The sequence below is a fragment of the Chelonia mydas genome, chromosome 1 (assembly GCF_015237465.2).
Source record: "Chelonia mydas isolate rCheMyd1 chromosome 1, rCheMyd1.pri.v2, whole genome shotgun sequence".
Taxonomy (NCBI): domain Eukaryota; kingdom Metazoa; phylum Chordata; order Testudines; family Cheloniidae; genus Chelonia; species Chelonia mydas.
The window spans coordinates 221,861,915-222,100,636 of NC_057849.1; the positions used below are offsets into that span (position 1 = coordinate 221,861,915).

General features: G+C 43.6%; 3 protein-coding genes and 2 long non-coding RNA genes across 11 annotated transcripts; 2 read left to right on the plus strand and 3 right to left on the minus strand.

The window, feature by feature from the left end:
* Positions 1-565: 565 nt before the first annotated feature.
* Positions 566-37,177, plus strand: GPR19 (G protein-coupled receptor 19). 2 transcript variants are annotated; one of them, XM_007056931.4, is made up of 2 exons: positions 566-699; positions 32,177-37,177. In XM_007056931.4, exon 2 carries the CDS (start codon positions 32,199-32,201, stop codon positions 33,444-33,446), a length of 1,248 nt encoding a protein of 415 aa, XP_007056993.1. In that variant the 5' UTR covers positions 566-699; positions 32,177-32,198; the 3' UTR covers positions 33,447-37,177. The 2 variants fall into 2 exon arrangements, with proteins under 2 accessions (XP_007056993.1, XP_037770011.1); XM_037914083.2 differs by lacking the exon at positions 566-699 and adding an exon at positions 25,382-25,705.
* A 26,881-nt stretch (positions 37,178-64,058) lies between these two features.
* CREBL2 (cAMP responsive element binding protein like 2) lies at positions 64,059-100,109 on the minus strand. Its single transcript, XM_037914100.2, has 4 exons — positions 99,868-100,109; positions 74,672-74,869; positions 73,304-73,451; positions 64,059-65,381 (listed from the first exon to the last, which is right to left on the minus strand). The coding sequence occupies exons 1-4, from the start codon at positions 99,880-99,882 to the stop codon at positions 65,377-65,379; spliced, it is 366 nt and encodes a 121-aa protein (XP_037770028.1). The 5' UTR covers positions 99,883-100,109; the 3' UTR covers positions 64,059-65,376.
* Positions 100,110-110,055: 9,946 nt separating this feature from the next.
* Positions 110,056-224,378, plus strand: DUSP16 (dual specificity phosphatase 16). 6 transcript variants are annotated; one of them, XM_027819292.3, is made up of 8 exons: positions 131,289-131,814; positions 154,382-154,479; positions 179,988-180,581; positions 181,814-181,952; positions 204,279-204,442; positions 213,310-213,469; positions 215,462-215,585; positions 220,095-224,378. In XM_027819292.3, the coding sequence occupies exons 3-8, from the start codon at positions 180,351-180,353 to the stop codon at positions 221,272-221,274; spliced, it is 1,998 nt and encodes a 665-aa protein (XP_027675093.2). In that variant the 5' UTR covers positions 131,289-131,814; positions 154,382-154,479; positions 179,988-180,350; the 3' UTR covers positions 221,275-224,378. The 6 variants fall into 6 exon arrangements, with proteins under 6 accessions (XP_043389287.1, XP_007056994.2, XP_027675093.2 ...); XM_043533352.1 differs by lacking the exons at positions 131,289-131,814; positions 154,382-154,479 and adding an exon at positions 110,056-110,716; XM_007056932.4 differs by lacking the exon at positions 154,382-154,479 and having other exon boundaries at positions 131,151-131,814.
* Positions 203,620-212,160, minus strand: LOC119567583. The gene is made up of 2 exons (XR_005227623.2): positions 209,063-212,160; positions 203,620-208,055 (listed from the first exon to the last, which is right to left on the minus strand). It is a non-coding gene; the product is annotated as an uncharacterized LOC119567583 (long non-coding RNA).
* Positions 224,379-232,687: 8,309 nt separating the features above from the next.
* Positions 232,688-235,266, minus strand: LOC122463483. The gene is made up of 2 exons (XR_006286905.1): positions 234,555-235,266; positions 232,688-234,377 (listed from the first exon to the last, which is right to left on the minus strand). It is a non-coding gene; the product is annotated as an uncharacterized LOC122463483 (long non-coding RNA).
* Positions 235,267-238,722: the final 3,456 nt, after the last annotated feature.

The following is a 238,722-nucleotide window of genomic DNA, read 5'->3' on the forward strand; positions in this document are numbered from 1 at the left end:
GCAGGGACGCTCCTCACGGCAACGCGGCGTCGCATGTGCACCCCGCGGCCCCTTGGCCTGAGGCTCCCGCCAAGCAGGCGAATAGCCCAGTCACCAAGGCGCCGCGCCGCTGTCCAAGGTACTGAACGAGCCCCGCTCCTGGGCTCGGGGCTGGATTTTCCCTCCCCGGCGCTCAGGGCCGGGCCTGGGGCGATGAGCGTCCGTGGCCGCAGGATGCGGGGAGAGCCGGTTACCCATGTCTCGGACCCGAGCTCCTGGTGAGCTGGGAAAGCCGAGGCGGGCAGTAAAAGCCTTCGGCGGGGCAGGGGCATTCCCATGGCTGTGCAGAGCGGGGGCTCAGGCAGAGGCCGCCTCTGTGCTGCGAGGGCCGCCTGTTAGCTTAAGGGAGGGGAATCGAGATTGTTTGATCCGGGGCGGGGGACCCCACATGATCCATGTCCCACGTGACGTATTCCGGGGCTTGGAGAGAAGTGGGTGCCCGCAGCCAGCCCTGCAAACGTCATCGCTTTCTCCGGCAAAGGGAAGAGGCACAAGACAAATACCGTCCGCTCACCCCGAGGCATTTACACGTCCAGGCAGCGGAGCCGCGAGCAACATGCAGTGTGGCCTCCACCATGACGGCTGCCTTCCCAGAGCTGCTTTCCAGGGGGGCGGCTGAGAGGCAAAGGGACAGGCGCTTGCCTCCGGGCCTGGGAACAGGTATGTGCACTGGTGGGCAGTGGGTGTTGAACGATGTCGTGATTCCGGGGGGGCTGGGGGGGGGGTAGTTCCCCTCCTTCGGGATAGAAATGCGGCGGTTCTCTTCCATTGCTTTGTTGCCGGCGAGTTTTGCCAGCCCTTCTTTCAAAGCTGCCGTAGTGTTAGGAAGAGGATGGAGTCCCCGGCGCTAAACCGATTCTCCTGAAAGCAATGTGCAGTTCTGTAGAATAAAGAAGAGGTTTAACAAAAAAAAAAAAAAAAAAAGTCACCAGAAGCTACGAGGGGCTCCGCACTTTTGAAAATCAGGCCACTTATTTGTGTGCCTAAAGATGGCAGTTCGGCCTCTGCTTAACCAGATTTTTAACGTCCTGCCTCCGGTTAAAATTCTTCAGCCCAACAGCGGCTTTCCTTCTTTTGTTCTCGTTTTCAGACGTGCTTTTGTGTTTCCGTGTGACTGTTCCGGTAGTCTCCTCCTCTGCCTGAAAGGAGCAGGCTGTGATCTCTTTGCCGGGGATGGGGCACTGGAGCTACCTGGGAAGGCCTTGCAGAGCACGGAACCACCTTTGCTTGTCGGCAGACAGCAGAGGCTGCAAGTTTTGTTGCCTGCAATTCCATAAATCGGAACCATGTCCCCTGAAAAGTGAGGGCAGTATGTGGAGTTCAGCGCTGTGAAAAGGAGTGAGGGTTCCACAGTGCTGTGAAAGGGGGGAACTGACTGGGCCTGGGTGTGAGGCGAGGTTGGAACAGCCCTTACTTCTCCCCGGGCCCAGATTTTTTAAAACCAGTGCCCGAATTCATGCTCTGAAGGCCTAAATAAGTGTCCTGATTTTCAAAAGAGCTGAGCACCAGGCAGCTCCTCCTGAGGTGAATGAGACGTGCTGGAGGCGTAGCATATTAAAAAATCATTTATTCAGGTGCCTAAATATGGATTTAAGAGTCCAGCTGTTGGCCCCCATTTTAAACATCTTGGCCTTTAAGACCTTGAGCAAGATTATGTGCCTCAGTTTCTCCACTTGAAAACAAGCACCCTAAAGCTCCCATTCACCAACTGTAAAGTGGGAATAGCTATTCCACAGAGGTGTGGAAGGGATGTAATAATTATTTGTAAAGCATTTTTAAGTCCTCTGATGCAAGGCCCCATAGAACTGCAAAAACCTATTTTAATTTCTTAACTGTTAGAAAAGTAACTTCTAGTAAGAATTTAGCAATCATTTCTAAAGTACATATAAATTTGTAATTTTTTAAATAGGAAAATCACCGGTCAACATTTTGGTAACAATGATGCAAAAATTTATGTTAAAGTTAAAGGGCCAAATTTGCTGCCAGTGTAAATGGTCAGAGCTCCATTGACCGCAATGGAATTTCATCCATTTACACCCTATAAGAAAATGTCAGTATTTCACTCTTTCCAAGTGTACAGAATTAAATCGTACAGGATACATTTTAGAATATGTTAATATTTGACATAGCAGTTGCCACATGGCATCAGATCAGTGGGCCATCCAGTTCAGATTCATGTCTCTAACCATGAACAGTACCAGATGCTTCAGAGGAAGATACAAGAAACCCTGCTGTATGCAGCTTTGGAAAAATTTTAAGGAAGTTTTCTTTGAATCCCCAAAGAGACTTGGGTTTCAAAACCCTCCTCTAGACAAAGCCTTCCTCTTTTTCACTAACTAATGCTCTCTTGAAAACAACAGGCCTGATTACAATCTCACTTACACCAATATAACACCATTGACTTTAGTGGCTTTACTCCTGATTTACACCAGCGTGTGTGAGATCAGCATTATGTCCAATTTATTGAATAAGTTAGACTTGTCGAGTTTTAGATCCAAAGACTGATGGTTCTGCTTGATAGTTTTAGGACTGCTTCATTGTATTGTATTATTGTTATTAGCCCTACGAGCCAGAAAAATGAAAGCAATTCTTCAAAATTAACTTTAAAAATGCAAATGCAATTCAGGAACCAGAGAAGGAACCAGATGAATAATTGCTTGGCATATTGTCCTTCATACAAGTATAGCACAAACACTTGACAGAATTAATAATATAGAGCCCTGTACTCTCCTTCATTGCGCAGCACAGAGGAGAGTCAAAAGCAGGGCTTGGAAACAGCCAGATCATTCCCTAACGCCATACCACCACCATCTCTCTGAAACTACTTATTCTCCAGAATCTCCGCTTTTATTTTAAACATAAATAAGTCCTTAAGTGTTATGGTTGCAAAGAAAACCCCAAAAATGTGACCCCTGTGTAACTAATGCATAGATGAGTCTACACAGAGCATGGAACAATAGACGTAAGGGGTGTGAACTGCCCTATTCATCTCAAAGAGGGGTTAATTCAGAGGTACAGTGATGATTATTTAAGTGGCAACATTGTTAACCATTTCATTCTTCCTGTGAGAAAGGGGAATCACAGATCTGCACAATTTACTAGACTAACATCTCACTTTGGTGCCATAAATGGATGGTGTTTGAGAGACAGCACCTCTTATCCCCCCGGACCAAGAAGGGGTCCTGCCCAAAGAGCCTAGCTGAACCAATGGACACGTTGAAGCCCCACCGAGGGGGAACCAAGTGGTATGCCAAATTCTATGTTAAAACTAGGGCAGAACAGAAAAAAATGGTCAAAACAGTTTGTCAGAAAAAGCTGTTTCAATTAGTTATTTTTTGTAAAATTATAATCACTTCAGTGAAAATTCCTGCAGAGAAAAAAATTCAAAACAAAAAAAAATTCATTTTGGAAAGTTAGTGATGAGAAAGACTTCACAATTTTATTTTGGATATTATATAGGGTTTTTTTCCCATTTTTATTATTTTTACATTACTTCATGACATATCAGTAGGCATATTATACAGTACCAATCTCATAATAGGACATAATAAATAGTTGAATATTCTGTTTTTATTTTTAAAGTCATTAAGGGCAGCTGCTACTTAATACTGAGTGAAACATCTTATCTTTTTCCTGGATCAAAGTGTCTCCTGTTTGTTTTGTAATGAAAAAGTCTAACACTTTAACACATTATGCACTACTGCTGTTACCAACATGTCATGAAATAATGTAAAAAGATAAAAAATGAAATGAACTAAAATAAAATTCTAAATGAAATATTGACATTTCAAAATTTTCAAAACTGAAATTCTTTGGAAATTCCATATTGCAGAAAATTGTAAAAGATATTTCTTTTCATTCCAATCTGGAACAAAGATAAATTTTGTTGAAATTTCCCATGAAGCACAAATTCCAAGTTTCTACCAGCTCTATTTTGAACATTTGCACAGTCTACTCTGAGTGGCATCCTATTTTGGCAACTCCCATTGGTGAAACTTATTTTGTGGGCCCCCGGTCAAAGGCCTTGATTCTGTTCTGATTTATATCAACATAAATCTGGAGTAACTCCATTGAAGTCAATGAGTTACACTGATGTGAGATTAGAAACGGCCTAGTGAGTTTTAGAAGCAATTTCCCTCTTTCATTTATTTTCCCCTCGGGGGCGGGGGGAGAGAATAGAATCCATAGTTATATTAATTTATAATAAATGTATGTTAATGTGTCAAAATTTTCACCCATTAATATTTTCTTGGGCAAAAATCCAGCACTCCACAATCTGAGTAACTTCACCAGGGGCTGGGCTGATGCACAAGAGCAGGGCAGAGAAACGAACTGTCTCCAGCCGGACAGCCGCTCCACATAACCTTCTCCTACACAGTGACTGCACTGGGCTCCATAGGAGCTTACGTAGCTCCCCGCCCCATGGTGGCTGGAGGATTAAGATCCTTACAGTATTCAGAGTAGGAGCCGTGTTAGTCTGTATTCGCAAAAAGAAAAGGAGTACTTGTGGCACCTTAGAGACTAACAAATTTATTTGAGCATAAGCTTAGTCTCTAAGGTGCCACAAGTACTCCTATCCTTACAGTAGCAGTTCCTGCCCATGCCACAAAAGGGAGACCCCCTCCTCAAAAGAGCTGAGCTCTGTGCTGAGGATGTGCAATCCACACACAGCCCACCAATATCCACCCCACCGTTGCTGGAGAGAACTGCACCTGTTGTACTGCATTTTGTACTCTCAGAGGTGTGGGGGGGCATGTATTTTGGTGCTGGGAGGTGTCACTGCTTTTTGGTGTGATCTTTCTAAAAATCTCATCTTCGCCTAACTGACCCTCCTTAGTTTGTTCTCACTCAGATCAGTTACTGGATCCTCACCTCCAACTGAGTCTGTCAGCCCTTCAATTTTAGGGCTTTCAGTCTCCTGGCTATTTTTCTTGGAAGCAGCTTGAAGCAGAGCTATTACCCCCATGCTATCTTAGGCCTTAGTACTTCCCCTTTCCGTCCCTGTGCTTTCCCCTTTATAGCAGGTCTTGTTTTCTCTATTGGTTGCAGCTGTGGGTGCCTGCCTCCATGCTTGGCAGCTCTGGCAGCTGCGTGGGGGGTGTGATCAAGCTGCTTGTTCGTAAACAGGAGAGACCTTCCTCCCCCCTCTCTCTGTGTTCAGTATGGGGTTTGTAAACCCCATTGCAGAGGCCTGATTCTTCTTTATACTGAAGCCACTTTATGGCCGTCTGGCAGCGGAAGGGAGTCTGAAAGTGCATGTAAATATGAATTACAGACACTATAAAGCTTCTTTTCACTGCCAGAACAATAAAGTAGCCCCAATGTAAATCAGAATCAGGCTTCATTCATGCATCTACAGCATGAAACAAATATTGTCAGCCCACAGCAGGATCTGTAACCACCCCCTATTCTCTTGTATGTCATTCAGTTAACACAGGAGGTCCCTTCTGATGAGAGCTGGATGAATCATGGATTTTTCAGATTGGGAGCCAAGCTGAAAAATCTAGGAGGGGGAAATCTGGTTCAATTCAAACAAACCAATTTTAAAAAAAAATTGTCAAATCAAAAAACTAAAAAAAAAATCATTTTGAATCAACTGAAACAATTTTGGGGGACTCAAAACTTTTTCATTTCAAGTCAAATGTTTTAAGGTATTTTCCACCCTCTTTTGTGTGCATGGTTTTTTTAAAAAAATTGGCCAAATTTGAAAATAAAAATGTCGTTTTGAAATAAAAAGCCAAAAGAAAACATTTCAACCTTTTCAAAACAATTTTTTCAGGGTTTTTTTTTTTGGGCAAAAGTATTCGTTGAATTTGCCTCCAATTTGCAAATAGTTTTGAAGCCCTGAAAATATACATATTTCAGGGCTTCAATTTCAGCAAAATTTCTATTTGCCAAAAAATTCCCCCAATTCCACTTCTAATGTCAATCTCTGATTCTGTTAAAGAAAATGTTCGATAAATGTACTGAGATTGGCCACATGGCTCCTTGTTCAACCAGCTTTTTTCACAATTTGTAAATAGGGCAACAGAAATCCAGGTACTTAGCACATTTGATTAGTTTGAACTTAATGCTGTAAAGCTTTCAAAGTAAAGCTTTTGTAAAGTAAAGCTTCTTTTGAAAGAAATAAGTCATGTGGAGGTCTCAAAGCCAGAAAATCATCTTATCACCTTAGGGGTTTTTTTACTATGTTAATAAGTATATATAAGGATCATTACAGATGCTTTCTTAGGTGCAATGTAGCTACTCAAGATTTAGAGCCATAGAGTTTAAGGCCAGAAGGGATCATCTAGTCTGACCTCCTGTATGTCACAGGCCACTAGCACTACCCAGCACCCACACTCCAAGCCCAACAACAAAAACCAGACCAAAGCAGCGCAACACACAGGAGACTAGACTATAATGTACCACAGGCAGAGCGTAGGAGGAACCAAGCTGCACCATTGCCTGAGGTCCAAGCAATAGCAGGGAAATGTTTAAGTGAGATATACCCAGATAATCCTGGCAAGTGACCCTCTCACTCATATGCTGCTGAGGAAGGTGAAACCGCCCCGCAAGGTTGCTGTCAATCTGACCAGGAGGGAAATTCCTTCCCAACCACATGTATGGTGATCAGTTAAACTCTGAGCATGTCAGTAAGAACCTGCCAGCGAAGCTCCTCAAAGGGAAAGGCTTAGAGAGAGCCTCTATGGCCATGGAGCCTGGATGAGATGCCAGACTTTGTGCTATAGATGTTCCAGGGCCAGGATTTAGATCCAATGCAGAAAACCAAATGCTGCAGTCCTTATGAAGTCAAGGGTATTACTCCACACATGTTTAAGTGTAACTGAGAGGAAAATTTGGCCCCTGATGTCTTTCATTGACTCATTTGGGAGCATTAAGCACAGTTGCATCTCTAACCAATTACAGATATGAAAGTAAGTTGAGGGAGTGGGAATAGTTAGGGTTAGAATGGCTGGGAACAGCCCACAACATATTTGCTAGCTCCACCCCCTGGTGTGGCCATTACTGTTTTCTACTGCACATGTAAAAATCTGTCTGAGACCTTCTGTGCTCCTTCCCATTAATCAAGCAACAGAAAAATTGTTCCCACCAATGCCAAGAAGTCTGGAACAATTTGGCTGCATTGTATATTTTAGAAGAAAATGCAATTTCTAGTAGCTGACAGAAAGGATGTTACCATTTCTGGTGTTTGAAAAGCCAATATTTCGATATCGTCCACTCTGGATATTTGAATACCCATAGAACAGCCAGGCAAACACTCTTCACATTCTCAAATGCCAACGTATGAAGGGAGAAAGGAAAAACAAAGCCAACTATTCCACTCTCAAAAGACAGAACACTTGGTGAAACGGGTCTTTAAATAGTACCATTAATGGATTGAAGGAGGAATCTTCATCAACGACCAATCACAATAAGTAAATAAAAGAAATGGGCCATAGACACTACTAAATTCTTGCAATAAGTATAATAAGTATTATTATCACTTATGTAGTGCTGTCACATCCAATCGCTTTATGGCAGGATTTTCAAAAATTGACAAGTGATTTTGCCCAAATTGAGAAACCTTAAAGAGGCCTGATTTTCAGAGGGTGTGCGCTCGCTTTCTTGAAAATCTGTGCTTATCCCACTAAGGCAAACAATGTAGCTTAGTGGAGCACCACTAGACCTCAGGAGAACTGGGTTCTAGTCCCACCTGTGTCACAGTCATGCTGGGTGACCTTTGTCCCACCAAAGCACCTCTCTGTGCTAGAGTTTCTCCATCTGTGAAATGGGGATCATGACACTGACCTTCTTTGTAAAGCACTCTGTGATCTATATAGGAGGTAGGTATTATTGTAAGGTAGTTTGTCTCCTGAATACCCATGTGAGGGAGGGAGGTATTATTATGGGAATAGAGACAGAAAGATCCAGTGACTTGTCTAAAGCCACAGAGAAGTTAGTAGCAAAACTGGGGTTAGAACACAGGAGTATGTGACTTTGATTCCTCTGCTTGTACTACTTTGTCCTCAGGTGTAAATAGCCCAAGGGACTCAAGTGTAAACATACATATAGTGGGAGTGGGGGCCTCCTTTCAAATCCCAGAATAAACAGGAGCAAAAAATAAGAAAGGATAGTTGTAACAAGCAAATGTTTGTGTGTGTTGGCAGAGGGCCTGCTACATTTGAATATGCTGGAGGAATTGTCAGCGTTAAATAAAGCATACCCCATTAGGGGCCAGAATCTGCTCTCCAGTGCTCTAGATTTAGACGAAGGTTTCTAACCATTAGAGGAGTGAAGTTCTGGAATAGCCTTCCAAGGGGAGCACTGGAGGCAAAAGACATATCTGGCTTCAAGACTAAGCTTGATAAGTTTATGGAGGGGATGGTATGATGGGATAACCTAATTTTGGCAATTAATTGATCTTTGACTATTAGCGGTAAATATGCCCAATGGCCTGTGATGGGACACTAGATAAGGTGGCATCTGAGTTACTACAGAGAATTCTTTCCTGGGTGTGTGGCTGGTGAGTCTTGCCCACATGCTCAGGGTTTCAGCTGATTGCCATATTTGGGGTCAGGAAGGAATTTTCCTCCAGGGCAGATTGGCAGCCTTCCTATTCACAACACTGTAATTCCAGTGATTTCAGTGGGGCTGCTGGACTGTGGATTAACTCTTATGTAACTCAGAGCAGAATCTGGCCCTGTTATTCTATCTGCCTCATAAAGCCTCAGTTTTGTCAGTTAAAATTGCCTGTGGGTAGCCTCAAATTCCCCAATAATGCTTGATATTTTCTAATGCAGGTGGGGCCAAATTCTTATTGATGTTAAAGCCCCTTTGGACTGCTCTGTCTCTCTCTAAGGGCTTTAAAGTGAGTGTACATGTCGCTTACAGTTTAAGGCCCTTGTATCCTGCCAAAGCAGACACTCAGAGTTTTGCCCATTGATATGCTGGCATTCTTTGCTCGTTTGTGTTGGTCCACCCTCTTTTATTTTTACAATCAGGTCTTTTAGCAAATATCACATGACCTGCTCCACTGCCCAGCCCCACTGAAACACACACATTCACAGAAGGGGCAAATTCTTCTCTGCTGGCAGTTGCCTGTAAAGAAGAATTGTATCACCTGGCTAAGACATTGCTCCTAGAGGCAAGATATGGCAGGAAGCGGTGCACCTCTTTGCAATGTGATTGGTTGTTCTCAGTATTTATAGCCCGTGGTAATTGGGGTTAAAGAGATAAGACAAGATTAATGACGGAGAGAATCTTTAGCTCACCTTGGCCATTCCCAACTGCTCAGCAGAAAAACCCTGTTTAGGTTTATGCTACAGCTATAGCCCTGTGCAGCAAATATGCATAACAATATTACTGGACACAAGGTACGTCCTTCTTTTATTAGACTTGGCCCATATCTCCCGCTCAAATTGTGATGGAAAGTTTAAGCTGTATTGTAACAGTTAGCCACTAGGTGGCATTGTGTGAAGAATATGGCCATGCATCTACCTGAGCAACAGAGGCAGTCTGCATCTTTTTCCACAATAAAATTGTTGTTGCTAGTGTCCATTTTGAACCTCGTCTCTGCATGACTAACCTGACGTGGGAGTCAGAAGAAAAACAATAGAAATGGCAGTATTTCATCAAAATGTTAATGTTTTGGGAGCTTCAGCTTTGACAGACCATCAGCCTGGCCTGATTGGATGTTGATTTGCATGTTTTGTATCAATTTATTTGAGCAGAAGCTTTCGTGAGCTACAGCTCACTTCATCGGATGCATTCAGTGGAAAATACAGTGGGGAGATTTATATACACACAGAACATGAAACAATGGGTGTTTATCATGCATACTGTAAGGAGAGTGATCACTTAAGATGAGCTATTACCAGCAGGAGAGCGGGGGCGGGGGGAGAAAACCTTTTGTAGTGATAATCAAGGTGGGCCATTTCCAGCAGTTGACAAGAACGTCTAAGGAACAGTGGGGGGGGAGGGGGGGGAATAAACAAGGGGAAATAGTTTTACTTTGTGTGATGACCCATCCACTTCCAGTGTCTATTCAAGCCCAAGTTAATTGTATCCAGTTTGCAAATTAATTCCAATTCAGCAGTCTCTCGTTGGAGTCTGTTTTTGAAGTCTTTTTTTTTTTGTAATATTGCGACTTTTAGGTCTGTAATCGAGTGACTAGAGAGATTGAAGTGTTCTCTGATTGGTTTATGATTGGTTTTTCTTTTTGCGAATACAGACTAACACGGCTGCTACTCTGAAACATGTTTTGTATCGCAACTAAACTCCATGAGGAGATGGGGGAGGTGCAGGTTAATTCTCTCTGTCATGGGCAGGGAAGCTGAATATATTTTAAATCTTTTGCCTTTGGAGAAGAAAGCCCCAGGAACAATTATGCTGTGGTGCTGGCTAAGTTTGATGAGCATTCTATACCATAGCACAATGTGATTTATGAGTGAGCATGTTTCTGCCAGTGTGTCCAAAAGCCTAGGGAATCTGTGGAATCTTTTATAAGAGGCTTGTATGACATGGCAGAAAAGTTATTTTAAAGACAAAAAGGAAGAGCCCATCAGAGACAGAGAAGCGACTGGCATTTTTAGACACAGGGCTGTCAGAGAAACTGAAAATGAAAAGAGATTTAATCATAGGCATCGACTCTATGGGTGCTCCATGGCTCAAGCACCCATGCAGATCAGCTGTTCTGCGGGTGTGGGAGGTGCTTAGGGGAGGGCAAAGAGCAGCGAGTGGCAGGCAGGCGGGGGCCTCAGGGGAGGGTGTGGAGCGGGGGCTGGAAGAGGTGGAGTGAGGGTGGTGCCTCGAGGGAAAGGCCAGAGTAGGGATGGGACCTCAGGACGGAGCGGGGTGGAGCACCGCTGGGGAAAAATAAAAAAGTCAGCACCTTTGGATTTAAGCCTTCACGATGCAGTAGAAATGACAAGACAAGATGTTTGCAAACCAAAATAGAAACTAATGGCCACCAGAAAGAAACCTAGAAAAAGAGTCACATCAGCAAAAAGCAACTCATAAATCCTCAAGGCATGATGGAGTTAGCCCTAGGCAAAATATAACACTTTTCAGACTCGATGCACAAGATTTGGGAAAGATCACAGTCCAAAAGATGATTGCCCAGCTAAGGGAGCCAAATACCATAAATACACAAAAATTTGACATTTTGCCAGTGTCCACCACACAAAGGCAATACTGAAAGTGACCACTGAGAGTCAAGAGCCATTTTTCCTGGGATCAATCATGTGTAATGACACAGAGCCAGTCTAGAGGATGGAACTGAATATTTGTGGAAAAACTGTTCATCTTAAAATAGATTTGAGTGCAGATGTACATTGTAACAGTCATATCAGGAGTTGTAATCAACTTCAACCCCTCCCTCAGCTGAAACTAGCAGATACTGTCCTAGATAGCCCTGGAGGTATTTTGAGCTGAATTGGACAGTTTTCCACAGAAACAACATACAAAACACAAAAGCTTTAATTTTAATATGTATGTGATTCAAGGACTGGAGGCTGAGAATCTCCTCAGTGGCAGTGTGGTTGCCATAATGGGTGAGAAAGGTGGAAGAAGTGATGGAATATTTGGTGATATTGGACCTTTAAAAGGAGAGGCTGTAGAAATAATCTTAGGAGAAAATGCTGAACCTTATGTGCCACACGGAATTCTTATCCTGTTACTTCATAAAGAAGAAACGGAGTTAAAGAGAATGGAAAAGCATGGCATAATTGAGAAAATCTTTGAGCCAACTGCACGGTGGGTAGAACATCTAGAAGAACATCTTTTCTAAAGTGGCTGGAGCTACTGTATTCTCCATGCTAGATGCCTCAGGTCATTTCTGGCCAATTCCCTTACCCAAAGAGATTGTTAGATTGATTACATTCATTACACCATTTGGGAGAATTTGCTTTCAAAGATTACACTCTGGGATTACAAGTGCTCCTGACATTTTCCAAAGAAAGACGTCCAAGCTACTAAACAATTAAATGGGATTGTTGCTTATGTGGGTGACATATTAGTATATGGGTCATCAATGGAAGAACATGACAAAACTCTCAGTGAAGTTTTGAACTTAATCCGTGAGTCTGGACTCAAGTTAAATAAAGAAAGGCGCGTTTTCCGCCTACACCAAACTGAATCGCTGGGACAAATAATAAACAAGGATGGAATTAGTCCTGACCCTGAGAAAGTAAAAGCAATTACAGAACTGAATGCACCAACAAATGTAGCAGAACTAAGATGCATACTAGGGATGGTAAATTATCTTCACCAATACCTTGCCACAGTGACTAACCCACTGAATGAACTATTAAGGTCCAATACATCCTCGCTAGGGGGGCCAGATCAGGGGAATGCCTTCAAAAAGGTAAAAGAAATTATCTAAGATGCTCCCGTTTTAAAATTCTATGATGTAAACAAACTCACAATGGTCAGTGCTGAAGCCAATAGCTATGGCCTTGGTGGTATGTTGTTGCAACTACATGGATCTGAGTGGAAGCCAGTTGCTCTCTGCTCTCATACACTTACAGAAAAAACAATCTGTGCAGAATGAAAAGGAGTGCCTGGCAAGGATATGGGCATGTGAGAACTTCCACAGATATCTGTGTGGGTTGGGGTCCTTTACACTGATAGCTGACCATAAACCTCTTGTAACTCTTATCAACAGAAAAGATTCTGAGATGCCAATGTCTGTTGATTAAGCTAATGCAATTTAACTCAGTCATTGACTATATTCCTGGTACAAATCTGATAATAGCAGACACACTGTCACAGAGCCCAGCATCACACTCAAACGCCAATAGGCTGGAGGAAGATACAAAGGTTTACATTAGGGCTGTCGACTAATTGCAGTTAACTCATGCGATTAACTCAAAAAAATTAATCGTGATTTTAAAAACTAATCACGATTAAATGTCGTTTCAATCGCACTGTTAAACAATAGAATACCAATTGACATTTATTAAATATTTGGATTTTTTTTACATTTTAAAATATATTAATTTCAATTACAACACAGAATACAAAGTGTACAGTGCTCACTTTATATTATTTTTGTTACAGATATTTGCACTGTAAAAATGATAAACAAAAGAAATAGTATTTTTCAATTCACCTCATACAAGAGCCGTAGTGCAATCTCTTCGTCATGAAAGCATAACTTACAAATGTAGATATTTCTTTTTGTTACATAACTGCACTCAAAAGCAAAACAATATAAAACTTTAGAGCCTACAAATCCACGCAGTCCTACTTCTTGTTCAGCTAGTCGCTAAGAGAAACAAGTTTGTTTACATTTACGGGAGATAATGCTGCCTGCTTCTTGTTTACAACGTCACCTGAAAGTGACACAGACATTCGCATGGCACTTTGATATCCAGCATTGCAAGGTATTTATGTGCCAGATATGCTAAACATTCATATGCCCCTTCATGTTTTGGCTACTCAGGGTATCACAACTAAATACAACGTTGAACAAATAGATTAGCATAAGTAGTTAGCACATATTCTAAGGGACAATTCAAGATGAAGCAGCCTGTTAACACCGCTGAAATCATAGGACTAAAAGGGGGTTGTGGGTTACATAGTGTTGTAATAAGTCATAAATCATATTAAGACCAGGATTTTTAGTGTCTAGCAAAGTTATGAATTTAAGCTCCCAGGCTACCCCACAGACCAGGACACATCAACTCAAAGCGGCACCAGGCCCCCTGCCAGAACAGATGCAAACCCTGCAGACATATCTCCGGTGCTACAATGATCAATACCCCCAAAACACACCTTTCAAAATTCAGGGGTCCTACACATGCCTATCACATGTGGTGTACCTCATCCAATGCACTAAATGCCCCTATAACAGCTATGTGGGTGAAACCTGACAATCACTACACTCTCGAATGAACTCACGCAGGAAAATGATAAATGACAAAAACACCACATCACCTGTGAGTGAACACTTTTTACAAAGTAATCACTCTATATCTGACCTCTCAGTCCTCATCCTCAAAGGAAACCTGCACAACACTTTTAAAAGATGAGTTTGGGAGCTTAAATTCATAACTTTGCTAGACTACTTTGCTGTATGAGGACAATTAAATGAGTTCAAGATGATTGCACTGTCATCCCCAGTGCTTTGAGAGGAGAAATTCTAGACCTCATCCATGAAGGATATCAAGGACCAACTAAATAGCATGAACAGGCCAATCAGTCAGTGTGATGGCCTGGAATCAGTAAGAACATGACAAAATAAAGTATCCTCCTGTGAATATTGCAGAACTAACAGACCAGCACAATGCAAAGAGACTCTAATGACAACACTTCTACCAGACAGATCCTGGAAGAGGCTAACAGCAGACTTTTGTGAATTCAGAGGACATTACCTAGTTGCAGTGGATTATTTTTCTATATATACAGTATTTAAATAATATATTTGAAAGATGCAATATGTCTCAGTATTATTGAGCAATTAAAGAGCACAGTAGCGCATTTTGGTATTCCAGGACAACTAGTAATAGACAATGCACAATTCACCGCAGCTGAATTTAAGTAATTCCAAACAAAATATTATTTTGAACACATTGCTAGCTTCCTGTATTACCTGCAAGCAAGTGGAGAGGCTGAGAGAGCTGTACAGACAGCCAAGAAAATACTGAAGCAGGAAGATCCATTCCTAGTTCTTATGCGCAATAGATCAACACCATTAATTGCTACCATTTATAGCTCAGCCCAACTCCTGATGGGAAGGCTACTCAGGACCCATTTCCAACCCTGTAAAAGATTCTAGCCCCAAAGAGGCCCAGACATCAGAAAAATAACCAACTAACATCAAAGGGCAAAAAGAGCTTAAGAATACTTTTGTAAAAGACATCTGGAACCTGGTGGCCCTGTTTGTGTCAAACTGGATGGAGGAAAAGGTGGAACACTCCAGCTGTTGTGAAGTAAAAAAAAAAAAATGCATCACCCAGATCATACACTATTGAGACAAACTGGGGAGTTCAACAGTTTGTTTCAAAGATTGTATAATCACTGAGCAAACTCTGCAAATTGCAGATGAAGAATAAGGAGAAGATTCACCTATTCCAAACCTGCCGGAGAAAGCCGTTGCCAATAAAAGACTGTCTAGTCACCAAGTGGCTGTATAGTTAAAAAACAACAGTGCCATTTAAGGATGAGTAACAGATGGAGGCATGTTAGGATTAAAAGTTAATTTGAAGAAAAAGTTTTAGTTTTAAAATTGTAAAAATGCAGAAAAGAAAAATTAAAAAGGGGAGAAATGTGATGGACAGTTTAAACTGCATTATAATGTTTAGTCCCTAGGTGGGGTTGAGTGAAGAATACTGCAGCACATCTTTACCCAGTGCTGAAGATTAGATGGCTAGAGGATAGATAAAATAAATTTGTTGCTGCTAGCTTCCATTTTCCCCCCTGTCTCTGTTTGACTAACCTGACACCAATGATTTCCCCTGCAGTCTAGGCCAGGGGTAATCAATTATTTTTTGTCAAGGTCCAAATTTCTTGGTCAAGGTATAGTCAAGGTCTAGACTCCAGAGAAAATAATTTTAAAAAAACAACAATGATGATAATAATAAATAAGTAAATAAAAAGGTTTCAGGGTCTGTTCAAAAGTGTCTGGCGGTCTGCATTTGGCCCGTGGTCCACCTGTTGACTACCCCTGGTCTAGGCTGATGCCTCATATGCAGGTGTAAAATGCAGCCATTTGTAATGGAAGTTGTTACCAGCCACTGGCTGAGCATTTTCCTGTGTGAAAAGTGCTGATGGTTACAATCCAGTTCCTGGTGGAAAGGTATTCCCATCACAAACTATCTCTGCATTCAGTACCAACCCAGCTGCTTTTGTGAGCAGTCTCTGAAGAAGGACTTAAGACACAAGGGCTCATATTGAGAGAGATTCCTTCTGGCACAAAGTTGAGGCATATCAGCCGGGCAGTATGTGGAAGCTTCCTATGCTGCTGCCTTTGCTGTATCTGTACTGGGGATAGAGACGTTATTTCTGTGTCCACAGCTGTTGATCCAGTTCCTTTCACCACCACTAAATCCGCTATAAAAGAAAATAGCTATGTGCCTGTGAGATCATACTAGGAACTTTTACCACCGCTAGCATGGTACATCGTGTATGCACAGTAGTCAGAGCAGACCTGCTGCTGGCATCAGACAACCTTCACTGCATCTTTAGCTAAATATGGTGCATATCTCAGCCAGCCTGGATGTGTCAGGGTTGGAAACAATGGCACAGAGGCCTATTTTATTTGATTTGTTCTTTCAATTTGTAAGTGAAGTGGGGGAGTTGGTCATTTTCCACTTCCACTGTAAGACACAGGGGGAGTGCTGCGGGGTAGGTACACTCCATCCCATGTGCCGGGTCACGTATGGTGAGAAGGGAAAGAAAACTGTATAGCAGCCAGTTAAGTCCTGAGTTCATGACCCTGACTATAAAACATGGCAGTACGGCGTAGTGGCCAGAGTCAATAAGGGCATCCGGACCTAATGGCCAGAATCAATAACGTAACCCACCTCGGTGGGATTGTGTGGCCGAATGGCCTTTGGGGAATGGGGCACTACTTAGGGGTGTGTGATGCCCAGGGTGGGGGGACTCGGGCCTTCCCTGCTCCTCTGAGTCCCAGCCCAGGGCCCTGGCAGCAGTGGGGGTGCTCACCACTGAGTCAGCGGGGATCCTCCTGAAACACACTGACTAGTTCCCCGGTTCACTCACTGGAGAAATGTCTATGTTCCCTGGGCTGCTTCCTACCCTTTCTCCCTTCCACGGGTTTCTGGGGCCCTCAAGTGGTGTAGCTCCTGATGGCATGGTCTCTTCTCTGGGCTCATCAGGCACCGCAGAGTCCGTCTGGAGCTCTGTGTGCCATGGCTGTGTAACCAGGGCCTGTAGCAACTCCCTGCAGAGAGCCTGCAGTCTGCATCCTCCTCCTTCAGCAACCTGCCCAGAGTGAGTTGCGCTGCTTCCTTTTATACTCTGCCTCCAGGCTGAGCATGCACAGCAAAGTCGGAGGGGCAGGGTTTCCTCAGCTTGCCAGGCACAGTTAACCCTTTCGGGGCTGGTGTGGGGTAGGTACACCTCATCACAGGGCGACAGACAGCACCTCACCTCAAAATTGGAGCTCTTCAGAGCTTTCTTGCGTATCTGAGGAGATGTCAGGTGCAGGCCAGCCTTAGTAGCAGAGCTGGTCACTATGCGTGCTCATCAGTATCAGGCTAGCAGCAGGGACAGAAACCAGCATGGTATTAACGTGATTACAAAAGCAAGGATATTTGGAATTCCTGTGCCACACAGGACAGTCTGGCTTCCCTGGGTAACTTTTTGCCATCCACGAAAAGCTAAATAGAAATGCAAATGTATCAAGTGACATTTGTTTGCCCAGTAACTTGTACTGATTAGTTGGCTATACAGTATTACATACTATTATTGTTACTCTGATAAATGAGCATCCAGTGCATTCTTTGTAATGGGAAGACAATGCTCTGCAGAATATACTTGCTATTGTACACTCCTGATAATACTTTGGGGAAGGTAAGATAATACTTTGAATACAAACATCAATGTCTTAACGAAACCTCACTCAGTGCTCAGATTTCATGCAACTATCATATACTGATCAGTCTCTTAATTGATTTGATTAGCATTTTAATCTGAAAAAAGGAAAGAAAAATGAGTCATGCCTTTGCATGAGTCACAAAGGACAATTTATAGCATGAATTAAAATAGGTTTCCTTCGTGAATCAATACATACATTTTTAGCTGCCTCAAACGACAACTCAGAAAACCATGTTTCTAATCATGACAGTAAATGCATAATTGCACTGTAACCGTGCTAGACGTCCTGCTAGTGGAGTGATAACAGATTTCTTGGTGCGCCTCAGGTAGTTACTGGATTTGTAATCACCCCAAACACACCAAGAAATCTCTTATCTACAGCCAGGCACTCACAGACCACAGAATATGCTCCAAGGAAAGTCCAGGGTTCACACCTAAACAAACTTAAAACAACTTTCACCAAACAAGGACACCACACCATGGAACAGGCCTCCCAAATGCCCTGAGAGAACCTACTTCAATACAGAAGGGAAAAAACCCTCCAACCACACATCCCTAGTTGCCACTGACCACCCCACAATGGAACCCCTATGGGGTATCAGTAAACAATTACAACCCATACTTGATGGAGACCACATCCTGAAAGAAATCTTTCCTGAATCCCCCCATTTCTGACCTTCAAATAACACCAAGCTCATCATCAGAAGCAAGCTCCCCACAGACCAGGACCCACAAACTCAAAGAAGCAGCAGACCCTGGCGAAACAACAGATGTAAACCCTGCAGACAGATGTCCACTGCTACAATGATCAATACCCCTCACCACTCACTTTTCAAGATTCATGGGTCCTACACATGCCTATCACCATGTGTGGTGTACCTCATCCAGTGCACTAAATGCCCCCACTACAATTGTGTGGGTGAAACCTGATAATCACTATGCTTGCGAATGAACTCACGGAGGAAAATGATAACACACTATATTACCTGTGGGCAAACACTTTTCACACAGTCACTCTATATCTGACCTCTGAAGTCCTTGTCCTCAAAGGAAACATGCATAACACTTTCAATAGACCAGCTTGGGGTCTTAAATGCATAACTCTGCTAAACACCAAAAATCATGGACTTAATAAAGACACTGGGTTTATGGCTTTGTGACCAGGGTCCCAGGGAGCTGCACTGAGGTTACTCAATTAGGGTCAACTGAAAAGAATGGGGCAAATAATCCCCAAAGCTGGTAGATAGTCCAATACTTAGATTTACCAAGCCAGCACAAAACAGCTTCTATATTACCTTACTGGTTACCCAGAAGCCAACAACACCATTTCCTTAAAGCAACCCAGTCTCAGGCCTCCACCCAGACACCCAAGTCAAATATGATGAGGATTACTGAAAATCTTATTTATCATATAAGAAAGTTCTACCAATCCCAAAGGATCAGACACATTACCTCCCAGGTTAAGGAATATTTCACATCTTACCCAAATACACACTTACAGCCAATTCTTATTAACTAAACTAAAATTTATTAAAAAGAAAAGAGAGAGAGTATTGGTTAAAAGATCAGTACACAGACAGACATGGATACAGTTCTGAGATCAGATTCATAGTAGAGATGGTGAGCTTCATAGTTGCAAAGAGTTCTTTCAGAATTACTCCAAAGGTTATACTCCAATGTTCATATTCAGGGTGAACTTGATAGGACAGGAGATCTCAGTCTTACGACTTAAGCTTCCCCGGCATGAAGCATCAAGCAGATTTGAGATAAAAAGGATCAGGACCCAAGACATCTTTATATAGTTCCAGGTCTTCTCCTGCCAGCTCAGAGTCCTTAGGTGAACAACAGGCAATTATGGAGACTTTGAAGTAGACCTATTTCCCAAGCATCACCAGTAATTAGCTACACCGATTAACATAAGGCAATTTATCCATTAGGCAGTTTATCACAAACGTTAAAGAGACATATAGACAATGACATTATTTCACCCAAGATTCATCTAAATGTTAATATTCCCTTTTGATCTCTGAATCAATAGCTATAGTGACAGACAGTCTAACACCTAATAAGATATAAGTACACACATACAATTAGTATCACCTCTAATTCTCTAACAATACAGGTTTTCATTTCAAAGTTCTAGCCCATCTAACATGGAATGGCCCTAATTACCATTCACATACTTTTCTAACATGTCTCTAAAGGTTGTTTCTGGGTCATTTAGCCTGCGAGCCACTTAACCCTTTCTATTGACACTTTCTTGGCACACTTTGTTATATAATTGCAATGAATTTTATACAGTGGTAACAGCAATGATTTGCATGGTCATATTTTAATCAGATAATGTCACAGGCTTATTACAACAATCTATAACCCACTAACCCCACTTTTTGACCCATGTCTGCAAAGGTGTTAACTGGCCGCTTCACCTTGAATGGTCTCTTACAATATGTGTTAACTACTTATGCTAAACAATCTGTTCCATCTTGTATTTAGCTGTGACACTCGAAGTACCCTTCCCAGACCTTAAAACAAATTCTGTATAGCTCAGAAGCTTGTCTTTTCACTAACAGAAGTCAGCCCAATAAAAGATATTACCTCACCCACCTTGTCTCTCTCATAGATTGATCTGTTCCAAAACCAAAAGGGACCACTGTGATCATCTTGTCTACTTCCTGTATAACACAAGCCACAGAACGTCCCCAAAATAATTCCTAGAGCATATTTTTTTAGAAAAACATCCAATCTTGATTTTAAAATTGCAAGTGATGGAGAATCCCCCAAGACACTTGGTAAGTTGTTCTAATAGTTAATTACTTTCACTGTTAAAAATGTACACCTTATTTCCAATCTCAGTTTGTCTAGCTTCAACTTCCAGCCATCGGATCTTTGCTAGATTGAAGAGCCCGTTATTAAGTATTTGTTCCCCATGTAGGTACATATAGACTGCAATCAAGTCTCCCCTTAACCTTCTCTTTGTTAAGCAAAATAGATTGAGCTCCTTGCATCTGTCATTAGAAGACATGTTTTCTAATCCTTTAATCATGCTCATGGATCTTCTCTGAATCTTCTTCAATTTATCAACATCCTCCTTGAATTGTGGGCACCAGAACTGGACTGATTATTCCAGCAGTGATCACACCAGTGCCAAATACAGAGGTAAATACTACTACTACTTCTACTCAAGATTCCCCTGCTTATACATCCAGAGATCGCATTAACTCTTTTGGCCACAGTGTCACACTGGGAGCTCATATTCAGCTGATTATCCACCACGACACCCAAATCTTTTTCAGAGTCATAGATTATAGGATAGAGTCCCCAGTCATGGAAGTATGGCCTATATTCTTTGTTCCTACACATATACATTTAGCAGTGTATAAAATGCATATTGTTTGATTGCTCCCAGCTTGCCAAACAACCCAGACCGCGCTATATCAGTGACTTCTTTTCTTCATTAAAAGAAAAGGAGTACTTGTGGCACCTTAGAGACTAACCAATTTATTTGAGCATAAGCTTTCGTGAGCTACAGCTCACTTCATCGGATGCATACTGTGGAAAGTGTAGAAGATCTTATTATATACACACAAAGCATGAAAAAATACCTCCTCCCACCCCACTCTCCTGCTGGTAATAGCTTATCTAAAGTGATCACTCTCCTTACAATGTGTATGATAATCAAGGTGGGCCATTTCCAGCACAAATCCAGGGTTTAACAAGAATGTCTGGGGGGGTAGGAAAAAACAAGGGGAAATAGGCTACCTTGCATAATGACTAAGCCACTCCCAGTCTCTATTCAAGCCTAAGTTAATTGTATCCAATTTGCAAATGAATTCCAATTCAGCAGTTTCTCGCTGGAGTCTGGATTTGAAGTTTTTTTGTTGTAAAATAGCGACTTTCATGTCTGTAATCGCGTGACCAGAGAGATTGAAGTGTTCTCCGACTGGTTTATGAATGTTATAATTCTTGACATCTGATTTGTGTCCATTTACTCTTTTCTTCATTATTTACCACTCTCCCATTTTTTATATCATCTGCAAACTTTATCAGTGATAATTTTATGTTTTCATCTATGCCATTAATAAAAATATTAAATAGCATAGGGTCAAGAATCAATACCTGCAGGACTGAACGAGAAACACAAGTTCAGTGATGATTCCCCATTCACAATATCATTGACACCTATCTGTAAGCTGCCATCCTACATAGATGCTACTTCCTGGGGTGGGGTGTGTGTCTGATTCAGAGAGATGATAATAATAGAGAGTTCTGAGATTATAGCTAGAGTGGATGGCTCAGTAGTTGAAGCATCAATTTTGGAATATCTAGACTCCCTTGAAGGGCAGGTTCACACTCTGACAAGATTAATTATGTTTCCATCTTAGGGTTGTTTTTTTTAAGGTTCCTATCACCTTAGTGCCTAAGCACCAAACAAGATATAAATAGAACATTGAATTAGCCCATCATCCTGCTGATAACATTGGGTACCATGTTATTTACTGCATAAGGGACTTTCAGATAAGATCTTGGCCTCTAGCTTCAAGATCTCCACAAACAGATTGCTAGAGTCAGGATACTAAACTATATTTAGGTACCAAGTTAAGTGACATGAATTTCAAAAGCGCTGAGCACCCAGCAGCTCCCATTGGCCACAGCTCTTATCTGTCCTGCATGGACTTTAAAGATCCCATTGGACTATTCAGAAGAGTAGAGGCTTGCCTGGATGTTCAACATTTCCCCCTCTCGCTATTAGTATGTGCTTTATTCCAGCTGCTTGCCATCCACCCAGGAAGTGGCTGCCTTTCACTGGTGTATAGATAGCTTTTTACATGATTTGGGATCCTTCAGTGTTAGATAAATATAAAATATTATTATTATTATCATCATCATCTCCATTAGAGCCATTTTTGCTTTTCCAATAGTAAAGCAACAGCCACAAATGCATGTCCAGAAAACCGAGCTATAAACAGGGGAGTTTGAGTAGGAGTTCTGTTGGAGGGGAAGGGAGGAGGATAGCCCCTGCTCCTTTGGGGGCAGTGTGTGAGTTTGTAGTGAAGTGATGACTCACCAGCATGGCGCCTCCTGCTGGTCGTCCTGGGAAATAGCTCATTCAGCACTCGGTGCACCCTCGCAGGCCAGTGTCTCACCTGCTGCTGGCCCTGTGTCCCTCCTGGATCCTGGTGCCCTTTACCTCGGGGTTCTACCCCAGCAGTACGCCCATGCCCTGGGTCTCCCCTCCCAGGGGAACCCCCAATCCTCTAAACCCACCTTGCCTAGGTGGCTACTGCTGTCATCATTTAGCCCCTGTTCACTGGGGAAGACTGCAGTGTAATGGCCACTCATTGGCAAGGGGGGTTTGGACCTGCTGCCTTTCCCTGCAGCCCACTACCTCTGTAGGCCGCAGCCTGGGAGGTCGCCAGGCCTGAGCTCCCCAGCTCAGCCTGCCTCTTCCCCAGCACTGCTCTGTCCACAGTAATCTTCGCTCCTTCAGGCAGCTAGGTCTATCTCTCTCCAAAGCTAGAGAGGGACTCTTTCAGCTCCTTGCCCCCAGCCCTCTTATCAGGGCCAGCTGGGCCCTGATTGGGCGTGGCCCCAGCTGTGGCTGCTTCCCTAATCAGCCTAGCTTGGCTGCTTTCAACCCCTGTTCTCCAGGAGTGGGGCAGCCACCCCACTACAGGGTGTTTGTGTTTTTCTGGGTTTTTTTTGAGGGGGGGGGTGTTTTGGCGCTCTGTACCTCAGGGGAACACCCGACAACCCCATGTTCATCTTTATAAATGATTCTGTGGTATCCAATGCAAAGTTTGTCATGTTGGGTGTCTTCGGAAGACTCATGATGCACTGAGCATGGTTGTTATAGTGATGTTATAGTAATTGTTACAGTAATGTTATAGTAAGGTTATAAGTTATAATTTCATATATATATATATAGTTATGAGGCTGAAAATGTATCTTCATGGCTTAAAGCAAGCCCAGGCAAAAACTCTTCAAGAGCAGAGAGGCAGTTCACACCTCATCAGGGCAGGTATGGGACAAACCCAGCCCAGCCTCACAGGAACAAAGGACATTGGCCTAGGCAACAACAAAAGGATCTCTTAGACTCTTGAGGGAGTCACTCCAATTCCTTTTGTCAGTTTGGAACTGTGATGAGGTAATGCTCACCTGACTCTGAAGGGGGGAGGGCAAAGCCAAGAGGGAAGAAAGGACATGATAAAAGGGAGGGACATTTGCCATGCTCTTCCTCTCTCTTCCGCCTACATCTACAGACACCACACCAAGTGACTGAAGTGCTGATCAAAGGGGAGACCCTGGCTGAAGAGCAACCAGCCAGCCTGTGGTGAGAAGCATCTAAGTTTGTAAGGGCACTGAAAGTGTTATGATTAGTTTAGAATGCATTTTGCTTTTATTTCATTTAACCAAATCTGACTTGTTATGTTTTGACTTATAATCACTTAAAATCTATCTTTATAGTTAATAAATCTGTTTGTTTATTCTACCTGAAGCAGGGCGTTTGGTTTGAAGAATGTCAGAGACTCTCCTTGAGATAACAAGCCTGGTACATACCAATTTCTTTGTTAAATTGACAAACGCATATAAGCTTGCAGCATCCAGCAGGCATAACTGGACACTGCAAGCTGGAGGTTCCTAGGGTTGTGTCTAGGACCAGAGATATTGACTAGTATCATTCGGTTGTACAATCCAAGGAGCAGCTTACATGCCAGAGGCTGTGCGTGAACAGCCCAGGAGTGGGGGTTCTCACAGCAGAGCAGGGTAAGGCTGGCTCCCAGAGTCAAGGATTGGGGTGACGTAGCAGATCGCCAGTCCAGATAGCAGCAGAGGGGAACGTCATGTTTGTTTGTTTGTTTGTTTTTCCTGTTCAATTTGTAGAGACTGGTAGGGGACAGTGTGCTGTGAGAGAGGCAGAGCCCTGTTTAGGGAATGGGATGTCCCTGATTAGGGGGCGGGGCTTCCCTGATGAGGGGTCCTATAAAGGCGTCCAAACAGTTAGCCAGCAGCATAAGAGTAAGTAAATAGCTGTAAACGGGTGTTTGGAAGAGTACAGGGGGAGTGTGTGGTGTTCCAGTTTTGTTTTGGTGTTTGTTGCGGGTTTTGGTTTTGGATTGGTTTTTTGCTTGACAGGAGCTTAGGTGGGAAGATTATGACAGACACAGAGGCAGCAGTGGTAGTGACCCACGCAATGGAAGACACAATGAAGATGACTGGATATGGAAGCTGCAGGATGTACATTATCCTGGAACGTGTACCTTGAAAAAAGCTTTGGTGGTATGAAGTGCCACCTGATGGAACTGATGTAAGAGAAGATCTGAGGTTTAGAGATGCAGGTGGAAACTATGATTGAGTTTCTACGGGGATTCGAGCAGATGATGGAGGGAAGGCAAGAGGAGGCTGAAGGGAAAAGCTGAGACTCGCGGATGCAAGCTGGACTGAAGAACTCGGAGGGGAGATTGCTGGGCGAGGAAAGTAGCCAGGGGAAGCATGTGACTACAAGAACCAGGCAGAGGAAAAGACCAACTAGCAAAGGAGAAATAGAGCTCGGGAACAGGTTTGCCAAGTTGGAGAAAGAAGAAAGGGCACAGCAGGCTGTAACTGAAGGTGGGAGGGCAAGGAAGAAGAGAAGAGTGGCTAGTCCTATAAGAAGATGGGAAGAGCCAATGGAGATACCCTGAGTTCAGAGCCTCAGGAGGATACAGAATGACTCACAGAAGATTTCAAGGGAGAATAAAAGACAAGAGGACTTGCAGCCAGAAAGAACACAAGGAAGGCCAGAGAATCGCACCAGCACCAGGAAGAGGCCAGTCTGCATGACTGGGGACTCCCTATTAAGAAGGACAGACAGGCCTGTCACCAGAGCTGTTCTGGAGAACAGAAGGTGCTGTCTGGCGAGAACTAAGATACGGGATGTTGTGCTGAGGTTGAAGAAAAACCTAACGGGAGCAGGAAAGACTCCATTGATTCCCCCTCACATGGGAACAAATGATACAGCTAGATTCTCACTGGAATGTATCAAGGGAGACTATGCCAGGCTGGGGAAGACACTTAAAAAAATGGATGCTCAAGTGATCTTTAATGGGATTCTACCTGTCCCTAGAGGAGGAGGACAAAGGTGAGACAAGATTATGATGATCAATAGATGACTCAGGCAGTGGTGCTATAAAGAGGACTTTGGGATGTTTGACCACTGGGAGGCATTCATGGACAGAGAACTGTTCTCATGGGATGGAATCCACTTGAGTTGGGAGGGAAATAGACTTCTGGGATAGAGGTTGGCACAACTGATTAAAAGAGCTTTAAACTAGGAACTTGGGGGAGACGGTTGGGAGATGCTCATGTAATCGCCACACCTGATTTTAACATTGAGAATGAAGAAAATCAAGTAAGAAAGGATACAGCAATGGAGAAAGGAACAACAGTGGGTAGGAAAATGGCCATTAAGAGGAAAGATAGTGCCAATACCAATGAAGCTAACAGTCAGTACTGGCAATACTGGCAGTAAAATGACTGTGTCTAACCGGGCAAGAAATCTGGGTGAAGCCAAGCAGCAACAATTAAAATGTTTGTACACCTTGCAAGGAGCCTGAGTAACAAAATGGAGGAAGTAGAGCTACTGGTGCAGGAAGTGAAACCAGATATTATAGGGTAACATAAACATGGTGGAATAGTAGTCAGTCAGTCCAGTACAGGATATATGCAGTTCAGATAAGACAGAAATAAAGGGAAAGGTGGTGGAGTAGTATTGTATATTAATGATGAGGTAGACTGTAATGAAATTAGAAGTGATGGAATGGATAAGACAGAGTCTGTTTAGGCCAAAATCACTTTGGGGAAGAAAGCTACACCCTTGGGCTAGTGCTTGGGGTATACTACAGACCCCCAGGATCCAATTTGGATATGCATAGAGGCCTCTTTAATGTTTTTAATGAAATAAATATATTGGAAATTGTGTGATTGAGGGAGACTTTAACTTCCCAGATATAGACTGGAGGACAAGCACTACCAATAACGGTAGGGCCCAGATTTTCCTGGATGTGATAGCTGACAGATTTCTTCACCAAATAGTCACCGAAGCAACTTTTGAAACTTTTGATGTGAAACTCAGGCCTAATCATGAAAGATTTCACAGCACTTTTTTCCAAGATTAGGTGGGTTGGCACTAGTTTCCTGCCCAAATCTCAAATTGGGCAATTACATTCTGTCTAGCTAAATTTCCCCTGTAGTTTCAATTGGAGAAGTCATGCTTCATTCCCTTCCTAAAACTGTGTACTGTAGCTGGGAAAGAATAACTGTGTCGTTGGACCCAGAGATGGCTGCATTTCTGTGGCATGAAATGACATAGTGAGAATGTTCTGCATTGCTAGAGTCCCATCTTGCAAGATACCAAGTGCTCACAAATCCTACAAAAAAGAAAAGGAGTACTAGTGGCACCTTAGAGACTAAACAAATCCTACGAAGTCAATGCAATTCTAGGGCACTCAACCCCTCACATGATCAATACTCTATGCACTTTCCAATCTTACACTTTCTTTTTTGACTGATGGGTTTGCTAGGGAATTCCATCCAGCCCTCATTAGAGGCATAAAGGCTATGACACAGCTGCATGGGGAGGATTGCTATGAAGTTAGAGAAAATGAGGGTCTCTGTAGAGCTCCAGTAGGGAAACAGATGGAGCCATGTGAGCGTAGAAAAAGATAATGAGTCTTTGACATTGCTAAACTGAGCCAGGCATCTGTACTCATGTTGCAGATTGTTCCAAAACAATCAATTTTGACCACTGGAAAACAGTATGTCAATTTATAGTGTGGCCTCCAAAACACACAGAAAATAATTTCACACATCTCAAAGCCAGCCAAAGCATTTCCACTTATTCCCAGGGCCAGACAAGAGCTTCTCTATGAAATAGCTGTGGGCTACCCAAGAAGTCTCAGCTTTTAAGTAGTGAATTGATGGCTACATTCAACAGTTCACTGCAGCAGTTTATAACCCGGTCATAAACTTACAGGATTTATTTTTACAGTGCATCTAAAGTAGGCACAAGTATATTCTCTCACTCATTCTCTCTCAGTCAGAGTCTGAGGACACAACTGAGCATAAACTGCTGGGCTGGACAGTGCTCCAAGACTGTCAGGTGCTTGTTTTAATATTCAGAATTCATATTCCAAGAATGTCAGTGCACATCTTCAGAATTTCACTCTACATCCATGTGCCACTGCACATGTATCCTGCTGTTACAGACCCCAGCTTGAGAGCCTGACTCCTATAAAGACTTATGCTTTCAACTCGGCAGATCTATGGTCCTGACCAAGATGTCAGCCATTGCACAAAGACAGGGGTTGGCAACATGTCCGTGGTAAAAATTTTGAGGTCCGTGGGGGCGCTCACCTCAGGCGACTCCCCGCAAGTGGCTCCCTGTCCCTGCTGGTGGTGGCAGAGGCGCGGCCAGGCGGCTCTGCATGCTGCCTCTGTCCCCGGTCCCTGAGTGCTGACTCTGCAGCTCCCAGCCCATTGGCTGGGAACCATGGCCAATGGGAGCTGCGGGGCGGCACCTGCAGACAGGGCAGTGCACAGAGCCACCTGGCCATGCCTCCGTGTAGGCGCTGGAGGGGGGACATGCCACTGCTTCTGGAAACTGCTTGAGGTAAGCACCGCCCGGAGTGTGCACCCTGATCCCCTCCTGGGCCCCAATCCCCTGCCCCAGTCCCAGCTCCAATCCCCCTCCCATCCTTCAATCCCCTCGATCCCAGCCTGGAGCACCCTTCTGCACCCCAAACCCTCATCTCCAGCCCTACCCCAGAGCCTGCACCCCCAGCTGGAGCCCTCACACATCCCCAACCCCCTGCTCCTGCCCGGCGCCCCCTCCTACACCCTGAACCCCTCATTTCTGGCCCCATCCCAGAACCCCCACCCGCAGCCCAGAGCCCGAACCCCCACCCACACCCCAACCCCCTGCCTCAGCCCAGAGCCCACTCCTCCCTCCGCCAATGTCTATCACTAAATCCGGTAATTTTGTCAAGTGTCCATCGCGCAACATGGTGGTGCTGACCCCTGCACAAAGATCCCTCCAGAGCACACAATCCTCAGAAATTGACTATATTTCCTATCTAATAAAAAAAGCAATAGGCAGAGACAAAGTCCGGATAATCAGAGCATGAGACAGAACCTAACAGCTGGGTCCCCCTCACCTCCCAGCTTTTCACCAACTCCCTGTCTTTCATGAACAGACTTTCTTCTACTGTATTCTTCCCCATCCCTATTTATGAAGTTCTGTAGGTGGTACAAATATTTTAATTCACATTTATCTTAGCGGTTAATCCTCAGGTGAGGTGACTGGGGAAGAAGCCGATAACTGAGGATGGGTGAAGCAGGTGAGGCTGGCAGCATTCTCCAGGGTGCTTTATTCCAGTGTATGGTTCTCCTATTGCTGAAGGAAATGGTGCACAATCGCACTAGGTCTCACGCTGTGTCTCGGTCACCCTATCATTCAATAACCCCACTGATACTCTCAATAACCTTCCACACGGCCTTTTACTCACCCCACTAATCCAGCCCCCACCACCACAACTCATTCACCCAGTTACCACTGCAACCAGTCACCCACCACACACACAACCCTACTTCCACCACTCGCTCCTCTCAGTCGCCCACGCTCAGCTCCACAAAGGGACATAGATATTGCGATGCTCAGTATCATAAGGCCTAACTTTTAGGAACCAAGAAAGCCACAGGATCAACACTGTGATCAACAAAGCCTGAGACAGGTACCTAGGCTCCCCTACACAATGACTAGGGGAGAGACAGGCCTCCAAATGCGATCCACAAAAGCCAACATGCTAGGACAGAGGTGGGCAAACTAAGGCCCGCAGGCCACATCCAGCCCATGGGACCATCCTGCCCAGCCCTTGAGCTCCTGACTGGGGAGGCTAGCCCCCAGGCCCTCCCCTGCTGTCCCCCCAGTTACACTGCTGCGTGGGGAGCGCGGCTGGCTCTGGCCAGGTGGCGAGGCTGCAAGCTCCTGCTGCTCTGAGCGGCATGGTAAGGGGGCAGTGGGCGGGGGGGTTGGATAGGGGCAGGGGATCTCGGGGGAGGGGGCAGTTAGGCGAGAGGGAGCAGGGGGCGGTTGGATGGGGTGGAGGTTCTGCGCGGGGGGGCAGTCAGGAGATGGGGAACCGGGGGTTAGATAGGTGTGGAAATCCTGGGGGGCCTGTCAGGGGGTGGGGATGTGGAAAGGGGTTGGGAGTGTAGATAGGGGTCAGGGGGCCAGTCAGAGGACATGGAGCAGGCGGGGTTGGATGGGTCGCGGGTTTTGAGGGGGGCAGTCAGAGGGCGGGAAGTGGGAGGGGGCGGATAGGGGGCAGGGGCCAGGCAGTTTGGGGAGGCACAGCGTTCCCTACCCAGGCCTCCATACAGTTTTTCACCCTGATGTGGCCCTCGGGCCAAAAAGTTTGCCCACCCCTGTGCTAGGAGCTGCCTAAGCCAGCCAACAGGAGATGCTGATGAGAGGGGGATGTCTTCAGCCCCACCTCTCTCACAATGTTGGGCACTTAACTTCAGGCACTTATCTCTGCAGTGACCCACAGCCAGGAACACCTCTCCTGGAGTCAGGCAGCCAAGACGCCTAAGTCAGTCTTTGTGAGAACGAGTCAGGCACCTGCCACACTCTACACAAAACAACCAGAAGAGGTAGTGCAGGTGCCAACCTTTTAAGTTTTAGTCTAGTGATCAGAGCGCTTCCCTGCCAGACCCGGGTTCAATTCCTCCCTCTACCAGAGCGGGAGAAAAGAACCTGCTACCTCTCAAGCAAGTGCAACCATTGAGCAATGAGACAGTCTGATGTGGGGCTCCCTCAGTCTTTCCTGCTGAAGCTGTTCCACTGTGGATAAATAATCAAAGAATGACTAGGCCAGAGAGAGAGAGAGAGAGTGAGCAATAGGACGACAATGACTCTGTGGCCTGATGTTTAAGGAAACCCACAGGGAAGGTGGGAGACCCAGGGTACAGGCCCCCTGCTCCAATGGCTTTTTAGGTATTTATCCACAGTGGAACAGCATCAGCAGGAGAGACTGAGGGAATCCCCACATCAAACTGCCTCATAATTCAGTGGTTAGCACATCCTCCTGAGAGGTGGGAGACTCCTGTTCAAATTCTTTCTCCCCCTCAGGCAGAGAGGGGAATTGAACCTGGGCTATCCACAGCCCCAGATGAGTGCGGTAACCATTGGGTTACAAGGTGGGCAGCAGGAGCACCTTCTCCTCTGGTGACCAGATTTTTGAATGGGACCTGATCTGGTGGGCAGCCTCTGAGTATGAGAAAGGCAGGTGAACACCGATCTTCCCCCGTTTTGTGGATCATTCTGGGGCTTAGGTGGGAGAGAGGCATCTGGACACCTAGAGTGTGCAGGGTATGCCTGGAAGTAGAAACTTAGGCGCTTCTGGAGATTTTCCGTTAAAACATAGGTGCTGAGTGAGTTTAGGTGCCTATCGGGTTACATGGGAATTTTGTGGATAGCAGTAGAGCCAAACCTGGGATTTAGGTGTCTAATCCCCAATACGTACCACATCACAACACACAAATACCTCACTCTCTCACTCACCCCTCTCAATCACCCCACCACACACGCCCTCTCTCCACCACTCCCTCCTCTCAGTCACCCACCACCACTCTTCACTCACATTACTTTGCTGATTGCTCTCCCAGATAGTGGGGAAAGGATCTTCTCTTCTTCTCCCACAAGTGGAAGGGGAGCAGGAGCTATGGGAATCGTCTCCCTTGATTCCTTGCAGGATGCAAGAGCTTCTTCTCCTCATCCTGGGAGAGTGCAAGGAGGCTTCTTCAGCCCATCTTCCTTCCCTCTCCATCACAAAGGGCCTGGGTCTTCAATTTCACATCTGTCTGTACGCCTCTCTTCCCCAGAGCCAGCAAGTCCTTGACTGCCTGAAACATGCCAGGGGAGAGAAAGGATTCAGCCACCCCTTGCTGCTACTTGATTTTAAAAAAACTTGTTCAGATTAAGTGGGCTGGGCAGCACACAGGTTAGTGAAATAAGACGAAGTGAGTCCATGGGCAGCTTCTGAGCAGGTTACTAATTTGGAAGTAGTTAGCATTTTTGTGCTTACCAATCACGGTCTCGTCTGTGCTATCTCATCTCTTCAGCTTTCTGTGCACTTGTGTCCAAATGTCAGTCCTGCTGATAATAGCAAAGCTCTGATCAATTTTGATGGGAGCAGCATTTGACCTTTGATCCATGAAGATCTGGGATATTGACATGAAAAATAAACAATTCTCCACCCCACATTTGAATATAAAAAACAGCTCCTGTTTATAATCTAGTCCACAGATCCCTGACGACCTGGAATGATAGATATAGACACAAGCATTTCAGCATGTGTGTGTGTGTGTGTGTGTGTACAGGTTGTCAGGGAACTGTGGACTAGATTATAAACAGGTGTTTCTTATATTCAGACATGGGTTGGCTATTTGTTTACTTTTCATAATAATATCCCAAAGCAAAATGTATTATTTGTTAATCATATATTTCTCTCCCCCTTTTAACAATAATGTTCCTGCTTCTGTCTCCATTCAGAGCTCAAGAGGAAAACGTGACTATGATGTTTGCCTATGGTATGGATAATAGCAAAGGTTCTTTTGTTATCCCAACAGTCCTGCTACCACTACAGAACGACAGCCACTCTGAAACCTCTATGTCTCTGGCAAGCCATGAGATGACAGACGTAGCCACGGAATACAGAGCCAAGAGGAACAGTACTGTCTTGCAGTACGAACTGAGACCAGGGGAAATAGTAGTAGCCAGCATGGTTTTTGGAGCATTATGGCTGTTCTCTGTCTTTGGAAATTCCCTCGTTTGCTTAGTGATCCACCGGAGCAGGAGGACTCAGTCTACCACCAACTACTTTGTGGTCTCCATGGCTTGTGCCGATCTCCTCATTAGCATGACGAGTGCTCCGTTTGTGCTGCTCCAGTTTACAGCTGGCAGGTGGACACTTGGGAGCGTTATGTGCAAGCTAGTGAGATATTTTCAGTATCTCACTCCCGGTGTCCAGATCTACGTGCTGCTGTCTATCTGCGTAGATAGGTTCTACACAATTGTCTATCCTCTGAGTTTCAAAGTGTCCAGAGAAAAAGCCAAGAAAATGATTGCAGCATCTTGGATCTTTGATGCCGCTTTTGTGTCCCCAGCTTTCTTTTTCTATGGCTCCAGTTGGGACAACCATTGCAACTTTTTTCTCCCCTATTCTTGGGATGGAGCTGTCTACAGCGTCATCCATCTTTTGGTGAGTTTTTTGATTCCATCCATTTGCATCATCCTATTTTACCAAAAGGTCATCAAATACATTTGGAGGATAGGAACTGATGGCAGAACAGTCAGGCGGACCATGAATATAGTCCCAAGGACAAAAGTGAAAACCATCAAGATGTTCCTGATGTTAAATTTAGTATTTCTGCTATCGTGGCTCCCTTTTTACGTGGTGCAGCTGTGGCACCCACAGGAGACAGACTACAGAAAGAGTTCTTTGGTTTTCATGGCTATCACTTGGATATCCTTTAGTTCGTCAGCCTCGAAGCCCACCCTGTACTCAGTGTATAATGCAAACTTCAGAAAAGGGATGAAAGAAACATTTTGCATGTCCTCCATGAAATGCTACCGAAGCAATGCATACACCATCACCACCAGTTCAAGGATAGCCAAAAAAAATTACGTTGGAATCTCAGAAATCCCTGCACCAACCAAAACTGTAACCAAAGACTCAATCTATGATTCATTTGACAGAGAAGCAAAGGAAAAAAAGCTTGCTTGGCCTATTAATTCGAACCCACCAAATACATTTGTCTAATTGATTTGAATAATTATTATGCACCACTAGATCTCTTTTTTGAAAAGACATATATTTACATATTTTTGCATACAATTTAAAGGGAGACAAAATATGCTTTATTTTATGAAATGCATTGATTTTCTTGTGTACAGTATTTTTTTTTTAATTTTCGTTATATTCTGCTTTTTGGAACAATTATCCTAGAACCATGAACAGTCTTTTCAAAAATCTCATACTATCTACATGTAAATAAAATAAAAACTGCTTTTTACTACTGCATGTTGACCACTCTGTATAAACGTGTGAAGCCACCCAAGTCCATATAGACTACCTTTGGTTACTATCCTAATGAGATGTTGTTGGAGTGTGTTTTTTCTCTTTGTGGGTGAGATCTTCGGAAGTGTTCAGCTTAGCTTAACTTTGCTCCCATGGAAGTTAATGGTAAAACTCACACTGACTTCAAGAGTAGAGTTAGCCCAGTGCTAAATGCTTTTGAATATCCCCCTGCCTGTATCTAAAGGGCTCCTGTTGCTTTTCATGCCTTCGAAAAATCTCTCTTTTGTCTTGGGTGCAGTGGCTTCTTAATATTTCTATGAGACATTTCCCCCCACCACACACCCACATGTTGGTCTATGAAAGAAAGGCAATCCAAGGTCTGCATCCTTCAAACACTTACACGGGTGAGTGACTTTGCACATGAGACTAGTATCACTGAGTTCAATGGAACTGCTCACATGTGTAAAGTTACTCATGGATCAGGACTCAAGCACCATGTGTTCCAGGGGAACTAGCATTTGGATCAAGGTTTTGAATAAGTAAAACCAAAACTAAAAACAGAAATTCACTGCATATTACTGCAATAAATTTGGGGCAGGAGGTGGGGCCAGAGTGTGGGTTTTTACTACATATTTGTGCAGCAGCTTACACAATGGGGTCCAGTCCCTAACTGGAGTCTCTAGGTCCTACCATGATACAAATTATTATTAGAGAGACTAAATTGCCAGACCCAAGCATCCATGGTGTTCACTGGAGGTGTTTTAAAAGCAAATTCCATCACTCAAATATGTTTTATAAGTGTGTGTTGTCCTAAAAGCTTTGCACACATTCTGAGTGGGAAAGGAATTGTTCTGATGCCTCAGAAACCCTCTCCTTCTCTCTGTCAAGTCTTGACCCCCTGCTACCAAAGAAGGAGGAAGAGGGATGAATAACAAGTGAGGATCAATGACACTTCTAGGATCAGAGGATGTAAGTAAAGAATGATGCAACGTGCTTCTGCCCATCCTGTTTTACACACACACACACATACACACACACACACGCTTTCTGAATAGTTTTCCCAGGATCATGAAGCCCAGGACTGAACTTGACTCCCCTGACATTTTGGCGCACATTAAAAATGGTCCCTGCATATCTATGACTCACAGTGATGAAAAACAGGCTAGCGTGGTCTGCATCCTTTGTCATATATAAGAGTATCAGCTTCTATAGCCCTATAATAATAATACACACTTCTACAGCACCTTTCATCCAAGGATGCAAAAATGCTTTGCACAAGAGGCTTACAAATATTATCCTCATTTTACAAGTAGGGGAAACTAAGGCACAGAATACATTTGAAGTTACTGACCGAAAGTAGTTGGCAAAACTGGAAAGAAACCCACATTTCTTTGCTCCCCGGTCCCTGCTCTAACCACTAGACTTGCTGGCTCCCCAGCAAATATGACATTGTCGAGATACTTGAGCTATATAGGTTACATTGTCAGTCCTGTGTCCATTTCAGGAGAGTTATAACGTCTGCAAAGGCATTCAGTGTAGCTTGTAGTACCTCAGATATAACAACTCTGCATTGCATTTGCCCCCTGATGGACCTGGAGACTGCGGTTCTGGAAACCTTTACTCTGATGTGATTTGAAGGACATTAACATCGACTGCTACATTTGTTATTAATCCTTATTGCACCTGCCAATCTGTATAACAGATTTAGACGGCATTCCCCTCCTGCTCAGGACTACAGCCACTTGCTGATGAACAAGGAGGAAGGGCCATGGCCAGGCTTCCCATCCACTTCCAAGGATATAGTGCTTCCAGTGGCATAAGCACTCCATCACCTTGCACTCAGGGAATAATGGCTGCCAGCTGGTGGCTGCTTCCTGGGTGAGAGGACCGAGAAGGGACTCCCATACCCACTCTCCATGCCAGTGCACCCACACAGAGATAGACTCATTATGGAGAACGTGTACTAACATGTACCTTATAGACATCTTGGAAGAGACAAATTGGCATGTAGACTTTTTCACTGACAATAAACAAGGCTTCGGCTCATATCTCTGTACAGAGAAGACTTTCAGGTTTGTGTGTTGGGGTGTATTAGCCCCACACTGGTGCAGCAGGATTTAACCCTTCTCTCTTGACTGAGGAGGCCACACCCCGTCGGTTCTGCTGAGCATGCTCTAGCTGGAGACAGGATATAAAAGGCAGGAGACCAGCTCAGTCTGGGCTGACCATCAGTGAGGAAGGTGCTGTGCTGCTGACTCCTTGGGGAGGAACGCCTCCACTCCAGGACACAGGGGCCAGCCAGATGGAGACGGACCCCGACACACAGGCTTGGGACACCACAGAGAGGGGTGAGACCGTGGAGACCCGGACATGGCAAACTGCAGAGAATCAGGTAGGAAGTGACCCAGGGAAACTTTTCGCTTTTCACATACACTATTGACTCTGGCGGCTGGGCCGCACTGCTCTGATAGCAAGGGCCATATTGCTGACTCTGGCCACTAGGCTGTACTGCCCTGATAGCAAGGGATGGGCTATTGACTCTGGCCACTAGGCCACATTGTCCTGCACACAAGGGCTGGGCTACTGGCTAAGGCCACAGGGCCACGGAGCCCTGAGACCGGGGCCAGCCCTACAGACTAAACCACAGGGCTGTCACACACCTCTCTCCTGCCCCCAAAGGGTGACGGGATGTATCAGCTCCGCAACAACTGGTGGAGAAAGCAGGCAACAATCGGAACCTGCTAAAAGTCCCAAACCAGATGGATGGAGGCCAAGAAGCTTCTGAAATGGTTACTAGAGGACCAACAGCAGACACAGCTGCTCCAGCAGCTCCCGTCCCAGCAACAGCTCCAGATGGAGCAGCAGCAGGAACAGCAGCACCAGCTCATGCAAGAGTTGGCCACCCAACCACATTTGCAGCAGGAACATCTAGTCCAACAGATGGCATCACTGTTGTGTCCCCCCTCCCACCCCAACACACACACACCTGAACCCTTCCCCTATCCCAGCAGGAACAGAGACAGGGGACAGTCTGACGGGGATTCTGGTACGCCTGACAAAGATGGGACCCAGTAATGACCCAGAGGTGTTCCTCATGACCTTCGAGCAGGTCGCCACTGCTGCCCGGTGGCCACCCAAGCAGTGGACCACACTTCTGGCCCCTTACTTAACTGGCCTAGCACAGACCGCATACAGGAACCTCGAACCTCAGGAGGCGCTATCCTGGACCAAACAGGCGTCAACCCCAAACCATACTGCCAGTGACTCCGCTATGAATGGTACCTGCCAGGAGCCAGACCCAGGGCTGTGGCACAATGACTCTGGGATTACTGTTGGTGGTGGCCTGAACTGGAACACCAGACTGGGGTCTAAGTGGCCAAAGCCATGGCCCTGGAACAATTCATCCAGATCCTGCCTGCTGGGGGGGAAAGAGTGGGTGCAACAAAATCGCCTGGCAACTCTCGTTGAAACAGTCTCCCTGACAGAGGACTAGATGGCCGCTGAAGGATCGGGCCATAAACCGGGGACCCCAGGAGAGCGAGACCGACTGGCAGGCCGGGGGCCCCGCAAGACCGAAAGAGGGAGTCCCCGCCTCTTCACCAGTATGCCAGCACCCACAATGGCACTCAGTACAAGGGACCCAATCAGGACAACCCCTGCCCAGGGAAGAGATGACCTGCTGTGGGGACAGAGTGTACTCCAGACCACTCCACCTACAAGGGTAAATCGTGACCAGTGTTATGAGTGTGTACAAGAGGGACACTTCAGGAGAGAATGGCCCTACATGGACTATAACTATGGGCAGGTATGGGTGGCCAGTCACCATACCTGCAAGAGGGAACTGGGTAAGATCTTTGGGTGAACAGGGCATCGACAATGGCCCTAGTTGATTCAGAATGCAGTCAAACACTCATCCAGGCTGGCCTAGTTGAGATCACAGGCCCGGCAGGAGCACCCATACATCTGCAGTGCATCCATGGGGACATGAGACCCTACCCGACCACTTGGGTGTGACCTGAGGCCACCCATCAGGAAGGACTATGCTTAGTTGGGATGGTCCTAAAGCTAGCCTACCTGGTGATCCTGGGGCATGACTGGCAAGGCTTCACTAACCTCTTTCAGGAGTGGAGTGCACACTCCTCAGAAGTTAGGGGACATGCCCCACAAAGTGGGGGTTGCTGGGCCTTCCAAGGCTGGACCACCCAAAAGACGGACCCTCGGGGAACCCCAGGACGCTAGAGGCAGGCCACCCCCTGGCTGAAGGCCTGAGAAGGGAAGGGCTAGGATGGCTGAACATAGACAGGGACTTCCTAAAAGAACAAAGGGAAGACCCAACCCTTAGGCAAGCCTGGGAACAGGCAGCGGGCCCTATCCAGAAGGAGGACCAACCTCAGCACTTTCCCCAAGGACCCCGGTTTGAGATCCGCAACAATCTTCTCTACCAGTTGGTCCAGGACCCGCAGATGAAGGAAGACCTGTGCCAACTGCTGGTCCCACGGTGGTTCTGGCAAGGCTTGCTCCACCTGGCCCACTCAGTACCCTGGGAGGGAGAAAATGCTGCAGAGGGTGGCCCAAAGATATTTTTGGCCTGGTATTCACTGAGAAGTTCAGGACTACTGTGCCTCTTACCAGAAAGCCAGCCCAAAGGGGGTACCGAGGGCCCCCCTTGTGCCTTACCCAACCATATTGGCCTGGATCTGGTCAGGCCCCTGGAGTAGAGCAGTATGGGCCACAAGTACATTCTCATCATAGTTGACTACACAACACGGTACCCCGAGGCTGTCCCTTTGTGGACTGCCACTGCCCCTGCTATCGCTAACGAACTCCTGAAGATCTTCGCCAGAATTGGACGAGCACATGAGATACAGACAGACCAGGGAACTAATGTAACATTGAGGTTAATGGCTGAGCTGTGCCCCCTGCTAAATATCCATGCCTTCAAAAACCCCTGTTCACCACCCCCAGATTGAGGAGTTAGTGGAGTGGTTCAATGGGACCCTGAAGTCGATAATGGAGGACAACCTCCAGCACTGGGATAAGTTGCTGCCCACACTACTCTCTGCCATACGAGAGGTCCCACAGGCATCCACTGTTTTTTTCCTATTCGAACTACTCTATGGGAGGCAGCCTCAGGGAATTCTGGACCTCCTGAGAGAGACTTAGGAGAAACAGGAAACCCAGGTCAGAGGATCTATCCAGTACATACTGTGGTTTTAAGAACAGCTCCAGGAACTGGGTACCTCAGCGCCGGACAACCTGTTGAGGGCCCAACGCGCCCAAGAGAACCAGTATAACAGTAGAATAAAGATGAGGACCTTCGAGCCCAGAGACCAGGTCCTGTTGTTATTACCATTCTCGGAGTCTAAGCTGCTGGCCAAGTGGCAGGGCCTCTTGGTAACCAGATGGGTAGGGCCTGTTGACTATGAGATACAGTTACCAGGACACCAGAGAGATGTGCGGGTCTACCACATGAACCTCCTCAAGGCCTGGAAGGAATGGGAAGACCTGATGATTGCCTCATACCCTCTGGAACCTGAGTTGGGGCCACTGGTTGACAAACACTCTGAGTCAGGGCCAGTGGCAATCAGCCAGGAGTTCGATCCCAAACAGCAGAATCAGGTATGATGGCTAGTATCAGCCTTCCCCACTGTCTTGTCAGCCCGGCCAGAGAGAACGAATGTGACGAGCATTCACATCACCACCATCCCTGGCCAGAAGGTGAGAAATAACCAAAAAGATGTGGAGGGTTATACAGAAGGAACTAGAAATGATGCTAGCCCTGGGAGTGGTCAGGGAGTCCAGGAGTTAGTGGCGGAGCCCCACAGTCCTTGTCCCCAAGCCCAATGGAGCAGTCAAATTCTGCATTGACTTCAGGAAGCTGAATCCCATCTCTTGGTTTGCTGCAAACCTTATGCCCTGGGTGGACAAACTGCTTGAGCGACTGGGTGATGCGGAATTTATCTCTACATTAGACCTAATCAAGGGATATTGGCAGATCCCTTTGACACCAGCCTCCAGAGAGAAGACGGCCTTTTCCTACACCATTTGGCCTATATCAGTCCAACATGATGCCTTCTGGGTTGCATAGGGCCGCAGCCACATTCCAACAGCTCATGAATCAAATACTGAGCTCCCATCATTCATACATCACCATGTACATCAACTATATTGTAATCTATAGTGCAGGCTGGGAGGAACATCTCCAACACCTCACCAGCATGCTGCGAGCCCTGGGAGACACAGGCCTCACCGCAAACCCAGCCAAGTGTCACTTGGGTCAGTGGGAAGTGACTTACTTGGGCTACACCATGGGTAAGAGAAAGCTACATTCCTTAATAGAAAAGGAGCAGGCCTTAAGGGACTACCCCACCCCCACAACAAAGAGACATGTATGGCAATTCTTAGGGCTGGCTGAATATTACCATCATTTTGTACCCAAGTTCGCCACACTTGCTGCCCCACTGATAGACTTGACAAAAAACTTCCAACCACAGAAAATCCAGTGGTCAGAGGACTGTGAGGCCACCTTCCAGGCCCTATGAGAGCAATTGACTTGGGAGCCAGTGTTGTCTCAGCCTGACTTCACAAAATCCTTCATTCTCCAAACGGATGCTTCGGAGGTAGGTCTTGGAGTGGTGCGGTCTCAAGAACTAGAGGGGGAGGAGCATCCAATCCTGAACCTCAGCCACAAGTTGTTCCCCCACTATTCCACAATAGAATGAGAGGCCCTTGCTGTTAAGTGCACAGTCGATGCCTTAAGGTATTACCTCTTAGGGAACCTCTTTCTCATGTACCTGACCATGGACCCCTCTGATGGATCTATAGTATGAAGGAAAGCAACACGCAATTCATGCAGTGGTACCTCTCCCTCCAACCTTCTGCCTTCCGCATCCTGCACCAGCCAGGGAAGGCCCATGCGAATGCAGACTTCTTCTTTGGGGCGAGAGGAGAAGAGGGGGAAGGAAGACGGCCCCCAGGCAGCATCTTAATGGGGAGAGTGTGTGAAGGGGGAGAGTGTGTGACGGGGTGTATCAGCCCAACACTGGTGCATCAGGGGTTAATGCTTCTCTCTTGGCCAAAGAGGCCACACCCCCTCAGCTCTTCTGGGCATGCTCCAGCTGGAGACAGGATATAAAAGGCAGCAGAGCAGCTCAGTCTGGGCTGACTGCTGGTGAGGAAGAGAGTGTGCTGCTGACTCCTTGGGGAGGAATGCCTGTACTCCAGGACATAAAGGCCAGTCAGACAGAGATCGACCCTGACACACAGGCTCGGGACACCACAGAGAGAGGAGAGACCACGGAAACCTGGCGATTGCAAACTGCAGAGAATCAGGTAGGAAGTGACCCAGGGAAACTTTGTGAGAAAGTGGTTGTAAAACCAGAGACAGGCTCAGAATGTTTCAGTAGGATCCCCACTGAGCTGGTGGTGGGCAACCCTGCCACTGACAGGGCCCTGGGTTGGGACCTGGTGGAGAGGCAGGCCCAGGTCCCCCTATCCTGGCCACTAGCCATGCTGGTGTGGCGGCCCAGCTCACCTGCACTATTGATTCTGACTGCTTGGCTGCACTGCCCTGATAGCAAGGGCTGTATTGCTGACTCTGGCCACTAGGCTGCATTGCCCTGCACGCAAGGGCCAGGCTACTGACTAAGGCCACAGGGCCACGCAGCCCTGAGACTGGGGGCAGCCCTACAGACTCAAGCATGGGGCTGTAACGCACCTCTCCCCTGCCCCCAAATGGTGACTGAGTGTATCAGCCCCACAACAGTTTGTCACAAAGAAACCAATCAGTAGTTTGAAACAAGATGGGGAGCAATCACTGTCCCAGCTGAGGAAGAGGGAAAGCTGTGCTTATCCAAGCCCAGGAGGGGAGCGGGAGCTCCCCTGTGCTTTTAGCAAAAGGAGAGAGCTGCAGTTTCCCAATTTCCCCTTTCCTCTAAACCAAGGTTCCAACTAATGGTCTATTTTAGTATCTTGTCTATGACAAGCAGGACACTTCAGAGGAAGTTGTAAACAGCCCATCTCTTTAAAAAAATGCACATACATATGCAATTCCTGGAGCTGGCTACCCACAGAAACCTCAGGAATTATGTCAACACTTTAAGGAATCAAGCCAAATCAGTGCAGTAAAAATATACGTGCAGCTTGGTCAATCTCCATTGCCAGTTCCTAATCTGTAGTCCCAACCCCACAGTCCTTATTCAGCCCCATGGTTGAGTCACTGAAGAGTAGGCCTTGTGTTGGGTTAATACAACTGATACTATACACACACACATGCACAAACATATATGTATGTACTGTGACAAAGTTCCTCCTCTGCCTTGGTGGGTCCTGCGCTTACTGGCAGATTTTCTTGCCTCAGAGGTTCACAGCAGCCCTCAGTTTGCCCACGTTTGTGGCTCAAATCTGCCATTCACTCAGTTAGCCTCATCACTGGCCCGCACGGAGAAAGGAAGGAGAACAATCCCCGCGGTCTCTGCTGATCCACCTAGTGGATCGGGGAACAGGCCAGAGACCTTCCCCTCTGGTGGAACCCACAGTCCAGTTCAACTCCACCGGTATCAAGTAGGGAGTTGGGGGGTAGAGGGATGGGGGGAACCCGGGCCTGCCCTCTATTCCGGGTTCCAGCCCCGGGCCTTGTGGATTGCAGCTATCTACAATGGCTCCTGTAACAGCTGCGTGACAGCTACAGCTCCCTGGACTACTTCCCCATGGCCTCCTCCCAACACCTTCTTTATTCTCACCGCAGGACCTTCCTCCTGATGTCTGATAATGTTTGTACTTCTCAGTCTTCCAGTAGTACACCTTCTCACCCTCAGCTTCTTGCGCCTCTTGCTCCCAGCTCCTCGCATGCACCTCAAACTGAAGTGAGCTCCTTTTAAAACCCGGGTGCCCTGATTAGCCTTCCTTAATTGATTCTAGCAGCTTCTTGATTGGCTGCAGGTGTTCTAATCAGCCTGTCTGCCTTAATTGTTTACAGAAAGTTCCTGATTGTTCTGGAACCTTCCCTGTTACCTTACCCAGGGAAAAAGGACCTACTTAACCTGGGGCTAATATATCTGCCTTCTATCACTCTCCTGTAGCCATCTGGCCTGACCCTGTCACAGTATACATGTGCACACAAACCAATTTGTCCTGCACGGGCTCAACACTCGATTCTGAAAGTATAAGGACTGCTTATTCTTCGAATATCCAACCACACAACCATAATTTTAGACATTTCTCTTTTCTGATTATACATAATTAACCACTTGGTGGCACTGTGGACACTGGGCAGATAAGTCCAGCTGTTAATAATGCTCGTCACATCTATCATGTAGGTTAAATGCCAGTTTCATAGCAACAAGGCAATAAGATCATGTTTAAAAATCATGAGTACCAAAAGACAGCTGCAGCAGCAAAGGATAACTTGATTCATCTCTCACTGTCGTCAAAATACAGACCAATGTCCAAGTGCTGCGTGAAATTCCAAAACCATGCCCGCAGCAGCCTGAAGATTATTTCAATTTCTAACCGACAAAATCCAGCATGCAAGTTCCTTAGTTACCAGCTCGGCCCAATCAAACTTTAAATTGACCTTAACAAAAGTATTGGGCAAATGCACCTCAGATCCATTCACTTTGTATGGCTGACTCCAGGGATAAATTTGTCCCATTATGTCTGGACTACAAGTACATTTCTTGCATATACTAAAGGGCTGGGAAATGGTAGCTCATATGAACCAGATGACAAGACCTGGTTACAAAAATATGGGGGATAATGAAGATTCCTATTGTAGATTAAAGGTTGACTAGAGTATGAGAAGTATTTGTTTCTTCCTGATGCAGGTATCAACAGCATTATTGAGAACTTGACAGTGTATATGTTTGGAATAAAAACTTTTAGAAAACTTATAATGTTGCTTCAAGGTACTGTATTGACACCTTTGGAGAATGAAGAGAACTATACAGTCGCTCACAGAACACATAGGCAGCAGCAACACAAACTCTCCTCCCCCTCTCCCATCAGCGTGCCTCAACTGTGTATTAAGGGAATTGTCTGCTCCAACAGACACCCCATGGCTTCAGTTAGGTAGGAATTTTGGTTAGCTGGATTTTGGTGAATTGGGGTTTTTTCAGGGTTATACATTAACCATCAAAAATTCTGTTCAAATCCTAATTCAACAAAACCGTGCCACCCAGGACTTCAGGTTTCTCACTATGCTGCATTGCAGAGTCACTCAGATCTTATTAGTAGCAAGAGGATAGAACCCAAATCCTCCTACTCCAAAATCTCAGGCCTCTACCATAAGATTTAAAAGGACAATCTCTCTTGAATGCAAGCTCTTTAGGTCAAGGACTGTCTCTTTGTTCTGTGTTTGTAAAGCACCTAGTACAGTGGGGTCCTGATCCATGATGGGATTCTAGGCAATATTGCAATACAAAGAAATAATAATAGCTCTTAGCAAGATAAGGCCGATGACACACATTTGAAAAGCTGTGCTTCCATCCAGCAGGGAGTGGTGGTACACATGCATACTAGCCACAGATTACAATATTTAAAGGGATCCCACCATAGCATGAAGGAACGCCTCTCTTTGCAAGTATTTCTGCAAGCGTCACATACTTCATATATTTCTCTTCCTCCTTTTTTTGTTTTTTAATTCTATGAAAACAGAATTGTTTTCCTTAGAAACATTTTACATGTTTCATGCACCCCTAGAAATCCCATTGACTTCAGTGTTAAACAATTGTATGTGCAAGGAATATTCCTAGGAATTGAGGGTCTGATCCTATTTCCATTGACATCAATGGCAAAACTCCCATTGACTTCCATTGCAGCAGGCTTTCAAAATGAGGGAAGACAAATAAAATATACATATTGGCTCAAAGAGAAGTTGCTCTAAGTAAGTTGTTTCTCCATGAAACATCAACATTTGTTGGTTTTTGTGTGTCACTTAGTTACCGCAAAACCTGGAAATTCAGACTTCAGGGTTTCCATGGTGGCTACTCAGGTCTGGTCAATCCCACAGTGTTATTTTAACATTGATTTGCTGGATTAAAATCCCTTGGTTTGTTCTTTCAAACAGTAGTTTCATTAAAGGCGTCAGTCTAAATGGAATCATTATGACTCTTCCATTGAGATCATACCATCTCCATTAATGGAAGGCCATGAGGCAATATTACTCAACTCTCATTGGGTCTCGCTGCAGTGCAACTCTTAACAGTTCTTCCATTGAGGTCAAATGAATGGAAGTACATGAGACAGCCCCATTATCTGTGGCACATTGATGAGACAGACTGTAACAGCGGCTCTATCTGTCAGTGCATACCAAACAAGTCCTTAATCTGTGGATCCCCAGTGCTGAGACATTCCAGTGTATTGTGCTAATGCACAGAAAGTTGTGGATCTGAGTATGGAGAATAATTCTCAAAGTATTACAAATCCTGAAGGATAATAGTAACTGCACTAACCACAGGCAGGGACTGGTTTTTTTCTAACTTGTTCTATTGCTTTGAATGATGGGGGGAATCTACCTCCAAGCACTAAAACCACAGGATGAACTAACGAGCTGCTAGATATAATTTTAAAAATCAAAATGCTTTTCAAGCTACAGAAGCTCACTAATGGGTCTGAAACCACAACTTTCTTCATTTTTAATTGTTTTTGTTATAAAATAAAATACAGTTGGATGTATTTCGCCCACCTCACCCCCCCAAAAAATGTAAAACTAAACTGAAAGGACAAGGAAAACATCTATCACCACTATTATTTCACAGTTTGGAATTCCACATCACCATTTTGAAACTGAGGGCAGGTTTACACTTAAAACTTCTGCTGCTATAGCAATGACAGTTAGGGATTGATTTTTTTTTTTTTACATTACAATGCCACTAAAACCCCTAGCATAGACACAGTTTATACAAGCATAAAAGTGCGCAGGCTGGTATAGCTTATTTCACTCAAGAAATCGGTATAAGCTATACTTGCAAAAAGTACTTTTTTGCTGGTGACGCTAGGAAGGTTTGTCTGTATAGCTATGCATCTACTGCTTTATTGGGCTGGCAAAACTTTTCTTAAAGGAACCTTTTCTTAAAGGCCTTAAAGGAACAGCTTCAGCTACTTTAGGGCCCAAATGTGGGTTCTATTAAAAAAAACTAAATAACCCAACAGTCCTTGAGTTATCAAGTAAATTCTTCAATCACCCAAGGCTAGACTCTTCCCAAAGCCACCTCCCCCATAAATTAAAGGAACAGTTGTGTGCCTTTTATTGCGCCCTGTGTTTTCTTGTACCATTAGCTTTCTATTCAATAGCTTTTTTTAAAATCCTAGATGGCAAGCTCCTTACATCGGGCCTGACTTCAATGGAACTAATAACAGTTCTTCTATCGAGGTTGTATGAATTCACATGTAACATGATTTATTTGTATCATCAACTTTAATAGAAAGTGCAGCAAAAAACTCCACACTCTCACTGTGAGCTTTACTTTACTGCTCCAACTTACAGGCTAGCTGTAAGAACCTAGCCTTAAAACTAAAGTATACTGTGTTTGCGCATCGGAGATGCAAGGGCCTTTTCTGAGCAGGCTTCTCCTACAGTCCCTGGGCGCATTCTATCTGCCTCAGCACTCAGTAGGCAAAATGCCTCCAGCCAGCCCTGGTTTGGTGCTACCAGTGCAAAAGCCAAATATAGCCCAGCAATATTATACAGCAATATTACTAAACCTTTAAAGGTCAAGTTTTCTGTGACAGTCACTGCCATGTACATTGGCCAAACTGGACAGTCTCTACATAAAAGAATAAATGGACACAAATCAGACGTCAAGAATTATAACATTCAAAAACCAGTCGGAGAACACTTCAATCTCTTTAGTCACTCGATTACAGACCTAAAAGTGGCAATTCTTCAACAAAAAAACTTCAAAAACAGAATCCAACGAGAGACTGCTGAATTGGAATTAATTTGCAAACTGGATACAATTAACTTAGGCTTGAATAAAGACTGGGAGTGGATGGGTCATTACACAAAGTAAAACGATTTCCCCATGTTTATTCCCCCCCACACACACACTGTTCCTCAGAGGTTCTTGTCAACTGCTGGAAATGGCCCACCTTGATTATCACTACAAAAGGTTTTTTTCCCCCTCCCGCTCTCCTGCTGGTAATAACTCACCTTACCTGATCACTCTCGTTACAGTGTGTATGGTAACACCCATTGTTTCATGTTCTCTGTGTATATAAATCTCTCCACTGAATTTTCCACTGAATACATCCAATGAAGTGAGCTGTAGCTCACGAAAGCTTATGCTCAAATAAATTTGTTAGTCTCTAAGGTGCCACAAGTACTCCTTTTCTTTTTGCGGATACAGACGAACACAGCTACTACTCTGAAACCTGTGTACTTAGAGTTTACCTGAAAAGTTTCTAGTGAAAAGGATAAACTCATAACTAGAGACTAACAAAGATGACTTCACATTACCGGGCAAGTAGAATTTTTTCAGTATTTGTGTGTTTGTTTTTACGTTTTCTGTCAGTTTAACATTAATGAAAGATGATGGCTTGACAGCACTGGAGACTATTTCAGCTGCAACTCTCACCCTGCCATGGCTCAAACATAGGCTACGAAGTGTGACAAGGACCCAAGAAGAGAGACAAACAAATCATTCAGCAGTAGGTGTAAAATGCTGCTGGATTCACTCCATTAATGTAAATGGCCCTTTCTGCAATCTCCATTTCATGATTCTTTATTTTGATGTAAATAATTTTCATCAATAAATGAGGTGGCATTAAATTCACTTTGGGTGGAAAGAACTTTGGGATTAAAATGAGCAATGTCCCTCAAAATGGGTAACTTTGAGAGGTGTGATTTAGAGCATGCCTGAAACACTGCCTCACAAACCTCTCTCAGCTCTGTTGTGAGGGAGCACCTATGAGGGTGAAAGAACAGTTCAGTCTCTGTGGTCCATTCATTCTTTGGTCTTAAATGAAAGGGCAAATTAGGTAGTGCCAATCACAAAGGTGTTTTTCTTTAAGTTGTGGACACCCTGTTCACTAGGAACTCCTCCATTACCTATGAGTTTCATATATGTCATTAGGCAGCCAATATATTGGAAGAACTTTTGGTCACTATTTGGGGAAGTTGAAAATATTCCATCAAAACTGTTTTTTGACAGAAAATTGGGTTTTGAATTAAACATTGTTTTGGGGAAAGTGCCTGCAACAGAAAATTTAGATTTTTCGTAGGAAAAAATGAACACCCCAAACCAGGGAGAGCACGTGAGCCTGGCCAATACAGAGTGGGAACAGAACTACAGCTCCAATGGGCACTGCAACAGCATTTCCAAATAGAAATATTTTGGTTTCAGTCAAAATTTTTCATTTTGCAAATTTCTGCTGAAAATGGGGGAGAGGGGTGTCATAAATATAAAGGGAAGGGTAAACACCTTTGGAATCCCTCCTGGCCAGAGGAAAAACCCTTTCACCTGTAAAGGGTTAAGAAGCTAAGACAACCTTGCTGGCACCTGACCAAAGTGACCAGTGAGGAGACAAGATACTTTCAAAAGCTGGGGGAGGGAGAAACAAAGCCTCTCTCTCTCTGTCTGTGTGATGCTTTTGCCGGGGACAGAACAGGAATGGAGTCTTAGAACTTAGTAAGTAATCTAGCTAGATATGCGTTAGATTCTGATTTCTTTAATTGGCCGAGAAAGTAAGCTGTGCTGAATGGAATGTAGATTCCTGTTTTTGTCTTTTTGTAACTTACGGTTTTGCCTAGAGGGATTCTCTGTTTTGAATCTAATTACCCTGTAAGATATTTACCATCCTGATTTTACAGAGGTGATTTTTTTTACTTTTCTTTTTAAGAATCTGAATGCTTTTTTCATTGTTCTTAAGAGCCAAGGGTTTGGGTCTGTGTTCACCTATGCAAATTGGTGAGGATTTTTATCAAACCTTCCCCAGGAAAGGTTGGTGTAGGATTTGGGGGGGAAAGACATTTCCAAACAGGCTCTTTCCCAATTATATCCCTGTTAGACATTTGGTGGTGGAAGCGAAAGTCCAAGGGCAAAAGGTAAAATAGTTTGCACCTTGGGGAAGTTTTAACCTAAGCTGGTAAAAATAAGCTTAGGAGGTTTTCGTGCAGGTCCCCACATCTGTACCCTAGAGTTCAGAGTGGGGAAGGAACCTTGACAGGGGGAAACATTTTTTCAAGCAGCTGTAGTCACTATGAATCCAAGGTAGATTGTAACCAGTCACTGGAGCTAAAAGGTTCCATGTCTTCTATTAGCAATCTCCTGAGCCTTTCAGTCCCCTCTATTTGGCCAACTTAATTTTAGATTAAGTTGGCCTTAATTCAGGAGCTGATTTTCAGAGGCATTAAGCTCCTGCCATTGACTCCCAGCTGAAGTTACGAATGATTGGCTCTTCTGAATATCTGGCCCTTTTATCTCTTAAACAACAAAAACTATATATAAAATCCAGGTCATAGAATCATAGAATATTAGGGTTGGAAGGGACCTTAGGAGGTCATCTAATCCAACCCCCTGCTCAAAGCAGGACCAACCCCCAACTAAATCATCCCAGCCAGGGCTTTGTCAAGCCTGACCTTAAAAACCTCAAAGGAAGGAGATTCCACCACCTCCCTAGGTCTGTATGCTCAATGGGAGGACTATTATCCCGTCAAGTCATTCGGTGAGGTAACATGTCTTTATGAATTAGCTTTTTTTCAACCTACCAAATGCTGTGGAATAGATCATTATAAATTGCATCATTGTTATTTGAATTGCCTTGTAGTAAACATAACTCATCCCCTTCTGGTGAGTTGTCTAACTAAGAGTCAAGGAGAGTTTTCTCTAGCTTATAGCTATTGTACACAAAGTTTTGTTTTGTTTTCAAGTAACTGAGCTCTGTGGGTCAAATTCAGAGCTGATGTAAGTTGTTGTAACTCCATTAGTTTCAATGGCATGGCAACTGCTTATACCATCTCTGAATTTGGTCCTGTATTTGCAGCAAAACAAATTATAACACCAATTTAATTTTCCCTCATCTCAGACATGGTTGGAAATTTGCTTCATTAGTTTGCGAGGCACTCCTGTTCGCATGGGTTTGCTGCATTGCTTGAACAGAGAGAAGGGGCTTGTCAGGGCTTTCTCTTTTTTAGTTCTATGTATCTATGGGCAGCAATATACAGGTTAGGCCAAATTCAGATCTGGCATAAGCGGGTGCAACTACACTAATTTCAAAGGAGTTGCACTTGCTTATATCAGGTTTTAATTATGCCCGATATATGTGCTGTCTGCAGTGCTACATGTACACTGAGTCCCCCACACCCCACCCCACCCCAACCAGCCTGACTAGCATGGGAGGATAAAGAGTAAATGGTACCTGGATTCAATAAGATTTCAACTTCTCATCTTCTGCCATGACACTTCCTCCCATGTCACCTCTCTGGGCCTCCGTTTCCCCACCTGTAGCATGGGAATGATGCTATTTACTCTCCTTAGTCAGGTGTTTTAAGATCCATGCATAAAAAGTGCTGTATAATACTTAGCTCTAAGTATTATTTTTATTCCAATTCCCCAACACCTTATAATAAGGGTCCATTTATAAATAGTTTATAAGGGGTTAATAAATGATTAACTGATGTTTTTAATAAATGGTTAGTCAATTGTTTCAGAGGCCAACAGATCAATAGATGTTTGTAACTATCTATAATAACTTTTCATGCCTTTAATATGCCTATGATATTCATTAATTATTAATCTTTTATGAACCATTCATAAACGCATCCTTGATATAAAGTGTGAATGACTCAGGATTTCTTACTGACTCACCATAGTATCAGGCACCCCTTAGACATAGGGATTCTGCCTTAATCTGCCCTCTGCCCATCTGCAACAGCATTACAGAACTGGCATTTCATTATCCATTTATGAGGATTTCTTAAATTAAACGCTAACAAAAAAAGAGAGAGGCTGTTATTGATGGGATACTCCTGGTGTGTCTTTTAGGCCTGGATCCACAAAGGTACTTGGGCACCTAAGACCTGTTTTTAGGCATCACGGCAATCCACAAAACACCTGCTCAGTTGCCACCTAAGTTCCTGCAACTGGACAATTTTGCTCTTCTATAAGACCTTCTCAGTCCACATTGCCTAAGCCACATCTCTTCTGCTTTGGAACTACTGGACTAGTGACTAGCCTCTCCCTGAATTTAAGACTGCTTCATGTCATTTTCAATGATGCATTGGCAGGTGACTGGATCTAGACGACAAGTTTTTTCCACCTCTAAGTTCTACAAACTCACCTATCTTGTGCTTATTTTATCTTACCTATAAAACTTACTTATAACTTAGTTAACCTGGGATGAATCTTTAGACAAGTTTAAATCAAAGCTTAAAACTCATCTTTTGGCTTTGCTCTATAACCTAGGACAGCAGAGCTGTATAGGAGGAGGGCAGAAGATAGTCGTAACAGACACACAAGCCCATACATTACAGGGTTACCTCTACATTATCTCAATACCAGTAAGAGATGACGAGAGGGGAGTGGAGCTCTTTTCTATATCTGAGTGATAACTGACTTTTAACTCGGCGATAAGAAAAAAGAGCACAGCCTGGTGCAGTTTTAGCCCAATGGGAAGATGATAACCACAAGAAGGGCTAGTGGTGGCTCTATGGAGGGAACCTCCACCCTGCTATTGTAATCAACATCACAACGGTACAGCTGTGAGTGTTGTAGTAAACCAGTCCCAGCACGCCAAGAACCAGGCTCTTGGGTTTCCGTGAAACACTCGCATGCTTTGAATAAGCAACATGACTTTTTTGTTTAAACAAGGCTGGTAGATTTTTTTTTTTAAAGTGTGTAATTATAGCCCACTGGTGTGTTACAGGGCTCACTCTGTGCCTGAGCTGCAGTATATAGGATTTGTTACAGCCACTAACTATGGTGCTTTAGCAGCTCATGTTTTAGGCTTTGGAGGTGCCTAGTTCAAACCCCAGCGTGTCAGACAAGATAGCAGCCATCACATAAACACAAAAGATACAAGATATAAACAGATTAAGAGTAGTTCCAAAATCAATCAGAGGGGTTGTCTAGCAGAGTGTGTTCCCAGCTAACTGTGCCCCCTGGGTTTCTCAGGCCCAGGACCTGGGGTAACCTTTCTAGTCCATCCTTCCCTCAGAGGGCATTGAAAACTGGCATGTAAGTCCACCCTGTCATCTGGTGTCATGTCACCCATATGAGGCAGTTGCCTCATGCCCCCTGCTTGCAGGCTGCTGCCCCTGTATCCTGCTGTTGCTATTATTAGAGCTGGTCCCTGACAGAAACAGCCTGCTTTTCAGGGCCAGCTTCCCAGCCTTCCCTTCACAGACCGTTCCCTGCCTGTTGCTCACAGTCTCATAAGAACATAATGGCCATATTGGGTCAGACCAAAGGTCCATCCAGCCCAGTATCCTGTCTACTGACAGTGGCCAATGGCAGGTGCCCCAGAGGGAGTGAACCTAACAGGTAATGATCTAGTGATCTCTCTCCTGCCATCCATCTCCACCCTCTGACAAACAGAGGCTAGGGACACCATTCCTTACCCATCCTGGCTAATAGCCATTAATGGACTTAACCTCCACGAATTGATCCAGTTCTCTTTTAAACCCTGTTATAGTCCTAGACTTCACAACCTCCTCAGGCAAGGAGTTCCACAGGTTGACTGTGTGCTGAGTGAAGAAGAACTTCCTTTTATTTGTTTTAAACCTGCTGCCCATTAATTTCATTTGGTGGCTCCTAGTTCTTATATTATGGGAACAAGTAAACTTTTCCTTATTCACTTTTTCCACACCACTCATGATTTTATATACCTCTATCATATCCCCCCTTAGGCTCCTCTTTTCCAAGCTGAAAAGTCCTAGCCTCTTTAATCTCTCCACATATGGGACCTGTTCCAAACCCCTAATCATTTTAGTTGCCCTTTTCTGAACCTTTTCTAATGCCAGTATATCTTTTTTTGAGATGAGGGGACCACATGTGTATGCAGTATTCAAGATGTGGGCGTACCATGAATTTATATAAGGGCAATAAGATATTCTCCATCTTATTCTCTGTCCCTTTTTTAATGATTCCTAACATCCCGTTTACTTTTTTGACTGCCACTGCACACTGCGTGGACGTCTTCAGAGAACTATCCATGATGACTCCAAGATCTTTCTCCTGATCGGTGGGCAGCAATCGATCCAGCGGGGGTCGATTTATCGCATCTAGTCTAGATGCGATAAATCAACTGCTGAGCCCTCTCCCGTCGACTCCGCTACTCCACCAGAACGAGGAGCGCAGGCAGAGTCGACGGGAGAGCGTCAGCTGTCGACTTACCGCCGTGAAGACACCACGGTAAGTAGATCTACGTACGTCAACTTCAGCTATGTCATTCACGTAGCTGAAGTTGCGTTTCTTAGATCAACCCTGTGCGGTAGTGTAGAGAAGCCCTCAGACAATACACCCAAGCCCTCCTGCCTGACAGTCATTTGATTTTCTAGTTCAACAGGCATCATGGAGCCCTCTACAGGCCAGATTCTGAAATGGCTCCCTTTCCCTCCCAGAATGGACTATGGCCCAATCCAGCTCAGTCTGGGGAGGGTAACCAAGTAATGAGACATCAAGTTCCTAATACTATGAACTTGGGCCCAGATTAGGGTTACTACCGTTAAAATGCACAAAAAAAAAGGCACCTCCCTCTCCCCCCACCACACAAACACAAAGCAAGCCTGCCACAACCTCAACCCCCAACCACATGCCAACTCTGCAACACCTTTCCCCCTCCCACCTTCAACAGGCACTTATAGTACCTAGAGAGATAACACATATAGATAAAATTGATAACATCATTTTCTTACTTAAACTGCAAAAGTGAGAATACTGCAGCATCTTTAGCTGGGCACAGAAACTTTTAACATTAGATATCCCAATGTATATTGTGATGATAATGCAAATCTTTAGACCCATGTAAAAAATATGGCAGATTAAATTATTTTTCTGGCAACTAGCATATCCACAAAAAACTGGCCAATCTGGTCAAATACCAGCTAGGTGGTAACCCTAGCCCAAATCCATAAAGGTACTTAGCCACCTAAACCCCAGTTTTAGGCCCAGGTCCTAGTTTTAGCCTCCACTGCGATCCACAAAACTCCTACTCAGCTGCCACCTACCTGTGGTGCCCAAACTCACTAGATACCTTAACTTTCAGGGTAATAGAGGGAGAAGGGATTTGAATAAGGATTTCCCACATTAATTAATAAGTCATTGGAGCAGGGGGACTGGACTCTGGAACTCCCACCTCTCTAGTAAGTGCTCTAACTATCAGGCTATAGACTCATTCTTTCTTTGGCCCAATTATTCTATAATTATTACGGATTCGATTTAGTCACAGAGGTCACGGATTCCGTGACTTTAGCAGACCTCTGTGACTTTTCTGGCTTTTGCTGTCAGTGGTTGTGGCTGGGACAGGAGCCAGGGCTGTGCCTTCGCCCATGGCGGTGGGGCTCAGGCTGTCAGTCCCCGCCCCAGTTATTTTTAGTAAGAGTCACAGATAGGTCACAGGCGCCAGTGAATTTTTGTTGTTCACAACCTGTCCATGACTTTTACTAAAAATAACCATGACAAAATCTTAACCTTAATAATTATTTATCTGCAGTGGAATAGCTTCAGCAGGAAAGACTGTGGGAGCTCCACACCAGAATTTCCCATAGCTCAGTAGTTTGAGCATTCTGCTGGGAGCTGGTGACCACTGTTCACAATTTATATAAGGGAAAGGGAGGAATTGAACCAGGATATTCTACATCCAGAGCAGGTGTGCTAAAAACAGGGTTAAAAGTTATAAGGCAGGCACTGCTGCCGCTTGAGGCCATTTTATGTGGAGTGAGGCAGGCACCTACTCAGCCTCACAAGAAAGGACTTAGGCACCAAAGCCACCGGACTCCAGGAGAAGTGTGCCTGGCTGTGGTCACAAGCAGAGATAGGCACCTCTCATGGGTTAACTTAGGCAAGGAGCCAATCAGCATGCTGGGTTTGTGGCTCACGCTTTAAGGCACCTATCGCTCCCCTTTCATTCTCTAGGGTGCTAACTCGGGATTTGTGGGTCCCAGTGTTTTTGCAGTGATTTTTCCATTGCAGTTAGGCATTGCAGTGCTTTAGTCCCTTAGTCCCTTCTGGTGTCTTTGGAAAGGGGAAGGAGGAGCAGGCCCCTAGAGACCTCTGATCCACAAAACTCCAGAGAAATGCGAAAACCTGGCCAGCAACAGCACTTCACAAAACTCCCTGCTGCATCAGCCTCCACTGGCACAGCCAAACACTTAGTATTGTTTCCCATAGTTCATTGTAATGGATTTTCTTTCTTCACAGCACTATATAATAGGGATTGATTAGCACTGTCTCCTTTGCTACTGTAATACCAGGATTGTTCCCAACACAGGGTAATCATCTCTTCTTAAATAAGAAATATTTCCCTTTAGCTGAGAGGCTTATATAACTACAAGATTCATGCAGAGTAACAATTAAAATGAAAGTTTTATGAGCTTAGGCCCAGATTTTTAGGCATTGTTCCACTCAGTTTTATTTTCAAAAGAAAATTAGGCATATAGGTAGAGGCGGATTACCGTTTTGTGGGGCCCTGGGCCAGAGCAAGTGTGGGCCCCTCCCCACCCCTTCTGCCTGCAGTTGTCCCTTTCCCCTCTCACCACCCGCCCAGCGCTCCTGCCGGGGAGCAGAGGAAGCCCCCGCACCCCAACCCCTCTCCCTGGCAAGAGTGCTGGGTGGGCGGAGCAGGTCGGGGGTAGATTAAAAAATTGTGGCATGTTTAACCTTGAAAAAAGATTGAGGGACAGACCTGATAACAGTCTTCAAATATGTTAAAGGCTGTTATAAAGAGGACTGTGATGAATTGTTCTCCATGTCTACTGAAGGTAGGACAATCAGCTGAATCCACAGCATGGGAGATTTAGGTTAGATATTAGGAAAACTTTCTAACTATAAGGCTAGTTAAGCACTGGAACCAAGGGAGGTTGTGGAATCCCCATCATTGGAGGTTTTTAAGAACAGGTTGGACAAACACCTGTCAGGGATGGTCTAGGTCAGGGTTTCTCAACCCATGATTCAGTACCCCAAATTGGGTCTCCAAAATGTTTCAAAGGGTCATATGGCAGCTCCTATGGCTCCTGTCCCATGGGGCTGGCTGCGTTCACCTCTCTGCTCCAGACCACAACCTCTGGGGTCCCAGCACCACACAGGTTTGACCCAACCTTTGTGATGACAGGAGTCCAGGTAAGCCAAATTTGAGTGAGTGGCACTGCAACCCCATTAGCTAGGTCACAACTCCACTCATGCAAATTTGATCCAGTCAGGGGGGCAGAGCCAAATCTGAGCAGTGCTGCAACCCCAGAGGGTGCAATGCGCTGAGCAGAGAGCCAAGCCCAGCCAGCTCCACAGCACAAGAGCTGCAGGAGCCACCACTGTGGGTAAGTGCCAGAGGGGCAGGATCCGACCGAACCCACCCAGGGCAGGACTGTAACTGGGGCAGGGAGAGCAGGGCAGCCGCCCAGGGCACAAAGCCATAAGGACAGCTCAGGCCAGCCCCACATGGCAGGGCTCAGGGAGGGAACACCATCTCCACCCACTGACTCACCTCAGTGGGCCATCCAGCCTGTCTGGGTTGGGGGGCGGGCACAACCAAAATATATTGCGGGGTGGGGGGGGAGGCATGTGCCCCCACACGCTCCCACCGCCCCCACACATCATCTCTGGTAGGGGATGCACATATGCTTGCTCACCCTAGTTACAGCTCTGCCCCAGGGCCTCCACCCCCAGATTATTTACTGGGTCGCGACAGGCCATAAACATTTACAAATGGGTCCTGAGCCCAAAAAGATCGAGAACCACTGCTCTAGGTATACTTGGTTCTACTTCAGCGCAGGGGGCTGGACTAGATGACCTCTCAAGGTCCCTTCCCTTTCTATGGTCCTATGATAAATTCAAGTACGTGAGAGGATGTACATTTTTGAAATAAAGCAGACTATCACAGTTTCCATAACTCTCAAGTGTAGTGAGCACACTGCAAGAGATTTATTATCACTTGTCAAGTCCTAAAGTTACCTCCAATTCCACACAAATTTGATGTCTCCTCACTTTTATTGTTGAAAATTGTTTAAATCACAAATAATCATGTAGCTGAGGTGACAGAAGACTCATTTACACCAAAGGAATAGTTCCCACAGCATTTGAAAGTGTCCTGCATGATTCATTTCTTTGTGGCCTTCCTATTTGGTCTTTGTCACATGTTCTGCCCCACATTTGGGCCTTGGTAGGCAGTGGCAGATTATCCAATGGGCCAACGGGGCCCATGCCCAGGGGCCCTGGCCAATTGGGGGGCCCCAGCAGAAATCCACGGCAGAACAGCGGAAGCCCGGAGACCTGGCAGAAGCCACGGGATGGACAGGGGTAGCCCCAGCACCCTGACCCGGGACATGGAAGAAGTGCTGGGCAGGGCGGGGTGGGAGAAGCCTGAGTGTCCCGATCCCGGCAGAAGTGCCGAGTGAAACAGGGCAGGTGGGTAAAGCCCCCGCGCCCCCACCCATCCCCAGCAGAAGTGCCGGGTGGCCGAGGCTGGAGAAGCCCGAGCCCCCCAACCCTGGTCCCCCACAGAAGTGCAGGGCAGTGGGGGAATTCCCAGCACGCAGACCCCACTGCAGCCCTAGGACTGGAGGAGCTCTTATTCCCTGCTGTGGCCTCAGGCGTGGAGGAGCTCTCACTTCCTGCTGTGGCCCTCGAACTGTGGCAGGGGGACAGAGCTTCTCTGGTCTTGGAGACGGAGGGGGCAGAAAAGAGCAAATGGGTTGTGGGCTGCAGTGTGGGGGGGGGGGCCACGGGGGAAGGGGCAGAATGGGGTGGGGCTCTGGGCTGGGCCACAGGTGGAAGGGGAGGAACAGGAGTGGGGCCACAGGCAGAAGGGCCCGGGGCCACAGGCAGAAGGGCCCAGGGTCCCAGGAAACCTTAATCCACCTCTGTTGGTAGGTTGAGAGGTAAGGTTTTGTCTACAGTGTAAAATAAAGGTGTCACTCACAATGGCGGTTAGCAATGGTTTTAGCTGAAGTTGCTGAATGCAGTACATGCAGCACAGGACAAACCTTCAGCCGCATTTCATTTAATGCTGATAAACCCTGCTCCAACAAGATAAATGAATGACATCAATGGGTAGTAAATGATTGTCTAGTGGTTCATTTCCTGTTTATGATCTGAACATTTTTTTTGTAAGTGAGGTTTTTCCTTTTCAAGATAATGGATGTTTTTTACTCAGAGGAAGACACATAAGTTTTATCTTTCCAATGTTAAAAATTGATTCAATTAATCTAGCAGTATTTAGTATTTAATTAAAATATGTTGGGGGAATTAGAAGGTTTTCTTTTGTGAGAACCTTGAAAGACAGCAAGGAATATAGTTTCTTGATCAGATATCCCTTTCACTGATCCAGTGAGAATCCATTTTGATTTGGCTGAGTTGCAATGGCTTAAAAGATATACTTTGTGCACTGGCTTTTGTGGTATGACATACAGTAAAAACTCAGAGTTACGAACACCAGAGTTACAAACTGACCAGTCAACCACACACCTCATTTGGAACCAGAAGTACACAATCAGGCAGCAGAGACCAAAAATAAAAATAAAAAATTAAAATAAATTTTAAAAAGGCAAATACTGTACAGCACTGTACTGTGTTAAATGTAAACGACTAACAAACTAAATAGAGTTTTTAAAAAATTAACAAGATAAGGAAACTTTCTCTGCTTGTTTCATTTAAATTAACAGACTAAAAGCAGCATTTTTCTTCTGCAGTAAAGTGTCAAAGCTATATTCAGTCAATGTTCAGTTGTAAACTTTTGAACGAACAACCATAATGTTTTGTTCAAAGCTACAAACATTTCAGAGTTACGAACAGCCTCCGTTACCGAGGTGTTTGTAACTCTGAGGCTCTACTATACTAATGATCCCCCACTGTTCCATTTGGCTTCAAATGGCTGGGTAAGAAAGCTGAGTGACCTCCTAGCTGGCAAACACAGCAGCAGTGATGTAAACAAAACAAGGTCACAAAAGATCAAAACACACCTATTAGGACATAACCGTTCATCTTCCTAAAGCACTGACTTAAAGGTGAAAGCTTCTCTGTCCTATTATGAAGCCTCCCATCTATCTCATCCCCCAGGTCTGATTTTATATAATTTCCAGAATGGGTAACTCTGTTACCATGGCACCTTCACTGGATTTCCTCCAAGTTCCCCATGACAAACAGAAAGCCCTCTATATTTTTCATGGATATCTTAAATTAAACACAGGGGGCATAACATTCCATATGGAAAGGGGCAATAAGGAAAGAAACAATAAAAAAATGGAAAGTCAGTTTAAAGTAACATGTAGTCATCAAAAGAATGATGACATCATTTATGTTGGGAAATCCTATCAACCAGTCGCAGGCAGTCACAGAGGGCCCTCACTATCTTGCAGGATAGCTCTCCAAACGTAAACAGGGTCCCAATTCTGCAAACACGTATGCACATACAAGCCCTCACATTTTGCAGCATCAAAGCCCCTTTAAGGAGATTTTATGAACACGAGTCACACTTGCGATTTTCGCTTATACACAATGTAGGGCCAGATCCTTAGCTGGTGTAAATCAGCATACCAATATACACCAGCTGAGAATGGGTCAAACTATCTGGGGAAAAGAACTGTGTATGATATGAATGAAAGAGATTGGAACAATTAAGCCAAAACCTTCCATATTTATATCCCAGTTCAACTAAAAAATGCAACTAGCTACAGCATGAACGTAAGGGTTCTAAGGTGAATTGGTTAGAAGTGTACATGAGAATCCAAACACTGACCCAACGCAAATACTGGGTATTAACTATTACTATTTTAAGAAACAGCTTCTTCTGTAAAGATATTTAAAGTATGTCTTTAAAGTGCAATTTTAAGAAATAAAAAGATCTTTCCTTTTGCTCAGCATTTTATTTTATAATAAATATACAATGCTCTATGGGGTGGGGGGAATCACCCCATATACCAGCATTATATTTCTGTAAAGTGAAAGAAAAATCCACGGTGGTTTCCTATTTTAAAATAGCAGAAGCTCTAATGCAACTCACCTGTTAATTTCACATTCACAGAAGATGAATATTTATACTCAGTCATGAGTATGGTTGTCTTCCATTATCTATACATCTTTGATTTGATTTAAGAGGACGCTGCAAGGTCAAACTGGATCCAAAACATAGATTTTGTAACAAATCTTTTACAAAGTCTGAGGCCAGAAAAGGGTTTAATGAAATTTTTTAAAATTCAGATGGTAACAGTTTAAACTCCTTAAAATTCAATGCCAACAATGCAAACTACGCAGCATTGTGTCAGCGAATGAGAACATGAAATGAAATTGAATAGAAAAAGCATGAAAACTAACAAGGATGTTTTCATTGTTCAAGCTAATAGAAAAAAATTAAAAAGGAAACTAACAAAAGTGAACAGTAAATTAGAATTTTAATTTTTTTCTGCACATAGATTAGATGACTAAAACTACCAGAGTGACAGTTTTACAGTCTGAAGTGTTGATTAACACAGGTAAGGATATTTTTATGGTTTTTTTTTTTTTAAATAGGAGGCTAGATCACTCTCTCCCAAAAAGAATCTCTCTGGATGGGCAGGGTGATAGTGGGGGAGGAGCAGGCAGGCAGAGAGGCTGAAAACTAGGAGGTTAATGTTGCAGTAGCATCTTAAGCTTTTTGAGGGGGGAGGTGGAAGGAGAGAAAAGGAAGAGTGGAGGTGGGGAGATGCAGAGCTTGCAGGGAACCAGACTTCTAAACAGGTTCTTTCAGGCAGAAATATGGTCCCTAACCTGTACTCTAGCCTGTCACCTTCTCTGGCAGCCTGATTTCTGCCCGAGCCATGCTGTTCTTGGCAGGGTCCTCCTGTGGTTGAAAGGTAGCAGCCATAAAAAGAATCGATGGATCTTGGGGTTGTATTAACTACCTATTGGCATGGATGGCGGATATAGTAGGCCCCAAGCCCCCCACACCGCGTCCCACTCTTCCTCCATGGCCCCACCCACACTACTACTCTTCCCGCCCTCCCTCAGCCTCTCCCTCAAAGCTGGCAGGGCTTAGAGAGGGCAGGCTGAGGTGGCTGGGGCTGGAGGGCCGGGACTCGGGGCAGCTGGTGCTCAGGCCAGCCGTCAGGCCAGGGCTCCTCTGGTCACGGTGGGGGGGCTTGGGGCTCTGGCAGGAAAGGGATGTGGAATGGGAGGGGCCTCATGCAGAAGGAGCAGGGTCAGGGGCTAGCCTCCCCAAACAGCGGGTTCACGCATCACCCATGCCTACTGGAACTCCATAACTGACCGAGCGCAACAGGCTTGATCCCCAGCTCTGTCCCCAGCATTTCAGTGAGGAGCCTCGGAAAGGGTCGTCCATGGAGTCCCAGGGAAAGATAGCATGTGTCGAAGAAAAGATGCCATAGGGCAGGAGCACCCTCCATGCTTTCAGGGGCTATGGAAATTCCAGAGGGAATAATCCTGTGTATAATTTGCAGCCTGGCAGAACCCCTTTATAATAAAAGAGACAAAGATATTTGAAGTAAAGTATACGCCACATAATATGAGGGTGGGTGGGGGAAGAAAATCCGGTCTTACAATGTATATTTTCTATATACTAGTTAGTGGTGGTGTTTCAGGTTGCAGTTTGTGACAGCAAGGTTCTGCCTCTCTGACAACGGCAAAGATGTTAATTAGTTCTTTACATTTTGGTTTGTACAACTTATTTCATGCAACCAGCGTGATGCAGAGAAAAACTGGGATGAATTCACCATTCATCACTCTGCATACAAACTTTTTTTCATTAGTATGTTTACAAAACTGTCACTGTGCTCATTCAGTAAGAGGAGTGAACGTCAGAGGGATTAGACAAACCACTTATCTCCTCCTCCTGCTGCCACTCAGCTCTTTGTTATTTGTCCAGGTGAGTAGGAAACTTCAGATCCATTACAATACCACTCCTGTAGTGGCTAAGGGAAGGATTGTGTTGGATTTAATCAATGACAACATTAATTGGCATACTTTAAACAAACACAAAACGATGGAACTCAAAAACTCCAAACTGCTTCAGTTTATTCACTACTATTAAAAGGCTAATTACTATTTTATTTCAAGAGATGACAGATCAGACCCAAAGAATAACCTGTGTGAAATGAAGGAAGTGATAAAGATATTACAGTGCAGAGATGTATTTTGGAAAGCACAAACGACTCCAAAACCTCACAATTTGTGAAGAAAATACTCGTCTTAGGAATATTAGCTTGTCCCAGATGTGTACCACCCATTTCCACCCTTTTCTGTTTTAAAGTATCTGGAAATTGTTCTGATTTCAAACCAAATTAATATTGTAATTTTGTTTACTGGGGTGAAGTTACTCTTGGTTTACACTGAGGCACACTGTAGCTTAGTGGATAGAGCACTGGACCCTCCCCTGGAATATAACCTTGTGGCAGTTATCACCAGGTGGTGCTGTTACACAGAATCTTACAAGATCATCTTCCAGCGTGCGAGTAAATGTTCAGTTTTGGGAAGATGTCTATGATATTAGTTTTGTTATGCAAGGTTCTGGCTAGAGGGAGCTGTGTGAGCAGCCTGAGCATTCTCTCTCTCTCCCCCTTTGGCTCTACTTGAAGTCAATATTTGAAGCAGAGTTGCTCCCTGGAAACTGGGCCATGGTTTTGGCTGAAATTCCTGGAAAAGGGGATCGCTCTTCATGCTGTTTGTGACCATCACTGCTCCAGGACTGGAGTATATATGTATATAAAACATGTTATACTTAAGGCTTATCTACACAGACACACTCAGGAGACCTGAGTTCTATTCCTGGATCTTCCACCAGCCTGCTGGGTAACACTGGGCAAGTTACTTTCCCAACTGTGCCTCACTTGCCTCTCTCTGTAAAATGGGTTGATACTGTCCTCCTTTGTAAAGTGTTTTGAGATGTATGGATGTAAAGCACTATGTAAGAGCTAAGTATTGTTTACATTATTGCTGATGATGAGGCAGATGAATTAGGCCCTTTGGACCAAATACTCTTCTCACACAAGTGCATTTTCCTTTGGCTTCAACAGAAGTTTTACTGATATAAATCAGAGCAAAATTTGGGCTTCTGTCTTAGGGCACATCTTCACTAGCACTGCTAAGCATCGCTAGTGTAGTCACGGCAGAGCTCTCTCCCAGTGCTCTAAAAAAAAAACAAACCACCCACCTCTGTGAGGGGTGTAGCAACCAGTCTGGGGCACTGTCTACACTAGCATGTTACAGTGCTGAAAACTGCTGCGCTCAGGGGTGTGTTTTTTCACACCCCATGAGCAAGAAAGTTGTAGCGCTGTAAAGTGTCAGTGTAGACAAGGCCTTAGTAACACTTTTCACTACTGACAAAGCTTGAAGTGGGCAACACAGGAGTTTAAGGAACACATAAACCAGCATAATCCAAATCCTTGAATGCTAAAAAAAGACCCACAAATTTGCAAGAGACAGAAATGTTTAAAGTGTGCCCAGCAGATTTCAAACACCTAATAATGCTTTTAACTGCTGTACATTGTTGTTATAGGCTAGTGGTGTTATATCTTCCTCAAAGTGTAGTCAGTAAGCCAAGTGTTTTCAAGTAACACCAGAGAACTGACATTCAGAGAGACATGACAACTTCTGATGGAAGCTAAGATCAGGCCTACTCAGTCAAAGGGGCAAGGAGTGTCATAGCCAGGGAAGAAGTGTTACAGAAGGGCTCTTGGTGGGGCGGCAGAGATAAGGCACATGGGGCATTTCCAAGTACTGCCTAACAAACAAAAAAAAAGAACAAAATGAAAACCAATCCAGCAACATAGACATACACAGGAGGATTTATATGTGGAGAAAAAGGTCAGAGAGAAGCATTCTCACAGCAGGTATTAGGAACATTCCATAGCTTTTCCCATCAAACTAGATGGCAAAGCTATAGGACACCAATGGTAAACCCCACCACAGAATGTGTAGCATTGCTGTGGCCAGCACCATGTATTTTTAAAATTAAATTATTTGCCAGCTTCCAGAGAAGAAGGACTGAACGGAGAAACCATCATCCATACCAAGAAGATCTTCGCATTTACTTCAAACATGCTGGTTCATTGAATCATACATTTTGCAATCCACTTATAGCCTCCTGTCCCAGAATGGAATCTTACTTTATCATCAGAGCGCCAGTTAGCTCCACTGTTGCTAACGGTTGGTCAGCATTTTCCACCCTCACTTTGTTATATCGCCCACTCAAAGACAACATGGCATATACATAAGCTTGGAAGGATTTGATTTTTATTGGTCAATGTCCATAAATGTCAATTTTACCATACACAAACATATGAAAAAAATATTTCCATTGATAACTGAAATTTACAGATAAGCCAAGTTCTCAAGCAGCATTTTCTTATCAGGGTTTGATTTAAGGATATTTATTTTGTATATTTCAACATATGATGTCAATTTGTTTTAATGGCTATAAAGCTTTAACTTTTTGAATCTGTCTACTCTTGATTGTCTTCTCCCCTCCCCCCCATTTTCTGACCCACCCCCATAATTTCCTGCAATTGTCAATATTTAAATCCATAGAAATAAAAAAAATGCTAAAAATCCATAATTTTGTGCACCTGTAAAAAAAAAATCACTAAACTAGGAAAAAACCCTTACAAATAAACATCAATATTATTTTAAAAAAATAATCAAATTCTGCCAAGCCTATGTATGTAAGAACTATGGCTTGAAGCCATCGTTAACTGTGTCAGTGTAATTAAAGTCAGTCTTGAGTTAAAGGGGAAGATAAGACCAAGTGGGTCTACTCCTTCATTCTACGCAGGAAAAGCTTCCATTGACTAGGGATCAGACCCACTGTAAGTTCAGTGACTTCAAAAATAACTGAAAACCAGCGTTTCTTTTTTTAAAAATGAGGTGTTGCTGCAATTCATGAGTAAAGAAACAAAGCTCTTAATATTTCAATTTAAACGAGGCAAGATAGAGAACAGCAATGCAAATGACAGTATCACAAATACATATTAACAACTTCTGCAAGAATGGTTAAAGGAAGCTGTTTCAACGTATGCCACACATGCATACGACAAAAACAAATTTAACTTGATCTTGGTCTACTGATGCAATATCAGGAGCGTGAGGCCTCATATCATCCTGCAAATTAAAAGCACCCTCCCCTCAAGTAACCACCATAAAAAGTAATAAACAAATTCTACAAAAAGCAAACACCAAGAGAACATTACATAGTATTAACAAGAGGGAAATTTAGTGTTAAGGCTAAAATTTTGTCTTCCCCCTCCCTACAGAAGGGGTATCGATATCAGATGATCTTACATGTCACATATGCTACAATACTTAATCATGCATTGATTAAAGTCGAATTTCAGCCTTACCTCTGAATTTCTATACATTTGTGGGCTAGTGTCAAACTCTTTATTATGATATTAACACTGATTTTGTGGTGTAACAATTAAAAAGATCACACAGAACAGATAGCAAACAGAACTCTGAAGCAAAATTATTTCCATTCTTTCATGGGATGCCAAGCAGGATTGGATTCATCGCTGACTTCCATATCAGCTGAACAACTTTCACCCTGAAAAAGAAAATTCAATCATAATCACAAGGACTCTTCTACACATAGTCATGGTTTCAGCTGTTAAGAAAAAGAAAAGCCTTTTGAAATCTAATACATTTGAATAACTACGTGTAGGTTATAAAGTTCTTTTAAAAAGCACTTCATGAAATCCAGATTCCTTGATGAATGTTTATTATCCAATTATGAAAGCAAACCATGACTGATGGGTCTTAAAAATATATAATTAGGCAAAATGTTCTCTGTGAAGTGACAGATACACAAAACCCATCCCCTCACATTTTTCATGATTTCATACATTTAATAAATACCTGGGATGAAAAAGGGAAAGATTTACAGTGGTTATTTTCTTACGGTTATTTAAGAATTCCTTGGACCTGATTCACACTGCTTTACTCCAACTGTATACCCGTGTAATTCCATTAGAATCACTTGAGTTCATTAGCATACTATTGCTATATAACAGTGAATCAGGTCCTTCCTGTCTACTTCATGCACATACAAAACATGGTAGAATAGTAGTGCATGGAAATTAAGTGCTGGGTTTTGTAACAGACCCAAGAAGTGCTAGGGTTCACCTAACAAGGTTTTTAGAAGTCTTTGGATAATTTCTATCCCCATACCCACACTCCCCCCCAACAGGCCTAACGTCCTAACTAACTTTTAGATTTCTTTTGTGATAGGTGGGGATATGAGATGTTCTCCCCTTCTTCTTCAATCTCTCCATGAGATAGCCAGCTGCCCGCAGGACATTACCTACAATGGTAGAAAGGGAAGAGGAGCAGGGAGGGAAGGTCAAACACCTCTTTCACTGACAGGAATTATGGAGGAGAGTCACTTTATTATCTAGTGTACTGGATGGCATCCCAACTTGAAGGACCAGATTTCTTCTTTGTTGGGAAGCAGTTCTGGGAGCTGTTTTGTGTCTAGACAAGATCCACAGTTACAAGGTACCATGTGTCAAGAATAAGATTAGTTTTAAAACACCAGTTTCCAAGTGGAGCAGATGAATTTAATGAACCCCAAAATGAAAAGCTCATGAAGATTATAAATGTTTCTCACCTTAAAATCTGTTAATCTAGTTTGACTTCCTGCATAACACAGGCCATAGAATTTCATCCAGTGATTCCTGAATCAAGTTCAATTACTTGTTATTGAACTAGAGCAGGGGCGGGCAAACTTTTTGGCCTGAGGGCCGAATCGGGTTTAGAAAATTGTATGGAGGGCCGGTTAGGGGAGGGGGGCATGGCCCGTGCCCCCCCCCTCAGCCCTCCCCCTGCTTCTCACCCCCGACAGCCCCCCCGTCCTTCCCGGGATCCCTGCCCCATCCAACCACCCCTACTCTCTGTCCCTGACCACCCCTGGAACCCCTGCCCCTGAGTGCCCCCCCCCGCTGCCCCATCCAACCCCCCTTTCCTTCCTTACTGCCCCCCAGGGACCCCTGCCCCATCCAACCACCCCTTCTCCCTGTCCCCTGACTGCCCCCGGAACCACTGCCCCTGACTGCCCCCCGCTGCCCCATCCAACCCCCACTCCTTCTGGACTGCCCCCGGAACCTCTTCCCCCATTCAACGCCCCTGTTCCCCACCCTCTGACTGCTCCTATCCACTGCCCCACCCCCTGACCACCACCCCAAACTCCCCTGCCCTCTATCCAACCCTCCCTGCCGCCTTACCGCGCAGCACAGAGCACCGGGTCAGACCGGGCTCTGCAGCTGCGCTGCCCCAGGAGCTCGCAGCCCTGCCGTGCCGCCCGGAGCATTGCACCAGCAGTGCAATGAGCTGAGCCTGCGGGGGAGGGGGAGTAGCAGGGGAGCGGCCTGGGGCCAGGCAGGAGGGTCCCGTGGGCCAGATGTGGCCCACGGGCTGTAGTTTGCCCACCTCTGAACTAGAGTGTCTGCGGCAAGCCAGGAGGATACCAAATAGACTGCTGTTTGGACCCATCTTTACTAACTGTCTAGTCATACCAGCATACAGCTGTCTGATACAGACAGCAGAACCTGTGTGCCTACACTTTTTTTGGTTTGCAGCATAGACAACTCTATTACAGATCATGGTCGTGACATAGGCTGTAACATATTTCCCTTACCTAATTCTATAACCATTTTATCCCACCCAAAAATGGTGGTATGAGAACACGAATACACTATATGTGCCAGACTGACTGTGGACTGGCATTTTAGACAGGTTTCTAGAAGTCCAATAGCTGGCTAATCCAGAAAGCCACATCCATTAATGATGTGAAGGGCAGCAAATGGGGAAGCCATTGCTCACCATGATGGGAAATTTAAGGTGGGGGTGAAAATTCCAGCTCCTGTTTCCCCCCCCCCCCCGCCATAAAACAAACTTATTGTACAAGAAGCCTTCATAAAAAGCTATCATAATGAAATAATAAAGAATGGAGGGAGGGAGCGAGGAAGGAGGTATAGTATTTTTGATGAGATGTAAAACCAAAGGTTTGTCCACTTATCACATATCCAGCTCTGAATTCATCTGGAATCCAGCTCTTTATTCATTATTCCTCTAATGAATAAAGTAATTGATCTGTGTAGTTTCTACAGCACTGATTCAACAACGAATTTAAAGTATGTGCTTAACTTTAAGCTCATGCTTATATCCCACTGGGGCCACTGGCATTTAAACATGAACTCAAGTGCCATACAGTTTAAATTTGTGAAACACTGAGATCCTGTGGCATGAAAGACACTAGATAAATGTAAGCTATACTCAGAAATCAAGAAAAGGTTCCTCACCCTGCACACTAACTAGTTCTTCAAGATGTATGTCCCTATGGGTGCGCCTCTTGATCACAGATTTTCCCTTAGCAGTGTCCATTCAGCTATCTATACAACCTCACACTGCACAATGAGGATACATAGGGCTGCACAGGCAAACTACCCTCAGCAGTTCCTTCTCTATCCAAATGTCAAAGAACTGTCCAATCAGAGAAGGGCAGGCAGTGGAACACCCATAGGGACACATCTTGAAGAGCTACAATTAGTGTACAGGGTGAGTCACCTCTTCAAGTAGCGTCTCCGTGGATTCTTCACTTCAGGTGACTCCCAAGGAGTATCCCCACAGGGAGGAGGGAGCTTCAGAATGGAGTCCAGGTCTGAAGACAGTACCACATTACCAAGCACCACATCCAATCTGGCAGCATGGATCAAGGCATAATATTTAGAAAAAGCATGCCCTAAGGCCCAGGTAGCAGCTCTACATATCTCAGACATTGGAATGATTTTGAATAAAGCTGTGGATGTTGCTTCTGATCCCATAGAGTGTGCTATTATCCCCAGGGTGGACAGAGCACCCACTGTGTCATAGCAAGTTACCACACTCCCAGAGATCCATCTTGAAAGTCTCTGGGCAGAGACTGAGAATCTCTTGGATCTCTCTGCAATGAAGACAAACAGTCTAGGTGATTTCCAAAACAGCTAGTTCCTACCTAGATAGAAGGCTAACGCCCATCTAACATCTCAGGTATGAAAGCAGGTCTCCAGCTGAGACTTACGTGGTTTTGGGAAAAACACCAGAAGATGAATGGACTCGGTAAGATGAAAATCCAACAGCACTTTAGGTAAAACAGTGAAAGATACCGCAAATGGGGGGGGGGGGAGGGGGAGGGGCTGCCATCACGGCCCCAGTTTCACCAACCCTACAGGCCCACTTGATAGCTACTAGAAAAGACCTTCTTCACAGATAAATGAAGTAAGGATCAGGTTGCCATAGATTGAAACGGAGGTCTTATGAGATATTTGAGTACCAGGTTGAGAACCCAAGTTGGAGTGGGATCCTTAACCCGGAGGTAGAAGCTCCCCAAAATGTTGAGGGCACAAGGTGAGCAAATATGGAAAGTCCTCCTAGTGAAGGATGAAATGCCGATACTGCGGCCAGGTGAACATTAATCGAGATAATTGATAACCCTGATTTCTTTAGATCCAGCAGGTAATCCAGCATGGCTGTAAGCGAGGTGGATGTAGGGCACAAGTCAGCAATGGTGACATCACTGGTTGGATCTTTTCCATTTCTGAAGATAAGTTATTAGAGTTGATTCCATTCTGTTGTTTAGTAATACTTGTTGTACCTCTGTTGAGCAGGTGCACTCCAATCCTATAAACCACGTGGAAGCCATGCTCAGAGGCGGAGGACTCCTAGGTTGGGGTGAAGCACATGACCTGCATACTGGAAGAGGAGAGGAGGGGTGGTTGGAAGCTTGAACACCAGATGGACACACAAGTGAAGCAGGTGAGGATACTAAGCTTGTCTCAGCCATGTCAGTACTATAAAAATAAGCCTGGCCTTGTCCTGTCTGATCTTGTTCATCGCTCTTAATATTAGCAGTATTAGAGAGAATGCATGGAAGTTCAACTCCCATTTATAGTCCTGGGAGAAGCTCCTCTGAGCACATGGGCTGTGAAATTCTGGACTCCAGGAGAGTAAACGGTTGAGATCTGAATCTGATGGGCTATATACCATTTCCATAAATTTATAGCATTGGCGTACAGGGTGGGGAATCTTGTTCCTCCCTGTTTGCTGATAAAAAACATGTAAGCCACATTGTCATGATCCTGATTGATCTGCCCCGATAAGGGGTAGGAACCGAAGGCAGGCATCCCTGACTGCCCTGAATTCCAACAGGCTGACATGGAAACTGGTTTCTCAGGCCATTCAGGTATGCTCCCCAATAGTGATGCATCCGTTCACAATTATTGTTGGACCAGGGCAACGAAAGGGATGTCTCCACAAACACTGAGTTGATTTTTGAGCCAATCTAAGGAATTCTTCAACTGGAGGGGAACCATGACCTGTTTGTCCAGGCTGTGTCAGGTTGATGAATAGGTCCTCCTGAGCCAGCCCTAGAAGCAGCGAAGGCATAATCTTGCATGCTCAGTCACAAAGGTGCAATCAGCCATATGATCTAGGAGCTGTAAACAGTTCCTTATTGTACAGGGGCTTCCTTGAATTGTTCCGACCATCCAGATCAGACACAGTTATGAGTCTGTCTGTGGTAAGGTAAGCCCTGGCTGCCAACAAATCCAAGTACTCCCCTCTGAATTGTATTCTCTGTACATGTGCTAATATGGATTTTTTTTTTATATCTATCTATCTATATTTAGCTGCAGACCCAACTCCTGGAAGAGAGGAAGGGCCATCTGGGTACAAGGCAGTACTGCTTCATAAGGTCAGCCCCTGAGTAGCCAATTGTTCAAATATAGGAAGACTAAAATAGTTTCTCACCAAAGGTAAGCAGTTACTGTGGCTAGAACTTTGAGAACAGGGAAGTACTCAGTATCAAAAATTATCCTGGCCCATGGTAAAACGCTGGTATTTCCTGTGGGGGGTAGGGAGCGTATCACTATATGGAAATAAGTGACCTGTAGGTCGAGGGCCAAAAACCAATTTCCAGCCCCTAAATAAGGAATTATAGCTGCCAGTCACTATCCTAAACTTCTGAGACTTTACGAATTTGTTCAGTGGTCTCAGATCCAAGATCCAGCTCCACCCTATGTCTTTCTATGGCATGAAGAAATACTTGGAGTAAAACCCTTTCCCCATGTGAGGGGATGGACTGGCTTTATTGCTCCTAAATTTAGAAAAAGATAGTGCACTTCTTGTCTCAGTATAGTCTTGTGAAACGGGTGCCTGAAGGACAGGGACTAGTCGGGGGGAGGGACAAAATAAATGATATAGTCTGATGTTATGACCTCAGACGCACTTCTCTGTTGTAATATGCCACCAAGCCAGATGGAAATGGGAAAGGTGGTCTACAAAGGTGGGGAAGTGGGTAAGTAGTTGCCCCTCGTGAACTAGAGGTGAGGGAGATATCAAACTTTCGACTGACCCATCAAAATTGCTGTTTCAATGATGACTGGGTACTCACTGAAGGAGAGGAAGTAGCTCTTTCTCTCTCTGGAATTTTTGTCTTTTCCTAGCGAGTTCAGTGGTATTGCGAAATCCTGAGAACTGGGTATGACAATCTTTCGGCAGTTTGGGATGTACTAAATCTGCTTTTGTTCGCAGCAGTGTATATATATCCAAAAATCTTAATGTGCCCTGGAGTCCTTTAGTGTATGCAGGGATTCATCCATGATCTCCAAGAAGAGCGTCCAACCATCAAACAAGAGGTCCTCAGCACTGTTTTGAACCTCCTTCAGGAACCCTGAGAGCTGGAGCTATGACACCATGAGCATAATAACCGCTGTGGAGATGGATCTGGCAGCAGTGTCCGCGGCATCAACGGACTCTTGAAGAAAGGTTCTGGCTAACAACTGACCTTCTGCAATGATGGCCTGAAAATGTTCTCTATGCTCCTATGGAAGATGTTCAATGAAAGCAGCAAATTTATTACAGTCCATGAAGTTGTACTTGGCCATGATCACCTGATTGTTTGTGATCCAAATTCAGAGGGTCACAGATGAGTAGGACTTTCTGCCAAAAAGGTCTCACCTCTTTTGGTCTTTGTCATAAGCGGCAGACCTGGAGTAATGCTGTTTTCCCCACTCATTTACACCACCCACCACCAGGGAATTAGGTGGGAAAACACAAATCTGAGCCACTGGGAAGAACAGACTATTTCTTATCGCCCATTTACAAGTTGGTAGGATGGTGGCAGAAGTTTGCCACCCAGTCTTTGCTGGATCCAGGAGTGCTTCATTAATGGGTAGCACAACCCAGGTGGATGTTGTCTATTGTAGAATGTCCAGCTGCTTGTGCTGTGAGTCCTCGATCTATTCGTGAGCTATAAGAAGGGAGTCAGCCACCTTCTTCACAAGGTCCTGGAACTGGAGAAAACTGTCAGCCATAGATGGTGGCAGAGGCATGACTACCTTGTCTGGAGACAAGAATGAAATGGGAGTTTGACGGGCAGCCTCCTTAACCACCCTAGCCTCCTGTTCCTCAAATGTTTCCTCATACTGGAAGGTTGGTTGGGGGAGGACTGTGCAGCTCTACCACCTTGATTCCCCAGAGCCAAAGGTCTGGCAAATTGCTGCCAATATGCAGCCCAAGGGTCCCAGTATAGCCATTGGGGAGGTTCCTTGCTACTAGTTCCTGGCATTACCTTTGAGCAAGGAATTGCCACGGAAGAGGCATCCTGAACTGGAAGCTAAGACTGGGGAGAAATTGGCATAGATACCAGAATATAGAGGCGCAGGACCAGTTGGTGGCATATAAAGGAGGCAGTACATGGCAAGTGGGATTGGGAGGCAGTTGGCCCACTGGTGGGGGTAGGAGTGTAGACATGGTTCAGTTATGGGAAGGGAAAGAAAGAAAACTGCAGCAAACGGGGGTGGTGAAAGTTCTGAATGAAAGAAAAATACTTGTCTTTATAAGCTCAGTACACAAAAAGTGTGCGCATATGCATGCACCTGCACAGTATTATAGGGGCTGCTGCTAACAGCCCCTTTATTTAGACAGCCTAAAATGCTTCATTAGAAAGAATTCTTACTACCTTTTCTTTGGGAAGTTCTCACAACTCCATTGTTTGCAGCAGGCCTTTGATATTCAGCAGGGGAAATTCCTTCACGCTTATGAAGTGCCTTTTCTTTGGCCCATGAAATTCATTTAACTTTTGCTAAGATATAATTTGTTAAAAGTTGCTGTTTCCCTTCTCTTGCTTGCATTCTACAGAACAGGTCAAATGTTTAAAATTTCATCATAGGGGAAAAACATCATCTGCTCTGAAACATGTCAATTTTTCTTGAAAATTATCACCCATCTTTGAAGGTACTACAACTGCATGTGTTGTACTTGTTTATGTAAATATCGCAAAGTCTTTATACATCCCACTAAACCCTTTGTCTCAATGCTACAATTGATCATTTGTGTATGAGAACACATCCTTATGCTTCTGCCTACCACCATGGCACTCCTACACGAAGAAAGACTCAGTTCCTATTTTGTTATCACAAGCATGATACTCACAGGGATTGTTACTGTGTGTTTCTGTCTTCCCAGTCTTGGCAAGTTTGGTTGAGTTCTGCTGTGCTTTGCTTTGCTCCTCCCCAGTTAGCAGGGCTTTTATTTCAGAGGGGATTTTCCCTTGGTCCATTGCCATGCACCACTGTTTGTACTGAAATATGCAAACACGTTAAGTACTAGTAAACTGGCAAGATCACATTAGCAGACAAAACAGAGCTGTAATCTTTACCTTCCGGTGTCTTCATTTAAGGTTTGAATGTACTAGGCTGGAGCCTTTTACATGATTGCTGATGAGTCAAGCATGTGTTCATGATTACACACCTGGCCTGAGCAAATCTTGCTTCAGTTAATAAAACTACTACTGATGGCAGTGCTACATACTACAATACAGTAATTATTAAACTGCCAGGAACACTGTATGCATTTGCTGGCATGTCAATAGCCAGAATACTCTTCCAGCTCACCACCTTTTAAAGCAACGATTTCACATGAATCTAATGCTGGTGGATACTCCGGAGTTCTTTTCTGGTACTCTGCACGCCAGAATTATGGGACGCTTCCCTTCCTTTCAGCCACATCATAACTGATTAAAACTTCCTCATGAACAGGCTACAAAACATACAAACTTTTTTTGGTTCTCAGGGACAGAGGGATGGGAAAGTAGAGGTTACCAACCTAACCTCTGCTGATTAAACTATGAATAAAAGCTACCAATCAAAGAAGAGAAAGTAAAGGATTGTTGTTGGACTATCCACTGATTCTTAAACAAAGCTGATTATTTTGGGTAGCTCAGAACACAGCTTACCAAAGACTAAATTTCCAACCAAAGCCTCCATTTTTCAAGCTCACTTTTGCCCACCAACTTACTGTGCCTGCAAAAGTGTGCATACACCCATTTTGTGCACACGAGAACTAGACAGCTGAGCAACCAAGTACACAATCTACACATGCAAATACAATTTTGTGCATGGAGAGTCAGCCACATGCACAAAAGCAAAGGCTGGCTGAACATGTCTACAAACTACAGATGACTCTACATATCAATATTTCAGTATGCCCCTTCCCAGCCCTTGAAATCAGAGACTTTCCAAGATATAAGAAATAAGATTTTAAGATGACAAATTTATGCACAGCAGTCACCTTGCTTACCTATATCTAGTACAAATATGACTAATCTTGTAAACCGCTTCTTATACCAGGATCATATTCAACATGTAAACCAAGCAAGCACTTAACATATTTGTTTTTGTGATTTTTACATTTCATGACCTAGTCATGCTCTCATTTAAGTCAATAACAAAATTCTCAATGACTTCAATGAGAGCAGGATCTAGCCCAAACCCAGGTTTAGGTTAGAAGAAAATTCCTTACCATTTCCAGCTCTTCTCTCAGTGCACAGATTGCTCTCTCTCTGCTTGATACCAGCTCTTCCAGATACTGGTATCTCAGCTTCTTTCTCGCTCTGCATTCTCTCGCACTCTGACGACTTCTCTCAAGTTTTGCCTTCAAATCTATTTTGGCTGGTTTACGACCTCGTTTGCCTGGTTTCTTTACTTTGCCTCCGACCACCTATAAGATGACAGTAAATTAAACTTCCATTCAGCTTGGGGGGAATAAGCATGAACTTCCTCCTGTTGTGCTGGATTTGCATAGCAAGAGGGGAGCCTACTGCTGGTAAATTTACCGTGAAGGAATAAAAGTGGTGTATGAAAATCAAAACAGCAATATTCCATCAAATTCTCTGATGCCTCAAGTGTAGTACTTCACTATTTTAGTTGATACTGGATTTACTTTTTATTTTCGGGTGCTGATGAAAGTAGTTAAACAGCAGCAGCAGTAACAAGGACTTCTTAATGTGAAGCACTGCTCAGGCAGCTGTACTGTGCGCTATATGACCTGGAGAACCATTTTGCAGAAGCACAAAAAGATCAATCAACTCCCCAGCCAAGTATGAGGGCCTGCATAAACTGCCATTATGAACCATGACATGCAGTGAGGAATCCTGTCCACTAGGAATATTACAGAGCCCCAAAGTCAGAATGGAGTTTAGCATCTTAAATAGGAGTTTATGATTATATAATAATCCTAAAACTATTTTTTTAATAAAATTACAAGGTTGATTTCCAAATCAGATACAAATCATGGCTGCAGCTGAGCTTTGTAGGGTTTCATGCAGACATAAGTCTTAAAAAAAAAAAAAAATCTATTCATCAATATGAGATAGAGCCACTTCTTGTTTCCAAAATACACTTTACAAAAGGAGTCTCAATCTATATACACAGACTTATGCTTCTTAAGGTCAGCTCTGCAAAGTTTCACTCGCCCATGACAGATTTTTGGTTTTCGATAGATGACAAAAGTATCATCTTCATAGAGATAGGAAGGTAAAGTAGATTGTCTGTGTTCGTAAGCTTTCACGATTTTCCAAAGCAGATCTTAAATGCTTTATTGATACACAGAACAGCAATATTGTAAAAGTTAATAAATTAAGAAATATTTCATGTTGCAGTTTCTCTATAATCTTGACTCTCTCTCTCCCCCCCCCCCGCCCCTTAGGCTTTTACCAGTCCATCTAACCGTATATATAAATATATTTTTTTATTCTATAAATCTTCATCAAAAAGACAATAGTGTTAATGATTTAAACCAAAAACCATTGCCTCACTATAGCTATAACATTACATATAGCAACTTGAAATAATTGTATAGAGCTACAGCATATTCCTATTTTACAACTGTATACTGTAGCATCTTCCATCTCAAAATATATACACTTACGCTCATGGAGCAGGCATTGTCTTTTTGTTATGTGTTTGTACAATATCTATTATGGGGAGTTGGGAAATAAAGTGTTATGGCAATAAATAAAAAATAGTAATAATGCAGTACCACCAAAGTACAGCCACCTCGGTGACACAGATTAGCTACGCAACAGTGAGAAGTGGTAAATGTTGGCCATGGATACCAGAACAAAGCTCTATTCTTTCAAAGAGGGCCAAGTGATGTTCTTGCAAAACAGGCAGAACACCTCAGATGTTAAAGTTTCATACCTGAAAGCGCACACACACACACAGCAAATTATGTGACACATTCTATTTATGTGCAACAGAAGAATGAAGGGCCAAGTTGACCCTGATGGGATTTGAAACCATAGTTCCAGGGAGTCTATTCTAACCCCAGTCCATCCCACGCGCATCCTCTTAGTCCTGAGTCATTTCCAAAGGAATCTATGACAGATTTTAGTTAACTGGTAATTTGGTTACGTTTCCATTCCCAATTTCTATTCCACTCTCTCTCCTGTCCCAATACTGCTACCTCCACAGGAATTGAATGTATACTCCATGTAAAGTACCCAGCTACTATTACTGAATTAGGAGAATCTACTTTAAAATGTACTACATTTCAAATACAGCAGTGTGTAGAAAGGAATAATTTTTCTACCATTTACTCCTCAGTTCCCCTCCCGACATATTTTGCTTCTAATGCAGAATGCGGCACCTAGATTTCTTTCAAACCCAATACCGGTGCAATTACATGGAGTTGCCTTGCAAATGTTTTGCTAGGCATGCAGCCCACGCTACCAACCAAAAAGAAACTCTCACTGTAGGGTGATTAGAATCCTTCAGTTTGATGAGCAGAGCATTGGGACTTTCCTCTACACCCAATACCTTCATGGATCCCCGGTTTGATTTTCCCAGATTTCAAAAACCTGTGATGAATACACCAGTTAGTATTGCACCTTTAGCTTGCGATTCAGATGTAGCAATTTATGCATGCACTGTATTTTTCTTATAGGCAAGTGTTCAAATGTTCAAGTGTTACAGCAGGTTTTTATTGCACAACACAAACACTGTAGAACAAGTGATATCTGTGATTATCAAAGCAAGTTTGTTTTGTAGCATCACACAGTAAAAACAATTTATCACTAAGTGAACTCTTTCTAGAATAAAAAGTGGATTAGACAACAGAACTCATTCTTTATGTAGTGAAATGATTCAGCAATCACTTGGCAGCCTAATCCTATTCCCTCATATATTGCCTTTTCTAATTTATTCACAAGTGGCTGCCTGCCCTGGGCAAACAGGGAAACACAGCGTACTTCATGAACTTCTATTGATTTTGAAACAAATATGATGAAGTCATAAGATCAGAAGAAAATTCAAATCCTTTGTCAAGTTTGAGCTGCAGAATGTTATTTTAATTGTTAAGTTCCCTGCACCCTTCCTATGACAGAAGACTCCAAAGCATGTTATTTAAGATTTCCTATTTTAAATTCAAATAAAAAATGCCAATGGAACAAAATTCATTCTCACATTCCTCCATTGATCTCACTAGGCTATACCTGTGGTAAATCTGACCCAAGGCAAAAAAAAGTTTTCTTAGCACCTTGTCAGACACAGTTATAATAATTAGCTGGTTTCCATGCAAACTAAATGTTTTGCTTCATTGCAATAACTAAGGCTTGGTTGCTTATTCCAATATGGGTTACTTGTATAATGCTTTATATGTTTGAAGTGCGACGGGAGTTATATATTATATTAAAATAAATAAATAAATAAATAAGAAGGGCCCCAGGCACTCAGAGTACATGGTCTTTTTTACCCATCATCCAAAACACGATCATGGGACTGGAACATTAATATTCCCAAAGGAGATTCCACAGTTTCTGGATATTACATTATCCCAGAGATCACATCTTAATGATCTAAGCATCAGGTTTGAAACACTTAAGACTCTATGGAACCAGAAGAGAGATTTGCCTTTGTGTTCTTAAGCAAAAGCTTACCTCTTACACTGTTGTGCAATGTGCTTAGTTGGCTGCTGCCATATTTCCCAGGAGTGGCTACATTAAATTTCTGTGACACTGTACATACACAGTTTATGAAGCAGTTAGATTATCCTTTCACCTTGACAGACCTCTACTCATGCTACACAACACTTTTTATATTTTGGTACACTATTTGCCCTCCCTTCCAAGTTCTCTGATCACTTAAGTTGCCCTGTACACAGGGCTCTATCCACAGATGGGAGGGCAGCAGGCTCTGTCTTTAAGGTCACTACTCTCCTATGAGTTAGCCGCCACGATTGTGGTAATTTAAATTTGAAGCATCCTCCCCTCTGATTTGAGATGGATATCAACAATTCCATAATATTCTAATCGCCACACAGCCCAGGAAGAGTCTCAAGGTTTCAACCACAGGTTCTCACATGATTCTGCTCCACTTTGCACATAACCAGGTGATTTAATACAGTCCTGCTACCACAACAGGTATTTTTCTTGGGAACACGGGACTTTTCGTTCTATACTGTAAATTTGAGCAACATGGCTAGAAAAAAATCTTGGTTAAATCCTTTGTATTACTGTCTCTTCCTTAACTTCCAGTCATGTTTGCTTAGTTGGTTGCTATGTTGATATGACAGCAGAGAATGACATAAGACAGTACTGCAAGCTGAATCCAGACATGGATGACAGAAAAAAAAATAACTCCCAAACTCCCTTTCTATTTGCTCTGAGTTAATATAGTATCAGGAGTTATTAGCATTCAGCAACTGTCTTTTTAAACAGTCTTGTGATCAAGAGCCAAAAGAGAAAGATCACCATTAGTAATCATAATAATGACATCTATTTGTTGTAGCCGTGTTAGTTACAGGATAGTAGAGAGACATAAGGTGGGTGAGGTAATATCTTCTTTTGGATTAACTTCTGTTGGTGATAGACAAGCTTCCAAGCTTGCACAGAGCTGAAGAAGAAGCTCTGTAACTCTCTCACCAACAGAAGTTGGCCCTATTAAAGATATTACCTCACCCACCTGATCAGTTTGTCAGAAATCCAAGGTTTATGTTTCAGTTAATTTTTTTTTTTTTTTTTTTGCAGATTTCAGAAACGAAGGAAAAATGTCTTCTCCCCTTTCTAATACCATATCGAGATCTTCATATCACTCTTGCTCATGAGAGGTATCTGAGTTCAGGGCATAGCTACTTGGCTTGGGAGGGATATGAAGACAGCAATCAGCTTTCTGAGAGGAGGAAAAAGGGCAAAAGACCAATGGGAAGAGACCTGGCAGAAACCCAAAGCAGCTATGCTAGATTCCAGAGGGAACCATGTACAGAATCAGATTCCTCACTGGAAAGACAGATCAACAGGACATGCAGAATATGAGCACTGGTGGGGAAACTAAGGGCTGAAGCACATTGATAGGGTAATGTGGGAAAGCTCACACTGCTGCTGCATCAGCATATACTGGACCAGGGTGATGTTTTGGGAATCTCTCAAACTAGTTAGAGGTTCTGTTGCCACCTGCTCTGTAATCTTGGGTGTCTTAATGCTATGCTGCAATGACTCAGAGCCCTGACATCAGTAGCCACCCCACAAGCATAAAGGTCTCACCCTGGATTCCATCAGACTAATTACTCCTTCCAGGTTGACACCAACAACCCTTCCAGTCCTGAGTCTCTCCAAATCTGTCCACCCCAAGTTCTTAACTACCAGGCACTTGGACTTTTCCCCTCTGGCTCATCACCCCTGAAGACATAAAACCAACCCCCCAACACTAGCTTTGCTTTGGCACATGCATTCCACAGTTTGCACACCACAGACCTGCTTGGAGTAAAAATAAACAAAAGGTTTATTTAATAGAAAAAAGGTTACAGATTCAAAGATAAAATAGGAAATGCAAACATACACAAGGTACACAGAAAATAAACAAAGATGCAACCTCAGGCTTTACACTTTCAAATTATATCAACTCCCTTTTCTAACGCAAGTTACCTATTGCCTCTGAACAGTTTCCCAGTGTTTCATGGACAGCACCTGTCAAGTGACAGTCCCTCAGTTTCTGGAGGCTGTTCAGTTCAAGCCCCTTCCATTTTTAAAGGTTTGCAGTTTTGTTCACTATAGATATTCAAAGTAGGGGAAAACTCCTCCCATTCTTAGTTTTCCAAGACTGGGGTTTTCTTTTCCGTTTCAAATTGTTTCAGTGTTTTCCCATTAACTTTAATGGCCCATAATTTGTCCTTTCCTGGATTGTACAATCCTAGATGTTCAAAGCTACTCTCCTCTGATTGGGGAGGCGGCCCCTCCCTGCCTGGCTGCTCACCATCCCACTGTGAGGTGGAGCTGAATGCTACACCACAAATTATGAGCACAAATTTTATATATACACAAATACCTAAATTCAAAACCACTCTGTACACATATCTCATAATGATCATCAAGTTCAGAACACTACACACATTCATAAAAGACCTTATTTTACATTTTTATAGCACAACAACATTGTATTACTCCCGAGGGCATTCTGCACCAAAAAATTAAAAATTCTGCACACAATATTTTTAAATGTTTCAAGTTTTGTCAATAAATAAATGCGAGGCAGTGGGTAGCACAGGCCACTGGCTGCATGACGGTGGGAGATCACCCTGCAGCACTCCCACCCCACACCTCCTGAACAAGGACTCAGCACAAGGCCTGGGCCTGCCCCAGAAGCAGCCTCGGGCCCTGCAACTCTGCACCAGGTGTGGGGCACGCAGGCTCAACCAGACAGGATCCAAGTATTGAGGGATCCAGGTGTGAGGTGAAATGATTCTGTGTGGAACAATCTGTGCAGGCCGCTCAGTGTGGGGTCTAGGTGTGGGGGGATCTGGATGCACAGAACCTCGTTTTGGGAGGGGGCGGGTGGTTCCCAGATTCTGGGGCAATGGGACTCTGCAGGGGCTTCCAGGTGAAGGTGGTTTGGGTTCAGTGGAGTGGTGTGGGGGACTCAGCAGGGGGGTCTGGGAGCTGGGGGAGTGGGGCTTGGTGGGGTGGGGGTCTGGGTGTAGCTAGTTGGGGGTCTGGATGTGGGGGCTCATCAGGGTGGGGACTTCAGTGCAGGGAGCTCAGTGGGGGGTGGTCTGGGTGCAGGGGTGGGGGTCTGGAAGCAGGGAGGTATGGGTGCAGGGGGCTCTAGATGCAGGGGTTGAGGTTCAGTGGGGTGCGGTTCGGGTATGGAGGGCAGAGGGGTTGTGGGTGTATGGGGTGAGGCTTGGCAGGGGTGCCTGAGTATGGGACGTCCAGATGCATGGGGTTAGGTGGATGGGGGAGCGGCTCCTCATACAGTGACCCCTCCCCCCACAGCTGAGGAGCGATGGGGGCAGGAAGCAGGGGAGGAGGACGAGCTTCCTGCATCTGGGGGAGGTTTCTGGGAGGTGGGTCTGACACAGCCCCAGCCACTCCTTGCAAGGGAAAAGGAAGTCGTGTCCTCTCCTACCTCCAGCCCAGCCAGGACTAGCAGCTGATCCTGGCTCAGGGTAGGAGCCACTAGCTGGGGTGTCCCCAGCCCTGCAGTGATTTACCTCTCCGCCGGCTGCTCTGGGGATCTGAAATAATGTACCTGCGCAGCTAGGGAGTGGTGCATGACTGCTCTTGCAACTTCCCTTTGCTTCCCTGTCAGAAAGTCTTATTTCTGCGGGGAAGCAACTAAATCTGCAAGGGACATTAATTCTGCACATGTGCAGAGGCGCAGAATTCCCCCAGGAGTAAAACTGTATACTCAACTGCTTATTCTATAGGGTTCACACCCCATATCCACAACACAGGGTGTCTGGACCCTGATTCTCACAACCAGCTCTATGGATTAATACAGGATTGCACTCCCCACAGCCATCAACATCTCTCAGCAGCTCCCAATTCACTTGAAAAGAAATTATTAGTTACTGAACTGTGCAAACACCATTTCAGCCAGCAGCACTTGAGGTTAAACTAACAGAAAGGTTTCTTGTACGTTCAAGATCTCTGCATACACAGAAATTATATTCTCTAGCATGGGGGCAGAGTGTCACACAAATACCAGAGTCTACATGAAAATCAGAAATTGCATACATACAAGCAGAATGTTGTAGCTTATATGGTGATTCAGGTACTTGCTCTTATAAACTATAATGGCTGGAGGTATACAGACATGCCAACTCTCGCAATCAATTAATTCTGAGTAACATTAAGCCTCACTCATGATCTCACAATAAAACTCTCAATGTCAGGATTTTTTTTGAGACTGAGGCACATTCTAATGTGTTTCCAGTCAAACAAGAGTTACTCCACCCTAAAAAAAGGAATGCAGCTTCTCCACCTGGCTTTTAATTAAAAAGTACTTTGAAAGACAATGAGAATTCATTTACATATCAGATAAACAAAGCTATCCAGCTAACAGGTGGCTACACTCCAGCAGGAAAACTTCAAATAAGCAACGGAATCAACTGGTGGGGGAAAACTCCTGACATTTGAGAGTTCTAAATGTGAGGCTTAATTTTACTTAGAAATCCTGCCAGCCCGGAAGTGGGAGAGGGGACCCCAGTGCAGCCCCACCAGGCCTTGGGAGGATGCAGAACTCTAAGGAGCAGAGGTGAGACTGGTGGCAGCAGGGGGGCTAAAGTGAGGGGGGTTGAGAGACTGAGACTGGAGTGAGACTGGTGGCAACAGTGGGGGCTGTTGGGGTAGGGGACTGTATTGATGGTGGGTTCTGAGCAGATGGGTTGAGTGCTGGGAGGGTGAACTGAGGGTGGTGAATATCAATAGAGTAGGGATGTTGAACTGCTGGGGTGAGACTGAATTGAAGGGGGGCTGAACTGAGGTAGGTTGGGTTGGGAGAGAACTGAAGGGAGACTGGGGGACAGGATTAATTGCTGGGAAAGAGATGGGCAAATGTGGGAGTGTGCAGCAGGGGCCAAAATCACCTTATCCAGCACATGTGGGTGAGTGGGCAACACTGTCACATGTACACACCCTGGGAATGGACAGGGAGAGTTCAAATATCAAGAGACCTAAAAAAAACAAAACAATATAATCTTTTATTAAAATGTCATGATATTGGGGCCAATATCATGATTTTAGGGGTCCGACTCATACTTTTTGACCTCTTGAAGTTGGCAATTCTGGGTATAGGTTTGCAGTTTCCCAGGTAATTAGTCTTTCCCTAACCTCAGTCATCTACACTGACCCACTTGTATCTGTTAAAAGTTAGGGCTTAGATGGATGCCATAGACATATATATGTTAAGCAAAACTTCAGTCATGATACATAAAGAATTCACTTAAATACCTTAGGTAAAGATATTAGTGAGAATTATATGGATCCAGTGCAGTTCTATCTGCAAATGACAAATGTCCGTAAAACACATGGGCTAAATTATAGCTGCCCTTGCACAGATGTACGAGAAGACCCTGTACACTTTCTCCTCCAGGCTATCACTCGCACAGTTTGTCTAAGGACTCTGGACTATAACGGTACTTGTGGAGGCACACAGCAAGGTAAGCAGTGTTCATCACCCTGGGTATGTATGTTAGGAGGAAGACAAGGGCGGTCGGAGGGCATGGCAATGACGTTATAGCTCCCCACCCCCAAATCAGCAGCAGCATTTAGTGTAGGAGCATGTGTTACACCTTTTCTATCGGTTCACTAGGGGCTTTCATCATGCTTTAAATGGGCACTACCATAAGGAATGCGAGTGAAGGTGAGATGCACCTCCTTATCCTCCCTTTTGCAGATCTATCTATTTAGCCTTCTGTGTGACAATGTATTGGGGAGAACACAACTTTGGTTTCATGATCCTTGCCACACTGTGCCACATTAACAGCATTAACATATAGCAAGGCACTGATTATTCATCTACAGATTATATTTTAATATCTATACCTATATCTATAAAGGCTAAACACACTACACTTGTGATGGCAGGAAAAAAATTCTATCCATGTTCACAAGCTCTCTCTCTGCAATGGTAATCAAAAATGCAATAAGCCACAAGCCCTAAAATAAAAATGATGATACCTACCAAGTTGCAGTATATCACTTACATTAATACAATATAACCCAACTGCACACAATGCAGGAGATTCTGATATTATGGTACATTTCATATTTCACATTAACTGACTTCCATCTAATTCTTGGACCTGAGCCATCAGTCCTTGGATTCCTGTCTTCACTGGTAGGCCCAGTTTCCCAAATCATAAAAAGAAAGCTATCCAGACTAAGACTGATAGCTATTCAAAAATAAAAGCGTTCAGTTAGCAAACATACTTTTATTGAATCTTAAATTGCATAATACTTAGTACCAATGATTCCCTACAAAGTTTAAGCATTTTTATTATGTAAAAACCTTTATAGTACACATTTACACAGAACCCCCAATTCTACCCAGCATGCTTTCAGAGACACCTATTATTAAAAAAAATAAAGGATTTATATTAAAATAAATACAAAGGATATTTAAAAAATTAAAGACCTGGGCCAAGCACTACAGTGTTACGCTTTGTCTACACTGACACTGTCGAGTCAGCGGTGGCCTAGAAGAACTGCATGCATCATGCCACTGAAGATGCTATTGCTTGGCTAGACAACTATGCACATGCTAAATAAATACACTGGCAAGTGAACGACAAAACTTTCATCACTCATAGGTGTTAAAAACACACACACACAGCCACCCACCCCCAAAGACAAAAGTTTTGTTGAGAAAAAGCGCTGGTGTGAACAATGCTTTGTTGGCAAAGAGCGCTCTCCTGCCGACAAAGCTACCGCCATTCTTTCAGGGTGGAAATTTTATTTGTCAATGGGAGAGCTCTCTCCTGCCAACAAACATCGGCAACACTGCGCACCTTTCAGTGGCATGGCTGTAGCGGCACAGCCGTGTCGCTAAAAGCTGCGTAGTATAAACAAAGCCTTAGTGTTCTGTACTGCCCATCAGGAAATGCAGTAGGTTCAATTTCAGTACCACTTTCTAAACCAGGGATGGGCAATAATTTTCACAGGGGGAGCCACTCCACAAATTTTGGTAAGTTGTCACCAGCTGCACATTTCTACTATATTAATGGAGGGGGTGCGGAGTCTGGGAGGGAGTTTGAGTGCAGGAGGGAGCTCTGGGCTGGTGCAGAGTGTTGGAGTGCAGGAGAGGGTGAGGGGTATGGGCTCTGGGAGGGAGTTTGGGGTACAGGAGGGGGCTCCAGGTCTCGGAGGGAAGAAGATGGGTGCAGGAGGGGGCTCTGGGCTGGGGCAGAGGTTTGGGATGCAGGAGGGGATATGAGGTGCAGACTCTGGCCGGGAGGCGCTTACCACAGGCAGTTCCTGGCTGGCAGCGCAGCAGGGCTCAAGCAGGCTGCCTGCCTGCCATAGCCCCACACCGCTTCTGGAAGCGGCTTCAGCTGGCTGCTGCTGGCACATCTCTGCGTGCCCCTTGGGGGTAAGGGAGGCAGCGGGTCTCCATACAGTGCCCGTGCCAGCAAGCCCGCAAGCACCACCCCCCGGTTTCTGGCCAATGGGAGCTGTGAGGATGGTGCTGGGGACAGGGGCAACACACGGAGCCACCACCTCCTCCCACACACCAGGGGCGCGCAGAGACATGCCAGCAGCAGCTGGCCGCTTCCAGGACCGGCGTGCCGCCACGGCAGGCAGACTGGCTGCCTGAGCACCTTAATGTACCACGAGACTTTTAGCGGCCCGGACTAGGAGATCACAAGGGGGCAGAGGAGGCTGGACAGAAATGTTTGATGGGCCAGATCCAGCCCATGGGCCATATTTTGTCCACCCCTGATCTAAACTGTCTAGCATTACTCTGAGTGCTTCCTATTGCTCAAAAGTCAGCAGCCTCCTTCTGTCCACTAAGGAACTGTGATCTGACATCAACATGTTACACTACATAGAGTACATACTGATTTAATTGCTTATCTATTCTAAACAAGCTCAGGCATTTTTTAAACCCACAAGTCAAAGCTACTTTACATTTAGGTTTTAATCTCAAAGCAAATATCAAGAAGAAGAAGATTTTAATGTCGCTATAGGGTCCATTCATCCCAAATAGCAAAAGGCACTTTACTATTTACTATGGCCCCAAACCTTAAGCTACATATCCTGAAAAAGCTTCAACTGGTAGGAAACAGAGCAGATCATCTTTAACAACACAGGTCTCTATGCAAACACATCCCAGGGCTTCACTACACACACTGACTGCTGAATGAACAAGAGTCCAATTTGAATGTCACATAACAGATACCTCTTAAGTACTGCATAGGATTGGCCTTATTTGCCTGGGAGATCACCTCTCCCTCAGTGACCACAGCCTATCACAACAGCTAGGTACCACAGCAACAGAGAAATTGTTAGAAGGAGTCTCATGAGTGACCAAGACCAAATTTTCACAGGAGCTTGAACTAGACTATGTAACCCACTTACACTAGAGATATGGATGACTGCAGGCCTCACCACTTAGAGACAAGCACAAAATTAATTTCACTAATTTTGCTTTTCCTCAAATTCCTCACATCCGTTCATACCCAAGCATAAAGGAAAAAATCCTATAAATTAATCAAGCTATTTCACCTATAGCCTCAGAAGAGAGGGGCAAATATTATTGTAATTCCTGTTTGTAAATACTTAGAAGGTACATAGATTCTACAGTGATGGGGACTATATAAGTAAGCACCTACTAAGACCCTTCTTCCTGTACAGACTCCCACTGAACTCAGCTTTGTCATCAATTATATTATGCAGTGTGGTACCCAGATTAAAAACAAGTAAGGTCACAAAAATTAATGGGACTCTGCACAGGTCCACGCCTATGGTCCCTTTTGCAGGATTGGGGCCTACAGGATTTACATACAGAAACACAGCCAACTCTGGGGTATAGGGCAGCAATCAAGCAGTACTACACTTGAATACTGGAACAAATCCTAATTAAATAGAAGCATCACAGGAACTAATGTCTATGCAAAGTTAACAAAATTTGGTTTTTAAGGTTCCACTGGTAAAAACTATACACCACTGTTCAATTGGCAGCTTGCAGGCCAGCTCCAGCCATGAGGGTCTTCTGTTTGGTCATCAGGAAGCAACAGGCATCAGCTCTTCCTTCATGCCTCCTGGGAATCAGTAGCCAACCAGAGCTGCAGTAGAAAGTTCTCTGCCCCTCCTGTCAGGAGCCTAGCCTATTCTCACAAGGGTGGGGGGAGAAGGAACAGTCCCTGTTCACAGGAGGGGAGAGAGGAGGGAGGAGGAGGAGGGAGCAGAAAGAGCTCTGCAGCTCAGGGCTCCTCCATTCCTTCTTCCCCACCTCCCTTCCTGTGTGCAGGGATACCTCCTCTGATCCCACTCCCTGTCACACCCAGCCAGGAAAGGAAGGTGAAGAACCCCTGTAGCTTCCCCCTTCCCCCCGCTCAGCCTGGAAGGGGAAGGGGGACCTCGCTGCAGGCCCCTTCCCCCCACTCTCCAGCCTGGGAGAGGGGGGTGTAGAACTCCAGCAGCCACAGAAGTGAGGCTGAGGGCCACAGCGGATGGGAGGCAAACTGAAAGGGACTGAACAGAGACCAGACTGGATAAAAATCAATGATTTAAAAAAACACATCTGATTTTTTAATTTAAATTGAATTTTTTTGATAAAATTCTTTTTGAGGAAAAAAACGTATCTAAAGACAGTTTTAATCAAGATACATTATAGCTCAAAGATATCTCATCATGGAATAGGGATTATAAATTCTAATTCTATAGTATGAGACAATATATTCATGTAACGTTTAAGAAAAGTTTTGTAAATGAGTTCCAACAGTTCATGGATTAGGGACCGAATCTTATGGGGTGCCACAGGCTGTTGTATAGATAATTTAGCTTAATCTTTCTATCTACGTAATCTGCTCAGTCTAGAAGATACCATTGGAGATGATTCGTTTTGCATTTCTCAAACGGTGGATTTGTGTCTCCAGAGGTAACATGCTTGTTAACAGCAAAAATGTTTTAAAATAAATGAATAATATAGAGAGGTGAGAAATAACAGACCTCGACTCTGTTGTCCCTCTGCAAATTTGTGTACACAGAGTCAATCCCTTGCCTCTCTCTAAAAGTGCAAAGTTTCAAAACGTTCAATGCATAGAAGATTATTGGGGATGGAATAGATCTGGACAAGGAGAAGAAGTCCAGAGATAAATGTGAGAAGCGAGGGACATATGCTTGTTTTGTTAAAATATTATATTTGCTGCTGAAGAAAAAAAACAGAATACTTAACATTGTTGTTTTAGTTAAATAAAGCAATTTAAATGTCTGTCTGGTGATGTTCTCCTCCTAATACAGCATGGCAAGAAAATCCTCTAAATACTAATGATTAACCTGTTGAATTGGAGATAGTTCACCTTCCAATGACTTCATAAATATCTGCTTTAATTACCTTTGGTAAATGAAATAACCTAACCACCATTCATTTTCTGATATAGCTGTAAAACTAATGTGAAAAGTTTTCAAAATAAATCACTGTTTGAAAATGTATAGCGTGTACCTTCTAAAAATGAAATCTACATCTATCTCTGAGTTATGAAGAATATGTGTTAAGGGTATAACAACCAACAAGAATGCACTTTTATGTAGAAAACGATGATTAAATCAAGACTTCCTGACTAGTGATTTAAATCATGATTTAAATCAAATCCACCCTGACAGAGACACTTCAGTTTACTTTCCCTCTATTTACTGACATGCCATGTATTTAATTTAGAAACTTTTCATTTGCATTTAAATATGTTGGAGCTAGGATATATTGATACACTTCAACTTACAGTGGTACACTTTTAATTAGACTCTTATGCAAAATCAATCAGTAATTGACATGCTTTCATTAGTTAACTTGATTGCAAGCTGCACAATCTTTTTGGGTGGGGGGGGAGGGAGACGAGATCTAATGTCAAAAGTTCAGGCAATAAAAAAAGATTAGATGTCCATTCTTTTCTCCTGAGTTTAACTTCTAATTTTAATTTCATAGTTTTAATATAATTAATACTAATAGCATGCTGTAATACAAGCATTACAGTGTATTCGTATAACTATTTGTTTACAGGATTTCAATAGAATATTTTGAGTTTAATAAATACAATCTGGCACACCACTTTTGAAAGGTTGCAACCTCTTCAGTGGCAGGATCACTTGATAGCTAACACCTGAACAGCCCTTTGGCCCACCAACATTTGGATACTGCCTTATCCACCAACCAGAAAATGTAATTGAATACCATTATTATACACTGGACACTGAATTGCAGCTGAACTGGAGATGCCATGGAGCACACATTTTCCAGACTTGATATTTAGACCACTATGCCTCTCCCTTTGATTACTTCCAGAGTTTCCTATTTTAAATCATATTTGTTGTCAAACATGAAGCATAAAATACATCTTAAGGTATTAAGTATCAGAGGGGAAGCAATATTAGTCTGGATCTGTAAAAGTGGCAAAGAGTCCTGTGGCACCTTATAGACATCTTAAGGTATTAGGTTTTAATCTTTTATCCCTTATAAACACAACTGTAAACTAGGGAGTATTTTTGCTTAACTCCCAAATTTGAGCCTATATACATACATTCTATTTTATATATACACACACACATATATACACATGGGATGTAAATATCAGTTAAAGTTAACCAGTTAAACAATATAAAATTATATTGTTTAACCAGTCAACCGTTAACTGAGGTCCCTCCAGACGGACAGCGCAGCCAAGGCGGGGTGCTGCCAACCCGGCTGGCGCAGCAAGGCCGGGGCTGGGGTCCCCCTGGCTAGCCAACTGGGATCCCTCTAGCTGGCCGGCAGGGCGCGGCCGGAGCTGGGATCCCTCTGGCCGGCCGGCACATAGCGCTGCTAGGGCTACTCTGGCCAGCGTCCCTCCAGGGTTAACGGTTACGGTCGGTTAACGGTAAGCCTAATGCTTACCAGTTAACCTTTTACATCCCTAATACACACAGAGTCAGGGCACTGAAAACATAATTTACCAAACAGAATGACTGAACTCTGGTGGATGCAGCTATAACATGCCTACTCCCATGCTAATGCAACTTTATCATCTCAGCTTTTATAAGGAAATTCCTTTTCCAGGCGTAGTTGTTCATACCACAGATAAGGCTGGAAGTGAACCTCTAAAATCACCTACTTCAGCCGCTGCAACAAGTAGGAAAACATGAGTCAGCGGAACTTTCAGCAGATTACAGAGATCAAACTATGCTGGCCTTGAACCACATCAAACTGCACACCTAATATGATCAGGTACTATTACAGTGCCTGTCCCACATTGACACAGCAGTCTCCGGCTGTACAATTCAGTGAGAACCCTCCCCAACACAAGATGGGAACCACTGAATTTAGCCACCAATGGTTCTGACTAATCTGCAATGTGAAGAGTTGTTGCTAAGGGCGTCGGAGCCCTTTAAGAGCGTTTTGACAATAAAACCTTTCTAAGTCGGGTGCACAAATTCAGTAATACAAGTAATGTCTGAAAATACTTGTTCAGTCTCTCTTCCCATTCAATTCTTATCCTTTTCAGATGAAATTGTTGGTGCTTGACACTTCCCAGGATTAGATCCTAGAGATAATCTCTTATGGATAGCACTTCCCCTTCCATTTAAAATTGTTAAACATCCCCACTGCAAGTATTGGAATGTTTACATAGAAAGTAATACCAGGAAAGTGTATTTTAATCTGAAGGTAGGAGTGATAGAGAAGCCACCATATATTTGCTTTCCTCCTCCACAAGCAGAAATTTCTTCTAGGAAAATTATCAATACATTTAACTTCAGCTAAGATCTTCTTATTTATGGGGTACTAAAATTCAGTTTGTTTAGTGAATATGGCCAGTAGCCCTTTCAAAGAAACCAAATTAATGTGTATGTTGTTTATCATGTGACAATCTTGACACCTCACAAAATACACTTAAAGCTAAAAATTTTAAATATACCACAAATCTCAAAGATCTTCAAGCCTTTGTGAGTTAATTCTGTGGCAGGACAGAAGAAAAGATTTTCCAGGAAAAAAAATAAATTCCAGCAACACCATTTTGCGTTAAATGTGTCAAGGACCAAAACCCTCATGGCCCTCTAAACTACAGTCCTGATCCCATACGCAGCTTCACACAGGCAGACCCTTGCACCCACACAGAACCCTGCTGATTTCAATGACAGTGCACCCATGCGGAGTAGCTTGCAAAATCAAGGTCTAACAGGGCAAAATAGTATATAATATTAAAAGCTTAACATGAAACCCTTAGTGAAACAACATATTTACAACTTCTAAAATAACTTAGCTGTAGTTGTGACCCTAAGTCTACACTATACATGTTTTAAAACTATACATGTTTTAAAAGCAAGCGTTTTTTAATTATTTATACATGTTTTAAAACTATACATGTTTTAAAAGCAAGCGTTTTTTAATTATTAATTTGCCCTGAGGACTTGGGATGCATTCGTGGCCAGTACAGCTACTGAAAAAGACTGTTAACGTGTCTGGGGATGGAGCAGAAATACTCCAGGGACATCTCCATGAAGCTCTCCTGGAGGTACTCTGAAAGCCTTTGCAGAAGGTTTCTGGGGAGACCAGCCCTTCTCTGTCCTCCATGGTAGGACACTTTACCACGCCATGCTAGTAGCAAGTAGTCTGGTATCATTGCATGACAAAACCTGGCAGCATATGCTCCCGGTGTTTGCTGGCATTCAAGCAACATCCATTCTTTATCTCTCTGTGTTATCCTCAGGAGAGTGATATTGTTCATGGTAACCTGGTTGAAATATGGCAATTTAATTAAGGGGACCTGTTAGAGGTGGCCGTTCCTGCTGGGCTGTTTGCCTGTGGCTGAAAAGAAATCCTTGCAGTTAGCCAAGCTGGGGGGGGGGGGGGGGGGCACCACTGGCGCTGAGCTGTTTGCGTTTGGCTAGCAGGGATCTTCCCTAATACCAGCCAGGCGGTGGGGGGAAGGGAAAAGTGATCATCCCAGAGAATTGGATGGGGGGAAGGGGTTAGTTTGGTTTCTACTGCTGCATATTAACATGAAAACCGCAGCACTAAATGGCCAATTCAACGGGCTTTGCTTGGTATGGGAAAGGAGGGGGCTGCTGTTATGAAGGTTGCAGAAGCCGAAAGACTATGGCTTACCATGGCCGCCTGCAAGCCGAATCCTGTTGCCCGGCACTGCGTGTGTGATCTCTGACACCAAAGCCGCAGGCACTCAATATAAGATGCAAAATGCGACCTTGTACCAAAACCACATGTGCTATGTAATGTGAATAGTGTTGTTCACCGTGAAAGAGTATAGCCATTGTTCTGTAAAAATGTATCTTTTTAAATACTTCACTCTGTTTTTTTCCTCCCGCAGCTGCAAATGTTTCAAGCCTCCCTCCTCCGTCCCAAAGGCTATCTCAGATAAGGTGGCAAAAAAAAAAAAAAAAAAACCACACATGTGCGATGAAATGTTCTCTGACCTCATGCAGTCATCCAGCACTGACAGAGCTCAGCAGAATGTGTGGAGGGACACAGTAGCACAGTACAGGAAAGCGGCCAATGAAAGTGAGGACAGGAGGGACAATTGAGATGAGCGGTGGCGGCAGGAAGATCAGAGGAGGCAGGATGCAAGGCTGGGGCTACCGCGGGATCAAATGGACATGCTCCGGCATCTGGTGGAGATTCAGGAACGGCAGCAGGATCACAGACTGCCGCTGCAGCCCGTTTAACCGCCCTCCCTCCTCCCCAATTTCCATAGCCTCCTCGCCCAGATGCCCAAGAACGTGGGGAGGGAGGAGGCGGCGGCTCCGGGCACCCAACCACTCCACCCCAGTGGACAGCCCAAGCAACAGAAGGCTGTCATTCAACAAGTTTTGAAGTGGCCTTTTCCTTCCCTCCTACCTCCTCCCACACCCCACCCGGGCTACCTTGTGAGTTATCTCCCTATTTTTATAATCAGTTGATAAAGAATACCTGGTTTTTAAACGATAGTGACTTTATTTCCTTTGCAAGTAAGCTGTGATCGAAGGGGGGAGGGCGGGTGGATGGCTTACAGGGAATTTAGAGGCAATCAAGGGGGCGGGTTTTCATCAAGGAGAAACAGACAGAAGTATCACATGGTACCCTGGCCAGTCATGAAACTGGTTTTCAAAGCTTCTCTGGTGCGCACTGCTTCCTGCTGTGCTCTTTTAATCACCCTGGTGTCTGGCTGCGCGTATTCAGTGGCCAGGCAATTTGCCTCAACCTCCCACCCCGCCATAAACGTCTCCCCCTTACTCTCACAGAGATTGTGGAGCACACAGCAAGCAGCAATAACAATGGGAATATTGGTTTCGCTGAGGTCTGAGCAAGTCAGTAAACTGCACCAGCGACCCTTTAAATGTCCAAATGCACACTCTACCACCATTCTGCACTTGCTCAGCCTACAGTTGAACAGCTCCTTACTACTATCCAGGGTGCCTGTGTACGGCTTCATGCGCCATGGCATTAAGGGGTAGGCTGGGTCCCCAAAGATAACTATAGGCATTTCAACATCCACAACAGTTATTTTCCGGTCTGGGAAGTAAATCCCTTCTTGAAGCCATTTAAACAGACCAGAGTTTCTGAAGACGCGAGCACCATGCACCTTTCCCGGCCATTCCACGTTTATGTTGGTGAACGTCCCTTGTGATCCACCAGTGCTTGCAGCACCACTGAAAAGTACCCCTTTCGGTTTATGTACTGGCTGCCCTGGTGGTCTGTAGAAAACTGATCAATGAAATTGTTTTTAATTGTTCATTTTATTAATATAACTTCATAAGCAAAGTTTTATGAATGAAACATTCATTCATAAAACCAGTTACCCCAATAACTGGCTAATTGAGTTTCACTTTCAATCCAATTGCTGCTTAAATTGCTGAAACTTACACTGTTTCAACATTGTAACTTCCGCTCACTGTTTGTCATTATACTTGTCTCTATTGTAACTTCTATTCACTGTTTGCTATTCCTTACACTTGTCCATATTGTAACTCAAACTCCATTTTAACTTGTCCCAAACTCCATTTTAAAATGCCCACTTCGTTTTGTAAAAGCTTGCTGCAACCTTCATTTTTGCAAAACCCTGCTGTAATCTTATTAGTTTAGATGTGTGAATGAGGTATGTATGGATGATGGAATCAACCTCCAGCCCCAGCCTGTCCTGATGAAATAAAGTGTAAACACCCAATGGCTGAAGATGCAGACAACAGCCCTGACAAAGTAAAAGGGGTCCACCCTCAAAAGAAAAGAACAAAAGTACGATTGAAGAAACATCAAAGCCAGGTCCTAGGCTGAAAGTCATGTCTGCAATAGAAGGGTGATCAATCACACTGGACCCAGAGGCAGCATGCCACAGCAAGACCTATAGACTCTGGATTCAAACTAAAGCCTACAAACAGGATGGGTGAGATGGAAGACTTTGAAGGGTAACATTCTGCTGCCAACATGGAAAGGCATCGGTGCATGCCCAACAGAAACCCAGCTCTTCCTTGTGCCCCGCTTTCCTGGACAGTTAGCCGCCACAAGCTACGAACCCAAGCCACAAACTCAAGCTACATTCAGGACTGGTAACTATAGAGCAGCTGCAGAACCTGTGTGTGTATTAACGAACCTGTGAATGAATGTGAAACTGAATGAAATGTTACAGCTATAACTGACTGCCTACTATGATTCTTTTTGTATTCACAATAAATGTGACATTTTGTCTTATCGCCTTTAATAAGATCCCGCTAGTTTTTATTTTATTGGTGTAACAGGTCCAGTCCCAAGATAGGGATATGCATTCCGTCTATAGCCCCACCACAGTTAGGGAATCCCATTGCAGCAAAGCCATCTGCTATGACCTGCACATTTCCCAGAGTCACTACCTTTGATAGCAGCAGCTCAATGATTGCATTGGCTACTTGCAACACAGCAACTCCCACAGTAGATTTGCCCACTCCAAATTGATTACCGACTGACCGGTAGCTATCCGGCGTGGCAAGCTTCCACAGGGCTATCGCCACTCGCTTCTCAACTGTGAGGGCTGCTCTCAACTTGGTATTCTTGCGCTTCAGGGCAGGGGAAAGCAAGTCACAAGGTTCCATGAAAGTGCCCTTACGCATGCGAAAGTTTCGGAGCCACTGGGAACCATCCCAAACCTGCAACAGTATGCGGTCCCACCAGTCTGTGGTTGTTTCCCAGGCCCACAATCAGCGTTCCATGGCATGAGCCTACCCCATTAACACCATGATCTCCAAATTGCCGGGGACCGCGGTTTTAGAGAAATCTGTGTCCATGTCCTCAGCACTCGAGTCACTGCATTACCATCGCCTCCTTGCCTGGTTTTTCAGGTTCTGGTTCTGCATAAACTGCACCATAATGTGTGAGGTGTTCACAAATGATCATAACTGCTGCGGTGAGCTGAAAGGGCTCCACGCTTGCCGTGCTATGGCATCTGCTCGGGGAATCCAGGGAAAAAGGCTTGAAATGATTGTCTGACGTTGCTTTCGTGGAGGGAGGGTTGACTGATGACATTTACCCATAACCACCAGTGACAAATTTTTGGCCCCATCAGGCATTGGGAGCTCAGCCCAGAATTCCAATGGGCAGCAGCGACTGCGGGAACTGTGGGATATCTACCAACAGTGCACCACTCGGAATGTCGACGCTTGCCACAGTACTGTGGACACACACTGCCAAGGTAATGTGCTTAGTGTGGACGCATGCACTCAACTTTATACAATCTGTTCTCAAAAATTGAATTCTGTAAAATCAGAGTAATTTCGTAGTGTAGACATACTTAGAGTCCCTGAATGCCCACTGGCTCAGGGCCTACCATACTGTAACTCACAAGGCCTGACACACTCATTTCCCCTAACGTGCTGTTGTTATACGAGTCTAAAAGGCACATTGTAAGGAATTCATATGTAAACCAGTGACACACTGGTTCTGAAAACCATCACTTGATGTATGTACTGGTTATGTATAATTGTCAAGTGATTAAAAAATTAATCGTGATTAATCGCACTATTAAACAATAATAGAATACCATTTATTTAAATATTTTTGATGTTTTCTACATTTTCAAATATATTAATTTTTATTACAAACAGAATACAAAATTTACAGTGCTCGCTTTATATTTATATTTTGATACTATTTCTTTTGGGTTTTTTTACAGTGCAAATATGTGTGTATTTTTCCAATTCCCCCATTACAAGTACTGTAGTGCAACCTCTTTATCATGAAAGTTGAACTTTGAAATGTAGAATTATGTATAAAAAAACTACATTCAAAACCAAAACAGTGTAAAACTTGATAGCCTACAAGTCCACTCAGTCCTATTTCTTATTCAGCCAATCGCTCAGACAATCAAGTTTGTTTATATTTGCAGGAGATAATGCTGTCCGCTTCTTGTATACGTCACCTGTCGTAGCCAACATCACACAATATTTACATGCCAGATGCGCTAAAAATTCATATGTCTCTTCATACTTCAATCACCATTCCAGAGGACATGAGTCCATGCTGATGACGGATTCTGCTCGATAACGATTCAAAACAGTGCAGACCAATGCATGTTCATTTTCATCATCTGAGTGAGATGACACCAGCAGAAGTTTTCTTTTTTGGTGGTTCGGGTTCTGTAGTTTCTGCTTTGGAGTGTTGATCTTTTAAGAAATCTGAAAGCATGCTCCACACCTTGTCCCTCTCATATTTTGGAAGGCACTACAGATTCTTAAACCTTGGGTTGAGTGCTGTATCTATCCTTAGAAATCTCACATTGGTACCTTCTTTGCATTTTGTCAGATCTGCTGTGAAAGTGTTCTTAAAATGGAACAACATGCGCTGGGTCATCATCTGACACTGCTGTAACATGAAATATATGGAGGAATGTGGGTAAAACAGAGCAGGAGGCATACAATTGTCACCCAAGGAGTTCAGTCACGAATTTAATTAACGCATTTTTTTTTAAACGAGCGTCATTTGCATGGAAGCAAGTCTTCTGGAATGGTGGCCGAAGCATGAAGGGGGCATACGAATGTTTAGCATATCTGGCATGTAAATACCTTGCAATGCTGGCTTCAGAAGTGCCATGTACATTTTCAGGTGACATTGTAAACAAGAAGCGGGCAGCATTATCTCCCGTAAATGTAAAGAAACTTGTTTGTCTTAGCAATTGGCTGAACAAGAAGTAGGACTGAGTGGACTTGTAGGCTATCAAGTTTTACACTGTTTTGGTTTTGAGTGCAGTTATGCAACAACAACAAAATCTACATTTGTAAGTTGCACTTTCATGATAAAGAGTTGTACTACAGTACTGTACAGTACTGTACTACAGTACAGTATATTTGCAATAAAAATAATAATATAAAGCGAGCACTATACACTTCGTATTCTGTGTTGTAACTGAAGTCAATAGATTTGAAAATGTAGAAAAATATCCAAAAACATTTAATAAATTTCAACTGGAATTCTATTGTTTAACAGTGCAATTAAAACTGCGATTAGTCACAAATAATTTTAGTAATCGCGATTAATTTTCTTAGTTAATCGCATGCGTTAACTGCAATTAATCGACAGCCCTAACAAACAATTATGTGTATGTGCTGGAAATATGTTCTTAAAACGCAGGCTGGAGGCAGTGCATAAATCCAATCTGTCCTGGACAAAGGAACGTGGATTCATCTGTGTAACCAGCTTCATTACAAGGAGGGGACAGTGAAAGCACATTCACATACAAAGTAAACAAAGCATTCAAATCAACAAGCAGCATCTTAGCAAGTACAAGGGGGCCCAGAATTTGCACCCAGGAATCTTGAGGCAGACACAATGGTCTTTGGATACTATAAGAGGAGCAAAAAGACATTTTAGTTATCCATCACTCAGGGGACACTGGGTACAGCAACCTCTGAATCTGTGAAACTTGGACCCCCAGCCTGGACGGCTAGAGATATTGGTGACTTGATGTAAGAAAGAAAATTGCTGAGGCAAAGATCGTAACTTGCTACAATTACATTTAAGTCATGAGAAAGCGTTTTGTTTTGTTTATAACTACTGTATACTTGTCTCTTTTTCGTGTGCTTAATATCACTTAAATCTCTGTTCTTTGTTAATAAATGTATTCTTATTTTATAAAAAACCACTTTCATGCTGGGCATTAAAGTAACGTGTGACTCTTCAGCTAGCTCTGTCTCTCTGGGGGCAGCAAATTTAGTAATTTTTTTGTGTTCAGCGAGAGGGACTAGACACTCCAGAGATACATCTCTGGGAGAATTTGGGTTCACTGTATGTTACCTGCAAGTCAAGGTTTAGACTGGCAGGAGTTTGGTGGTGAAGCAGACAGAATGGTCTGACAGTGAACACACAGTCTAATCCCCAGCAAAGCTCTCACCTGGTAACACAGTGGCTTACAGTTCTGGCTGTCCTGATCAGAACATCACAGTTGTATCTTATAATATACATATGTGTTTTTAAAAGAAGTGATGCTATACTGTTTTCCGATGCAATTAAGACAGATTAGCACAGGTAGTAAGAAAAGAAAAGAACTGGATGGTCCCAGAATTCATAATGGGATATGTGCCTTTAATTTCTACATTACTGGCTTTAACCCAACCCAGGTCAGAGTTTAGCAAGTGCCCGACAAAACTTTTTGGTAGCCTAACAGCAAGTTAGAGTTAGAGAAGTTAGAGAACAAGTGTCTATGGCTCAAAACTATCACAGCCAGCACGCAAACGAATCAAAACACCAATATTCTGCTGGCCATCTCAGGTGAAAAACTAAAGATTGAATGGGAACAGAGACTAAACTAGTCTCTCATCCTAGCAATTGCTCTCTAGCTCAGGTCTGAGGCACAGTGGCACTAGCAAGTGAAGGACAAATTTGTGCCACTGTTTCTGTGGTATTTAGGGTGACCAGACAGCAAGTGTGAAAAATCAGGAGAGCAATAGGAGCCTATATAAGAAAAAGCCCCAAGCACCAGGACTGTCCCCATAAAATCGAGGCATCTGGTCACCCTAGCGATATTTGCTGTGTGTAACTGAAAGATCTCACTCTCCAGAGTCATAATCATGTTTTTATGAGCGTGCCACACAGAAAGGCAAGGGAATAACAATTCTCCCTATTTTTTGACACCTCTACCTTCTTTAATTTGCTACTACAGTACCTTGCCTTTATTATAATTGAATTGTTTACATTGAAAAGACAGATCATCACAGGAACCCAGGATTAACCATACCCCATCAGGCCACTGGTCTGGTACTAGTGGCCCATATCCAAAGCGTTTACAGGTAGATTAGAAAGCAAGAATTGTGCAGTGCAGCGCATGGTGGGTAGGGGTGGAGAAAGGGGGAGGCCTTCCTCACACCTACAGCGAGGGTGACCACGCCAAGCAGGAGAGATCGGCCCCCTTTTCCCAAGATTCACGGCTACAAATACCCGCTGAAAATGGCTAGAAACCAGTGTAAAAACAGCAAACCAGCTTCATCCCACCACCCGCAGCCCCCGCGTGATGCTGCGTCACCCCGCCCGCCTTGTTCCTCCTCGGGCCCGACGGGAGGGGGTGCGGGGGGGTGTCACAGATTCAGGGCCTAGTTGCGGGGGGAGGGGGCGGGGGGGGCACTTCGCTGTCACACCGACGTTTGGCCAAACCCACTGAACAGCCACGCGAACCGAAGCACGAGGCGGGGCCGCTGCCGGGCCCCGGCGGCCGCCCCGGGCTGGCGGGAGGGGGCGGGCCGGGAGAAGGGGGGGGGTCCCCAGGCTCACACCGCCACGCGTCAGCCGCGCCCGGCCCACCTTGCTGTCATCCATGGGAGCCGCCAGGCCTGGCCCCGGAGCAGCCGCCCGCGGCCCAGGCAGCCGCCGCACGAACAGCCGAGGGCCCGCGCCAGCAGAGTCCGCCCCGGGCTGGCCGGTCACAGCGGCGCCAGGGCAGCCGACACAGCTCCTCGCCCCGCCCAGGAACAGGCCCCGGCCCGCTCCATCGCGCGCCGCGCGCTTGCTGGCTTTCTTTCCAGCCCCGCCCCTCAGCGGCGGGCGGGGTGAGCGCTGGGCGGGTGCATCCTGGGAATTGGAGTTTTGTTTTCCTCCGGCAGCCTCCGCAGTCTGGGCAGGCCGCTCGGCCGGAGAACTGCAGCTCCCGTGGGGCCAGGCGCCGGGCGGGACGCTGCGTGGCGCGGCGCACCCTGGTCGTGGTAGTTTTGTGCCGTAGGGGAGCTGATAAGTTAGGAGGAGGAGCCGCCAAAATGAAAACTACGTTTCCCAGAAGGCAGCGAAGGGGACCGGCCCGTACAGGGCTTGCCGGTCTAAATCGGGCAGATACCCGGTCGCTGTATGTCGGCGGCAGCTATCTTGGTGAAGAGAGGGGAGCCTCCAGCAGGAATGGCTGCAGAGCACCGCTGAGCTAATGGGTGGCATCTCCTGGCGCCACCTCCCTGCACTACAAAGCACCTGGGAATTAAACATTGCATCCAAGTGAAGCTGTGACACTGCAAACCACATCCCTTCCTCTCCAGCAATCGCCCTTCCACATACACACACACACACACCTGCTCCCGGGGCCTCACTGACACTAACCTCCTGGCCAGGGCAGAGCAAACATCCCGACAGAAAACCAAAAACCACTTGCCATGCTAGAGCAACACCAGTCACACCGACCTCTGACTCCTTGGGAAAAACAAAACAACAGTCAACTATAGTGCCATACACAGAACTATTACGCTATGAGACTGGCAGTGTGCAATGAAATGTAAATGTAATAAAACAGCAATAATAATAATGGGTGATTTAAATAATTTAAACTAATCACAATTCACATCAGGATAAAGCGTAGAGAAATATTTCTATTTTCACTGAATGTATGGGTTATGTATTAGTACATAAACTACATTATTACCTATAACTGGTGTCATAGAGGCTTGGAATAAATATCATGACTGGAGTATTGATATAGAGGGGTATAGCTTGTTCACAAAGGACAGGCAAGGGGGAAAAGGGAGGAGGTGTTTCCTTATGCATCAAGAATATATACACTTTTTCTAGGGTCCAGAGGCAGGTGAGAGGCAGACCAGTTGAAAGTCTTCAGGTAAAGATAAAATGAGAAAAATTAGGAGTGATGTCATGGTAGAGGTCTATGATACACCACCAAATCAGGAAGAGGAGGTGGATGAGGCATTTCTAAAACAAATAACAGAAATATCCAAAACACAAGACCTGGTAATAATGGGGAACTTTAATTCCCCATACATCTGTTGGAAAAGTAATATAGCAAAACACAAAATTTCCAATAAATTCTTGAAAGGTATTGGGGACAATCTTGTTTCAGAAAGTGCAGGAAGTAACCAGAGTCACAGCCATTTAGACTTTATTCTGACCAGCTGGGAGGAATTGACTGACTCTGAAGGTGGATGGCAATTTGGGTGAAATTTCATGATTCTAGGGAAAGAAAGAAGTGAGAGCAGAAGAATAAATACAATGGACTTCAAAAAAGCAGACTTTAACAAATTCAGAAAACTGATAGGTAAGGTCCCATGGGAAGAAAATCTAAGAGATAAAGGAGTACAGGAGAGTTTATAAAATTGTCGGATGACACCAAGCTGGGAAGGGTTGTAAGCACTTTGGAAGACAGAATTAGAATTCAAAATAACCTTGACAAATCAGAGAATTGAAATCAACCAGATGAAATTCAATAAAGCCAAGTACTACAACAAGTACAAAATGGGAACTACAAAATGGGAAATGACGTCTGAAAAGGATCTGGAATTTATAGTGGTCACAAATTGAACATGAGACAATAGTGTCATGTAGTTGCGAAAAAGGCTAACATCATTTGTGATGTGTTAACAGGAGTGTCGTATGTAAGACAGAGGAGGTAACTGTCCTGCTCTACTCAGCAATGGTGAGACCCTCAGCTGATGCACCACACTCCATTAGAGATATGAACAAATTGGAGGGAGTCCAGAGGAGAGTGACAGAAAGTTTAGAAAACCTGAGCTACGAGGCAAGGTTAAAAAAACTGGGCATGTTTAGTCTTGAGAAAAGAACACTGAGGGCTCGTATACACTGAAAACTTACATCAGCATAGGTCTCACAGGGGTGTGAAAAATTCACCCCACTGAGAAATGTACCTATGCCAACCTAACCCCCGGTGGAGACAGAGCTAGATCAATATAAGAACTTTTCTGTCAACCTAGCTACCACCTTTTGGGGAGGTGGATTAACTACAGCAAAAACAAAAAGTGTCTACACTGAAGCACTACAGTGGTGCAGCTATACTGCTATAGTATTTTCAGTGTGGGTATACCTTGATTGGGGACCTGATAATGGTCTTCAAATATGTTAAGGGTTGTTATAAAGAGGATGGTGACCAGCCATTCTCCATGTCCACTGAAGATAGGACAAGAAGTAATGGGCTTAATCTGCAGCAAGGGAGATTAGGTTAGATATTGGCAAAAACTAGAGATAGCCAGACAGTGATGCCCAGGTTAGGTTTCTGTCCCTTTCTTCAGGGCTGTGTTTATTGTCTTCACAACCAAAGAAAGAAAAGAGTGCAAAAAGCAACACAAACAACAGCCTGGTTAGGAGTTCAGACTGGGGCCATCTGACCTCCATTAGTTACCAGGTAGGGCTGTCTCCAACCTAAGGGCAGGCACAACAGCCCTGGTTACCAGGATGGTGAATCAAGCTAAACCTTCCCTCCACCCCCTTGTGGGGCTGAGTTCTTTTTTATATTGTCCAGCTGAGATTCTGAGCCAATCCGTGAGGTGCTGATCAGCTATCACTGTCAGCTGATTCCCATTACCTGTCTGCTGGGCTTCTCTGGAACTGGGTTGGCTGCTCCCTGTTCCCACCACTGGACTATTAAAGGGGCGATTGCCATGTTGCACACCTCCACCCCAAGAGTGGCATCACGTATACCAAAGCCCTTCCCCTCTGCCCCATCCTGTGAAAAAAAGTCCACATTCCCATGGGTGGTTCCAGGTTCATGGTGAACTGTAAACATATTTAGCTGCAGGGCTAGATACCATTGTATCAGACCAGGATTAGTCTCCCACATGGCATGCAGTCACTGCAGTGGGGCATGGTTGGTGATGAGAGTGAAGAGTGCTCCGAGTGAATAATACTTCAGGGCCTCAATGGCCCACTTTATTGCCAGGAACTCCTTTTCAATCACCACATAATTTTGTTCCTGGGTTAGAAATGTTATGCTCACATATAATATGGGGTGCTCCCCATCTTCAAACACCCGAGAGTCAACAACTCCCAGACTCACTAGAAACTAGGCCTCTGCTTGCTTGAAAGGTACATTCCACAAACGTAGCCTGTGTTTCAAGTTGGCAACGAAACAGACTGAAAGCGTGTTGCATTTAGCTCAGGGGCGGGCAAACTTTTTGGCCTGAGAGCCACACTGGGTTTCCAAAATTGTATGGAGGGCCAGTTAGGGGAGGCTGTGTCTCCCCAAACAGCCAGGTGTGGCCCAGCCCCCGCCTCCTATCCGACCCCCCTGCTTCTTGCCCTGACGGCTGCCCTGGGACTCCTGCCCCATCCAACCCTCCCTGTCCCCTGACGGACTCCCCCCCTGGGACTGCTACCCCATCCATCAACCCCTGCTCCCTGTCCCCTGACCACCCCCTGCCGCCCCATCCAACCCCCGCCTCCTTCCTGACTGCCCCCCCCCCCGGGACCCCTGCCCCATCCAACCCCCCTGTTCCCCGCCCTCTGACCGCCCTGACCCTTATCCACACTCCCACCCCTGACCACCCCCTCAACTCCCCTACCCTCTATCCAACCCCTCCTCTCCCTGCCCCCTGACCGTGCTGCCTGGAGTACCAGTGGCTGGCGGCGCTACAGCCGCGCCGCCCAGAGCACTGGGTCAGGCTGCGGCTCTGCAACTGCGCTGCCCGGCCGCTCAGAGCATTGCGCCGGCAGCGCGCTGAGGCTGCGGGAGCGGAGGAGGGGCCTCTCAGGCCAGCAGCTCAGGGGCCGGGCAGAAGGGTCCCACAGGCCGGATGTGGCCCACGGGCTGTTGTTTGCTCACCTCTGATTTAGCTGGATGGCTTTTTATTTGTGAACTTTTCACACAACTCTATTCACAATAACATCCCATGACTTAATTCTTCATGTCATATGTACAGCTGTTAGGGATTAAGAACAGGGGATTTTCCCCTGAATTGAAGACGTATCTCATGAAGGGGAGGCATGTATCCTTTTTTTCTGATGTGAGAGGCCAAGTGCTTTGCACAACGCTCAGTGTTTGCCTCTCCAGAAATGCTGCTTACGCCATCCCAACTCTAAGGAAATTCAAAGGGAAGAGATGGTCAATGTGGCAACAAAAAGAGTATCAGCTGAGGGGGCACCAGGTCAAGCACTTGACCATACTTGGAGAAAGTAGTTGAACTATACATTTGCTGGTTCACTCTGATTGTGTGTACTTATACTAAGCCAGATCCTTGGCCCTGTTCTGGCCATTTTACCCCACTCTGGAAGGGCCATGGGGCCAGAAGGCAGGTATAACAAGCCAGGTGGGGGGGAAATTACAGGGTGGCAGAGAGCCTACATACCCAGCTCTAGACTTCTGCACTGCACACTTCTTTCGGCATGTAGAGTAGACACAGCCTCTGTTGAAGCATGGCCAGGGGAAAGGACCATAGATTGAGTGCTGATGCATAAATGCCACTAGGTTTAAATTAAAGCAGCCTCAGGTCAGTTGCCTTCAACAGGCTCTCCCATGCTCCTTTCACTGTTCCCTGCCAACGAACCGCCCCCTTCAGAACTCAGAAGCACAGCCCCCAGCCTCAGGCCAGGCTAAGCACAGACTCCCTGAGTGACTTAACTTCAAATGATTAAACTTTTCAGCGTTGAAAAGATAAGGATGTGTTTTCAGTGTGATTTTTACAGACCTGGATGTGTGTAGTGTGGTTGTGGATGTGCATGTATATTAGAAGTGAAAAGGAGTTTGTTGTGGAGCTGAGAAGTTTGCAGGTGGGTTTGGATATTATGATGTCTAGGTACTATGGAATGTGAATTGAGGTTAGTGAGTGTTGGGGTGTAATTTTGCCTTAACTCGTGCCATTTTGGCCAGTGCACCAGGGACTCAATAGGAACTGTAGAGCCAAAAGCACAAGTTTCTACAGCTTGAGCTAAACAGCCAGACTCAGATGGTGTGTGGATTGGACACATAAAACCCACTAATCAATAGGTTACAATTGCACTGACAGGAATTTATTTTGAGCAACGTTAGCTCCAAGTTAACAAAGATTTTTACGTATGAATTATTACACTTATATATGGATTGCACGTGGTGGTTATAAGCTAGCCAGAGTGATTCACACCAAACAAACATTGGTTTGCATTAATCCCAATGACACAAATGTCATAAGCAGTAATTATTGTCAAGCTACAGCAGCTCCCTGTTCAAGTAAATTACATTTCCTGAACTCGGAGTTCTGCTTTTCACTTAGGACTGCAGATCTAAAGAGACTTTGAGGTCTATAATTGAGTTGGGTTCAGCAGTGGTACAACTGTTTAAAATCATTACCTGTGTCAGCATGACTGAAATGAGATAAAACTCATTGGGAGCTTTGCCACTGTGTGCTTGCATTACCCTGACATTATAAAGAGATGTTTCATCCTTTTTTATTATTATTACTATTTGCTCAATCTTTTTTTTAATTTGAACAAATGGAAGGCCACATGTTGTTATATCCCTTACCTCAGAAACTGAAATAAGCATAATTCTTTTAACATATTAATGTTAACATCCTGAATTTGATGGAAATCGCTTGTTTATGGTGCCCCATTGTTGAGTAGAAACAGATTTTGAGGCCTTGGAGATCAGTTTCCCAATGGATGAGAAATTGGTGAAGCAGAGTCAGGGTATTTTCTCAGTGAAACTTATTTATTTACAAAAAGTACACAGATCCTAATTCCTTGAACAGGGGTGGTAACAAACTATACACAGGCAATCCTTGCAGCCTCTCTCTTTTTCTTGAAAGGCAATGGAAAATCAAGGCCATTGTTTTTCAGGGGACTGAGAAGTGTATATCTTTAAATCTGATACCCTATGCTGGTTTCATTTTTGAACATAAAAAAAATTCTACGTTTTTCACTTTTCAGAATCTATTGACACTGAGACGATGGAGGAATCTTTGCATTTACTGTGATTTCTGTGGCTTAGAAGGTTAAAAGTTCATATTGCTAGTCACTTGGGAGTGGCACAAAAATATTCACACACACTTTTTTTATTCATACAAGTAGGCTAAAAGTGTACCAGGGTCTTTAGCAACAGTAAGAAGATAGTAAGATCCCTGGCCCAATGAGCTAACAGTCTAAATAAACACATGTATAAGTCCATACTGAAGGGAGCAGTGTGGGGGAAAAGAGTGTGATGTGATTGAGCACCAAGTCGGTACTGTCAATAAGGGTTTCTACTTAGAAAGTACGCAATTTGAGACCAGGACCATCTTTATGTTATGTGTTTGTAAAGCACCTACTTCAGGACTGAGGCTCCTACGTGCTACTATAATAAAACAAATAATAAATAATATTAATAATTAATAAATAAACCCTGAGGCCTAGAAATATTGGCTTGGCACCCAGAGGAGTATACCCTGCTAACCCAACTCAATATGGAAAATACAGGCAAATCAATAATTATCATGAATGGCATAAAGGGGTTCTCAAAAGAGTTTAGTTGCACTGCATAGAATCATAGAATCATGGAATATCAGGGTTGGAAGGGACTTCAGGAGGTCATCTAGTCCAACCCCCCTGCTCAAAGCAGGACCGATCCCCAATTAAATCATCCCAGCCAGGGCTTTGTCAAGCCTGACCTTAAAAACTTCTAAGGAAGGCGATTCCACCACCTCCCTAGGTAATGCATTCCAGTGTTTCACCACCCTCCTAGTGAAAAACTTTTTCCTAATATCTAACCTAAATCTCCCCCACTGCAACTTGAGACCATTACTCCTTGTTCTGTCATCTGCTACCCCTGAGAACAGTCTAGAGCCATCCTCTTTGGAACCCCCTTTCAGGTAGTTGAAAGCAGCTATCAAATCCCCCCTCATTCTTCTCTTCCGTAGACTAAACATACCCAGTTCCCTCAGCCTCTCCTCATAAGTCATGTGTTCCAGTCCCCTAATCATTTTTGTTGCCCTCCGCTGGACTCTTTCCAATTTTTCCACATCCTTCTTGTAGTGTGGGGCCCAAAACTGGACACAGTACTCCAGATGAGGCCTCACCAATGTCGAATAGAGGGGAACGATCACGTCCCTTGATCTGCTGGCAATGCCCCTACTTATACATCCCAAAATGCCATTGGCCTTCTTGGCAACAAGGGCACACTGTTGACTCATATCCAACTTCTCATCCACCGTAACCCCTAGGTCGTTTTCTGCAGAACTGCTGCCGAGCCATTCGGTCCCTAGTCTGTAGCGGTGCATGGGATTCTTCCGTCCTAAGTGCAGGACTCTGCACTTGTCGTTGTTGAACCTCATCAGATTTCTTTTGGCCCAATCCTCCAATTTGTCTAGGTCCCTCTGTATCCTATCCCTACCCTCCAGTGTATCTACCACTCCTCCCAGTTTAGTGTCATCTGCAAACTTGCTGAGGGTGCAATCCACACCATCCTCCAGATCATTTATGAAGATATTGAACAAAACCGGCCCCAGCACCAACCCCTGGGGCACTCCACTTGATACCGGCTGCCAACTAGACATGGAGCCGTTGATCACTACCCGTTGAGCCCGACAATCTAGCCAGCTTTCTATCCACCTTATAGTCCATTCATCCAGCCCATACTTCTTTAACTTGCTGGCAAGAATACTGTGGGAGACAGTGTCAAAAGCTTTGCTAAAGTCAAGGAACAACACGTCCACTGCTTTCCCTTCATCCACAGAACCAGTTATCTCGTCATAGAAGGCAATTAGATTAGTCAGGCATGACTTGCCCTTGGTGAATCCATGCTGACTGTTCCTGATCACTTTCCTCTCCTCTAAGTGCTTCAGAATTGATTCCTTGAGGACCTGCTCCATGATTTTTCCAGGGACAGAGGTGAGGCTGACTGGCCTGTAGTTCCCAGGATCCTCCTTCTTCCCTTTTTTAAAGATGGGCACTACATTAGCCTTTTTCCAGTCGTCTGGGACTTCCCCCGATCGCCATGAGTTTTCAAAGATAATGGCCAATGGCTCTGCAATCACATCCGCCAACTCCTTTAGCACTCTCAGATGCAAAGCATCCGGCCCCATGGACTTGTGCAAGTCCAGCTTTTCTAAATAGTCCCTAACCACTTCTTTCTCCACAGAGGGCTGGTCACCTCCTCCCCATGCTGTGCTGCCCAGTGCAGTAGTCTGGGAGCTGACCTTGTTCGTGAAGACAGAGGCAAAAAAAGCATTGAGTACATTAGCTTTTTCCACATCCTCTGTCACTAGGTTGCCTCCCTCATTCAGTAAGGGGCCCACACTTTCCTTGACTTTCTTCTTGTTGCTAACATACCTGAAGAAACCCTTCTTGTTACTCTTAACATCTCTTGCTAGCTGCAACTCCAGGTGTGATTTGGCCTTCCTGATTTCACTCCTGCATGCCCGAGCAATATTTTTATACTCATCCCTGGTCATTTGTCCAATCTTCCACTTCTTGTAAGCTTCTTTTTTGTATTTAAGATCAGCAAGGATTTCACTGTTAAGCCAAGCTGGTCGCCTGCCATATTTACTATTCTTTCTACACATCGGGATGTCCCTGTAACCTCAATAAGGATTCTTTAATATACAGTCAGCTCTCCTGGACTCCTTTCCCCCTCATGTTATTCTCCCAGGGGCTCTTGCCCATCAGTTCCCTGAGGGAGTCAAAGTCTGCTTTTCTGAAGACCAGGGTCCGTATTCTGCTGCTTTCCTTTCTTCCTTGTGTCAGGATCCTGAACTCGACCATCTCATGGTCACTGCCTCCCAGGTTCCCATCCACTTTAGCTCCTCACTTGGCAGGGTGTGTTGTGCTGAGGTAGGTCAGTAACATGCAACTGTCCAACCAACCCAAGAAAACCAGAGATCATTTTGACAAAGAATGAAATCGACTCAGAGTGCAAATCAAGAAATGACCCTGTGTTGGGTTTTGGCAAAATCAAAAGAGAGAGGCTGGAGGAAACTAATGCTCCAACACTGGAAGCAGAGAAACAACAAACAAAAACATGGAGAAAGAAATGATTGAGCATAGACTCACTGGACAACAGAGAGCTTTATTCCAAAGAAGAGAATTTATGCAAATGGAGATTGAAAGTTTAAAAAGGGAGATTAGTGGTGTTAAAACACATATGAACATATTGGTAGAAGCAGTGATACAGGATAAGCAAAGCAGCCACAAATGGAGGAAATATCAAGGACAAATTTGAGTGAAACGGCACCTGAAGAAAGTACAGGAAGTACAAATGATTTGTTGATTGAAATCATGCAGAGTGTAAGAAACACTGAGCACCAACCAGAGCTACCAGGCATGAAATTTGTAGATGAGCAAAGACTGGATAATACAGTGCAAGCATTGAATGAAGCGCTTAAGGAAGCTTAATGAATATTAGCCAGATGAATTACATAATTTATGCTACAGCAACAGTTACACAGGGGTGCTGTAACTACATGTGCTCAGGGGGTGGCACCACGCCCTGGCTTGAAGTGGTTTCTATCATATACAGGGTTTATAGGTTTGTTCAATGGCTTTTGGCACCCCCCTACAAAAATTGTTCCAACACCCCTGCAGTTACAGCTCATCAGCTTAACGTCAAGACAGCTGAAGAAGTGACGCATCAGAAAATTCCCTGTATTCAAAGAATATCCATGGAACAAAGGTTAAACCAGAAGGTTAGGTTTTTATATCGCGATATTAGCCTATTGGATGAATTTGAGAAAAATCATTTGAAGAGAGAACAGAAGCAAACAACCCTGGAGATAAAATATCCACTGAATGAATGGGATGTGAGAGTTGAAAAGCAAAAATGTAAACAGAAACTGATCAGACAGATTCAGAGGACTGAAAGATATTCAGCAGAAAGCTGTCAGTATCAAGAGAACAAACTCTTTGTGAGAGATCCGAAGAGATTCTTTGATCAGATCAACAGTAAAGGCAGAATAAGAAAAATTAGAGAGCCAATAAATAATGTGGAAGAGTTCCAGTGCTACTGGAAGGAAATCTGGTCTGAGGATGTACAACGTAAACAGACAGTGGACTGGACTAACAATATGAGAGAAAAATGTAAAAACCAGACAGTAAGGGAATATATAGGAATATCAAAGAAAGAAATAGATGATGCACCTCGAAGGATGAAAAATTGTGTAACCTCTTGGGGTTTAGAGAGCACAGCCCCTTTAAAACCTCATCCTGAGGCAGAGGAAGTGCCGGTTGTTCCTGGAAAAGGGAAGTCAAGAGACAGAGACAGTGACGGGGCATGTGTGTGTCTATAGCTTCAGACAAGATGTCCTACAGCAAGCAGGCCCTTACGTAGTGAAGCCCCTGAGAACCAGCCAGAAGCCTGGGAGGGACAGAGCGACCCCCAGGGGACACCCTAGTACGGGAGCCAGGAGGAGCACTGTGCCAGGAAAGAATCACCTGAGAAGGACAAACCGGAGCTGGACCCAATGTCACCACCACACAGAACTGTGGGGCTGTGAGTACTGGGGCTTGTGACTCTGCATTGGGAATAAGGAGAGAGGCTGTAGCTAGCTCAGTGGGAGGTTGTCGCTCTGTGTAGGTTTGCAGAATGCAGCAAAAGAGGGCACCGGAGGGGTTTGCTGGGGAAAGTTTACTAGTACCAAAGATGACCAGTAGCACCCAAGACTCACTGCCGGATTGGAACTCTGCCTCCTGAACTCTGAGTCTAGATGCAGCGCTCAGTGTCTATCCTTTCATATTGTGGAACCACTGAGCCTGTGGGTCCTTGTGTTGGATGTAACCCGGTTCTACCACTCCCCCTATCTCTTCCCCCCTGTTGTTTTTCTCCATTCATCTGTCTGTAAATACATATGTCTCTTTCCTATATTATCTGTAGTATTCTGGGGAGGTATGTATGTTTATTCTGGGGGGAGCTGGAACAGGGTTGGAACAGGGTTGGTCGAGGGGATTTTCCCTGCTACATTCCTGAGTGTACCTTTTCTTGTCCGGAGATGCCCCATAGAGCAGACTCCATCTTGCCCACAAGGGCACAACTGGAAAGCACACAAACCAAATAGGGTGCGGGGATTCTGGCTGAAATGCCTAACTTCCTACAATTGTTTACGTGAATAACTTAATAAATGTTTGAAGAACAGATGTCCAAGACGGATGGTGACAGGGACAGTGGTCCTCATACAAAAAAAGAAAGAAGGCCAGAATGATCCTATGAATTATAGACAGATCACATGGTTACCAACTATGTGGAAACTTCTCACAGCAATTCTGGGAAAGAAGAACTAGATAGTGCTAGCTCACAATGGAATAGTGCCTCCTGAGCAAAAATGTTTCACAGTAAACATGAAACAGGAAAAAAATCACCTCAAGTTGAACAGGAGGATCACAGAAGATGCAAAACAAAAGAAATATTCAGAGATGGCGTGGACAGACTACCAAAAAGCATATGACAGCTTCCCACACTTGTGGATCATTGAGACACTGCAAATGCACAAGGTTCATCCAAAGACAGTTTCCTTAATGCAGCAATCTATGACTAACTGGAACATTGGACTCTACCTGGAAAGGACTCTCGTTGTTGAGGTCCAGATTAGAAGAGGAATGTTTCAAGGGGATTTCATAACACCAATGCTGTTCATGGTAGCGATGCCGCTGCTGACATGGATGTTCCTTGAGATAAACTGTGGTTGTCATAACAGCAAAGAGCAGCAAGCAGGTAGCCATTTGTTATATATAGATGATCTGAAACTACATGGATGGCCACAAAAGGAAATACAGAGATTTATAATATGATAACATTGAAAAGTTTGGTGAAGATACAAAGCTATGGGTGGGCTTGGATAACTATATGTCGGCATCTGTAAAAAGGAGCCAGCTGCTACAGTCCGATGGCATACAAGTTAACGAAGGTACTATCCAAAATGTCTCTTAGCATGGCCCTGGAAATACTTTGGAATCAGGAAACTGCCAGTATTTCAACATAAGGAATTCAAAGAAGAAGTGAGGAAAAAATATTACAGATGAATAAGAAGTACTCTAAGGACAAAACTTAACTCAAAGAATTTTACCCAAGTCATTAATACGTGGGCAATACCAGTAGTACATTACACGGCTGAAGTGATCAAGTAGAATCAAGAGAGGAAGAAAAATTTGACATCCAAACAAGAAAACTCCTGGAGATACATAGAATAATGAATAGCAATTAACAGGCGGACAGGTTGTACATCTGATGATGTCATGGGGGAAACGGTCTGCTATCTATGAAGGAAGCAATTCACAATGAAGAATATAACATCAAAATATATGAGGATATAGCCAGAGTAAAAGATCATCTGATTGCAATAACAAGTGATGGCTGAGCATCAGGGCCAGATTAAGACCTTTAGAGGCCCTAAGCACTGAAAAGATTATGGTGCCCCCCCCATATGTAATTCAAAATAAAAACAATACTATACTGTAAAATAACATTTTATTTTTCGAAATGACACAAAACTTACATGTGTGCTGAAATTAAAATAGCTTCTTTCTAGATTTTCTGATTGCAAAATTCTGGATAAGTTCATCGAAGCTGACTCGACGAAGCATGTCTGCTTCCATACACAATAGGGAAAGTGAATCAAGTCTGTCCTGACACATTGTTGTTCTCTGAGGGTTTTTTATTCTTTTCAGCTGAGAAAAAGAGCCTTCTGCGGAGCAGTTAGTAATCATCAATGTTAGAAAAATACATAGTGCGATCTCTACATTTGGAAATACACATGGTATTCCATCTTTCAATGTTGTGTCATGAAGATCAATGTGACTGAATTTCATTTTTCCTGTTTCATTAAACTTTGCGTGCATATAACAGTTGAACTGCCATACTTCTCTACAGAGATTCATGTTCAAGTCAGCAGGGTATGAGTCAACTAGCTTTTGGAAACCTTGTGAATATTGTTCGTCAGATAAGTCCATATCGTTTAGAAAAGAAAATCTACTTGATGCTTCTTTGTACACTTCACCTCCCTCTTCATATGAGCTTCAAGTTATCAATTATAGCTTTGTAAGTAGATACGCAAAATTTGTCTCTAGGATTCAGTGATGTTTCTGTTGCACTGCTATCATTTGTTTGTTTTTTCCTGATTCACTTGCGGGACTGGGCTTCTTTGTAGTTAGTATCAGGCAAGATATCTTTTGATATGTCTTCAAATCTTCCGAAATCATTCCTCAAAGTGTGTAAGTGGTCTGCTAATGATTGACAGAGGCCTGCACGTGTTTTCAAATCCAATTCTTTTTCTTGGAGAGCTTAACTTGTGTGGTAAAAGTGTTATAAAATTGCATTCCACACAGTCAAAAGAAAACAAACTCTAATTCTTGCATCTTGTTTGCAATGTTTTCTGCTTCTGATATAGTTTCTCTCTTTTGTGATTGGTCTTCAGCTATACTTTCTAATGCATCCACAATCTTTGAGTAGGACTCCAGAATTGCACTTGTTGCCACTGCATGTGCCTCCCAGCGAGTATTAGAAAGAGATTTCAACACACGATCATTGCCCAAATATGTTTTAAGAACTGCCCATCGGTGTGTTGAGGCAGAGAAAAATGTATAAAGTGACGGGACTGTTGAGAAAAAACTTACTGCCACCGGACAACAATCAACAGCACTGCGGCCAACAAGACTGAGAGAGTGTGCAGCACATGGTATGAATATGGCATATTTGTTGTGTTCTAAAAGCTTCTTCTGCATTCCTTGATAACGCCCTGACATGCTGGCAGCGTTGTCGTAAGACTGACCTCTGCACTTTGAGAAATCTGTTTTGCAAACTTGGCACAGATAATGCAGTACTTGGTTTGCCATTTCTTCACCAGTGTGGCTTTTCCAATTGAGGAATGTTATAAATCGTTCAACTGGTTTTCCATCTGTGGGAGACACATATCTTAGTACAATACTCAATTGATCAATATGTGAAAGATCAGGTGTAGAGTCAACAGATAAACTGAAGTACCCAGCAGTACTTATTTCATCCACAATAGCTGAATGAACTTTGTCACTCATTAGACCAATGAGTTCATCACATATTGTCTTGGATAAGTATGATGGGTTACCTTTGCCAGCATTCCCATATTTTGAGATATGGCCTGCTAAAAATGGGTCAAACTGAGCCACAAGCTACAACAATCCCAAGAAATTTCCATTCTGCAATGATCCAAATGTGTCATTTGATCCCCGGAAATGCAGACCACGTTCAGCTAATGTTTGAATAACAGCTATAACATGCTGCAAGACATGTTGCCAGTATTCACGCTCCCCTTTGATTTGTTCTTCCCATTTTTGTGTCAATCCAAAGCCCTGTCTTCAATTTAAATATGTCAACACTGAATCTCTGTGAGTAGTGCTATTTTCATGTTGTTCAATTAAAACAGTATTCCGCCAGTCACTAAATCCATCTGCAGCAAACCAGGATGTTGAAGGTTTATATGCAAAAGTTTGCAAACAAAACAGTACACAGACCCTGTTGATGGTGAATACAGTAGCCATTCTCGAGTGTATTTCTCACCATTCGCTTTCATGCCAAAAAATATTTTTTGTGGACAATATCTTGTTTGTTTGCCATTGGTAAAAGTCCAACGTGATTTCTCAAATGGCCCAGTGTGGTGTTGACAGTCATTTGGTCTGCGATCTATCCAGTAAGCTACATCATCAGTACTGAAATCAACCCACATACCAGGATCTTTTCTCCTATTATTTACAGCATGAGCAGATTCAGTCTTTGACACATCCACACCTTCTAGAACAATGTCTGTTTTACCACCAGGAGTAGGATGATCAGTTACAGTCTCTGACACATCCACATGTTCTGGAATGGTGTTTGTTTCACCAATAGAAGAAGGGTCAGTCTCTGAAACACTACAGGTTCTGGAACGATGTCTGTGCTACTGAGAGAAGGTGTTGCTTTTTATGGATTCACTTTGAAAAATGATGTCAGCTTTGGAAGATTTTGGAAAATTTCACTAGTTTTTTGTTTCTTTTCTTCCACCAGTTTACGTTTCTGTGCTCCACTCAGTTGGTTTTGTTTCATCCTGCCCCTTATCTCAGTTATCTGAACTTAAAAAAAAAAAAATTACACAACATACACTATTTTTATGTATATATATAATATAAATATAAGAAAGAAAAAAATGAACCAAGTATGTATAACTCAGAAGAATATATCAATAATAAAACGTAGATTTATTGCAATACATGACAGGATCTGATTGCCTCACATTATTTCAATCTACGTTAGTAGAACGCCCCCCTGGTTTAGGTGGGGATAAGTAATAAAAAGAGAACAGAAAAATGGGGGAAGAGTGTGTAAGGAAGTCTAACAAAGTTCTGATTTTTCCCATGATGGCTACTTTGATGCTTTTTTTGAAATATCAAATATCAATTTTTTTCCAAAAAAAAAATCTCATTTTTTTTGGTGCCCCCTGCTTTGCTGGTGCCCTAAACACATGTTTAGTCTGCCTATTGGGTAATCCAGCCCTGCTGAGTATGCATCCCAAAGAAGCATAAAAGAAAGGAGAAAGCGAATCTCTGAAGAAAAACTCAAAAGATTTACACAGAAATCAATACACAGACAGTGGTGTCGAGAGATCAAACCCACTGGTGATCGAAGATTAACAAACTCATGGCTGGCAGATGGATATCTCAAAAGAGAGAGAGAGAGACTCATTATCAGTTCACAAAAGCAGTCCTTAAGGCTTAATTATGTTCAAAACAAAATTGACCAACAGAACTGCTCCCCGAAATCCAGAACATGTTCTGAAGGAGAAGAGATCGTGAAGCATGCATTGAGCACCCGCAGGAGCGTGGCTAGGAGAGAATATATGAACTAACAATGAGGTAGCCAAGCGTCTGCTTTGGAGCATCTAGGGCAAGTATGGATTTAAATGCACCATGCGGTATTATGACCACTGAATTGAAAGTGCTCTAGAGAATGAAGAGGCTAAGATTTTATGGCATCTGGCAATTGTCACATACCAGATAGTGCAGGCAAACAGGCCAGGCATAATTGTTGTAGAAATGAAGACAAACAAGACCACGTTAATTGATATTGCCATACCAACAGACAGAAAAACCGGAAAGAAACAAGAAAAGAAGATGGCAAAGGATAAAGAACTCTGCCATGCAGTGCAACAATTACAGAAAACTCAAACAAAGACAATCCCAGTGATTGCTGGAGCACTTGGAGCAATCCCCAAGGGGATGAATGAGTGGCTCAATAACATGGTAGGACCACAAACCATCACGATCATTGACCTCCAGAAGATAGTAGCAGAAGATAGTAGCACGAGACCTACCACAGAACCACTAACCCAGGAACCTATCCTTGCAACAAAGCCCGTTGCCAACTGTGTCCACATATCTATTCAGGGGACACCATCATAGGTCCTAATCACATCAGCCACACTATCAGAGGCTCGTTCACCTGCACATCTACCAATGTGATATATGCCATCATGTGCCAGCAATGCCCCTCTGCCATGTACATTGGTCAAACTGGATAGTCTCTTCGTAAAAGAATAAATGGACACAAATCAGATGTCAAGAATTATAACGTTCATAAACCAGTCGGAGAACACTTCAATCTCTCTGATCATAGAATCATAGAATCATAGAATATCAGGGTTGGAAGGGACCTCAGGAGGTCATCTAGTCCAACCCCCTGCTCAAAGCAGGACCAATCCCCAATTAAATCATCCCAGCCAACTTATCCCCACCTAAACCAGGGGGGCGTTCTACTAACGTAGATTGAAATAATGCAAGGCAATCAGATCCTGTCATGTATTGCAATAAATGTATGTTTTATTATTGATATATTCTTCTGAGTTATACATACTTGGTTCATTTTTTTCTTTCTTATATTTATATTATATATATACATAAAAATAGTGTATGTTGTGTAATTTTTTTTTTTTAAGTTCAGATAACTGAGATAAGGGGCAGGATGAAACAAAACCAACTGAGTGGAGCACAGAAACGTAAACTGGTGGAAGAAAAGAAACAAAAAACTAGTGAAATTTTCCAAAATCTTCCAAAGCTGACATCATTTTTCAAAGTGAATCCATAAGAAGCAACATCTTCTCTCAGTAGCACAGACATCGTTCCAATTCTGACCTAAAAGTCGCAATATTACAACAAAAAGACTTCAAAAACAGACTCCAACGAGAGACTGCTGAATTGGAATTAATTTGCAAACTGGATACAATTAACTTAGGCTTGAATAGAGACTGGGAGTGGATGAGTCATTACACAATGTAAAACTATTTCCCCATGTTTCCCCCCCCCTCCCCCCGCCCCCACTGTTCCTTGGACGTTCTTGTTAACTGCTGGAAATGGCCCACCTTGATTATCACTACAAAAGGTTTTCTTTCCCCCGCCCCCGGCTCTCCTGCTGGTAATAGCTCATCTTAAGTGATCACTCTACTTGCAGTGTGTATGATAACACCCATTTTTTCATGTTCTGTGTGTATATAAATCTTCTCACTGTATTTTCCACTGAATGCATCCGATGAAGTGAGCTGTAGCTCATGAAAGCTTATGCTCAAATAAATTGGTTAGTCTCTAAGGTGCCACAAGTACTCCTTTTCTTTTTCCAGAAGATAGTAGCGCTATTAGGCACTGTGAGAATTTTCAGGAAAGTCAAAGGAGAACAAGTGCACGTGAGCACCTAAAATGCAGAAATTCTACAGTGGGTTTAACTGACTATCCAAATCTACAGAGTCCGTTCGTGGGCAGGATTTATTGATGACTCGTGGGGAGAAATTTTAGACAGTAGCCTTACACTTTGTATGCTTAAAGATCTTGTACGTTGTAAAGGCTTTTTGTTGTTTGTTTGGGGGGTTTTTTTGTTTTTTGTTTTGGTTGGTAGGTTGTTTTTTTTAATCCCCATGATGTAAACTAAGGGATCCTAATAATAAATGACGTTGGTCTCATTTTTGGTGATTTTTCTGGGCTGAGACTAGCTGGCCTTCTTGTCCACTCAGATAATTTGACAACATAAACAGAGCTGTTGCAAGTTGTAGATTGTTAAGCAGAGAAATTACTTGTAAATTAAAATCTCTACATTCTGCAGCAGGAATTAGCTGGTTCACACTCAGTAACTAGCTACCAGAAGCAAAAAAGCAAGGGTCAGACTCTCCACTGCTTTGCAATTTTACTTATGCAAGTGTAAAGTTGGTGTAAACCACAATCATTCTGAGTAAAAGTCAGTGGTGAATGAGGCCCAGCATCTTTGGAGCTGTTAGAGAAAGACATATTACTAATGTGGATTTTGTTAAAAATTGAAATTACTCAAAGATTATGAGATAAAGCAAAGAACAAACCAAATCATTGATGGAAAGGTTGGTAGAAGGGTGGTCTGAAGCTCAATGAGGTAGTTAAGGGAACAAAAAATTATCTCATTGCTGAAACTACAAACAAAGCAGAGCAGTACAATATGCCACATTCAGGAATGTCCTGGCCATGTTGATATGTGTATCTGGCACTCAAACAACAGAGAATTATTGCGGCTGATATGGTAATTGCAGAGGTATAGAAAAAAGTGGGTGGGTCATGTGAAATTCATGACATACTTGAGGTGAACTCACAGCAGAAGTATTAGTCACTTTTTAAATTGTGTACACGGATCTCTCTGTGTGACTTGTTTTGTAGAAAGCATATTGTTCATTCTCAAGAGGTTTAAAAATCTGCTCCATCTCAGTGCTGTTTTTTGTTCTAGAGATATTTTGCAACATGCTTTCACTCCTTTGGCCTACGCTGACAAATATGCCTACATATGCATACCTATTAGTGCCAGAGAAAGTCTGTGGTCTGTAACTGGCCCATTCAGTACTAGTGCTTGTGGTTGTATTGTAACCATGTTTAAAACTATTTTTGAACACAGTTTTCCCAAACATGGTTTATGTAACATGGGCTGTGTTTACACTCAGAATATTTACAAAGCCTGAGTCTAATATTGCAATCCTATCGAAGGACACGTCCAAGATTTCTACATAGTTTGGAAACAGAGTTAAGGCTCCCTCCATACTACAGGATGGAGCTGTGTTGTAATCAGGTCATGCCATATTAGGCATGCCTTCACTAGGAAATCTTACCATGGTTCTGTACTATTTGTGAGGAGTGGAGTAATGTGAGACTATGCTTAACGTAACTTGTCTTTGTCTACACTGATTAGTCCATCTTAATGGGCATCATGTCAGTGTGAACTAGACTCCTTGCAATCATGTTTAAGCTTGATAGGATTTCCTTGCGAAGTCAAACCCACTGTAACTGTGTCGCCTGACATGACTGTAATTGTAGATGAGTCCTCATCCATGGGATTAAGCCCTGCTGACATGAGTAGTCCATTGACACCAATGGGACTACTAATGCGAACAAGGATTACTTATATGGTCAATGATGCAGGATCAACACAGTATTACAACCATCTCCAGAAAATGTATTGATTTCACTGCAAGGAGCATCTGACATTTAAAATCACCAGTCAATTCTAGCTTCCAAATTGTCAGATGAAAAAGGTAAGATACAAGGAAAATGAAGTACTAATGTGAATAAGTATCTGTTAACTTTATTTTCTTCTCTCTTTCTTTTTTAAATTGATTTTAGCCTCCAGACTGTCTGAAGCTTGAAAGCATAACTAATTTGCTAGAGGTGTATTTTCAGTTTTGGGGAGTTAAAGGTATAAACGCAAAATAAATAAAAAAAAAAACTGTAAGCAACAGTGAAATAAACCATTTGATTTTTTTCTTCTTTTCTTATCTAAAAGGACCATATTTAAACCAGAGAGTCAACCGTGGAATCACTTTTGACTTTTCAAAGTTAAAATACCCCTAACTGAAATTTCAGCCAAAGATTTAGTCAAAAGCAGGACAGTAGCCTTTGCCAAAAACTAATGTAAATTAGAATAAAGCTGCCTGGTTTTTGATTGGTGCTGTCTTACCATCTACTTCAGGAGAATTTAAGAAAGGCACATTTTATTGGTGGGAAGGGGCACAGAAAAGTCATCAGATGATCTTATTATGAGCTCCTAAAGGTGTCCAAGTTTAAGAACAAAAATATGCAGAGCCCATTACACCCACACTGCCCACCATGTGCCAGGTAACTCATGGTCGAATTGCACACTGTGTATCTGCCTGCAGAAGAGGCTCTCTATAGCATTTCCTCTGGATCCCATGGCGGGTCCAGCACCAGGAACTGCATATGGAGAAGCTTTAGTAACTCCTGAATGGATCCCCCTCTGTATGGTGTATTCCCATACCTCCTCTCCTTCCCCCCCTCCCCCCCCCACCACACACACACCCCATATGAAGGTACCAGAATTACTGCCCACAAGGAAATAGGGAGCTGGAAGAAAGCTAAAAGGTTCCATGAGACAGTGCAGAGGCACAGGGCCTATGCACTGATGGTTCCTTTACCCAGAGAATCCTCTGAGACCCACACTCTGATGGCAGAAATTGGGGGATGCTCCATGGATGGAACTCACTGAGTTTTCTCCTTGGATCTTTTCACCAGTGTGGGGAAAGCTGGGCTTGAGGAAGGAGCACACCACACACGTAGAGTGTCACTCAGTTGTCACTTCAAATACTTCAAATGGCCAACTTAAGAGGATTGCCACCAGTCAGATGGGTATTTTGCAGTAAGAAATACAAGTAGTTGTTTTCTCTTTTTCAGTTCTTTACTCAAATGAGCTATTTATTAACTGACCACCTCATTGCTACAATGTCCAGTGTATAAACATTAACCAAGGAAGTGATGAATCTACCCAGTTGCACAGTTGACTGCTGACTTTTCAGCTTGAAATGTTTATCGTTCATACAGTATCTGCCAGGTGAAGATATACTGTATCTTCATCCAACCGAAATAAGAGCAAACCACGTAGAGTTGCAAACTTTCCCATTTTCATTGGAACCATTCCCTTTTTTTCTCTATAAACTTCCTAGAAAATCCTGCCTATTTTAGACAGGGAAGGTCCCATTGCTAAATCTCTAGCAGTCCTGCTATGGAAAATTCTCCCCTGACCCTCTCAGAAATGTCATTCAGAGTCTCTCAGATAGCTTTCAGCATTCTTAAGGGGGACACATTTCACCCTTTTTTCCCCCTGTAATATTTAAAGCGGACAGGTGGCAACCCAACTGGTGGCAAATTCCGAAGTATTTATATCTTTTAACTCACAAATGAAATGAAGATGTAATTGGAAATGTCATGCATTGAGTGCATGAGTAATGTGCCCACAAATCAATCATCCAAAATAAACTGGGTTATTATGTGCATTTGTTTGTAGTGCACAGTAGCTATTTGCAGACAGACAAGCTGAAAGCACTCGCCTGATTCTCCGTTGCCCTGCCCCTTGTGTAGAGATTTAGAGCCAGATTCTCTGGTCTGCCTAGTTCACTTTGTGCCGCTTATGCTTTGCTCAGGCACAGTGGAAAATCTAGCCCTTACACCAAACTGGGCATAAAACGCTTCCAAGTCAGAATTCTGTATTCTATCAGCATTTTACACCCACTTTGGACTCAATACAAGTGTAAACGACTATGCTAGCTACAAGGCCGTGGAGAATCAGTTCCAATGGGCCAGCTGATGTAAACTGGCATAGCATGTGACCCAACCTGTTTAAAGAGAGTCAGGATTTTAAAAATGAAATTAAAAAAAAACCAACAATCAAAAAACAAAAAAACCATGCTTGTGTTGCTAATTTAATGTTAAATTATTAAAATAAAAAGAATTCACCAGGTAAGGCTGGTAGTTTACAATTTTGCACCTCGATCAGCTTGGATAATGAAACGGGAGTTGTCAGTTGATTTTATTTCTAGTCTCTTTCACTTCCTGCACTAGGAAAGTGCCATTGCCTTGGTGTTCAAAACATGTCAGGAATATTTTTTTTTAAATGTTTTCATTGGCAATTTAAAAATATATATGCAAGCATTCCTATTTATATGATGTTTTGTAAAATCCTCTTTTGTTTTCTTTTGAAACCCAAATTTGAAGTCAATAGGCTCTGTTCCCACAAACGTGTATGTGCTTCACTTTAAGTACATGAGTAGTTATACGGCAGCCACTAGAAATAAATACTTAAAGTTAAACCCATATGTAAGTGTTTGCAGGATTGGGGCCTAAAATTGCTGGATAATGCCTCTTTAAAACATTTAGAACAGGCTACGTGTCTTACAAAAATCATCTTCATTTTACATAAATATACTATTTTGTTGCTTCATGTTTAAATGTATTTAGCTTATAAAGCACACCAATAGACTGAACTCTCATTGTAAAACACTAAAGAAAGGGGCCATTTTCTAATTTTCACTAAGGCCCTTTTACACCATGCCAGCAGTGTAAAGGGGCCTTAAAGTGAATGTAAATATATAAGAATTTTATAACCATTTTAAAGCCCCTTTATACTGCCAGAGTGGTATAAAGGGGCCTCAGTCTAAATGAAAATTAGGCCCAGAAACTCTTTAGATATGCTAATGATGTCTATATATTAGACTAAGCCCACTTTACACCACTCAAAGAGAGCCCTTAAAGGGGATATAAATATAATTTACTACCACTATCAGGCCCAATTATAAAACACAAGAAGCTATATTGGGCCAACAAAACCCAGGAACTACACTACATGGTAGAGATGCCACAAAGGAAAAAATATGGAAAAAAATCTAATGTGTCTTTAAAAATCAGTTTACTCTAATCTGGAACTACTAATACTAAAATGGTTTATTCATCATTGTATGATTATTGCATAACTCACTTCACTACAGAGTTAAGGTTGTCTAGCTGGGCCTTTATTACCTTAACTAGTTTGAATTTCATTTATGTATAGATTTAACTCTGCATTTTCTGAGTTTATAATGCTTGGTTTGGGGATAACAACACCATCCCTGCAATATTTTTTTACTGTTAAGTTACTGGTACATACCCTCAACCTTAACTCCATCTTAACATTGTTTTTTGTCTGGAGATTCTGTATATATCTCCTGTAACCGTGCTGTAACATTTGGTAGGTAAATATTATTCCCATTTTCAGGTGGGGAAACTGAGGCATAGAGTGAGTAAAGGACTTGTCAAAGGTCACTGAGTGAGTCAGTGTCAAACGCAGGAATAGACACAGGAATCCAGATTCCCAGTCCCCTGCTGAAACCATTAGATAAAACTTTATTTAGGATGCCAAACTCAGTTATAACAATGAATGGTTTTTTGAACTTGAAAATATGACATCGTTTGACATAGCTCCTTCTGTAAAAATAAGAAGTGATTCAACATGCACTTACTTGAAACTAATAATTAGATGAGACCATCCCAAACATTTCCATTAGAGAATTATTTTTCCATTTATACTTTGCCAAATTACATTTAATTTACATTTACATTTATATTATTTTACCAAATAAATTACATTTACTTTACTATTCCAACTGATTTGTACACAAACAGGATTTATCCTTATAAGGGTATTCTTTGGTGCATCTGCTGACTGAGTCTAATTTTTTTTAATGTCAGCGGTTCCCAGGAAACACCTTAAAAAGTCCTTATCCTCCAGCTGGAATTTCCCATCTTGGAAATTCCCCATCCCCAGTTGATAATCACAGGGATATTAGTCAACATATTTTTATCTGGAACTCATCCCCATATGGTCAGTGGGCTGAAATGAATTTTCAATGACTAGAGAGTCAATGGGACAAATTCAGATCTGAGGTAAGCATGTGCAACCCCAGTAAAGTAACTGGAAGTCTATGGAAGATCCAGAAATAGAAGATAGAGCTCCTAACTTCCAGTCCTGTACTTTAACCTTAGGGACATTTGGGACATTCTTTCTCTTCTCTTTACACCCAAAACTCAAGTCAACCCTTTATAAGGGTGGTTTTTTTTGTTTGTTTGTTTTTAAATAAAGATCTACTTTTGTACCCCACTGTTTTTCACTTTTTAACACCTCTGCACTTTTTGGTTCTAGCCAGAGATGAAAATACAAGTATCACTATACAACCAGGAAGACTTCTCTTGATATATATATATATAGCCTAACTGGAAGCAGGGAGTACTGAAAATCCCTTGATAAAGTCCATTCTTGTGAGATTTCCAACCCAGCTTTCTAGCCACTAGATAAGAGTATCTGTTTCTAATACAGAGGAGTAAAATAGTTCCTGCACATCTGAATGGCAATCAAGAAGAGAGAGTAAAAATAAATGATCAGTCCTTCACCCCACCTCCACCTTAGATTTTTGAACTCTTGAATGTTTCTAAAATAGGCATGAGTTAGCCTTGCACCCTGAGAAAAAAAATTCCAGGCTCCAAAATCTTCACAAGCTTTTTTTCCATGTAACCTGATATTTTCACCTGTCTTTCCTGACATGCTCTACTGTCTGTTATTAGCAATTGGTCTGGCACCAAATTGAAAATGTTCTTGCTGGTGCATTCACACAATGAGGTGCTCTTCAGAGAGAACAGTGACCTTTTCTTACTGTGTTTTTGCTGCTGAGGTCATAATACTGATTTTTGGGTGTTCTCTCCTTTATTGTTTATACAAATGAAAGCATACAAATGAAAGCAAGTTACTGTTCAGAGGAATTCATGCCTTTCTTTCCCACATTAACCATGAACAGTAACTCGCTTTTTTAATAGATCTGAGGTTATGTCTACACTACAAGCACCGCAGTTGCACAGCTGCAGCGCTCTTGTTACGGGGCTATAGTGCTGTAGTGTAGACACTTCCTACAGCAACAGAAGGAAGCTTTCCGTCACTGTAGTAAATCCACCTCCTCAAGAAGTTGTAGCTAGGTTAATGGAAGAATTCTTGTATTGATCTAGTGGTGTTTCCACCAGGGCTTAGGTCAGCTTAACTATGTCTCTCAGGAGTGTTAATATATTTATCAGGTGACAGTAGATTTATTTCCATAAAGTACTTGTATATGCCGATTCTTAAGAACAATTCTTTATTATGCTATTCTTTGTAAATAATGTTTGCTATACTCTCCACCTTCAAATGCCTTCTCCAGATGCAGTTGTGCAGTTATACCTACAAGAAACCATGATGTTTGATGGTGATTTGACTGTTCATCAGTCAGAACAGATGATTTTATTTTATGTATTTATTTAAAAATCTAAGATAATAGGGAACCATTAGGAATCCCCATAGTTAACGTATAGAATCACGTGATTTTATTTTCTTTAGCCTCATCCTCCCTCCCACCTGCAGTTGTTTGTCACACCTACATGTTGTTTCTTGTCCCAGATTGGCCCTGATCCTTCAAGCACCTGTTTAAATGATTAATTTTATTAACATTAGTAATCCTATCGACTTCAATGGGACTACTCATGCAAATAAAGTATGCAAATGCCTAATGGTTTGCAGGGTGAAGGAATTTAGACTTTAAGTTCTTCAGGGCACAGACTGTCTCTTACTGTGCTATAGATGCTGTCACATATAAGTTGTTAGAGTGTTTTAGATGAATGTTATTTTAAATGCCCCCAAAACACCGTTAACATAGGGTTACGGTTGCCCAGTGGTGCCTCGTGCCCTTCCAGAGTGTGGGAAGTGGCTAGACTTAAACCTCTGAAAACCAGGAAACACAAAGTTAAGCTACACACCACCTTAATTCCTCTCCTTGGAGCTGGCAATAACCCCTGGGTCAGTAAGGAGAGTGTCACGATAAGTAGATAGGAGGAAATTCTAAGAGAATGTGCCATTGTTTGTGTGGTGCTCCATGGATTTGAATTCCAGCATTTATCTACATGCGTTCCAACTCCCTTCACTGTGTTAGGTGTAGCTGTAAGGAAGGGTGGAGGGATTAGTTGAAGCAGCTTGATAGAGCTGTTACTGTGACATTGCAAGCGGTGTATGTGCATTTCGAAGGATTGAATATTCCTTGTTTCACCACTGAGTTTTGTAGAGCTGCCGAGGTGATCTTCTTGCCATGGAGATTGGTGGCAGTCCAATGGCACACAGGACAGTGGTCTTCAGGCTTCAGTGATGGGTAAGTGAAGGCAGTGTCTCAGCAAGAATCCTTTAGGCAAGGGTGAGGGCATGGTAACATTTATCAAGTCTGGGGTGGTATGTGAGGAGTAGGCTCAGCATCTGAGTATAGGCCAGGTATAGGTAGCTCCTGTTTGCTATGCCTGACCTAAACCAAAGTTTTGCCTTTGCAAAGAGAAGGTGTTAGACTGTGTTCTATAGGGCTCATGTGATCTCTTCCCAAAGTGTTATGTAACATCTGTGAGAGTAGAGTACTAGCATGTGTGTTACAGGTGTATTGGGGCATTGCTCAAAGAGGGCAGACTTAAGGTTGTCTTGTGGGGGTGGTGTGTAACTTAACTTTGTATTTCCTGGTTTTCAGAGGTTTAAGTTTAATCACTCTTCACATTCTGGAAGGGCACCAGGCACCACTGAGCAACGGGGCATTTAATTTCCTTGTTTTCTAAAAAATGCTCTCTCAGCATCCCCATTTACCACAGCCCAGCTCTCCCCCTCCCCGGCCTCTGGCTCCCTGGCAATGATTACCCTGGCCACAGAATGAACTGGCTGCATGTTATTCCCTTCACCACCCCTGCATTATCTTCTTGTCTCCCATGTCTCTGCCTGTCAGGCAAAGCCTGGTTCTCCCTCCCGAGCTGTCCTCCCCACTGACAGGCAGGTGCCAACGTGGCATACACAGACTGAGGAGCGGAGGAGAGGCTGCAGGAATTCTGTAGGGAGTAGCATGGAGTCAGTGGGCACAGTTTTTGAAGTGGGTGGGGGCAGACATCACAGGGGCATGAGAAGAAGGATGACCCGGTAGGTAGGACCTGGGGCTTGGAAAACCTGGGTTAAATTCCCTGATCTGCAACAGACTTCCTGTGTGACGTATGGGGATGATGGCACTTCTCCACCTTACAGGGGTGTTGTGAGGATAAATACATTACAGAGTCAGGTGTTCAGCTCCTATGGCACTTGGGACCAGCCACCATATGAAAAAGGAGCAGCTGTCATTGGTTGATGGTTGGATACGTTAGACCTGGGGGGACAGATCTGAAACCCCTCCAACATCTCAGCACGGCTCTGACCACTTCCTCTCCACCCCACTCTTCCCTGCACTCTTCCAACACTCCCTCCCCTGCACTGCTCCAACCCTTATTTGCCCCCAACAGCTCAGAAACCCCTGTCACTGCTCCAGCTCCTCCAACAGTCCCTCCAACACGTCCATTGCTCTGAGCCCCTCACGCACAAACTGCTGCTGCACGTCCCACTCCCACATCCCGAGTGCTTTAAGCCTGGCTACACACTCCAGCTCCTAACCCTCCCACCTCCCCAACTCCATTCTCCTCACCACTCCACACCCCTGGTAAGATTGGAGGGACCATAGGGTGGTGGTGTCACTAATCCCCTTCACTACCCCTGCTACCACCCCCATGCTATCGCTCCCACTTCCTCTCATCCCCATCCCTTCCCCCTGGCCTGAGTTCCCCCAACTCCTCTCCCTCACCACTCTTTCCAATTTGTTCCTCTCCCTCTAATCCCTTCCTTTCTCTTCAATCCCAAATCCCTCTCCCCTTATTCCCTGCTACTCCCCCACTCCCAATGTCCCCCCCCTCCTCTCCCAACCCTCACACTCTCAGCACTGGTCCCTCAGACACCCAGTGCTGCTCTGGCACTTCCATGTTCCCTAGCTTGGCCCCCAAAAAGGTATAAGAATTTTAAAATGTTATGAGCATCTCATGTTAAGGGGACTGAGTATCAGGAACCCCCTGACTCAGTTACATTGTTCATTGTACATTGTGGTATTTATTATCTTTCAGAAAATAGTTAGAGCCTCTTCTAAATTTGCAGTGCAAAGTGAAAAACCCAAACCCTTAACAGAAGCAGAGAGTAGCAACATTCAGGCTGCCTGGAAAGCATCTTGCTGTAGTCTTCCTGCACACGCACATTCAACGTCTCTGATTCATGAGTTTTAGCATGTACTGTTCTCAAGAGCTAAATTCTATGGTCAATAACATTTTCAGTATTGCTTCCCCAAAGGGGCAGTGGCAAGTGCTAGTGAGATAAATGTCAAGTAACTGAAATCAGTTGGGGGACAATCAGACATATTTGGAGCCCAGATGTGTGCAAAAAAAGCATTATAACTTAGAAGAACCAATAGTTTTTGTAAAATGCTGTTCTTTCAGGGGCTTTATCTCAGGAACACCTTGCTCAAATGACCCCCCAAGTCTGGACCACTAACACTACTAAGCACCCCTAAGAGACACTGAAAGTTTCAAGACAATCCAAGTAAGCATGCAGATTTTAGAGTACTTAGAAGTATCTACCTCTAAACAGAACCTGCTGCTCAACCTGGACCATACAAAGCTGGTGCTTCAGTATAATAGAAGATAAATTAGGCACTACTGTTGATTTTTTTTAAGAACATAAGAATGGCCATATTGGGTCAGACCAATCGTCCATCTAGCCCAATGTCTTGTCTTCCAACAGAGGCCAGTGCCAGATGCTTCAGAGAGAATGAAGAGAACAGGGCAATTACCTGGTGGTACATCCCTTGGCATCCAGTCCCAGCTTCCGGCAGTCAGAGGTTCAGGAACAACCAGAGAATGGGGTAGAGTCCCTGACTATCTTGTCCATTGATCAACCTACTCTCCATGAATTTATCTAGTTGAATCAATGTTGCAAGAGACCATTCAAAGGTGAAACGAGCAGTTAACATCTCTACTGTCATAGGACAAGGGAGGGTTAGTAGGTTACAAATTGTTGTAATAAGCTGTAAATCCAGTGTCTTTATGAAGACCATGATTTTTGGTGTCTCGGAGAGTTATGAATTTAAGTTCCCAGGCTTATCTTTTGAATCTGTTGCACAGGTTTCGTTTGAGGACGAAGACTGAGAGGTCAGATATGGAATGATTGTTTTGTTAAAAGTGTCCACCCATGAGTGATATGGTGGTTTTGTCTTTTATTATTTTTCTGTACGAATTCACTAGAGAGCATAGTGATTGTCCGGTTTCACCCACATAGTTGTTACTGGGGCATTTAGTGCACTGGATGAGGTACACTATACATGGTGATAGGCATGTGTAGGACCCTTGGACCTTGAAAGGTGTCTTGTGGGGGTTTTGATCATCAGAGCAGGTGATATCTGCAGGTTTTGCATCTGTTGATATAGCAGAGGCGTGATGTGTAATTACTTTGTGTGATATAAAAAGTATATCTAGATGTTCCAGCTTAACTTTCAATTTCTTTTCCTCAAGGTTTTATTGTTGTTGTTTTAAATAAGGAATTTTTCTTTAAAGAAAAGTATTTCTAAGATCTTGGCCCTGATCTTGCAACGATGTCAAAAGGGCTCCCTGCAGACACAAGGATGCTCTACTGGGAAGTCAGCTGAGGGACCAGGAGCCTTGTGGCTATTTTTTTGTTTTACTTATAATTTGATGTAAAATCATTTTAAATTGATAAGTACACATTCTGAAAAGTCACCTGAAGCGATTATTGCCAGGGAGAACAATTATGATTAGTTATCATTTATCTAGCACAGTGTGCAGTGTACCGTGAGGTTATTTTGAATTTGTTTTGGGACCAGTGTCACAATAAAACAATTAGTTTAAAAAATGTGAAGAATGAACAGAAAAGGGAGGGGTAATTAATTCCCCCTTTTAGGGCTTGATCCTTGTTCATGCTGAGTTGTACTTTTACTCCATGAGTAGTCCCATTGAACCAATGTCTACAGCACCTTGTCTACACTAGGGGCTTGTCTACTAATTCAAATTAAAATGCTGCAGCAGCACAAGTGTGCTCCTGTAGCGCTTCAGTGAAGACGCTACCTACACTGATGGGAAGGATTCTCTTGTTGGCATAGGTAATCCACCTGCCCACGAGATGGTAGCTAGGTCAGTGGGAGAATTCTCCTGTCAATCTAGCGCTGTCTACACTAGGGGCTAGGTCAGTTGAACTGTGTAGCTCAGGGGTGTGGATTTTTTACACCTCTGAGTGACGTAGTTATACCATCCTAATATCCTAGTGTAGAGCAGGACTAGGGTTCCTGAGCATGGCTCAGTGGTTAGGGCACTGGTTTAGGATTTGGGAACGTTTGGGCTCAATTCATTGCTCCACCACTGACTTCATGTGTGACCTTGGGCAAATGACTTAGGGCTGATCTACACGAAGAACGGACATCGGGATAGCTGCATCTCTCTGGGGTGTGAAAAATTCACACCCCGGTGAGATGTAGCTATACCAACCGTACCCCCAGTGTAGACAGCACTAGGGTCAAGAGAGGAATTGTTCCATTGCCTTAGCTACTGCCTCTCGGGGAGATGGATTACCTATGCCAACAGGAGAACCCCTCCCGTCAGCGTAGGTAGTGTCTACAGTGTTACACTACCACAGCTGCAGCAGCGTTTTAAGTGTAGACATACCCTTAGTATTTCCATTCCTCATCTCTATGATGGGCTTAATAGCAGTCCCCACCTTACGGGGGTGTTGTGAGCATATAATACAAGGGCTCCTGCTTGTGTTCAGGGTACCCTTGAATTGGGGCTGGGGCTGGTGATAAACTTCCCTAGTGTAGACATGGCCCAGCTGACACTTAGCAGGGTTGGTTTCAAGGGGCCTGTGAGGGAGAGGGCGGGAAAGGGAGACAGAGGAGGATGGAGAAGGGGCTAGATAAAGCCCAGGAGAGAGAGAGAAGAGGAAGGAGACAGGGGAGGCAGGGAGAGCAGGAGGCGGACAGGAGAAGCAAAGGGAGAGAAGAAAGGAGAAGGCAGGGGCTGGGGAAGAGGGTAGGCGTGAGAAGGGAAGGATGGAGAGATAGCAAGGAAAGGAGGCGGGAAAGAGGGAGGGAGAGGAGCAGCCGCAACTCATTTGAATAGCTGCCTCATTGTATCGCGGCTCTCCAGGCTCCTCCCAGGGGCTGCCTCAGAAACCAAGTATTCAAACAGGAGTCCAAGGGGAAGAAATGTGAATCCCGCCCCCTTTCAAGCCGAGAGAAAAAAGCCAGACAGCACTGCCGTGACACCAGCATTAGGTTCACTTCAAGCATGTCCTGAGGGGGGGGGGAGACACAGCAGAGTTGGGGGGGGGGGGGGAAGGGAGAGGGAGAGAGAGAGGAGTCGGGGCTGCTTTGCCAGAGGTGGCTGCTGCTGTCTCCTTATCCTGCTCCTCTGCCTCCCCCCCCCCCACCCCACCGGCTGAGTTCATTCACTGGGATTGGTTTCAAATGACGCCATCTCTTTATTTTTACACCAATGACCTCATCCCAGCAGCTTGAAGTTTACTGACCAGCAAAACTCTCTCTCTTCCCCCCCCCCCACTCCTTGTGTCTGTTTGTTCTAGCCATTTATTAGTAATTGTGTGGTTCCTTTTGGAAACCTCAGCCTTTTAAACTTTCTTTTCCCTTCGCAGCTTTTTTTCTTCTTCTTCCCCCCCTTCGTTTTCTCAAGCCATCTGGAGGGGGGGGGGGGAGAAAAGATCCAAACGTTTCCTCTCTCTCCTCCTTCCCCCCCCCCCGTCCCCCCCTTTAAATAGATCAGAATAAAGTTTTAAAGAAGAAGAACAGCCTGGAGCTTCCCAGCGGCTGGAAGGAGAGAAAGTTGGGTCTGGCAGCAGCTCCAGCAGCGAAGAAGCTGGTGGTAACTTTTTTTTTCCTTCTCCAGGAAACAAACCGGGGGGGGGGGAGTAAGTGTTGAAAAGAAAGTAGGGGAAGGAGGGGGCTGGCAAAAGGGTTTGGGGGAGTTTTCTCCCCAGGTTCCTAGGGGCAGCCCCGCACAAACAAAGGTCACCCCCTCTTTAGCTCCAGTGCGATAGGGACAGCACTCTAGGGTGGGCTGGAGATGCGATCTGTGATCTCTTTGCAAGCGATCTTTAAGATCTCCGAGGTGGGTTGCTCCTCTTCCCCAGTGTTTTGCTTTGTAGTTTTCTTGACTTGTGTTCTTTTGGTGGTGGTGTGTGTGTGTTTCAGCGTGTAGGCCCTAGGAGAAGAGGGAGATAGCAGTTCAGTGAATTGGGGTGAGGGAAGGTGGTGGAAGCTCCTAATAATGATGGGGCTATGGTATTATTCCATGCTCTCTCCTCATCTTCCCCACAATCCTTTTATTCCCCCCCCCCTCATTTTTTTTTTTTATTGGAAGGTTTGTTTATCTGGCCCTGGCAGTCCCCTTCCCCACCTCATATGGGAAGAAAGGGGGGACAGATGAGCTGCCGGTGAGAGACACTTTTTAGGCTTTAAAAAAGTACCAGATCCTAACTGTTGTGGGGTTTTGATTCTCTTAAACACTGCAAGCTGTTTTGTGGTTGTGTGTGGTTTGTTTTGTTTTGTTTTTAAATTCACCTTTGGAAAAAGTACATAGCCACCTGTCTTAAATCCCAGATTTTAAAGGAGAGGGACAGAGAGAGAAAGCAGGGCTTCCTTTTGTGTGAGGAGGAAAAAAACATGATTTTTAAAACAAGCAAAAAATTAGGTCGTTTGTTTACATTAATGTGTATTAAATAAAACAACCTTTTAGGGCTGTTTTGGGAATTTGTTGACTTTTTTTGTTTGTTTTTGCTTCCAGGAACAATAAGTGCTTCTGACCCTTTCAAATTTAGTAAACAGTAATTTGAATTCATGATTTCAAATGTTTTTAATTATTTAAAACAATGAAGTTTTTAAAAAAAATCATCTTTTTTTACAGTACTATCCAAAACTTTAAAAATGAGTGAAAGTACTGCCTTGAACTTTACTAAATATTTTAAGTAAGCAAGCCAACAAAATGGAGGTTGATGTAGAATCTAAAAAAAAAAATTACCTGTGAAACGTTAGCTTGATTCCATTTTAAATATAGTGATTTTAAAACGAGCTTGATTGGTGTTTTATATTACTTCAAGCCCTCCCTGGAATCTTTTTTTCTGAATGTTTTAAGAAGCTCTGGGAGAAGGAAACACCTCCACACATCAACATGTGCTGAATAAGGTGTATGTGACAAGTCTATTGCATAACCTGACCAGCAGTGGTGTTTTCAGTGTTCAACACTAGTAAACTACATCTAAGATGAAGGGCACTAAGCTGTAAAAAAAAAAACAAACAAACAAAAAACGTAATATGTTTTTGTACGTTATTGCAGTTCAAATTGATTATACATGTGTTCTCTTGTCCCTCTCTTTCTCTTCATCTTCCCCCACCCGCCAGATGAAAGGGGCATCGCTACTACATTTTACTGTTTCAGCTATGGCTAATTGTTGCTCAAACATTCGGTGTATATCCATTATAACATAAATATATACGCACACTTTAAACTTGCTGGAGGCATTTTGAGCTGTTTCTCACTGAAAAGATGTTTTCAGTTTCTCTCTGTGGTTTTTTTTTTTTTTTTTTTGGTGATCTTGCTTTTAGAATGTGTTTCTGTTCCTGGCAGCATATGGTTTGGTGGACACAGACTTATGAAGTGACAACTGAACAAGCAGGAGTTGGATTTTAAATGGGTGTATTTTTGGGGAGGGTGGAGAAATGTTAAGGATTAATTTCTTTGTGTGGTTGGTGTTCACCTTGCTGGCTCACTTGAAATTGGAGCGTTCACAAGTCTATTCCTGAGATGAAATATGAGGGAAGTGTGTATGTTTAAAAAGCATATAGAGGTTTTTTGGTGGTGGTGGTGGTGGTGGGAGGAATCAGGAGGAATCTCCCCCCTCCTCCTTCCCCCCCCCCCCCTTCAGCTTTTAGAAACTGGAGACAATTTTAAAGAATATGCTATCCCAAAGAGTTCATATAATGACCAGATATGCTTGTTGGTGGTGGTAGCAGACATTCCATACAAAAATAGAAATTTGCAAGAGGTTTAATATATTCTATGCAGTAAGCTTCATATTACAGTGGTGCTTGCATGTATCCTGATAGAGTGAGTGTGAGTGTGTTTTCTTAAATACAGCAAAAGTAATGGAGAAGGAAGTGTAAGTTCTAGGTGACAGCAGCAGGATTTTGTGGGGCGGAGTTAATATTAAATGTGCTAATGTCTAAAAAGACCGTGCAAGTTTCTAAAAATCCAGTGTACTTTATTCCTTCTCTAGATCAGGGTTTTGTGGGTGTTTGGTTTTTTTTTTTGTTTTTTTTTTACTCAAAATAAATATCTTTGCGGGTCCAGTTTTCTGTTTCTAAGCGGAAGTATTGGGACAAAATCAGTCCATAGTTACTCTGGTGCAACTGTGGAAGTAAATGGTCTTGATTCATCTCTGATTGCATGAAGTACACACTCTTGGTCCAGTGGGGATGGCTATCCTAGTAGGGGCACTGGACCTTGGTAGAAAGTAGTTTTAACCTTCCATAGGAGCCCATCTGTCAGGGGATGTGCTACAACTGCTGGGTACACTGGATGTCCAGCCAAAACAACGCACTTTCTGGTCACTGCCAGTCACAGGCCCTTTGGTGGAGTTGTGGTTATAGCTCCCCTATGCAATTGTAAACTCCAGCACCAAACATGCTTTCTGCCGTGAGAACCCTGTGCTTCAGTTTCTTCCAGCAGAAGCTGGCGGTATGCAGGGTGAATGGAGCCAAGTAAAGTTTCTGGATTTACACTGGTGTAACCAAGAGCAGAATATGCTCCTTCTTCTCTCAATCTAAATAATTCAGCTCACTAAGGCTTTGGAGGGCTAATTTAGGGTCCCTTTAGGATCTCTGGAAGCCTTATTATGTCTCAAATGTACTGTCCAGCTGATAAACTAATTCCAGCTAATTTTCAGGCTCCTGTACCTGCAGGTGAGGCAAAATCCTGTTGCCAAGCAAACAAAAACCTGGTGTGGACAAGTGAAATGTTGTGTTTTACTGCTATAAGGCTCGATACTGACCTGCACTTAAAAATTGTGGCTATGGTGACTGGCCAGTACCTTTGCCCTCAGGCTGAAGATGAGAAATGGCTTCCCCACCTCAGGTTCCATGTAAACCCTACCAAATGGCAAAAGAAACGGATCATTTCCCTCCCTAGGTTCTGATCCTGAAATGAGCTCTAGGACTTGGGATTCTGCCCTGACACAGCTCATTGCACCATTAGGGTATTCTGTTAAATTATTTCTCTGTCTATACTCGGTCCCGTGCATCCCCATGCTGCATTTTGAGAAGAGTGGTTAATTAGTGATGTGCCCCATATTTGACGGTGCTCACCAGGAAACTGAGGCTGGGGAGGCCAGTTTTCACTCCATTATTGCCTGGTGCTGTACTAACAAGTGGGAAATCATGGGCATTGCCCTGAATGCTGACCACCACAAGTGGGCAAATCACATGACAGACCATGGAGGTTGCTAGGGCGAATCAAGATCACACCAGGTGTACTGGTTCAGAGTTATCTTCCTTAGTTACTCGTGTGGCTTGGTTTATTAGTAGTTGTTGTTGTTTTTTAAAATCATATAACCAAGGGAGCAACTAGCCCCAGAGCAGAGCTAAATGAAGTAAGGCAAGCTAAAATAAGTGCATTTCTGAGGGAGACAGGTCCTGGCAGGGGGTGGCATTGTCACCTTTAAGTCATAAGTCCCAGGCTGTCAGTACACCTTTTGATTTTAAGGTAGGTCAGATCAGCAGCTTCCTCTTCTAAGAGGGGATACAGAACATAACTCTCTTCCCCCCGCCCTGCCAAATAATTCATTTGGACTACTTAAAAAAACAACAATAAACTGAGAAACATCTTGTACAACAATGAGATTGGGCCAGATCAGATGCCTTTATGAAAATGCCCATATAGGAACCAGAAAATTCCATGTAGGAGAGTATCTGAATTCCCTCTGTATTCTTCTACTGGGGGAGTTTGACCAGTGGGTTGGGGGGTCAGAATTTGCACATACCCTCCCCTACTACACAGTGAAAAAACCTGCGTTCTGTCCCACGAGCCACATGGATTGTGTACAGAGGGGCCCCTTAGTATGCCGATCCCAAGGGTATAATCTAGCTCGTGTCTGTCTCTATTTTTTATTTTTAAATCTCTTGCGTCCTTGTGGCTATTTTGTTGGGTGTTGCCTGGCCATGCCCTGGTTTTCTGGATGTTTTGTGTAGGAAGTAGCATGTCTCTGTATGTTAGAGTAGAAGATCATTTCTCCCCCCCCCCCCCCCCCCCCCCCCCCAAGACTTCTGGAGTGCATTTAATATGTTTGAGATAGAGTTGCTTGTGTGGAATATGCAAATATCAGAAAGTGTCTTTGCATTCCATGAGCTCTATGAAGAGAAATACTTTGAGTAAACTGATCATCAGAAAATGGCAAATTCATTTTTCATGACTATTAATTGTTGGCCTAACACACGTGTGGCATGTGTATAAGTCTGCATAGTCCTCCTGCATGAATAAAAGTTGGGGTCAAAAGATGTGGCTATTGGGTGACACTCTGATATAAAGCCTCTTGTGTCTGGCTCTGGTTTCAACCCAGCTGAGGACAGTAATGTTTGGAAGTCATTGCCATCTCTCTGAGGTGGGTGAAGTGTGAGTGAGTGGTCTTTGTCATGTTTCTAGTAGATACCTGAAGGACCAAATCCTCAATCTATTACATCAGTTATATAATAGTGTAGCCCCATTCATTTCAGTAAAGTTACCAGGATACAACTGGTGCAGCAGAGTTGAGAAACAAGCCTGGAATCTGAACTGCCTTCACTACTAGAGGTGGTTCTGAGTTGAAGCACATTGCTGGGCTAGGGATAGCAGCCCACTACTGCTGACCTTGCTGTATCTCTGGATAGACATTTTTGGTCTTCTGGGCTCTCTAGAACTTTCATTTAACGTCTGAAGAAAAGGAAACGTATTTTAAGGGACAGTTTGGCTCCATCCTTTATAAATTTCTGTAGTTTAGTCAGAGCATCTCTTAGTTTGCTTAGGGATATGGCTTGTTGGCAGCTGCTGGCATCTCTAGTGGTGACCTTGTTGGCCACCAGTAAGTTATTTTTCCTCAGTGCCAGATGCAAGTCGGCATCTAGAGGAGGAAAGAGGGGGGGCAAGGCCTTGCGTCTCCTGCTGCACTCTGTAGTCTGCTACTGAGCCAAGACTGACCTACTCAGAATTGGCTCTGAGAAGATTGGCTTCGTTCCATTTTGTGTCCCTATGAAATGCTCCTGCAATTTAGAAACAAAGTGAAATAATTGGGCAGGCTAGAGAAGCAGGGAAGAGAGAGCGAAAGAAAGTTGCCATTGGTGCTAGAAGGTTTGCTGTGACACTGCACTGTGTGGTTGTATCTTTTTAAACTTCTGAGGTGCAGTGAGGTAGGCAGAATGATCCTTTCTTAGTTTTGTTACCTTTCCTCCATCTTCCCAGTCCCACACACTGCAGTTCTTCTGATTTTTCTTTCTCGCACTGTGTGAACTAACTGAATCATTAGCTATAGCATTTATGGTCCATAAATATGCCAAATTAATTGGTGAACAGGGTGCTTTAGCTGAGGAAATCCTTAGTTAAATCTATGCCTTTATTTGACACAACACGAGCCGTGCACCTTCAGCAAACTTTTTAAACATTTCTCTTCAGACACAATATTAGAGTTGTTATATAACAGATTGGGTAGATATAGTTTTGATGATCCTTTTTCAGTGACTTGACTAAACCCCCTACACATAGGTTCTTTCAAATGTGTTTTCACACCCTTTTGTTTATAATATTTCACATTTAAGGTAAGACTTTCTCAGTTTTCTTTTTACGTGTAACAAATATTGATCTGTTTTTGTTCCATCTCCTCTCACATAATAGTTTTAATTTTTCTAGATAAAATGATAGTACAAAATACAGCCTGTTGATTTCTTATGATAAATCTCATTTAAAATATTGAATGATAACCTACAAAAATTAGAATATGAAAGACATTCTCCATAAAACTATAACTATTTTAAGTTAGGTCAAATTTCAGCCCTAAACTACTGGACAAGGTCTCGTAATGTTGAGATCAAACTATTGATAATTAGTTTCATTGTGCTGTATTTCATTTTGCTCTGTGCGTGAAATGGGGCTGTTTAGTGACTAAATTATAGTTTAATGTGTTTCTGCACATATGGTCTTTCATTTAAATGCTCTTGCATATTTGTCTTCAATGTTTTATAGTATTTAGTGGTGATGGGAGGCAAAAAGATTGACCTGAGTGCTAAATGGTAGCAACATGTGACTGAGAACTTTTGCAGAGAGCATAAAATGAAGAGGACAACAGAGACTAATTGAATGAAATTCCTTTTATGCACACATTCTTGGGTTTGAATGACTAGTATGTATTCAGCCTGCTGGATTAGAAGGCTTTGGCTCTGCATGGATAGCATAGATGTTGCTCTCAAAATAGGAGAGAATTTGTAGGCAGCTTCCCCCCACCCCTTACTCCTGATAAATTAGATTCTATAAGGAAAAGTTGAAGAAAAATGAAGTAGTTTTATAGTAAGGCTTGTTTAAGGCTAAATCACTATTAATTACTGGAATAGCAACATCCTATTGCTAATATTTTTTTTTGTTGTTTTTGGACTGATCTGTATAATTCACTCCTGGTTTGAAAGGCTCCTGTTTCATGCCAGGATTTGGGTTTCAGGCCAATGAAGATATTGCAGTGTACTATGCATGGGGGAGAGGTAGGGTTGGGGGCAAGTTTAGTGCCACATTTCAGATAAGATGTTAAGGTCCTGCTTGGCTCTGGGTGTCTGTAAGTAAGAAGCTGCTGAGCCCCCAGCCGGACCTCTTGACCCTACCCGCCCACACCAGGATGAACCAGCCAGTGATACCGCTGATGATGCTGGAACCCCCCTTATGCAAGGTAATGAGGACACCATCTACCTGCAGTATCCCCTCGCTGCGGACATGCTCATCTGCCCCATCTGCTCTCCGCCCCAAAGCTTCCACCTCCTCGGTGTCGTCACCAGGCACCTGAAGAGATGCCACAGCAAGCGGGGTTGCCTTCAGCTGTGCCCTCTGCAGCCTGCCCTTCGAGACGCAGAAGCAATGCAAGACGCACCAAGTCGCCTGCAGGAAACGCCTCAAGGGAACAACAGAGTCTCCTGCCCTGGCTCCCAGCCCTCCTGCTGTACGCCGGGCCGCTGCTCCTGAGCCTCAACAAAGAAAAGCGACCTTGCAAGAAGCCTACCCCTGTCAAGAAGCCTGCCCCTGTCGCCAGACCAGCGGAACGGGATGCTGCGATCGAGAAGGTACCAGCTGCCTCAGGGAACATCACCCAGGTCCTCGCCAGCAGGAGGCCCGTCTCACCCTCTCATGTCACCAAGCAAATCTCCATACTGAGACAACTCAGTGCTACCTTGCCACCTGTCCAGCACGTCCCTGTCCCCAGAAGGATCAGCGCCCCACCACGTATAGCTGCTCGAGATCCTGTCGCCGGAAGAGCCAGCGCCGCCCCTCAAACCGCCCTGCGAACTCCAGCAGCCAGAGGAGCCAGCACCATGCCCCAGATCGCCCTACAAACTCCAGACGTTACTGAAGGAACCATCCCTGCAGCCGCAGCAAAGCACCGGGCCTTCACTGCCAGACGGCCCAGCACGGCCCCCAAGTCCATTCTGCAGGACACTGCCTACAGGAGATCTCACACTCCAGCATCAACCGCCCAGGCAGCAGCCACTCATAGAAGGATCAGCGGTGTCCCAGCAACTTCCGAGCCAGACTGCGTCTCTCCGACCACTAGCAACACCAGCATCCTGCCAGAGATCCCGCCCCAGCACCCAACCGAAGGGAATCCTGACCCATGAGATAGATGGCAGGCCGACCACGCAGGCTTTGAGCCTGCACCAGACGTGGTTGAGGACCATGACGGCCAGCAGCCGATGGTGAGGGCTGGACTGAGGAGCTACAAGCAGCAGCTTCCTTTGACTACTTCGACCTCCTCATAGACAGGCTCACCCAAGAACTGTCTGCAGAAATCGCTCCCAGGAGAAGTTCGAACCAGGAGAATGCCCCGCCTGCCCACAGAACGCCTGCTGCAAACCACACCACCACCACCAGGGGAGCAGAAGTAGAGATGCCAGCCGCCACTACGATCCAGTAGCGGCTTCAAGGATCCAAAAGCTGTACCGGGCAAACCGCTCCAAGGCCATGAGGGAGATCCTAGACGGGCCCTCGCCCTACTGCATGATCCCATCTGAGAGTGTCTACAGCTACTTCAAGGATGTATTCAACCGCATAGCCCAGAGTGACGTGCAGCGTCCAGAGTGCCTCCGCCCCTTGTCGACGAAGCAGGTGTCCTGGAAACTGACTATACGCCCAAGGAAGTGATGGCCAGACTCTCAAAAACAAAAAACACAGCTCCTGGGGAAGACAGCATCCCCTACAGCCTCCTGAAAAAGCGAAATCCCGGCTGCCTGGTCCTCGCCATGCTCTTCAACCAGTGCAAGCGATTCTGCCAGACTCCCAGCTCCTGGAAGAAGGCCATGACGGTACTGGTGTACAAGAAGGGCGAGTGGGATGACCCCAGCAACTGGCGGCCCATCTCCCTCTGTTCCACGATGTACAAGCTCTATGCCAGCTGCCTGGCGTTGAGGATCACGGAGTGGTCGGTGAGCAGGGGAGCCATCAGCTCCATCCAGAAAGGCTTCATGTCCTGCGAGGGCTGCTATGAGCACAAATTTGTCCTCCAAACCACCATCGAAACAGCCAGAAGGGTGCAGAGGCAGTGCACGGTAGCGTGGCTCGACCTGGCTAACGCCTCTGGGTCCATGCCCCACCACCACATCTTTGCCACGCTCCAGGAGTTTGGGATGCCAGCGAAGTTCCTTTGTGTGATCCGAGAGGTGGATGAGGGATGCAGCACCACCATTCGCTCGGTCAAAGGGGAGACCGCCGAGATCCCGATCTGGAGCGGAGTTAAGCAGGGCTGTCCCCTCAGCCCCATCATCTTTAACCTCGCCATGAAGCCATTGCTGCGAGCGATCTCCAATGGCACAGATGGCTTCAATCTCCACGGTGAGAGGGTGAGCGTCCTGGCTCATGCGGATGACCTGATCCTGACTGCGGATGATCCAGAGAACCTCCAACGTATGCTAGATGCCACCAGTCAAGCTGCCGATTGGATGGGGCTCCGCTTCAATGCAAAGAAGTGCGCAACTCTCCACATCAACAGCAGCAAAAGGGACTCAGTGCAGACGACAGGGTTCCAGATCCAGGGCGAGCCCATCATCCCCCTGGCAGAGGGGCAGGTGTACCAGCACCTCGGCACGCCGACGGGTTTCCGTGTCCAGCAGATACCCGAGGACACCATCCAGGAGATCTTGCAGGATGCCACCAAGATTGACGCCTCCCTGCTAGCACCATGGCAGAAGATAAACGCCTTGAACACCTTCCTGATCCCCTGCATCTCATTTGTCCTAAAGGGATCTGCCGTGGCGAAAGTGCCCCTCAACAAGGCAGACAAGATCGTCTGGCAGCTGGTGAAGAAGTGGCTGTTCCTTCCCCAGAGAGCCAGCAATGAGCTGGTCTACATCACCCACAGGCATGGTGGTGCCAATGTCCCCCGCATGGGCGACCTGTGTGACATCGTGGTGATCACCCTCGCCTTCCGCATGCTGATGTGACCCGACTCCATGGTAAGGAACATCACGGCAAACGCCCTCCATGACACAACAAAGAAGTGGATCGGCAGAGCACCCTTCAACCAAGACACCGCCACCTTCCAGAGCGGTTTCCTGGATGGTGAATTCGGACGGGACGGGCGCGACATTGCTTCACTGTGGTCCCGTGCTCGCAATGCCACACATTGCCTGGGGAAGCGCATCAGCTGCCGCTGGGAGTTGTGCGAGGAGCGTCAGGAGCTGGGAGTCCTGGTGCTGCAGATCAGGTCCAACAACAACACCACAGTCACCCCGAGCGCCAGGGGCATGCTGGAGGGGACCCTGAAGGCAGCCATCCACTCACTGTACATGGAAACCCTGAAGTGTAAACTGGACCAGGGTAAAGCCTTCGAACTGACCAGCAGGTGGGACGCCAGCAACCGCTTCCTCGCCGGGGGCGGCTTCACCCGTTTCGCCGACTGGCTGTTCATCCACCGTGCCCGGCTCAACGGCGTCCCGCTCAATGGAGCCGTCCGCCACGGGAACCGAGACAAGCGTTGCAGGAAGTGCGGCTACTCCAACGAGACCCTGCCCCACGTCCTGTGCAGCTGCAAGCCCCGCTCCAGAGCCTGGCAGCTGCGCCACAACGCCACCCAGAACCGCCTGGTGAAAACCATCGCACCGCGCCTGGGGGAGGTCGCCGTGAACTGCGCCATCCCCGGTACTGACAGCCCGCTGCGACCCGACGTGGTCGTCACCGACGAGGCCCAGAGGAAGATCATCCTCGTCGACGTCACGTCTCCTTTGAGAACAGGACCGCGGCCTTCCATGAAGCCCGAGCTCGTAAGCTGGAAAAATACGCCCCCCTGGCCGACACCCTGAGAGCGAAGGGTTACGAGGTGCAGATGGATGCCCCGCTCGTCGGAACCCTGGGCGCTTGGGACCCCAGCAATGAGCGTGTGCTGTGGACCTGTGGGATCAGTCGACGCTATACACGGCTCGTGCAGACATCATCCAATGGTCCAGGGACATATACATCGAACACATCACCGGCCACCAACAGTACCAGGAGGTGTGAGCTGGTACGACATCATGCATCAACTATGGGAAAGGGACTGAGAGGCTTTTTCCATTGGACCATATGAACGGGAACCATAAACTCACTGAACATTAAATCCCACCAAATGAGGGTAAATCCATCCTCATCATCGTATCCACTCATTATACTCCACACCTGAACATAGCCATTATATGAACAACATACCCCCATATCTCAATGTCTGTACTTTGACCCGTTAAACTTTTACCCCCAATCGGAGAGATTGCAGATTATGTATTCCTTACGCCACCCGTTCCTAAACTGAATTTTGCACCCCTTGATAATCTGTACCTTATTCCCTGATAACCAGAAACTTCTATGCTTAAAATCTGTACTGTTTTCTTTTTACTTCAACATCATCTTAATAGAATTATTATTCTAACAGTCTAGGATAAATCTGACTGTTCTGACTAACTTGCTCTCTTCCCCATTGAAACAGGTTCTAATTCTGAAGGCTGTGTGTGAGAACTGTTTAAGATCCTGTTATGACTTCAGTGTTTCCCTAAACATCAACCATGCTACCAATTTTCAGTTTATGACTGTAATGCTTATTTGGAATATATGAAAGGTACTATATAAAATCTAAATTGCACTCTAATTCAAATTGTATAAAGAGACATCAGTTAACGAGAAGTAATTCTATAAAAAGTAGATGTGCTTAATGATACTTTCGTCATCCTCCTTCCACCTTTTGAATTCAATGCAACCAATTGCTAAAAGAAAAACTAGCTGCAGCTACACTTGATTTAAAAGTTGATGTCTCCGCCTTACCCCACTTAGACCATAACACAACAACGAATAGACAAGTAAATTAGGAATAGATACTTCCCAGAGCAAAAGAGCATGGCCAGCAAAACAACAGTATCCTAGTATTATCCTATTACTCTTGTTAAAAGTATTTTAAAATTACAAAGTACGTTAGGGCCAAAATTTTAAGAACAGCTTAAATTTAGTCATCACAATCGATATTTAAGAAGCTGCCTGACTTCCTGTAGAGCTGTCAATCCAATAGCTTCCATTCATGCTGGATTTTGGTCTTCTAGGCTCAATGTTTCTTATTTGAAGAGGAGCCAGACCAGAAGGGGTGGTTAAGGAACATTTATGCTTCCTTTCACTTCCCAGAAATATCACCTCACTTCATTGTGTCACCCACATATTGTCAGTTAAACCTGTTTAGTCATTGTGCTGCCTTGTCACTTTTTCTTAAGAGCCAGAACTTTAAAATTTTGCCTTGGAACAATCAACTTCCCTTGTGATGACGACAGAGTTGAAAAACATACGGTGCCTTCCAGAATATTTTTGAAGAGCACTACGTTCATTGTCCGTTCTGGATTTTGTAATGATCCTGGGGAATCTGTTTTTGAAGGCTTTCAGCCTTTTGTCTGATTACCAAAATAGTTTGGAGAAAAGAGTTAGATTTGACTTGTGCCCCCTCCCTCCAAAATCTGCCTTTGGTAATGGTAGGTATGTTCCTCATCAGTACATTAATTGCCCTCATTGGAAGAGTTGCACTAAAATTGGAGAAAATTAGAGGTATCTTCCAAATAAAATGGTTAGAGCAAATAGTATAAACATGAACTCAGTTTAAAAAAAAAACCAAACCAAAACTACTCCCTTCTCAAGTAACTCATAAAGCTGTCCTGACTGCTGAGCAAGGGAGAAAAACGTTTAAGAGAAAATATAGATGCCCAGTCTTAGCACAGAGGCTTAACATATTGTGAGTTCCATATAACAGTCCAAAGATCAAATCCAGAATAGCAGAAGACAAATGGCAAATCAGCTATTCATACTGTAGAGCAGTAGGCACTTTGAAAAAGTTTTGCCTTGGGGTGGGGGGTGAGATTGTATCGATTAAGCGAGACACACGTTTTGGGCCTAAACAACATAACCCAGTGGCTTTCTTTGTTTTGTTTTGTGTGTGGTGGTGGCTGGTGTTTTGTTTTGTTTTTGTTTTTGTTGGACAAACTTGAGTAGCCCTTAAATCTTTTACCCAGTGAACCAATGTGGTATGATTTGACAACACAGTGCAGGTGTGACCTATTCTGGTATGAGGAAATGCAGAGTAATATTCTATCAGCTGCTTTTGTTGAGATGAAACCTATAGAAAAGCAATGGGGAAGTTTAGGTATTTTGTTTGTCTCTAACAATGTTATGAGTTATTAATGACCTCTGCCTGTTAAGGGACAAAAAAGTTAATGGCAAGTCCGTTATGTGCTTTATTTAATGGTGTAGTAACCAAGCATATTTAGCTACTTTTGTCCAAACAGTCTGTATAGCAACATCTGATTTAGGTGGGTATGAAATGTCTGCATTGCTAAATGAGAACACATATGTCCTTTAACTCAAACCTTGAGAGGGGGTGGGGTGGGGTGGGGATGTAGTATTTTGAGAATTTTTTTCTCTCTTTGAAATTATTGAATGACTAACCTCTTTCTAATCCAGCTGTGGCACAAATATTCCAGATTTTACACAAAATAGGCAGGATGTTTCTTGATCCATTGGCTTTTAGGTCTCATGTTCAGTCTATAATTAAGATGTTGTAGAGTAGGAAAGGATGGGGGGTGATGGTGGTGAAATCTTATCACTGACACAATTGAGAGCTAGCCTCCAACCCTTGTTCTAATAAGAAACCTCTGGGTTGTATTGCTTGGAGTTGTATGCACTTATGAGGCCATCACTTAGCAGCACCTAAAAATAGCTGAATATAGTGACATTGTTAGCAAACACTAGTTTAAAGAGACATAATTGTTTGTTTGGGGAATTTTAAAGAGTACGAAGTTTTCTTTCAGAACTCCATCTGCTTTGCCAGAAAAATGGCCTTTAGGGCATTTTAAACCAGGGTGAAATCTTTAAAGGCTTAGGTTACTGAAATTCTTTAATTAAAATAAGCAATTTTTGTGGGGGTCTGGGTGAGGGGTTTTAAAAATTCCTTAGCAAGAGTCCATCCTTAATATGGACAAGTGCTGTCTCTGGCCCTAATTCAGCAAAACATATAAGCTTGTGATTAACAAAACAAAGTGCTCAAGTCCTATTGAAGTCAGTGGGTTTTAGGTATAATAGGCTCTTTGCTGAATTGGTGTATCTTTTAAAGTTGGAGAAAATGTTGTTTTGAGATGTATCTGAAAATAAACAATGCTTAGGGGGGCAGGACACAGATTTTTGGAACATTTATGTCAGAAATCCCTTGCACGGGTGGATTTGTTCTGTGTTGTTTGTCCTATGTGGTAACATCTCTTTTTCCGGAGGGCCAGCCATTATTTTTAGTGAAATATTTGCTGCTTTTCTGTTCTCTCTCTCTCTCTCCTAAAACTCTCTCTTGTATTAATATGGGGGCAAATAACTCTCCCCCCCACCACCTTCCTGAAAGGTCTCTAATTGCTGTCAGAAGTTGGCTGTCATATGCTACAGTTGGGCTTGAAAATTCTACTTACCTGTGGAAAATAGGAGTTTTTAAACAATCCCCCCCTCCCCGTCAGATACCATCCGCTTTTGCAGAATGTAAGCTACAGTAATTAAAAACAAAACATCTGCCCTCCCAACAAATCAAAAACACAAACAAAACTGCTACCACATTCTTTTACCTCCATTTCCCCCCACCTCCCCCCAAAGCTTTCTAGCCATTATGGTTGTAGATAACTTTGCAAACATAATTAAGTATACCTTGATGTACAGTACTATCTTCCCATGTCTGCAGGCTGAGCTTCAGTGCCTCTGGCAACACTCTGAGCAGCAGCAAGCTTCAGTGGGGTGGAAATGGCTCAGTCTTTCCAGTTTCTTCTGTGGCTGTCCACAGCCAGGTGGGCAGTGGTGAAACTGACAAAAATAAAGCCAGTTTGACTTTGCTGCTGCTGTTTAGGATAATGGGGATGAATTGGGTGGGAGGAGAACAAGTAGGGAACACAGTTTAGAGGAAGAGAGGATGTGATATAAGTAGAGAGAAAAGAAGAAACACAGTGGAGACAGTGCAGGAAAAGATGCACTATGATCTAGTATGGGAAAGAAAAAAAGAAAAGTAGAGTGAAAGCTGGTGGGCAAAGGAGAAAAAAAAAGCTATTAAAATGGAATGTTTGAGAGTGTTGTAATACAATTGGGCTTTGTTCCTTTAAACGATAGGGAGTGTGGTTCTAGGTTGGTGACAAGGCAGGTATTTCATTCTGATTAGTAGCCTTGTGCTAGTGGGTATCGAGTAAGGTTGTATTTCCCCTCCCCCCAAAAAAACAAACCCAACTTTGGTACGGTATTTTAACATAGGTTTTTTGCAATTAATATATGGTAGTCACTAGATGTAGTCCAACAATATTTTAGGAAGTATAGGAAAATACAATTTCTGGTAGGATCAGTATTGCAAATACTACAGGTCCAACTAGAGAATGTAAGAAAACTTTAATACTAACTTGCTTTGAGTGGGAGTTATGTTTAAGAGCATACTGTTTTTGTAACTTTGTAATCCTAGTTCAATTTAAATCATCATAATATAACAGGCACACTCAAAATCCTGCATGTGGAATTGGGATATGTGATTGCTCTTGGGGAAGGGTATATTTTTTTCCTTGTCTTGTGATATGGATTTTAAACAGTAAAACTTAGAAAGGCAACCAACAGATGAATTGCATTTCAAATACTACACCATAAAAATAGCCTACCTCTTCGTCATCTGGAGAGGCCTCTGTTTATTTAAGGCCCAAGGACAGTAGGCCACAAATAACTTGCTCTCAGGCACCTGTAAAGAAGTGTCATAGATGCACCTTAGGGGGGGGAATGTATATATCAGTCTTCACTAATTGATTTCTTGATGAATGCATGATTTACCTCTTCTTCTCCCCCCTCCCCCCTTCACTTATCCTTGGATGTTTACATCTGTACAGAACATAAGTATGTGGTTAGTTCGGGTAGAAAAGAGATTTTTGCCTTTAACATGACTTAAACTTTAAATGATACGGTATATGTGACTAGTGATCTGGAGTGCTTCTAAAATATCCAATCCAGGAGACTGATGCCCTCTAGTCACAGCAGGCACAGTGGTGCTTGTGTTAGCTTCCACAGACCACCCTGCTATTGTTTGTTTTTTTTTATTTAAATAATCTAGTATTATATTAGTGAGTGGTGTGTATACACTGAGTGATGTACAAACACATAAGAAGAAATGGTCACTGCTCCAAACAGCTTTAATCTAAACACGCAAAACAGAAAAATTTTGATTGATGCCTTATAAGCAAAATATCAAAGTATAAAACTTCTCTAGATGTTAAAATAAATATTCCTCAAACCATTCTCTCTCCCTCTCTGTTCTGATCTCCAGCCAGCCTGCTCTTCTATTGCTGCCCAAGGATCAGTGGGCAAGATTTTCAACTGAGGTAAATTAACTTAATTTCAGTACACCAGCTGACAGTCTTTCTTGCTTTGTCTCTAGTCTGTCCTGGAGGGACCATCAAGGCATGAAAGGTTTCCCCTCTCCAAACCTATTCAATGCTTGCCTCTCTGCTGAGACAGCCAATAGTTGCAGTTGTGGCTTTGTGATTGGACATGTCTGCTAGAAATGAGACTGAAACAACAAATTCATTTCACATATTCCGTCTAATGGCAGCTATTATTGGTCACTACACACCAGGACTGGATTGAACTGGCTGCTTTTTAAAGTCTGAAGGGTTCTTAATCCATTTTAAATCTCTTGGTCTCCCAAGAGTTAAGAAATTACAAATAGTCTTCACATGAGGATGAATTTCAGTTCCACTGCCTTAGTTAAAATTACTGGCATTTTCTTCTTTGCTTACCATATGTAAAGCATGTTGGAATATTTTGAATGAGTGCTATATAAAACCATAGTCTAAATAGATCTAGGGACAGCACGTTACAGGAAACTGTTTAATATTAGTTTATTTAAACTTTTTTTTAACAGTCTTGCAGACCTATCCTTTTGGGCTGTGTTTTCTTCACATTTCACAAGCTGAGCAGGGTTGGGCCGAGATTCAGACAGCACTTGGATATGGGGTCTCAAAGGAACATTTAGGAAATGGTGTTGGTGATTCCATAGGTAGAAACACAGAAATTGCTGTACTGGATCTAGTCACTCTAATTTAGTATCTTATTTGTGAGTGTGGCCAGCACCTGATGCTTCAGAAGAATGTGCAAGAAACCCCAGAGAGGACAACTAAAAGTCTTTCTTTTTTAGATCCGACTTGATTTGACTTTTCATTTTCATTCAATCTCCCTGTGTCCGTGCATTTTGAGAATAGGTAAATAGGAGTGATTGACTTTACCTTGTCCTTACCATTGTTTTGTATACCTCTAACGTGTCCCCTCACCAAACAAAATGGTACTAGTCTTTTTAGTCTCTCTTCATATTGAAGACTTTCCATACCTGTAATAACTTTTCTTACCTGACTCTGACCATATTAAAATATATGGTCAGAGACAGACTAAAATATTATTAGATATAGCTATAGCCAGAGACGTAATATTTATCTATAAAATATTGTGCGCGAGAGAAACCAGAACTGAACACAGTACTCCAGGTGAGGCTATGCCATTGATAATACAGTGGCATAATATTTTCAGGGTGTGTGTGTGATGGTTTTTTTTTTTTTTTTTTAATCTTAGCATTTGGTTTTTGAATGCTGCTGCATTTGATTAGACATTTTTCATTGAGCAGTTCCACAATGATGCCTGGATCTCTTTTCCATGAGCAGCCACAGTTTAGAAACTGGTCATTCAAATTATTCCTTCCAACCTTGCTTTTGTAAACACTGATTTCAATCTGTATTATGCTGCCCATTACCTAGGTTGGATAGGAACCTTTGAAGTTCGTCACAGTAGCCTTGTCTAATCTAAATTTTGTCACTAGCAAACTTTGCCACCTCACTGCTTGTCCCCTTTTCCAGGTCATTAATAAATGTTAACCAACACTGGTCTAAAACAGAAGTATGTGGCAAAAACATTAACCCTGCTGTTAACATTTTTGCCAAGTTAACTACTTTGTCTTGTCTCTTTGTCTCTAATCTGTGGTGATATTTTATCTCTAGCTCCATGATTTAGATTCCTTCTATAGCCTTTTGTTAGGGACTCTGTCAGATTTTTTTTGGAAAGTCCAAATAAATCCCATCAAATAGTTTTTTAGACACTTGTTGACGTACTCAAAATCTAATATGTTAGAGGGGCATGATTTTCCTTTGCCAAAGCGGTTTTGATTTGTCATGTTCTAAATGTTCTATAATTCTACTTTTAGTTATTTCAGCAAGTTCACTTGGTACTAAAGTAGGGCTCACTGACTTAGTTCTCTGGATTACTTTTCGTACGTTTGCAAATATAGGTACAACATGTTCTCTCCAATCGTTCTGAAGTACCTGATTTTAAGGAGAGAGTGCATATTTTTCTCAGCTCAGTCACTTCATTTTTTACTTCCCTCATAACTCTTGGCTGTAGATCCTGTGGATACGGTGACTTACTACTAGTTAATCAGGTTTTAGAGTAACAGCCGTGTTAGTCTATATTCGCAAAAAGAAAGGAGTACTTGTGGCACCTTAGAGACTAACCAATTTGATGAGGCTCTAGTGTAGATCAGGCCTAAAATACAGGAGTTTCTGGTTCCTGCTATTGTGCTCACACCACACCTGTCAGGTTTTACACAAAAAATAAAGCTGGTGTGGGAGGGAAAGAAGATGGGTGAAGTGGAACTTACATGGAGGACATACTTCCAAGCTTTAGAATTAGGCTGGATGATTTAAATTGACTTTAAATAAATTTAAAAAGGTAAAAAAAACAACAAACAAACAACAACAAAAACCTATACTCCATCTGTGGTGATAGATCACTGTTTTGAAAAGACTTGGAAGATGCCAATAAAAACCCCCCACCTAAACAAAAAAACTCCACACACTGCACAAAGCAGGTTCCTTCTCCATTCCCTTTCCCTATAGAGAACCAGACACACAAAAGAATCCCCGCCCCCCCCACCCCCAAAAGAAACCACACCTAAGATTTTACTTAGCATTTTGCTCATACGGGGCCAGATCTTCAGCTAGTGTAAACAGGCAGAGCTCCATTTAAAAAAAAAAAAAATCAAGTGACTACATCAATTTACGCCAATTGAGAATCTGTCACCCCTAGCTACTATGACATCCCAGTGTGGAGATGCAGAAACAACGACGACATCATAACTAAATTATTTAGAAGCTTGTGTGTGTATTGGTCAGAGTGCCACCTCACACAGGCAGAAGACAGAGACATAAGAAGGACTTGGAAAATTTACGGTACCTCTCTAGCCTGAGGAATAAGCCTACTAAACCCAGGGGAAAAGAAGTTGCTTGTGCTGATCACCCTCTCCCCCACCCCAAAAGTCATAACAGTGCAGCTGAAAAGGCTATATGCGGTTTATTCTGTACTATATTCAATTGTATTTAAACAAATGTTTAAAAAAATACGAGGGACTGTCAGATAACTATTTCAGTGTAGGAAAGGCTCACGGACAAGAGGGGAAACAGACTGAACAGACAGGAGAAACGGACTAGAAACATTGCACTGTCAATGCACACAGTAACCACAACCGAAACGGATTTTTCTAAACGGATAGTAATCGTAAGTGTTACTTTGCAACAACTGATGAAAAACCTCAGACTTTTTTTAAAAAAACTGGACATGTCTCTTTAAATAGGGATCCCTGTACAAGAGAAGTGACGCAGATTAATCAATAATTCATGCCATGTTACTGCACACACCTAATTCTGGGCTCTCATTTCCCTATCTGTAAAACCTATATGTACGTATGCATGCATGCAAGAATGTCTCTATCCTCCTCCTGGGATAGCAATCAGGTTTTGTCAGTGCTCAGCACACCTACCAGGCGACACAAACTGTAGGTTACAACAGCAGTTAAAGATGCTACATGATGGAGGAGAAGTGACATTACAAATGCTACAAAGAAGAGATGGTAGGGAAATAAAGTGTGAAGATTTTCATAGATGAAAGTGTAGGGAAAACCCCAGTCTCTTCCCACCTTGTCTAGTGTGACTGGTAATTTCTGCTTCAGGGGAGGGAAAGAGGAAGAGCATCTGAATGATTTAAAGAACACTGTGTTTAACCTGCACAAGAACTAAGAGGTGGTTTCAAATGGTTTGGAATCTTGTTTCATTATGATGTATAAAAGACAGCCTGAAAGATTGTGGGTTTTCCCCATTAAAAAACTCATGTTTTATCTATCCTGATTTCCTGAAAGATTATGGATATCATCACAGGCTTATGATGCCACAAATACCAACCAAATACCCCCAGCCAATTAAGAGAAGTGATTTTTACAGAGACCATTTAAAAAAAGAGGTGGGGCGGTTGCACTATTTAATTCCTATGATTAACAAATAGTTTCTTCAGTTAAGAATGACAGTGCCCTCATGGTATATCTCTGGGGCCTCCAACTGACAGCTTCAGCAAAAAACATACTAATTTTTAGGAGTAAAATGTGGGAATGGGGGGGAAACACACAGACACACAAACTTTCAAACCTTCTATAAATCAAAATGAAGCAAAAAAAGTGGCACAAATCTGCTCTTCCTTCCTTCCCTCCCCCTCCCTTTTCAGGTCACCTTCCAAATTGGCTTCAAAGTCAATATGAATAAGCTGGGAGAGGGGTCACAGTTCACTGTTTCTCCTGCTGTTTAGTTGCATACTGTTTTAGGCAAGGTTGGGAAGTGATTACAACCAATTCATTTAATTAAGGCTTTTCTTACAACAGAAAAGCTGTAACATAGGGGAAGTTTAATGCCATTCAAGAATGGTTTAACAAGCTACAAGAGTAAGAAAAATCTGCCATGGTGATTTTTCCACATCTATGCTCAGAATAGAGGCAAGTCTCTACACCTGCCATACTGATCCTCATGAGATTGTTTTGCATATTTTGCTGTTAGTTTACCTCTCCACCACTGTGCACACAGGGCTCAACATACTAACCTAGTAATTATAAACTACCCAATTTCAAAACCATTGTCTCATGACCTGCTTGTAACTTGCCGTATAGTCAGAACCTTACCTAGGGCTCCTGCATGACAGCTTGGTTAGGAATTTTAACACATCTTCATTACAAATGTAGTTAGTTGTGTAATGGGGGCCTTGACTCTTCTTTTTTAGCAGCATGGACTGTTCAATCTCTTTTCTTTACTCTTTCACCACTGCCAGACTATGCACATCTAGTCACCCTGCAGTAGAATATCCTTTCTAATTAATGGAATGTCAGGGTCTACTAGCTAAAGCAATTTCCATTACAGAGGAAGGCTTCTTGGTAAGGGGTTCCTGATATCAAATGCATTAAACACCACAAATAAAGATGGAGCTATTCTGGTGACAGTGCAGTACAATTCTATTTTGAACGTATGAGGTTGGGAAGAGATTCAGAAGTCAAAAGTGAGGAAATTAAAATCCTTAGTCTCAGCATGGAAGCTACTTAAACAAACCATAAGCGTTACAGAAGGTGTGCATACCACTTATCAAGAAAAGGAAGCAGGAAGGCAAGGGGGGGGAAACATTTATGGTTAAATAGCAACATCCAAGGGGTTATTCATGACAAATGAGTATGCCTCGGAAAATGGAAATCCAAACCCAGTGGAGCAAATAGAAAGGAGCATAATTCAACCACGGCAGGTGAAATGGAAGTGTAGGAGACGAAAAAGTTAAAGATATAAAAACACTAGCATGAAATTCTTTAAGTATACAAAGATTAGAGAAACAACAGTTGCACTGGACCACAAAGGAGCAGTTAAAGATAACAACAGTATTTCTGAGAAAGTGTGCGAGTTTTTTGAAACAAGGTTTACCACACAGGACACTGGGAAAATTCTTTCCTGAAAATAGTAGGCCCAAGGTAGGTTAGACATCAAGGTGTTAAAACAAATTGATTAACTAGTAAAAAGAAAAGGAGTACTTGTGGCACCTTGGAGACTAACCAATTTATTTGAGCATAAGCTTACACTAAGCTTCATCACATTGAAGTGAGCTGTAGCTCCCGAAAGCTTATGCTCTAATAAATTTGTTAGTCTGTAAGGTGCCACAAGTACTCCTTTTCTTTTTACTAGAGCCTGACTTATACATAAAGTTGCACTGGTTTAACAAAAGGTGTGCTCTGCAGAGCAAGATAAACAGCTACAGGTTTAAACCAGTTGAACAGTGCCCAGGCAGGGATTTGCAACAGTTTAATTAAATCCTTTTAAAACCAATTTAAGTTTAAACCTCTGCAACTTCTGTGTGTATATGTGTGTGTGTGTGTGTGTGTATATATATATATATATATATATACACACACACTTTTGCTAACAAAATTTTAAGCATCTTTTAGCACCTACTGTAGACCGGATTTAACACCATCTTGTAAAAAACATTTCATAGATTTTTTTTTTTTTTTTTTTTATTTAGGTCAGAAGGGTCCATTATGATCATCCAGTCCGACCCCCTGCACAACGCATCTTCATTAGATGCTCAGTAGTGTTTAAAACCTTGTTTGTTTGTTTATTTGTTATTATTTATTATATTTTGTAAAGAATAAAAAGAATCCAAACCCTTCAGACACACCTATTCATGGAAGACGCCCCAGTCTAGATTAGATTTTGCTATTGATTCTAACACAGTCTCTGTGCCCTAGAATAAGTTGCTTACCTTTGGTCTCCAGATGCCGCCTCAGTGAAAAAATGGGACAAGAAATACTTCGCACAGCCACCAAGTGACTGACTGATATTTGTAAAGCTCTGTGAAGATCAACATTTCTAGGTATTTGTTATTGTTAAAAAGTTTCAATCACTGTGTAGTAACTTGCTTTTCTTAGCAGATTTTTCTGATTAACAATGGAAACTGACCATGGTTCAGGGAACTTGGTAAACGGAAACATTCTCCTTGCTGCATTTTAGCACTTAATGGCTCCTCTTTGCACCTGATTTGCTTTGACTTTACTTTCCCTGTGGATTTTTTCTTTTTTTAAAAGGATTGTGTCTTTTCAGCTTTATGACACTTAAAGGGTCTCTTCCCACTCTCAAAGTGGGAAAACTCCCATTGATTTCAATGCTGCGTGTGAGGTCACACCACACAGAGGATGCCATTTTGAAGAGCGCCTTGCCAGCAGGACCTCTCGTGTGTGTGTGTGTGTGTGTGTGTGTGTGTGTGTGAGGTCCTGCCAGCGGGAGCAGGGCACTCTTCAAAAGGGCGTCTTCCATGCACGTGACCAGATAAAATCATGTTCAGTTTTGTCTCGGTACCAGACGAGGGACAAACAATAGAAAAACAGGACTCCTCAGCTTAAATCAGGATGGATGGTCTGCCTACTCCCTTCCTTCAGGTGAAACGGGGACTCTTGTTTCATGACACTATCACTCAGTCACCACCCAGCCCTCCGTAGTCAGTGCAGGTTGGGTCTCTTTCACCACTCCCTCCTAAGTCCTATGGAAAGACTTACAGCCCAAGACTACATAAGCTTTTCCCCACCATGTGGTTCCCTGGAAACTGTACCGCCAGATGGTAATCCCTGGTATCATGACTCCAATGGATCTGTGCTGGGGGTGGGGGGCAGAGCCTGTGACTTGAGAGACCTGGGTTCAGTTGCCTGCTGTGCCACAAGCTTCCAGTGTGACCTTGGGCTAGTCACTTAGTCTCTCTGTACCTCAGTTTTCCAAATGTCAAATGGGGATAACAGCACTTCCATACCTCACCAGGGGAGTTGAGGATAAATGCATTAAAGACTGTGAGATACTCTGATACTGTGGTAAAAGGGGCCAGATATGTACCTTGGAGAATGGAGGGGGTGCTGCAAGTGACCAAAGTTGGTGCAGGGCCTCCATGTATGTTCCTGGTATCCCACAGATCCAGGGCGGGGTGGGGGAGGGAAAGGGAGATCTATCAGGTTAGAAAGAATCTTGTCTACACTCCACCCCTGGCAAAATAGTTTGAGGTAATCACCGCAAGAAAGTCCATGTAAAAAGCACCCACCCTACCACCGCCGCTTTTGAAATGGAAAGGCTCCTTTGGGGTTTTTTTTGTTACCACTTGGGCCTTGTGTAAACACACAGGTTGTACCACTTTAATTATACGGGTATAGTTAATGCAGTACAAACCCCACCCTTCAGCGTGAATGTAGTTGCAGTGGTGTAACTATGCATATACTGGTATAGCTTATTCCCCTTCCCATACAGAAATAAGCTACATCATTAGAGGCACATGTACGCCGGTATAACTGCATATTATTTAAAAATCAAGCCAGTCGTTCCCCCCCCTCTCCCCCCGCCCTGACACAATTATACTGGTACAAAAACTGTGTGTGGACCAGGCCTCCTTCCACTCCAAGGCATAATTAACACTGGGGGGGATGTTTTTGTTAAATGCAATGCAACACACGTGCTCCTTCTCAGGCATGGAGACTCTCAATATACCTCTCCTGAGGAACCCATCCACTCTTAAGAAGTTCTCCAGCAAAACCAGGGAAGAACAGACTTGTCATTCCTGATATTTCTAGTTATGTTTTAAAAAATACCCCATCTTGTTTCCCTGTCTTTTGAAGGGGATAAAATAAAGTTTCTAGGCCTAGTTTATATACACACCACACTTTATTAATTATTATTATTATTTTATTATTTATTATTATTTTTTTAAAGGTTTTTTTTGTTTGTTTTTTGTTTTTTGCACGTCACTTCTAAAATCAGTGGGACTGAAATTTGTCTTTTAAAATTTGCTGTGTTTTGAAAATCGGTTTGAATAAATGTGTGGGGCTGGAAATTTTTTGGAAGTGGGGCTACTAGACTACTATGTTGTAAATGGCTATGATGAAAACCCCTAGTATCATAAAACCAATCCTTTCAAAATGGACCTGAGCTAAATATAGCATTAATATTTGGTAGAACTCCCAAAGCGTTCAATAACTGTTCGGATGATTGTGTTTGGGGGGGTATAGATATTACTGGCTTTGGCCTCTAAAGCTGATGTTACAAGTTGTTGGTTTTTTAAATGTGTGATTTTCTATATGTTCCTTTTCCGTATTATGTGTCTATTAATTTAGCACCTATGAGCCCTAGCCCTGGAACAGGACCCACCACTGTGCTAATTGCTGTAGAAACACAGAACAAAGATGGTTCTTGTTCCAAAGAGCTTATGGTCTTAAGTATGAGATATCGGGGATACCGACAGGGGAGTAGGGGGAAACAATGAGACAGTATTGGTCAGCATGATAAGTAGTGGTCTTTGCATACCAGGAGCCTAACCATTGTCTCGTTTTTGTAGGCCTCGTGGCAAAGGAGGGTTTTAGGTAGAGATTTTTGGAGGAGGAGGAGGTAGCTCTGTGGATGGTTGCAAGGAGCGCCTCCAGCATGAGAGAAAGCACGAAGGTGCTCATTTGAAAATGTAACAAGTGAATGATGAAGGCTGACATCATTGGCCGATTTGGAGGCAGGAGCTGATATCTTAATAGTGAATGAAAGATGGTGGATAGAGTGGGGGTAGGCCAGGAAGAGCATTGAAAGTGAAGACAATCAGCTTACTTTTAATGTGATAAAGAAGGGGACACCAATAAAGGTATGCAAAGTCGGGGTGATATAATCCAAGTGACAGCTAGGAAAATGATCTTTGCAACTGCATTCTGATGGATATGGATTGTATTTGTCAAGGACAGAGAAAAGATTGTTGCAGTAATTAAAGATGTGAGTTGATGAGAGCCTGGACAAGAGGTTTTTAGATGTGTGGATGGATAGGAAAGGCCATATTGTAGATATGTGATGCAGAAAGAATTGGCAAGATTGACATAGCCTGGCTGTGAGGACCTAGAGGGAGTTTTGAGTTGAGCTGATGTCCAAATTACAAGAAAGCAGGTGGGAAGGGCTGTGCAGAGCTGTGGGTCTTCCGTACAGAGATGGTAGCTGAATTTGTGTTTGCGGATGAGATTACCCAGTGGTAAGGTGTACAGGGAGAAAAGAGGGATCAAGGGACAAAGCATTATGGAACCTTCCTTCCCCAACCCCTCCCACCCCCGAAAGTTTGAAGGGGATTGAAAAGGATTCTTCAAAGGACACACAGAAGGAGCAGTTAGAGAAGTAGGAGCAGAACTAAGAGAGGATAGAGTCACAGAAGTCAAAGGAGGACAAGATTTCAAGAAGAGGAGCATGGTCATCTGCATCACTGGTGCCTGACAACTTTAGTCAAAGAGGATGATGCACTAGTTCAGATTTTTGGCTAGGAAGAGGTAGCTCAAAACTTTGAGAGACGTTTTTCAGTGGACTGTTAGGGGTGAAAACCAGATGGGAGCGGGTCTTGGATGGAACTAGAGATTGGAGAAACAACATGTTCAGTGAGCTTAGAAGTGTAAGGGAAATGAGGCAGGTGAGATTTTGAAGATCTGATTTTGAGATGACAGTATGCTTGTACTGTGAGGGGAAAGAGCCAGAGGAAAGTGAGTGTTAAGTCTGAGTGCTGAATGCTAAAGATTAGAAACAGGCCTGACTGCAAATTTAATGACCTCTTTTATACCTAACTGTGACAGAAAACTTTGAGATAATGGTGATGTCATTAGCAAATGAAATAATTCTTTTAGATTGGCCAGTGATCTCAATCTTGTTTTTTCCCTTACCACCTTTAATTGCAAAACAACTGGATGATTAAACATCCAAAAGAAGTGTGGGGTTTTTTTTCAATGGTACAGTGACTATTTTCACCACTCTCCATTAGTTAACAAAGGGAAACTTTAGCAAAAGTTGGGAAAACTCCCAACAATTTACATGCATGAACTTCTAAAAGATTTATGTTCAACATCTTTTTTTAAAAAAAACATCAACCACAGTTCATGCGGTTAATTCTTGTCTTTCCATCAATCCTTCTTCCAGTCTGTTGTTGCAAAAAGTGAACGTGTCCTTAGCCAAATCCAGTCTTGTGATATCTGGTTGTTACAGAGCCAGCTTTTGAGACAGTCTGATAGCAATGTCACATGGGGCACCAAACCGGTAAAGGGCAAATTTACTACCAGTCTCCAAAAAGTAGCTTGTGAGAACTTGCTTCTGTTGCATATGTCCTCATCTCTTTTGGGTTGCTGTTAATATCATATATTTTTGTGGTGCATAGATTCTGTTTGGGGAGTGGGTTGTTTTTTGTTTTGTAAGACTCTGATAGGATGGCATTTCTGTGGGCAGAATTGAGATAGTTAAGCTGACTTTTCAGACCTTCAGAGGCTTGGTGAATTGAATGAACCTTGGCTCTGAATTTCCTGTCTTTCCGACTGCCCTTTTTTGTTGTTGTTGTTTTGTTTTTTGTTAACTCTGTTTTTGAAAGAGTTACTCAGAATCATACAAGTGCATCTGCAATTCAACATTACCTTAATGAAGCTTTTTGTATGGCACTCTGTGGTCTCATTTGTTTTGCTCTATATTCCCGTCAATTGCAAAAGCTTTGGCTGTTTGTTTAGATTTATAACTGGTAAAAGTGCTAGTCTCTAAAGCAGATCACTTTCTCAAGTACTAAAAACAGACTGCCAAATAAAGCAAATGTCATGGAAATTACTAGGGCTTTGGAACTTTAGCATCTCTTATCTTGAATGGCTCAGTTGATACCGTGGTATCTTTAATGTGAGTGCAGAGCAGATGGGTCCTTGGTTGCATAACCACCCATGCACTGAATTGGGCAGGGTTCTTAGTTTAATTACCTGATCACATACTACTTTTCCTGTCATAATGCATATGCACAAGGGGGCTGAATTAAGGTTGTATGGAGAACCTTAATCTGTGACATGGCCTAACTTCTGAATGCTTGACTTTACAACTGTATTATTTTTTTGATGTAGATCTCTTAAGTAATTCCCAGGAGCAGCAATTGCAGGGAAAGTCCTCGCTCTTGATCTGGATGATGGTACAAATAAATAACTACTGATTTAATAAAAAATCAGCATAGTATAGCTGCTATGGGTCTTCTACCTGCTTGCAGCTCTGTGGGGCAGACTCAGACCTATCAATTGCTGGCTCAGGAATATACTTATTTTTTTTTTTTAAACATGGGCAAAACATACTTTTCCCTGATCTTGCTGAAGAGCCGTCTAATTTTGTTCTGCATCCACAGCTGCAGGCGGGTTAGCGAGACCTCCCTCTGGATTGAAAAGTGTTTTTTCTCTGAACTTAAAAACAAACCAAAATCTTACATTTCTGATGCAATTGGGCTTTAATTTGGCTGGATGTGTGCCAGACATTCAGCTTGTGGTGTTTGGGTCATTTAATTCTTGGCTTCCAGCAGCATGTGCCCTGGCATGTTGCTTCTCAGTCCCAGTATGGTGGACAAACAAGAAAAGAAGCCTGAAGGGAAAAACCTGCTCTTTCTGCACCTCTTCCCAGGGAAACCAGACAGCTTTGCTGGAATTGTGGCTGAGGGGAAAATGACTCCCCCTTCCCTCCTGCATATCTTGACCCATTCCACAAATATGTCACCTAGGCTTCCAACCTCTGAGTCGGGGGAGAGCTGAGCTGAGGAGACAACCTCTCATTTCCAAGAGGACCTCCTCACCTAGACTTTCCCATCCAAAAGGCATCTGGCATTTATAGGGAGAGACTGGTTCTCCCAGTGTAACACCATTTTTCTTTCCCCACAACCAGCTGACAGTCACTGCTGGGGACAGCAATCTTGGACTTTCCATCCTCTGCAAAATTCCCAGCAGAAAAGCCCAGGAAGATATCTGAATAGATGGAGAGCTGTTTAGCTGATATTTTATTCACTGGATCTTGGCCAACTACTTCCAGGGTACTTATCTCTCCTGTAACAATTTAAAAGGCATACCTTTTTTTTTTTTTTTTGCTCCCATGTACTTGCCCTTGGAAAATCTGTCTTGCCATTTGGTTTGTTGATACTGTATAATGAAGCCTTGAAAAAGGGAAAAACATGGAACATTATTAGTTTGGAAGAGCCAGGTTATTGGGTCTTGGTTTCCCTCTATTCTGTATGGCTAGTTTTCATTTCTGTGTATTCCGCTATTGTTGGAGCTGGTCAGTTTTTCAGAAGAAACAAATATTTGTCAGTTCACTTTTGTGTGAGATTTTTTTTCAGAGAAAATACCACTCCCCCCCCCCCCCCAAGCAGTCCTAGTTATAATGTAGTTTAGCAGGACCACAGTTTTTCATTGACCACTCTACCAGTGAAAGAGAGAACTTAAATCTTATCCATGCTGCAGCTGACACTGGTGCTGGAAACAGCCCTGATCTAGCCTGGAGTTTTCCGCATATAGTGGGAAGGGATATTTTCCCCTCCAATTGCGTGCTAAGGAACCCATGCTACAGCATTGCACCACAGAGTAGTCTATGGTATGGATTTATGACATCGTGTCAGGAAAAACAAACATTTCATGTCGCCACTGGTCAGAAAAACCTGGACTAGCATCACTTCATTACTAGTGTGGACCCTGGACAAGGTGTTTAGTAGACTGTTCTATTGCACTTTCCTTTACACTAGGGATCGGCAACCTTTGGCATAAGGACCATCAGGGAAATCCACCTGCGGGCCGGGACGGTTTGTTTACTGGCAGTGTCCACTGGCCAAAAGTGGTTCGCTGTTCCAGGCCAATGGAGGCCGCGGGAAGCGGCGTGGGTCGAGGAATATGCTGGGCACCGCTTCCTGCAGCCCCCATTGGTCTGGAACGACGAACTGCGGCCAGTGAGAGCTGTGATCGCCCAAAACTGTGGACGCTGCAGGTAAACAAACCATCCTGGCCCGCAGGCGGATTTCCCTGACGGGCCACGTGCCAAACGTTGCCGATCCCTGCTTTACACCCTCATGTATGTTTCAGTGTTGGGAGTCTCTGCTTCTTTTGTCATTAGAAATAAATAAATCCGTTTTTGTTAAGACGCCTACAGCAATAGATAATTCCCCCCCCCCCCCCCCCCCCCCCCAAAAAAAAAAAAATTGCTACTCTCCGTGTAACTGGCCAGATACCCACAGTATTTTTCTGCCTTAGGGCCTAAGCCCACTGTGGCCATTGGGAGTCTTTCCATTGACTTCAATGGGCTTTAGATCAGGCCACCAATGACCAAAGTTTAACTGTTAAATCCGAACTTCACAATATACTTGCAGCCTCATAAACCATCCCTTATGCCAGAATCCCCTAAGTACTTTACAAGAACCTGGGCAAGATCTGTGTCTGAAACAATAAAGATTGAAAAACTAAATTTGTTTTTTGGTTTAAAAACATTATATAATCAACTGAGTTTGCCTCTTTTTCTTTTTCTTTTTCTTTTTTTTTTTTTGGGCCTGTATGCAAAGCGTCTCCAAACTAAGGGCCTAATACTGTGAGATGCTGTGTGCCTTCAAAACTCATTCAGGACTTTGCTAGATCAGGCCATAAAGGTTAAAAACAACTGGAAGCACCTGCTTCCTAGGTGCTCTAGACTAGCAGTTTAGGTTTAAGTCAATAAAGCGCTACCAAAAACCCCCCACCAACCCCTCTGCGCAATATTTGAGAGGAAGCCAGCGTAACTCCCTCGAAACTGAGGTGGCATGCCTGAGTCAGCTTAGTATGAGCTAAGCATCTGGCAGCAGTGTTAAGGTTGAAAGAGGCTCTCAGGAAAGCTATATGCTGCTAAATGTGGCATGTTTGAACAGGAGACTGACATCATTCTGAGTTCATAGTCACCAAAGAACAAAGTATCAGCCATAAATTGGACTGACCTATTTTTAAGTCACTTCTGAAAACTTATTAGTACAGCATGAAGCTTTTGTAAGCTGCTTATTTCCATTCTAGCCTCTTGATTAAGCAACAAGTCATCCATTTCTCAGAGAACTTTCTAGTTTCTTTTTTCATAGGTTTTCTTCCTTGATTCTTCCTATTTTGGCCTCATTCTCCAGATGGAAGAAGTGATTAGAATGACCACTTGTGGTATACCTGATATTCCAGGATCAGTCTCTAGGAAGTAGAGACTGGAGGTATAACAAAAGACATATGCAGCTCATACGTGCTTATCAGCTTCTTAGAGTGAAACTAGAAATCTTTTTAAAAAGATGTAAAATACTCCCACCTTTTGTGAAACTCAAGAAAAGTTTGACTGAAATGTAACTGGCTTATCGTGTATACCTTCTGAGCAAGTCAACTAGGCAAATTTTAAAATTGCATTGTCAAAGAAGCTCTTTATCTTCTTAAGGTTTGTAATAACTCCTCTGGAGACTTAACTCTGAAAAGTTTCTGTCCTAAATTTTGTTTCCCTTCATCATAAATATACATGTTGATAAATACACATGAATGTTGGCACCGGTATTCTGGGATTTTTCTTTATGAAACTGCTTTTGGGTTTTGTTTGCTTTTGTTTTTTAACTTATAAAAAGCACACTCTTCCCAGGATGTTCAGGTCATGTGTGATCAAGTTAATAAAACACAAAGGTATACGTGAGGTAGCTTTAGAGAGAGTGAAAAACTTGCCTCTCTGTGGTGGTGAACAACCAATCTTCCCCCATTTGCTAATTGCCTGCTAAGTTGCTGGGCCTGGCAATTTAGGGTGAGCTTTTCAAAAGTGTTTTGCATTGGCCTTACTTTGCTTCCATGGAAGTTAATGTTTACTTTTTTTCTTTCACTATTTTATTTGTTCTTGTAGAAGTAAAACATTGAACTACTAATTATAGCATAGAACTATTATTTATTTGTATTAGCATTGCACCGAGGAGCAGGAGTCAATGGATCAGGAGTATGAAGTCCAGTACTACTTCATTTGTCATTGAGAACAAATGCTCAACAAAATAACAGCTGCTGACCTACAGTTGCTATTTAAAGGGATCTGTAAAATCATTCATTGTGTAGCTGGAGGAATCTGAGTAAATGTAATTAAATCCAATGTTTTTGTTTTTAAATTCTTTTGTATATATATTTTATAGATGTGTAGACACTTATAGGCGCACTTCGGACAACGAGTATGTCATGTAAATGAATAATAGCCCACGTTGTTCCCTGCATCTTCAAAGCTCTGTGGCAACATTATTGTGTTATCTGCTGCAAAATTATATAATCCCTGTGGGTAACAGATGCTCTAGAAAACACTACATTTGAAAATATTAAATGCTTCCAAACTGAAAGCGTAGTAAGGGAGCCCAACAGATATTTTGAGGGGGGAAAATTGTACGGTTATGGCATTCTTCTATATGTATCTGTTGTTCTATGTATCTGTTACTCTATAGAGAGATAGATAGACTTGGCGAAATTCAATTTGTATTTTTTTGATTAAATTGAAGGATAATAGCAATGCTTGTTTTAAAGTTAATAAAAAATAACTTTCACAGTTGTGGGGAAAGTATTGGTGGGGGGGAAGGGTCAGACAGTAAAAGAGCGTGACAAATGTTTCCTGACAGTAGATGTTAAGATTCAGAAAGTTAAAGCTTTATGACAATTTGTGTTTTAATGGTTAACATCACATGTCAATATACAAAGTGAATATCCATTAAATCAAACTCTAAGTTTCTTTGGTAACAGAAATTTATAGATAGAGAATGGAAATATTTTGTCTGTGTATGCCCAGTGAAATAAACATTTACTGACATTTATTGATTAAAAAAATGTAATCCTTGCAAGCCTATATATATGGTGCCATAGAGAGTTGCAGGTGGGGAACATAAAGCAGAAGTCATATGGCTGGAAACAGTAAACCCCTAAAAATTAAATACAAATTCTGTTTTAGCATTCTGACTACCTGATGGACCTGCCCACTGTGCCATGTGCTCTGGCAAGTTAAATACTATAGTGGCTTTGAGACTACTGCTAAACTTGAACCCTAAATGCAATACCAAGTAAGGTCCTAGCACCTTTCATACAAGCATCTCCAAGCACATTACAATAAGTACATGCTGTGTGCTGTCACAGCCCTCTGTATGTCCATTTTACTCACAGATTTTTCTATTACTGATGTCATTCAAATGACAAATTGGAAGTAAATGGCTGATGGGGAACAAGAAGTATCCCTACAAATGACGTGCATGGGGCTAACCTTGCCTGGAAAATGTTTTCAGTTCTGATTTTTCTGAATTATCCTCTCAGAAGTGAGTGAGTGTTGGTGGAAGGAGCAATGGTAGGAGTTTGGCCCCTAATCTTGCATCTGAGGACCCTCCTGTAGACTCTCTCTGCATTGCAGGGGTGAAAGTAAAATTGATCTCTTACCGGTACGGGGACCAGCTCCGGCTCCCGGAAGGGACAGGGCAGAAGGGGTGGGGTTGGGGGTCAGCGTCCCGCAGCCATCCCATCCACGTTGCCTGGCCCGTGCCACCTGGGGCTCCAGTAACGATTCAAAGGGCCCAGGGCTCCAGCTGCTGTCGCGGTAGCGGCAGTGGTGGCCTGGGCCCTATTAAATTGCCGGCCCCGGGGCAGCCGCTCCTTTGCGCCTCCCCCCACCCCAAGCCACCAACGGGGGAGGGCAAAAGGAGCAGCATTTTAAGCAGGGTCCAGCTTCATTTCTTTGCTTGTTAGGGATGGGCTTAAGCACATGCTTAAGTGCAATTGCTGGACCCGAAAATATCCCTTCAGATCAGAATGGCACATACTGGTAGGGACATCTTGCAGTAGCACTGCTCTGTCTGCTCTGTTAACAGAGGACTTCCCCTGGACTCTCCCTGACACTTCGGCTTTGCCTACACTAGCACTTTTGTTGGTAACATTTTTGTCAGTCAGGGGTGTGAAAAAAACACACCTCCAACCGACATAAGTTACACTGACAGAAGTGCTGGTGTGCGCAGCGCTCTGTCAGCGGGAGACGCTCTCCCGCCATCATAGCTACTGCCGCTCATTGGGGGTGGTTTAATTATGCTGGGGGAGAACTCTTTCCCGTTGGCATAGAGTCGGTACGCGAGAGATCATGTAATGGTACAGCTGTGCTGCTGTAAGCTCTCTAGTGTAGATGTAGCCTTCGCCTCATTTTAAAAAAAATTAGAACAATCTTCATTTTGGGGTAGACTTGTGGAGTGTCTTGAACTTTGTTTGATAATAAGATGTAACTTACATTTAATAGCTATCTGAAACGTTACTTGTGGTAATAAGATTGCTTTTTCTTTTTTACATATATTTTTGGGTGCCGTTCCTGAGAGCTGACTAGACACGTGCAATACTGTGTTTCCAAACGCAAGGAGGAAGAAGCAAGCTATTAAAGCTGACCTACTATTTAAAAAAAAAAAAAAAAAATCCCTGTAGCTTTTCTCATGCCCTGGTGTGAATGAGTTGAATGCTTGTTGCCCTCTGAGAATTAGTTCACTTCCTCAAATGGGTGAAAGATCATAGAAATTAACCCACCGTTTACCACAGTGACAGTGTTTAATGCATTTTTCAGTTTTTAAATGAGGCATGCTTCTCTTGTGAAGGTGATACTTTGTTTAGAACTATTCCTGAAAAGTCACCCCTCCCCCCAAAAGTTTTTCTATTTTTCTCCCACAATAAAACCACCATTATGCGCTCTAGGCTACTTGGTGAAGAGTTCAGCACCATCCTTCCACTTGCTCCCTGAAGTGGCCACAGAAAAAGATACTTTCTTTTGCTGGATCATTGCTGGGGCTTGCCTCTGATTCACTCTCCCAAAACATCCATCCATCATTATACTTGCCTACAAGGTTTTTTAAAGAAAGCTAATCACAACACCCTTTTACTATACCTGCGATCCTAATCTTAAAGGGGGCAGGCATTATCTAAATTCTCCGGGGTCATGCTGGATAAGACAGACTAGTGAAAGAGGTGTTGTACTGGATAAAACTGGAAATACTGTACTTAAGTTTTTAATTTAGCATTCCTCCGCAATCCACTGGCTTTTGTTTTTAACTTGTTCCCTAGTAAAGATGTTATATAAAATCACCGTTTACATTGGTCTACCCAATTAGGGTGGTTCTTGTGGAGCAGTTGTATGCAATTTGATTGTATTGCTTATATATAAAAACCTTGAATGCATTGTAATTGCCCCCATGTTGTAAATGAGTGTGTGGTCTATGCTGGTAAGACATAGGGGTTACTGAAATATAAAGAGCTCAGAGCTGCAGAGTAGTTGGTAACTCTAGTCTGTATTTGTGCATTTTAGGTCTTTGAATCATATGCTAAAATTTTGAGATGATAAACCACAGTGTTACATTTTTGGAATGTATGTGGCCAGTCTCCACATCCTGTGGGATCACATAAATGAGACTCTCTTAAGTATTCTATGTAGGGTTTATAACGGGAAAGAGGCAACTACCATCGACCTCCCAATTTGGATATTTGAGGGTAGCTGTAAATCCTTAAATCCGCCCTACATCTTGTAACTTAGGTCTTGAAAGCATTGTCTTTTGAGAGGAGGATTGTGTGGAATCAGGCAGATAAGTCTTAAGGCTGGGTCATTCTGCTCCAGCTAAACAGTCTGACCAACTTTATATCCGACCCTTACTAGGCAGAGGATTAAACCTACATGGACCAAGACAAAAGATGACCGAGCTCATTGTTAAGAGGCAGTGCCCCTCTAGCTGCGAGGGGAAGAAAGGGTGCTGGGATTCCTACAAGGGTGCTGTCCCTGAACCATGCTAGAAGGCTTGGTGTCTCACGTCAGCTTTTAGTTAGTGACACATTTGAAGCCACACCATTCAACCCTAGTGGCTGCCGAAAGGGAGAGGAGCATTCTGTCTCTTTTTGTTACAAGATTGCAGCACAGTAAAAACTGACCAACTTGGGAAAGCTTTGAGTAGCAGCAGGGCTGAAAATATCCAAATTTTTGGTGCAAGATACAAGCAGAACATAGTACAGTAGAACCTCAGAGTTATGAACACTTCGGGAATGGAGGTTGTTCGTAACTCTGAAATGTTCATAACTCTCTTTCAGAAGTTGTTCTTTCAAAAGTTTACAGCTGAACGTTGACTTAATACAGCCTTTGAAACTTTATAATGCAGAAGAAAAATTCTGCTTTCCTCTTTTTATTTTTTTTGTCTGTCTTGCTGCTTGATTGTGCATTTCCGGTTCCAAATGTGATGTGTGATTGACTGGTCAGTTCATAACTCTGGTGTTTGTAACTCTGACGTTCTACTGTATTAATAATAATTTTAAAAGGCTTGAAGGGTTTTCTTATGTACTATAAATAAGCAAAATAATAAACTTATGTTTTACAAGTCACCTTTATTTACTGTATATTAACTTTTCTGGTATCAGCAGAAAAATCCCTCTTTGTCCCAATGAACAAAAACTATTAAGTGTGACTAACTGAAGTTTGCATTTTAAACTCAGGGGTCTCTCTCACATTTTGCTTAATTATAATATAGCATCTTCCCCTCCCTCCCCCTCACACCAGGCTCAAGAGGAGAATAAAATGCTTCCGAAAATTACAGGAAATGTCTGTTCCTGCAACAACACTGCCAGGGAATTTCCAAACGCACTTAAGTGTGGTTATGAACGTTGCCGGGGCCCAAGCAGTCTCCAGTCATGAGCAATTCCTATTTTAAACATGTTTTACTGGAAAGAGGTAAAGTGCTTTGAAACTGCTAAGTGTGTCTGTTTGTTTTTTATCTGGTGTTCTGCAGAGTGCATGTTGTCTAGTTGTAGAGTGGTACGCTGGAATTCAGGAGTTCTCTGTTCCATTGTATATGCCTGGCCAGAATACTTAGCGTCTCTGTGCCTCATTGCCCCGTGTGTAAAATGGGGAGAATGCTACTCTAGCTCCGCATGGTGCTGGTTAGGTTTAATAATTGTTTCTGAGGACTTTGAGGCCCATGGATGAAAGACACTGTGTATGTGCCGAGGGTTACTAACTACACTATTGTGATGGTTATCTGAGGCATTGTGAGGGAATTTGCATAAGAGGGATTAAGTCAAGACTTTGGCAACCACGCACCATGGCAAAAGGTGTCCTGGGACTATTCCAATACCGACTCTAATAAAGTTTTCTCTAAGCAAAACCAAAGGTGTGTGAAGCACTAGCACCAATTGTTAATAGGCTGTTTCTAGCCAAATGCTGAACCAAGACTGCACAAAGAGCTTTCACTTCTCTTGCCTCTGTCCCTGCCCCACTGCCTTCTATTGGGATCCCACATGGTGGGAAGAGGGGGGAGCAAAGGGAAGAGATTTGCAGGTTTAATTCCTGTGTGGGCTTCAAAGGAGCTCTGCTGGAGCGAGCAGGTGTGAGGACATGTTAAATTGGCACAACACTGAATAGATTATCTTGTGCTGCTGCTCTTGATGTGTACTGCCCTTCTTCCCCCCTTTCCGCTTTCTCTGTTACACACGTGTATGTGCATGCAAGTGTTGCATCCTTAGCCTGGAATTCTGGAGGAGTTTCTGCCACCAGGGAACCTCTGCTGGCATAAATTTAGCCCTTGGTGGCTAACATACTTTTATAAAACTTACCTACCCAGTGCTCCCGGGGACAAACTACCTGCTAACAAAACAAGTTAGAGGTTGTGGGTATTGTTTTTACTGTATCATGTGCAAACATGCCATATTTTTCAAAGATTTTAATGCCTGTTATCACAAAGTAGAGAGGCCATTCCTGCAGGTCCTTCCAATGCAAGATGGCATTAATTTGAGAGAATCTGCAGCATCTTTCAGAATGAGCTCTGCCCTCTTTTGTGATTACTCCTTATGGTTTTGTTAGATTGTATATGCTACATGGTTGAGAACCACTTCTGGATTTCATAATAAGGCAATACTTGGCAATGGTTTGTTATGACAATTAAGTAGAGTTGCCAACTGTAGATAGTGATTTTTGTTTTCTTTAGCCTCCCAGGATCTATTGAGTGTGGAATGAGCATTAGTGTCTTTATTTTTACTTCATTATGATCCTTACTTCCACTTAATCATCTTTCAATAATCACAGGTACTTGTAGAGTTTATACAGAAATTAGTACATATGCTTTAAACTCTGAATAAGCTAAAATATTGGTTCTAGGTAGTTTCCGCTATTGGACTAAGTTGCAACGCGATGGAATTGGGAGCAGTTAGTTACCATTTCATATTCATCTGTAGCCAAAAGACTGTCAGTTAACTTTATTAATAGACATTAAACATGCACCTCTGTGGGCCCTTGTAAATGTTTATATGGGATGCAGTTGTACCGGTCTGAATTTAAGAACTTTCCAGCAGGAAGGTGGGTCAGCCCACTGTTCATAAAGCATTACATTTGCTTTAATGTCCAGCTTTTCATTGTAGTCAAAGGCTAGGATGTTTGTCTCTAGAGAATAGCAGTTGAATCCCCCCACAATCTCTTCCATTTTAATGGGGGGAAAAATCACATTTCTATATCTACAAGTGTTTTTTAATACAGAGAGTTGTGGGGAGGGAGTACTGCAAATTATTGGAAGTTGGAATCGTCATGTGTGTTTTGCTTTTGACTTTGTTTTATGTTTTAGGTACTTTCTTCTCAATGGTGTGTAGGGTGGGGGGGTATCCCACCTGGCCAATGTAGAAATTGGCTTAGATTTGGGTAATCATTGGCAATTGCAACATCCTGATAAGTGAATTGATGATGTTCATACCACCTCTTGACTTCTTACATTCCTTTAAACTTTTTCATAAATTGTAACATTGCCAGGTGAAAGTGAATTAGCTCCAGGTACCTCTGGTGTCTAGAATGAACTAAATTTTGAATGTTCTTATGTTAAAGATCATGTTGGGCTAGTGAACATCAGTTGTAAGTCTTTGCTGGTTGTCTGCAGTTCCCTGAAGATGGGAAGCTAAACATTTGTACTCTGACATTTGGCGTTGAAGCAGATTAGATAAGCTGTCAGTGCAAATGACACATGCTCTCACCCAACAATGAGAAATGTTTCCATCTGGAAACAACTTATTGCTTGGGTGGATGTGGGGAGGGAGGCCAAGAAATAAACTGGGTGTGTGAGCTGCGGCTTATTGAGCGAAGCACTATATCAGCAACATTCTTCAGCGTTTCCCATGACTTCATATTATAGCAATCAGGTTTGGCTGCTATAATAAACATTGTAAATAAGCCTAATTGATCTTTGGAATGAAATAAACAGCTTGACTTCTCAATAAGAGCAAGTGAATGATAATCAATTATGGCCACTCTGAGTTGGTATTCGTGCATTAGGAGGCCTCTCAATAGCATTACACATGGATTGAGAGATAAATAGGACAGTAACAGCCAGTTGTTGAGAAGCATGCTATGTCACTTGTGAAACTGTTTTAAATGACATTTGTATAGTGCGCAATATCCCACCATTGCTTAAAAGTAAACTCCACCCATCTTGCTTAGCTCAGCTATCTGAATCTGCTGGTCGTGAAAAGCACTTCAATGCAGAAATCAGATGAGAGGTATTTTGAAAATAAAGGGCAAGACTTTGCAGACTATAGACCGCAAGGTGACCCGAGTGTGAATCTGAGTGAAACTTTTCAGCTGATCCAGGTAAAATGAAACAGTTCACAAATTCGTGTTAGTTGCGACAATCGTTTTGGTCAAAATGAAAAAAGAAAACATTCAGAACTGTCAATGTCAAAACGAACCACTCTCAAAGCTTTGATTTTTCAGGCTAGATTCACAAGGGGATTTGTGCACCATTCACAAAATGTAGGCGATGGTCGTGGTGGAGGTGAGGTACCCCCTTTTACCAAACAACCCTGTGGTTAGGGCATTCACCTGGATGGGGGAGAACTGGGTTCAAGTCCCTGCTCCAGCTATTCTGAGGCGAGTCCCTCTCAGTCTCTCCAGTTGAAACTGTTCTATGCTTTAAAAAATACTTAAATATTAATTGGAGCAGAGACTGGAACCTGGTGTCCAGTACTCCATGTATTCTATACAAAGCAGAACAGCTTCAACAGGAGAGATCGAGCAATCCCCACCCCAGAGTAAATGAGAATTCCAAAAAGCTTCAGTTTGACCCACACCAGTTTGTGTTCCAATTTCTGAAATTGCCAGCTAACCCAAAAAATCACCTCTACACAGGAATTAGGCACTTTGTAAATCCTGTCGGGTGCATATCTGCATTGTTAGGCCCGAACAATACTTTTTAAAAATCTAGCACCAGGTCTAAGGTTTGTAACTACAACAGTTACTTTGTAACTGGTAATGGCATGCTTTCTGAAAAATGATATTGTTTGGGGCTTCAGACTGCAGCATGTGAGACTAACTACATTTCCAATAAATACCCAAAATAAAAAAGAAATTGTAAGAGGTCTTTTTTTAGATGTTTCTATTCTGCTTTCTATACAATTCAAAAATTTGGACAAGAACTTAATTAATCACTGATGTAATGCTGTGGAATATGGGAATTTATTGGCAGTAGAGTCGGGCATGCAAATTATAATTTTAAAATATAAATTTCAGATACATTCTGCAGGTTATTCATGCAAAGAAGGTGCTTTTGCTCCATCCCGGTCTGAGCTGGGCAGAACAAAATTTGTCCAAAAGTCATTTAAAACTACTAATCACAACTACTAGCAATTACTGATCAAATAGCATGAAGACCAATTTGCTGAGCAATGATGCATTGACAGAAAACTGTCTGCAGTGCATTTCCGCAATGAATTGCACTTTCCTTTATCATAAACAAGCATTCTGTTTATCAGGTAATCAAAAATGCATGCTATCTGCATTAGAGTTGAGCAAACATCCTGGGTTTCACTGCAAAATCTGCCAAAAGGGGGAAGTATTAATTTAAAAAAAAAATGCACAGGGTCAAATTTTCACTTATAGGCACCCTCTGTTCATGCAAGCCATACCACTTTACTAAGACAGAGACAATACAGGTGAGTCGCATCATACGCGCATTTAACTTACACAAATTCAACTTATACGTGCTTGATAAAAAAAAAAAAAAAGAAAAATAACAAGATACCTGTAAATAGCGCGGGTGATTCTGCCCACCATTCCACTCAATGAGCGTATGCCCCGGAGTGAGCGTGAGATGGGAGACGTGAATCGGCTGTTCCCTCAGTCGATCTCAGTTCCCACGTGCCTCTCATAGTATGAGCATCTTACCGTGCTGAGTGTGATTCTAGTGGTTAAAGATTTGTATTTTTCATACAACATGGCCCCTAAATGCAAGCCAACTACTTCATCTGGTGCTCAACTGAAGAAACAGCGATCTGTTCCAACGCGGGAGGAAAAACTGGCTGTGTTGGACTTATTGAGAGACAGTATGTCGGTCTGCAACGTGGCGCGTAAATATGGCCGCAACGAATCTAGCATCCGTGCCATCAAGATTCGAGAGAGAGAGGGAGAGAGAGAAATTCATCAAGCCGTGTCATCAAGTGCTCCAATAACTGCTATGATGAAGAGCCAGGTGTGTGATAAGACTTCAGTGAAGACTGAAAAGTCATTAAACTTATGGCTGGAAGACATGAACCGTAAACGTGTGCCTATCGATGGCAACACATTGCGAGAAAAGGCTCTTGGCCTCTACGCGCTGTTCAAACCTCCTGCCGAAGAGGGACAGCCTTCTGATGAGAAGGAATTCAAAGCCAGCCAAGATTGGCTAACAGTTTTAGGAACCTCTTCAACCTCAAAAATGTGCAGACTCCTGGTGAAGCTGCATCTGTCAATGAAGAGGCAGCAAATGCCTACCCCAAACAATTAAAGAAAATCCTAGAAGAAAAGGGCTAGCTTCCGGAACAAGTTTTTAATGCTGACGAGACTGGGCTCTTCTGGAAAAAAATGCCCAACTGCACTTACACTTCGAAATCAGAAAGACAAGCCCCTGGCTTCAAAGCAGCTAAAGACCGTGTGACTGTGTGTTGTTTTGTGGCAATGCAGCAGGACATTTGGTAAAGCTGGGCTTGCTCCACAGGGCTGCAACTGCCTGTGCCCTAAAAGAACAAAAATCTCCAGCCTGTGTTCTGGCAATCAAATAAAAAAGGCTTGGGTGACGGCAGCATTATTTCTGGATTGGTTCCACAAGTGTTTCATTCTGGAGGTCAAGCGGTACCTCGAAGAAAAAGGACTTGACTTTAAAGTGTTGCTGATCGTAGACAATGCTCCTGGCCACACTGCGGCACTCCGGTTTGTGCATTGACGTTGAAGTCGTCTTTCTCCCCCCTAATACCACCTCCATCCTCCAAATCTCGACCAAGGTGTGATTCCCTGTTTCAAGGCCACATGCACAAGGCTTATGTTCTCACGGATATGTAGTGCTATGGATGCTGATCCCAGTCTTAATGTGATGGAGTGTTGGAAGTCCTTCAACACTGCCGATTGCATCACTTATATTAAACAGGCCGTGTATGCAGTCAAGCCTGAAACAGTCAATGCATGTTGGTGAAACCTATGGAAAGAATGTGTGAATGATTTTAAGGGCTTCCCGACCATTGACAAAGAAGTGAAACGCATTGGTCAGGTGGCCAGGCAAGTGGGTGGTGATGGCTTCGTCGACATTCTTGAGGAAGAAATTGAAGAATTAATTGAGAGCCATAGAGAAACATTGACTAACGAAGAGTTAGAGGAACGGATAAAATCGTCTACAGAAGACGAAGATGACGACGACGAACAGGAAGAGTCAGCAAGTTGGAATCTTCATAAATTTGCTGAAGTGTTCCAAGCAGCGAAACACTGGAATGATTTAATTTCTGAATATGATCCCTCTATGGAACGACGCACCAAAATCACACGTGGTATTGAGGACAATTTGAGACCGTATCAAGAAATGTTTGAGCAGCTCAAGAGACAACAGCGACAGTTGCCAATCACCATATTTTTCAAAGAAAAACAACCAGCAGCAGATGAGCCTACAAAATCAACTTCTCGAGCTGAACCAGAGCCAACCACTTCGTCTATGACTCGCTCTCCGTCACCCAAGCTCTCTGTCACCTCCGTCTCCTGGATCGACATCAAGCCCTGACAACCCCCTGTAATCACCCCCTGTAATTAAAAATACAGTACTGTAAAATTGTATTTTGCATATGTACTCTTTATTATGTAATGTACATTATTGTATACATATTACTGTACAGGGTTGTATACACAAAAACATGTACAGTATACTGTATGGGCGATTTAAGGGATTTTGAAGGGTAATTTTAACTATACATGATTTTCGCCTTACACACTGACTTTAGAACCTAACCCCCGCATAAGATGTGACTCCACTGTAACACACTTGTATTCTGGCTCTAGATGGTTCCAGACATGAATTGCAGATACACTGGAGGAAGGGCAAGCAGGAGCATGTGAAAGTTTTATCTCTGTGCTCAACCACAAGTGCCCAAGTCACTCTTGAAAATAGTACTTGGGTTCTGTGGGCCTGAGATGCTTTTGAAAATTTTTACTTGAGGTCCTCTCTCTCCTTGTCTTCCCTACTGCTCTTTACTATTAGACCAATTTAGAATGCCCTAGTAGGGTAGGGCAAAACCTGCATCTTTCCATGCTCTGTGCTGACCTTAAAGCTTAAGTTGGCCTGTTGTATTCATTCTCTCTGAGGCATCTGGCACTGGCCACTGGCAGAGAGAGGATACTTGGACCATTAGTCTGTCCCAGTATGGCCGTTTTTATGTTCTTAAGAGGTGAGTCTGAGTAACAATGGTGCTGCTTGGGTCATCTGCAGTTATTGAACCCAGGCCCTGTAGGTCTAAAAGCATGAGCCTCTACTACTTGTTCTAATGGACCTAGTCCTTTAGGTCACAGGCAACAGCAGACTCCTAAAAGTCTATGGGTTCATCTACACTACAGCATGGATGTTTTGGCTCCAGCAGAGACTTGGGCTAGTCAGACCGGTGAGCTGGATGGGCTTGAGACCGCAACCTGCCGCCTGAGCTACAATGCCCATGCTGCCGGTGTTTTTAGTGCCCTAGCTCCCATTGGAGCTAGTGCAAGTCTGTCTACCCGAGCTGGGAGGCTCACTTTCCAGCTGCAGTGTAGACCTCCCCTCTGCGTGGTCTAGGCAATGGGAGGAAATGGAGAACCATAACTTGTTAGCATGAATTTCATACGTGACACACGGACTTTCTGCTTTTTTATGCAGCTGGCCAATAGAGTTAATATGTTGTATCTTGCACCATGGATTGAAATTGATGGGAGATTCCCCACAGGACTTCCCTTTGAGCAGGATCCCTTATGCTCCACTCCTCACTGGAAATCATCCACTCCTCCCCCACATACATACAGCTTCTCCCTACTGGTGGATAACAATCCGATCTAGCCGTTTACTGTTGTTTCTGTTGGTCTTGAATTGAAATATACCTCCAACTGTATGGATAATAGACTCCTTTCCAGAACAATTTTCATTCCCATTTTTCTGCGGTCAGTGTGGGGAGACCTCTAGTTGGTATATGGCCCATAATTTGAAACTTGATTCCGATGCAGTTTTGCTTAAACAGCAAAGGTTTTTTCCTTGAGTATTGGAATGTCTTGTTCAGTCCCCAGATAATCTCTTTAGAATGCTGTTGATCACGTGTCTAGGAGAGAACTTGTAAAACAGGTTGCAAAAAGTGGAATTTACCCTAAAACCTATAGATGTCTGACCTCTGCCCGTGTATTATTTTGTTTGGATCCATGACCAAAACTAAACCTCATATATTTTTTTTTCATCTTTTTGCAAACAGCAACAGGAGAAAATCCACTTTTTAAAAAAAACAACATTTTGAAACGGCTTCCTTACACAGGTTTCAGAGTGTTAGTCTGTATTAGCAAAAACAATGAGGAGTCCTTGTGGCGCCTTAGAGACTAACAAATTTGTTTGGGCATAAGTCTCTAAGGTGCCACAAGGACTCCTCGTTGTTCTTCCTTACACAGTTCTACCACATGAGCAATACCTGTGATCATCCTGTAACTTGGGTTTTCTAAGATGTTTCCTGGTCCAAAGATCAGCAATATAATGGCCTGCTTTTGAAAGTTAATTAAGTGCAGCCTCATGACGTTGTCACTTTATGTTGCAATGGAGCACAATGAATTGACAGTCACTCCATGATGCAGTTTAGTACATGAAACTGGCAGCCGTACATGTGAGACAAAACTAAAGTCAAAGTGCCTGTAACATTCAGATTACCACTATGTAAACACAGCCAGAAGTTTGCAGATTACAAAACTGTATTAGAAAATTTACTAAAAGGACTCAAAGAGAGCCATACCTCTTAAAAAAGGGGGGTGGGGGGAGTCCTTACAATCAGATTTTTAGAGTCTTTAAGAAGAATTTCTGGCTTTAGGAGAAACTCGTACTGTGTGAGAAGGGGCTGACTGAGTCAGCAAGAGGGAATAAATTGCCTGGGAATATTGCTTTTTTTCATAGCCTCTTAATTTACTTAATAATCCTTTTCTGAAGGAATGTTTTTAAACATTTGTAAATCAGTAAAATTAAGAATGTTGAAAGTTCATGAAACTTCTTACCTACTGTATTTCTTCTTTGTTATTCAGACTTAAACTCAGCCCTTTACCCATCCAAGCAGAACATCTAGCTCAGTAACGGCGTGATCCAAATCCCATTGTAGCTAGTGGAAAGGCACCCATTAATTTCATCAAGCTTTGGATCAGGCTCTAGTATGTCTGGGTACAGAGAAGTGAATCCAAAATTCAGGGTACAATATATTAATACAAATCTAAACATATTTTTTTCTTGCTGGTTTTAGAAATTAGGCATAACTCGCTAGGCTAACAAGCTCTAGCCATGCTTTATGTTCTTTTGTAACAAGATAGTTTAAAGCCTTTTAACTAGTTTAGCTTTATCCCCTTCAGCCTACTTTTAAAATAAGTGTGGACTTCAGTGAACATTCTATGTAGGAAAAGCATCTGCTGGTCAGATTGCATAGATAGGATTTTGCTAGTTCCTAAAGGTCTGCTATAGTAATTTTTCCCACTACTTTATTTTGGCCTCTAGAGAAATATGTATTTCACTAGGTCTGAATAGAAATGGTGGCAACTTGCCATGAAGCAGTGGGGTCTTGGCAATTAGATAAACAACATTTTATCAACCCAGTGACTGCTTATGTACAAGTCTGGCATGTTTCTTGTGCTGGTAAATGCAACACTGTTCTCTTTAAAACATGAAACAAGTTATTTATCCTAGGGTTGGTTGGTTGGTTTGTGTGTGTGTGTGTTTTAAGACTAACTCTTGCTGTCAGAGTGAACCTTGTTCGCTTTTCTGAATTGAGATTAGATATGGGCGGGGGGGGGGGTATGTGTTTTGAATAATCTTTGTCTAATTAATGGAACACCTACTGCTGTGGGATTTCCCACTGCTAAACACAAATGACCTGTTACTATAACAGAAACCATGTATACAGCCATTTCTGAATTAATTTGAATTCATGAGCTTATCACAATAAAGATGTTGTTTTCTTCAGACTTGACTCCGCAAGGTGTTAAGTGCTTCCTGGAGGGTGCTGAGCTCCTTTAACCCCACTTGTAATCAGTGGGATTTAAAAGCACTCACCACCTTACACAATTGGAACCCCTGTTCATTATGCTTGCAGACCAAGGTGCATGTGCTACTTTAGACCCTGATTCTGCCCTGGGAAGTCTGCAGGCCCATCCCTACCTCTGCACTGTTTGTAGTTCAGGATTAGGGCTGTAAAATGTGTTCTACCCTGGACGTATTCTGGCTAGATTTAGATGAACACTTAAAAGAAATCTGAGGTAAGATTTTTCTTTTTTAAAAAAATCCAACAACTCAGTATTGCAGATGGGGTTGTGTTCAAAGCCTCTTATCTTTGCATGTGCATTGTATATTAAATTTCAGAAATATTTTTTTGCAAAAATTAGTGCTTTGAAGTTTACAGAAATGTTCCAATGCTTAATTTGTATCCCCCAAAAGAGACTGAGCGTTATGGGGATTTTAATAATTTTTTTTAAACCTCGTCCCTCTGCCCCTTTTCTCTAACAATCCTAATGGTTGGATTGCCCTGGTTGCCTATCATCAGTCTGGTACAACCACTAGCAAATTAAGATTGCCTGGGTTGCCGGTCAGATGCTACGAGCCTAGGCTATAGCTAGCTGACATGACAAAGAGCTGCTAGATTTGTACTTTGCTTTGTATCAGAGAGGTACTTCAGTTTTATATATGACATTTCCCTAAACAACAGAAAACAGCATTACTACACTGCAGAACCACTTGTAAACTAGAGAATGCAACCACTTGTAGCTGAGAAGGATATATTGCACAGATTTAAGCACAAATTGTTCATTTTGGGTATGTCTACACTGCAATTAGATACCTGCGGAGGGCCCATGCCAGCTGGCTCGGGCTAAGGGGCTGTTTAATTGCAGTATAGACATTGAGGCTCAGGCTGCAGCCTGAGCTCTGGGACCCAAACACCTACACTGCACTTAAACAGCCCCTTAGCTCAAGCCTTGCAAGCTTGTGTCAGCTGGCATGGACCAGCTGTGGGTTTTTAAATTGCAGTAGAGACATACCCTTTGTGGTCCTGCTAGCCATGCTGAATTTCTGGCAGGTTTGCCCTTGTCTGTTAACCCTAAACTGTGTCCATTGCTGTGGCCTCTGAGTACATATCCCACAGGTTCCAGAAGCAGTGCCCTCTGGGAGACTTCAAAAAGCAGCTGATCGACTGTATTGGGAGGACAAGATGAACCATTTCATCTAGTTTGTACACCACTCTGGCACTAAAACTGTTTAAACTGGATTGGTTCAGGTTAAGTCAGTATTTAGCTCTGCTGAAGTCACCTCCGAATGATATTTAGCAGGCATGTAAACTGTTTGTAACACACCTCTCACAAGTGCTCCAATTAGACTGAACAAACATGGTGAATTTCTCTAGTGTAGACAAGACTTATGTCGTTGATACTGTACGTTGAATGATAAACCAAAAAGTTTGGGTCCTGAAGGCAGCATGTTGCTCTTGTGTGTTCTCTTCACCCACCTTCTCCAACCAGGGGAGTTGATATGCCATTTTAGCTCCTGACAATTTCCACTCAAATTTTTGCCCTCACCTTAAGATGAAACTTTGAAGAAAGACCGTGCACAAGCTCACACAAAAAATCCTTTTCAAAGCATCAAGCTTTTACATTTCCCTAATAAATTGTAGATCTTCTCACTAAATCTGCTGCAATGCACCTAGAAGGAACACCAGTGCTTAGAGCAGTGTCGCATAATTCTATTCTAACGCACAGTCTTGTGAAGCGATTGTTCCAGTGGCAACAAAATTCTTCAGTTAAGACTGACTGACTCTATTTGCCCCAACAGGGCAATTGTACAGCCAGGATAGTTGGAGTAGAGTCAGAAGAGAGTCAGAGCCCACTCTTCCAGATATTACCCCTAGCTCTTTGGAGTGTACAGCAAAGAAAATGTGAAGTTTTAAGTGTATATTAAAAATGTAATGTCTGCAGAGCATGGGCTAGATTGTGATAACGTCAAATACTGAATACTGCAAGCACTTTTCTTTTCTTTTTTTTTCCTTTTTCTTTTTCTTCCTCTTCCAGGCCCTCAGTCCGGTGCAAAGCTGGGAGCATAGGTAAAGAATGATGTAATGCAGTGGCAGCCCAAAAGCATCTTTTGTTTGAATTGTGAAATGGCTACTCCATAGTAGTCTCCTGATGAATCAGATGTGAGGGGCTGCTTTGTGGAACGAGCCCTTTGTAACAGCGCATCAACTGGAAGCAGAAGGAGACATTCACTTGGAGGGCTCTTTCTGAAAATGGGTTTAACTTTTCTTTTGCCAGTCACTACCAGCATGACCTCATACACTTTCAGTACAATGGAGTGGCTAAGCCTTTGAGTACATAGCCATTACATCATCTCTGCAAATTAGAAAGGGAGGTGGTAAAAGAGGCCTTATTGTTGTCATGGCTGATGAGATGATCAGGACTCAACTCGTGGTTGCTGAGAGGTTGGTGGCTTTACTGGAAAGTGGCACAGAAAAATTGCTACTGATTGATAGCCGTCCCTTTGTGGAATACAATACATCCCACATCTTGGATGCTATCAATATCAACTGCTCCAAGCTTATGAAGCGGAGGCTGCAGCAGGACAAAGTGTTGATTACGGAACTCATTCAGCATTCAGCAAAATACAAGGTAAGGATGGTTTCCCCCCCCCCCCTTTTTTTTTAAAGGGGGTGTGGAAGTAAAACTTCAAAATAAAATTAACCTACCTTGTAGTGAAATGAGTAATGATGAACTGCAGTCTTCCACAACTTTATTATCTAGTTCTCAGGAGCTACAGTAAATAAACTACTGGTGAAATTATGCTTATAGGCGATATAGTAATGTTTAAGAATTTAAGACTGCTGAAAATCTCCCCATCAGTTTACTTTTCTATAACCCTCTTAAGGGTTTTTCATGTAGTATGGTCCCTGTATGTAGCTAATTCGTATTTCAAGTGTATGTTTTTGCAAATTAAACTTCAGACATCTTGGTGTATAAAATACAGTGAATCCCATGATAAGGCGCCCCTTGAGAGACCACCACAAAAATCCAGTTGTTGGAAGTTGTTTTCTTATACATGTGGAACAGAACTATATTTAATACTTTCAAGGATTGTTTGGGATGGTCTTTTTTCAGGCAGCAAGGATTGCTTATTAAAGGGTTTCACTGTACGTTGTGGAAGGAAATGTGTAAATTCAAAAAACCCCACCCATTCTGGCTAACTCTAAAATATCTTTTGTTTGGATTTAAAAGATAAGCCTTTCATAGTTAGGCCAATGAGAGAGAATTTTAAGTGTAATTTTAAGTGAATCTATTTGTGGATTTTATTTAAGAGGTCTTCCAGTGTTTCCAAAATATTTTGGGTTGGAAAGAAAAGATTGTGGAGAGGGGGAGAAGAGAGAGAGTGAATGTCTGCATAAACTTTTTGCCACAGGTTGACATGTTATACATGCTGTAATCTGGAAAGTCTAATTTTCAAAAAAGTCAATCAAGTTTTATAGATGTAGTAAAATGTACTTGTAGCAGTTCAAGGTCTTTGGATAGGTAAATAGTTTGGGAGAAGAAACTAAAGGTTTGTTGCTTTATATTTGAATGCAAAACACCTTAATTTCAGGTAAACTTTTTTTAAAGTGGCTCAAATTTGCCCAGTGGATGAACCTCATGCAACAAGCTTCAGCCCTGATCAGATAATCCGTTTACTAAACCCCGAAGCAATACAGTACAGTCAGGTTTACTAAGAGGTGTAAAAGTGTCAGTTTTATTTAAATCTGTATGTAAAATCCAGATACTGGAACCACTGTACAGTAAAGATGTAGGGTCTCTTAATTCTGTTTGGTAAACTTTCCTATCCTTTCCCTTATTTGCAATTATTTGCTTTTCAGATTGAGATTGATTGCAAGCAGGAGGTGGTGGTATATGATCAAAGTTCCAAGGATGTTGCCTCTCTCTCATCTGACTGCTTTCTTACTGTACTACTGGGCAAGTTGGAGAACAATTTCAACTCTGTACACCTGCTTTCAGGTAGGATGCAAGAAAATCACTTGAGCGAGGGAGGGTGTAATTCTTTATACGTAAAGAGTGCACACTTTCGCTTTTTTGCCTGTATTAAGAAAAGCGTTGTACTAAACCTGCTGTAGTCAGGTCACTTAAGTTTATACATGTAACTGTAGGGTTTTAAAAAATAGTTACAGTACTATGTGCAGATGTATATGCTGCACATGCGAGCATCTCTATAAAGCTTAAGGTCCTGACTTCTATTTACACTAGGGCTCTTTACACTATTCTGGCTCTGTAAAACGAGAATTGGGTCCTAGGCTTTTTACCTAGAAATGCTGATTATATTTGACCCGGAAGCAGCTTTAGGAGTGCAGTTCCTGGCTCTTAAAGCCTTGTATACACTTTGGGGGGGAGGAATGTCCCTCTATTGCTGAACCGGAGCATAGAACTAAAATGTCCACACTGGGGAAACAAACACCATATTCTCAGTCTTGTGTGGTTTTTATATTTTTTTCTCTCCCCTTTCCCCTGCTCTCAATTCTCCCCAAGTCTGAATCGGAGAAACAGAAAGCTATAATACAGGGTTAGTTTTTGTTTGGGGTGTTTTTTGGGGGGGAGGGTTGAAATGGAGGGGCAGCAGGTTCTCCTGTTCAGAAGAAGATGCAGTAGACACACACATGATACCAAGTGAAGGGGGATAAAGTGAAGCCAGTGGTGGGAAGAAGAGAGAACTGTATATAGCAGTGGTTCTCAACCTGCGGCCCGCAGGCCGCTTGCAGCCCAATCAGCACAGAGCTGCAGCCCATGTGACATCCTCAGGGCCATACAGGTAACATTGGATGAGGCCCACATAACACATTGAAAGGAGCTCAATGAAAGGAGGAGACTCACAGTGTAGGGTAAGTGGACCAGCGGGAGGCACGCACACATCAGTTTCGGACTGAGTTTGGTCTCTGAGCCAAATAGGGGTCAGCAACACTGAGGATGCAGCACACTCAGCTTTTGGAGATGCTGCTTGTATCTCCTACTCTAGTTCCCACATCCTTATCTGGCCAAGGATAGGGAGAAGAGTTGGTAGGCTAAGGAGAAGGGAGCTGAAAGAAAGGTTTGCCGGGCTTCTTTGGCAGGGGAGGGAAAATTTCAGAAACCTGCCCTCCAAAAACAAAACACCAACAACAAAAACCTTCAAAGAAATTACTTTAGTCATTGGGAAGGGAAAGGTGCATAGAAATTAAGGAGAAAATGGTTATAAGAAAATGAAATGCAGAGGGAAGGGGGAAAGGGAAGAAATTCTAAAGAAATGTTTCTTTGCAGCAGGAGGCTGCATTTGAGGTTTTTCAGTGACTTCATCCAACAGTGGTGGTGAATTGCATTGGTTGCTGATAGAAACTGAGAAAATTGCCCAATTTGAAAGTGGGGTGTGGGGATCTCAGGGAGGTATTACAACAGAGAAACTCAACTAAATGCCTGTTGCTAATGATGCAGTGAGAAGTCTCCCAGTGCTTGAAGCAAAATGAAGTTATAGTTATTTGACTTCTGTGTCTCTGCATAGCTCCCACTGAGTAGACTTGTTTAACTGTGTCGGGGTGCTCGGAGACTAGTTTTACTTCTTGACTGTCTTATCAAGAGTTATGCTTCTGAGCTTTAGTTTCTGTCTCTACAGCCAAGTAATTCTTCTTGTGTATGAGGCCCCCCTCAACCTAATAAACAGGAATAGTTTTACCCTCAGGCACTGGATACATTTAGAGAGAAATGCTGAGAGATTTGACTAATGCTTTATTAAAATTGAAACTGTTTTTGTTTACAATGGACTTGTTAGAAGCAGTTCATGCCACATCATGAAATCCTTTTTCTGATCAAACGTTACAAGTGTCTAACTTGTCCAATTGGCTGTGTTGAGGGTGCTTTTTTTTTTTTTAAAAACGTACACTGCATTGTTGCATCATGCCACAATACAAAGTATTCACACTTAATGCACTCAGAGGGAAGACGTACCAAATTCTTCCTCCTCGAAATGCCATACAGCTCCGTAATAACTAAGGGACAGATCACCGGCAGAGGAACCTGAAGGAGGCGGCCAGAGAAAACTCCATGAGGCTCACCTCCCAGCATTTTCAGGGCACCATTATCCTCTAATGGGAGTGGGGAGATCAGTCATGGGATCAGTGAGGAAAAGACACCTAAGTTCTGTGGAGATTGACTCTCTGCATCTATTGTCGTTTTCCTACTGGTGAGCTCGCTCATGTCAGTTTTGATGGAGGCACAGTAGGACTCAATGCTGCTTTGGAAAAAGCATTAACTCTGTGTGAGTGTGAGTGAATGGACGGATAGCTGGGTGCTGAGCAGGGGAGCATGTTCAGTCTCCTGCTCTACTTTCACCTCCATGTGCCTCCTAATCTCCATGGAGAGAAGACCCCAAAGAGCAGCCACACAGACTCTTCTGTGGCGTCGAGGAGAAGAGTGAGTGACCGTGCAGAGGGAAAGCACCCCAACTCTCCATGGCCAGGGCAAATCCCACTTGTGTAGGTCATGTTTACACTAGGAAGAAAGGTTTGTTATTGGCACGCTAGTTACGTGGTTAGGCCAGACCAGGCAAGTTTTAATTTTAACTATTGAAGTGTTAGCTGATCAGCATAAACCTAGGCTCCCCACTAAAGTTGAGCCCCGACCAGCTAGTGTGTGACTACCCTAGTGTAGACAGGACAATATGTACTTTAACTTGTATTTAAAAACCTGTTTTCTTAGTGAAGGGGAGGCTGTAGAGTCACCCTCACGTAAAGTGGGGATAATCTGGTTTTTGTGGTTGCAGAGTATAAACATAATTGAGAGGTGGAAATATTTACTACATGTAGTAGATTAATAACTGTGCTATTTCAGGAAAGATGAGCCAAATAAGAAACTACTATGGAAAAAAATTGATAACTATTTGTATACTCAGACTACACTGCTTCATCTCCAAGTTTCCTTCTTTTATATCCAACTTCCTCTGTTTTTAGTATTTGTGTAGGAAAATATCTTGTCCAGTCTAAAATGCTGTTTGTTTTTAATAGAAGGTTAGTAACTAAAAAAGGAGCAAGTCTTACACAAGTGGTAGACAAGGCTATAGATTAGGCCACAGTAGGAAATGTAATCTTAGAAAAGTTGCCTTTCCTGCTTGAGTATTTTAAGTATGAGTCTAATGGAATGAATCTTTTTTTTGCCTGTTTAAAAAAAAAAAAATTGTGTAAAATTTAGTGTTTAAAAAAAAAAAAAAGGCAATAGCTTGCTGGTGCCTTGCTCTGTAGAAGACTGGATAAAATTGTTCTTTCAGCAAGTTGATAACAAACCCTTGTAAAACATTTATGGCTAATAACGAGTTTAGGGGTCAATGCACCTTGCAGAAAGGGAAAAACTTAAGTCTAAAGGTTTTTCTTAATCACTGTGTAGCTTATTTACAACAATGACCTGAAATAAATGTGTTTTGGGGGAGGGAAAAAAAGTAAGTCTCAACAGCAGTTAATAGACTTCTTGGGAATGGTCTCACTGATCCCCATTACTGAGGGTTCAATGAGTTGTTTGGTTGTTTTTTTTGTTTTTTTTTTTTAACTGAGGCTTAATATGAAGGCACACCTCCCCCTTGAAGATTACTTTTAATTGAAATTACAGATGGAAAGCTCCTTAAAGGGACACACTTAGCTAAAACCCTGGATTTGACCTAGTAAAAACACTTGAATCTTGTGGGCAACATTCTTAGGATTCTAAAGATCTGTTTTGGCTTTTAAATTTACTACTCATGATATTGAAAAATGGGCACCCACTGCTTATCCCTATTCCCAGCATGCCCTGAGGGAAGGAGGTGGTGTGCAGGAAACTCTGTGCAAGCCTGGGACCGAGCATCAGGCTGTTTACTCCCTCTGGATCCCTAGGCTCAGGTGGGAGGGGGAGAGCAGTTGTCTGGGCTGGTGGGGCTATGGCTGGCCTGTGGGTGGGTTTGGGGGTGTGGCTATCTGGGCAAGAGGGGGGCCTTGCAGCTGGGCTTGTGGGGAGAGGGTGCAGGTATCTGGGCTGGGGAGGCCCTGTGGCTTAGCTCTGAGGGGGAGGGGGTTTGGGTGTATTGGCTGGGGGGACCCTGCTGCTGGGCTCAGGGGTGGAGGGGAGGGGTTGTGGGTGTCTGGCCCCCGGCTGGACTTGAGGGGAGAGGGAAGAAGGTAGAAAAACTGGGTTGTCATAGGGGTTTCTTTAACTCTCTACTCCTGGGGGAATTTTTGTGTGTGTGTATTGTTACAGACATACTTGCTGACAGGTATTTTGAAATAAATTCTCAAAATAATTGAAACTGGTGTGATTATGTAGTGCTGTTTTGACAAAAAAATTGCAGGATTTTAAAATATTGTGTGCAGGATTTTTAACATTTTGGCACAGAATGCCCCAGGAGTAACCCATGTACCACTATAACTAGGATCTTACAACTTACACTAGAGCTCCCACCATTTCTATCGCTGGTGGAGCTGCATCTGCAGTAGTGCAAGAGTAGGAAATTTTAAGAAAAAGCTCAGTATAGATACAGCCTGTCATTGTAACCTATCTTTGAAGTGAATAGGGCCACTCATGTGAGTGAAGGGTTACAGAATTAGGGGAAAATTTTCAAAGGCACATATGATAGGTGCCTGATTGCTATTTGAAAATATTTTCCTGAGGACATCTTTACTTTTGGTAAAGACCTGTGTGCTCTCTTAAGCTTCCCTTGGTCTGTCTCTTTTTGCCTCTCCGGCACACAGTTCCTAGGCATGCTCTGTTACCCCTACACAGAAATAGGTCGCGCTGGCCTAGGCCCCTAGGATGAGCGCTGTAAAGCATCCCAGACAATGGGGCCATGATCTGATTAGGAGCCTTTTACTCACTGCTGTAATATAATGGATTTGTTTTTTAATCTGCTGTAAGAACGCAGCAAAATCTGTGTGAAGGGACCGAACAGGAGAGTGCAAGGAAAAATAATGCTGTCTGCTGAAATGGCAGTGTTCCTAACTGAGTGAGCTGCGTGAGCTTATGTAATGGAAAATGGCAGGCATCCCTGTTTAGCTGAGCTGGAATGCATGAATTGTAATGATCTGAGTAGATCTGCAGTTCATTTAAACAAGGTGGAAACATGGCAGATGCATAGAAGTTCAAGGCAGAAAGCTGACAACTTTATTTTCTTTGGTACGAACAGGGAAAAAACTGCTGTGGCGTTAGATAAGCATTTTAATATGTATGGGGGGAAATATGGAATGGGAAAACAATTTTGAAGGTGCTACTCATAAGCCACAATTGAAGAATAGCTAATCTTACATGAAGCAAAGTATCGCTTCGCTAAGCTTTAGGTATTTGTATACTTATGGGTTTTTATATTAATACTGCTTCATTTTGTTATTGAATGGTACATAAGGCATCTCTACAACCCCCCCAGTCTTAGTTAAACTCTTGTTTGGAGGACAGCAACTTCTTCAATTCTAGTTTGCTCTTCTGGTCTTCGGTTCTAGGCTAGTCTTTTACATAGTCTTCGCAATTGTGCTGAAACAATCCACAAGTGAAAATAGAAATGAGGTAGATAAAAATAGATAAGTTTGCATAAGTTAGACTTCGTTATCAGGCAAAAACATTCTTTAAACAATTAGAAATGTTGATACATAGCTTTAATTTTTTAATGGACTTTTTGTTTGAAGGGGTATTAGAGTCCCACTTTATACAATTTACAAATAGAAGTGGCCCTAGTTGAGGAGGAAAAAAAGAATGCCAACCCGAAAGTTTTTTGGTTAAGTGGGAAACCTTTTACCTGTCAAATGATCTCTTGCTGCTTCTCTAGTGGATGCTTGCTGTTTGGTTTTTGGTCTGTCACCTGGGATTTAGACTTTACTGTCTCTCACTTCCCATGCCTCCTGACCTAAAATCAGTTAAGTGTGTGTGTATATATATAATATATAACACAGAGATTGGGAATGGCTATGCATATCATTTAAGTCAAGAGTGGCAATGCTGAGAAACTGGCAGAAAGATGAGTAGTTTTTCTTTTCCCTCCTGTCCATGTTGACAGAGTACAGTGAAGAAAACTTCCAAGAGAAGTTCTGCCTCACCTTTTAACTCTGATAATCTCTAACAAGAATCCAAGTTGGGAAGGGCAGGGAGGTTGTGGAAAATCAGACCGTTTGAATGACACTAAAAAGGGTGATACAATGTTTGTAACTGCTTTTCTTGGGTATCCCCAGTATGCATCGTTCCTGGGCTCCTCCAACAGGCCTTCCATCCTTTTAAACAGACACTGTTACTGATTGATCTCTGGTTTCAATTGAGTAGCTAAGGAAGGAATTCTTCTGTGAATCTTGCCATGTAACCATATATCTGGCTTTTGGTTTTCCAGCAGTATGTGTTTGTCAGACTGCTGGGAGATTGTGCTAAATATTTCACGAGATTTTTTTTTTTTTTTTTTTTTTTTTTTTTTTAAAAGGATGTGCTGTTTCTTTGGACTTCATTTAATAGGCGCTCTGCATGGATTTCCAATACCCTCAGTCAAACCGCTAAACCAGGGATGGGCAAACTTTTTGGCCCAAGGGCCATATTGGGGTTGCGAAACAGTGTGGAGCACCAGCTAGGGAAGGCTGGGCCTCCCCAAATAGCCTAGCCCCTGACCCCTATCCGCCCCCTCCCACTTCCTGCCCCCTGACTGCTCCCCTCAGAACCCCCTACCCATCCAACCCCCCCCCCCCCGCCCCTTGTCCCCTGACCGTCTCCTCCCAGGACCTCCCACCCCTAACTGCCCCCCCCTGGAATGCCACACCCTATCCAACTCCCCTGCTCCCTGTCCCATGACTGCCCCAACCCCTATCCACACCCCTGCCCCCTGACAGGCCCACCGGGACTCCCAGGCCTATCTAACCTCCCCTGCCCCCCTGGGGCCCCACCCCCACTCAACCCCCCCCCACTCCCTGTCCCCCCTGGGATCCCACCCCCTATCCAACTCCCCCTGCTCCTTCTCTCCTGACTGCCCCCTGGGACCTCATGCCCCTTATCCAACCCCCCACCCCCTTACTCTTACCATACCACTTAGAGCGGCAGGATAGGCTTATTTGAAAGCCTGGGAGATGGGCGGGCATAAGCCATGTTGCCCGTGTGGTGGCGTAGCTGCGGGGGAGGACAGCGGGGGAGGGGCTGGGGCTAGCCACCCCGGCCGTGAGTTCAGGGGCCGGGCTGGACAGTCCCACGGGCCAGTTGTGGCCCATGGGCTGTAGTTTGCCCACCCCTGCTCTAAACCAAGGGTTCTCAAACTTCCATTGCGCTGCCACCCCTTTCTGACAACAAAAATTGCTACACAACCCCAGGATGGGGGACTGAAGCCTGAGCCCACCCAAGCGCTGCCACCCGGGCAGGGGGGCCAAAGCTGAAGTTCAAGGTCGGGGGGGGGGGGGGCTGTAACCTAAGCCCGGGGCACTGGGGCTCGGGCTTTGGCTTCAGCCCCAGGCAATGGGGCTCAGACTTCAGCCCTAAGCCCAGCAAGTCTAATGCTAGACCTGGTGACCCCATTAAAACAGGTTTGCAAACCACTTTGGGGTCCTGACCCACAGTTTGAGAACTGCTGCTCTAAACTGTGGTATCTGAAATTAACTTAGTCTCTGTAAGTTGAGAAAGAGACAGCTTGAACTCCATTGATGTTTTAACCTCTCACAACTGGGGAGTCTCATTATAAAGGTCAGTTTTCTCTGACCCTCCCCCAAATAAAATTCTTCCCTCTTCCTCTCCTCTTGGGCTTCCGGGGTTGTCACCCACCCGGGTTTTACCCAGACAGTCTGGTTTCTGGCTTCTGTGTCCAGATGCCATTTAGGGTTGCCAGGTGTCCAGTTTTTGACCAGAAAGTCCAGTCAAAAAGGGGACCTGGTAACCCTAAATGGCTCCCAAACCACAAGTCCGGTTACCATGGAATGGGGCTGGGTCATTAACCTGCACCAGGCCCTGCTCAGCCGGGGCTGCCTCCTACCTGTAGGCAGTCTCCTTGAGACGATCCAGTGAGCGACAGGGTGGGAGGGGTCTCCCGTTACCAGCAATTAGAAAGGTAGCAACCCTACAGCTCCTCTACCAGATTTTTGGCAGAGGAGAACTGCATTGGGCTCCCTTCAGAGCTTGTGAAGTTGCTCCTCTTTGACAGAAGTGTGAGGAGTAAATTAAGTGAGGAGTGGAACTGTCTGTTCTTCTTACTAACTTTTCATATTTCAAGTTCAATTTCCTGACAGTCTCAAAAATAAGGAATATTTTGGTTTGTGAGGAGATAAGGTATTAAAACACACACCTGCCCACACACACACGTGCACGACTCTTGCTTTCTTGTGCTTTGTCCATGTTTTCAACTCACTTAAAAAGGGCACTCACCTTTAGACACTTATGGGAAAATTTCAGTTGTTGTGTCCCTAAAGCACTTGAGAGCATTAAATAATTAGTGTGCAGTATGTATTAATCTTCTCAAAGTAACTTTAAAGGGATGTTAGGAGGAAGGATTATCTAGTGGTTAGTGATTTATTTGTATTGTAGTTATGTCTAGAAGTCTGAGTTGAGGACAGGGCCCTATTATGTGAGGCATGCATTCATTGAAAAGACTAATTCTGCCCCCAAAGAATTGTTTATTGTCACACGCTTAGATTGTAAAAGATGGATACAAGAGACAGTGGGAGTGCAAGGTAACAGCTAGACTACTCTGATTAGTGTAACCGTCAGTGATGACAGCCCTCCAGCTGCCTACTCATTGCTGAGTATTTTCTAGGCATCACAGCAGAGGTGAGTTTTTCAGAAAGATTTGAAAGAGGATAGCGTAGTGGTCTTGTGGAACTTTACAGGAACTTCCTTCCATGCCAAAGGGGTTGCATGGGAGAAGGGGCAACAGTGAAATTGGACTGCTGGGCAATGAAGGCTGGCATCGTTGGCTGAGCAGGAGCAGAGATTGACCACTTATGACCAGGTAAGAGAGGAGTTAGGGCAGGGCTAACCCAGTTATGGACTTAAAACTGAAGATGAGTAGCTGGTGCTTGTGGTGAAAAGGGGGAGTTTGAGGTAACTGGAGACCAAGAGTTATGACATCTGGATCTTGAGTTATAATTGACTGCCAGGGACTTCCTGTGTGATCACTGTGTCTTTGTTCCCCATATATAAAATGGGGATAAACACCTACCTCACAGGGGTGAGGAGCCTTTATTAAAGGGCTTTTGAGCTTCTCTCAGCAAACATACTATGTAAATTAAGTATTTTTAATCAGAACCTGCTAGTGTTTAAATTTTTGCTGAAATCTTCCTGGTTATCTTTCATCAGCACTACCCGTTGAAGTGTGTATGAAGGCCTAGCTTGATCCAGCTGAAGGAACTAAGGTGTGAATATTCAGAATAAGGCACTGGAACACAGTCTGCGGAGAGGAAGCTTCTCATTTTCTTTTCGTAGTTTTAAAATGCCTTTGCAGTAGGATTCCATCTTGAATGGTTGAAATGGGTATTAGATTGTACTGATAGAGTATTTAAGTTACACATTTCTGTGATTTGTACTTTACAAATCCAGATCATAGATCCAGAACCTAGGAGAATCTGTTTCTATAATAGAGGTTGTTGTCTCTCTTTAGTCAAAGATGCTGGTTTAGTGGCCCTGGAGAAGGGAAATTCTCTGTCTACAGAACTGATATAGTACCTGCAGCAGCAACCAACAATATTTTTCCCCATGTTATCACAACTACCCCATTCTAACCTGGCGGGACCAAAATTCTAGGATTGTGAGAGTAGCTCTGTCTCTATGCCTAGTCAGTCTTTGCATGTTAAACAAAGCAGTTTTAAGGACCTGTCTCAGTTTTCTCCTACAAACTAGTTGTGACAATTAGCCGTGCCAACTTTCCCATCATTCGGGTACCCCGTGGTCGAGGTGTGTGGTGCAGGCCTCTCTCTGTGCCGAGATGATGATGATGAATTTGAACAGGAAAATAACTCCGCCTGAAGGAGTTTGTGAAAACTTTTCATCCCTTCTAGGTTTGGCCCTATATTGTTAGCTATACAATTAGCTAGGAAGTTAGCTAGGAAGGGAGCTGAAACGCCTCTGGTATTAGGATTCCTTAACAATCATAACACATGTAAACTGTATTAGGAATCTGGAGTGCTTTGATCAAAGGGAGGTTGAGCAGCCACCACTTTTCAGATCCATAGCAACAGGGTAATTAAATAGGAGACTGGATTTTGGCAGAAGTCTGTGAATGGAAGTGGAGGCATGTATGCAAGGAAAGCTGGCTTTACAGTAAAGATCGGGGGGGGGGGGGGAGCACACTGTGTGTTTTCTGCCACCCACAAGCATTTTGGGCTGCTAAATCACTGAAGGCTTTTGGCACCATAACATAGTTTCATAGAAACTCCATTTGAGAATCATAGCCACAAGTAATGAACTAAACAAGTCTGCACTAGAATGCACTGTGGTACATCAATATGTGTTGAGTGCGCTGACCGCTACCTAAAATGAACAGATGTTGATGTTTATTTAAAACTGTGAACTCATTGAGGAGAATCCAGTTCATTCTAACAAGCTACCTAATGAATTGATTTAGGTTTAGCCAATTATGTCTAATTGTAATTTCTTGTAGAGTTGTATCTTCCAAACTCCGTTAATAAGTTTACAGAGCCAAAACAAAAAGCTGAGCTATAGTGGATTATTTTTTTCAGATAGGTACAGTCCAACTGACTTTAATGTCAACATCCATTTACCAGAATTTTTTTTTTTTTTGGACATCTAATATCTTCTTCTATAGGACCAGACCTTTCTCCAAACCAAAAAAGAAAATTGCCAAGGCTGAGTGACATTTTTGCAATTATTTGGTGCTGAAAAGTGAACTCCATTATGCATCTGACTGTCTGTACATGCTCTGCAAATAGGTTGCACTGAAAAGCCACTTTGACAGTACAATAATTGACATTAAGTACTCCCTTGGAACTGGCAATCATCTTTTCATACAGTAAATAAGAAATTGCAATTTAGCTTTGATGAATAGAAACAGTTTGCCATTTAGTTTGACATGAGGTGAACTTATCTGTGTTACCATATTTTTATTTGCAGGGCACAGGTAATCTTTCAAAACTTTCATTTTAAAGACCTTCAAATTTCTGCACTTATTGGGGAGATTATTGGTTGTGTTTTGAAAAGAGAATGAAAATAGCGTACAGTTTATACTTCTAGGAAATTCTCCCCTTCTGCCCCCCGTCCATAGTTTTAAAACAAATAGAAGAGAAGAGGCTTTGTTTTGTTGAAAGTCAAAAGACCAAGTTGTTTGATTCCAATTTCACAATAAAGCACAGAAGAACCTGAATGGCTCAATAAGGCTATTTAAAAACAAATATTTCAAAGTTCTTCTTGACTTTTTCAGTCTCTCTAATTCCAGTCCTTTGTGCATTTGGCAGTTGCCCTGATTGCTAGGACTACAAAGAATAGCTTGCCAGATATTTCAAACAGAGGATTATCCTTGTGGTTTAGGCACCCCTGGCTAGAAGGTGAACTGAGATTTACCAAAACTTGCCTCGGAGGTTAGGACCTAGGCCCAGTTAAGTTTATCAAAAGCTTCAGTGAAACTTTGTTAAACTACTAGCTCTGTTAATGACCTGTAGATCTTGCTACAGTTCCAACATGCCCATGTGATTGATTTACTATTTGCAAGGGCTGGAGTGGTAGTAGAGAATGGGTGTTGTTTAGAAATGAGTGCCAAAAGAAAAGCACATTTTCTCTTCCTAAAACAAACAGCAGGGTGCTGCAAATCTGATCTTGCCACTAGCCTAGTTCCAATTTAAGTAGTTATGGAGATGATTTAGAGATTAAGTTTGCCTTGGCAGAAAGGTGATGCACATGTTATGAAAAAAAAAATTTATTTCTTCCCCAATAAGCTTGAATGTGTGATTCTTTTTGAAGGCAGGATTTGTGCTTTGTGTCCACTAAGTTAGTTTTCCAGTTACCTTTACAGCAAGACAGTAGGTAGTATCATTAACTAAAGCTCTGTTCTCGCATAGGAAGACGCTTGTATTAGGAGCATGCTAGTTTTCAGCCTGCAGGTACTCTAGTATGGAACACAACCAAGCTTTGCAGCCAGAGATACTTGAAACAAGATGGGATACTTTTTCACTATCGGAACATTTTTATGTAAAACTTCAGTATCATGATTCAGTATTTCTGATGTCAAAAATCAGCTAACAAAAGTATGGACGGTGCCAGATCTTTGGGCTGGAATTTAGTTTCACTCCTATGTTGCAGCTTAAAGTTATGGTACAGATAGATATTATTGTTTCAAGTTCTTGATACTATGCTCTATATTTGGATCAGAAAGTGTAAACTGAAATTGTTGCATTTCCTCATGACATCTGTCAATATTTTTACTTTATTGAGGCTGTGTTTGTGTGGATAATGTCTGCTGTTTGAATTGGTCTCTGCTGTTGTGGGGAAGGAAAAACAGAAGGTATTTAACAGAAGGGAACTAAAGACACATTCATTAAGATGTTGCATCTGACTTTAAAGGAGTGTGGCATATTAAAGGTAGACAAAGTAATTAAGAAATAAGGATTGGTTCTCACACCCTTTGAAGGCAGTGGCTCTGTGGAAGAGTGTACTCACCGCAGGCACACCGCCTCATGGCTGGGCAGGACATAGTGGCTTCTCCTTTGGCAGCCCTTGAGCTTCAGCCCAACTTCAGGCTTTGAGGGCCTTCCAGCGAGCTGGCTCCAGGCTCTTTGTACCACTGCCTTAGGTGGGCCCAGAGGGGAGCCCAAGCCCACACTCTGCTCTGGATTCCAGACCAGGAAAAAGAGAGAGCCTGTTTCTTCAGACCCTCTCTTCTGTATCTCTGGGCTGCTTCCTACCATGGTCCACACAGCCTATTCCTAGGCTGACTCTCTTCTGCAGATCCACCCCCAAAATGGGAACCAAACTAGTTCAGGGGAACAAAAGAAAGATAAAGGTCCTGCACCAGGCCTGCCTGTCTGCCCTCAGGAGGCTCTGAGACTTTAGAGGCTCTGGTTTGGCTCTGGCCCCAGCTGGGCCTTGCTTTGTGAAGCTAGCCTAAAAGGTCCTCTCACAGTCAGCCACTACTGGGCTGGAATCTTCCTCTTTTAACTCCTCCCTCCAGGCTAGGCATGTCACACCTGTAACAAGGTGGGTCTGATTGGGCCTCTCTCAGACTCTTGTTAACCCTTTCTTGGTTAGTGTGGAGTCTATGTACCCCATCACAGGCTCCCATTGATGCCAGTGGGACAGAATTAGGCAGTGATGTACAATGCAAGAATTAGGAAAACATTTAAAGGAACTGAAAGGTCTTAACATGAGACTGGGTGTAGGGAGAGTCCATTAACAGAATGTCAGTGATATCTGGATACTCGGGGCGAGGGTGAGGGTGTCTCCCTAATGATAAGCTCTATTAGACTAGGGAATAATATCCCAGAGGAAGTACTGGAAGCATCATCAGAAGTAGAAGACGATAGTTTGACTTTGTTTAATCTTCCTTCTCCTTTCAGATGGGCTGCTGAGACTCTGGCCCTACAACATCTTAAATCAGCTACATCTAAAAGTCTTGACCTGCCACATAAGTGACTAAATATTCAAGGATCTCTTTTCATAAGAGGGAAAAGTTGAAGCAATATCTGGTAGACATTAAGAACTCTGTAAATTATTTGGAAAGGGCCACAGTTAGTCCACAATGCATTGCTCAACATATTAATCAAAGGACAATGAATCTCTCTTCTCCAGAATGGAGATGAAGTAGAGTAAAATAGGAATTATCTGGGATGGGAGCCTAACTAATAGGAACTCTTGAAAACACTGAAACCATGAATGCTTTTCTTTTCTTCCCCCTACTCCAAGTGGATGACTGAATTATTTTCCTCATCCACTCATGGCTGGAACTTGCTGCTGGAGGCTAAGGGTATGTCTACACTGGCAAGTTTCTGGGCCACAAGTTATACCACTTTTATTAACACGCTGGAATTAAACTGCTGTTGCGTGTCCACACTGTGCTCCTTGTGATGCTGGAGCGCATCCATGTTAGCAGCTCTTGCAACAGCAAAGACAGCAGTGTATTATGGTAGCTTATGTTGAACTGGCTGCAGGGTGCTTTGGGAAGGGTTTGCAATGCCCCATGGGGCGGACCCAGCATCACATGATGCAGGTTTCCCAATCCCATTGTTCCATGGGCATCCTACTACATTGCCAGCTGCTTTGCAACTGAAGTGTGTGCGGGGGTGGGCGGGAAGAGTGAGTGTGTGTATGTAGGGGGGAGAGAGACAGTGTGTTTTGGTGGACAGAGCGTGTGTCAGCATACTGTCTTGTATATTCAGACAGCGGCAGGAAGCAACCAGTCCTGAGGCGGGGGAGAGGGAAACCCCGACATCAGCAACAGCTGTCAGAAACGGGGGAGGAGCGCATGTCTCCAGGGCAGCCGAGTTCAAAACAATGAGCAGAACGGTCATTTGAGGCGTTGCGGCACAGCTCTGGAGGCCAATTACTGCGCAGAAAGCAATCAGGTGTCTACACTGGCAATAGAGCGCTGGAGCCTTTGCGCAAATAGCCTTATGACTCTCGTTGCGGTGGTTTTTTTGCAGCACTGCAACTGAGGCGTTTCAGCGCACAAAGTGGCATGGCAGTGTGTACACATATCTGCAGTTTGAGCACAAAAAGCTGCTTTACTGCACAGAAACTGGCCAGTGTAGACAAGCCCTGAGACAATACCATCAATGAAACTCTTCTAATGTAAACCTCTCTTCAGCTGAGCTTGTTACCGGCAAGTCATTTGGCGTAAAGAATAATATTTTGGAGACTAACGTTTAGCACTCAGTTATTGAAGACTGATTGATTGAGATCTTTGGCTAATACTCTATTGCTAACATAACAAAAGGGAGACTTCTCTCTGGGTAAAGGGATACGTCTGTAAATAGAATTGTTAACCATAGTATTTTGTCCTGCTGAGTTACTTTTGGATTTTGCCAGACATATATTTTGCTTTTCAGATACGTAGGAGCTGTTAAGAATGTGACTGCATTGTAAGACACGGAAATGCTTTGAAAATCTGAAATAGATGGGATTTAATTTTTTTATTAAACTAAGGGCCTGGCGACACTTGCAGATGTAGAGCGCTGTGAGTTAAACCAGCCCTCAGAGAGCGCAGCAGGGAAAGCTCTGCCGTGTGTTCACACTGTCAGCTGCAAGCGCACTGGCGTGGCCACATTTGCGGCATTGGGAGCGGTGCATTATGGGCAGCTATCCCACAGAGCACTCTTCCCATTCTGACGCTGTGGCTTGTGGGAAGAGGGCGGTGGGTGGGGTGCAGGGCATTCTGGATCCTGTCCCAACACCCCGTGATGCATCGCTTTGCATCCCAGCAGTCCCTGTGCTTCTGTCCACATTTGGCGCCATCTTTCAACATTTTTTTGTACTGCGCGCTGTGGGGATGGATCCTGAACTGCTGAGGAATATGCTGATGGGTCTCACCAACACGTCACGAATAGCAGTCAAGTTACTCCTCAAGCTACTGTAGCTACTGGACACCCGCTCGGGCCCAGAGGGGTTTAAAATAGCCCTGGGAGAGGGCTGGGGCAGGGGAAAAGCTGGGCTGATTGGCAGAGCAGTCGCAGCGGGGGGCCACACCCCAAACAGACCCAGCGGGCCATATAAAAGCCAGGGAAGCCAGGAACAGAAGAACACTCTCTCTAGCTCTGAGAGGGAGGGACCTGATTAGAGGACCTAGTTTGGAGCAGGGCTGGGGAAAGGCCAAGGGAGCTGGGGAGCTCTGGCCTAGGAAAGCCCCAGGCTGCAGGCCTAGGAAGGCCTATTAGGTATGGGGGTTGCAGGGGCAGCCATGGGTAGGCAGAGGCAGCAGGTCCAAACCCAACCTTGCCTGTGATGGGTGGCTCATACTGCAGTCTGCCCCAGGGAGCGGGGGCTAGCTGGTGACTGGCAGGAGCCTACGACTGAGGCGAGGTAGGGATAGTGGGTGGGGGGTTCCCCTGGGAGGGGGAGACCCAGAACTGTGGGGTACTTCCAGGGGGCAGCACCCAGTTAAAGGGGCACCAGGGTCCTGGGAGGGACAGAGGAGCCAGCAGCAAGGCGAGACACCAGCTGACAGAGGGCGCTCTAGAGGCTGGAATGCTAATTCCCTGAGATGACCAGCAGGAGGTGCCGCCGGTGTGTCCGCGCCCAGTTACACTACAAACTGATAGTGAGGAGTCCGACAATGATGTCGACTCACATAACGCATATGACACGAGTTTGCTTGTGGCATTCACGGACATGCTCACCACCGTGGAACGCCACTTTTGGGCTCGGGAAACAAGCACTGAGTGGTGGGATCACATCGTCATACGAGTCTGGGATGAGGAGCAGTGGCTGCAGAACTTCCGGATGAGAAAAGCCGCTTTCATGGGACTGTGTGAGGAGCTCGCCCCAGCCCTGTGGTGTAAGGACACGAGATTGAGAGCTGCCCTGACGGTGGAGAAGTGGGTGGCTATTGCAATCTGGAAACTGGCAACTCCAGACAGCTACCGATCAGTCGCTAACCAGTTTGGAGTGGGGAAGTCGACTGTTGGAATCATGTTGATGCAAGTTTGCAGGGCCATTAATCGCATCCTGCTCAGAAGAACCGTGACTCTGGGTAACGTGCAGGACATTGTGGCTGGCTTTGCACAAATGGGTTTCCCTAACTGCGGAGGGGCGATAGATGGCATGCATATTCCAATTCTGGCATTAGCCCACCTAGCCTCCGAATATGTTAATTGGAAGGGGTATTTCTCTATGGTTCTCCAGGTGCTTGTGGATCACCGTGGGCGTTTCACTGACATTAACACAGGCTGGTCCGGAAAGGTGCATGATGCATGCATCTTTTGGAACACCGGCCTGTTCAGGAAGCTGCAAGCCGGGACTTTCTTCCCAGACCAGAAGATCACTGTAGGGGAAGTTGAAATGCCCGTTGTGATCCTTGGAGACCCTGCTTACCCTTTAATGCCACGGCTCATGAAACCCTACACATGGAGCCTGGACAGGAGCAAGGAGCGGTTCAACAACAGGCTGAGCCGGTGCAGAAAGACTGCGGAGTGTGCTTTTGGCCGTTTAAAGGGCCGCTGGCACTGTCTGTATGGGAAGCTGGACCTGGCCGATGACAGCATCCCCACGGTTATATCCGCATGCTGTACCCTCCATAACATTTGTGAAGGGAGGGGTGAAAGATTCAACACCTGGAGGCTGAATTTGAACAGCCAGAGAATAGGGCTATTAAAGGGGCCCAGCACAGGGCTGCAAGGATTAGGGATGCCTTGAGGGAGCAATTTGAGGCTGAAAGCCACCAGTAATGTCTGGTGCCCTGCACGAGAGTGAAGTGCAGTGGTTCCAGTGTCAGTAGGAATCTGTGTTTGCTGCACTGACTTGCAGTGCCTGTTGCTTTCCTGGGCTAAGGTATCTTTTACTTAATGCAATAATAAAGAATGTTTTCAAAGCCAAAAACTCCATTTATTGAAAAGAAACACAACTGCTTGGGAAACAGAAAGGGCAAGGGGGTGGGGTGGGAACGGTAGAATCACAGATTTGCGTATGTCCTGTGATCATACTCAGCCTTCCTGTCTGGAGTGCCGTGCAATGAGTGTTGCACTTCTGGCTGGCTAAAATGCATGGTGAGGGGGGTTGGGTAAGGGTTGTAGTTTGCAGGGCTGGGTGGTGAAGCTACAGGTGTTGAAGGCAGCTGATGGCGATAAGAACCCGGATGTTGGGTAAAGTGCGTTGGAGGTGACGTGGGGGCACGAGAGAGTTTTGGGACAAGAGCTGCAAGGGGTGGGGCAGGCGCAGAAGTGCTCCGCTTGCATGGCTATGAGCGCCTGTATCGAGTCCGCTTGGCACTCCATAATGCTTAGCAGCCGCTCTGTGCTTTGGTGCCGGCGATCCGCATTCTGCTGGTGGACCCTCCTTTCACTCTCTCGCCACTCCTGCGCTTTTTGATTTTTCATTAAGGGACTGCTGCATGACTTCATGCAGCATGTCCTCTTCCTAATTCTTTGGAGTCTTTCGGCCGTTGATAACAAGGAAGGGTGAGATCTCAAGATTGTAAAGGCAAAATGCAACACTTAACAGAGGCAGCATTGTTCACACCAGACAGAGCAATGATTCGGCCATACTTAAAGTAGACAAGCACAGTCTATACAATAGCAGAAATTGCCCATCCCAAAGTGAGCACACATAACCCACAGGAGCCCCAAAATTGTGAGTAAGCACAGGGGCAAGGGGGACTGATTGTTTCAGGGCTGTACTGTCCTCTGGGGTCCTGTGCCTTGGGGAGAGCCAACAGCGGCAGGGGGCCCCTATACTGAACACTTTCCCCACATTTTCCACAGGAGTTCATCTGGGAAGATATCTCTCTTCCAGGAGGGTGACCTGGGAAGCAAGGGAGGGTCCTCTACTACAATGGGACTTCCACCCTGGCCCATATGCAGCTTGCCTGTGTGCAGCAATGGTCCTCACGGCACAGTGGCATGGACATGTTAGCCTGACTGGGACAAGGAGCACAGTAGCACTGCCAAGGAACCTGTGCCAGCGGATTGCCCAGCTTCTGCATGAGACCTTTTGATGAGATCACTGAGGCCGATTACCATGATGTGAGAGAGCACATGAACGCCCTATTCACCATCTAGGCAAGCATGCAGCCCTAACCCTCCTCACCCCAAGAGCCTGCACTGAACAACTTCCTTCCCAAAATAAAAGCCGCTTACCGGGCACCCCCTCTGGTGTTTGTTCTTCCCCAAGCACCGGCCACCACGACTGGTTACCTTCCTCCTGGCTTGAGAACTGTCCTGGCTGCATGCGTCTAGGGATTCCGGGGTGTCTTCTTCCGCCTCAGCACCCTCGCTCCCGCTTTCCTCCTTGTCCTGCCTTGTTGAACTGGGTTCTGAAGTGTCCATGGTGGTACTCAGAGAGGAGGTGGGGTCGCATCCAGCTCTTTCTAGAAAAGGCAGGTCTCGGGGGCAGCACTGGAGTGACTGTTTGCCTCGCGGGCTTTGTGGTAGGCATTCCGCAGCTCCTTTACTTTAACCCTGCACTGCAGTGCGTCCCAGTCATGGCCCCTTTCCATCATGTCCCTTGATATCTGCCCAAAGGTATCATAATTCCTACAGCTGGAGCACAGCTGGGACTGGACAGCTTCCTCCCCCCAAACACTGATGAGGTCCAGCACCCTGCCATTGCTCCATACTGGAGATCACCTGGAGGCATGGTCACCTGGAAAGATTCGCTGAGAACACTCCCGGCCTTGCTGACCAAACAGGAAGAGGATTTTCAAAATTCCCAGAGAATTTAAAGGGCGGGTCTGACTGTTGGTCACCTGAGGGAAGTGCAGTAGAGATCAAAGTGATGACCAGAGTGGCTAGAACAGGCATTGTGGGACACTTCTGAAGGCCAATCAGAGCGCATTAATAGACCAGGGCGTCCACACTGGGGCTGCGGCGCTCAAGCCAGGGCGCATCAAGCGTTATGCTTCTCGTCGAGGTGGAGTACCAGGAGCGCTCCAGCCGCGGAGTCCGGGCGCTCTACGTGCCTTGCCAGTGTGGATGCGTCATGAGTTAGGGCACCCGGGGCTGCTTTAATGCGCTCTAACTCGCAAGTGTAGCCATGCCCTAAATTTTGGTAAAAGATGTCAGATCTGCCAGCAGTAGAGACTCAATTCCTATATATCCAGAGAACAGATACAACTCAGACGGTGGCAGGACAAGCTTTTTGTCAAAAACAGTATAATTTTGTGAATTACTTAATTTTTTTGTTACCTGTTACTGCAGTTTGTAGTGTTTGGTATATTTAGCATATTAATACTCTATTTTATTGATACAGAGGATTTAGGGGCATTTATAATTATAATCTGTTTAGGATTTTCTCTCTACTTTCCCTACTTGTAATTCTGTATGTTATAAGATCCCATGGGGAGAGAACTGGAGACTCTTATCTTGATTTGTATCATACTTACTGTCTAATTTTGAATAGCACTGGCAAATAAACATGTGCACTGAATAAGTGGCTGGGTACTTTTTAATGGTAATATGTAAATTGTTCATGAGGCATGAGAGGAAAAAGCCCATGCTTTAGTTTAATTTGGTTTCTAGCATGCTAGCTAGCCAGATTTTGCTAGCACATGTTTGCCAACAACTATGTTGAATCATGATTTTTAAACTCTGTAAGGCCAGTGCAGATGGAGCATATAGCGTGGCTTTTTAACACTAACACAGTTCTCAGGGGAAACCTGTCCACACAGGAGAAAGGAATCGATCTTGAACTGTGCTTATATGTTTGTGGCTAACCGTCTTAACCTTTGTCTGCACTAGCACTTATCTTCGTATTTCCTACCAGCAGAGCTACATTAATGGTGGGAATGCTAGTGTAGACAGGTCAGTGGTAACCTCTGGGATTTTAGTCCTAGCGTCAGATAGATGTTCTTTGAGCAGACTTAATACTGGCTAAAACACTAGCAGCCAGTTTATACATGTGATAATGCAATGAGGGGAAAACTTCAATAAAAATACTAGGATAACCATAATGTGAAGAGAATCTAAAGCATTAACCAGAATGATTGAGGGACCACTTATTCAAGATTCGTGTTACTTTTACTGACCAGCTGCCAGGAGAATCCCAGAATCTAGATCTTTCTTTCTTTCTTTCTTTCTTTCTTCTCTTTCTTTCTCTTTCTTTTCTTTCTTTCTTTCTTCTTTCTTTCTTTCTTTCTTTCTTTCTTTCTTTCTTTCTTTCTTTCTTCTTTCTTTTCTTTCTTTCTTTCCTTTCCTTTTCTTTTCTTCTTTCTTTCTTTTCTTTCTCTTTCTTTCTTACGTTCTTTCTTTCTTTCCTTTCTTTCTTCTTTCTTCTTTCTTTCTTTCTTTCTCTTTCTTTCTTTCTTTTCTTTTCTTTCTCTTTCTTCTTTCTTCTTTCTTTCTCTTCTTTCTTTTCTTTCTTTCTTTCTTTCTCTTTTCTTTCTTTCTTTCTTTCTTTCTTTCTTTCTTTCTTCTTTCTTTCTTATTCTCTTTCTTCTTTCTTTCTTTCTTTCTTTCTTTCTCTTTCTTTCTCTTCTTTCTTTCTTTCTTCTTTCTTTCTCTCTTTCTTTCTCTTTTCTTTCTTTCTTTCTCTTTCTTTCTCTTTCTTTCTTTCTTTCTCTTTCTTTCTTCTTTCTTTCTCTTTTCTTTCTTTCTTTCTCTTCTTTCTCTTTCTTTCTCTTTCTTTCTCTTTCTTTCTTTCTTTCTCTTTCTTTCTCTTTCTTTCTTCTTTCTTTCTTTCTCTTTCTTTTCTTTCTTTCTCTTCTTTCTTCTTTTTCTTTCTTTCTTTCTCTTTCTCTTTCTTTCTTCTCTTTTTTCTTTCTTTCTTTCTCTTTCTTCTCTCTCTTTCTTTCTTTCTTTCTTTCTCTTTCTTTCTTCTCTTTCTTTCCTCTCTTTCTTCTCTTTCTTTCTTTCTCTTTCTTTCTCTCCTTTCTTTCTCTCTCTTTCTCTCTCTTCTTTCTCTCTTTTCTTTCTCTCTCTTTCTTTCTCTCTCTTTCTTTCTCTCTCTTTCTTCTCTCTTTCTTTCTCTCTCTTTCTTTCTCTCTCTTTCTTTCTCTCTCTCTTTCTCTCTCTCTTTCTCTTTCTCTCTCTCTTTCTCTCTCTTTCTCTTCTCTCTTCTTTCTCTCTTTCTCTTCCTTCCTTCCTTCCTTCCTTCCTTTTTAAGACTGAGAAGTTTCTACTTGTTGCAGCTTTGAAACGTGAGGCCTACAGGGAGACTGGCTGAATTTTTTTGTTGGGGCACAAGGCTAGGATGATGAAAAATTCTGCAGTCAGTGTTCATTCAGCTAACAATGCATTTTAACACTTTTAAAAACCCTGTACTGATGACACATTCTTCTCCTTTCCATTGCTGTGACAGTGATTGCAGTGAATTATTAAAGCCTTGGCTCAAGGAGAAAGGGACAATGTCATTGCTAATTCTAAGTGATCGGATATCTTGGGGGAGGGGGTGTTGTTGTCTCCATTCCACAAGTAAATATTGAGAATTGAGAGGTACCTCAAGTTTTTGAGGTAATGAAGAGAAGAAACATTTCAGGCTTCTTTTAGATCGTTATATCATTGGTGGGGGGCATATGAAGCAAGACTCTGTGCTGGATTACATACTGAACTTGGCAGTCACAGCAGCTCTGGCAAAGACGCACAGGCAGCTCTATCAACTTGCTTCTCTAGGGTTTTCCAGCTGCATCACATCACCGCCTCCCACCCCCAGAATAATTTTTTGTGTTTGATATTGGGGGTACGCTAAAATACTTTTACATGGCTTTGTCTTACACTCTCCCCACTGCACTGAAACTCAGGTTTTTGCTTTTCTTAGGTGGGTTTGCTGAATTCTCCAGCTGTTTCCCTGGCCTCTGTGAAGGAAAATCTGTTCTAGTCCCTACTTGTATTTCTCAACCTTGCTTACCTGTCTCCAACATTGGTCCAACCAGAATCCTGCCTCATCTTTACCTTGGTTGCCAGCGAGATGTCCTCAACAAGGTGGGTACTTTGAAATTATTATTTACGGCCATGGATGTGTAGTCTTCAGGAGTGGAAAGAGTTGCTTAAAAACAAAACAAAAAAATATACAGATCACGCTTTCTGAAATAATTGCGTCTCAGTTTTTTTTGTGAGTGCATTGTGATGTTGCAGCAGTACAAATGCAAAACACCTAGAGTAAATGCAACTGACAGCCTTGTGTGGCTTAACCTCAGTCAGCTATGTAATACCTACTTCAGCAATCTACCAACCAATGGGAAATTTAATAATCTCTCACTGCAGAAGTTGAACAGGCTTCATGTGTGGCTCCAGCTAGTTCTTCTGGCAAACATACAAGTTATGAACACAAGTGTACTGATGGCAACTACAGGACAAAAAAAATTGTGTTATTTCATGTATTTTCTATAAGTACTAGGAAAAATCTGTTTGAAACACTGGGCATCTTGTAAGGAGATATTACTGCGCATATCTTTCTTTAAAGTCACCTTTATAAAAATACAGTCTTGGACGGTCCATTGGGCCTTTTAAATTCATCCATACTATAGCACTGTAATCATGGTAAAACACTGATCACAAGTATAAATAAGGTTAATAGATCATTGTTCCTTTGCTGCTTTCCTAAAATCAGCAGCCCTGCAGTGTCTTTAAAATAGCCAGTTACACCTTCTGTTGGGGAACTAAATGATGATCTTGCAGTGGGGCAGGCTCATCATTTCTCTAAAAGCTTCCTGGTTTGAGCATTGGCCTGCTAAACCCAGGGTTGTGAGTTCAATCCTTGAGGGGGCCATTTAGGGATCTGGGGCAAAAATTGGGGATTGGCCCTGCTTTGAGCAGGGGGTTGGACTAGATGACCTCTTGATGTCCCTTCCAACCCTGATATTCTATGATTCCTCAATATCTAATTTCTATTGCCCTGTGTGTATACATCAACTATCTATATGCCTGGCTCATGCGTCAGCCCTCCTGTCACCTCACCAGGTAATCACTTTTTTTTAATGTTGAAATGAAGGGGGGGGGGAAACCTTCCCTCTTTCTCAAAATTCCAGTTTATTCCCATTTGACAGCTGCTATTTACAAGGTGTTTAAATACTGAGCTGTGAGAACTATCTAAGACCCACATAAGGTTCCTCCACCCCCACCCCACAACATGTTAGTTCTTCACCCAAGTAGGGAATGTCCAGTTTCATATGCATATGTAAAAACTTGTGTGTGAAGACATTTCTTGTTCCAGTCTTAACAGGCTTGTAATTCTATCACATTCAGATCCCTTTACCATAATTAGATTCTTTCCAGTTCCTTCTGTTTCTCTCTGCTTTCCAGTCTGTTTTTAATAAGGTATTGTTCATGGCTTTTTAGATCCATTATTTTAATGGCGTTCTTGCAGTACAGACAATTTACTAGATACTTTTTTCCACAACACATAAAGAAAGCAGCCATTATGGAGGTTAGTCCATGGCGATTATATTCACTTCAGATATTTCTTTTAAAACTTGCACATATTTTACTGTGCAACAAGCCAGCAGTTTAGACCCGACTTATTTTTGGTGGATGTCCGAGCAATTTATCATTTTTCTTAGTGTGTATATTCTTAGTGGCCCCAGGACAGCACAAATCAAAGATTTTTCTTTGCTCCCTTGCCACAAACCCATAGAACGTCTCCAAGAAACTTTATTTTCTATTCTGATTATTTTAAATACACAATGCTGTTCTCGTCCCCAAGGAGGGTTATGTCCAGGGTCATGACAAAGTCCAGCTGAGCAGCCCCCATCAGGTTCCTGATCAGGGTCCCTGCATTCAGGATGAGGGACAGAACTCTTGCTCTCATGTTATCCATCTGGTTCTGAGGCACTAAATGTTTGCCATTTGTTATGCCTATAGTGGCCCCTAGCCAGTGAATAATCCTGGAGGGGAAAAAAGAAGCTCCTCTCCACACTTACAATAATTTAATGCCTGTGAAGGGAGGAGAGCACTTGCACAGTTGTTCTATGTGTAATCTTCAAGGACAAAGCTTGGGTTAACTTTGGTGAGAAATGGGTATGGGGGAAGGGGAGTGAATCCTGTCAGAGTGGAGGGGTTGCTATAACCACAGTGGCTGTCTGTGGGGGCCCTGGATGGCTCTTTTTTTTGTTCAGCAGAAGCAGGGGACTGTGCAATGAGAATTTCTGATCTTGATGTAAAGGTATGTGGCCACTATATTGATCAGTCCTTCAGTTGTCCATGACTACAGCTAGAGTGGGACCCTAGAATTCCATCAAATCCTGCATTTCTCCATCTATCTGTTGAGGGAATTCATGTCTAAAATCACTATCCACTTTCCATTTCCTTTGGAGAGTCACATAAAAGGTAGAATAAAGTCTACAGAATCTCTCTGCCCCACAGTTGGTTCTTCTGTCCCAGTCCTGGACAGATTATTAATTTCTTCATTTATCAGTTTGCTAGAAGTTCTAGCAGAAACTAGGAACCTGTCTTTTGGGTTTCTTATCAGTTCCAGGGCAAAGCTGCATCTTATGATCTCAGACCTATTTATCCATCATACTTTTTCTTTCTCTCTCTCTCTCTGAACAAAAGGTGGAAGCCTCCTTTTGTGAGCTAGGCATCTCTGACGGGGCTTACACTGCAGTAAGTAGGTAGTTTTAAGGGTATTGATGGCCCTTGGATGCTTATTGTTCTGGTGACTTGCCTCTTCTGACAAGTCTATACATGGCTTTCACCTTGAATATCTGTAGTCTTTTCTGCCTTGTCTATGTAGCTGTGAGAGCAAAAGGAAGATCTCTACCTCTGGAATCCCATTGACACCTTCCCAGGTGATTTAGCAGCAGAAAGAGACTTTCCTTCTCTGTGGTGGGAGATGCCAACAGCCTTCATTTAGCTTTCCTGAGAACCTCAGTTTTCTGGCAGTCTGCTAGTACCAACTGTGAGGGACACGTGAGGTACTACGTTCCAGTGAAGAGGTTAGAAGAGGGCTCACAGTGATAAGAACCTCCAGTGCTTGACCGTGCCTAGATCAAAGGACCACTTTCACCACCTCTGTAGTGCCAGGATATGACTGTTGAGAGAATGCTTATAGGGAGAGCAATCTAGAAGAGACGGATCACTTTAAAAAAATGTTCCAAGTGGATGAAAGTGAGGACTCTCTGCTGGAAGGAAGGAAGGGAACCAAACTTAGTGACAAGTGGCAGAAGAACTTTCTCTGAGGCAGCCATTAGGATTGCATGCCCCTGACTGACCTCTCGGCTTCTGTCTCTGCTGCTTAGGATAAGATACGCTTCTTGTTCATGTTTTTAAATTATGGAAAGTGCAATAAAGTGTATGGGGAATTCTGCAGGAAAATTCTATAAAATTCACAGATCTCTACTGTCCTTGCTTTTGCCTTCTGAGTGCTCTCTGATCATCGATTGTGTTGTGAGCAATCCTAACCAGACCAATTGATCTCCATATCACCGAAACTTATCCAAAATATTCTGCAAAATGAATTATAAATCTGCCATAAGATTCAGCTGTGGATATTGGAGCCTGTAGATGATTCAGTCTAGTTTATGGGGCTGGAGGAGTCTCTGACACATCACTTGGCAAGCTTGCTGAGTGTTGTCCTCTGCAGTCTTATGTGAGACTCCTGGGAGAAACAAAACATTTTATCCTGTTGCAGAAGTTTTTGTACCTTGCAATCTGAAGTTACCAATAATCCCCAACCTAGACCAATTAAAACAATATTCACAATGTTTCTGATTCATATGTATAGTTGGTAGATAGCATCACTTAGGAAAAGGTAAGGCACGCAGAAATGTGTGGTTTCAGTTTTTGTTAGTCATCAAAATTTGCAACTTCTTTACAAAGTCCTAGGGATTCTTTACATGTTCACTTTATTGACTTAAAATATTTGCTTAAAGAAATTGTAAAGAGAACACCTATTTCTGTTTTAGGATTTTATATTGGATAGCTTTTTAGTATTTAAATTAGAAATAGGTACAAAGTTCAGAAATGCTTTTCGTGGACCCATTATGAATTTAGTACTTGAGCCCTGGCACTGGAAATATTTAGGCATTTAACTTTTTGATTGGTCTACCCATATGAGTAATCAGTCAGACTGCGCATGCAAGCAAAGTTGGGTATAAACATTTGTAAAGTCAGGCTCTTATTAACCATTTATACTATTAACTTTCTGTATTTTTGGGTAATGAAAATTGATGAGTCAGTTCCACTTTCTGGGTCTCAAAACATTTAAGACAAAGTTGAGTATTTGCAAAAATGTTACAAGGGAGTATTTAGATCCAGACACACTCTGTTTTTGTTGATCTTAAAATTTTGTGTAAGGACACAACCTACATTTTGGGCATACGCTTACCTGACTGTGTCCCTTTTAAAGGATGGCATATAACGTACAAGTTTTTTTATAGTCAGTGTTTTCAGGTGTAGGCAAGAGTTGCTCAGGCTCATGTATATTTCATGAGCACATTTTACACAAGTTACTGTAAAACCTTTTGCTTTGCTCCTTACAAAACTATTTTGTTTTTCTAGACATGGCTTTTGTGTCCTGGAAAAATATGGCATTTTTGGGTAGTCATTAATTTTAAGATTAAACAAGTCGCAAAATGTAAATAACTTTGATAAAAGAGCATTTACCTCCTTTTCACATAGTTGTTAGCATTAGGATTTCTGGATCTCCCTCCCGTCATAATTCATTTCTTCCTCTTGGGTGCCTTACAGTGAAGTCACTGTTCTGGTTATTACATTATAGTCTGCAGCTCTGTGAATGATTTTATATCCCAAACACAAGGAATCATAACTTCTTTCTTTCGGCCTAGTCCCAAAGATGAGCACTAACTCTTTTTTACTCAAACACACACAGGCTTGGAATGTGCTGTTTTATGCCATCCTCTCCATTCCAATTTACATAATCAGTTCCTCACCAAAAATCTTTGTTTGCGTTGAGGTTCTTAGAGCGAGTAGCCCACCAGCACCATATGAAAAAGCTAAGAAAGAAGCCATTCAATGCCCCATCTACATTCACTCATCTGTTCTCCTTCCACAGCTCATATATCTCCTCCCTCATCCTGAACAAACAGTCTCAAACTCCAGCAATGGTTGTTGGCAGTAAGTTTGGGGTTTTTTTCCCCTGGTGGGCTTTCATAAATTACATTGAGCGTGGTTCTGCCTGTGATTTTTTGTACAGGCTTGTGAAAGTGAGGTACACTGTCAAACTGCAAATGGCAGCAGCGTTCCTGTAACATTTAGGAGAACTTACGTGAGTTGGTGATCTGTATTATTTTTAGTGATCTAAATTTGGTTATTGATTTGGTTTTTTTTTTATAATATTCACACACAGATTTCTACACTGTTACACTGTATTTATGGCCAGAGTTAAGGCTCCATGTTGGTTATTCAGGATGAGTTTGGAGATATGTGAACTGTGCATGGTTTAACCTTTTTTATTTTTTAGCATTTGCATTGATGGGAGTCAAGCAACCTTTGACTCAAACTTAAAAATATTGCGCCCACCCCCACCAAACCCCATTCCCAACCCATGTCACTTTCTGTGCACAGCTCAGATTAGTCCCTACATTTCTTCCATATTCAGATTTAAACATTTGCGTATCAATATGTAGTAGCTAAATGTGATATAATGGGGAGTGGGGGAGCATGTTGCAGAGTGGTGCTGTAGAAGATATGCGGGAAGCAGGATTGGGGAGGAGGGGTGCAGAGCTTATGTGTGATGGAGAGAAATTAGAATTGGGGCTTGGCCTGTGATGGGGGTGGGGAGGAGAGAGAAGCTGTGCTGTGAATTGAACTCCTATGGAGGTGGTGGTAGCAACTCTATGGTTAGGGTAGCATTGAGCTTGGCACTCACATCAGAACTAAAATGCCTGTTTCATGTTGGAATGACTGACTGAAGTAACTTCCAGATTTGGCACAGTAACTCTTCAGAGGACAAATGACTTTTCTGTGTGTGTTTTAAGCAAACTATTTATTGACTCTTGTAGAGGAAACATTTATAAATGCTCCCTGTTAAAAACATTGTGCTCTTTTCCTCACATTTCTCTAGGTCCCTGGCTATACAAGATTCTCAAATATAGTAGTAAAGAGGGTTGTATGATCAATAGTTAAAGTGTGCAACTTGCCAAATATGTGTTTGTGTTCTGTTAATCCCTAAGTAGTTATATCCTTATACTGTGCCAAAAAATACAAACACACACACACACACACACAAACCCACAAGTTTACTACTGCCAAACTGATTTCTTTTTTAAAAATAGAACTGGGTACGCAAACAGGAAAAGGGAGAAATAAATTTAATGGACAAAAGATCAAGTCTGCAGACATCTTAAGAGCCAGCTGTTTGGGAAGATATAATAATGGAGAGGTAGGGGCACTAATTGCTGTAAACTGTATATTTTTAAAATATTTAAATTGCTCAAACCAACATTTTTCTTACTGAGTGTGCTTACATGTAAATCCCAGCCTTAATGTGACAGCAGTATCAATTATTTTTAAACAAATATAAAGTTGTGCAGCAATTAGTCTCTCTCTCACACACACACACCCACCCCCACCCCCACCCCACACACCCCCCAATCTACCTTTACTATTGCATTTTCCCATACTGAGGGCTGTTAAGGAGGTATGTGCCTAGACCTGAATTTCAGTAGAAGCTCAGTGCCTAAGTCCCCTAGGGTCCTTTTGAAAATCCCAGCTGGAAGGGTTTGAATGTGCTTATAAGTGCATTGCTCATCACTGTTCTTTGGAGAATATACACCCTGCAGCAGAGAGCTTGCACAAGTCCTGAAGCCCCACTTACAACTCATGTTTAGGCTGAATTTTACCCACTGAGTACAGCAAGCCAAAATGGGGGGAAACTTTCTCTTTAGCTCAAACTCTTGCGCCTCTAGCCTCCAGACAGTTCTGTTGGAATAAGATGAGTGCATCTCACACACACACTTTCCCTCTCTGATGCCCCCCCCTCCCCCCCGCACCTCTCTTCAAATCTGGTCATGTGCCAGATGTCTTTTGCGTAAGGCCCAGTCCAGTTGGTAAGCAGTCTCAGAGCATGCCTGACTGGGCCCTGCAGGTGAGATAGGTGTGAGACCGCCTACTTTGAAATCCCCTGGGGTTTAAGCATGAGCTAGAGCACCAAGCAGTTCAGCAGCATCAGGATTTAGGCAGGCTTGCACAGGCCCACCAGCAAAAACTTAGGTGCATGGCGACTTTAAGTGCCTATAGGTTAGGCAGCAGCTGAATGGGAGTTTTGAGGATCTTAGTGCTTGGACTTGGGTGCTTAAGTCCCTTTGTGAATCTAGCTGTGAGTGACTTGCCCAAGCTCACAAAAGAAGTCTGCGGCAAAGCCAGGAAGCTAGGATGAAGAAGCCCCGATTCTGACAGATGTTGGGGAAAATGAATTCCAAATCAGGACCTTTAGCTCTTCACTAACCAGGATAGACTGATTTACCTCTGTGTCCGGAAGTATGATTTATATGCAGAACCTACCTTCATACAACTCTCAGAAGCCAGAGATATGCCAATCGGGGAGGTGGTTAACTTACTGCTTGGTGATGAAAGTGTTGGTTTGTTCGTTCGTTCTAGCGGGGATGTTCTCACTTGCCATTATTAAGGCTAAGATTTTGTCATGGTTATTTTTAGTTAGTCACGGACAGGTCACAGGCAATAAACAAAAATTCACTGAAGCCGTGACCTGTCTGTGACTTCTGCTGCTGCAGCTCCATGGTTTTTCCCACCACTGTGGTGGCTGGGAGCTATGGGGGGGCCCCCTCCGCCCGTGGCGGCGGGGAGCTGCAGGGTCACCATATTTCCCAAAGAGAAAATGGGACACCCACATCCCCCTCTCCCCCACCCCCATCCCCGCGCAAGGCTGTTGGCCGTGGCTGAAACCCCCAGGAGGGCCCCCTCAGGAGTCTGTCACCTGTCGCTGGAACTTTGCAGGGGGCCCCCTGTTGCTGCAACCTTGTCAGGGCCCTGCTGGTTGACAGCCCCAGAGTCCCATAGCCCCTGGGGCTGAAGCAGAAAATGTCACGGAGGTCTCTGGAAATCACAGATTCTGTGACTTCCGTGACCTCCATGACAAACATAGCCTTAGCCATTATCCATGCAAAAATGCAGAGAATACTGACTGCAATAACAAAAAGCTGGAATTGCTAATAAGTTACATGCATTTTAGGGATCATTCTTCTATTGCATTAGCAGTATGGGAGCTATCAGATTCATTTCACGCTTTTCAGTGACCCCTCTTTTATACCCTCTCAGTGAGGGCAACTTTATTCTGTGACGGATAACCCAGAACTACATATGTGGTAAGTAAGCCTGTTAATACTGGACATGTTGAGAGGGCCAGTTCTGTTGCCACCAAATGAACATATATTTTAACAAAAGTGGCAGTGAATTCCACCTCTCCTATTAACAACACTTTACACTTGAGAACGGGAAGGGTCCCCCCTCCTTTTTTTGTAAGTCTCCCCGATGAGTACGTAGTCATTCCATCCATTTAAGTGTGTCTTGAGTGTTCAGATGGATTTTAGCAAGATAATCCAACACATAGAAATTTTGCTAGAAGCTGGGAATGGATGACAGAGGATGGATCACTTGATGATTGTCTGTTCTGTTCAATCCCTCTGAAGCACCTGGCATTGGCTACTGGTCAGAAGACCAGATACTAGGCTAGATGGACCTTTGGTCTGACCCAGTATGGCCATGCTTATGTCTAACGTACAATTAGAATTATGCAAATAAGAATTCTGATCTAGCTTCCAGTTAAGTAACATTCCAAGTAGGCTCAGGTTTACTTTTATTTGCTTAATTTTCTTACCTTGCAGAGATAGGGCTGTATTTTTTTTCACTCTTGATCTTTGTCTCTTTTATAGGAGCTGATGCAGCAGAATGCTATTGGTTATGTATTAAATGCAAGCAATACCTGTCCAAAGCCTGACTTTATCCCAGAGTCCCATTTCTTGAGAGTACCTGTGAATGACAGCTTCTGCGAGAAAATTTTGCCTTGGTTAGACAAATCAGTTGATTTTATTGGTAAGATGAGATAAAACAGTTCTATGCTAATTATGCCATTTTTTTTTAAAAAGCGTTTTTATCCATTTTAATTCTTTGATTTTTTTTTTGCTAAGTTTCTCGTCTTTTATTATGAGAAAGTAACCGGAAGCACCTGATCTACCTTCCATATTGCAACTGTCATTTTATATATCACTCTTGTGTCCCTACTCATACATCTCCTCTCTTAAACTCAACATTCCCAAACCTTCAACTTCTGCTTCCAGCTCAGGTCTCTGTCTCTAATTTACGTTCTTGTCTATCTGTGAACCCCTTTCATTTCTGCTATACTTATTTTGAGATAGAATGAGTAGATCTGAACATGCTATTCAGAAACCATCATCTTTATATAATAGCACAATAATATTTTCATTATTTTTGTTCATTCTCTATGTATACGGACATTTTGCTTATTTGGCGGGGGGAGGGGGGGAGCAGTGCTACACACGGACTAGATGGTTTTATGGAGTTGACATCGAAGACTTTCTCCTGCCTGGTTACAGTTACTTTAAGACGTTGTTGGCTTTTGAAGTAGTTCAGTTGCATTTATCAGCATAAAAGGCAATGCCACATACAGGAAGAAAATTACATGTATAAATATAGGTGTGCATGTGTGTTTAAAATATATGCAACCATTCTGCCATCAGAAAACGTTAGTTAGCTGGTAATCTTTGGAATAAATAATGCTGTACCCTCCCTACATGGTCTCTCTGTTGGCTAGGAAACGGCCTGCCTCTCTACATCACACTAACAGTTAAGAAATCAGCAAAGGTACTTCTGCTGACAATTTGTAGAGGGGATTTTGATGGTCCTGGAAGCAGTAAGAGCATCAGCACATACCATAGCAGTGCCATAAAAAGGGAAGTAGAGTCAAGTGCCATTCGCAGATTCCTGCTGAACACACATGTAGCATTACGTAAATGTCAGGTGTGAACAAAGAACTCTGCCATAATCTTTCTTAAAGGGAAATGGGTCAAATTTGGCTTCAGATTCAGCATTTTGTAAAAATAAGCTTATCCAAAAGCTAAGAAACATAACCACAAAGTTTATGTACAATTGGACGGAAGGCTTTTAACAAATAAACAATTTTATAGTGACTTAGCAACAGCATTGTAAGGTTTTCATTCTCCAGCACAGATTAAACAGACAGTTGACACCGACTTATCTTTTGCATATGTCTTAGCCTAGATCATAGAATTTCCCTCGGTCACATACTATGTGATGTAACTAAAATTTTTAAATCATTGCTCTAAGTATGAGTTCAATATAAATGTAAATTTTGGCTTCAGAGGAAACGGAAAGATTAAAGGTTTGGGCTCCCCCCTCTTTTCCCTTCTCTTGTATCATGTCCTCCCTGATCCAAAACAAAGGTGTACGTGTGTGTGTGTTTGTAAATGTTACAGGTTTCCTTTAAAAAAAAAAAAAAAATCTGCATGAAGATCTTGAACTTTCCAACACATTAATGATTAAGCTTCCATTGAGTTCATTGGGTGCAGGATCAGGCTACAACAAAGCTGCTGCTCCATCCGTGGGTTTTTTTTGTTTTTTTAAGGAGAGGGTGTTGTGTTTAGAGAGCAAGAGAGCTGCACTTTCGGGTCCTGTTCTCAGCTTTGACATTGACCCACCACGTGAACGTGGGCAAATCATTTAATTTGTGTTACATTTTATTCCTATACAAAATGGGAACAAATCCCCCCCCGGTCAGGATTATTATTTAATGCATCGTGAGATGGTAGTTTCTGTAATGCTGTTTGTACATAGTAATATTCTTAATACAAGAACAGATCAACATGGATACATGCAATGAAAGACAACAGATCAGTCATAACACTGATTTCTGCTTGAAGCTTCCATGGGATCGGTAATAAAGAGTGAACTTTAAAGTTCTGTCATTTTCACAGGGAGGCTTTAAATATTTCATCACCCTGTGCCATTGACAGTGACATGTCTTGAATTTTTCTTTTTGTTGTACAGAGAAAGCAAAAGCCTCAAATGGGCGAGTTTTAGTGCACTGTTTAGCAGGGATCTCCCGCTCTGCCACAATTGCAATTGCATACATCATGAAAAGAATGGATATGTCCCTTGATGAAGCCTACAGGTAAGGACAGACTTTTCCTTTTAAATGAGCTTTTGTGCTTGTCAGCTTGAAACTTGTTAACATTATTTCGTCCTGTACTCTTTCCTCTTCATCCAAGAATGTCTGAAGTCACTCTTGCTTTAAATATGGGCTTCCTGCAGACTCAGCCCTGTCGTTTGTAGGAAGTAAAAACCTAACATTGATGTGGACACAGCTGCAAAATGAGGACAGCCACAGGCATGGAATGAAGCGACATGCTGCAACTTTTATTAAATTTTAATACAGATGGGGCACTACCCGCCGATCACCCATGCTCTCCTATACCAGGCATTTAATTGGCTCCTGTGTGGGGGTTACAGGGCTCCTTTACCATATAACCCATAACAGGGGGTGGCTTTCTTCGGCCGACCTCTTCCACCCCCCGCTCTGAGTCCCAGCCTCCCTACCTCTGACAAGGGGGACAGAGGCTGCAGAAGGCTTGAGACCTCAGCCCCAAGGTCTGACCCAAGGGCCCCAAGGTCTGACCTATCAGAAGAGCCCAAGGCCCATCACCAAAATTCCCGGTATTATACTTGTGGGAACCATTAATTTTATTCTCTTAACTGCACTGGAAATGGGCCGCAAGTTGCAACAAATAAACTCCACCTCAGTACCTTGGTTAGGTACTCAGCATATTCCTATTTAACCCACTGTGGCTTGAAGGTGCCACAAAGAAGACAAAAACTCCCTGGTCCTCTGCCAGTTGGCCCTTGAGAGAAAAAAATCCTTCCTGATCCCCTAAACAGGTGATCGCCTAGACTCTGTTTAGTCTATCAGCATCTGTCAGACCGGGTTCCCATCCCTACTTCAAGTGGGTAGGGTGAACTGCTGAAATGGAGCCAAAAGAGGCTCCACGTGGCCCCTGTGGTGAGCTAAATCCTGAGAGCTGCGGAATGGTGGCCAATCAGCACCTTTCTCACCCATCTGGCCAATGGGTGCCAGAGACCCCAGCGGGAGAAGCTACCTATTGTCCCTTGGTGAGTGTCTCCCTCCCTTGCTACTGGGACTGTCCCCTTTTCACCACTGGCCCCATCAAGTTCCCCCACCCATTGATGTGGGTGTGTGGCATTTAGCTCCCAACTGCAGAATATAGTCTTGGCCTCTGCTCAGAGTAGGTAAGGGGTAGAATGTTAAATAATAGTAATAGCTAGGAAGAAATAGAATATGCAGATGAGACCATATATAGGCCACCATCTAGTAGTCTGTGCCAATATAAGCCACAAAGAGAGAGGAGAGAAACCAGAATAGCAAATGTTGTTTATATAGTGTGTGCACTTTTGAAAATGCTAGATTGAATCTAATGATTTACTGGTGGTATTGGATGATGATCACAAATGGCTGTAGTGAATGCCTTCTAGGAATTAAGTAAACTGAAAGATGAATAATTTGTTGCCATTGACGTCCGTCAACGATCATTCTGAAAATCTTTTGAAGTAACAGTTCTTTGGGCAGCCAAGGGTTTTGTACAAGAATTGAGCTCCGTTTCACACGAGTAGGCAATTTTGAAATCTAGTTTGACTGTGAATGCTTTGGGAAGGTTGAACACAGACTTGTTACCACCATTTTTGTACTTCATTTGACAAACATTTTGTTCTCAATGCCACAGAAAGCCAGCCTGGCTTTCTTTTTGTTTACTTCTGAGGAGGTTGTTATCTGTAACGTGTACTGTAAGTTCCCAAGAACGTAATTTTGAACAGCTGCTGCTGAGCTGGTTAGACACACCTTGCCAATTACTGCAGGTGTTGCTGTGATAGGAAGAAGGGTATTTGAAAATCTGCCTGGGATTAACTTCTATTTGAGTGGCAGAATTTCTTCTGGATCTAATCAATATTTCATTAGACGGGGGATAGAAACTCTCGTTTTTAAAGGCTGCTTTTTACAGAATGTGGGAGATGTATCATGCAAGATCTGAACACTGCACCTCCTCAGAACTAGTTAGGAACCTACTAATGCAAGGGAACTTCCATTAGATATGGTGAAAGTGGCATAAATAAGGGATGCTGATGAACAAACTAGGAATTAGACAGGACACAGACAAAAAATCCATGGTTTATGTGCAGTGATTACCTGTTTCACAAGGCAGACTAAGATTTTGTGTTAGAATCACTTTAAGCTGGCAACATTAAGAGAAATGAAACTGGAGTTGTATGAACAACAGAAGTCCAACACCTTTTTCTAATGAGATTTCTCATTGGCTCTAAGCACTTGCAGTCAATTGAACTTTTGCAATGAATTCTAGCCTGTCACTGTCAATCAAGTCAAACTTCTGTGCAAAGTTGTGGTAAAGGACTTTTTTTAAAAAAACGCAATTGTTTAGCATTGTTTTGGTGCAAAGCTTTTAAAAACGAAAATCTACAAAGGGCATATTTTATTTTCTGAATTAGTGAAAGGTAGAAGATAAACAACTATAAAATAACTTGTCTGAAACCTTAGCTTTACATTTGTTACCAGTAAAATCCAAGTGAAGGATCAAAGTATTTTCTCTAGTTTATTTTGTACATCTGACAACATGATGGAAAGAAGTTACTGGGTTAATCCAACAAAGGCAACCAGCAGAGAGGAAAACAATTAGAACAAAGATGGTATGAAATCAATGACTGACTTCCTGAACACGTTAGAATGAATGCTTCAAGTTCCTTGCTCAGGAGATTCTGAGATGGAGAATTGTCTGCAGGATGTCCCTTTCTCCCAGCTGCCAGAGAATAATATGGATGCATGTGTAAGGGTGGTAGTGTCAGCTGCCATTTTATGCTTCTTGTCTGATCTTCCCATTCAAATTATTATTATTATTAATTTGCCTGTTTTCACTAGTCACAGGATTAGCACTGAAAGGGTTAGCATAAACTGTAATCAAAAGGTTCCAAGTCCTCTCCATGACTGGTAGCGGTGACTACTGCTAAACAAAACAAACCAAAGCAATCTCTTGCGTTTTTGTAGTTCTTTATTTGATGGTTCTATAACTTAGTTATATGGATTTTTCTGTTTTAGTCTGACTGGAACAGTTTCTTGTGGATACTTTTTTTGCGTTTAGCTTTTTTAATGTAGTATAGTTTGAGTGTTTTACTTTTCCACATGTGCATGTTTGTAAGAGAAAATTACTTTCCCCTAGAGTTCACTAGGTCTTGATGGTTTTTGCTCCTGTTTTAATACTCTTCCTCACCCCATTTCCCAGGATATTCCTAGACTTCCAGATATTTGCCTTTCCCTGGTGGGTTTTTATATTTTCTCCTCCCACCCAAATACATGATCACAGGGACAGATGCATTTGCTGCCACTTCCACTTATACTGGCTTTTTGTGATTGCACCTGCCATTTTGTTACCTGTGTAATTCCAGGAATGAAAACACGAGGGTGGGGTTGGGCTCCTATGCTGGCATGTACAGTAACAATGGTAACTTTTTAGAGCTTATGAAGAGCAGGTAGTATTCATGGGCTACAATGCAAATCAAACAAGTTGTCAAGATGTTACTGTATATAACTTCAGAGGAAGTGCTTGCCCAAACTTCAATATTGAACCTCTGTTTACTTTTGGATTCTAATTTAGCAAATGTACTTTCTTAACTTTAAATATTTTAAGTTCATCCGGTTCAATACTGGATGCTTAAATTTAAGCATGTACATAAATTCCATTGATTTCAATAGGCTGTAAGGACTTGTTTCAGTGCTTTACTGACTGGGCATGAAGCAAATTTTTTACAACATTGCCAGCCAAGGAACTGGGGGGAATCTATTTCTGAGAAATTCTGAAATGTTGACATAGCCCAACTGTGTTGCATTTTTAGATTTAATTAATCAAATTATATAAAAGTCAATTAATTTTCAGTTGGCTGAAGACAGAACTGATGCATCATAGAAACCAGTGGTCCTTGTTGCACAAATTAGGCCCAACATATTGCAGATCAGGCTGACCCTGCCTACAAGAAGATAAAAACAGGACAGAGAGAAGATCAGAAAATGCTAATGTTAGCAAGATAAACTAATTTAAAATATTGAGAGAGAGAGTTAAAGGTGACCTACGAGGGAGAGGGGCGAAAAGAATGAAGAACTCTTTTCTTTAATATATGAAGAAGGTCTGAGAGGCTCTTAAAAAAATCCAGCAGAACAGGGTATTCAAAACCAGATAATCTGAAGTAAAAACTTGCACAGAATAACTCCAAGCCCCTGTTAGGCTTTCTTTATATATAGTGAGGAAGAAAAAATAAAGGCACCATTTCCCCCCTCTTCTTTAAGAAGAGCGGTGTAAACTGTAAAAAGGAGAGAGACTATTTTGGGTTGTCTAGTTGCTTACCTTTGAGTCGTTCAATTCATTGATGTCCCTGCCTTTCCCATGCATCCATTAGTGGTGCTTCTTTGAACCTGAATCCAAATACCTTAATAAGAATCAAGACCCCCCCCCCCCCCCCAGGCCTGTAAGCCTAGTACTTTTAGTGGGAATATTATGCACATTTTAACCAGTAGGGTTTTTAAATAATTCTTGCTTTTCCCCCTTAGATTTGTGAAAGAAAAAAGGGCAACAATTTCTCCCAACTTCAATTTCCTGGGCCAGCTTCTGGATTTTGAGAAGAAGATTAAGAACCAGACTGGGCAGCCTGGACCAATGAGCAAGCTGAAACGTTTGCATTTGGAAAAAAGCAACGAGCATGGACTGGTCCCGGAAAGTGGACAGAGCAGTGGCCTCTCCACTAATCAGCTTGGCCCTAACTCTACCTCCGAGCCTGTGGAGCAGAAGCTGATGGACTCTGGAAGTCTCCCGTACTCGCACTTGCCAGCGTTAGAGGACAGCCCGCTGGTACAGGGCATAAATGGACTCCATGTGTCCTCGGACAAGGTAGAAGATAGCAACAGACTGAAGCGCTCATTTTCTTTGGATATCAAATCAGTATCCTACACAGCAAGCAGCAGCTGCGTGGCTGCGTCGGTGCAGGGTTTTGCAGCATCTGAGGACGCTTTAAAACAGTTGAACGTCTGTAGCATTCTAGACGGCGGCAACAAGCTGTGTCAGTTCTCCCCCGTCCAGGAAGTTTCCGAACAGACGCCAGAGACCAGCCCCGATAAAGAGGCGGCAGATCCCCCTGAGAGGCCGCAGAACACCTGGCAGCTGGACAGCCAGAGCAAGCGGCCGCATATGGGGAGAACCAGCAGCGGCAGCACGACTCAGAGGTCGCTGCTGTACCCGCTGCATCGGAGCGGGAGCATGGAAGACAACTACAGAACAAACTTCCTGTTTGGCCTTCCCACCAGTCAGCAACACGTGGGGAAGTCTGCTGCTGGGCTGGGCCTCAAAGGCTGGCACTCTGACATTTTAGCTCCTCAGACATCCACCACGTCCCTTACCAACAGCTGGTATTTTGCGACGGAATCCTCTCGCTTCTACTCCGCTTCCGCAATCTACGGGAGCAGCGCCACTTACTCTGCTTACAGCTGCAGCCAGTTGCCCACGGGCTGTGACCAGGCTGGCGCTGTGCGCAGGAGGCAGAAGCAGGGCGACAGAGGTGACTCAAGGCGCAGCTGGCATGAGGAAAGCTCCTTTGAAAAGCAGTTTAAGCGGAGAAGTTGCCAGATGGAATTTGGGGAGAGCATCATGTCAGAAAACAGATCCCGAGAGGAACTGGGGAAAGTGGGCAGCCAGTCTAGCTTTTCGGGCAGCATGGAAATCATTGAGGTATCTTGAGACATGGCAGACAATTGTGACACTGTAGCTGGCTTATTTTTCCCCGTTGAAAACAATTCCCTGTAAATCTGAAATTTTTTTAAAAACTGGGGCTTCAGTGTGAAGGCAATGAATAGATTTATTACCAGACATGACAAACTAGTATCTGCAGGGGGGAGAGCCGCTGTATTTTTTTTTTGTTTTTCTCCCCCTCCCCCTTAAGATGGAAGGCCAGATGTTTCAGAAGTTTTCCCTGACAGATGAAGCGATTATATGCGACAAATTGCACATCCTTTAAACGAAGCTTTCTTGGTGATAGGCCATCTCCCTGGTTTCACTGACACACATTACTAAAAATCACAAACGAATTCTAGTGCCCGTCTTCAAACCCTTCCCTTCCCCCCCTCTTCACCCCCCAATCAACAATGCACCTTAGCCCTGAGACTGAGCCGACTTCTGGAGAGAGATCCTTTTCCTTAAGGACAGAGACTGGTTATGAAACCAAACAAGTGGTGACTGATCACAGCAGGGCTGGGCTAAAAACAAAGCTCAGACAATGTAAATATTGACATAACTATCATTCTCATGGACAGGTTTGAGGTGACTTGCCAGAAAGCTGCTTTAGAGCAAAACCCATACCTCAAAAAATAAAGAAAGCTACAGCTTTCATGGCGACGCACTCTCTGGTAGTCAGCTTGTAAGCAGTGTGAGTAGATGACTGGCCACACAGTGAGACTGATTAAAGCGGTCTACGCACAAGTTTCTCAGTTGGTTTAGAGACCAGTGGTAAAATTTAATCTTCTCAAATGTGCTCAATCCCCAGTTCATTTAAACACAAAACCAGACAGAGTTTTTTAGTGTGTGATTCTGAAGTTGGCTCTTGAGGTGTGAATCTGTCACCTCTAAAACTGATACTAAAGGAAGAACTGAATGCTGGTACCATGAACAGTGGATAATATTTAGGGTTATGTGCAAGAGAGAAGTGGCTGGGTGCAAGTAGCACCATCCCTTTGTCTACTGAAAATTAAATAGGTGATAGAGCAGAATTTTTTTAATATTTTTTTTTTTTTTAAGAAAATGAGTAGGAGCCTTGGATTTGACCCCTCAAGTATAGTAACAGTGTGAGAATTGCCCCGTCTGTACTTGTCCCTTTCCCTAAAGGGGAAGGCTTAGTCTCTACTTCCAACCTTTTAAAAAAAATAAAAGTAATTGTTTCCTTATCCTTGCCCAGATCCTGAGGATTCGCACATCCCTAGGCACGTACACATCCCTTCTTTAATCCTCAAACCTTGTCGGACCCACTAACTTCAGATGAGAAGTGGAGCAGCCTGTTAAGATCAAGCCTCAGTCATCCAAGAGGGACAGAAGGGGTTCCACATTACTGTCCTTCAGGGGCTGGGGGTAGAAGATAGCATTTAAAGAAATAAGATTTAAAAAGAAAAATCAAGACCAAGTGCTGGAGATAAAAGAATTTCCCATGACATGTTCTAAGCTAACCTGAGAATCTGGCCATTGCAGTTCTATCTCTATCCCCACTGTAGGCCTTCTATGCTAATACAACATAGTTTTGCTGATGGCGAGAGTTGTAAATCCTGCCACAGCTGCTCTTGTTGTTGTTGCTGGCCAGTACCTGTTTCAGAGCCTTAACTACCTATTGGAGATTCCTGCTAGGGAAGATCTTGTCATTTCCTTGCTGCCAGAGGGGACAGGGATAGGGGTCATTCATTTATTGTATTTTTATTTATTCTGAGAGGGAGAGAACCAGCTGCTTTCTCTCTCCAGCCTGTGATTCTTGTGGTACTCTGGCTGCCACTTCATATGCCTTGTTAGAGGATTATGGTATTAAAATAACAAACGATACGCAGGGGTCTAACATCATGCTTCGTCGTTCAATCCAGCATTGTGACAAAGATCACAATTTGAAAATTCTCCAGATCCCTACAGCGTCCTGCAGTAGGACCCCTGTTTGTACAGTTTCAGTGCAGGCAGCTGAAAATATAAAATACTTTAAAATGATTTAACTGCTTTTTAAAGCAGTTGGCTGAGGTTTTGTCAGTTAAGATCTGGTAGTCACTGAAGCCCTAGTTCAAGTCAGCAGCTTGTTTTTGTTCTTTAAGAGTAGCTAGTTGGTGACTCAAATCTCAGGTTTTACTATATCGAGAAATGGACAGGATTTTGTCTTTTTTTGTTTTATTTGTGGCTAGGATGTGACTTAAATGTCCTATGATGGACTTTTTTAAAACTAGCACTGAGAGAAAGCTACAGAGTTGATTAACTTGATCCTAAAGAGTGCGAGACACACAGACTGCAACTGGAATGGTTGAATCCATAGACTGTGTTTGTTATGTGTGTATGAAATGCAGGAAGGGAGGGTAGTTTCAGCAAGCATGTAGGTTGATACCACATTGTAAAGCATATCAGGTCTTGGCTAATCACTACCCATGCTGCCACTTGTTTTATGTAGCAAGTGAAAGTGACACTGAGCATACAAACACACAATGTTTGTAATATACAGGATACATGTGATCCATTTATCAGATCTCATGTATACCAGATTTCAGTTACAACCACTTTTTTTAAGTAATAGTTGAAATCAAATATTTCACAAGAAGGGGGTTTGGAAAGAATTTTAAAGACATCCCTGCCAGCAGAAACAAAGCTGAGATCGTCCTGGCTTCTGCTAGGAGACTTTTTTTTTTTTTTTTTAAACCCTTTCTTGGCAACTGAAATCTGGTCTCATTGCAACTCCTCATCATTCCAAACATCCTCTAATCAACAGTGAAGTCATGGCTGCAGGATCAGCAGTCTATTGGATTGGGCTGTTGAGCGCACCAGCATGGGAGAAAGAAGCCTTGGAGCCTGTCTAGTAGTGGTATCTCCTTATCTCATTTCTGTACTCATATCCTGTACCTGAGAGATGCTAGAAAATGGGTTTAAGAAGCTTGGAAAGTGAGACGGAGGCTGGGGGGAGCAGTGTGTAAATGTTTAATCTGAATATAATGTTCTTTGGTGTATGGCAAGCTGTTTAAATGGTTCAAAGATGAGTTTCTCATCTTGATGTGTCATGAGCATTACTTGTATGTTATGATGAAATAAAATCAGAAGTGGTACCTGTTTCTATAGAATGGCTGAGAGACTTTTTGCAGTCAGCTGCAGAGCATGCACCTACCGGCTTGCAATACAACACAGTTCCAAGCAAGCAGGAGGCTGGATCTCCTGTATGCTTTGTCAGCGGCTGCTGCTGGTCATCTACTTATTAATTACAGAATGGGCAGCTTTGCTGAAGTGGAGGCAAACGAATGTTGAACTTTAACTGAGCTTAGTCACACTTAGCAGTCAGTCGTGATTCTACATCTTCAATAATCATTTTGGTGTTTTTGCCTGTTCCCACACACCCTCTACCCATTAGAACAGCAACAGCTGTTGTATCCGTGTGTTTAACAATAATTGACGGTTTAAAAGGTTAACACGAATGCACAGTGGTACTTGCTTTACAAGGCAATAATCCAGTTCCCCAAGTGGATACACTGAGGCTTTGAAGAACAGCTGTGCTACTGGTCTTGCTGCAACTGTTTCAAACTGTTTAAATTACCTAGGGGCCGGGGGAGTGCCCCTCATGCTATGCTCTCGTGCTGCCCTTCCCCTAGTTTGTTTAGCATGACTGACAGATGCTGCATGGGCAGGTGTGCGCACACAGTGCCTTGCTGCTGAAGGGGAGTGACACATGCGGGGACCGTGGACATGCCAGCCTGGCCTCACCTTTCAGACTCCGTCGTAGTGCTTTCTTTTCTGGGAAAACCTAGTAAGATTAAACTCTGACAGTACTGAACGGAGGATGTTTCTTTGGCTGAGATGTCAGCCTACCAGCTGGTGAAGGCATTGGTGCTGAAGGTGCTCCTGCACCCCCTGGCTTGAAGCAGTTTCCATCGTATCCAGGGTTTACAGTTTGGTTCAATGGCTCTCAGCACCCCTGGGTGAGCTGTAGCTCAGGAAAGCTTATGCTCAAATAAATTGGTTAGTCTCTAAGGTGCCACAAGTACTCCTTTTCTTTCTGCGGATACAGACTAACACGGCTGCTACTCTGAAATGGTTCAAGAGTGATGCTACTGGAGGCTATGATGACTCCTACAAACCCTTGCGTGCCAGCTTATTAAAATCATTCCTAACTCTCCACCCAAAATTCAGCAGTCTCTTCCTTTTTTTAAAAAAAAAGTTCCATTTATAATATTAAAAGGGAAAGGGCCAAACGTTTCTGTATTTCCCCTTCCCTAGGAGGTAGTAGCACCATGTAACTCGCAATCTTACTTTGTGCTGGCTTTCTGAAAACAAACTACCAGTGCTAAATAACTGCTTGCATCCAATACAGGGGAAAAAAAAATATAGGGCAAGAGCAACGTCTCATCTAAACTGCGTCATGTTCTTAGATGAAGAAAAATGCGCATCTTGAAAACCTCCGTGCAGTGTCTGCCCTCACATGGCTTCACTCTGCCCCCAGCAAGTCAAGTTCTGATTTAAATAGAACATTTTGCACTTGAGTTCTCCTTGAGAAATAGACCTTAAAAGGAACAAGAGTCTAGTTTCAAAATGAGTCTGCTTATCTTCCAATTGTTCCTCACCCCCACCCCGCTGCATGCCCCACCCAGCCTTTCCATGATTTACCGTACTCCTCTCCCCACACCCACCCTCCTGTGCTCCGTGCTGGTTCCATCAGAGCACTGCAACAAGAGACCCCAAGCCCTCCCTGGCGGAAGGGAAGGAGGTGAAATACAGTTGGACTCACCATAACTTTGTCAGCTGCATCAGCAGCTTGCATGCTGCCACAAGCCAGCTCCAACAACATTCTCAAATCTGCCTCTTACTATTTCAGGGGTCTGGCAGCCTACTGATTAAATGCACGACCTTTTCACCTGTGGAACATCTAGGTCTATGCAGCAAAGAAAAACACCGGGCTGTTTAATTGCTGTGTAGATTTCCAGGCTCAGTTTGGAGCCCAAGCTCTAGGACCCTCCGACCTCTCAGGGCCCTGGAGCCCAGGCTCTAATCTGGGCCTGGAAGTCCACACAGCACTGGAATAACCCTGCAGCCCGAGCCCTGGCTGTCTAGTTGCTGTGTAGACATGCCTTTAGCTTCATATAAAGGCCAAGTTCCAGACCTGGTTTGTTCAGTCCAGATTCTAGTGGACAACTTGGTCTACTTCTCCAACCACAACACAAGAGAACTCCATAATGCAGACAAAGGCAATGTGGTGCTGTTGAGTGTAAGGAACTTAATACCAATAAAGTAAAGCATTTCAACTTTGGTAAGAGAGCAGTAAGTAATATTTCTATACAGACATTTTTCCAGATTGTTTAAGCTTCCCAAAGTGTGTGTGCAGAGCGTTCATCTGTCAAAACTGTAACTTACTGTTAGTAGCGAAGGGCTGTGAAACAGTCTGCTGCTAGTTATGAACACAGCAACCATACAACCTGATTTGATTGGTGCTTGTTCTGTTTAAGAAAAATGACCGAAGGGTGGTGTTTTCAAAAGACTCAGTGTTGGCCTAACTCTATGTCCACCGTCTTCAGTAGGAGCAGAGTTAGACGAAGGCTGAACAGTTCTGAAAATCAGAGTTCTTCCTAGGAGCTCCTGACTCTCTCACACATTAAAGCTGAGCAAAAGCGCATCTGAATTTTAAATTCAATAGTTTGGTGAGGGAATAGCATGGTGACTAAAAAACCCAACTCCCTTGCATTTGTTTTTAACCTTTAACTTCCTCCTGAGGTAAAAAAATATTCCATTATTGTAGTACTCTGGTGAACACTCTCCCAGAACACAATTTGTTTTGAAGCCCAAAAGGATTCTGCTCCTAATTATCCTTATTGGACAACTGAGCTCCAGGCAAACTACCCCTCTAGAGTATTACTTAAAGAAAAGGAGGACTTGTGGCACCTTAGAGACTAACCAATTTATTTGAGCATAAGCTTTCGTGAGCTACAGCTCACTTCATCGGATGCATACTGTGGAAAATACAGAAGATGTTCTTATACATGCAAACCATGAAAAAATGGGTGTTTACCACTACAAAAGGTTTTCTCTTCCCCAACCCCACTCTCCTGTTGGTAATAGCTTATCTAAAGTGATCACTCTCCTTACAATGTGTATGATAATCAAGGTGGGCCATTTCCAGCACAAATCCAGGGTTTAACAAGAACGTCTGAGGGGAGGAGGGGGGGGTAGGAAAAAACAAGGGGAAATAGGCTTGAATAGAGACTGGGAGTGGCTAAGTCATTATGCAAGGTAACCTAAGTTAATTGTATCCAATTTGCAAATGAATTCCAATTCAAACAGTCTCTCGCTGGAGTCTGGTTTTGAAGTTTTTCTGTTGTAATATCGCAACTTTCATGTCTGTAATCGCGTGACCAGAGAGATTGAAGTGTTCTCCGACTACTTTTTGAATGTTATAATTCTTGACATCTGATTTGTGTCCATTTATTCTTTTACGCAGAGACTGTCCAGTTTGACCAATGTACATGGCAGAGGGGCATTGCTGGCACCTGATGGCATATATCACATTGGTGGATGTGCAGGTGAACGAGCCTCTGATAGTGTGGCTGATGTTATTAGGCCCTGTGATGGTGTCCCCTGAATAGATATGTGGGCACAGTTGGCAACGGGCTTTGTTGCAAGGATAGGTTCCTGGGTTAGTGGTTCTGTTGTGTGGTATGTGGTTGCTGGTGAGTATTCGCTTCAGGTTGGGGGGCTGTCTGTAGGCAAGGACTGGCCTGTCTCCCAAGATTTGTGAGAGTGTTGGGTCATTCTTCAGGATAGGTTGTAGATCCTTAATGCGTTGGAGGGGTTTTAGTTGGGGGCTGAAGGTGACGGCTAGTGGCGTTCTATTACTTTCTTTGTTAGGCCTGTCCTGTAGTAGGTGACTTCTGGGAACTCTTCTGGCTCTATCAATCTGTTTCTTCACTTCCGCAGGTGGGTATTGTAAGAATGCTTGATAGAGATCTTGTAGGTGTTTGTCTCTGTCTGAGGGGTTGGAGGAAATGCGGTTGTATCGCAGAGCTTGGCTGTAGACAATGGATCGTGTGGTGTGGTCAGGGTGAAAGCTGGAGGCATGTAGGTAGGAATAGCGGTCAGTAGGTTTCCGGTATAGGGTGGTGTTTATGTGACCATTGCTTATTAGCACTGTAGTGTCCAGGAAGTGAATCTCTTGTGTGGACTGGTCTAGGCTGAGGTTGATGGTGGGATGGAAATTGCTGAAATCATGGTGGAATTCCTCAAGGGCTTCTTTTCCATGGGTCCAGATGATGAATATGTCATCAGTGTAGCGCAAGTAGAGTAAGGGCGTTAGGGGACGAGAGCTGAGGAAGCGTTGTTTTAAGTCAGCCATAAACATGTTGGCATACTGTGCGGCCATGCGGGTACCCATAGCAGTGCCGCTGATTTGAAGGTATACATTATCCCCAAATGTAAAATAGTTATGGGTAAGGATAAAGTCACAAAGTTCAGCCACCAGGTTAGCCGTGACATTATCGGGGATACTGTTCCTGACGGCTTGTAGTCCATCTTTGTGTGGAATGTTGGTGTAGAGGGCTTCTACATCCATAGCGGCCAGGATGGTGTTATCAGGAAGATTATCGATGAATTGTAGTTTCCTCAGGAAGTCAGTGGTGTCTCGAAGGTAGCTGGGAGTGCTGGTAGCGTAGGGCCTGAGGAGGGAGTCTACATAGCCAGACAATCCTGCTGTCAGGGTGCCAATGCCTGAGATGATGGGGCGCCCAGGATCCAGGTTTATGGATCTTGGGTAGTAGATAGAATATCCCAGGTCGCGGTTCCAGGGGTGTGTCTGTGCGGATTTGATCTTGTGCTTTTTCAGGGAGTTTCTTGAGCAAATGCTGTAGTTTCTTCTGGTAACTCTCAGTGGGATCAGAGTTAATGGCTTGTAGAAAGTGGTGTTGGAGAGCTGCCGAGCAGCCTCTTGTTCATATTCCGACCTATTCATGATGATAACAGCACCTCCTTTGTCAGCCTTTTTGATTTATGATGTCAGAGTTGTTTGAGGCTGTGGATGGCATTGTGTTCTGCACGGCTGAGGTTGTGGGGTACGTGATGCTGCTTTTCCACAATTTCAGCCCGTGCACGTCGGCGGAAGCACTCTATGTAGAAGTCCAGTCTGCTGTCTCGACCTTCAGGAGGAGTCCCCCTAGAATCCTTCTTTTTGTAGTGTTGGTAGGGAGGTCTCTGTGGATTAGTCTCTAGCGAGAGACTGTTGAATTGGAATTCATTTGCAAATTGGATACAATTAACTTAGGTTACCTTGCATAATGACTTAGCCACTCCCAGTCTCTATTCAAGCCTATTTCCCCTTGTTTTTTCCTACCCGTCCCCCCCCGACGTTCTTGTTAAACCCTGGATTTGTGCTGGAAATGGCCCACCTTGATTATCATACACATTGTAAGGAGAGTGATCACTTTAGATAAGCTATTACCAACAGGAGAGTGGGGTGGGGGAAGAGAAAACCTTTTGTAGTGGTAAACACCCATTTTTTCATGGTTTGTATGTATAAGAACATCTTCTGTATTTTCCACAGTATGCATCCGATGAAGTGAGCTGTAGCTCACGAAAGCTTATGCTCAAATAAATTGGTTAGTCTCTAAGGTGCCACAAGTACTCCTTTTCTTTCTGCGAATACAGACTAACATGGCTGCTGCTTTGAGTCCTAGTGCTGTATTTTGAAGCTAGAAATTATCATGCAGAAAACCTGTTGCCAAACTAACAGTGCATGTGTGAAAAGGTAATACAGGCCTATTGTGATTATTGAACACTTCTATACTTAAAGCACTCTCCTGCAGCTTAGTTGGCTGCTGGCTGAATCACTACAGGATGACCCCATAGGCTGCCTGTAGGACCCACAGCTGAACGCCAAGCATTTTTCAGAATGAGAAGGTTACCTTCAAATGGTATGCATCCTAAAACGCAGAACAGGGTTAAAGACCTCCACCCACAGGATGACACACAGGAACTGGACAGTACTTCTAAAGATAAGAAGTTTTTCCCCCCTGAAGAAGTCTCCACAGAGGAGGTTCCAGCATGAATCACACATCCTTCGTTTATTAATAAAACCCAAACAGAATAAATATTTCAAGTCAAGGTTGTCTCCTAGACTAGAGAGATTTGAAAATGTCCTTAGACAACAGCCCAGTGAGAGAAGTCCTCCTGCTGGCTAGCACTGGAGGAAGCTGCATTTAGTAAATAAACACACACAACTTTCATACAGCATTAAATAAACTGCTGGACAATCAACCTCGCTCAATAACATAAACCCCTGAAGCGGCACTAAAGTGTCGGTGGGGCAGGACAACATCTACACTACAAGTCTCACCATTCCAGTGCACAGTTAGGGTACGGTAGAACATGGCCATCCCCTATCTTCGCTACTCCTATGAGCCCCATTACTATAGTACCTGACCACTCACAATCTTTAACATACTTATCCTCACAGCACCTCTGTGAGGTAGGGCAGGGACATTATCCCCATTTGACAGATGGGGAACGGAGGCCCAGAGAGACTAAGTGACTTACCCAGCATCACAGAGGAAGTGTGTGTGTAGCAGAAAATTGAACTTGGGTCTCTCCAGTCCCAGGCTAGCACCCTAACCATTAAGCCACCCTTCCTCTCTTCCAAGCTTCCCCACTGCAGTTCTAGAGTAATGTCCCGTCCAGACTTTTTCACTCCCGAAGCTGTACCAGACAACCCTACCTGTACCAGATGAACACGGGCTAGTAAGGGTCAGGCTGATTGAACAGAAATTAGAGTATGGCATTCAAAGCTGTAAACCAGTCGCTGCTGACACATTCACCTCCCCATCCCATCGCTGTGACTACTACTGAGTGACCTTATGCCCTTTATTTTAAGCTGAAGAGAGGAGGGGCAGAATTATTGAGGGCGCAAAGATCTGAGGCAGACTGTGGAAGGGGGAGGCAAAAATGGGGCAGCGTCCAACCCAGTAGTACCAGGCTTCCCTTTCAGCAGCCATTGCTGGCCCTCTACCCCCTTTTACCTCTGTGCTACTTTAACAGCCATTCAATATTCCAACTTTAGTTAGAACGGGAGCTGCCAGGTGCCTGTTGGGACAAACTGCTGCTGAAAGGCTTCCTGGCGGGCTGGATAGGGGACCCAACTCAACCAGGGAACCTTCCAAATGGAGAGGGAAAAGAGGAATGAAAACACTCAGTATTTTTCCCTATTTCTTTAAACAGTTTATAACCTTCCCCTGCTGTTTTCTCCTCCAGTTAGGAACTATTTTTCTTAGTGGAAGGATAAACTCACTATCATTATTTGTCCATCTAACCCCCCTCAAAATGGTTTTAATTTTTTTTTTAATCAAACATTTACAATTATAAGGAGCCATACACCGGCACTTCTCTGGTGGCGGAAGCAACACAACGGTAAACTTTGTTCGATGTCTCACTACCACAGCGCCTGCTCTGACGTCTATCTGGGCTTCACACCCTCTAGTGCCGCATGACTTCAAGCAACCCCCAACCACATCTTTCCTCTCCAGCATAGGGACGGTGGCAGGCAATACTTACACACTGCCCTCTACAGAGCTTTGGCAAACTTTTGGCTGCACACCCTCCAGTCCTAACTAGAAAGGCTGACGGAAAGCAGCCAATCAGAATGCAGCAGGCTCAGGTAAAAGGAGCTACAGGGTCAGAGGAAGGGGCTCTGGGAAGTGGCCCAGGGAATAGCAGCAGCAGCTATTGCAGAAAGCCACACCTGGCTGCTATTTATAGGGTCCCTGGGTCAGGATCTGGAGTACTAGGTGGGCCTGGTGTGGCCAAAGCCCTGAGAAGGGGAGAAGGCTTGTTTAGAGGCCCAAGTGAAGGGCAGGACTTAGAGTCTCCAGAGTGAAAGCCCTGCAGGAACTGCTCTCTACCAGGGCAGACACAGACTTAAAGCTAGCCCAGAAATAGGGCTAAAGACAGTAACAAGGTCACAGGGACAGGCCCTGCTGGACCTTTTACCCCAGGGTTCCTTCATGTGTTTAGACTGTGTGTGACTTCGCTGAAGGGCTGAGCCACTGAAGACCCACCTGATGAGGACAAGAGATGCGTGCGCCTTGTCACAGCAACAATCTACTTAGTGAGAACACTGATAAGTCTCTGCACACCCTTAAAGACTCCTGTGCAACCATCTGCTCCTCTGGTATTTACACCCCAGCACCTTGGAGAGGTACTCCAAACCATCTCCTTATAAATAACATCCTGCTCCTCACCCGTTTTACCATCAGAGAGCTTATGAGCCTCCCAGGAAGTGCCAGAAAATGCAGCAGAGCAGACAAAATGCCCCAGTGTTATCCTCTGCCCAGTCCCAACCTCCTGTCCCATTTTGATGGGACCCCAGGGAGCTGACAATCAATCCCCACTCCTTCTGATACCCGTTTTGGTGGCCACCTAGCCAGTTTCTTTCCAGTACTGCATCATATTGTGTCAGACAGATGGGTCCTAAAGATCATCTCCAGCAGCTACACAATAGAACTTCCTTCCATCCCTTTCACAAAACCCCCTTCCCCATCCTTCTTCACGGATCCCTCTCACAAGAGGATCTTCAGACAGAAGGTAGACTCCCTGATCCAGCTAGCAACTGTCGAACCCTGCCTCCTTGACACAGGGGGACGGGTTTTCACTGGAGATGCTTCTTCGTTCCCAAACAGAAGGGAGGCTGGAGACCCATCCTGCTCCTTAGACAACTGAACATCTTCATACGCTGTTCAAGATTCAGGATAACCACCCTCGCATCAAACTCCTTGAACTGAGAGCAGTACATGAAGCCTGCAAAAGGTTCCTTTCATCTGTGCCCTGCATGTTCAGGTCATGTCAGACATTATAACCATAATATACTATGTCAACAAACAGGAAGGAGTGAGGTCCACCCCTCTGTGAACAGAGGTGACCAAATTCTGAATCTGGTGCATCCAACACCAGATCATCATCTTGGTAGTGCACCTCCCGGGAGTAACAAACATGTTGGCGAACAGTCTCGGCAGGCATTTCAACAGTGAACACAAGTGGGGACTGCACGACTGGGTGGTACAAAACATCTTTCGACAGTGGGGATTTCCAGCGTGGAACCTCTTCATGTCCCAAGAGAAGAAAAAATGCCAAGCCTACTACTCCCAAGCAGCTTAGGTCCTAATTCACTGTTCAGAGCCACTAACGTATACCCACCCATCCCTCTTATCTTGAATACTGAGAAAAATAAAGCAGGACAAAGCACTGGTAATTCTGATGGCACCCTGCTGCCTGAGGCAGTTTTGGTTCACCAGCATCCTTCATGCAGCAGCATGTCTGTGCCTATGACTCCAGCAGTTTCCAAACCTGCTGACTCAGGACAAAGGCAAGACCAACCATTCCAACCCAGCATTCCTCCATCTATAAGCCTTGTATTTGGATAGACAACAAGCTTAGAAAGGTCATGTTCACAGGGGGGTACAACACATCTTCTAATAACATCAGGAAGATCTCCATGAGAAATGTTACGCCGTTAAATGGAAATATTTTCTATCTGGTGCCAACGTCGCCCAATACCTCCAAAGCACTGGGAGCCCTACCATTTTGGACTACCTCCTTTCCCTAAAGAACTGAGGCCTATCTCTAAGCTTACTGTGTGCATTTCACAGCAATCAACGCTTTCCATACTGTGGTGGTGATCTATTCAGTCTTCACCCACTCTCTGACTTCAAGGTTTTTGAAAAGGACTTACCAGAACACTGCCTCTGGTACCAGAACTGGCACGAACCTGGGACCTCAATCTGGTGTTGTCAGCACTCACGAATCCTCCTTTTGAATCTTTGGCTTCCTGCTCCTTTATCTGTCTCTGAAGGTGGCCTTCCTGACTACAATCACCTCCACAAGACTCGATGAGCTCGGCGCCCTTATGGCAGACCCTCCAGACAAGGTCTTTCATAAGGATAAGGTTTCTTTGAGGTTACACCCCAAGTTCATTCCCAGCGTTTCCTCTGAACTCCTCTTGACTCAAGTCATATACTTGCCTGTTTTCTACCCAAAACCCTCACAGCACCAAAGAAGACAGGAAGCTCCATTCTCTGTATGTCTGCTGTGCCTTAGTTTTCTACCTGCAAAGGAGAAAATCCTTCAGGAAATCTCTGAGATTCTTTGTTTCCATTACTGAGGGGACAGAAGGGGAAGCAATCTCCTCACAGAGGCTTTGTAAATGGATCCCAGATTGCTTCCTGCTCTGCTATGAGCTGATGGAGACTCCCCCACCCCCCCCCAAGAGGCGGAGGACTCACTTGGCTAGAGCTAAGGCTACCTCAGGGGCTTCTCTTCAGGGTGTTCCCCTCCTGGATATTAGAGTCTGGTACAAGCACATCCTTCAGCGTGGTATACGGGTCCTGCAGTCTGTAGCGCAGCATGGTTCCTTGCACCCTCCTCCTCTATGAATACTGATTGTGAGTCATCCTCAGTGGAATACCCCATCAGGACCACCACTCAAAGAAGAAAGGAAGGTTACTTACCTTGCAATAACTGGAGTTCTCTGAGATGTATGGTCCCTATGGGTATTTTGCTGCCTACCCTCCTCCTTCTCCTTGGCTTCAGAGCCTTTCCTCAGGTGATTCACAGTAGAGAAGGAATTGGAGAGGCGGTCAGGCTATGCCATCCCTTATGCCCTTGGGTCAGAGCATGAGGTGACAAAGGCATGGACAGTCTCAGTGCATGAAGCCCATAAACACCCACAGTGGTATACCCATGGGGATCACACATCTCAAAGAATTCCAGGTACTGTAAAGTAAGTAACCTTCCTTTCTCCAAATGAAAAGAGTTTGAGTTAAATAGGTGTTACTAAAACATACAATGTTTAGAAAATCTACTCACGTTTCAGTCCCCTATGACAGTGGTTCTCAACCTTTCCAGACTACTGTACCCCTTTCAGAATTCTGATTTGTGTTGTGTACCCCAAGTTTCACTTCACTTAAACGACTTGATTACAGAATTAGACATAAAAATACAAAGGTGTCACAGCACATTATTACTGCAAAACTGCTGACTTTCTCATTTTTACCATATAATTATAAAATAAATCAACAGGAATATAAATATTGTACTTACATGTCAGTGTATAGTATATAGAGTAGTACAAACAAGTCATTGTCTGTGTGAAATTTTAGTTTGTACTGACTTTGCTAGTGCTTTTTATGTAGCCTGTTGTAAAACTAGGCAAATATTTAGATGAGCTGAAGTACCCCCAGGAGTACATAGACCCCTGGTTGAGAACGACTGCCCTATGATATCAGAAACCCACCTTGTTCTCCAGAGGATTTTCAATCAATAACAGGAGGCCAACGACTAATATTTCTAGTTTAAAACAAAAGAAACATAAGCCACCAAACATTTTTTAGTGACCCCCAAACCATCAGACCTTTTTTCACATCATAATGCAGCCGCAAAGGACAGGAATGTTTATTTTCCTTTTACAGTCACCTTTGAGTATTATTAGTGCCAGGGTGTGGGGCTGCATCTCTTCCAGAACTACTGGCCAGCTGTGTTTCATGGATGACATAACGGAGAGTGTTATTGGGACTATTTTTGATGCTGTTTGGGAGGAGGTTTGGAAAAGGAATTGCATTAGTAGGCTGGTGACTCAAGGCTTACACCAAATGCCATACTAAACAGCATGAAGGGAAAAAAGATCATCTAACACCTTGAGTATTACATATGTCTGAGATGAAGCCAATAAGCAGGACATGGAGCAAACTGGAGAGCAGCAGCAATTAAGAAAACCAACAGCAGCAAAATGACCAAAGCAGCAGCTTATGGACATACAGAAAGGAGTAGCTTTCCCTCCGCAAGTGGTCCAAAGACTTATGGGTTACAAAATCTAATGGTGGAGAAATGAAATAAAATTGTGAACAATTACAGAACGTGTACATGGCATTTTACAAAGCAACTGTCACATGTACGCTTTCTGTGCCACCCATTGAACAGAATGGCTGACACTTGTATACACACTTTTGAGGATGTTTGGCATCAGGGCCCAGTTATATTTTCCAGTTAAGCTACTGATTTTATTGGTTTGTTTTGATACCCGACACGGAGGCCTGCAGACCACAGTGTTGTTTCCTTGCTATTTGTAAAGCACTAACAGGGTGTTCAGCAGTGTCCAGAGATCTATACAACCAGATTCTCACAAATAAGAATTTTTTTCACAGTCAGACCATTTTCTAAATGTTTCATGGCAACAGTGCATAAATTAAGAAGTTGCTGACTTGCTGTGGCATCTAAGTTCCCTCTAAGCTGCGTGGCCACACAGCAGGCTATCAAGGACCTCACAGGCAGGGAGAAGCGCCTCTCCCCTGGTCCCAGAGATGCTGTGGCCAGGGAAAGGCACCTCTCCCCCAGCCCCAGGCTGCTGCGACAAGGGCCGGGGGGAGTTCTCTCTCCCGGCTGCAGCCTGCACCCCAAACCCCTCATCCCCAGCCTCACCCCAGAGCCCACACCCTGAGCCAGAGCCCTCACCCCCGCACCCCAACCCTCTGTCCCGGCCCTGAGCCCCCTCCCCACACTCCGAACCCCTTGACCCCACCCCTGCCACACATCATCTCCATACTGGTGCACATAACAAAATTAATTCCGCACATGGACGTAAAAAATTAGAGGGAACATCGTGTCATCTGCAGCAAAGTTTACATCACTGCCTTAGTTTCTGCAGCTGTAGTAAAATGGAGAGAATACTCAAGACACCTGCCTCACTTCTGCTGCTAGGAGCAATATTGGAAAGTACTTAGAAGATGGGAAGTGTTGTGTATGCATATGTGCGCCACACTCAGAGAGACAGAACAAATTGCGGAACCACAGGATATATTGCATCTTTGATATAGTACCTTAATACCAGGACTGTCCAACTGTCCAGACCTTTATGGGAGAGAAAACATTTACAGTACCTACCTTCTAAAAAAAGACCTAACAAAATGTAAGCTCTGGTATCTTGTGACCTACCCAGTGGTATAAGCTTCCAGCATCTAGCTCTGCACAGCTGTGGGATATCGATCATTCTACTCATCATTGGTCTAGGACTGAATATTGCCCATCCTGGATCTCAAGCCAGTGTAACTCGAGAGAGGAGGTAATACTTGTGTGTCAGGTTGACTTAAGGAAATATGGCAGCTGTTTGAAGCTGCTCGAGGGAATGTCACACACCCAGGGGTGATGGAATAGTGGGCAGAGATCAGGGTTGCATCAAGGTGCATGATAAGGGATCTTATTACAGTGCTCCCCAATTTAGCAAATGGATCTCTCCACTACGGTGGAGAGGCAGTGTGTATTATATGGCTTTTGGCTTGCAAGTGTCTTGACAATCTAGGAAAGAGCCCAGGACCTCGGGGCCTGATTCCCCCTTGCCTTGAACTTTGTGTTGTCATTAGCACTTATGCAAAGCTACCATTGGTGTGAGAAAGGGGGGAATTTTGATTTGGCGGTGTTTTGCTCACAAGTACACAAGGTATAAAGCAATGGAGAACTGGGCCCATTAAACTGCCTTTACTTGCATGTACCCTGCCAATAAATCTTTTGCCAAATCTGAATCATTAATTGTTCCTCATTTCAAAGGGACTCCATTCCCACACAATGGTCAGAGGGCTTGAGTCCAACCATTGCTATGTTTCAAATATAAGTCAAAGTGGGCTGCACTCTACAATATGGATACCAATACAAGACCACCTGGCCTTAGGTAATGCAACAAGAGAGAACAATAAGCAGCTTGCTGCCAACAGGCAGCAATTAATATTGACAGGAGCCTGAGCCACTCTTATTCACCAGTGCTTACACATAAACTTTGGCTGAATAAATTCTCTACATGTACAATAATGTTTTCAAAGCCCCGAAGGAAGCATTCAAAAAACCCTTTGGGTAAATTACCTAACCATCCACTACATGGGGAGGATGCCACAGGAGGTTCTCAAACAGAACTACGAGTGGACTATTAACATTCAAAGCAGCCAGCAGGAATCACACCCTGCTTCAGGATTCCAAGATCTAGGCCTGCTGTAGCATGCTCCCTGTGGAATGGTGTAACGACTACCCAAGCCAGGTACAGGTGTGCTTTTCACCCTCCGTGGCATTTTCTGGTTAAAGTAACAAGCCCACATTTGGGCCTGATTGTGGGTCCTGATTTCTTTCCTCAGGCCGATACAAGCCAAAAGCAGGGAAGGGTTCCTCACTTTTAAGACTAATCACGAAGCAGCCATTCAGGTCATTACATATTTGTGGCTTACACAGCGCCGTTCATCTAGAGAGCTCAAAGCACTGTACAAAGGTGAGTAAAGTATCATTACCCTGATTTTAGAGACGGAGAAACCATGGCCCAGAGAGGTGCACTGACCTGCCAAAGGTCACCCAGCAGGCAAGTGAAAGAGCTAGGAATAGAGCCCAGCTGTCTATGTCCCAGAGCAGAGCTCTTCCAGC

Coding starts and splice junctions, on each gene's coding strand:
- GPR19 (XM_037914083.2), top strand. CDS start 25,404: ATGACTGGGGACTCCCTATTAAGAAGGACAGACAGGCCTGTCACCAGA. Junction 25,706..32,176: donor CCTAGAGGAGGAGGACAAAG/GTGAGACAAGAT, acceptor GTCTCCATTCAG/AGCTCAAGAGGAAAACGTGA.
- CREBL2 (XM_037914100.2), bottom strand. Junction 73,452..74,671: donor TGAGAGAAGAGCTGGAAATG/GTAAGGAATTTT, acceptor TGCATATTTCAG/TACAAACAGTGGTGCATGGC.
- DUSP16 (XM_043533352.1), top strand. CDS start 180,351: ATGGCTGATGAGATGATCAGGACTCAACTCGTGGTTGCTGAGAGGTTG. Junction 180,582..181,813: donor AGCATTCAGCAAAATACAAG/GTAAGGATGGTT, acceptor TTTGCTTTTCAG/ATTGAGATTGATTGCAAGCA. Junction 213,470..215,461: donor CAAATCAGTTGATTTTATTG/GTAAGATGAGAT, acceptor TTTGTTGTACAG/AGAAAGCAAAAGCCTCAAAT.